General features: G+C 41.8%; 1 protein-coding gene across 5 annotated transcripts; it reads right to left on the minus strand.

Annotated features, from left to right (window-relative positions):
* Positions 1-30,593: 30,593 nt before the first annotated feature.
* SATB1 (SATB homeobox 1) lies at positions 30,594-240,400 on the minus strand. 5 transcript variants are annotated; one of them, XM_030202682.1, is made up of 11 exons: positions 240,047-240,400; positions 237,449-237,687; positions 234,015-234,191; positions 233,201-233,327; positions 232,338-232,461; positions 208,519-208,630; positions 203,454-203,908; positions 145,972-146,184; positions 119,384-119,539; positions 44,358-44,561; positions 30,594-32,368 (listed from the first exon to the last, which is right to left on the minus strand). In XM_030202682.1, exons 2-11 carry the CDS (start codon positions 237,657-237,659, stop codon positions 31,901-31,903), a joined length of 2,247 nt encoding a protein of 748 aa, XP_030058542.1. In that variant the 5' UTR covers positions 237,660-237,687; positions 240,047-240,400; the 3' UTR covers positions 30,594-31,900. The 5 variants fall into 5 exon arrangements, with proteins under 5 accessions (XP_030058542.1, XP_030058531.1, XP_030058522.1 ...); XM_030202671.1 differs by having other exon boundaries at positions 30,594-32,383; XM_030202662.1 differs by having other exon boundaries at positions 30,594-32,389.
* Between the last annotated feature and the right edge of the window lie 47,958 nt (positions 240,401-288,358).

A 288,358-nucleotide genomic window follows, 5' to 3' on the forward strand; every position in this document is an offset into this window, starting at 1 on the left:
AGACCCTCCCTCCCAAATGGGCCCACATTAACAAATAGCTGGTGTGTAGTGGGGGCCAAGAAGGAGGTTCACAGAGTTATTTATTTTACATGAGAGTCATCAACCTGCAGTAATGAGATATTGCAGGTTAGTGACATGGTAAATCAAGGTGTGGTAAAAGCCCGACTTTTCCCCACCTTGCTAACTTCCTCCCTAAGTTCTTTTAGAAATTTGGTCCACACATCATCCCTGATGCATCTTTGTGAAACTTTAGCCACTGTTGGATTCAGACCTGAGAGAAGACAACAGTCTTAAATTTGCTTTATGAATTTTTAAGATACATTCTTTCTCTCCTATGCTGTAGACTTTTTCACATTCACTAAGTATAAATGAAAATGGGAGTTTTGTGACCAATAATTGAAATATTTTAAGCTTGAACAAATATTTTAAAATGTACTTGTGCTATTTCTATATTTTCTGAGGTCTTTTCCTCTTTTTTAAAATATATGTTTTCATGGCATATATTCCAGTGATTAAATTTTGAAAGGTAGATCGAAATTTAATGCAAATACTGGATTTCTTAATAAAGAACTGTAGATGAAGCTCTTGTGTATATGACCATCAAAAACATACCTGTGTTTGATCCTCTTGCACCTGAGATCATCTGAGAATTTGCTATGGAGTGGATCTAAAGCTAAGATATTTTATGACATAATTGCATACATATTATAGCAGAATACAAGATTTTGTCCCTAATAAAAAATATCCTATCATTATCTTTGTAGAATCATTGATAACTCCTGAACGTTTGGTGTGGCTAAGATGCAGAGTCAAAAACTCATTAGGTGTTCTGCATGTATTCATGAAAAGTAAGGATTTTTTCCCCCAAACTACCCCATTTGTTATCAAATAGACCCCTGAAATCTCCAGAAAATGTGGTGTGATTGGATACAGAATAAATTTCTAACAAAAAAGGGGAAAATTTAACCTGGGTTTTCATGGGGCATGTGGATCTGAAAAAAAATTACCCATGTTCAGCTTCTCTTGGCCCCTCTACGTGTCCTGAAAATTTGGTGTTGATAGCGCATCAAATAGGAAAATTTACTTGTGGGAGACAGACAGATTCAAATGCATACTATGCTTCATTTTACATGGATGGTAGAGATTGGAATTGAGATGTCCAGGTTGGGAGATGCTCAGTTCTAGTGGTTTTTAGAAAAGAATCTCCCAACATAGAGACTTTTCTACAATATATAAGTGCACTTGTTTTTACCAGCACTTGCAATGGGAGTAGCTAGTTTTCAAATCTCCATGTGGGAAAAATCAATGGAGGAAATGCAGCAACCTACATGTACAAGTGTTAATGCTTTAAAAAAAAAAATCTAGTTACTAGATAAAATTGAGTTAGGGTGGGAGGGTGGTGATTCCGAGCACTTGCTAAACTACAAAGCACTAAGGGCTAGATTCTATATATGTCGCCTGAAAAATCTGTGTAGAAAAAACTTTACGCCCAGGCAAATTCTCTAAAGTATGCCTAAATTTTATAGAATAGACTTAAATTTCCACACGGTATATAGAATACGCTGAGTGGCTCACCACATGACCAAATTTGATTGTGTCCATTTAGGCCACGTTTTACTTGGTGTAAATCCCCAAACCTAAATTAGGCGCACATTTGGAGTATTCTATAATACTGCACGTCAGTTTTAGAAATGTCCATGCTCTGCCCATGACCACGCCCCCTTTTCAACTATGCGACTTAGAATTTAGGTGCACCACATTATAGAATACACAGTGAGTTGTGTGCAAAAATCTCAATGCCAATTAGTGCTAATAATTGCTTGTTAACATCCAATTAATAGTGCTGATTAGCTAGTTAACTAATTAAGTTATGAGCATTGTTATAGAATTCGCTTCGGTTTCTGCACGGATTTCAGTAGCCATATATAGAATCCAGGGGCAAGTGTCAATGCTTGGCATGTCACAACTGACATGTGAGCCATTTTGCAAACCTATACATGTAAATGCTACTAATTACACAATCTGCAATCTTTAGTCTCAATTTGGAGGGGAAAATAAACATGGAGAATTAAGTAGGATAACTTTCTCTCTCCTGTAAAGAGCTGGCCAAAAAGAGCATTCTTGAAAAACCTGTATGTGCTACAGAGCAGCTGTGAATCTCGTCATGGAAATCTAAAGTCATACACATGCACCCCCTTTCTGAAATGGAGAATACATGTGAAGATTTTTGACCTGCTCAGGCTGTGCTCAAACACACACCCCCTTGCTATTTCTACATATTATAGACATCCATATGTAACTTGAACCTTTTCTAAAATTTCTATTTGCATGTGGAGTTTGTTTGCATGTGTACATGCCAGGATTTCCACATGTAAATCACATACATTGGCCACTGAACTACATATTTTTAAGTCCATATTATTCATCTCATCTCTATTTTCACTATAAAACAGAGTGGAGGAGTAGTGGATTGAGACCCAATGAAGCTAGAGTTAAAAACTTTGTATTGCTTCAGGTACAAAGATTACATGGTAAGCCCTCTTGTATAGGGATTTACCTACTGTACCAATCTGCAACTCACCTTGAATTCAGACCCAGAAAGGTGGGTATTCAAATCTAAACCAGATTTAAAAATATATATTTGGAAGATCTGTTTATGAAATGTTTGTTCATCAGTTTACTTGGCTGGAACATTTTGGTAAAACCAGGGCTTCCCAAACTTGTCCCAGGAACACAACCATTTGGGTTTTCAGGGTTTCCACAATCAATATGCATGAGATACATATTCATAAACTGGATCTCCCAAGCATGCAGATTTATTTAATGTATATTCATTTGAGAAACTGGCTGTAGGGTCTCAGAATAGGTCTGGGGATGCCTGAGGAAGCTGTTCATGAATCTATTGGTAATAGGAGACTGAAAAGTAAGGCTCTTCTGTGATTGAATCATAGCTGGTCATGTGACCAACAATAATTACATTGTTGCCTCAAGAAAAGACAATAGATGAGAGCTCTGTCATTAACATTTCAGGTTAAAAGTTGAACAAGTTCTTCTACTGTTTTCTAAATAATACAATAGTACAGATAGAGGAAGAATTGTCTAGTTTGTTTTGAGTCCCTTCAGGCCATAGTGAATGGTCCATTTGGCATATGATCTAGACATGCTATAAGAAAAAAAAGAGTTGGGTTTCACTTCAAGAGCCGTAAGACCACTCAGAAAAATGAAACAAGAGCTATGGTGGGAACTAGGACTGTTCCCAAATTGCATTGCAAAGGCTAGATAACAAGGAATGAACTCAGTACCATTGTTAGCTGTTGCTTCATTCTGTACGAGACCAGAAAGGAGACCATGGTGAACAGCTACAATATATACATGAAGGACAGATACAGTGACAACCGGATTCTGAGCTTCAGAAGAGGCTGTTCAGGAGGCCAAAGAGGACTGAACAGGCTTTGTGGCATATTGAACAATTGTTCAGCTGGGGACCTAAGTGGAGCTCTATGGGACCCATTTACAGTGCTTTGTAGAAGTCTTCAACCCCTTCAATAACATTCTGTTATCTAAGAAATACAATTCAAAATGTATAAAAGCGGGCATTTGCTTCACTGATGTATTGTACTATTACAGAAATATCTTAAGTAGAGAGGTGTGGTAGCCGTGTTAGTCCACTCTTAAAGGTATCAATAGAAATCAAACAAAATAAAACATGGAAAACAAAATAAGATGATACCTTTTTTATTGGACATAACTTAATACATTTCTTGATTAACTTTCGAAGGTTGCCCTTCGTCAGATCGGAAATAAGCAAATGTGGTACTTCCGATCTGACGAAGAAGGGCAACCTTCAAAAGCTAATCAAGAAATGTATTAAGTTATGTCCAGTCCAGTAAAAAAGGTATCATCTTATTTTCTTTTCCATGTTTTATTTTGTTTGATTTCTAGAAATATCTTAAAAAGTACTTAAGAATAAGAAATTAAAAAGTGGTCACTGCATACGTCTTCACACTCCTTGAATGCTACTTGGTGGAAGCCCTGTGTGAAGGAGTCTGTCTATAGGACATTACCACTTCCCCTTAATGATATTCCCTCACAGTGGCAAAACCATCTTAAATCTAATTATTTTCCACCCGCGGGGGAAGTGACACAGGAAGGAAAGAGCTGGGAGGGTATGGCCTAGGGAGTATAAAAACTCATGGCACAGCTAGGTTGAGGAGGCCTGGGAGAAGAATCAGAACCCTACTACCTATGCCTCCATCACCTACATGTGACTCCCAAATGCTTTCAGACACTACGTTAAGGTAGGCCAAATTCATCTTGGAGGCTTGCAGAACTGTGTGTGGAAACCCAACTGGCGGCTGGCTGGTGATTGGTATCTAGGAAGAGACAGAACTTTATCTCTGGGTCCCAGGCCTGAGACAAGCTGGGTATACTATTTTGAGAGACAAAACAAGCCAAAGAAGGCCACAGGAGGACACTTCATAAGTTTCAGAATTGCCTGCTTGTGTTTATTGTCTCCCTACTTGTGAAATGAACAGGATTTTCCCCAACACCCAGCACATTAATGAATTATTTTATGTTCTCCTTTAACCCACTGTGTGGCTTCTTTTATCAGGATTCCAGGCCCACCCTCCTCCACATTCCCACATCCTGTTTGCAGCATTAACAGACATGAGTAATTATTTTAGATGTGACAGTTGCCAATGAGGTTTCTCAGGAGTAGTCTCCACACTCTGGCACACATTCCAGAAAGGTTTCACCAAAAGCAAGACTATCTTTACTTTATGAAGCTAGTCTTTTTCCAAGCCTTTAATGGAAGAGGCAACTAATTAACTGGTCATACACACAAGGATTAACATTGTCTACACAAACAGCAGCAGGACTTGCTTACTATATATAGTCTAGCTGACTGCACATGCAGGTTTTCCTCAACTTAGTCACCCTTATCATCTATCTACACACTTTTACTCTGAGCATAATTATGTTCCACTACTGTAGTCCTCTTTGCTGTCTATTAACATGTTTTATGTTCAATCATTTTTATTGACAACCTTAACAAGAGCACAACTTACAGTGGTGGAAATAAGTATTTGATCCCTTGCTGATTTTGTAAGTTTGCCCACTGACAAAGACATGAGCAGCCCATAATTGAAGGGTAGGTTATTGGTAACAGTGAGAGATAGCACATCACAAATTAAATCCGGAAAATCACATTGTGGAAAGTATATGAATTTATTTGCATTCTGCAGAGGGAAATAAGTATTTGATCCCCCACCAACCAGTAAGAGATCTGGCCCCTACAGACCAGGTAGATGCTCCAAATCAACTCGTTACCTGCATGACAGACAGCTGTCGGCAATGGTCACCTGTATGAAAGACACCTGTCCACAGACTCAGTGAATCAGTCAGACTCTAACCTCTACAAAATGGCCAAGAGCAAGGAGCTGTCTAAGGATGTCAGGGACAAGATCATACACCTGCACAAGGCTGGAATGGGCTACAAAACCATCAGTAAGACGCTGGGCGAGAAGGAGACAACTGTTGGTGCCATAGTAAGAAAATGGAAGAAGTACAAAATGACTGTCAATCGACAAAGATCTGGGGCTCCACGCAAAATCTCACCTCGTGGGGTATCCTTGATCATGAGGAAGGTTAGAAATCAGCCTACAACTACAAGGGGGGAACTTGTCAATGATCTCAAGGCAGCTGGGACCACTGTCACCACGAAAACCATTGGTAACACATTACGACATAACGGATTGCAATCCTGCAGTGCCCGCAAGGTCCCCCTGCTCCGGAAGGCACATGTGACGGCCCGTCTGAAGTTTGCCAGTGAACACCTGGATGATGCCGAGAGTGATTGGGAGAAGGTGCTGTGGTCAGATGAGACAAAAATTGAGCTCTTTGGCATGAACTCAACTCGCCGTGTTTGGAGGAAGAGAAATGCTGCCTATGACCCAAAGAACACCGTCCCCACTGTCAAGCATGGAGGTGGAAATGTTATGTTTTGGGGGTGTTTCTCTGCTAAGGGCACAGGACTACTTCACCGCATCAATGGGAGAATGGATGGGGCCATGTACCGTACAATTCTGAGTGACAACCTCCTTCCCTCCGCCAGGGCCTTAAAAATGGGTCGTGGCTGGGTCTTCCAGCACGACAATGACCCAAAACATACAGCCAAGGCAACAAAGGAGTGGCTCAGGAAGAAGCACATTAGGGTCATGGAGTGGCCTAGCCAGTCACCAGACCTTAATCCCATTGAAAACTTATGGAGGGAGCTGAAGCTGCGAGTTGCCAAGCGACAGCCCAGAACTCTTAATGATTTAGAGATGATCTGCAAAGAGGAGTGGACCAAAATTCCTCCTGACATGTGTGCAAACCTCATCATCAACTACAGAAGACGTCTGACCGCTGTGCTTGCCAACAAGGGTTTTGCCACCAAGTATTAGGTCTTGTTTGCCAGAGGGATCAAATACTTATTTCCCTCTGCAGAATGCAAATAAATTCATATACTTTCCACAATGTGATTTTCCGGATTTAATTTGTGATGTGCTATCTCTCACTGTTACCAATAACCTACCCTTCAATTATGGGCTGCTCATGTCTTTGTCAGTGGGCAAACTTACAAAATCAGCAAGGGATCAAATACTTATTTCCACCACTGTATATCCTAAGTCTAACAAGTTGCTTCCTCAAATTCAAGTAACCATGCAATATATTCACAGTGTACAGTTGTCATTATGAATTATAATCTTCCCCCCTCCCCCCCAAAACCCTCCCTGGCCCTTATTCCAGGCCTTCCAAGAGCACTTTTCCTTTTCCTGATCTATGACCTTAAATATTCAGTAAATATCCTCTTGCTGCTGGTGTTAAAGTCTGCCAAAATGCAGACCATCTCTGTTGAAATTGTTGTCCTTTTGTCGTTTCCATGTTTGTTGTTTCTAATCTTTCCATTCTCATTAAGTGTATCATCTGGGCTCTCCACTGAGGTATCGTGGGTGCCTGTCTAAACAGCCACTCCAACAAAATCACCTTTTTTCCTACTATGATGGCCCTTCTCGCAAAATCTTTAAACCCTCTAGGCGACTGTGTTGGCGTGATTATATGGTCAAATAGTATCATGCAATCTTGATTCCACTGTACCTCCCACATCTGGGAAATTTTTAAATGTGTATTGTGTGGACATTATGCTATAATGACCACTGTTATTTAAATATTTTACTGTTGTTACTGCTTTGTCACCCTCTGATTACCCATCTTTCCCTGTTTCTCACCTACCCCACCCCACCCCACACCTACCTCTTCCTGTGAAACTCTCCTTGGAAGACTTTTATATTTCACTTATATATTCTGATATTTGCCAACATTTGCTCATTTCTGATCTGAAAAAGAAGGCATTGCGTTTGAAAGGTATCCTCTTATTTTCTTTGTTTTGTTTTAATTTCTATTTATTACAGCTAAAATTTGTAACACCCCCTTTAGGCTCATGGGTCATAAATCCCATAAAACTCTTTAAAATGACCCATAATTCATTTTCCTCTCACTGCTTTCATCCAACAAATATTCCATAAAATTCTAACCCACCAGTCTTGCCTAGTTCATATAATAATAATATCCTTAATAACATACATTCAGAAACCAACAGTCCTACTCAATTTTCCTTAACTCAATCCACCTTAAAGCTGCACAACCATATTGACTTACTTTCTTATTTGTCCAGTGCAGATGATTTTCAGTAACCAGCTTGTTACCACATGTTCTCCCCCCTGATGCTGAATATTACTCCATCAGTTCTATATAGTTCCTTGTCCGCTAACTCAGTTTGGGACTCAACTTGGGAAACAGATTTCTGCAGTTTCTATGTGCAGTGCAGGATAACGTTTTAGCCTCCCTTGAACCTAGCTCAGAAGAGAGGTGTTTCTGCAAATGACGTAGCATTTCACTGTTGGAAAGAAGGGCTTCCAACAGTACATGCATTCTGCATAAATGTTAATCCTCAAGAACTTTAAAATGTCTTCCCCCAGGAACGGCACCTGGTTGGTTAAATGGTACGTAGCCAGCTACATGCTAAAATTCATTGCGAGATAGCCGGCTATCTTGGCTGAATATTAGCACTGAGCAGATAACCGGATGACCAGCTATGTTGTGTGACATAGCCGGTCAGCGCCGATATTCAGCATCTAGCTAGTTATGTTTGACAGCCAAATCATTAATAGGTGGAATATCTTTGGTTGGTTCAGACTTAACTGGGCAGGTCTGAATATCAGCTTGGCCGATTAAGTTCATACCAGCCAAAAATAAACTGGATATTCAATGCCGGTCACTAGAAATGGCCCTGCATTGAATATCTGAGCTCAGCGCCAACAGCAGGAAGCAGCCTGGCTACCTCCCACTGTTTGAATATCGGGCCCCTTCACACATCTGATTTTTTAATGTGAGCTTCTCTCTTCTGCTGTGCAGGCTGCTACTCTAGGAACTAGGGTTGAGGGAAGAGCAGAAGATGAAAGGCTAGGGATCTCCTTCAGATTCTCCACAATCTGCTCTGTCTACGTGATGCTCTAAGCACTGACAGTATCAATTCCTACTTCCTCACCACATAGCATGCTAATAATTAGATTTTGCAGACCCCACTCAGATATGGAATTTTCAATATTTGATGATTCTGCTAGAAATCCCTCATATGATTCATGAAATTCTATATTGTCAACAAGCTCCATACATTTCTCAGCAAAGAACAGGGTGTACCTGCTACTTTGCTTTTCTTGGCAATACTTTTACATGCTGCTGATCTCCTCGGTCCTAATCCTGCACTGCCTCTGTCTTCATTTGCCCCCTCCGTCTCTTCCTGTCAGCACACTCTGAGGAGAACGGAGAGGGCAACTGATCTTTCACATTTTCACTGGAATCTGAAGCTACTAGTACTCTCTTCTTAAAGAAATCATTCTTCAGCTTGGCTGGTAGATGGGAATGTAGGGGATTGGAGACCACCCTTGCTGTTCCTCTTCACTAGTGCTTCTGCTGGTCCTCAATCTCTGGGGAGCATCAACTAACTTCTCCTCTGCTTCTATCACTTTTTCTGTTTTTGTTTTTCTAGCTTCTGCTATCTGTTTGCTGTTTACTCAACCTTTTTGAGAGCATTTTTAATGCATATATATCTATAAAGTGAGGAAATCTTGCTCTGTAGTAGCATTTCTTGTTCAAGGCCTCTCCTGATGTCTCTCTCCAGCTACCGTGCTCTACCTTTTATCAGTGCTATGAAGCCTCAGCTGACATTGTTGTAGATGTGTTTGTTGGCAGTAAAGTTTCTGGTTCCAGTTTGGTCGCTGTCTTCCCATGTGCCTCTAAGCCATGTTTTCCAATTACTTTCATGCATCAGTCTCATCTCACCTCTCCAGGTCACTTCAGTTCCCTTCCTATTTGTTTTCACTACTCATCTACTCAAGTGTTCATTGTTTTCAAGTGCTACTGTTCCACTTCTGTGGCCTTACTCTCTTATTCTTCTCTGCTGTGCTTATTCATGCTGTATTGCATGCTCAGCTCTGTAGGCAAGCTTTATCTTTGCCTTTCTGAGTGCTCCTCCTTCCACTGTCTGTTCTTGATTTATGTTCTCTCCCTTAGTATCTTCTGCTCTACAGGCCACTATCTGACAGTCCTGACTGCAGACATGCCAAGACACACACATTCGGCATGTGACGCATGCAATCATGCCCCTTCTCCAGCTCACATGCTTAAGAGGCCCAATGTCACGCATTGGCGTCTTCCCCCATCACTGCATGGGGGGGGGGGGGGCAAGGAGAGAGACAGGTGCTGGACAGGGAGGTCATGTAGGGAAGAGAGAGATCCAATGAGGGGGGTGATGAAGAGAGGGGGTACAGAGAGGGGAAAAAGGTGCTGGACTTTGAAGTATGGAAGGACAAGAAAGGAGAGGTACCAGGACTTGCAGAGAAAGAAGGAAGAGCGAGAGAGAGAAAGGTGCTGGTCCTGCAAAAGGGAGACAAAGCAGGAGCAAGGGAAGCAATAGGAACACTTACTGGCCCCCTGGAGGTGGGGTGGGCCAGAGCGAGGGAAGAAAGAGGGAGAGATGCTTACCGGAAGAGAGACAAAGGAGGGAAGGAAGAGAGAGAGAGATGCTGGCATGTGGGGGAGGGGTGGGGGATAGGGACACAAAACAGTTATGTGACAGGGCAATAATAGGGCCACAGAGATAGGAGATGCTCAATATGGCGGGAAGACAGGGGTAATGCTGAGTCAGGGATGCAGAGAGAAGAAGGATGGTGGACATGGAGAGAAAAGACATGCCAAATGGACGAGGAGACAACAGTTAAAAGAAGAAAGGGGAAAGCAGAAACCAGAAACTAGGACCAACACAATAAGAAAAATTAAATGACCAGACAACAAAGGTAGAAAAAAATAATTTTATTTTCTATTTATTGATTGGAATATGTCAATTTTTTGGAATGTGCATCTGCCAAAACTAGTTTTTCACATGATTGGAGCCTGTGCAAAAATCTCACTCATTGGCCTTCAATCTCCAGCACTGTGGTGGTAAATCTCCAGCATTGGGATGGATCACCCTTGGTGTCTCTTTGACTGTCTTTCATGTTCTTGTTTCGATCTTCACTATTTGCTTTTCTCTTGAAGTCTCCACTTGCTTTTCCTGACCACACTGGTGCCACTGCTTTCTGCCCCTTTACCAGCAGTATAGTGTTAATGCTAGAGGCTGGCAGAAGACAGACTAGCAGTGTCCCCTTCATGCTAATACAGCAAACTAGTAGCAAGCTACTGCCAGTAAAATCCCACAAAGATGTGGTAACTGCTGGTCCAAATAAACATAGAATATGATGGCTGATAAAACCCATACAACCTAACCAGCGTGCTCATCCCCACCAACTGTTCAGTTCTGCTATCACTTCTTCTCCTCATAGACATGGTTTGGGGGAGGACAATGCCCCCTCAAATGCTGCAGATCTGTTGCCACCTCCCTACTTCACCTTCCTTCTCTGGTCTAGCATGTGCCCTCTCAAATTTCCCTTACCGTTATTGCTCCTTCTTGGCAGGGTAGAAATAGTAATGTGCAGTGTGAACCTTTTGCACTCCTGTTCTGTTGAAGGTTCTGCATTTTCAGCTGCCTCTGCTGTACACTTGCTGTTGACATAGGGGTAGAATGCACAGACCATTCAACAGTGCAGGGGCATAAATGCTTTGCAACATGCATTACTATTTCTTTACTGTTACTGTCCTGTCAAGATGGAATCATGGCAGCAAAGGAGGTTTGAGTGAGAGGATATGCTGGTTGGGGAGAGGGCAAGGGAAGGGGAAAGAGAGAGAGAGAAGACAATTGCTATGAGGGGGAGAGAGTGCTGCTGGGAGATAAGTAAAAGAGAGAGAGGCTGTGCTTAGGGGTTGGAGGGGGAAGATATAGCACCTGGGAAGAGGTAGGGAGGAGAGTGTGTGCTTAAATGGGGGAGGGAAGGAAGAGTAGTACTAGAGTGATAGATTTTTCCAGAGCCCTGGGGGGGAGGGAGGTCCTTGCTGGAGAGCTGGAGTGGTAGGATGTGCCTGGGTGTGAGGAAAACCCAGCCCATGGGGAGTAGTTTTGAAACAGAATGCAGAGATAGTGTCATAGTACTGAAGAGTGATGAGAGGGAGGAGTTTGGGAGGATGTAGAGTTAAAGTTATGCCCTTTAATGGGGTGTTTGGTTGCCTGCAGGTCTGGAGTTGCCTGAACATCTCCTGCCATTGACCGGGAAGAAAGAGGGGAGTCCTGAGAATTGTAGAGATCCATTGGCTGTGAGAGACAAATTGTGGCTCTAATAAGTGGCAATCGGGAGACAGTGTGCTACTGGTTGGTAGAAGAAGGCCCAGCCCAGGAGAAGGAGACTGGAGCAGGGAGAGCTCGTCCCAGAACCAGGGTGGATGAAAGGTGGGGTCACCGCTGGAGGAGGGTCAGGCTGAGGGAGGTCTGAGCCTGCAAAAGTAAATCAGTGTTAAGAAGAGGAGTACAGCCTTTGGGGATAATATCTCTCAACAGGACAGGCATAGACACAAGAAACTATATATAAGTAAATAGCCCTGAATGAGAATTCCCCTATAGATACACCTGAGGAGGATAGTGGCAAAGGTGTTCCCTCTGGGAATAACAGATGTTAAGGTTGCTTTGGAGTTTATCAAGTGCCTGTGCTGGAAAGGAGGTTGAAGGTAAAGTCTGCTTGTTGTAGCGGTTTAAAAATAAAAGTTAAGTTTTGTTATTAAACCTTTGGGATGCTGTGTGGTTCCTGGACTGAAGAGTTGAGAGGAACCCAGAACTTGTGAAAGAAACTGACCTCCCAAACTCCCGCATCGCTATTCCGGACCATAGACCCACTCCGCTATTCCGGACCATAGAGTCACTCCCAAGCTTGATTGCATGTGTACTGGAATTGATGAGTGAGGGGAAAATGGCCTTGAATGTGAAACTGAATGAAACTGAACTGATATCTGCTTTGTGGCCCAGGGCCAGAGCTAGTACACTGATGAGACCTCAGTTACATATGTCAGGAGGGGGAGGAAAGGGAGGCAATGGTGTGCTGGAGCCGGCTCGCTCCGGCTTGCAAGAGCCGCTTGTTAAATTTTGACAGCTCTTGCGAGCCGGTTGTTCTTGGGGGCGAGCCAGCTCCATTACAGGAGGTAAGCATGGCAGGAGGGCGCCATCAGAGGCCATGCTTACCTCCCCTCCCACTCCCAAACATGTCCAACGATGTCCTTTGCCCCCACCCTCCCCTCCCGCTCCCATCCGTCAGTTTGTATTACCTCTGTGAAGCGCTGCGTTATTTAAAGCCCTGCTGCCCGTCTCCAGCCTTCCCTGCTTGCTTCTGATGAGTTTGTGCCCTTAGTCCCATCTTCTGACGTCATTCTGACGTCATTTCCTTTTTCCGCGAAGGCAGGACTGAGGGAACGAACATCATCACGAAGCAAGCAGGAAGCAGGGGAAGGCTGGAGATGGGCAGCAGGGCTTTAAATAACGCGGCGCTTCGACGGAGGCAATACAAAAAGATGGATGGGAGCGGGAGGGGAGGGTGGGGGCAATGGAGAATCGCTGGACATGGATAGGAGCGGGAGGGCAGGGAGAGAGGAGAATCGCTGGGCATGGTTGGGTAGAGGGGGGCAGGGGAGAGAATTGCTGGGCATGGATGAGTAGAGGGGGGCAGGGGAGAGAATTGCTGGGCATGGATGTGTAGAGGGGGCGGGGAGAGAATTGCTGTGCATGGATGGGTAGAGGGGGGCAGGGGGAGAAGAGAATTGCTGGGTATGGATGGATAGAGAGGAGCAGGGGAGAGAGGAGAGTTTCAGGACATGGATGGAGGGGAGGGCAAGAGAAATTCTGGGCATGGATGGAGGGGAGGGAAGGGAAGGGAGAGAGAAGAAATGCTGGACAGGAAGGGAAGATAAAGGAAGGAGATTAGATGAGGGAAAAGGGAGAGAAACTGCACATGGATGGAGAAAATAGGCAGAAGCTGGATCCACTGTACAGTCAAGCCTGTGGAGGACCAGAAATGAAGAAGAAAGGAGGAAAGAAAAGAAAAGAAATAAATGGAAAGGAAGCCCTGGAAATGGAATCAAGGGAACAAATAGAGAGCAGCAGAATCAGATACTGGGCCAGCATGATCAGAGAAACAAAGTCACCAGACAACAAAGGTAGAAATAAATAATTTTATTTTCATTATAGTGTTTGGAATATGTCCACTTTGAGAATCAGGTGCTGAACGTCAAAAGTTTATATTTTTTTACTTATTTATGGCATTTTATCCCATATTAAACATGAATTAGATTAGAACCTGGGGTCATTTAATTTTTTTTTCCTGGAGAGAGTAATGCATTTACTCCCCCCCCCCCCCCGGCTATAGCCAGCTCTGCAATTTTTTTTGGGTGGGGGCGCAGAGGTGGATGGGGGGGCACAGTGGTGGATGGGGGGGGGGCGCCTAGGTTGACAGGGGGGCGCTGAGGTGGACCGGGGAGAGAGCCTGTTGTTAAAAATTTACCAGCACACCACTGAAGGGAGGTATCAGGAAGAGGGAGGGGAAAGAGAGTGTGCCAGAAGGGGTGGCAGGGTGAGAGTGTGCCAGGTGGAAGAGAGGGAGGAGGAAAATGAAAGAGAAAGAAAAAGAAGAGGAGAGGGTTTAGGGGAGATAAAGAAGGGATACAGGGAGAAGGGAAAAGCTTGAAAAAGCCAAGAGAGTGAGGGAGAAAAAGGTGAGAAGGAGAGATGAAGGAGGAGAAGAAGAAGAAGAAGTGCTACGAACTGGGCAGAGAGGAGAGAGAAGGAAGGAGGGAAAAGGTGGTGTGGAGGGGAGATAAGCAAGTTGGGAGGATGGAGGATGAGGGGTGAAAGGATGAAGAAAATATGGAGAGGTTGGAAAGAGTGAATAAGTGGAGGAAGAATGTGTGTGGGGAGGAGAGGAGCAAAGAGCATGCGTGAGAAAGCAGGAGGTGATGTAGGAAAAGTAAAGGTAGAATAAAGAAAACACAAGGTAAAGGGAGACAAAAAAATGGAACTTATAAGCAAAAGGCTATAAGCAAATACCCAAGTTCAAAGTACCTTTTGGGAAGTATGAACTCCCCCTAAAATCACAGGTCAGGAATCTTGGGATACTGCTAGACTCATCACTTACACTGATCCCGCAAATTCAACCAACCTTTAAAAATTGTCTCTATCACCTACGGCAGCTATGAAATCTCTCTCCATATATTGGAAAGACGAGTCTGACCACAGTGGTCCATGCCAGGATAACATCACAACTAGACTACTGTAATGCCCTGTACACTGGCCAAACCAAAAAGAGCTTGCATCAGCTCAAATAATTCAGAATGCTGCAGCACAACTGATAGAAGACTGCAAACAGTGTAACCCAGTGCATTAGCGAGGACGGCTGACACCCGGGGCGGGTCGTCAATGCGCCCCCCCCCCCCGGGTGCAGCACAGCACACCCCCTGCCTTCGGCACGCACCCCCCTAAGTGCATTTTTACTGCCATATGAAAGCGGGGGGCAGGCGGGAACGCCGATCCACCCTGAGTGCACGTCGCTGGGAGCTGCGTCAGCTCCACTGGTTCCCTGCTCTCTCTGCCCCGGAACAGGAATTAACCTGTTCCAGGGCAGAGGGAGCAGGGAACCAGCGGAGCCGACACCCCCCCCCCCCCAGTGGCTTGCACTCGGGGCAGACCACCCCACCGCCCCCCCTTCCTATGCCACTGGTGTAACCACATCACACCCTTCCTGCAAAAGCAACACTGGCTGCTAATACCTTACAGGACTAAATTTAAAACTCTATGTTTGATTTTCAAGGCCCTCAGACAAAATGGGCTAGAGTACTTAAAGAATAAGTTAGCCTTTTACATACCTTTAAGATCTCTAAGGTCCTCTCAAGGATCATCACTATCTGTACCCTCATCAATAGGAATTGTACAATGTGATACCCGCCAGCGAGCTCTTCTCCCAAGCCTTTAATACACAAGGTGACTGACTATACACCCATTCTGCACCTGGACTAGCTTGCTACACATACTTTAACTTAGATCAGTTCCTTATCTCTTGCTTAACTGTACAAAGAACTTGCCTTGAGTTTAGCTAACCATCAAATTATCCCTACTGACTCTGTACCACGCATCTTGTTCCCATCTATATCTGCTCTTGGTCCCTCAGCTATATATGGTAAGCCGTACTTTAGAAAATCTTTAGCATCATATCTATGTTAGTTGAATGTTCTAATGCATGCTTATTAGGTGTATCATTAGTATTATGCTAACATTATATTATATCTCTGGTATCTGAATTCCAGTGCTGTTAAATGTGTATATTTTTGATACTGTTTCATGGAAGTTCTATTATTAGGTTTCAATTTACTGTTTTCAAGTTTACCTCGAAAAATCTAGAAGAAATTTTGATAGAATAAAATAGGTAACGAAAGAAAAAAACATAAATCAGAGTAGGGAAGACATCTGGAAAAAGGAATTCACGAAGGCTGAAGAAATGAAAATAAATTTAAATAAATGAATAAAAAGAAACATAAAGGAAGACAATAAGAAAATACAAAGTGTGACAATATTGCATTGTATCACCTTGCTACAGCTACAATTGAATAGGTGGGAAGGTCGAGGTGGTTGTGGTGGCAGCAACAGGCCTGTTAGGAGGGGGTGGGGTTAAGAGAGTGGTAGTGTGCCAGTGGTTGTGTGTAGAAGAGAGAGTGATTGCCAGTGGCTATCAATGCCAACATGGGGGAGGGGGAGGAAATGCCCCCTCAGCCGTAAATGGGAGCTCCCTACTCCTTGCACTCCCAAACCAGGAAAACTACCCCTATGCCTCTCCCTCATAGATCTCTGTGCTGGTCTTGGGTTTTCTTGAATTCTTATACTGATTAGAATGATGCTCCCTTTGTCAAGTGAGGTCCTATTGGCCTACCTGCACCACCCTTCACACTTCAGCAAAATCCATCTCATAGCAAAGGGGGAGGGGGAAGGAGTCCACAGACAGATTGACACAACCAAGGCATGAGGTGTGCTATTCTTTTATTTCTTGAAGGAACACATGAAGCTATACACTTTTATTTTACCAGCTACCACAAAGCAAGTTATATCCTCCTTCTCCCCTCCCCCACAAAACATAGCTTGTTTTCTGCTGAAATCATCTTTCTCACCCACCCTTACATTTTTTAAGACCTTTTCATGTCAGCGTTATATAGGAGGAGATCAATGTATAATCATTAAACCCCTTTCTCCCCAGTTTGAAAGGAGGGGCCAGGGGAGCAGATGATTTTGCTGGTATGTTTGGCACCGTTTAGCTTTGAACAAAAAACAAAGCTTGAGCTGAGAGAAATTCCATAGCTAAACAAAGCATTCAATTGAATTCAATCAGCTGAGTGCTTATATCATAGACAAAAGAGTGGAAAAATCCACAACATTATGATACAACTCGCCAAAACAGCTCAGTGCTCCTCAATTAAAGTATGATCACTGTTTATTAATATCCCCATACCCTTATATTACCTCGCCTGGAAATCCCTCCTTTCCTGAAAAAGGTTATATTACTAGAACCAAAAATGTTGTTAATGTAAGGGTATGCAAGAATTAATAAATAGTGATCATATTTTAATTAACGAGTGCCTCACAATGTTTGTTTATGCTTTAGTTTGTAGCACCAGGACTAGGACGATGTGCGCCCAGGAGCAATCAGGGAAAGGAGGTGTTGGAAAATCTGTTCACAGCTTCTGTACTTTGCATGAGGACTCCAGGTATTTATGTAGTCAGAGAAACACTTTTATTAATCACCTTTGCTGTGATCAGTATTTACACACTTTTTTCTTATTCAGTGCAATTTTAGCACATTTGCACACCATCTAACTTAAATTAAACCAGTATTACATTCACATCTTTAAGGCTTTTCTATTGAAATCAAAAGCTAGTCAAAAATGTATTGTTATTCCAATAAAAAGGTATCACTTTATTTTCCATTTTGTTTTATTTTTATTTGTTAATGTTTAAAGTGGACTAACATGGCTACTGCTCTGACAAAATCAGACACTCACACTTGCACCAGCCGTATTCTCTACACGTATGGAAACTCATATTTTGGGGCCTAGTTAACAAGATGCATCAAGCTGCCCTTTTGCTAAGCTGCGTTAGGCACTGACGCACACCTACCACAACAAAAAATGGAGTACTATGAGATGTGCTACAGCATCACTTGGTAATTTGTGGTAACCACGTGCTAAATAATTTTAGGGGGCATGTCAGAGGCAGAGAGTGTGTACTCCTGTGCTAGTTAGCACATCTACATTACCATGCACTAACGGGCTAGTCACAGATAATGCAGGAGCCCTTACCACCTACAAACTTTGGAGCCCTTTTACGAAAGGGTTGCCATGTGGCCATGAGCTTGCTGCATGGCAACCGGGAAATACCGCCAGCCCAGCTCGGCCGCTGGTTTTATTTCCGCCTTGAGCACTCATCATTTCTGGTATGCCAGAAAATATTTTTGTTATTTTTACCTTGGCACTAACCTGGCGGTAATCAGGCAGCGCGATGAGCTGCCTGGTTACTGCAGGAGCCCTTACTGACACCTCAATAGGTGGCAGTGAGTGCTCCCTGCCACATGGCCATGCAGTAAGAGAAACAAGTTTCAAGTTTCGAGTTTATTAAAATTTTCTATCCCGCCGATAAGAATTCCATCTTGGCGGTGTACACATTAAATGAAAAGGGGTAGACAATTTCCAGACAAAAGCCTATTATGCACATTAGGAAAGGAGGAGAATGCCATTTTAAGATAGTAAAGGATGGATAGGTAAAAAACAAAAGTATTCTGCACTGCCTTCCAGCTTTGCAGCGATCTTACTGGATTTCAGAAATAAGAGTATGAATTAATTGAATAGGCTTCTTGGAAAAGAAATGTTTTAAGGCCAGTTTTAAACGTGTCAAGGGATTGGGAATGCCTCAAATATTTTGCCAGGGAATTCCAGAGGTCTGGGGCCTGTACTGAAAAAATGGCATGCCTAACATGTTCATGATGGATCTCTCTGTAAGATGGCACGTTGAGTTGATGAGGTTTTGCAGATGTAAGGGTTCAAGGTGGGGTATAAGGGACTAAATATCATACAACATTAGTGCATAGCCATTAATGCAAAAAATAGAAAATCTGGGTTGTTATGGCCATGGAAAAAATGGTCTTAGCGCACTGGAAAGACCCAGTTATCATACAGTAAGTGCAAAATCATAGTCTACTTTACTAAATAGGGGCCTCTATGTACAAGACAATTCTTATTTGTAGTTTACAGTACAGCAAATGTGCATCCATTCAACATAATAATAAAAAAATAATCATCATCATTATAAATACCATGGTGCAGTTGCATGCACAGAGATGTGCTAGACGCATGTAACATGCAGACTATCATATCTCCCTCCCCACTACATGTCTAAGCTACTGAGGATACATTTATTACAAATTTAACATGAATACCTTAGGCCAATGCTCTCATCCCAGTCCTTGGAGCACACCCAGCCAATCAGGTTTTCAAGATATCCACAATACATATGCATGAGATAGATTTGCTTGCACTGCCTTTTTGGTATGCAAATGTATCTCATGTATATTAATTGTGGATATCCTGAAAACCCAACTGACTGGATGTGCCCCAAGGACTGGGATGAGAGCACTGTCTTGGGTGATTAATACTTTTACAGAAGTTGTAAGCCATAGGAATGCTACCACTGGGAATGTAAGAAAGGTTTAAGAGTACAGCCAGTACCAGTGCAAAGCTAATAGGCTCTAGGCAAATCTTCAGCCTTGAACCCCCCCTGAATTATTTTCAAGGTCCCTAAGATTTTGATGAACTCAACAATCATGATCACCTCATAAGAACATAAGCATTGCTATACTGGGCAAGGTCCCAGAAAAGTAAAACAGATCCTATGTTGCTGATCGTATAACTCTTCACAATGAAATCCATAACCGAATTGTAACAAACTGTATTTCCATCATTCATAATGTATTGTAAGCCACACTGAGCCCACAAAAAGGTGGGAAAATGTGGGATACAAATGCAATAAATAAATAAATAAAATCTTAGAAATAAGCAGTGGAACTTCCCAAGTCCATCTTAATAATGGCTTATAGGCTTTTCTTTGAGGAAATTATTCAAACCTTTTAAAACCATGCTAAGCTAACTGCTCATGCCACTTCACTAACAACAAATTCTAGAGTTTAATTACATGTTGAATGAAGAAATATTTTCTCCAATTTGTTTTAAATTTACTACTTAGTAGCTTCATTGCATGCCCCCTAATCCTTGTATTTTTGGAAAGAGTAAACAAGCAATTCACATCTACCCATTTCACTCCACTCAGTATTTTATAGACCTCTATCATATCTCCCCTGAGCCATCTCTTCACCAAGCTGAAAAGCCCTAGCCGCTTTACCTTTTCCTCATAGGGAAGTCATCCCATCCCGTTTATCATTTTCATCACCCTTCTCTGTACCTGTTCTATTTTTGAAATATTGTTTTCCATTCTTTTCCTAATACCTAACGTTCTATTTGTTTTCTTGTATCATCAATGATGACGCCTAGTTCTTTTTCCTGGGTAGTGATTCCTAGTGTGGAACCTTTCATCAATTTGCAATTGCTCTTATTATGAACTAGATTCCATACATGGTGCCTGAAAAATTGGTGTTGATAATATTTCTGCCTAGGCGTATTCTGTAAACTGCACCTAGATTTAGATGCGGTTTATAGAATACACCTAGAGGCCATGACTGCATGTAACTCTAGGCATGTCCATTTATACCAAGCCTCTTTTATCAAGCCACGCTAGTGGCTCCTGGTGTGGTAATGCCAACAAAGCTCATTCACTTTGAATGGGCTCCGTCAGCATTGCCACACAGGAACCACTAGTGCAGCTTGATAAAAGAGGCCCTAAGTTAGGCACAGAGCAGGTGTAATCTATAACCATGTGCGTAGATTTTCAGAACACTCCCAACCCGCCCATTACACACCCATGGCCACACCCTCTTTACACTTTACAAAATACATCTAGCAAGTTGTGCATGTAAATTCTAATTAATGCCAATTAGTATCAATAATTGCTTGTTAAGTGGCAATTACCAGCGCAGATTGGCTTTTTAAGTAATTTGAGTGTGCAAATCCAGAATATCACTGGATTTGTGCATGCAATTTCGGTCACACTATACAGAATCTGGGGGTAAATGTCATCTGTCATTTGAATGCCAGGTCACCTAGTCGCCTAGCTTTGTGATGTATCAACTTGTCAGAGGCAAGGCCAGAAAGAACCCAGATTTGCATGCCAAGGAGTATCGGGATGCAGAAATAACACTGCTTGTGAGGTGGCTCGCAGATAGCATTATTCTTCTAAAATGGGATTCAGCAACCTGCAGTACTGAGATCCCGCAGGTTGCTGAATCCGACATACACAAAGGTGCGCACCTTGATGAATTCCCCCCCTTAAGTCACTAAGGACCATATTTATGAATGTTAAGTAAGCAGTTAATATGGGAATTTGTGTGCACTGTTAATGCAGCAGCTTAGCGCCTCACATAGAGAATGACACGGGGTCGGGGACCCATGGTAACCGTGGGGACGGGGATAGAGCCTGCAGGTGGGGACAGGGGCAGAGCCCGTGGGGACATAAGAACATAAGAATAGCCATGTGTTGTCAGACCAATGGACAATCTAGTCCAGTATCCTGCTTCCAACAGTGGCCAATCCAGGTCACAAGTACCTGGCAGAAACCCCATTAGTAGCAACATTCCATGCTACCAATCCCGGGGCAAGCAATGGCTTCCCCCATGTCCATCTCAATAACAGACTATAGAGTTTTCCTCCAGGAACCTGTCCAAACCTCTTTTAAACCCAGATATGCTAACCACTGTTACCACATCCTCCAGCAGTGAGTTCCAGAGCTTAACTATTCTTTGAGTTAAAAAATATTTCCTCCTATTTGTTTTAAAAGTATTTCCATGTAATTTCATTGAGTTCCTCCTGGTCTCTGTACATTTTGAAAAAGTTTCACTTTTATCTGTTCTATACCACTCAGGATTTTATAGACCTCAATCTTATCCCCCCTCAGCCGTCTCTTTTCCAAGCTGAAGAGCCCTAACCTCTTTAGCCTTTCCTCATATGGGATGCGTTCCGTCTCTTATCATTCTGGTCCTGACATTGTTGATAACTTATTTATTCATTCACAGATTAAAAAAAATCATAACAATGCTTCATAGGGCATATTTCTCCCCCTCTAGGGCATACAGAGCCGATTGTATTTTGTACCCTTGAACATTTTAACAGGGTGGATTAGGGTTCATTGGGATAGTAGAAGTCAGCTATTGTTGGGGTTGGAAGGGTAGAGGGTGGTGGGGGGTGGGGGTTTATTATAGTTGCTCATTGTTGTTATTGTTTTCTATTTGTGATTTATAGACAACAGTTGCACAGAATATTGTTCCTTTTTATACTTTAATAAAAAGAATATAAAATTATAAGTTTTCAAGGCTTCTGCAGATGAAGACAGGGCCTGCGGGGACAAGGTGGGGATGGAGACAGGGCCCTCAGGGATGGGGTAGAGACAGAGACAGGGAGAGGGCCCATGGGGATGGGACAGGGACAGAGCCCACATGGATGGGGACAAACTTTGCCCCCATGTCGTTCTCTAGCCCCACACTAATTCTTGGGTTAATTGCCAGTGAGGAGTAGAGTGGGGACCGGGATCACAGTGCGCCTTACAAATTAATGCAGGTACTACTTGTTAACTGTTAATGGATCCACATGAACATGCTGATGTTCCATCTAACATTGTTATTGATAATGAATACATTTCAGTGGTTAGTCAACTCCTTAGCCTGGGAGTGATCCTGGACTCCGGGTTGACTAAGAGGCATCAAGTTCAAAAGATAATTGGTCAGGTTTTTTCTTAGCGTAGACGGACGAGGTTAAAAGATTATCTAACTGCAGCTAACTTTAGATTATTGTGATGCTGTGTTTTGACTACTGTAGTGCGATACCTAAAAATATGTTAAAAACACTTCATGTAGCCCAAAATGTTGTTATTATTATTATTATTACATTTGTATCCCACATTATCCCACCTTTTTGCAGGCTCAATGTGGCTTACATTTCATCGTGGATATTGGAAATAGAAAAGAATGTACATTTGGATTTACAGCAAGTTTTGGGTACATGATGGTGAAATACATGATAGTGTTAGAGTCAAAGGCATTAGGTACAAGAAGGTATGGGAGCAAAAGACATAAAGAACATTCCTGGATATCTAGAAGGTGGAGTTACGCATGTTGTTCTTTATGATATATTTTGTCGAAGAGATAAGTCTTCAGGAATTTGCGGAAAGTGGTCACTTCGTAGACCGATTTCAGGTTACATGGCAGTGAGTTCCAGAGCTGTGTACTTGTGTAGGAAAAGGTTGATGCATGCACCGATCTGTATTTCAAGCCTTTGCATTTAGGAGGATGAAGATTGAGGAATGTGCGGGAGGATTTTTTTGCATTTCTGGGTGGTAGTTCTATTAGATCCGACATGTATGCTGGGGCGTCACCATGGATGATTTTATGGACCAAGGTACAGAGTTTGAACGTGATGCGTTCTTTGAGTGGGAGCCAGTGTTGCTCAGATCCTAGTAGTATACTCACGATACATACCTATCTCCAGTTTTGAAACAATGACATTGGTTAACAATTGAACAAAGGACAAAATTAAAGGTTTTACTTTTAGTTTTTAAAGTTTTAAATAATTGTGCTTCTGTGGTTATTGCTTCCACCCTGAAGATTTATCAGGCACCATGGGCTTTGACATCAGCTAATACTGCATTGCTGGAAGTGCCCTCCTCTCATGTAAGCAGATTAGAGTATTGTGACTCAATTTTTCTACATAAATGGTCTGAGGTTGAGGGATATCATTTAAGAATGTTGCAAAATATTGATGCATTTAAAAAAGGATTGAAAACCTTTTTATTCGAAGAAGCATATGGTATGAATTAAAGTTAAAATTACTATTTTTTTAAATTCCATTTTGCTTGCACCCTTTTCAGTAGTAGCTCAAGGTGAGTTACATTCAAGTACACTGGATACTTCTCTGTCCCAGGAAAGCTCACAGCCTAAGTTTGTATCTGAGGCAATGGCAGAGTTAAGTGACTTGTGCAAGATCACAAGGAGCAGCTGTGGGATTTGAACCAGCCACCTCTGGATTGCAAGACTGGTACTCTAGCCACTAGGCCACCCCTCTGTGCCACTATTTGAAGAGGGCACATTTTTACAATCTAGTGATATACGATCATAATAATAAAATAATGTTGTATAGAGTGAAGTATATTATAATTATGCTCTGACCATGTAATGTAGGCATTGAATATATATATTGGATGTTAGTATTGATGTGTTTACTTTTAATAAGTTTGTGTATCAATTTTAATAATGAGAGTATTACTTGCACTCTACCTAAAATATTAGATAGTGCAAATTATAAACAGTAAAATAAAATAAATAAAACACAACTTCAAGAGGTGGCATTAAGATTACTTGGTTGAAATGTAGCCATTCTAGCATTGTTAAGTGAAGGGATATTTTCAAGTCTTCTTTCCTTCAGACATTCCTGTAGGCCTTTTTATGATCTTTTTGCTGTGTATAAGGGCCCTGTTTACTAAGCCACGCTAGAGGTGCGTTAGCGTTTTTAGCACGCACTGTGAAGATGCCCTTAATATTCCTATGGGCATCTAGACGGTTATCGTGCACTAATTTTTAGCACGTCCTAAAAACGCTAGTGCACCTTAGTAAACAGCGGTCTAAATGTGTTATTTTCCCCTCGTGTCAAAGTATTTAATTTCAAGTTTTGCATTTTTTAAAAAATTTCATTCTGTGAGGCACACCATAGATCCCTGAGAACTGAACACAGACCATCCACTCTGCGCAGACATATCACTGAAGAAGAATTTTTTTAGCTCTGCTCATTCTAATGGAAAGGAGGCCAAGGTAGTGGCTACTAAGAGGCGCATAATTGAACAGGGCGCCCAAGTTTTCCTGAGGACGTCCTCGCAGGACGTCCCCAAGAAGGGGCGGGGAAACCCGTAGTATCGAAACAAGATGGACGTCCATCTTTCGTTTCAATAATACAGTCAGGGACGCCCAAATCTCAACATTTAGGTCGACCTTAGATGGTTGTCCCCGATTTTCAGCGATCATGGAAACCGAGGACGCTCATCTCAGAAACGACCAAATCCAAGCCATTTGGTCATGGGAGGAGCCAGCATTCGTAGTGCACTGGTCTCCCTCAGCAGCCAGGACACCAACCGGACACCCTAGGGGGCACTGCAGTGGACTTCAGAAAAAGCTCCTAGGTGCATAGCTCCCTTAACTTGTGTGCTGTGCCCCCCCAAAGCCCACTCCCCAAAACTGTACACCACTACCATAGACCTTAGAGATGAAGGGGGGGGGGGCACCTAGATGTGGGTACAGTGGGTTTGTGGTGGGTTTTGGAGGGCTCACATTTACCACCACAAGTGTAACAGATGGGGGGGGGGGGGTGGGTGGGCCTGGGTCCGCCTGCCTGAAGTGCACTGCAATACCCCCTAAAACTGCTCCTGGGACCTGCATACTGCTGTGATGGAGCTGGGTATGATATATGAAGCTGGCATAGATGCTGGAAAAAAATATTAAAACAATTTTCTTTTAGGGTGGGAGGGGGTTAGAGACCACTGGGGGAGTAAGGGGAGGTCATCCCTGATTCCCTCCGGTGGCCATCTGGTCAGTTCAGGCACATTTTTGAGGCTTGGTCGTAAGAAAAAATGGACCAAGTTGCCCAAGTGCTCGTCAGGGACGCCCTTCTTTTTTCCACTATCGGTCGAGGACGCCCATTTGTTAGGCATGCCCCAGTCCCGCCTTTGCTACGCTTACAACAAGCCCTCATAAACTTTGGTCGTTCCCACAATGGAAAGCAGTTGAGGACGCCCAAAATCGGCTTTCGATTATGCCGATTTGGGCAACCCTGGGAGAAGGACGCCCATCTCCCGATTTGTGTCGAAAGATGGGCGCCCTTCTCTTTCGAAAATAAACCTGCTAGTGTGACTCCTCTTTCCACGCTCGTTTATTGCTAATTACCAGTTCCTTTCTTGGTTTTCCTTTTCATTTCAAAAGGGCCAGCATCAAGGTCATGTTTGGGCTACTCTGGCAACCCCATTGTCTCAGCAATCGATTGGCACAATGGATGAATTTGTCTGGCAACAACCTCAGCGGAAGCATGGAGTAACTGCACTGCAGGATTCAGTGCGAGTAGTTCAGTCAGCTGGAGGAAAAGGTTTTGCTTAGCCCTGAATTATATTTGTCGTTAAACTGACGGCACTTGGTGCATCCCAGGCTGTAATGTGTGGCAGGGATATAGCCACATACCCAATTTTGGCCAGGCATGAGCCCAAAGTAGGTGGGTAGGTACAACAACCCTCCTCCCCCGCCCAGCATCTCTCTCTCTCCCCCTCCCACCAGGCAATCGGGGGGGGGGGGGGGAGTCACTTAATACCACTTCCGCAACCCCCACCCCGGTACCATTAAATCATTTAGGTTTTTGACAGCAGTGAACTGCAACTCGTTCTCCTTGCTTGTGCCAACTCCAAGCATGTCCTCCGATGCAACTTCCTAGTCCTACGAACAGAAGGTTGCACCAGAGGGTAGGCACGGGCCAGCGAGAGCAGAGGGAACATGTTGCTGCTCACTGCCAGTGAAGAACTATAGAATTTAAATGTACCAGGAAAGGGGGGTATTAAGTGACCCCCCCCCCCACACACACTCTCTCCTGGAGGGAGAGACGCTGAGAGTCTTCAGCTGGCGTGGCTTGGGGATCCCCGCTATCCACATTGCTGCTATGCCGCTGCTGGGTTGGCCTGATTGAGCACAACGTGAGTGGGGGTGGGCCTGAACTCACCTAGAACCCCCATGGCTATGCCACTGCTGTGTAGGATTGGGTACAGACATGTCATTTGTGGCGTTGAGGGTGCACCATCAAGGATGTTTGGGAGGGTGGGTCAGAGGTGGAGAAATTCTTTACGTTACATTGTGTTGCTTATATCCTGCATATACACCCACATAGGACTAGATTCTATAAATGACGCCTAAATAAATAGCGCTTAGCCCTGTTCTATAAACCACAGTTACAAGTAGGCACGGTTTATAGTACAGCACTTAGCGCCAGGAACAACTACATTTAGGCAAAACCATTTATGCCAATGAAAACATGGTGTAAATCACCACACGTAAATTAGGCACTGATCCCGCTAATTCAATAACAACATGCATAAATTCTAGGCACACCCCCAACCCGCTTGTGCCCCTCCCATGTCTTCTTTTCAGATCCTTGCCCTAGGATTTACACGCACCTCTTCACAGAATACGCCTAAAAAGATGCACATGTAAATTCTAATTATTGCTGATAAATGCTTGTTATTGCCCAATTATTGGTGCTGATTGGCTCATTAAATTGTGTGTGCAAATTGGATGCACATCCAAATTTGCCTGAGCAACTCAAAGCGCCATATATAGAATCAGAGGGATAGAGTTCAGTGAAGTTTACAAAAGAGAGAGCTAGGTATTCCTAGGAACTGACAAATCTCCAGGTACAAATTAGATTAGAACCCAAATTTTAGACATCACATATTTCTTTAAATCAGCAATTTACAAAATAAACCATACCGATAAATTCTTCTGAGCTGTACAGGCAAAGAATTCCACCATTTTTTGTCTGATAAGCAAAGGACTCAAGACAGAATAGACCTATAAACTACCTTTTTAGGACTCGGATACAGAAGCTCAAGGTGACACTGAGCTGTTCTAACCGTTATGGATTGGTAACAGTGGTTTAGCTACGTGGGGCCACGGGGGCCTGGGTCCCCGTAGATTTGGCCCTGGACCCCCCTGCCGATGACCCTCTCGACCCCCCTCCCGCCTCCAACCCTCCCCCGCCGCCGCCTACCTTTGCTGGTGGGGAACCCCCAACCCCCACCAGCCGAGGTCCTCTTCTTTTGGCGCAAGGCTTCGTTCTGTTTCTGTGAGTCTGACGTCCCAGACTCACAGAAACAGAACAAAGCCTTGCAGATCAGCCAGCAGCAGGATTTTGGTGCGGATCTCTAGGCACACTATATAAAATCCAGCAGACAGGGTCAGATTCTATATATGGCGCCAAAAAAAATTGGTGCTGAAAAATACTGCGCTTAGCGCTATTCTATAAACCTAAAATACATATAGCATCCAACCCCGAGACTAAAATTTAGGTGCAACCATTTGCGCCAATTAAAAACTGGTGTAAATGCCTGCACCTAACTTGGGTACAGATTGGGCATATTCTTTAACAGTGAGCATAATTTTTAGGCACCCATGATCTGCCCATGCCCCTCCCATCTCCATATCCCCTTTTGAGATCTGTGCATTAGTTTACATGCACCATTTTACAGAATACGCTTAGAAAGTTGCACACATAAATTCTAATTAGTGCCAATAACTGCTTGTTATTGGCCAATTATCAGTGCCGATTGGCTTGTTAATCAATTAAGTTGCATGCACAACTTTAGCCACCATATATAAGATACGGGGCTTGGCCATACACAATAAGGAAGACTAACATACATAACTTCAAGACTGCCCAAGCCTCTACAACGTGACAAATAGTGGAGTGACCCTATAATTTTGAAACTGAACATGCCAATCTGGCTGCCATATCTTGAAGCATTTGTAACTTTCTACGAGCGTTCACTCTGCAGCTCAAATATAATATGTCGCAATAGACTATCTGTGATAAAATTAAAGATTAAACTATTTATCAAATGTTATCTGGCTCAAAATAACACCTAATCTCCTGGATTCTATATATCGTGCTGAGATTTCCATGCGGAAATCGAAGCGTATTCCATAACAATGCGCATAACTTAATTAGTGAACAAGCTAATCAGCACTGATAACTGGATGTAAAAAGCAATTAGCACTAATTAGCATTAATTAGAATATGCATGCACTACCCGCTAAGTGTATTCTGCAAAGTGGTGTGCATAAATTCTAATAAGTGCTGCTGAAAAGGGGCGTGGCTATGGGTGGGTCATGGGCATTGCAGAAAACTACACACAGGGTTATAGAATACACCTGCTCTGCGCCTAACGTAAGCGCCGGTATTCACACCAAGTTTTACTTGGCATAAATGGTCACACCTAGAGTTAGGTGCTGTCATGGCTACTCAGCTTATTCTATATACCACATGGAAATTTAGGCTTATTCTGTAAAGTTCACCTAAATTAAGGTGTACTGTATAGAATGTACTTAGGCGAATTTCATTTCAGCACCAAAGTTTTAGGGGGCCCTTTTACTAAGCTGCGTAAGCATCTATGTGCGCCCAATGCATGCCAAAATGGAGTTACCGCCCAGCTACTACGTGGCTCTTGCGGTAATTTCATTTTTGGCATGCATCCAATGCACGGGTCTGACAAATAATTTTTATTTTCAGACGCGCGCCAAGTGGTATTTGATGTAAGCAGGTTATTACTGCCTGGTTATCATGTGAAACTTCACCGCTAGGTCAATGGCTGGCGGTAAGGTCTCAGACCCAAAATAGACGCGTGGCAATTTTCATTTTGCCGCACGTCCGGTTTTGGCAAAAATTTTTAAAAGGCATTTTTTTACAGGTGCGCTGAAAAATGATTCTGCACGCGTCCAAAACACGCACCTTCACTACCTCAGGCCATTTTTCAGCGTGCCTTTGAAAAAGGGCCCCTTGATGTGATATACAGAATGTAGTCCAATATGCCTTAATTTCCTTAAAATCCAAAAGACCTTAGTTAAAGATTGTATCTGCTAGTAAAAAGGAAAGGAATTTATCCACAATAATACCTAAGATTTTCAGGTAAGGTTGTAATGTGAAAACATTATCTTCTAAAATGATTTGCAAAGTAGATATAATCTTAAATGGGGAACCCAACAGTAGAAATTTAGTTCTTTTGAATGTTAAATATTGAGAATGAGTGCACTGGTCCACTAATTGCTAACTCACCATTATACAGTATTACTTTTAATCCTCATCTCTAGTACTGCAACTTTATGTCTGCCTTGAGTTAGCACAAAAACTCAATGCTACAAAATGAGTTAAACAAACTGCTTGATTTTAGTGCTTTTTTCTTTTTATATTGTGGGTGATTTAAACATGCAATGATTTAATGTGTTGTGCTATCCTTCTGCGCAGATTTACACTGATTTTCCCATGCTAAACTCTCTTCCTGCGTCGGTAGTAACATTGGCGTAGAAAATCAAGCATAAACTGCCGCAGTAACTTATAGCACAGCATTAGCCCCAAAGTCATATTTGAACCAGAAAGGGAAAAAATCTGTACTTCGATTATGCTCAAAAGTCTGCCTCCAAGCAACGACTCGTAAAAGGATTCATTTTTTCAAGATTAAAGGAACCTCTAAGGAAGTCACTTATTTAAAGCAATTACCTGAATGTGGCTGTACTTTAGAATGCATCCAACAAAGAGACCGCCGCATCTGTTTAAACGCTCATGATCTGAAGTCTGACGCTAGCAATCTATCAGTCCCATTAATATGAGAAAAGAGCCTTGATTAGGTTCCCCCCCACCCCCTTTGGGTGTCTAATAATGACCTTTTTCATTGGTACATTACTATAAGTGTTAACACAATTCAACTAGGGGAAGAAACACTAGATGTTCCCATTATAAGTGCATTACTGCCGGGAACAGTGCATATGTTTTTGCCCGATAGCCTTTTGACTTAATAATATTCTGCTATCTCTGTGAGCAGATATCATTTATTTATGTATTAATTTATTTATTTATTTTTGCTGAACACGAGAGGTTATGATTTCCACACTGAAAGTTTTTCTTACCCCCAATATTAGTTATTTAAATGAAACAAATTACAATATTTATTGCCACTGCGGAGACCGTACTGAGAAATCATCTTCAAAGCAGCTTCGCAAAAGCAAGCTGCACACATGAAGCTAAAATTTCAGTCACTGGAAGGCACAACAGTCCACACACAAGCACACCCAGACCTTGCCAGATCATACCATACAAACAATTTTAATCATTTAGTTACAGTCAATAACCACACCTCAGAACAGTTCTGCATAAAGAAAATCGTGATACACTTATAAAAACAGCCAGCTGTAACAAAATTACTGCTGTTTTCATATCCATAAACTCATAAAAAAGAAATACACCTTTATACAGAAAATTTATACAGATGTAGCTTTTCAAATTCATTGTAAACCAAAAGGAAGACACATTTGCAAACATCGATTCTTTTCACATTAATTGCATAAGTTTCTAAGGTGATCTATTAGTTTTATTTACCTAAGCTTATTTGCATGATAGTAAAAATTGCATACAACAGTAAGAGTGAAGCTTATAGTATGAATTGCTTGGATAACAATGAGCACTTTTTATAGGCAACTCTGTAAAGCACACTTTCTCTATGTAAAACTTTTAAGACACTTGTTTTACTGCCCATCAAAAAACACATTTATAAATAGAAAGAAAAAGTCTGTATGAGAACAAGAGAAGCAATATTACATTTAAATGGAAACGCTCCTCTCCCACTCTCCCCTACCTCCCCCTGCAAGTGAAAAAAAAAGTTAATTAATTACAACATGATGCTGCAAACCTACAAATAAATAAGCTGAATCTAATTCATGGTTCACATTTTCATTAGAAAAAAAAACCAAAATAAAACAAAAAAAAAATTGACAATGATAAAAAAAAAATGTACAGTGACCTTTTACTTCCAAAAGGAAAAAAGTAATGTGTTACGGCAGTGCCATATAATACAAGGCATTTGTTGGCGTGTTCTCTTTTTAAACTGCATTCCACAGTCTATAATTCTTCTGTAACATACAATAGATTAAGAGTAAAACTCTCTCTTTTTTTTTTAATAAATGTGTGAGTTTTCCAAAGATCAACAGTGGAGAGTTACAGCAAAATAATATATACATTTATATATATACACATATATTAAAAAACAAAACAAAACAAAAAAAACACAGAAGTTGTAATGCTTGTTTGAAGGCTCCAGAATCAAAATCATCGGTTCTAAAATCATGCTTAGCAGGTACAAGGTACACTGTGTTTAATCCAGTGAACACAAAGTGACATCAAACAACCCCCGAACGCTTCATCTGTAGCTGGACAAAAGTTTTATAAACAGAGTAAAACATAGTGCAGTCTGCATTTCTCCTTTTTTTCACCTTTTTTTGTGCAAGTTTCTGAAGATTCATTGGTCAAACAATGAATAGTTTTAAGGTTACTGACAGTGCACGAGATGGAATTTTATTTCATTAATAACATCAGTGGAATAGCTGATCATAAATAATACTTTTTACGATTAGTCTTTTAGGTCAGCAATAGTCTCTGTGTTCCCGTCTCCGGTTAATTCTTCTTCTAATTTAACAGAAAAAAGAGTATCTGTACTTTTGTCTTGGACGCTTTCGTCCAAATCCTTAAGGAGTTCCTCCTCCTTGTAGTCTGCAACATCCACCTCCAAACCCGAATTATCCTTCAGTTTCCCATGGTGTTTCAGATAGTACCGCTGGTTCTGGAAAAATTTGATAATGGTGTACTTAGGAAGGTCAAGCTGAGCTGACAGAGTCTGGATAGCTTCTTCATCTGGATACAGGCCTACATCTTGTATAAAGCTCTGCAGGATGCCCAGAGCTTCAACCGAGATCTTTGTTCTTGGCCGGGGCTTCTGTCGGTTCTCATCTTCTGATTCAGCGGGTGATGTTGCTGCGGGTTGCCTGGGGGGTAGTCTGGGACCCGCCGGCTGCTGTTGCTGCTGCTGCTGCTGTTGTTGCTGCTGCTGCTGCTGCTGTTGCTGAAATGTAAATATGCATTTAATTTAAAAGGTTTAAAATCAAAAGTCTTCAAAATTATTGCATCCTGAAAACTGAACATAAACTCAAGCAGAGAAGTATTTCTCTCATATACAAGCTAAGAAGGTCACACTGGAAAATCATTTTTCCACAGATAAATTTGCCATCTCATTCAACTGCTGGAAATTGGGTTTCCCCAGTAGCCCAGAAAAAAACCCTATTAATCTAATAAGGTGTCCTTTTACTAAGACGCGTAGACGACTACGTGCGTACAACACATGTCAAATTAGAGCTACCGCCCGGCTACAGCGTGCCCCGGGTGGTAATTTTAATTTTTACGCGCGTCCAAAACGAACGGCAGAAAATAATATATATTTTCTACCGCGTGGCACTAACCGGGCGGTAATCAGCTGTGTACACGCACTGACAATTACCGCCCAGTTAACGTGCTGAACATGACCGCTAAGTCAATGGGTGGCGGTAAGGTCTCAGGCTCAAAACAGACACGCACTGATTTTTATTTTGCCGCATGTCCATTTTCGGCAAAAACAAAATAAGGTCTTTTTTGCAGGCGTGCTGAAAAATGGACCTGTGAGCGTCCAATACACGTGTCTATATCAGCGCAGGCCATTTTTCAGCGCACCTTAGTAAAACGGCCCCTGAATTTGTTATCATACAGTATCAATTTAAATACACTCACCCAGTGATGTTCTTTAGTAGGATCCAACACTTAAAGATGTTCTTATTATTTTATAGGAAAGGTTTACTTTTAAATTGGATGTGATTCAGATTAGTTACTTTGATGGCAAGTTTATCCACTTTTTAATTTTGTATGCATGCTTCTCTCAAATATGTTTGAAAACTGATTTTTTTCATAGGAAACCTCAGTAGTCTTTACTATTCCTGTTGGGGGATTGTGTGGAATTTGTCAGCTCTCTCAGAGAACTGTCCACTCTGCTGCCTACCTATGACTCACCAACTTCATCACCCCCGCGCCAGTTCCTTTATATTTCAGCTTCCAGGAGGCTGACTGGACTTCTCTGTCCTTGATCAACCGACTCTCTCCATCTGCCCGTTTCTTTAATCCCCAAATGAAAGCTTGCCTTCCCCCCCCCCCCCCCCCCCCCCCGTGTATTTTACACCTTCTTTTTAAATGATAAAAGAACAGATTACTATATGGAATTTATTTCTAAGAATTTATAGTTTATTTTAGATGGGAGAGAAGAACATTGAACTGTTTGCTGTCAAAACACTGCCACGAGACTTGTATGTAATGTCTTACGATTTAAAAATGCATTACCACTCCTGTACTCATTACATTGGCTTCCGATCAAAGCCAGGGTTGTCTTCAAATTATGTGTCTTTGCATCCCACATTATTTATGATATGGCCCCTGACTATATGCTCCCTCTGATTGACCTCCCTACATGTAATTCCATTACTGGATCTAGAGAATTCCTAATTCTCAAATCATCCTAATTGCAAAAAGATTGTTTACAAAACAGTCCTCTCTGCTGACTTCTCCTATCAATGTACTAATTGGTGGAATCTTCTTCCAAGGGCTGTTACATCTGTACATGATTACAGTTGCTTTCAGAAATTATTAAAAACTTTTCTTTTCAAAAAGTTCCTCCAATAAGATAATGGAAGACAGGAATAACCGCTTTAATGCAAAATACTGTTTCAAACTTTATCCTGTGTTACTGTTTATAATTTGATGTTTGTTACACAATACAACCTTGTAAAATACTTCATAAACTAATTTTTTTTAAGTTTCATATGGCCGTATATATTTAAGATTTACTCAACATTTTTCCAGAAGATTTATAACTAATAATATGTATGTACTAAATTGTCTGGATTGAAAGCCACATTGAACCTGAACTCTGTTTCGGAGAATGCGAGCTACAAGTGTCATTATAAATAAGTAAAAATATGGGTCCAGAGCTCTCTAAACTGTTTTTACAGTTCCAAATACCTGCTTCCATAAATGACACGATCTTTTGCACTGTACCATATGCACCCTTGCCATCAGATAGCATAAGTAGCAGTGATTGTATAATGGAAACTTGCAAGTGTATACATGCACCAGAAAAACATTGATGTGGGAGGAGTGAGTACGTTGAAAATCTATATGTTTGTTTCCAAATCACTGGTAGCTGGAAATGGGTAACACCCCAAACTGTGCATGTGTGCCATTTTACAATCAGAATATAAACATCTAAATAAGATACATGCGGTAGCCATCCTTCCCCAGCCCTCCCTTTAGTAAATACCATACAGAGGTATGTGCTTAGCATTACTGCTTTTTCCTAATCACCCTCTAAACATTTTGTCTTCTCTCAACCTACAATCCCAGTTCTTCATTTCCTCCTTCCAAAGATGTCTCTGAAAAAGTCACGTTACCTCGTTGGTTGCCTTTTCTTTCATTTGCACCTTTGCCATGCTATTTTCTTGGTTGCTTTCAGCTTACCCAGATATTCCTCCTCTCTGAATTCCCTTGCATGCTGTGAATGTTAATCTTTTTGCACCCCCTTTTTTTTTAAATTTCAGCTGCCACGTTTGAGCATGTGCAAGAAGTCCCAGCTGCTGACTTCTGCATTAAAGAAGCAGTGCAAGAAGGAGGGGAGCGGCTCCGACACTGTATTCCTTTGGTTGGTAGGGCTTTGGCATCCCCACCAGCCATTTAAAGGGTTGCTGCAATTCAAGAGGGAGCTGGGGCCAAGCACCCCCCTCCCCCCTCCACTGCATGCAGACAGCTTGTATGCTGATATGTTTACAAGCATATGGTCAGGGCAATTTTAAATAATTATTTCTGTGTGCAAAACACTATTTACCCATGGCAGTGTCTTTTAAAATTATCCACTTAGGGAATAATGTTTTAAAAGCAGACTCGACACAAAAAAGGATGCTTAAATTGGGCCACAGAAAGGCAGGAAATATCTTATAAAATAAGTGACACAACAGAAACATGCATGTAGTGACGTACAGAAGCGCTGTGGATTTTATGAACGTTTCCAGATCAGGAGCATACACATGTCTGTGTTTAGTTTTACAAATGGGCAAACACAATGAAAAGGAATAAAGGAGCCTTCTGCATAAGGCAAACTGGGGAGGGAAGATTTGCTAGAGAGAGAGGTGAGCAATGAGCAGACCTGAACTACAAACCTGACAGTCACACCACCAAGGTCAGTAAAGCTTTACAAGAGTGGGAATACTGTACTTACAAAAGTTTCTTGTTTGTTTGTTTTAAAATTTAAGGAAATCAAGTATGGGAATTCCCAGCACTTCTATAAACGAGGGGCCTTTTAACTAAAGTGCATTAGGCTATTAACATGTGACTTAGTGCACGTGATGAACAGCCAAAGTGGCATATTTACAGTTAACATGGGATTTAATGTGCACTATGGCCATTTTTTGAAAGGGGGCAGAGAGCGGGCATAGAAAGTGTCTGGCACTGAACACATACTTGCCATGCACTAATGCGCAGTTAGTGCAGGACTCCTGAGAAAATTAAAAAGTCATGGGATAGGAAGCAAGGTTCTGTTGTGGATCAGGAATTGGTTATTGGACAGAAAACAGAGGGTAGGGTTAAATGGTCATTTCTCTCAATGAAGGAGGGTGAACAGTGGAGTGCCACTGGGATCTGTAAAAGCTCGTCATAAACTCCATATTGGGCAACAAGGATTGCGTTACCCACATGGGAGAATCATAGAAATCTATAAAATCCCAAGTGGAGGGAGAGAAGAGATTTGGTTCCTGCTTGTCCTCGGAGAAACAATGGTACACACAATAATCTAATCAACTTCTAATCAACTCGTAAACTTTTTGGAAACACATGATATATTACACTTCTCCCAGTCCAGTTTCCGTCCTAATTTGAGTACTGAAACTGTGATAAGCTCGTTGCTAGGTTAGTAATGAACAAGGGACACAGTGCACTAATTTTGCAGTTTGATCTTTCCTGCAAACTGCTTGGTATTCTCGACAATCTAGGTATTACTGGGAAGGTCCTAAATTAGTTTCATCAGTTCCTCAATAGAACATATAGAGTCAAAAAGAATGGGGTCTTTTCTGCAGGGTTGAAAAATTCATGTGGGGTGCCACAGGATTCCCTCCTTTCCCCAATATTATTTAATGTGCTTATGTATACTTTGGGCTATGAATTGGAAAGTGTGGATTCTGTTCTTCTATATATGCTGACGATATTATAGCAGTTCTTCATATAAGGGATTCTTTGGTAACATCTATTCGTCAGATTCAGGAATGTCGGGCACTCATTGAATCTTGGATGTCTAGGCATTTGTTGAAACTTAACAAGGGTAAAACTAAATTTCTGTTAGTAAATGAACAATCTGCTCATTTGAGTTTGAATATAGTTAGAGTGAATAATATAGAGAGGCATAATCGAACGGCGCCGGCCATCTATATGGCCGGCCATCTTCGGGGCCAGCTAAGCAAAGGGGCGGTGCCAACCGTATTATCAAAAAAGATGGCTGGCCATCTTTTCTTTCGATAATACGGTTGGGGCCGGCTAAATCTCAACATTTAGGTCAAATGTTGAGATCGCCGGGTTTACAGATGGCTGGCTTCAAAAAAAGTGGAAAAAAAATCCATCATTTTCAGTAGTACCAGTGGGATTTGAACCAGCCACCTCGGGATTACAAGACCGGTGCTCTAACCACATGGCCACAGCTCCACTTATTTGGATGTCCCTCCCTTTTGATTATGCTCCTTCAGGTCTCTCTCAGTCAATCACAGACAGGGGTCTCTCTTAGCCACTCAAAGACAGCTAAATGCGCTGTGATTGGCTGAGAGACCCCTGTCTGTGATTGGCTGAGAGAGACCTGAAGGGGCATAATCAAAAGGGAGGGACATCCAAGTAAGTGGAGCTGTGGCCAAGTGGTTAGAGCACTGGTCTTGTAATCCAGAGGTGGCTGGTTCAAATCCCACTGGTACTACTGAAAAAGCTGAGCAAAAATAGTTTTGATTTAGGATGTCTCTGACGAGCACTTGGATTTTTTATTTTTTGGGTGGGAGGGGATTGGTGACCACTGGGGGAATAAGGGGAGGGCTTCTCCAATTCCCTCTGGTGGTCAGTTGGGGCTCCTTTTTGAAGCTTGGTCGTGAAAAAAAAAGGGAACTAGTAAAATCGGCGAAATGCTCGTCAAGGCAGGCTTTCTTTTTTCCATTATTGGGCGAAGCCGGCCATCTCGTGAGCACGCCCCTGTCCCGCCCTCACTACCCTACCGACACGCCCCCTTGACATTTCGTCGGCTCCGCGATGGAAAGCAGTTGAAGCCAGCCAAAATCGGCTTTCGATTATACCGATTTGGCCAGTTTCAGGAGATCGCCGGCGATCTCCCGATTTGTGTCGGAAGATTGCTGGCGATCTCTTTCAAAAATAAGCCTGATAGACTACCAATTGTCTCATACAATTAAAATTTTAGGAATCTTGTTTCATAAGATGCTATCATTAGAACCCCAAGTTAATCAACTTATTAGGAAAACCTTTTTACTAATGCACAAGCTGCGGTATGTTCATAAATTTTTTGAGCAGGACCAATTTCACTTATTCGTTCAAGTGTTATTATTTTCACAGGTTAATTATTATAAATTAAGTTATTTGCATTGTTCAAAAAATTTAATGATAAAACTGCAAACAATTCTAAATACTTCAGGTAGGCTGATTTTTTCTCTACCTAAGGCTAGTCAAATTACACTTTTTTATTTGAAATTGCACTGGTTACCAATAGAGGGGAGAATCTCATTTAAATTTATCTGTGCACTTCTTAAACTTCTATATGGCAAGCTCACCAGTACATAAGTATAATGATTTCCATTTTGTAGTAATGGAATTTTTGCTTTTGCAATTCCTAAATGTAAAAGATCAAGTGTCCTATTTCACATTTCTTTTGTATACCAAGCCACAAAAATTTGGCAAGAGCTCCCCAGAGATTTACAATTCACTTCGGGCTACGTAATCTTTCGAAGAGGTTAAAACTTTTTTTGCTCTGTAAAATGCTTTTAGATGAAAATATATGTTTATTATTTGCTATTCCTAGAGATGTTCTAGCTCTTTTATTGTGATCGGCTAAGAACTATGCAGTGTTATCGGAATATAAATTTTAATGTTATGTTATGTAATTATATACATTAAGAGTAAGAAATCAAAAATTCTTGATTATACGAGTCTTCACAACTTTGTCATAGCAAGCCAAAATTAAATACATCTCAAAACCGATCATGGCAGTTGAGCTGATTCAAATATCTCTGGATCAAGACTCAAGCTGTTTCTGTTATACAAAGTGAAATGGGAAACAAAAATCTACCCATTCTGAAAACAGATATTGACAAGACTGGGATAAATTTATTCAACGGTACAAAGTGGATGAAGGCTATAAGAAAATTTCAATGTGTTTGAATATCTCTTGGAGAACTGTCAGATCCATCATTGTAAAGAAGGAAGAGTTTATTTATTTATTTGCATTTGTATCCCACATTTTCCCACCTATTTGCGGGCTCAGTGTGGCTTACAATACATTGTGAATGATGGAAGTGCAATTGGTTGCAGTACAATTCTGAGTTACATTGTGAAAAGTTATCGAAAACAAAGTAAATACAGGGTATCATTTGGGGATGGAACAGCGGAGTATGTGGGAGTACAGTTGGTTGCAGTGCGCTTATAGGTTACATTAGGAAGAATTGTAAAAGACAGAGTAATTCGGCACAAGACACCATCTTGATCAGGCCATCCCTCCATAATCCATAACTACGGATTAAGAAAATGCAAAGGTCTCACAGTGACCTTCCTCCAGTTATATTAAAAGAATGACAGAAGTCTCTGGTCGAGATGGGGGAAAACACTAATAGTTTAATAATTTATTCCTCAAATATGACCCATATGGGAGGTTGTCAAGACGGAAGCCACTACTGAAGAAAAGCCATATGATGTGACCCATAGTATTTACAAAGACATACTTAAAGGACACTATCCAGCTTATAAATGAAAAAGAAAAACGCCTATATTGCGACCCAAATCGTGAGACAGACGTTTATCTCACAAAACCGAATAAAGCGGTATAATGGAAAGCCGAATTTGGACGTTTTCAACTGCACTCCGTCGCGGATGCGGACAAAGTTGATGGGGGCGTGTCGAAGGCGTGGTGAAGGCGGACCTGGGACGTGGTTATCGGCCGATCAGAGATGGGTGCCTTTCGCCGATAATGGAAGAAAAATATGCGTTTGTAGCTAGAATTTAGGGCACTTTTCCTGGACCCTGTTTTTTCACAAATAAGGCCCCCAAAAGTGCCCTAAATGACCAGATGACCACTGGAGGGAATCGGGGATGACCTCCCCTGACTCCCCCAGTGGTCACAAACCCCCTCCCACCACAAAATATGCCGTTTCACAACTTTTTATTTTCACCCTCAAATGTCATACCCATCTATCTCCCTGGCAGCAGTATGCAGGTCACTGGAGCAGTTATTAGGGGGTGCAGTGGACTTCAGGCAGGTGGACCCAGGCCCATCCCCCCCCCACCTGTTACACTTGTGCTGGTAAATGGGAGCCCTCCAAACCGCCCCCCAAACCCACTGTACCCACATGTAGGTGCCCCCCCTTCACCCCTTAGGGCTATAGTAATGGTGTAGACTTGTGGGCAGTGGGTTTTGAGGGGGATTTGGGGGGCTCAACACACAAGGGAAGGGTGCTATGCACCTGGGAGCTCTTTTACCTGTTTTTTTTGTTTTTGTAAAAGTGCCCCCTAGGGTGCCCGGTTGGTGTCCTGGCATGTGAGGGGGACCAGTGCACTACGAATCCTGGCCCCTCCCACGAACAAATGCCTTGGATTTATTCGTTTTTGAGCTGGGCGCTTTCATTTTCCATTATCACTGAAAAACAAAAACGCCCAGCTCACAAATTGTCGAATAAAACATGGACGTTTATTTTTTTCGAAAATACGGTTCGGTCCGCCCCTTCACAGACCCGTTCTCGGAGATAAACGCCCATGGAGATAGACGTTTTTGTTCAATTATGCCCCTCTTATGAATGTAGGAAAAGCCTTTTGGTCTGATGAGATTGAAGTAGAACTTTTTGATTTCAATGCTAACTAATATATGTAGTGTGAAACAAACAACATATGACACTGCTAACACAATTCATGTAGTGAAGTACGAGGGTAGCTGCATTATGTTTTTGAGGATGTTTTGCAGCAGTGGGGAAAGAGAAGCTTGTGAAGCCTGATGGAAAGAGGGGTTGTGCAAAGAACAAAAATGGTTTCAGTCTGCCACAGGCCTGAGATTGGGGAGAAGATTCATTTTTCAGCAAGACAATGATCCTGAGTACAATGCAAAATTAACAATGAAGTAGCTCAGCAAGGAGAACATGAATGTGGTCCAGAGCATATTCATAAGCATGGATTAAAGAGACAAAGCCAACATGGATTTAGTGAAGGGAAATCTTGCCTCATCAATCTACTACATTTCTTTGAAGGGGTAAACAAACATGGATAAAGATGAGCCAGTCGATACTGTGTATCTGGATTTTCAAAAGGAATTTGACAAAGTACCTCATGAAAGACTCCAGAGAAAACTGGAGAGTCATGGGATAGGAGGTAGTGTTCTATTGTGGATTAAAAACTGGTTAAAAGATAGAAAACAGAGCGTAGAGTTAAATGGTCAGTATTCTCAATGGAGAAGGGTACATAGTGGGGTTCTGCAGGAGTCTGTGATGGGATCGCTGCTTTTTTACACATTTATAAATGATCTAGAGATGGGAGTAACTAGCGAGGTAATTAAATTTGCAGACAGCACGAAGTTATTCAAAGTTGTTGAAAGTTGTGAAAAATTACAAGAGGACCTACGACTGGGAATCCAAATGGCAGATGACCTTTAATGTGAGCAAGTGCAAAGTGATGCATGTGGGAAAAAGGAACCCAAACTATAGTTACATGATGCAAGGTCCCACATTAGGCGTCAACAACCAGGAACGGGATCTAGGTGTCATTGTTGATGATATGTTGAAACCCTTTGCTAGGTGGGCGGCAGCAGCTAAGAAAGTAAATAGAATGTTAGGTATTAAGAGGAAAGGAATGGAAAACTAAACAGGATGTTATAATGCCTCTGTATCCCTCCATGGTGCAACTGCACCTCGATTGCTGTGTGCAATTCTGGTCACCGCATCTCAACAAAGAAATAATGGAATTAGAAAAGGTACAGAGAAGGGCAACGGAAATGATAAAGTGGATGGGACAACTTCCCTATGAGAAAAGACTAAAACAGCTAGGGCTCCAGCTTAGAGAAAAGATGGCTGAGGGTAGCTATGACAGAGGTCTATAAAATAATGAGGGGAATGGAATGGGTAGACGTGAATTGCTTGTTTACTCTTTCCAAAAATACTAGGACTAGGAGGCATGCAATGAAGCTACAAAGTAGTAAATTTAAAACAAATCGGAGAAAATATTTCTTCACTCAATGTGTAATGAAACTCTGGAATTTGTTGTCAGAGAATGTGGTAAAAGCAGTTAGCTTAGCGGGGTTTAAAAACGTTTGGGTAGCTTCCTAAAAGAAAAGCCCATAAGCCATTATTAAGGTGGACTTGGGGAAAATCCACTGCTTATTTCTAGGATAAGCAGCATAAAATATATTGTACTGTTTTGGGATCTTGCCAGGTACTTTTAACTTGGATTGGTCACTATTGGAAACAGGATGCTGGGCTTGATGGACCTTTGGTCTGTCCCAGTATGGCAACACATTAAAAAAAAAAAAGCTCAGACCAGAATCCAATAGAAAATCTGTGGTAAGACTTGAAGACTGTGGTCCAAAGATGACACTCGGCCAATTAGAAAGAGCTTGAGCTATTCTGCCCAAGATGGTGGCCAAAAACTTCCCATGGTGCAAAGTTGTTAAACATTCATCCTAGATGACTCATCGCCATTACTGCTGCATAAAGGGAGATTACCCCAAGTACTGAATCAAGGAGTGTGAACGCTTACACAACCACAATGTTTTAGTTTCTTGAAGAACATCCTGAATATTTCCATAATTATTCTTTCATGTTCAAAGTGCAGCATATGTTCAGTAGATCTGTGAAACAAACTCCTACTTTAATGCATTTGAACTGTAGTTTGCTTTTTTTTTAGGCAGCAGAATGTGAAAAATGTACAAGGACCTGAAGACTTTTACAAGGCATTGTAACTACTAAGCTCATAAGTGGCAAGTAGCAACTATTCTTTAAATGGAAATAAGCAACATGCCGATAACTATTCAATCAACCTGCAAAAAAGGAAACACAAGGGGTAAATGAATAAATCCAGTGGGAAATAAAAAGTGTTACTTCAGGAACCTAAGGATGAGCTATTTGCCTAGGCAGTGGATTATAGACAAAGATGGTGCACAAGCAGCATAGAAAGAACTGGCTTAACAGATACATGTAGAATCTGTAAGAAGAGCAGAAAACAGTTACTCATTTCCTAGGTGGCTGTTAAATTCTGTTGGCAGAAAATTTCTACACATAAAAGGCACAAGAAGATGGCACATTTCATCCACTGGAAACTTCGTAAACATCAAAATACTGCCATACTGTCATGTCTCCTACCTCAACCCAAGCGGTTTCCTTAGGCTGTGCGGGGTCCCGTCAATACGCACACTTGACTGGCACTGCCTGAGTCATGTGTGTGTAGTCCTCTATGGGTTTGTTCAGAGAGCGGTGGTTGCAGGCTCCTTAATTGCTTTGCTTCCATGCATCTGTTTCTGCTCTCTCTCTCTCTGCCTGGCTTCCAGGCTCTTTGATTGCTTTGCTTCCACCCATTTGGGTCTGCTCTTCCTCTGCCTGGCTTCTCTTGCTTCTCTCCTATTGGTCTTCCGGTTTCTCCTTCCCCTGCTCTTGTCCTATGGCTGTGCCCCTTCTCCATGCTGATGTCAGACGCCAGCACTTTATCAGCTGAGCTCTCCCTGGACTCCATGCTTCAGCTTCTACTTTGGTAGGTGTTTCTAACTCTGTAGTCTGCTTCTTATCTACTGGTCCCTCATTGCTGACTTGCCTGTACCTAGATTACCCTTCTGCTTGCCGCCTGCCTACTGACTTGCCTGTACCTGGATTACTCTCTTGCCTGCCGCCTGCCTACTGACTGCCGCTTGTATCTGGATTACTCTCCTGACCTGCTGTCTGCCTGGCCGATACATTCATCACCCCGTTTCCAGCTCCGTCCCGTAAGTCCTGCAGGCCGCCCGCACCTAGGGGCTCAACCTCTGGGGAACGGCGGTCAGCGTAGGTGAACCCTGGGGTTGTCCAGCTGCCAAACAGAACCTGGTCCGAGTACCGGGCTCAGCAGCACTCTACTTGGTACAAGAACTCACAAGTCTGACACATATTGGAAAAGTACTGGGATCATGGTCCTAAGAATTCTGGAAAATGAAGAGGTTATGATCACCTGGGACATTCCGATTTTGACTGATAAAAAGCTGAATGTAGGGAAACCAGACATAGTGGTAAAAGAGAAAAACACCAGAACGGTATCGATCATAAGGAGATAGCAGCTTCAAGTGATTACTGTATGAATCTTTTGGAGAGAGAGAAGATCCTTAAAAAAACCACAGAGACTAGGAAAATGTGGCAGAAAGATACAGAAATGTTTTCCATTGTTTTGGGTGCCACAGGCTTGATTAAAGGGAATTTTCAAGCACATCTGGATACGTTGCCTATACATGTTATATCTTATGAAGTCCAGAAGGACACTCTCTTTGGCACAATGGAAGTACTACAGTGAACATTAGCAGTAAATTTAAGAGACTGAGATCATACTCCATATACTTGGGCTTAGGAGGTTCCTTACTGTCATGGTATGTGCAAAACTAGCCCCCAGCTGTTTTTTTTTTAAATACTGCATTCTATTAAGATTATGAAGTTTGGTGGGATGAAAGTAACACATTACCTTTCTTGTCTATACTGGATTGACCAAGGTAAACTAACCTGAATCTGCTCTGCTGGAACATGGATAATGTGGGAAGGCCTGTCCCCATGGTGATGGATTCCATTGCTTTCCTGTTCGTAGATGGCATCCCGCTCTGGCTGAGGAAGACCAAGAAACCTTCGGATCATCGAGAGATTCTCCCATAAAGTCCTATTTTCTGGCGAAGGATCTTCTTTCCAGCGTAGCAGCTCACACAGCCAACCCTGATATCAACATTAAAAAAAGAGACAGGATTTGCTTAATATTCCCCCCATCATTTCTAACTGTAAATATTATCACATATTTCCATCATAAAATATCGAAATGCAGCAATTCCACCAAAACTCATTAGAAACCTCTAAGACAATGGATAATTTTGCTGATAACACAGCTGTAATCAGTCAATAATTCATACTGCAGCATCTTCAAAAAGGGGCAATTAACACATTTTTAAACTTTAAGGTGCCAAGCGCCTAAGACTGGAGTACCATAAAGTAAGATGTTATTCAGTCAAATACAAGTGAACACAATTGATTGTCACAAAATTTCATAAAGTTGTCTTTCCAGATTTTTTTCTTAAACCAACATTTCTGTGCCAAGTAATGTAGGTGTATAGACAATTTATCACCGCAACACTTCATCACAAAATATGCAACAGTGTTGTTTCAGAGACAACTTTATTTTGTATAGTAACTGGCTCTGAAAACAGTGCATAACCTATGCACTAGAAAAACATACAATATTTTATATCGATTCCATTCCAGCAAAAGTTTCACCGGGTACGTTACATGTTTTCTAGCACATATGTTATGTGCCATTTGGGAGTTGGTTTCATTACACAAATAAACACCTGTTGTTGAGAACTTTGTTGTTTTTTGCGAGCTAAAAAAAGACTAATGGACACATATTTCCTTGCACCAAATGGTGCTGCTTAATATCTTTTCTTGCAAGAGGATTGTGAAAAATTACAAAAGGAATTCTTTGCATAACAATATTTGGTATAAATCAATATGTAACTCAGTGACAGATACCACTTTTCTCTTTAGTTGCTCAAAAAATTATTTTAAGTAGAGCACCACAATGCAACAACAAACTGCCTTTATTCAGGGATTTAATATAATGTTGCAACTAGCAATTGCCAGAAAATCTCCAGGGTGTCGTTTCATCTGGCGTTGTATCTCTTCCAAAGTAAACATATTCCCATCAGGGTGCAATATATGCTCCACCAGAGACACCCCCCCCCCCCCCATTATGCCACTGTTTGTTGAGGACCATAAAGGTATGGATACGCCTATAGGTAAGCACCTGGGGATACAAGTTTAGTATGATTATCCACCTCCTGTACTTTGAAAGATTGCATTCCAATAAAAATCAAATTTAAGGGTGGGCGGGATAGGGGATACAAGAGTCTTAATGTCGCCGTCAGATGTCTGGACACTGCAAGGCAGCGGTGGCTAGGTTGCACATATCCTTAGGTTAAGGGATCACAGGATGCTTAAAGTGCTCCTAGGCTATACGTGTCGTGGTTGTGATGCTTTAGTCACTATAAGCAGGGAGGGGTGAGGGGGAGGGGGGTAAGAGGGGGGTTTAGGGAAGATTAAGGTAAGAGGAATATGTAAAATGTTGATGATAAGTTGCCCTTTGCAACTTTGGAAGAGCTTGATTTGGAATGTGCTATGTTGGATACTTACTGATATGATGTTTGATCTTTCATCAATAAAAATGTTGCACCATAAAAAAATCAAAATTAACACAGCCCCCCCTCTTCTGGTTGGTTCCTGGATCAACTTCTTTATTTGCAGCCAGTATAAGAAAGGTCAGTGTTCCATTTTTTCTTGCACCAGATAAGTGGTGCATACTTTCTCATGCAAAATAAGCTTTGCAATGTTTTTAGAGTGAAGAAGAATCGTGTGATGAACTATCACTTGCGTGTGCAAGATTACTAATTTTGGGGAATGTGTGTGGGATTTTTAAAAATGTTCTTAAGCAGCATAGAAATGTATTTGAAGTATTTATTTCGTTTACACAGACATCTAACAAACTGTTTAAGTGAACGTTTGTAAAAAGAACAATGACATTTTCCTCTCTTTACATCCTGGTTGCTACTGTACATACGCCACTGATTGTAATGTTATGTTATAACATGTCTCATAGCTCGGAAAATACCTTTTCAGTTCTAGGCGGGTTAGAAATACCAAAGAAGCCAGATCTAATTTATCTGGGAATAACAATAATAAACACAAAAAAACTTAAACACATACACTCCAGTTTTCAAATTCTTCCTAAACAATACATAATGTTGGCAACATCGAACGGCCAACATTTGATAACGGAGTGATACAGAAAAATGTTTAACTGATTGTAGAGTGGTAGCAATAGGAATGCGCAAAAAGAATGGATTACGTATATTATATTTATGAAGCAAAGTTACTAAATCACTTTATATAAAGGCACAACACCAGCTAAGATTTTAAATACCATTATGCTCACTTTAAATTGGAGACGTTCCTTAATTGGTAACCAATATCATTTTAGATAATATTCTTTTACTGAATCATATCAACCTAACTGCTATGCTTTGCATCACCTGTAGTTGATCAATCAATTTTTTTGAACATCCAATTAAAGCCAGATTACAGTAATCAAATCTGGCTAATACAAGTGATTGATTACGCTTCAACTAAAAGTTTTTTTTAATGGCTCTATGATTTCTTAGAACAATACAAATTTTCTGCAAAATCATCAGTACATGTTGTTGCAGTGTTAAAAGGTTGTTCAATTCAACTCCCCCAATTTTTGACCGAAGATCTAATGAAAACATATTTCCATCAATAGAAAAACCAGAAACCGGGTACGAATCTTGTATCTTGACTAGATCCTATCCAGAGGAACATGGGGCCCTGTTTATTAAGCCGCATTATAGGCGTGTTAGCATTTTTAACACGCCTTAGTAAACAGGGCCCTTAGTTTTCTCTTTAATTTGAAATCCAAGAATATATTAATGACATATACAATTGAATGCGGGAGTTTATGTCCAAAAATGAGAGCATGCTTTATATCAACCAAATAAATGGATATTTATCTAGCAGCATACCCAGCGATCTTATCAACAAGTTAAAAAGCACCAGAGAAAGTGGTGATCCTTCAGGGATACCAGTTAATGCCCTCCATTCATCAGACAGCATGCCTTCTTTTGTAACCATATAGCATCAATTCATTAGAAAACCCTGCAACCAAGATAACGCCTTGTCTTGAATTCCACACTGATAGCATATATTAAGATCAAACGCACTGGAAAGATCGAACTGTAGAACAATAGCGCATTGTCCCTTACTCAGAACGCTTTCTACGCTACCAGGTTACTAATCACTGTCTCGGTGCTATTATTCACTCTAAAAACAGACTAAGTAACAAAGAAGTTCATGATGTTCAAGATAGTTAACTAGTCATTCAGTAACATACCCTTCCATTATTTTAACTGAGGAATAAATGCCACTGGTCAATAATTACTGACCTCAGAAAGACAAGCTTTAGGGTTCTTTAGGATTGGCATGAGGACAATGTTCTCCCTAGGACAGGGGTAGGCAACTCCGATCCTCGAAAGCAGCAGGCAGGTCAGGTTTTCAGGATATCCACAATGAATATGCAGGAGATAGATTTGCATACCATGGAGGCAGTGCTTGCAAATCTATCTCCTGCATATTCACTGTGGATTTCCTGAAAACCTGACCTGCCTGCGGCTCTTGAGGACCGGAGTTGCCTACCCCTGCCCTAGGAGAAGGGAATATTCCCCTCTCTAAGTAAAAATGTACCCAATCTGTTAAGGTATTCAAAAATTTAGAAGAAGGTGTTTTGAACAAATAGGGAGGACAACTGTCCAAACTGCAAAAGGATTTTGCATATTTCAATATTAGTCAGTTACAGTGACTTTCGATATTAAAGATATCCTTACAAATCCTACACATAGGAGATTATATATATGGCACCTATAACAAAATTGGCAGTGGTTAAGTGTATTCTATAATCGGCACCTAGATTTAGGCACCGATTATAGAGTATGCTTGGTTGATATTTCAGCGTCAATATCTGAGCGCATCCATTTACGCCAGCGAAAACCTGGTGTAAATCTCAGCATGTAGATTTAGGCGCACTGGGCCATAGTCTATAACTAGGCACCTAAATTTTGGAACGCTCATGAAATACCCATTTCCTCGCCCATAACCACACCCCTTTTGCCTCTATGCATTAGAAGTTCAGCACAGATCGTTACAGAATACACTTAGCGAGTTGTGCGCCTAAATTCTAATCAGTGCCAATTAGTGCTCATTATTGCTTGTTAAGTGCTGTTAGCGCTCATTAGCCTAAGCCAATTAAGTTACGGTGTTATAGAATCCATTCCTATTTTGGCAACTAAATCTAAGTGCACTATATAGAATCCGGAGGAATAATGCATAATATTGTAATGTCTGGATGTTAATAACACAGCTGTTTCATAAAAATGGTTTGGTCCCCAAGATTTGTTGTCCCAGATGTTAAAAAAATAATGTGAACATACCTCAGATTTATTTGAATTAATGGGACAGGAAAACGAGTTAGCTCCCACTAGTCTCAAGACTTCTAGACCTAGGGTATACCCATTCTTATATATATTGTTGCCAGCAAGCCTGAAACTTTTGAAATGGTGTACTTTCAGGTACAGTAGGTATTTTTCCATCCCTGGATGGCTCACAATCAGAGTGTGTAGCAGAAGTAACAGAGATTTAAGTAACTTACCTAGATCACAAGGACCTACAGTGGGTCCCTGGTTCTCAGTCCACTGCTCTAAACATTAGGCTGCTCCTCCTCAGTTCTTTGCCATTCTGGATCTTCTGTGCTCATCTCATGTTATTTTTAAAATTACATTACTGTGTCTGTTCCCACAACCTCCACTAAAGTCCCATCTGTGCATTCATTTAACTTCCAGTGAAGAAGTGTTTTCCGATGTTGCTCAGGCATTTGCTTTCCAGAAGGTTCATACAGGGGGGTCTTTGACAAAGGCGCCATACACAGCATTATTAGCACGCGCTAAACGCTAGAGACGCCCATAGGAATATATGGGCGTCTCTAGCATTTAGCGCACACTTATTTTTAGCGTGCGTTAAAAACACTAGCGCACCTTTGTAAAAGGACCCCACTGTGACTTACCATGCAATAGGAAATTGCAGCTCATAATATGAACTGTAAACTGGGCAATCAGGTGGCCATACTGGAAAAGGATGCCAGTATATTTTTGTAAACAACTGTTTTAATTATTCGAGCCACCAACAGTTAAAGAAATAATATTTAGCTGGCTGATTTAGAGGGGCTGAAACCTTTATTCAATTTTGTATTAATTAGAGCAAGTGTTTGTGGTGCTGCTCCATTAAGTTGCATTACTGTCAATGCTTAACCCTAGTGAACTCCTATGTGCAGCTGAAAAAAAAAATTTAAAACTGCTCAAAACAAATACGTAGGCAGTCATACAGAGCATTCCTACAGGGAAAAGATGCTGCAAGAAAACAAACAAATTGAAGGCTATTTACAAAACATCTGTGATTGGCCATGTATCTCCCCCAGAGGAAACTCATGCAGTGGAAAAGGTCAAACTGGCCAACTGGACTGCCTGAAATAGCCCTGTCTGGAATGCAAATCCCTTTTAATTGGCAATTATATATTGGGCAGACCCTTTATTTCATGATGCTTTAACCCTTCTACACTTGTTAAATTTCATACATTTTTAAATTATACGAAAACAAACATAGTAAGCTCATTCATATTCTTTGGGCAACATGTCTAAACAAAATTATTTGTGCAAGAGACTTTGGCAATTACCTTGTCAGAGATAGATGACAAAAAGCAGAAAACTTTGTAGAAAATGATCAAATAAACTCCAGCTAGTAGTGGGGATTACATAACAACCTGGAACAAGTACCTGGAGTACTCCAGGAATCTGTACTAGTACTAATGCTTTTTAACATATTTATAAATGATCTGGAAATAACAACGAGTGAGGTGATCAAATCTGCAGATGACACAAAATTATTCAAAGTTGTTAAATCACACGTGAATCGTGAAAAATTGCAGGATGACAAGACTGGGAGACTGAGCATCCAAATGGCAGATGACATTTAATGAGGACAAATAAAAAGTGATGCACATAGGAAAAAGGAACCCAAAATTATTCCTAGGCATCATCGTGGACAACATGTTGAAACTATTTGCTCGGTCTGAAGTGGCGGCCAACGTAAATAAAAATAAAAATAAAAAGAGTGTGCTAGCAATTATTATCAAATGAATAAGAATAAATGAAACATTATCATTATATTTCTTCTCACACCATGGTGAAATTGCATCTTGAGTACTTTGTGCAAGTCTGATTGCCACTCAAAAATGATACTGAAGAATTAGAGAAGGCTAACCAAAATGACAAAGTGGATGGAACTCCTCTCATATGAAACAAAGCAAACAGGTAACAAAATGTTGTCCTTTCTTCGGACCCCTTTGTGAAAAGGCGAATAACAATGCGATGTTGGAAATGCCCATAGCTTTATGTGTTACTGTCCTCGGGGGGGGGGGGGGGTCAGTATATGAGAAATGTTATCTTGGTGAGGGACAGTTCCTGGGAGGATAAGATGAAGATTAGCTCTTGCTTCTGAGATGGGTAATAGCATCATGCCTAAGAGATAAGATTTGAAGTATTTATTGCCTAGCAAGATCTATTATATAGTGACATTTCTGTTTTGTCTTGTTCTTGATTGTATTTAGGTTTTTCAAACATTTATAAAAACGTTTGGACAAAAAAAAAAAAAGCAAAAAGGTTAGGGCTCTTCAGCTTGGAGAAGAGACGGCTGAGAGGAGATATGATAGAAGTTTATAAAATCCTGGAGTGGAACGGGAAAACGTGACAACTGTTTACTCTTTCAAAAAGTACACAGATTAGGGGAGTTACTAAATAGTACATTTAAAACAAATAGGAGAAAATGTTTTTCACTCAATGTGTGGAAGTCATTGCCGAGGATTTGGTAAAAGCAGTTAGCATCGCTGAGTTTCAAAACACTTTGGACAAGCTCCTGGAGGAAAGTCCGTAAACCAATAAGAGATTGGTCCTTGGGGATTCTGCCATGCAGTGACCTGTACTGGCCACTACTGAAAAAGAGTTACTGGACTTGGTGGACCTTTGGTCTGACCCACTATGGCATTTCTTTTAGACTACTATAGAGGAGTCATTTTATTTAAGAACACACTAAATCATTTTAACCAGATTTATTTATGTTTATAAAATAGAGTGGTTGAGATAATCTACTTGAATGCACAGAAATAAATGTAAAAAATAATAAAAGGTGACAATTTTAAAGGTTTAACTTTCTTTACTATCTTTCAGGTTCAAGATGAAAGATTACAGAGGGTTAACCCCGATAAAGCATGGTAAAAATCTGCAGTTACTACACCTTGGGTGAAGAGGTTATTATTGAGGTGCAGTAAAAGTTGGGCCTTTACCACACCTTAATTTCCCATAGGAGTGATCAGCCTGCGGCATCTCAGTACCCCAGTTAGAACCTCGCAAGTAGTATTAATTTTCCACCCCAGAGTACTGGGGTGCAAAGCGATGCTCTTGGGCCATTTTTTAAAGGCACTGGGCCAAAGTACCCCCCCAAAGCCCCCTTTTTTTAACACCCTCAGATTCTTAATTCCAATTCCCCTTGCCAAGCTTCCCCTCCCTCTTCCCCAAATCCCCCACCCCTCAGGTCTAGCTAGAAATCCCGGAGGGGGTGTGATGGGTTTTGGTGTGGATCTCTAGGCACGCTATATAGAATCGGGGGTTAATGTGCATTAGCACCCTATTGCATCATATAGGTGGTTTTTATTTATTTATTTTCTTTATTGCATTTGTATCCCACATTTTCCCACCTTTTTGCGGGCTCAGTGTGGCTTACAATACGATATGAGAGATGGAAATATAATTTGTTACAACTTGGTTAATAAATAAGCACTGATCTACAAGGGCGCATTTTAAGTGCTACATTGTGCAATGCAAGGTAGGCAGAGCATGGGATGGGGCTCTCAGTTAAGCATGTAAATTACAGAATACGGTAAGTTATGTGCACCCTTAGCGCAGTAAATATAAGGCACGCCGATACTGGACTATGCTAGCATTCTATAATGGAATCTGGCCTTCTCAGATGCTCTTACTGTGTCCCCTAGGGCACCTATAACGAAGCGTCCACTTACACAACTGCCACTTGTGTTGAGTGCACTTTAGAAAAAGGGTCCTATTTTAAGCTGCTACAAAAGTTTTTTTTTTACATTTTTGTGTTTCTCTGTCCTTAAGTACCTGAGAGAAGCCTAATGTTTGTTTATGAACCTCTACCGTGCAAAAGCAGCTTGAATACACCATGTATAGAATAAAACAATTTGCTAAACTACTAGGTTAAAGTCTGTCTAACCTAGTAGTTTAGCAATCAGAAGTTATAAAAAAAAAACCCCACATAGAGACATGACAGTATACATGGAAGATAATTTTACAAAGGTTTTCTATGTTTAAAACCTGTTTTTTGTTTTTTTATTCCTGTAGAAAGCTGGTAATGCAAAATTTGCTGCTATATCCTTGTAAAGAGGTATATACAGACAGCACTCCCACATATACACACGAGTATAAAGTAGGCTGGGCAGAGTTTGGAATTTGTATGCATAACCCAGCAGGCATGAGTGTTTATGCCTGCTCTGGAGAAGGCATATACATCTGGCTTGAACCAAACGCATATTTATGCTTGTACATGAAAACCATTGGGGCCCTTTTACAAAGCTACACTAAAAAGTAGCCTGCGCTATTTTTAGTACATGGGTTTTCCACGCGCTGAAGCCACTTTTAGCATGGCTGATGGCTGTAAAATGGCTGCAGTTTCTTTTCTTCCATTAGCGGCTACGTGTGCTAATTTCCCAGTTCATGAGAGAGATCTGCATGCACTGCCACCACTGCATGCAAATCTATCGCAAGAATATTTATTGTGGATATTCATGAAAACCTGACCGGCTGGGCTGCCTCCAGACCAGGTCTGGGAGCCACTGCCATACTGCCACCTATTTACTAAGTGGTAATCGGCAGTACGCAGTGATTTTGCCATGCTACCTGATTTGCGCAAGGAACACCTACCCTCCACCTCCAAACACGCCCCTCGCACTAAAAGATTTTTTAGCACAGATTGGCATGCGTCAATCCCAGAACTCCCACGGGATGCCTGAGTGTATTCCACGGTACTGCCTTTTTAGCATTCAGTAAGCACCGCCGCTTTTTATAAGGGTCCCTTTAATAGTAACGTTTTTTTTAAATGAAGTATAAGTGCCAATTTTAGAAGGAATGTGTACATGAACTTTCTATTCCTAAAATCACTGCTTTCTACGTGTATACAGGCTGTATCCACTTATGTGGCCAGTTCTAAAATGGCATTCTAGAACTTCAAGGTCCATCTAGGTCAACCCATAATGATGCAACACCAAACCGCCTACCCCATCTCTTCGTAGATCCATAGATCCTTTGTGCTCGTCCCAGGCTTTCCTGAATTTGTGAGGGTTTTGACCTTCTATGGGAAAACTTGTCTTTTAAAAAACTTTATTCTTATTGGTTTAACAGTGTAAGTTACAAATACATGTTACAGGAAAAATACATCCACACAAAGAATAGCACACACACATCATTATGATAAAGAAATCGGACACCCCAAAAAGTAAACTGGGAAGATTCAAGATGCAGGAATTGAAAAATACTGAAATAAACTTTTGTCTAAAGCAGTGTGTGTCAATCGTTTTGTAGCCATGACATCATGATAGCAGCCAAATAAAGTTGCATGACCCCTTCCCCAAGAGATGCAGAATAACGATGCACCTATGGACGGCCCAAATAGGTTGGGATCCCAAATGTGGCTTTTGTGAACCCCATTTGGCATCATGACCCATAGTTTGAGAAGCTCTGATCTAAAGAGAGGGGAAAAATGAAAAAAATAAAATAGAGCACAGTTTTGTCCTAATTTTTCCTTCCTGTGACTAATACTTAGCAGTGACTTATAACCCGAAAAATACAGTAGGCAAGAAGAGCACAATCACCGTGTGATCAGCTTGGCACCAAACTGAACCAAAGAAATATTTCTTTTGTTAGCCCCATAAGTTTCAGATCAGGGCCTCTTGTTCTAAAATGCTTTTTCTGCTAGAAAATACGCTTCTTGCAAAATTTATAATTTTCAGGTATTTGAATGGCTCAGACATATTCTCCTCTCCCTTCTAGCCATGTTTTTTGTTAAATTCTGAATAGAGCTTTTGAAGAAAAGTCTGCGTCTTTCTCACAATAATTTAGGCTATGTGTAGCCAGAAAGCATCAATCACAACAGATATTTAGTTTAGTTAAAGCTGAAAGTTAAATACATATCTTTCAGATGGCTCTTAATTTTTTCTACCTAAAATGCAACAGTCTAAGAACAGCAAGATCAATATGTAAACTAATCTAGTCTGTCGTTTACTGGATATTTATTCATATACTAAATGTGGCAATACATAAATGACAAAAGTTCTTGTCTATAAATAAGCCCAATATGTTTACCCTTAAGTTCTTACAAAAAAAACTGCAACAAATTATTGAAATGTTAGTTTTAACAGATCATTGCTAACAGCTGTATTATCAGTTTTTGGGCACCATGTCATCTTTTCCTCTGACATAAAGGTGTCAGTCAGACAGCTTCTAAAATATTGCTGAATGAAGTTCTTATGTGAGAGAAAATGACTTGTGTGAGACCCTGAGATAAGTACAAAGAAAAAAAAATGCAGGAGGCTAATGAAATAGGAAATGTTCAGTGCAATTAAAAAAAAAAGAAAAGTTTCCACTACGAGTGATTTGGCCAATAACAAACATTAACTTGGATGAGAAGGAAGTAAAACAGAGAACAAATTGAAAGTTAATTCTATTCATTCTGAGATTTAAAAAAAAAATGTACAAAAAAAGGGAACAACTTAGTGTTAAAGGTGATATATCTCAACAGTAAATCTGACATGCAGCATTACACTGAATATCAAAAAGGTACAATTTTACAATGTAAAATATAAACAAGTAACCACATGTAAATAAATTAGGAGAACTTTCAGGATGTTGCTACTTTTCAAACTGAGAAAGTTTAATTTGACACCTTCTGTTCTAAACCCTTTGTCTCCATTCCACATCATGCCTTTAAGCTGCTATCAGTCACAATGCGCTCCCCATTACTTAAAATATTGGCATGGGCCCCTGCAGAAGCTGAAAATGCCATGCAGATGAATTCTGAGATATGCTCAAACCTGTTACATACAACACTAATCCTGTGAAGTTATGTATTGTAAACCTATAGTTATTGAGAACAAAGCCTTAAATCCATCTGCCACAAAAGGAAATATTGGTAGGCACTGTGTAGTAACCAATGCCATCTGCAAATGTCTTGCAACTGTAAGCAGCTAAATGCCGAGGAAAAGGAAGTGAAACCTGTTTTAGATAACTCAGAACCTCCTGACTTGATTTTCCTATAAAGGAACATTACAAAACCAACAGCTTGTAAAAGGAATAATGTGAAGGATATGATTTAAAAAAACACACACACACCAAATCAGAGCCAGAGATGTCCACAGTGCAAAAAACAAAGAAACAACAAAATAAAAACATCCCCCATTCTGATCTCAATAATGTAGAGGGCACAGATTACTAAGAAAACCTGTATTTCAAAGATAAGTAGATCTGATCTTATCTAAGGAGCCTCCTTGGTGACCTCATCCATTTTGTGCCTATGGCGGAAATCCTAACTGAACAGGGGCCTAAAACATTTAAGAGCTGAAAATTTTGTAGCTTTTAATTCTAGTGTTCTTGTTATAATTAATTCACACTATTAAGCCTGTCAAAGGGTGCTTACATTACATCTATACTGAATTTAATACTGTGTCTGTGCACAGATGGGATTACAGTACAATAGCTGCCACACACTCTAAGTAGGTTAATCCCTTTAGGTCAGTTGCTGTGTGAGAAGGCTTACTTTATAACTCTGACATCCTACAAAATGATCAGACTTTAGAATTCAGCACAGCCAGGCTCTTACCATGAGGCACAATTCAACAAGTTGGATGTTTAAAGGGAAGACTCCAATCACAGGCAAGATTTCACCCCCTAGATATTTGGCTTGGGAAGTACAAAAAGGAGATGGAAGGCTGGCTCCTGAATGGACTACCCAATGGCTCAGTGGCAGGTGCTATGCGCTGCCAGGTAGGGAATGTGGGTTCAGTTCTTACATCTGAGTGCTCTTAGTATCTCTTTACACCAGTCAAGGCTGAAGATGCTACTGAGATATGAATCTGTCATTGTGCAGTCCAGACACTTGCGAGGTAGTTCTACAATTAGACACCTACTTTTAGATGGCAGAAAGACATGTAAATAATGGTATTCTAGCCACTTTTGTATATAAATAGCCTCTTATAGAATAGCGGAAAAGTATGCACAATGCTTTGATGGTGGACATAATACCTTGGTGGATTTTTGGCACAGCATACAAATACGTATGGAAATTATAGAATACTATAATTTAGGTACATAATAGCCATACTGGGTCAGACCAATGGTCCATCTAGCCCAGTATCCTATTTCCAAAAGTGGTCAATTAAGGTCACAAGAACCTGGCAAAATCCCAAATAGTAGCAACATTCCATACTACCTATCCCAGGGCAAGCAGTAGCTTCCCCCTTATCTATCTCAATAGCAGACTACAGATATTTATTCCAGGAGCCTGTCCCAATCTCTTTTAAACCCAGATACGCTAACCGCTGTTACCACATCCTCCGGCAAAGAGTTCCAGAGCTTAAATACTCGAAGAGTAAAAAAATATTTTCTCCTGATCGCTTTAAAAGTATTACCAATGTAACTTCATTGAGTGTCCCCTAGTCTTTGTACTTTTTGGAAGATCAATTCACTTCTAGTCATTCTATACCACTCAGGATTTTGTAGACCTCAATTATATCTCCCCTCAGCCATCTCTTTTCCAAGTTAAAGAGCCCTAACCTCTTTAGCCTTTCCTCATATGGGAGGAGTTCCATCCCCTTTATCATTTTGGTTGCTCTTCTTTGAACCTTTTCTATTCTGCTATATATTTTTTGAGATACGGTGAGCAGAACTGAACGTAATACTCAAGGTGAGGTCGCACCATAGAGCAATACAGAATTACAGTATTCTTGGTCTTATTTACCATCCCTTTCCTAATCACTCCTAGCATCCTGTTTATTTTTTTGACCACTGCCATACAATGGGCGGAAAATTTCAGCGTATTGTCTACAATGACATCTAGATCTTTTTCTTGGGTGCTGACTCTCAAGGTGGATCCTAGCATCAAGTAATTATGATTCGAATTATTCCTCCCAATGTGCATCACTTTGCATTTGTCCACATTAACCCCGTTTGCAAAGCCACGCTAGCGGCTGCTGGTGCGGTAATGCCGACACAGCCCATTCATTGCCACACGGCTCTGTAAACGGGAGGAGGGGGGGAGGTGGGAGGTACACTTCATCTGCCACTTGGATGCACAGTCTTTTGGTTTCCATAGGTCTTCCTACAATTTTTCACAGTCCACGTGTGTTTTAACAATCTTGAAAAGTTTTGTGTCAACTGTAAAATTTAATCACCTCACCTGTCATTCCGATTTCCAAATCACTTATAAATATGTTAAATAGCACCGGTCCCAGTACAGATCCTTGAGGTACTCCACTATTTACCCTCCTCCATTGAGAAAAATAACCATTTCACCCTTCCCTCTGTTTCCTATCCATAACCAGTTCCAAATCCAGAATAGAACATTGCCTTTTATCCCATGGCTTTTTAATTCTCTCAGAAGTCTCTCATTCTGGCTAACATCTAGGTGTAGGGATTTACACCAACTACAGGACTGGTATATGTGGTCATGCCTAAATGTATACAATCTGCCTCCAAGGCTATGTACCAATTCTTCAGTTCAATAGAAGATGGGAGTTGCAATTTGCTGTGTTCTGGCTGTGCTGCTCTATGGAAATATGAGCTCTCTGCTCAGGGTGGGCAGGTGACCACCTAATTGCATTACAGCTATTGTGCTTTCCTCCTGGTACTGGCACTACATACTAACTGGTTACTAACTACAGACCGGTAGCCTCCGTTCCATTCTTCACTAAACTAACGGAGGGAATGGTAACACTACAACTCACTCACTTCTTGGACTTGCATGATATTCTTTCAACATCTCAATCAGGATTCCATGAACTTTTTAGCACAGAAACAGTTCTGAGCTCCATGCTAGCCCAAGTCTGACTACTGTTAAGTGAAGGAAAAAGCGCACTGCTATTCCAATTTGACCTTGAGAATATGGTCTAGTAAAGATGAAGGCCCAGTACAGATCTACAGGATACGAGATATTAAATATATTTCTCTTACTGTGGAGCAGAAACATTCGTTTCCCTGCACTGTTCAGGCCAAGGCAATTAAGCAATTACCTCAGAACCCCCCCCCCCTTCCCTGAGGAGGAGAACTCTGCTACAGTATAATTATGTCCACGATTATTTGTGATCAAAGAGGGAGCCAGCTGTAGATATGGTAGGAAGCAGGTGACCAGTATTTCCATCAGCATCATTTATGGCTAGAAGGGTGTGGGAAGAAGGAATATAGGGACACAAGAGACCTTGGCCCTAAGGCGAGGGAGAAAAGATGGAACAGGAAAACTGGTTCCCGAGAATGTGACCTTTTTCCTCAGGACTATGACCTTACTTTGTAGCTGTAATAAGAAGCTTCTAACAAAGAATGTGCCCGAGGAGGACCCAGGAAATGCAACTTTTATGTGCCTTCTCAATCATGTAATAAAAAGGAAAATGACAATATTACAGAATATTGCACTCTGAGCTAAGAGAATTGCATATAAGTCTCCTGTCAGGAAAAAGAAGGAGTTCACTGACAGTCTCTCTCAGTTAGTCTCAACTGACTGAGATAGGTGTCCATTTTCACTGGCAATTCCTTTAGCATATGTTTCCCATACCCTGCTTTTATTTGCTGCTACTAATTTTTTTATTTTTCATATTCTTGGGTAAGAATAAACTTTATTAACATGAGAAGCTTCTTTTGTTTGTAGCTGTTGTTTTTTTTTTTTTTGAACATCAGGCGGGTGGTCCTAAGAAATCAGTTGGGGAATTTGTTGGGAGAGGAACTGTGTTCTTGTTCTGAGACCCAGTTCCAATATCTCCGAACAACCTGTCCTCAGCATTCGACCTAGTAGACCTAACATTGACATTCGCACATCAGCCAGTCAATTACCAGACAACTCCTTATATTTAAATAACACAGCAACACTTTATTTGGAATAACATTTGGCTGCAGCTTTATTCACCACATAGCAATATATAACTCAACTCCGCAACTTAACTTTTCCTTAACAACATACAAATCTTTTATCACCATGTTAACTTCCCACAGCGGTTTAAGAGTGCTAAGCCATTCGGTAACGAAACTGGCTCTGACTTTTCCCACATTACCCCCTTTTACCCATGTGACTTACGGTGCCGTCAAGCCGGTTCCGCCCACAAGTTCTTCTCCATTCCATATCGTTAACAAATATTCACTTAACCACCTCTGGTGCCTCTTTATTCCCCAAAAACAGGCCCCCACCCTTAAAAGCTGCTATCGATCTCCCAGGCTCTACCTCTACTCCCTCCCACCCCCCCATGTAACTACCCCTATCCTCTTCCCAGTGCCCCACTCACCAGCCAAACGGGCGGGCTGGGAAGGGTCAGCAAAACTCACCCCTATCCACCCTCACCCGCTCCTACCCACCCACCTAATACTTTTTTAACCGCCAAAACCCCACTTTTTCCTATCTTATCCATTCCATATTTCCACCAGTCCCCATCACCTTTAACTAACCAATCACCTTTCTTCCTCTTGTTGCTATTCTGCCTAAACCTCACACTTCACATACTAACACACCCTTCCCCCTCCCACCCTTTCTTCCCCCCCCACCCTTTTCTTTCTATACCCTTACTGCCTTCTGCCTCAGTCAATGTTATTACCCCCACAGTTTAACTGTGAGGGTCTCCATACTCTCCTACTATGAAACCCTGAAGAAAAGGGAATCACAGCTAATGTTTTAAAATGGTTCAGAGGCTTCTTGGAAAGCAGATCATACGGGGTCAATGTAAATGCAGATTTATCCCTAAACAGAACAACAGATGTGGGATCCCCCAAGTCCCCCCATCTACAATACTGTTCAATGTCTTCCTCAGATCCTTAAGCTCACTGTTAGATAAAAATGACTTCCTCCACTACATCTACGTTGATAATACCTCAATATTAATCCCCATACAATCAATCCTCAAAATAGATGTCTCTAGGGTCCAACAATGCATCAACCTACTAGAAAAATGGATACATGCCTAAAGGGCTAACACTCAATACTGAAAAAAAAACAATTTTTTTATGCTTCAACACAAAACCAGACCAAATCCCTGTCAATTACCGTTAACCAAGCAAGCTTCGATCTCTCCCACCATTAAACACCTAGGCATTCAAATTGACTGTGCCATTTTCCTGGAAACACAAGTCAACGCCAAGACCAAAAAATGTTTCTACATAATGAGAAAGCTATGTACTATTTGGAAGCACTTTGAAATCAACCAGTATGAACGACTGGTACATGCACTGGTACTATCATCACTTGACTGCTGCAATCTAATATACCTAGGCTGCACAAAAACCTTACTCAAGAGACTTCCAACCATTCAAATTACAGCAATCAGACTAATCCTCAGGCTTTCCAAATTCGACAGTGTTTCCACTTCCTACATCAAACTACACTGGCTCCCCATTGAGGCGATAGTAACTTTCAAGCTGGCCTGTTTCCTCTTTAAAACTTTAGATTGTAAGCTCCTTTGAGCAGGGACTGTCCTCTGTGTTAAATTGTACAGCGCTGCATAACCCTGGTAGCGCTTTAGAAATGTTAAGTAGTAGTAGTAAAACACAGGTAGGACTGATCCCCAGGTATCTACTAGCTAATTTCTGCTTTACAACCTCAACCAGATCAAGATGACAAGAAACTGCCAATTTCTTCGCTTTTCCCACATCTAAGGGCAAGAAGAGACTAGTGCTATTCAACAAATCCCTTGCCATTCAAGGTGCCAGACTCCGGAAAGACATTGCCGGAATGTATTCCCCTACACAATCCTATCTCATGTTCCAAAAACAGATAAAAAAACTTCTTATTTAAAAAATATGTACTGTAGTTAGATCTCTGCCTATCTCCAAAACAACAATTGTAATTCTCAGAGGAATGTTCTGATCTCTTAAACTGCTTAGAACTGAAAAGGTGTTAGTGGGGTATAAGGCCAAATGTAATGTAATATTCTATAAAGAAAAGGAGGCAACTACTTTTCTCTACAGAATATTCTTGAAATAGGCACCTGCTTACCCTCATATCCTAGGATAACCCTCTCAGAGGCCAATGCGTTAAGCCATGCTAACAAGGACGGTTACTAGCATCCAAATTCAGCATTCACAGTAAACTGTATAGTGATTTATGCATCATGGTTACAGCATGCAATTTATGCCCACACTGAAAGTACAGACCCCCTTACCGGCTTACATGCCAAAATTAAAAGATCCAGTTACTGCAGCAGCAGACACCATGCAGTGATGACCCAATGGTAGAAGACAAGAAGGAGAACAAGGGTGGGAAATAATTGCAAAGGGGGCATTTTCCCTAGCCCCAATCCCTGATCACAGACTAGCCCTCTCCTTGCAATCAAATTCCCCATCCTCTACCTCTGCATCAAAAACTGTCTCCCATCTAAACCTCTAGCTGGGGCACTACTTACATACCAGCTACTGACTGTCTCAGCTTTCAGCTTGAATTGTGCACACTACAGAGCCCCAAAACATGCATGATACTGAGCATGGTGTGGTTCAACTCACCAAAGCATGCAGTCTTTACTGGGAGCCAGCACAAAAGTATCTCTCTGCCAAACGTGGTTTGTATGTGTTTGATGAGGGGAGGGATTTGATTGGAGGCAGAAGTGTGATCAGGACCAGCTGGTGGTGGTGGTTGGAGGATTCAAATTAGGACTGGGGCTGTGGGGAAGAGATGAGAAAGGCAAGCGTCTCCCAACTCCCCTCCCCTTCCCCCCCCCCCCAAAAAAAAGGGAAGGGAAAGGGAAATGGGACTTGATATACCACCTTTCTGTGGTTTTTGCAACTACATTTAAAGTGGTTTACATATATTCAGGTACTTATTTTGTACCTGGGGCAATGGAGGGTTAAGTGACTTGCCCACAGTCACAAGGAGCTGCAGTAGGAATTGAACCCAGTTCCCCAGTATCAGAGTCCGCTGCACTAACCACTAGGCTACTCCTCCACTCCAGAGGATAGCATGTCCCTGCCATGCAGACTAACACAAGGAGGATGTAATGAAAACCTGCACAGAATCTCCCACAGTAACCAGTGTCATACATACATAAAGAGCAGCAATTAATGACATTGGCATTTCCTCTGTGGTGCAGGTACACATTTTGTTTGCATGTGTGGCCACAATAATATTTACTGTAGCCATGCTCACGGTGATTAAAACTCTATGGCAGGGGTCTAAATCTGTATGCATAACACAGTGTGTGTGAAAACTAATGTGATTTATAAAATGTTCTCCTTAATGTCTATGTGATCAGAAAATAATTATTTAAATAAAATACATCAACATGTTAGATTTAAAACAAGGTAACCAGAAAATTGGTTCAAAATTATTTTCAGTATTTTCAACAGCTATCTTTCAAGTCGGCAACTTATCCAGCAGCTAAATGTTCCACATTTAAAAAGATAAATATCTATGAATAAAAGTGTTGCTTATGATGATGAAGACAGTTTTTAATCTGCCCACAAACATGCTAATATAAGGCATACGTTTTACATTTAGAAGGCTGAAAGAACACAAGTGATATCTATGCTTGATAAGGAGGAGGGTAACCCATCATAATTCTCCAGTGCTACTATATTCACATTCAAATGAAAATCTCACACAAAAAGCAAAGCAGCTCTACCCACAAATGTGGGTCCTACTGAAATGCTTTAGAGTTATTCTTGTTCGGTTAAGGGGGTCGTTTTAGAAGCTATTCCCTGCATAAAACAGTTTCACGTATAGAAATAGGTGTTTAATAAATTGCTCAGGACATGTGGGTGTCAAAGTAGCTGAGACTACTGTGCACGCTTTTACCTGGAGTAGATGTAGAGTTTTCCATGGGAAAGGTATAACTTCTTAGATATATTAGAAATACACACAGATGCACATTTACTAAGCAAGTATTAAGTGTTTAACATGGCTTATAACGGGTGCCAACACTGTGGTAGTGCATTAACTCTTATTTATTCACTAATTGCCATGTTAAACACCTAACCTAGATATTCCTGTTGGGTTGTGGTTTGGGTGGAGATTGGTCCACAAGCGAGTGTTCACTGCGAATGTGGCAGAGTACGGTGCAGTTAGCCAGATCCCCAGAGGTGTAGCTAATCACATTCCACATATCAGTCCTGTGGTTAACAGGTGGCAGTGATAGTTTCTCTCTCTCTCTTAACTGCATGGCTGCCTTCCCAGAAGTGCTGGCACCACCCTTAACAGTTACTGCTGAGGTTTTGCACCTAAGGGCAACTGAATAAATTAGGTGCTAACATTTAATATAGTAACATAGTAGATGATAGCAGATAAAGGCCTGTACGGTCCAGCCAGTCTGTCCAACAAGATAAACTCAAAGCACAGGGAACATAGTAACATAGTAGATGACGGCAGAAAAAGACCCGCACAGTCCATCCAGTCTGCCCAACAAGATAAACTCATATGTGTATACCTTACCTTGATTTGTACTTGTCTTTTTCAGGGCACAGACCGTATAAGTCTGCCCAGCACTATCCCCTCCTCCCAACCACCAGCCCCGCCTCCCACCACCGGCTCTGGCACAGACTGTATAAGTCTGCCCAGCACTATTCCCCGCCTCCCAACCACCAGTCCCGCCTCCCACCACCGGATCTGGCACAGACCGTATAAGTCTGCCCACCACTATCTTCGCCTCCCCACCACCAACCCCTCACCGGCTCCACCACCCAATTTCGGTTAAGCTTCTGAGGATCTTCTGCTTGATCTTGATTTGTCCTTGCCATTTCAGGGCACAGACTGTAGAAGTCTGCCTGGCACGGGCCTTATTCTATAACTACAGAAGCTGTCATCAAAGCCCCCACTCCAGCCCATCCACATCTGTCCAGCCACGATCAGGACCCAGACCGTACAAGTCTGCCTGGCAGCTGGCTTTGCTTCCCAACTACTGAAGTTGCCATCTAAGCCCCGCTAAGTTTGTTTGGTTCCATTCTTTCCATACAGGATTCCTTTGTGTTTATCCCACATATTTTTTTTTAAATTCCATTACTGTTTGCATCACTGCCACCTCCTGCAGGATGGCATTCTAGGTATTTACCACCCTCTCCGTGAAAATCAAAACTTACGTGCACTTTATGCATATAAATCTTTAGAAAACTAGAATCTGCATGCCCCTGTGCACAAACACACATGCATATGCCAAGCTAAGCATCATTCTATAAACATGTGCCTATCTTGCACAGTATATATTTGGAAGGGGGGTGTACTCAGAGGAGGACATAAGGCAGAGCTCCCACTTACATCTGTGACTTACAGAATACTGTATGGTATGTGTCTTGCTGCCACACTTAAAGCGCCTGCTCTATGACTGGCCTAAGTGTGGGCTCCGAGATGTTAGGTGCATTGATATCGGGTTACTCTAGCATTGTAGAACAGAACCTAGACCACTTGGTTCTGTTACAGAATAGGCTCTTATACCTACACAGCTTTCAGACACTCAGTTATAGAATTAGTCCCAATCCCCCCCCCCCCCCCCCCTCGATATTCAAATGGTGAAATAGCGTATTGGTGCCTAACCATGGATATTTAGCAGGAGATAACCGCTTATCTTCCATTAAACGTCCACGGTGAGCTGCTAAGGAGGACATTTTATATGTGGCACCTAAAAAATTGGCACTGAAATCAGTAACAACTAAGCATATTCTATAAAGGCACCGACTCAGCCCCTAAAGCTATGTGCATCCATTTACACCCACGAAATCCCATAACCCGGCATGTAGATTTAGGCACACTGGGTCATATTCTATAATTACATGCGTAAATTTTGGAACACCCACAAAACACCCATTTCCCCGCCCATAACGACAACCCTTTTGGCCTGCATGCATTAGAAGTTAGGCGCACTTTGTTACAGATTACGCTTAGCGAGCCGTCTGCGTAAATTCCAATCAGTGCCAATTAGTGCTCATTATTGCTTGTTAAGCTGTTACCAACGCTGAGTAACTTGTTAAGCCAATTAAGTTACGTGCATTGTTATAGAATCCACGCTGATATCTAGGAACACTATACAGGATCCAGGGGTAACCGGCTATATCACGCAATATAGCCAGTTAGGGCACAGATATTCAGTGCTTAACCAGCTATGTTCAGCAGTTAAAATAGGTCGTATAAATAGCAGGCCTATCTTTAACCACTAAAAAGTTAACTGGTTAGTGCTGAATATTGGCTTAACCAGTTAATTTTTTTAGCAGTTAACACCCCCCCCCCCCCCCCCCCCAGATATTCAATGCTGGTTGCTGGAAATGGGCCAAAATTGAATATCCGGGCTTAACACCGGTGCTGGTTAGCAAAAGCGCTGCCCACCACTGGCTAAATATCAGGCCCAATATTTCCTAGCTTTGGCTGTTTAAGTGTGCTCTGCGCTAATGTTTTGCGCCTGTTAACACCTGAAAGCAGAAGCACATGTGAGAGCTATTTTCCAGGGTGTTTATAAACAACAGATATGCGTTTAAGTTCCCTTTACAAAATAGGCTTAAGTAAATGCAGGTTTGTGCTGTACAAGGTGAGTACCATAGTATAAAATTAACAAGAGGGTAATTTTAAAATCCATTTCTACGCCTAAGTGCTTTACGTATGGAAACAAGCTAATGTGCAGGGTAAAGTACAGTACTAAGTCCACTGCAGGTGCGCTTTTAGGGAGCAGAGTTCCTTGGGGTGGGGTTTTGATTTTCAGAAGAATGCACAGTTTTTCCCAGTGTAAAAGTATCCACACAACTTATCGGGTGTTTTCCCTTGGAAAATCAAAGCAAAGCACCTGCGGACGCTGCAGCATTGCAAAATGATTCATTTTCACTGTTTATTAATAGTGGACCAAGATAAGGAAATCTGGTTTTTATGTTTCTTTTTTACCTTTTGCGGTGCTGCTCCAGCAACTCCACACAGTTCTAATACCCCTATGGCCGCCCCTCTGCATGTACCCTTGGAAATGCTACTTGGCTTATAGGTACCACTACTGCAGCAATAGAGATCTTCCTTTCCCCTATGGAACCAAACACACCAGCTCAATGGGATGCCCAGACCTAACTGTGCCCACCAGATGAGGGATCCAAACACCCTATGGAGGCTGCATTTGGGAAAAATTCATTTTGGACTAAAGTGAGAAGACAAAGAGTGTCAAAACAGTAGAACTCACAGGATGATTCTCCTCTTATTTAAAAAAAAATGTTATCTTGAGCACATCACTCCCTGCATTTCGCAGATCAGCCAACTGTAATTAGGTAATAAATATTTTTCCTTTCTCCTTGTTGCCTAAACAACTGAATATGAACCTTTACAGCTGGAGTGCCTGTATTTCTATTTCTTTAATTATTAAATCACGTCTTGTGTTCATTTTAAACAGAATATCACAATATACTTCCAACTTGTATTTGTTCAGCGTGCAAGGTGTTCTCTCAGACCCAGATAAGCTTGCACATCTCAACCCCATTAAAAAAAAAGCAACATTTAAAAAGTGCTATTGAATTTGACGCGTGTGCTCTTCCAATTCTAAAACCGTGTGCTGGTCAAAGAATAGAAAAATTGTATTTGGAAAAAAATATTAGGCCTGTTTGAGAAGAAGAACGAGACACATAATGGTAGCGAAGAAGTACTGAAAGCATTTTAAATTATTTACTAGGTTAAAAGGGTGAAATGGTACTTTAAATACATCAGATTTCATCGTCTGGACCTTTTTTTGGTGGCAAAGTGGTATTGATCTTTTCAAATGCTTAAAATTAACTATTTCCAGAAGGTCATTATTTGATTAAAGGCATTAAAGTTGAGGGCAAGATATGAAGCACTTTATCTTCTTTCCCGTTCCAATCAAAGCGTAATTTAATAAGAAATATCCCCTTCATGCCCTTTAATAAAAATGTTTGTCTTTGGACACTTTTCTTTAGCAAGCAGACTAACCTTTCCATTCTGCAAAGACTGTAAGGAAAAAAAGGTCTTTACCATAAAAGTGAGGCTCTCTTAGAATAGGAGTGAATCTCAGGCCTTTCGCCACCTAATCTCTCCTCCAAAGATTGATTTAAAAATGCATTAAACCTTTTCAGCTGCGATTCCTACAAAGTGCCAGCAGTATGACCTGTTCATGAGAAGCTGCATACACACACATGCAGACAGCTCAGGGCAGCAGAATCAGCAGGTCTGCTACTGCAGATTGCTGAGAACATATAATGTCAGGAGAGAATTATACAAAGGTCATTAACAGATACTGTAGATCTCGCTGCAATGGCCCTATTTTGACCATCTACGGGACGTTTCATATCAAACAGCTTTCATTTTTAAAATGAACAACAATGGGTGCCCAAGTTACTGTGTTGCCTGACACGTGGCGTTTGGTAACCTGCTGCTGCAGGCTTGAAGACAGCAGAGACCAGAGGCGTAGCCAGACCTCATATTTTGGATGGGCCACTGGGCAAACTGGGTGGGCACATGCACTGTAATCTTCACAACCCCATCCCCTGTAACAAGTCAAAACTTTTCAGTAAATACCTGTACTGGTGGGGATCCCTAAGCCCCCACCAGCCGCAGGGGTCCTCCAGCAGCAAGAACAGCTTCCTCTCCTTCTTGCTCCAACTGGCAGCACTGTCCACACCCTGCCGCTGCCCTGCCTCTTTGCACATGCTCAGTTCTCACGCACGCGTGAAAACTGAGCATGTGTGACAGAGGGAGGTCTGCGCAACAAAAGCATATAGACAGTGTGGTCGACTGGAACAAGTAGGGAAAGAAGCTGTTCTTGCTGCTGAAAGACCCCTGCAGCTGGTGGGGGCTTGGGCATCCCCACCAGCCAATAAGTGCGCAAAACGTTTGGGTGGGCCCCACCCATGGCTACGCCACTGGCAGAGACCCACTTTTCACCTCACAGTGATTTGTGACATGTGATTGACCAGTTAACCTGCATACCAGTCACTGGACTGAGCCCTTGAAGCAGGCTGAATGCCAAAACATGTCCTGCTATGAAACCATTTGTAGCAGATAGGGCCACTGGATGCTGGTCAGATAGAACCTTGATCCTTTTTAATTTAAATATTGACTCTGATGTAAAGCCAGTGCTTCTGTGTTTTTCCAACCCAGACCACAGGGCACACCCAGCCAGTCAGGGCATGCCCCGAGAACTGGGTTGAAAACCTCTGCTCTAAGCTGCTGATAACTTTTGGATTATATATTGATGTGTATTTTTGTTTTGTGAATTTAGTCTATGAATGTACCTTCTGCCTCTGTCAATTCTGTTACACCAGACTGACACTGCTATCCCTTTTATGCCGCGGACTTTGATCCTGGGGAACTGGGTTCAATTCCCACTGCAGCTCCTTGTGACTGTGGGCAAGTCACTTAACCCTCCATTGCCCCAGGTACAAAATAAGTACCTGTATATATGCAAACTGCTTTGAATGTAGTTGCAAAATACCACAGAAAGGCGGTATATCAAGTCCCATTTCCCTTTCCCCTTTCCCTTTTACAGTTTCCATATCTGCAGTCAGCCTTCAGCATGGGAAATCCAATGTTTTACCAAAAACCACAACAGGGCACTGATTTCTGTTTTAAGAACAGGGAAGTAAAATTTTTATTGAAAGCTGTCAGATTCACGTTAGCAACAAACTAGAGTCTCATTTAAATTTTTATTAAACTCCAAATTTTAGTAATTTGCACCCATTTCATTTTGTAATATTCTAAACATTTTACAGTGTAAAAAAAGTGCCAAGCCAGAATGCCTCAGTGCATTCAGGGATGTTTTGATTAGCAATTGCAGATCAGGGTAGGCAAACTCCACTCCTAAAATATCAAAATTATAGGCATCCAATTGAGGTCAGTGTTGCTAACTAACTTGTATCATCTTCCAAGGTGGCAAGAGGAAGACAACAATGTTCCCCTGGCTACAAGTAAGTTCTGGAGGACCACTGGGGGAGGGAGGAGTCCAGTTTCAGGATACGTTTGCTCAGGGGGGGTCGGTGAAAGGTCTACTGGAACCTAGGTATCTTAGTCAAGGAAAATGAAGCTTGTGTGTCCCAAAATTCAGAAGCCTATCTCCCGGGGACTTTCAAATTGGGATTGCCAATCTTTGGTAGCTGATTTTTTCCCCCTTTTATGTTGAAGTAATTGGAAAGTTAGGGGCCATTTTACTAAGCCGCGTAGGCTTCCACGCGTGCCCAACGCATGCCAAAATGGAGTTACCGCACGGCTACCGCATGGCTCTTGCGGTAATTTCATTTTTGGTGTGCATCTGACACGTGCGACAGGAAAATAATTTTTATTTTCTGCCACTCATATTGGACAAGCGCCATGTGGCATTTGGCGAGCGTAGGTAATTATCGCTTGGTTACTGAGTGAGACTTTACTGCTAGGTCAATGGCTGGCAGTAAGGTTTCAGACCCAAAATGGAAGCGCGGCAATTTTCATTTTGCTGCACATCCATTTTCGGCAAAATTTTAAAAAGGCCTTTTTTACCGGTGCGCTGAAAAATGAATCTGTGCGCGCCCAAAACCCACGCCTACACTACCGCAGGCCATTTTCAGCGCACCTTTGTAAAAGGACTCCTTAAAACTTTATTTCACCTATAGAAGTTCTGTAAATTTTCAGTGCTATCTGGGAAGTAAAAACGTGTACTAAACTTCAATACAGTTTGCCTATGAGAAAGTTAAAAGTGCAATACTGAGTTCAAATTTTTGGCATAAGGAATTCTTATTTTCTGGTCAAAATATATTTGCCATTCCTGATGTTTCTTGCGCCACTCAGGCACGAAAAAGTGTTTCTGGTCTTGAAGGCAACAGTATTGGCTAGAGGGGAGGGGGATGGAACTTTTTTTTTTTTTTGTGTTTCCCCTGCTGATCCTTGATTACCTATCAAGGCATAAAGTATTTTTTTGACCTAGTACAAGTAGAACATTTCTTGGTTGGAAAAGAAAGCTCTTCTTTTGGTCATATAAAGGATACACACGGATATGCTATTAGAGTGACTAGCTGAAATATGTGGAGTGACTCTCATTTTACTTATAAAAGTGGATTCCCCCCTACCCTTTTATCTTTCTTCATAATGTGGTCAGATGTAATATTGATTTATTACTTTAATTGCTTTGTATGTTGGGTTTCTTTTTTCCTATGGTATTTTCTCTCTCTGTTTTGGAGATTAGAAATGGTTAATGATAATAGTAAAAGAGAAGTACCCAACCCCCTAATTCTATAAATGTTGCCAAAAAATTGCATGTGCAAATTTGGGAGTGCACCCAATTTAATTGAATAACGAGCTGTTTTTTTAGTAAGCAATTATTGGCACTGATTAGATTTAAATTGGAACTTACACACTTACATTTTACACGTGTGTAAAAAAAAGGGGGTGTGGAAATGGGAGGATCATGGGTGGAATGGTGGCATTCCTAACATTTATGCCTGTTGTTATAGAATAAGGGGGGATATGTGCCTAATTTAGGTGCATACAGGGTTGTATCAAGGGACTGTGGTGCCCCCCATACTCACACTTATATTCTGATATCTCTCTGTCCACTCCTCACCCCTGTGTATATAATCCAATATCTTCCCCTCTATCTCAAGTCCCCCCTCCTGCTGTAGCAAGTGAGGCACTGGCTCAGGGCACTGTTGAGAAAGGATCCCACATTCCCATTTCCGCATCTATCCCTCTAGGAGTTTGAAGATAAACCAGACTGGGATGTTGGTGCCTTTATCACTGGCACCCTGGGCCAGTGCCTCGCCTGATTCATAGGTTATTATACCAGCCCCTTGGTGTTTCAAGTAGTAAGCTTTATAATAACAGCAATATGAGGCTGGCATTTCTATGTGTGTGACAAGTTCCCAAACTAAGCCTAACAAACAAAAAATAAATAAAAATACCCCATTCACTCACGCGACTTTGCAAAACTAAAGAGTAATTCTACAAAGGCGGCATCTACATTTAGATGTCACATATCTGCATAAGTTATTAGAATACCAGCACGTGCGTATGTACAAGTATATGCCAAATATGCACCTACATAATATTCCATAAATATGCACTCATCTTCGATAGCAGTTGTTTGAGGCAGTGACCTAGCTATGTGGGGCAATTTCCTTTGAGCCCCTGGTTTTGCTGGTGGGGGTCCCCAACCCCCACCAGCTGAAGCCTTGTCCAGCGCCGGTCTCTGGCACCGCCGCTACGTTGCCTGCCTTGCTCTGTCTTCCCCTCATGTCCGAAATGCTCCTTTTACTGAAACTCAGCATGCTCAATTTCACTAGCGTGCAGGACGTGAGAGGAAGAGAGAGCAGGACCAGCAACGTGGTGGTGCTGGAGACGGGCGCTGGACAAGGCTTCAGATGGCAGGGGTTGGGGACCCCCACCAGCCATGGTATTTGCTGCAGCAGTAGGTGCAGAGTGGCAGGGTAGCGAGGTGGAGGGGGGCAGCGGAGGCAGACCAAAATGTGCCCCCTCCCACTGTGAGGTCTGACTATGCCCCTGGTTTGAGGATGGACATACACACAGGTGAAGCGTGGGTTAGGCACTGGCAGGGCACAAAGCTGCATGTGTAATTTACAGAACACTATACATTACACGCGAATCTCTGGAACATAGAATAGGCTCCTATCAGGCTCCAAATTGTGGAATATTCAGTGCACATGTGTTGCTGAAGGTCAGGGTGGTCCAGGGCAGGATTAACCCTGTGGTATATATGGACAAATGCACCCACTGAAGCTCCATTTAATATTTATTATTAGGATTTATTTACCGCCTTTTTGAAGGAATTCACTCAAGGCAGTGTACAGTATAAATACATTTTAAAAGTGGAGTCAGTACACCAAACCTTCCACTCTGACCCCTTTATTTTTCTACTCTGTGACTCCTAGCAATATCAGGCTTTACATTTTTGTTCTGGATCTAAAGTACTAGTAAATACAGATCGAGGACAAAGATCTATATGAGAGAGAGAGAGAGAGAGAGCGCGAGAGAGATCATGATAAATTTACCATATATAATGTTTTTTTTTTTTTTTTTAAGCTTGAGGTACATTTTTAGCGACTCTAAAATTCCACCCAAAATTGCTTCCAACTCACTCCACAGCACTGGTAAGAAGCACTACTCTCCACCTTTTCCTGCCAACTAGTGGAGAATGCACAAGGGGTGGGGCGAGTAAACGGATCTCTGCAGGCAACTGTGACTCTGGCTCCCATCTACTCTTCTTTCTTCTAGCAGCTGACTTATCAGGGCAAAAATCTGCCTTAGGAGTCACTCATTTAGCACATCCGAGAGGGCCCTTCCTAAGCATCTGGGCCATAGGCACATGCCTCGTTTGCCTATGCCGTAATCCTACCCTAGACCAGTCACAGGTCAGGGAGTGTTCAAAAAAGCAATAGTTTACAAAAAAAAAGCAAGATCAAGACAAGAACAAGCCATTTTTGGGGCCATAAATGTTGTTCGATTTGTCAGGGTTCCTTAACAGTATGTTTTAAATTAGGGGACCCTGAAGATTGGCACTTAGCTAATGTCATCTGCCAGGCACATTCGCTCTCTGAATGGCATTTTCAACTAAACCCAAAATGAAGTTTATTACACTACATTGAGAGCTTTTATTCCACAATAACCTATTCAATTTTGTGCGGATTACATAATTAAAAGAATACCAGAAAAAACATCTGGTAATTTACAAAAACTAAAAACAATACCCCAAATATAATCACTTCACACATTTTTTGAATAATACTGTCTTCAGCTGTTTACAGAGGGACCACAAATGAGATAAAGGACAGAGGAAGGAAGAGATTTCCATATTACCATGCCTTGATATGTAATTGAAGCTGAAAGTTGTTTAAGATATTTAACCAATTGACTGTGGGAAAAAAAGACATTTGCTCTCTCAAAAGCTGTTTTTTTCAGCACAGAGAAGAATCTACTACTACTACTTAACATTTCTAGAGCGCTACTAGGGTTACGCAGCGCTGTACAATTTAACAAAGAGAGACAGTCCCTGCTCAAAGAGCTTACAATCTAATAGACAAGTGAACGGTCGGTCCGATAGGGGCAGTCAAATTGGGGCAGTCTGGATTCACTGAACGGTAAGGGTTAGGTGCCGAACGCAGCATTGAAGAGGTGGGCTTTAAGCAAAGATTTGAAGACGGGCAGGGAGGGGGCTTGGCGTAAGGGTTCAGGAAGGTTGTTCCAAGCATAGGGTGAGGCGAGGCAGAATGAGCGGAGCCTGGAGTTGGCAGTGGTGGAGAAGGGTACTGAGAGGAGGGATTTATCCTGTGAACGGAGGTTACGGGCGGTAACGTAAGGGGAGATGAGGGTAGAAAGATAGTTTCCTTTCAGAGTCTGATGAACCAGTGTCCACAATTTAAAATGACACCTTGCTATAACAGGAGCCAATGCAACTCATGATAATGAGTAATAGATACATCCAATCTTCGCTCTTATTACTAGATTCTGCATTATTTGCAATCTCTTCAAAACAGCATTGGTGCATCTCACGTATATCACATTGCAATAATCTAATTTCGATAGTAATAGGGATTTATAAATCTGAAAGGTGGTTGTTCAAACTTTTTAACGAATCAATCTTAGTTTTCTTAATAATAAGAAAGAATGTTTTACTACCTAAAATTTGATTAGTCATCATTAATTTACTACCCACTTCGATTCCTAAGATCCGGGAAGAAAATTCAAATTTCAATTGCATTTTAATGATGGAAAATAATCTTTACCTCAATCTCTTACGGAACCAAAGCAAAGGAATTTTGTCTTCCTCCTGGTTAAGCTTTAATCGGAATTCCTTTACCCAATTTTCAATAATACTGACGCATTTTTGAATTGCACTCAAAATATCCACATATGGTTTAGGAGCTGGTAAAGTATAGTAATATCATCAGCATATATGTAAAAAAAATAATTTCAACTGCTACAAACAGTCAGAATGCAACTCCTTGATCATCTGGTTTTCCACTTTAGTCCTATATGCTTGCCATGTAATCAGTAGAATGAAAAAGTTGAAAAAGATCTGTTAGAGGATCTCAGATAGACCATCCTACGGGACATGGTGAACGCAGGTTCAAAAAAAAAAAAAAAAAAAGAAGAAAGACGAGACTTCCACTAATGAAATGTGACAATAGTGGCATTTCAATTTCAGAAGTACACACTAGACTTGTTCCTGCATCTTTGCAGGAATGCTGCTCTGTAGGGTTCAGAATCATCTACTTAGTAAAATTGTCCCTTTCACTTTGTGCAGTATGAGTCAAGCAGCAATTGACATGCTGACTAAATACATAAATTAGTTTAATTCAAGGATTAATCACAGTTATTCAATTCAATGCTCAGGGTCCACATATATGACCTCTGCTGGCCTCTAATGTTACCCTTTTATACACCAGTATTTTTAAAAAGCACAGAAGCAAAATTTAGGCACTGCTTAAAGCTGAATTATAAAAACAAAACCGTGTGACAATAGTTCTTTAATGTAAAGTTCACTGATAAAATAACTCCTGTCGACGAGTTGCTACTCTACTGGCTGGCAATATTTTGAACTGAATGTATCTATTCTATGGACTTTCAAACCTTGCAGTTATTTATTTGCTGGTTTAAAGTTTTTTCCCCTATATAAGAGTTGATTCATCCAATTTGAGACCATGAAGGCGAATGAGACAAATAGCTATTCAGGAAGACTGGTCAAATATTTTAATTGCTATTCAAAGTTTGAGATCTGGCTGCATGGGAACCTGAATAATAACTAACTGGCTGATCGTGAGTGTATAAATGAAACTTTTGGGACCAAACTGGCTCCAGAAAGCATTATTAGCTTCATTCCTATAAACGTGAACCTAATCATCTATTTTCTCACATGCAAAGTTGCTCCTGTGACATCAGACCCTTATAGAAAAAGCAAAGAAAAGTACACAGCACACCATGGTATCAAAACAAAGACTAAGGAGTTTAAAGAATTGGTGGTGGTGGGGAGGGGGGGGGGGGTGCCAGCTTTCAATCGTAATAATTTCATGTGTGTGTATATAATCTGCAGTAATTATATACCCTGGCATTTTAAGCTTCAATGGTGAAAACTCCATCACAGGTTTAGCAAACTACCTATTACAGAAGAACACCAAATTGCATTGCATGATGTATTGCTGGCCTGTTCCTGGGGGCTATTTTGTAGGTTATAGCTTTGTAATGCTTAATTAACACTGACTTGTGTTACTGTGTTTACACATGCTAATGTAGTATAATGCAAGCTGGATTATTCTTAATGGAGCCTATTTTCAATAGTGGAGGGAAACATATAAAGCATTTTCCACAACCTTTTCCTTGTTTTGACCATGTAAGATGCTTTCTTTTACTATGTAAGCCGCACTGGACCTGCTGTATGTGGGAAAGGGCGGGGTACAAATGTAATAAATAAAAATAAGAAAATAACTCAAGCATGTTTTACAAGCAGCAAAATGGCTTTTATAAAATTGCATCGCTGAATGCATGTGTAAAAGTACACATATCAACAAAACTACACGCACTCATCTGGGTGGAGCTGCAATGTGAGAGGTATTCAGAGTAACTCTGACAGCCAGTCTTACAACGGCACATGAATGCTATCGTTGCCTTTATAAAATACGCATAAAATAGGTGCTTTATGGATGTTTCACATATGAAACCTATTCTGAAAATGATTTTTATTTTAAAACTAGTAAAAAAAGGCCCGTTTCTGCCTGTCATGAAACGGGCGCTAGCGGGCACGGGACTCCCTTCCCCTCCCCTTACGCTAGTATCCCTGGTGGTGTAGAGGTACCTGTTCGCTCGGGGCAAGAAAGAAAGAGCCTCCTCTTTCCTGCCCGTAGCGCTGCTGGTAGCTGCCCTGCTGCATCCTGTGCGAGTCAAGCTCTCGGCGTTTCAAAATGGCCACCAAGAGTTGAAGTCTCGCGAGGCTGCTTCAACTCTCGGTGGCCATCTTGAAACGCGGAGAACCCGACTCACAGAGGATGCAGCAGGGCAGCTAGCAGCAGCGTTCCAGGCAGGAAAGCGGGGGCTCTTTCTTTCCTGCCCCGAGCGAACAGATACCTCTAGACCACCAGGGATAGTAGCGTAAGGGGAGGGGAGGTGATGGGGGGAAGAGGGGGCGACCGGGGGCGGGGTGCTAGCATTAAAGGGGCAGGGTGATGGTGCGAAAGGGGCGGGGTGATGGGCACGTCCTCGGCGGCTGAGATTCGTTGGAAGGGGAGGAGTAGGGAAACTTCCCCGTTCGTTCATTTGCGTGGTTGTGTACATGTTCCGCCCTCGACGTCATCACGTGTGACGCGAGGACGGGGCATGGAGACATGGTGAGTGTTCTGCCTTCACCACCATGAACTTACGAACCGGTGTCTGAGTGCCTGCAGTGACGTCAGTGTCCTCAGAACGTTGAGGGTGCGTTTTATTATAGTAGATGTATAATCCAATCTATAATTCTAGATGAAGTACAAAATACATACAGTGGGGGAAATAAGTATTTGATCCCTTGCTGATTTTGTAAGTTTGCCCACTGACAAAGACATGAGCAGCCCATAATTGAAGGGTAGGTTATTGGTAACAGTGAGAGATAGCACATCACAAATTAAATCCGGAAAATCACATTGTGGAAAGTATATGAATTTATTTGCATTCTGCAGAGGGAAATAAGTATTTGATCCCCCACCAACCAGTAAGAGATCTGGCCCCTACAGACCAGGTAGATGCTCCAAATCAACTCGTTACCTGCATGACAGACAGCTGTCGGCAATGGTCACCTGTATGAAAGACACCTGTCCACAGACTCAGTGAATCAGTCAGACTCTAACCTCTACAAAATGGCCAAGAGCAAGGAGCTGTCTAAGGATGTCAGGGACAAGATCATACACCTGCACAAGGCTGGAATGGGCTACAAAACCATCAGTAAGACGCTGGGCGAGAAGGAGACAACTGTTGGTGCCATAGTAAGAAAATGGAAGAAGTACAAAATGACTGTCAATCGACAAAGATCTGGGGCTCCACGCAAAATCTCACCTCGTGGGGTATCCTTGATCATGAGGAAGGTTAGATATCAGCCTACAACTACAAGGGGGGAACTTGTCAATGATCTCAAGGCAGCTGGGACCACTGTCACCACGAAAACCATTGGTAACACATTACGACATAACGGATTGCAATCCTGCAGTGCCCGCAAGGTCCCCCTGCTCCGGAAGGCACATGTGACGGCCCGTCTGAAGTTTGCCAGTGAACACCTGGATGATGCCGAGAGTGATTGGGAGAAGGTGCTGTGGTCAGATGAGACAAAAATTGAGCTCTTTGGCATGAACTCAACTCGCCGTGTTTGGAGGAAGAGAAATGCTGCCTATGACCCAAAGAACACCGTCCCCACTGTCAAGCATGGAGGTGGAAATGTTATGTTTTGGGGGTGTTTCTCTGCTAAGGGCACAGGACTACTTCACCGCATCAATGGGAGAATGGATGGGGCCATGTACCGTACAATTCTGAGTGACAACCTCCTTCCCTCCGCCAGGGCCTTAAAAATGGGTCGTGGCTGGGTCTTCCAGCACGACAATGACCCAAAACATACAGCCAAGGCAACAAAGGAGTGGCTCAAGAAGAAGCACATTAGGGTCATGGAGTGGCCTAGCCAGTCACCAGACCTTAATCCCATTGAAAACTTATGGAGGGAGCTGAAGCTGCGAGTTGCCAAGCGACAGCCCAGAACTCTTAATGATTTAGAGATGATCTGCAAAGAGGAGTGGACCAAAATTCCTCCTGACATGTGTGCAAACCTCATCATCAACTACAGAAGACGTCTGACCGCTGTGCTTGCCAACAAGGGTTTTGCCACCAAGTATTAGGTCTTGTTTGCCAGAGGGATTAAATACTTATTTCCCTCTGCAGAATGCAAATAAATTCATATACTTTCCACAATGTGATTTTCCGGATTTAATTTGTGATGTGCTATCTCTCACTGTTACCAATAACCTACCCTTCAATTATGGGCTGCTCATGTCTTTGTCAGTGGGCAAACTTACAAAATCAGCAAGGGATCAAATACTTATTTCCCCCACTGTATATAATAAAATTCAAACAGAAATAATAAAAACAACACAATTAAACATTTATCACCCTCCATGCTTAAATTAATGTGCGTTGAAGGGCATTGCAATAGGATGGACTAGACATCACTAATGCTCAGGGGAAGATTGACCCACGGAGGGGGTTGTGGCAGAAATCTTAGTCTTTACTCATTACTCTATCTGATCTATCTGTATGTTCCACCTTTGCTTACACCCTATGCTGTCTATTAAAATGTTTTATTACGTATTGTGTTGACATTGTAAGTATAATGCTATGAGGCATATTTTCAAAGCGCTTAGGCGTACAAAGTTCCACTGGTTACTATGTAACTTTGAAAGTCTAAGTGCTTTGAAAATATGCCTCCAAGCCATACTTTGTATTGTTATTTGAATAATTTTTCTGCTGTAATTGTCTATTGCTTATGTTTCACTTATTCTTGCTGTACACCGACTTGAATGATTCCCTTCAGAAAGGCGGTAAATAAATCCTAATAGACCAATCAATAAAATTGGGCCACCGATATAAACAAACAGTATGTCTCCTCTGAGTCTATCCTCTTACAAGGCACAGGGGTTTGCAGGCCAGCAATATAAGAAGAGCTGCCAGCTCATGATCTCCTGTGCCATCAAGACGGCAGACCTGGAGGGGACAAATACTGCTTCTGGAATTTGTTTTCTTCAATTGAGGCAGAGGCTTGCAGGAACAGCAGCTGGAACCTGGAGCAGCACAAGTTGCAGCAACAAGATTGGGGGGGGGGGGGGGGGGGGGGGGAGAAAGTAAGAATGAGGGGAGATGAGAGGTATCCTTGTACCTTGGTGGAATCTCTTCACATAGGTGGCTAATAAATCCTAATAAACACACTTTATACATTTTCACCTGAATTCTATAAAGTTGGGCACCCAGTGTCATGCTTAGCGCACAAAGGGGGTCTTTTACTTAGGCGCACTGGCGTTTTTAGCGTGCATTAAAAATAGGTGCACGCTAAATGCTAAAGATGCCCATAGGAATACATTGGCGTCTTTAGCTAAAAACGCCAGTGTGCCTTAGTAAAAGACCCCCATAGCTGTGTGCATAATTTCTAGGATAGGATCAGGTATGTGCCTAACTTAATAGTTTAAACACCAATTAGTTTTAACAACCGATAATTGCCAAGTGTTGGTTGATAATTGGCTGTAGTTGGCAGTTACATGCCTAACTGGCTTTACTGTAAACTACATTCATAAACTTGGCACACAATTTCCATGGCGCCCAACTGCAAGGGGGCGTGGAGAGGCACATGTGGGTCATGGGCGTGCCTAGGAGTTACGCAGTTGGATGATGGAAAACTAGCAGTTATGCACCTGCTTACAGTTAAGCATGAACACTGGCTTAAGTTAAGCAATGACCTGCGTACTTATGCTAATAGTCTATAAGGGCAGTTCCGCATAGAACTGCCAAACAGAATTTGTGCTTAGTGTGCATCACCCTGGCACCTACATTTCTGCAACCTTTTGAGAATTTACCCCTTTATACAGATATCTAATCCAGGGGTAGGCAACTCCGGTCCTCGAGAGCCGCAGGCAGGTCAGGTTTTCAGGATATCCACAATGAATATTCAGGAGATAGATTTGCAAGCACTGCCTCCATGGTATGCAAATCTATTTCATGCATATTCATTGTGGATATCCTGAAAACCTGACCTGCCTGTGGCTCTCGAGGACCGGAGTTGCCTACCCCTGATCTAATCTATTTGTGCAGCAGCACTTACGTGTGTAAGTTATATGGAACACAGTTGAGTTTTGCTTTAAAGCTAAGCCTCTGATATACCCCAATTTAGACACACAGATTCTGGTTGTTCAGAGACTTTAATGGCCACAATCTGCTATTTCTCCACCTGAAACAAAACAACCCCCTGCCACATACAACTGAGGTGCTAACTCGCTACCAACTGCATTGATTGTTTTAAAGTTACCCTGTTGATGCCTCTTATGCCCAGTCAAGAGTACACGGTCTCTTTAAAATGTTAGTAATGTGCAACCACTGCACTGATGCTAGGCAGTGTAAAGCTAAAGGCATCTTATGCTCATGCTCATTGCCTGACAGAGCCAACAACCTCTGCATCCTGACCCAGGCCCACACATCATTGTCGGTTCCGACAGGAAAACTGACCAGTAATGCCTCAGTAGTTTGACGTTCCTTTAGTAGACATAACTAATACACGACTTCTCTTGTAGGCTTGCAGACTGACCCCAGGCCCTGTTAAGTTTGATTCTGGGTCAGAGAGGGTTCTAGGAGGACCAATCCATCTGTTCTAAGGTGTTCCAGTGGTCTCTGGAGATCCCATATTTGTAGGATGGGCCGCAGAACATGTGTGTCTAGTCAGAACAGCTATGCTGGGGGTACTGCTCAGAACTTTGTCTTTTTGTGTCCAATATGGAGCCTTGCCTTTTTATTTTTGGCTTCAAGTGCCAGTTAACATAACATGGTGTCTCTGCCTGGCAAGCCGGTGTGGCATCTTCTATTTACATTGCTTATGTGAATCTCACTTGGTACAACTGCTGCACAGTGAATGGTCACAACATTTGTCTTTCTCTGTTGTGCCCAGTGTGTGCATGCTGGGCTATTGCTTCTTTGCTTTGGGCACAGTCCTCTATTACATGCTTCTGAAAGTCACATGTTCAAAGAAAAACATTTTTCATGTTGTAGTTGAGGCTCCTATGTGGTCTGACTTGTACAAACCTACATACACATACCCACACAAAGAGCCAAGAAAGAACAAGAGAGAACATCACACAACTGCAAACAATACAAAAACCCCCCCAGAGGTTCTCCCTCCTACTCTTGCTTATGTGAGATTGTGATCTTCCAGTTTGGCAACCCCTGTATAATATGTCTATTGCTATCAGAACTCAACCACAGCAGCATCAGCTGTGTTCCAGAGTAAATAAGTCCCAAAGCCCTATAAATATATATAGGAAGTCACACTGAAATAATCAGTGGAGCTTTCTGGGGGATGCTTCCTAAGTCAGACTGATGTAAGAACATAACGACACCCACAGAAACCATTAGTTATATTTTCTCGCCACATGAGAAATTCTGTTTTTTATCATTTAAGATTCCACACATTTAAGTTCACATCATTTTCATTAAAATTAATGCAACAGTTCACTGTTAATATATATATGTGGTTGCTGAATTCTGTCTTCCTGTGAAGTTGCTATCATATGTAACAGTATAGACAATCCGGATGTCAGCCACAACTTGAGGGAGCTACACAATGGCATATGACAACACATGCTTCCATCAGCTCCTCCAACTATGGCTACTCTACCACTCTACTCTACTCTGTCAATGAATTGAAAACATCAAACTGCTCTGGGGTCCTTCCTTGAAGAGATTTTAAGAAGTGAATGAAAAATTGTCATATTTCTTTAGCCATTTTTATAAAAGCGATAGCATCGTATGAATGGTATATATAGTTTTAAATGTAGGCATTTCTGGTCAAACCGAATGTGTCAATGAATGCTTAAGTGAATGGAGGCTGATAAGATAGCTACACATCTTTCAGCAATTTTTTATGCTGATTTAACAGACTGAAAACAATAAAAAGTGAATATGGCATGTGCAAATGCTTGGACACCCTTGTGGTTCATCCATTACAATTTTTTTTTAAGTTGTTAATAAGGCCCAAAACGTAGATTAACTTCTTGCATCTAAAATGAACCAGGTGAAGACAATTCTGTTGTTGAATGAATTCTCTGGCCCTTCCAACTTTAGGTTGCGATTGTTGTTCTACTTTCAACAGCCATGTGCTCCTCTAAACAGCTGTTTGTGCAAGAAAGGGCTACAAAATCTCTCTAAAATGCTTTGAGCAAGCAATTTAAACTGTCAGAAATAGTGTTAATAAATGTAAATTACATAGAACTGTTGAAGTCAAGGCAAGATTTTGAAGACTAAAAATCTGTCCCATAAAACTGCCTGAAAACTGGCCCTGCAAAATAGAACCTATGATCATGCACATGATCTACTGAAAAGTTTAGCTGACAATGCAGTAGTTGTCCACCGGTCCGTCCATTACTTACAAATCATTGGTCTCCAACGTAGAGTTGTCAGAAAGAAAACGTTTTAATGACTGCTTCACATAAAAGTCATTTTCTAAAGCACTCAAAACAAACCAACATATGAACAAAAAAAAAAGAAAAGTTGAAAAGCGCACTTTCCTTACCCTTCATAATGTGAGTGGGTGAGAATACATGGGTAGTGACTGATATCAATGGTGTGATGTGCATATATTTCGATGGGAAGAGTTTAGCTGTTTATCTGTTGGGATGTGAGGATGCAGTGTCAGAGGGTATGTGTCTCTTGACAATACACATGAATACATTTTGGCAGTTTATGGGCTAGACTGTGTATGTGTGTATGCGTTTTATCAGTGTGTGTGTGTTTGTGGGGACCTCTCTTGTACTTTCCCTGCATTTAATCCCTGTCCCTCCCACCCTCTTGCACTATTCCACCCTACCCTTTGTCACCCTCCACCTTATACTGTCCATCCTTCCCTTCTATAACCACCCATGCCCACTCCATCTCATCCATGCCCTGTCACCACTTCTCCCTCCCTCCCTCCTTCTCTTCTCCTTTCCTTCTCTTAAAGCCAGGTCAACCTTCTCTGGTGACAGCAAAGGAACCCACTGACTTAACTCTTGGTGGCTGCTCTGCTTCCTCTGTGCCGGTGGGACCTGCAGACTCAAGCTGACTCTTCATTGCTGCTGCTGCCGTTCTCTCCTTGCAAACAGAACCTGGGGATCCTTGAATGCCACTGTTCTTCTTAGGCAAAAGAACCCGTCCCCAAAGGCGCTATTGCTTAAGCAAAATCCGTCTAAGTAAGATGTTTTATAAAGCTGAAATTGGTTGGAACAAACCCCTGAATGCTATAAAAGTTGACAAAATGTAGGCCCAGATCCCAGATCCATACACAAACCAGTTAACGAGCCATTGACAAGCAATAATTGGTGTTAATTGGAAATAATTTTGCGTTTACGCATGGATCTGCCCTACGCCCTATAAGATGCGCACCTACATTTTATAGCTCACAATGCAAAAGGAGATGTGGCCATGGGATGGGCGGATCACGTGGCATTCCCAGACATTAGGCGCAATGGTATACAATAGGGTCATTTGTGCGCCAGCATTTAAACCAGGTTTCAGCAGGTGTAAGTGCGGAACCCAAAGGTAGGTGCGAGATTGGTGCTAAGCTGGTATTCTATACAGGGTACACGTCCTTTGCAGAATACTATCTTAGCAGGCATCTAATTTTAGGCGCCATTTATAGAATTGCACCCCTCCTCTCTCCTAAGTTCTTTAATCTACTGAAACCACTGAAAACTGGATTCTAACAAATGCGTCGACGGTGCTTTTAAACAAATGGCAAACAGGAAAGATTAATATCCAGAACTCTACATACACAGCTACTTCTGGGCGCTTCTCTGATTTAACGGCAGTACAGTCGGAGTTCTTTCTTTCCAGGTTTGCATGATCTTTCATGAGAATAAATTATAAGTATCAATTGTAAGAATGCACTTCTGTTTCTAGATGCTGCCAATATTAATGAAGAACAGAGTTACAGCTGTTTACAGTTGGGTATACTTCATCCCCTTTAATATTGCACAGTTAGTATTTATAACCACTAAGGGAAAGGTCTTAAAATTGTTTTTTTTTTTCTTGTGGTACTATCTGATAGAGTAAAAGCAGCTTTAAATGTATCAAAAAAAAAAAATCACTCCCATAGGAAGCAATGGAAGCTGCGCAGCTGTGGCAGCGATCCAGCCCAGATTCATACCAGCCTGAAATAGGAATAAATATATTTGTACCTTAGGTGAATAAAAGATAGGAATGTATTTGGGCATACATGTGTGAGTAGAACATATAAATGAAGCAGCTGCACTGGCTCCTCCTCCTGTATTCCCTAATGGTAACTAAGCAGGGAAAGACTGATTGGCCTTGATTGCCCAGTCATTCCATTCTACAAGACTATATTCCAGTTTCCAGCTGTAGAAGCTGGGCTACTTGCAAGATGTTATCCATTATCAAAAGTCAGTTTTTGCTTTCTTCTTTGTCATATCTTGAATATGAACATACAAGACCTTAAACTTTATCCCAACATCTGGCTCCTTTTTTCTACCCTTCCATGTCTTAGAACAATGCTTCTCAGTCTTCTCCTGGAAGCACACCTAGCCAGGTGGGGTTTCAAGATTACCACAATGCATGAAACAGAATGGCATACAATAAGTCTCTAAATGTATGCAAATGTATCTCATTCATATTCATTATGCTAATTCTGAAATCCCGACTGGCTACATATGCCTTCAGGAGAGGGCTGAAAAGCACCATCTTAGAACAAGCAGCCATTCAAACAATTACCAGATCTAATAAGGTGGACTTTTCTTCCAGGAACTTATCCAAACCTTTTTTAAACCCAGATACACTAACAATTGTTACCACATCCTCCGGCAGTGAGTTCGAGAGCTTAACTGTGAAAAAATATTTCCTCCTATTTGTTTTAAAAGTGTTTTCATGCAGTTTCATCAAGTGTCCCCTGGTCTTTGTTCTTTTTGAAAGAGTGAAAAATCAGTTAACTTTTACCCGTTCTACACAACTCAGGATTTTATAGACCTCAGTCTTAAATCCCCCTCAGCCATCTCTTTTCCAAGCTGAAGAATCCTAACCTCTTTTGCCTTTCCTCATATGGGAGGAGTTTCATCCCTTTTATCATTTTAGTCGCTCTTCTTTGAATCTTTTCAGTGTGTTGTCTACAATGACACCTAGATATTTTTCGAGTGCTGACTCCTATGATGGACCCTATCATCAGGTAACTATAATTCGGATTATTCTTCCCAATGTGCATCACGTTGCATTTGTACACATTAAATTTCATCTGCCATTTAGATGTCCAATCTTCCAGTTTTCAAAGGTCTTCCTGCAATTTTTCACAATCCGCAAATTAATCACCTCATTCGTCATTCCGTTTTCCAGACCATTTATAAATATGTTAAATAGTACCGGTCCTAGAACAGAACCCTGTGGCACTCCACTATTCACCCTCCTCCATTGAGAAAAATTGCCATTTAACCCTACCCCTACCCTCTGTTTTATAGCGCTACCAGTCCTAATCCACAGAAGAACACTGCATCCTATCCTATGACTTTTTAATTTTCTCAGGACTCTCACATGAGGAACGTTTTGAATATCTAACCAAACAATTTGGAGTATCAGAGGCAGGATGTGTTTGTGTTAGGGACCATGGAGAGTGGTGTCAGGTGCACACTGTGTGAGGGGGGGGGGGGGGGGGAGACGTCTTATCTGAGGTTAGTGTCCATTGAGGATGTCAGGAATGCAAGGGAGGATTCAGAGAACAGCCTCCCTTCCTTTCTCTTTCCCTCTCCCTCATGGGCAAATAAAGCCTTTCACATCTGGGAGGAGGATAGTGTGACAGACATCTTTACCTCCAGCAGCGTAACTGCACTGCCTCTGATTCCCATCATTCAATCCTTGATGTATCCAGGCAGGACTCCCCTCTCTTCCTTCCTGATTCCATGTTGTATAATATTAGATGTTACCCCTTTATAGTTTTTTTAAATACATTTTACTGAGGGAGGAAGTTATCAACATGGACCACTGCTAAATCGAGTTATTTTAGCATAGGGTCCCATTTTATGTGATGAGACTGTGCTAAAATAATCCAATTTGTGGTAAAATAACCCAGTTTAACAGTAGCCCACATTGATAACTTCCCCCGACTATAATTTGTATTTCTCCTCCTGCATTTTGCTCTCCCCATTTTAGACAATATTTTGTTTAGATGCTTGTGCTGACTTTGTGGTGTATCAAATAAAGATGCTGATATAAAGCGGTTAAGTGCTTCATCGTGCGAGACTTGGCCACATGGTAGCAGGAGATGAGGCGCTTAATCACTTCTGCTTGCTGCCCAGCCATATCAAGGATTGAATGACAGGACTTTGAGGCTACACAGCTACACTGTTGGAAGTAAATGCAACGCAGTGTGTCATACACTGACCTCCTAGCACATCAGCACTGCTATTGTCCCTGAATCTCAAATTTTCATACAGCCACAGGGTCCAGTCTTTTTGATGGACTTACTCAGTTGCTCGGATGCCACTGATTTACAGTGTTCAGCAATACACCATTTTCAGGGTTAATTACATACATATGGTCAAAAGTAGAAAAGTGTAAACCTCTCCTGAATCCCTGCCCCCAGGAATGCCTCTGCTCAGAGTTCAAGTAACCCTACATGCATAACGGCTGCAAGCCCAGAAGTTTAGCAATCGTGGAAAAATGACTCTAAGTCAGATCTCACCAACAACCTGAATAGAGGAATTATTCTGCTGGTTATGATTCTCCCTATCTGCCCCATCTTACCCCCCTCTTTTTTTTTTTTTACTGCATTCAGCCCAAACACAATCATTCCAAGGTCCTTTCCTGGCTGGTGATAATATGTTTCCCACCCCCATTGTATACTGCTTCTTTTGATGTCTGAACTTTTTTTTTTTTTTTGCATTGAATAGACTGTCATTCAACTCCTTTGGATCTTATTCCATCTACACTCTCACTCTTACTGATCTTAGTGTTTCCTGCAAAAAGGCAATGTTTTTCCCCAATCCTTTTGCAATATCACTCACAAAAATAATTAGCAGATGTGGCCAAAGGACAGACCCCTGAAGCATTCCACTAATCAACTTTCTTTCCTTACAGGGAGCTCCTTCTCTGACTCTCTATTGTCCATCCGTCAGTTAGTGTCTAATCCACTTCTCTGCCTTGGGGCCCACCCCCAGGCTGCTCTGTTTAATTTATGAGCTTCTTACACTGACCAGTACTAAAAACACTGCTGAAGTTATATAAACCGCATCTAAGAACATCTAATTCTCTTGTCATTCAAAGAAATTGATACGTTTGATACAGTCTTTCTCTCATAAAACCATGCTGCATACCATACGATCTACTTTCCCGTCTTTTATTTTAGTAGAGTCTCAATAAACCCACCATCAAGGTAAGACTACCCAAGACTACAATTTACCCTTCTTCTGCCACCAGTTTTAGGAAAAGGGCATCCATTTTTCTCCAGTCCCAGGAGACCACATATCACCAAATATCTGTTAAACAGGATTTTCAGTGAATGTGTTAGAACCTTACAGAGACCTTAAATACCCCAGAATACACTCAATCTAGTCCCCTAGATTTACATACTTGTAGTTCTGGTAGCTTCACCAACCCTCTCTTCCATACATGGTGCAGCATCTACCCCAGCATTTTTCAACCGATGAGCCACGGAGTGGTAATCCCCTCCAGGTCATAGGTGTCATTATGGGGTTGTATGGAGTGGCAAGTGTCAGGCCAAAATATTGTTTTGCCACCCCAAACAGAATAAGTGCACTTTCCCCTCAGGTCTGGATTTGCCTTATTATCTTCCTCCTCCCAACCCTCGGGTCTCTCTCTTCTCCACCACAATTCTACAACTTTGTGGTTGACAGCAGCTATTATAACAGGTCTTCTTCTGGCCAGCCCCAGGGTCCTTCCTTGGTCTTTTCCCAGTGTGGCATTACTTATGTACTTTACCGTGTGGGAAGGAAGCGGCAGAGGGAAAGCCTCCAGATGGCCAGAAGAAGGGTGTTGAATGTGTTGAATGGTACTCTTGCTTCTACTTTTATTCAGCCTTTCTCCTTTAACTATTTACTTTACCAAAAAATTTTCTCTAGTTTAACCCACTGTTTTCCCACCACTTTCTAACCTACCAGCATCTCCTTAAGGCATGTCTCCATTTTTCATATTGATATTTTTGAAGCCCGGACTGACTTTTGAAGGGCTTTTCTCTGCCTTGGCTGTCAAATCAAACTTGCAATTACTGGTGTGCATTTCCTTGGGACATTAGAAGCACTTTTGGCATTCACAAGTAGCAAGTTCAGTGCCTTCTCTTGTGGGTTTGATTACTAGTTGTTTGAGGACAGCTCCTTCAGAGGCATCTGGGATGCTCTCTTTGCATATAGTACACACACTTTAAGAATGTGCATACTTGACTTTTTTCCGGAATGGAAAAAAAAAACCCGATACATTTTCTGGCTGCCTATCCTTATCAGTTATTTGACTTATTTCAAAATTCATCCTCCAGTCACCAAAAAGACCTTAGGGGCCCCTTTTAAAAAGGCGCACTAGCGTTTTTACCGTGTGCTAAATGCTAGCGCATCTTTGTAAAAGACTCTGTAACACAGTGGACACCCGGGAGGGAGTGGAAAACATGAAAAAGGATCTGAGGAAGCTAGAAGAATGGTCTAAGGTTTGGAAATTAAAATTCAATGCGAAGAAATGCAAAGTGATGTACTTAGGGAATAGAAATCCACGGGAGACGTATGTGTTAGGCGGGGAGAGTCTGATAGGTACGGGCGGAGAGAGGGATCTTGGGGTGATAGTATCTGAGGATTTGAAGGCGACGAAACAGTGTGACAAGGCGGTGGCCGTAGCTATAAGTTTGTTAGGCTGTATAGAGAGAAGTGTGACCAGCAGAAGAAAGGGGGTGTTGATGCCCCTGTATAAGTCGTTGGTGAGGCCCCACCTGGAGTATTGTGTTCAGTTTTGGAGGCCGTATCTTGTTAAGGATGTAAAAAGAATTGAAGCGGTGCAAAGAAAAGCTACGAGAATGGTATGGGATTTGCGTTACAAGACGTATGAGGAGAGACTTGCTGAACTAAACATGTATACTCTGGAGGAAAGGAGAAACAGGGGTGATATGATACAGACGTTCAAATATTTGAAAGGTATTAATCCGTAAACGAACCTTTTCCGGAGATGGGAAGATGGTAGAACGAGAGGACATGAAATTAGATTGAAGGGGGGCAGACTCAAGAAAAATGTCAGGAAGTATTTTTTTCACGGAGAGAGTAGTGGATGCTTGGAATGCCCTCCCGCGGGAGGTGGTGGAAATGAAAACGGTAACGGAATTCAAACATGCGTGGGATAAGCATAAAGGAATCCTGTGCCGAAGGAATGGATCCTCAGGAGCTTAGTCAAGATCGGGAGGCGGGGCTGGTGGTTGGGAGGCGGGGATAGTGCTGGGCAGACTTATACGGTCTGTGCCAGAGTCGGAAGTGGGAAGCGGGACTGGTGGTTGGGAGGCGGGGATAGTGCTGGACAGACTTGTATGGTCTGTGCCAGAGCCGGTGGTTGGGAGGCAGGGCTGGTGGTTGGGAGGTGAGGATAGTGCTGGGCAGACTTATATGGTCTGTGCCAGAGCCGGTGGTTGGGAGGCGGGGATAGTGCTGGGCAGACTTATACGGTCTGTGCCCTGAAGAGCACAGGTACAAATCAAAGTAGGGTATACACAAAAAGCAGCAAATATGAGTTATCTTGTTGGGCAGACTGGATGGACCGTGCAGGTCTTTTTCTGCCGTCATCTACTATGTATATGTTACTATGTTTTACTGCTGCTGGAAAATGGCCGATTTTCCATTTTCTGAATTAATGGCCACACACTAATAATACCATTAGCACACGGCCATTACCAAAATTTAGCACATGAGCTCTTACTGCCACCTATTTTGTAGGCAGTAACGGCTCACACGCTAATATTGTGCTAATCAGTTAGTGTATGGCAATGTAGATGCACTGATTAGCACAGAAACACCCCACTGTCTGGCCCCAGACATGCCCCCATCTAGAAAATGTTTACAAATCTTGTGCAGGCAGATTCAGAACTTACCATAGGATGTCTCAACCCATCCTATGGTAAGTTGTGCTTACCACAGCTTAATAAAAGCCCTAAATCTCTTATCAAGCCTCCCCCCCCCCAAAAAAAAAAAAAAAAACCCAAGCATTTAGCATTTGATGGACTATAAATTCATCAAGTCACCAAGAAAATAACAGACATAATAACAAACGGTGTGTGCTATGCTCCAGTCGTACCACATTTTCACACACATAACCAGTACATTATGGGTAAATTCAATAAACGGCGCTTAAAAACAATCGGCACAAACCCCCCCCTGCTTAAGTGGTATTCTATAAGTTGCACCTAAGGTTCGGTGCAGATTACAGAATACATGCTTACACACAGAATAGCACGTAATTTTAGGTGTGGCCATTTGCACCAATGAAACGTGGAGCACCACTATTCCAGAATTACATGTAAGCCTCCCTCCCCTTCTCGTTCTGCCCCAAAATGTCTATGACCCTCCCATTTCTCATTTTTTGGAACATGCGTAAATTTTAGGCGTGGATCCTAAGTCTAATTCTACATGTGCTGCTCTCAATTAAATCTAATTAGTGCAAATAATTGATGGTTAAAAAGCCAATTGGAATGAAATAGCTTGTTATTCAATTAATTTGAACACACAATTTTTGGTGACCTTTACAGAATCAGAGTACTGTAGATAGATGTTTTTATTAACTGTGCACCCCGATTCTATATATCACACCTAGCATTCCACGTTGAATTCCAAGCGGATTCTATAACAACGTATGTAACTTAATTGGCTTAACAAGCTAATTTGTTTTTTTAACAGGATTTAACAAGCAATAATGAACACTAATTGGCAAGTCAGAATTTACCTGCATAACACACTAAGCGTATTATGTAATGCACAGCGCCTAAATTCAAATGCACAGGGCCAAAAAGGGGTGCGGTTATGTGCAGGGAAATGGGCGTTTTGTGGGTGTTCCAAAACTTACATACACTGTTATAGAATATGCGCCTAAATATATGTGCCGGTACTTACGCATTTCCCTTGGTGTAAATGGATGCGTGTAATTTTAAGTGCTGTGATATCAACTAAGCGTATTCTATATACTGCGCCTAAATATAGGCGTCGCTTATAGAATACACTTAACTGGAAATTTATTCCACACTGATTTTTAAGGCACCATATATAAAATGTATCCCTATATACGTGGGTATGCTATACCTGTGTATTTTTACTAACCGTGAAATTGGTACATTTGTTTTTAAAGCTTTTTAGGGTTTTTTTTGCAGGTTTCGTGCACTAATAATGTCTGCAAGAAGCTTAAAAAAAGCCCTTAAAAATAAAACATGTCAGTTTTGAAATTAGTATGTCTTAGAAAAGCATATAGCGTGGTACAGCGTGCATTATATGCGGTAGTTAGACTGAGCTTCACCTGCTGTAAAGTTTGGTGAATGTAAAGGAAGACACACTTCAAGATGGAAAAATTATATGACTAAGCTGCAGTAAGAAATTTTACACAAATGCAGTATACTAACTTAAATCAGGAACAATATATTACGTAATACAATAATATTCTTCTTTAATTAATTGCGCCAAGTCATCTTTATGGAATTTAAGGGAAAACGATTTTCAGATTCAGATAAAAAGTACACAAAGCCTGACCATTTTCTAGCCTCTCTGTTGTTGTTGGGTTTTTTTTTTCTAGGGTTCTTAGGAATGAAACCTTATCTGGACTGATCTGTATAACTCAGATGTCATTGCACCAGGTACCATGGAAAAAGTCTTACACACACACTACCTTCTCCATCTCAAACCCCTTTTCTCAAACACAGAAAAACTCCATCACAAACCCTGCTCACAAATAACAAAATCTGCCCCCAAAACAAAACACCCCCCAAGCAACCTAAAAAAAACTTTAAAAAGCCTGAAATTTGTGTTTCACCACATGTGGTTTTCATTTGTGAAAAATGAACAAGCTGTTTATGGTTAAACTGTCTAATCGGTTGTTATCAACCTAGCACTGCATTTAAGATTTACAGGATACATCAGCTTCTGTGCCACATTAGCTGTAAAGGGGAGGAAGGGAGGAGGGGTGGGAGGGAAAAGGAGGAGGAGAGAGTTTATCCGGAGGAATAATATTTCCAATGCAGCCACGCTCGCACTACATCTGGTTGCGCTGGTAGCGGCAGTTAAATTGAAATATTTCACAGCGTGTGTCAGAAACATGCAGAATGGTAATTATGACAGATCTGATTAAGCCTGAGTGCCACCAGCTCCCTGGCCAGCTCCGGTTGTGCAGGTGTGACCTTGTGCGTGCCTGCGTGTGTAAATAAAATTAATTACAAGCGAGAGGGCGAAGGCTTCGGTGACATCACAAAGCGGAGGAACTCCCCAGGGGGAGACCTAATGGAATATTTTCCCTCAGTCTAATAATACAGTTCATATTGACTTGAGGTAATTAGTGGGATCATTAAAGCAGTTTTCCCGGCGTATTTGGCTGCCTGATCAGATTAGCGAAAATGTTCTTCAGAACAAGCCCTGTGTGGTCTGCCAATGGAGGAGGAAATAAAAAGCAGCAAGGCATATTTTGGAATGATAAGCGGGTCTGGGCTTTCAGTCCTGGAATAAGCCAGGCTCATCTCTGGAGTGCACAGCTCTCCCCCCCCCCCCCCCAACTGTCTCCTGTCCACTGCGGCTCTTCCACTCCATTTACTAACTTCTGCTACAAAGACCCTGGTCTCTCCTGCTTCTTCTCTACTTAAGGGCTCTAAGGGTTGAGCAATTTGCTTTATCAGTGGCAAATGACAATTCACGGTGTAATTAAAATTCAGATAAGGGGACATGTTTGCATCTTTGCTGTGGTACAAGAGGTATAAATAATAACCGAGAAGAAAGAACACGCAGCAAATAACAATCCGCAAACAACTAAAATACGGGGTCTGCTGGGATGAGATGCAGAATTGCTTTCAAAACCTGTTCGTGAACCTTGCGGGGCACAGCTAAGAAGGGGGCCTCTGAATGTATAATGGATTAAATGTTGGCAGGGCATTAAAAAATCATAAACGTGAAGAAGACTCGCACACGTTAACTGAACACAGAGCCCTGCTCCAGCAAAAGGGCTGCTTGTTTAAAAAAAAAAAAAAACAACCCCACTGCTGCCTGGGACTGAGCATGCTCCACCTTGAGCTGGAATCAGCCAGGCTCTGTCACAGATGGCAGGCTTTGACAGTTCCCATCCGCAGCCTCCATACTCACAGTTCAGCACAAGATCAGTGACATTCTGTCTCATTAGAGCCCCGCTAATTATCACAGCTAGTTTCAGGGGAAACCATGTGTTGCAATGGTCAATTTGAAGGAGTCTGTGCATCAACAAACTGGTAATAAGGATCAGACACCTTATTATGTGACAGCATGCTGCCTATGATCTGATTTAGCGAATAGGAGGAACGAAGACAGCACAGAAGCCTGGTGGCTTATAGGCCAGTCTGCGCACAATGCATGCATAAAACTCTATGTTAAAAAGGTGTTACACTTACACACACAAATTTGGAAATATGGAGTTTTCCTCCTACACTAACAATATATATAATTAGATGCTTCAGAACAAAAATTGAAACACAGCTGGATTTTTGACAACTAATCTGCAGGTAGAATGTTTTTTGGCATACTCTCCTGCAATACTGCAGGGTGTGACAGCAGCCTGTTTACCACATTGTCCAGGGTTTCTCAACCCAGTCCTTGGGGAACTCCAAGTCAGTCTGGTTTTCAAGATATCCACAATGAATATGTATGAGATATATTTGCATACAATGGAAGCAATGCATGCAAATATATATCACTAGTAAAAAAGGCCCGCTTCTGACACAAATGAAACGGGTGCTAGCAAGGTTTTCCTCGGAGTGTGTATGTTTGAGAGAGTGTGTGTGAGAGTGACTGTGTGAGAGAGAAAGAGTGAATGTGCGAGTGTGTGTGTGTGACAGAGAGTGAGACTGGGTGCGAGTGTGTCTGTGAGACGGAGAGTGTGTGTGTGTGAGCATGAGAGTGTGTGCCAGGGCCCTCCCTCCCTCCCAGTTCCAGGGTCCCCCCACCCTCTGAGTTCCAAGGTCGTCGTCCCCTCCGAGTTCCAGGGTTGTTGTCCCCCTCCCGCCCTCTGAGTTCCAGGGTTGTCCCCCCTCCCTTCCTCCCTCCGAGTTCCAGGGTTGTTGTCCCCCTCCCTCCCTCCGAGTTCCAGGGTCGTCCCTTCCCTGCCTCCCTCTGAGTTTCAGGGTCCCTTCCCTCCCCTGCATTATGTTCTCTCCCCTGCATTCATCCATATGCAGGCAACGTCCTCTGTGCCCTGCCCCCTCCATCCATCCATGTGCAGCATCTCTCCCCTGCCCCCTCCACCTCCCTCCGAGTTCCAGACCCCCTCTCTCCCCCCTCCGAGTTCCAGTGTCCCCCTCCCTCCCTCCCATTTCCAGGGCCCCCCCTCCCTTTGTCCCTCCCTCCCAGTTCCAGGGTCCCATGGAACTGGGAGGGAGGGGGGACGGAGAATGTTGGAGGAGTGACGTCAGCAGGTGGTTACAATCCCAGTGATACACATTGGAATGTTGGAGGAACAAATTATTATATTAGATATTCATTGTGGAAATCTTGAAAACCAGACTAGCTTGGGATAATCCCAAGGACTGGGTTGAAAAACCCAGACACAGACCCTTGGTCTTCATTTCCAGTCCTCGAGAGCCGCCAGTGGGTCTCTGATCATCTCTAATTCAGTGGTTCTCAAACAAATCCTCAGGGTCCACCCAACCACATAGGTTTTCAGGATATCCACAATGCATATGTACGATACATTTGCATACCAAGGAGGCAATGCATGCAAATCTCTCTTGCATATCTTGAAAACTTAGCTGGTTGAGTGGGCCCTGAGGACTGAGTTGAGAAGCACTGCCCTAATGAATATGCAGGACAGATATTTGCATAATTAGGAAAACCCAGCAGCAAACTGATACTACTATTGAAATTGTAAGTAATATCCAACTGACATCAGCAGTGACTCATTTCACACTGAGACACAGCCCCGCGACTCACTGTAATCGTCATTGGTCAATACTTTATATGAACTCTCTAGAAACATTTTGTGATTTTAGAGGTTTTTTTTTGTAATTTTTCAATCTTTATATGAAAAACGCTATTTAGCTTTTTCTGCTCTTCTGAAAGGCTGGTGCAGGCAATAAGCATTCTCCACCCTCACCCTGCCCCCTCACATCCTTAGAATAGAGCTTAACTTTGTAATACCGTGAAAATATATTTTCCTAGTGAATGAGTCCCAGGCAACATGCCACGGCACTGTTCCCTCTTCCCACCCAGCTGAGAAATGCTAAGTAAAAGCGTCAAAGACTAAAGCAGCAAAGATTTATGAAACATGTCTAATCTATTACTCCTGGGAGTTTTCCCCTCTTGGCTTTTTCAAGAAACATTTTGCTTGAAATTTTAGCTGTACTTTCGAAAGAAGAGGAGAGACTTAAGCCCAGCTCTGCTCACACAACAAAACAAGGTTAGAATTTTCTTCCCCACTCTACCTTCCATTGCTTTATTAATGCCATTGTGATATTGAGATTATTTTTATGTAATTTTCTGCCAAACATTTACAATAATACTTCACCAGCATTGAATTATTGAAACATTTTATATAAAATTCTTATTTACTGTTCATTAAGGAAACAAAACAGAATACTACACAGCCTATACGCTCCAGCAGAAGCTCTTTTTCAGATAACAAAAGTACTACGGCAAGCATTAGCAATAACTAAGAGATTCAGATCACACTCTATATAACCTGGGGCTTAGGACTGATGTTTCAATACTGTCATGGTGGACGCACAACTAACCCATTTGGAGATACTGCCCTCAAATCAATAACACTTTACTATGGGGCTCCCATTTAGGAAAAAGGAAGGGGGGGGGGGGTGGAAGGGAAATGAATCCTACCAAACATTCACCACAGGAGCACTAGAGGCCCAGTAATGCAACATTAACCCCCGGATTCTATATAGCATGCCTAGAGATTCGCACCAAAATCCAAGCACATTCTGTAACAGCGCGCGTAAGTTAATTGGCTTAACAAGCTAATCAGTGTTATTATTATTATTATTAATTACATTTGTACCCCGCGCTGTCCCACACATAGCAGGTTCAATGCGGCTTACATAGTAAATAGAATTACAAAGTCTTGAAGGAGAATGTTACAAGTTGTAGTAAACATAGTAGTAGTGAGGTTTTGAGGATATGTAAATTGAGCATGGAGAGGTAAACAAAGATAGGATGAGCAAAAGGTGAAGAGATTGGGAGGGGTAAGGAGTAGGAAGGATGGAGGGGAAGAGATTGAGAAATGAGCATAAGGAGATTGTGAGACATAGTCAAAGGTATAATAATCGTCAGGGCAGGAATCATGTGGGTGGGCTTAAAAAGTTAAGTTGGGTCATTAGGGTAAGCTTTCTTGAAGAGATGGGTCTTCAACATTTTTCTGAATGGTAGATGGTCATTGATTGTTCGGATGGATCTTGGCAGAGCGTTTCAAAGCTGGCTGCCCAAAAAGGAGAAACTGGATGCATAGGAGGTCTTGTATTTAATACCTTTGCAGTTGGGATGCTGTAAATTGAGGTAAATACGAGAAGACAATGATCTATTTCTGGTTGGGAGGTCGATGAGGTTATTCATGTAGTTAGGGGATTCTCCATATATGATCTTATGACTCAGAGCGTGGACTTTAAAATTTATTCTTTCTCTGGTGGGGAGCCAATGAAGCTTCTCTCAAAGAGGTGTTGCGCTATCGAATCTTGACTTGCCAAAGATAAGTCTGGCTGCCGTGTTTTGGGTAGTCTGAAGTTTCTTCAGGATTACATTCTAAGAAAACACTATTGTAGTAATCTGCGTGTGTGAGTACTGTGGATTGTACTAGATTGTACTAGTGTTGTTAACAGCACTTAACAAACAATAATGAGCACTAATTGGAAAAAATTAGAATTGAAGCGCACAACTCTATAACACACTGCATGTAAATTCTAATGCGCAAAAGCAAAAAGGGACATGGTTATGGGCAGGGAAATGGGTGCTCCGAAATGTACGCACAGTTACAGAATATGGCCCAGTGTGCAAAAACCTAAGAGTTAGGTTTTTGCACACTGGGCCATATTCTGTAACTGTGCGTACATTTGTGCTACTACTAACAAATCCCAAGAGTTGGGATTTACACCATGTTTTTGTTGGTGGAAATGGAGGTGCGTAGTTTTTAGGTGCTGTTATATCAACTAAGTGTACTCTATACAATGCGCCTAAATCTAGGTACCACTGACAGAATATGCTTAGTCGGCACTGTTTTCTGCATGGAATTTTTAGGTGCCATAAATAGAATCTCCTCCTAAATGCCTGATTAAGCACAGAATAAGATTCAAGGCCACAAAAGAAATTCATATTTCTCATAGATGGGACGCTTCCTGTCCCAGCATGGTTTTGAGGACTACGGCATGACAGGGTAGAAAAAGCACATCTCGAAAACCTGTTGGACATCTGTTAGTGAAAACCACCAACAATGTGTGTATCCCTTTGCCATGAGAATTACGATCAAGCACCTCTCTCCTAGGTGCCATCTCTATGTAGGTGCTTGTATCCCATGAAGTCAGTTCTGGGACCAGCTCTAATTCATCACCCATAAACTCTGATGCTTACCTCAGTGGCGTAGCCAAGGGTGGGCCCAGGCCCACCCACTTTGGGCTCAGGCCAACCCAGTAGCAGCACACCTATGATGTGGCTGGAAGGGATCCCCAAGCCCCACCAGCTGAAAATTCCCAACAACTGTCCCTCCTGCATACCTTGTAGATAGCAGATCTTCGCCTGCAGTGAGTAACAACTGATACTTATTGCTCGCACTGGCCCCACAGCTTTCCCTTGGATATATTCCCGCCTATGCAGAAGCAGGAAGTTGCATCAGAGGGAAGGCTGTGGGGCCAACATAAGCAGTGTATATTGGTTGCTGCTCGCTGCTGGTGAAAATCTATTTAAAAGGTATGCCGGGGGAGGGGGGATGTTGGAGAGACCATATGGCATGCAAGTGAGAGAGGGAGAGACTCTGAGGCTTATTTTCAAAGCACTTAGCCTCCCAAAGTTCCATAGAAACATATGGAACTTAGCCTCCCAAAGTGCTTTGAAAATATGCCTCCAAATCACTTGTGGGACAAGGCAGAGTTCTGCCCACCCATCTTGGACCCAGGCCCACCCAAAATTGGGTGTCTAGCTACGCCCCTGGCTTACCTAGAGGAAGAGATAGTAGAGCAACTAGCACAAACATCTCCACCAGGAGGAAAACATGTTCCACTCTTTTGCCCCCCATGGATTCTTCAAATGACAAAGACAGCTTTGGCCAGAAAAGTTGCTAACTGTCCTTCTGATCTGCAGCTCTGATGGTGCACCGCACAAAATGCATGTCTCGGACTGCCACAGACTTCGCTGGGATTGAACTGTTTTAAGGTCTCCCCATATTCCCAAATACAGCTCTTTCCCAACAAAAAGCCTTCCAAAATGAGGGTAGTGTTACAAGAAAACAGTACCTCCTTGCTATATGGTATATAGTTTTTCCCAGAGGAAGGGGCAAAAGGCAAGTGGCAAGAAAACAAAAGATAGTTCAGTTCAATTCAAATCAATTCTTGTATAATCCCTAATATTCCCTTTCCAGAGTTCAGTGCAGTTTACATTCTTAGTGAGACCAAAGCAAATATTGTTCGTGTGAGGTATGAGAAAGATTAGAGACCATTGGTTTAATGCATGAGACTAAAAACATTAAGGAAAGGATAATGGATGATACTAGGAGGTAGAAGTCATGCTGGATTTAGTTCAGAGCTTCTCACCCCGGTTCTCAGGACATACCCAACCTGGGGTTTGTATTCCGAAAATAACTTTCTTTTTTTAAACCATGCTTGCAGTTCCTCTCTCTCCTCTGCTCAGCACAAGCCAGCATCTTTCTCCCTCTTCCTATGTCTCACTTAGCTGGGCTCTGCCCTTCCCTGCCCCTCCCCACTGCAGCTCACCTCAGTGGCCAGCAGTGATTAAGGCAAGCTGCTCTGGCTAGCCTTGGGACCTTTCTCTATCAGGTCCTGCCTATGCAGAAGCAGGAAGTTACAAAAAGGCAGGACCTGGCAGAAGGAAGGCCCCGATGCGCACAGGAAGCACCCGACAAAGGACAGGTCCCAAAGCCAAGCAGAACAGCTTGCCTTAATCACTGCTGTTGCTGGTGATCGACATAAGTTTAAAGGACTGGGGGAGAAGGATAATGACATGTGCTGGACCCTGGAGGGGAGCTGGAAGGAGATGGAGATGTGCTCCCCTTCCTCGTAGGTCAGCAGGAGAGAGAGAGAGAGAAACCACGTTGGAGGTGGAACAAAGATGGAGAGACGCTGGACCCACAGATGGAGAGAGGGCAGTTATACCAGACCACGAGGGAGGCAGGGGAGAGAGGGAGATATGCAGGACTCGGGGTGTGGGAGGAAGGGAAGAGAGAGAGGAGGGCCAGGGCACAGGCAAGAGATGCTGGGCACGGACAGGGACACAGGGCAAAGCTGGAAAAATGGTGGGATAGGAACATAGAGAGAAGATGGATGGCAGACATGACGAGAGAAATGTCAATTAGGAGAACCTGGAAAGACAGGAAAAACAGAGAAAAGCAGAAGACATAGACCAAACTTGAATGGAAAAATAAAATGCGCAGACTACAAAGGGTAGAAAAAATATTTTATTTTATTTTGAATTTATTAATTGGACCATGTCTGCTTTGGAAAATATGCATCTCTGATATCTTGCCTTTCCGTTTATGTTTCTCTAGTATTGCTGTATATGCAGCATCTGACTCCTTGAGGTTTCCAGTTCAGTATTTTGCCTTCATACCTCTATTACTGGTCTGTGGTTCCTTGTTTCATATTTGTAGAGGGTCTGTTTGTTTTGCATGTGTGAGCTAGGTGCGGTATTCTGCTAGCATGTGTAGAGATTTGTAGCATGTTTATTCTGTTTTCTCACTAGATGGTATATTTTTTTTGTTATATTTGTACCCTGCACTTTCCCACTCATGGCAAGCTCAATGCGGCTTACATGGGGCAATGGAGGATTAAGTGACTTGCCCAGAGTCACAAGGAGCTGCCTGTGCCTGAAGTGGGAATCAAACTCAGTTCCTCAGTTCCCCAGGACCAAAGTCCACCACCCTAACCACTAGGCCACTCCTCCTCATTTAAGTCAAATGTAGGAGAAGGAGGGAACCCCATGCAATCACAAACAAAAATAAAACAGTAGGGCAATAAAACAGAAAGACCAGCCCAATAAAAGCATAAAAAGCATTTAATGTTCAGTCCATCAATACATGTCCTGTGGCACAAACGAAAGGACTCAAAGGATTCAACACAGCAGTGTTTCGGCAACCAGTGCCTGTGTCAGGAGTCATGCAGTGCTTCTAGGTGTTACAAACGGCTTGAGAGATGGACAGATGTAAGCAGACAAATATAACTGGCGCCTAGATTATTGGGCTAGCTCCTAAATCCTAAGAAACTGTCAAGCCCTGTGCTAAAGTGCTAAACAATTATTGGCACTAATTAGATTTAATTAGTATATCTGCATCTAAATTTACCCACAATTTGAAAAGGTGTGCGGAAATGGGAGGGTCATGGGCATAACAGGGGCATTCCGAAAATGAACATATGTTGTTACAGAATACAGGAAATGCACACCTAATGGAGGAGTGGCCTAGTGGTTAGAGCACCGGTCCTGCAATCAAGAGGTGGCTGGTTCAAATCCCACTGCTGCTCCTTGTGATCTTGAGCAAGTCACTTAACCCTCCATTGCCTCAGGTACAAACTTAGATTGTGAGCCCTCCTGGGACAGAGAAATATCCAGAGTACCTGAATGTAACTCACCTTGTGCTACTACTGAAAAAGGTGTGAGCAAAATCTAAATAAATAAATAATGTAGGAGCATATATCAAGTTAACTGTTAATATATGCCAATTCTCTGGTTAATCATCTAATGTGGAAAATGCCACTTTGTGGTATGAAACAGTTCAGGACCGCACCTTACACTTAATGTGCTTAGTGTCAATTCCCATGCTTAACTTTAAGTTCCATTAGTGATACCAGGCCATGAAAAGGGAAAGGCAACCTGGATCAAATGAGCACGTAGTAGTGTGCATTGTGCGGAGAACAACACTTGTAGTCTGTGTGAAACATGGGATGGAAAATGACTCCCAAACTGAAGAATACACAGCCGCTGAAGTGGTAAGTAAAGAATGAGAAGGACTTAAGCCTGCTCAAACCTGGTGTAAATGCTGGAGCCCAAGTTAGGCGCACTGAGGCAGTATTCTGTAAATACGCGTGCAACTTTCTGGAATGCCCCCGACATGCCCGTGGCCACACCCCCTTTTGAGTTACACGCTAGTAGAGTTAGGTGCCATGCCTTAAAAGAGTAGCATGCTGCCAGACACGCGTGCAAATTTTACGAGTGCCAGTTAATTTCAATAATTGCTTGTTAGCTGGTAAGTATTGATAGTTAAGGGCTCGTTAATTAATTTGCATGCGCATCCTGGGCGCATACACCAATCTGGGTACAATATATAGAATCCGGGGGGGGGGGGGGGTTAATGTGCAGCAACTTAAACTGCTTTAACTGCATGGCAGTCCTCCCAAAAATACTACCCTTAATGCAGAGGTTTTGCAGTTATCACTTGTGACTTTGGGCTGTTAGGAGCCCTTTTACTAAGCTGTGGTAAAAAGTGGCTGTCAGTAAATGGCCATGCACGAAAATTAAAAGTATCATGCAGCTATTTACTGACGTCCATTGACCTAGCGGTAAGGGCTCACGTGCTACTAACGCAGTTATTAGGCAGTGCGCACCAATGTGGACACACTGCCAATTACCACTGGGAACACCCCCTGCGGTAGCAAACAGAAAAATATTTTTTACCACAGGAAACAGCGCGCACCAACTTCGAAATTACCACAGGGTGTCTGCGCTACCCTGGCAGTAGTGTCTATTTGGTGCGCGTGCCTACGCATTAGCCCTACCACTGCTTAGTTAAAGGGCCCCTTAATGTGTTAAATGCAAATCTTTAGCACAAGTTAGTAACTAGGCCCTATGGATGGATGAGATCGATCGTACAGGAACCTCGAATCATTGGATTTCCCTGTCAACATTTCTCACAGTGCTATAACAATCTATTTTTCAGTTAATACCCCCAGAATTCTTACATAAAAAGTTATAACAACTCAAGGGTTCCCAGATTTTGGGATGCTCTATTTCTGTGCCAGTGTATTAAGAATATAGTTTCTGAGAATTTTCTGCCCAGTCAAGACTTTTATTAATTCTGCAGAAGTTACAAATGAAAATAAGCACCAATCCTGAAAGGAAAAGCGCAATGAGAAATGCATACACTAGAAAAATCAAAGGAAAAAGACAATTAGCAAAGCACAAAAGTCCACAATACCCAGGAAGGAAAGCTAATTAGACCATCCCAAGGAAAAATATTCAGAAAATTAAAAAAATAAAAAGGAAATCTGAGGAAAGGGATACTAACATCTCGACAATAATTTTAAACTCAGACGACTCTGAACTCCAACATTCTGTTGCCTCTGCCAACGGGAGTACCTAGGAAGTTTCCTCTCTATATAAACCCATATAAACTTGAAAATTGGGGAGAGGTATTCATACAAAGTCTTACAGCCCTGGATGTTTTTGTTTGTTCCATTATGGCAGAAAAACGTCCAAGTGTTAGGAACACCAGATCCCGCCCATAACACGCTCCTCACACACACCCTTGTGATTTGAATGCACTTCTGATGGACTTCACAGAAAACAAGAGTCTAAAAATTGGTTTTGAAAATACCAATTTGGAAGTTTTTTGTGAGAAAAATGTCCAAATGCAGATTTATGCCACTTCTGGACATATTTCTCTTTTGGGCACCTAAGTAATATTAGATAAGTAACCTTTAATTATAGAGTGATCAAGTAAGGATTCAATTATCCAAAGAGATAGGAGGTAATTAAGACAGAATATGATACAGAATGATCAAACATTGTTCAGTTCAAATTAGTTCTTTCCTTTTTATTGAAGGTTGAACTGAAAAAAAAAAATGAGTTTTCAGTAAGCTGTGGAACATCATGTAATCGTTTGTGTATCGAATTTGTTTAGGAAGAGAGCTCCAAGTTTTGGCGCCTTGATATGAGAAGTTGGCAGTACGCATTGTTTTGTAGGTTACATTCTTGCAGTTAGGGAAATGTAAGATGAGATACTCCCTGTATGATGCAATAGCACTACGTGGTGGCAAATTTCAATGAGATCATTCATCCGGGATGGCGACATGGACCTTTCCTCCAGGAATTTGTCCAAATCTTTTAAACACTGTTACATTAGCTGCTTTTACCACAACTTGCGGCAATGAGTTCCAGACCTAAAGTGTTTTAAATGCATTACTGTGTAACTCTATGGAGTGTCTCCTCATCTTTGTACTTTTGAAAGAGTAAACAGTTGATTTACATCTACCCATTCCACTCCACTCAGTATTTTGTAGCCCTCTATCATGTCTCTCCCCAGCTGTCCTTTTCCAAGAAGAAGAGCCTTAAGTTTTTTCTCATATGAGAGTTGTTCCATTCCCTTAATCATTTTTGATCGCCCTTCTCTGCATCTACTGTATCTTTGAGATGAAGCAACCAGAACTTCACGCAATACTCAAGATGAAGTTCCACCATGGAGTTAAACAGAGACAGCATGATATTCTTTGCTTTATTCCTTTTCTAACCATTTCTACAATTGCTTTTTTTTGTTTTCTATCCTCTTATCAGCACAACGCTGCCTCAAAACCTGTTAAGAGCTCAATCATTACTTTTTGCCTCTACCTCAACATTTGCAGCGACTGGACTTATGCTACTTACTCACTGCTCACAACCCTGCCACACACCCTGACAACACTGCCACAACTCAACTTGACTTTTCCTTCGCTGTCCCAGGGTCGTCTCTTACATGTTTGTGTACAGCAGTGTGTATGTCTAAGTACAGCTAGAGAAATGGAAAATAACAACAGTAGTAGTAATATTAACAATAACAGGCACCACCATTTTGGACTATGGCAGCGCCAGAGACAGAAACAAGTAGGAATCGTTGCTGACTTGCAACTTTAGGAGGTGGGGTTCTAGGGAAGGTACTGGGGGGGGGGGGGGGTCCACTAGACTACCAAAGCATTTATGTGTTGTGGGCAGGGTATTTTGGTCTAGGAGAAGGTTGGGTCTGGGACAGGGACTACACCATAGGTGTTGGCAGGAGATGTAGAGTTTGGCAGCTTGTTTTTTCTTCATACACCCCCTTCCAACCCCTCTTGTCTTTTTTCCTGTCAGTGCGTGAGCCAATCCCTGCTCACATACTGACGGGAACACAGATGTTTGCTGCAAGCAGCTGCATTTTACTATGGCGGTGAGAGTCATTTTTTCTGGCAGCGCACATTCTAGCACAGCAGTGATTTGCGTGTTATTTGCTTATTCCATTGATGAGTTAAAATTATGTGGTCCGCTTGCATTGGAAGCTGTGAGTAACCCATCAGTTCACAGCTATAATGCAAACTTACTGCATCGACACACATTTAACCAACACACGACATCCTCTTTCATAAATGTTCATACATATAACATGTTCATGGATACTAACTCTGCCTTCAGTCTCAATTTACGTGCCAAGAAAATTTTCTCTTTTCTTTCAAGTTTCCAATACAATGTACAAGCAGTACCTCATTGTGTTATTTTCTTTGCGTGCTTCTAGCTTTGATCATTTTTAAAAAAAAAAATTGCACAATGAGAGAAAAGGCTCATGAACACCACCAAAGCATGCTTAAATAATATATAATTTTCTTGTCTAAATTCTGTAATACACCATAAATAGTATTTTTAAGCAAACAGTAAGCATCTTAAAAATAGACTGTTTTTTTTTTTTTTGGCAGAACCATAAGCAAAAGTCTTGCTTTATCCCAACCTAGATTCTGTAGATTGAGGCAAAAAAAAAAAAGTTCTAATATCTCTTCAGCAAGTCAGTCCAAAACAAAATCATTTGTATTTCAAATATGAACATAATTGAAGTTTGGATAGGGGTTACTATTTCCCTTTAGTACCTAGTCTCCACACATATCTAAACACATCTGAAGATGCACACAGGTTTCTAAGCCTTTGTAACATTCTATCATAATTAAACATTTCAAAACCCTATAATTTCCAATCACAAATCATAGTAATTTACGACACAGAGCACAACTCATGACAGAATTTAACATTCCATGATAGACTGCAGTGGTCTGATGTATGACATGATGCACACCGCACCAACAAACAGTTCAGTTTAATGTTTAAACACAAATTCATTAAAAACCCAGAATAAAAACAGCACACGTTGTAGAAATAATCACGCCACTAGTGAATTAAAGGAAGGCAGGGAGGCGTGTGGCCTACAATGCTATTATCTGTTTACTTTACAATCCACCATTTTGGGTTCAATCATTTTCGCAGAACATGTAACAAAAATGACTCTCGCAATATAAGAAACACATTAATGAAAGTACATATGTATAAAAAAATATGTCATCTAAGAAGGCCCTCGGGGTAAATTCTATAAATGGCGCCAAAACGTTTACGTGCTAAGGGAGAGATTCTACATATGGCGCCTAAAAAAAAAATCTGTGCTGAAATCAGTGCCAACCAAGCGTATTCTATAAACGGTGCCTAATGCTTAGTTGATATTTTGGCGCCTAAAACTACGCGCACCCATTTATACCAATAAAAATGTGACATAAATCCCGGCACTTAGATTTATGCGCAGTGGACCATATTCTATAACTACGCATGTAAAAGACGAGCCCTAACCTCTTTACCCTTTCCTCAGATGAAATGAATTCCATCCCCTTTATAATTTTGGTCGCTCTTCTTTGAACCTTTTCCAATTCCAATATATCATTTTTCAGGTAAGGCGACCATAACTGAACGCAGTACTCAAGGTGAGATCGCACAATGGAGCGATACAGACGCATAATAGTATTTTTCTACCTTATTCACCATCTCTTTCCTAATAATTCCTAGCATCATGTTTGCTTTTTTGGCCACTGCAGCAGCATATCTACAATGACACCTAAATCTTTTCTTGGTTGCTGACCCCCAAGGTGGACCCTAGCATCAGGTAACTATGATTCAGATTATTCTTTCCAATGTGCATCACCTTGCATTTGTCCACATTAAATTTCATCTGCCATTTGGATGCCCAGTCTTCCAAAGGTCTTCCTACAATATTTCACAGTCCGTACGTGTTTTAACAACCTTTAATAGTTTTGTGTCATCTGCAAATTTAATCACCTCACTCATCGTTCCGACTTCCATATCATTTATAAATATGTTAAATAGCTCTGGTCCCAGTACAGATCCCTGCAGCACTCCACTGTTCACCCTCCTCCACTGAGAGAAATTAAAATTTTCGGCCTGCACACTTCTAGTATTTAGCACCTAAAAGGCTTCACAGATCAATATCTTTTCCGATTTCCCTGCAGTCATTAATGTGCAAAGACATCTAATATTAAAAATAGAAATGTTGTTCGATCCAGTAAAACAAATAGTACCTGACCACAACAACTATATTCCGTATTCTTTGTATTCTTTTGAGATGCTATCTTTTTTTTTCCTTCTCTGTACAGGTTTGACTATCAGCAGCTTAATGCCAGGCCCTTGCTTCTGAGCACAGCTGTGAGCTTCCCTGAAAGGATATATACTGCTGAATTTGACCATGGAAAAAAAAAAGGTGGCAATTAATTTGGTGGAAAATTACAACTCAAACACTTTTTTTCTTCCCTGGGGTGAAATGATTTGAGATCGCGTTTGAATAACTGTCTTATAATGTACTGTGTGTGTACCACATAAAAGTAACACCCTGCAGGTTACTTGCATATTCTTAGAAATGTATTAGGATTTCCAGACTTAGAATTATTTTCAGTAATGAAAAACCCCAACTATACAACAATAGTGCCACAACAAAAACATTTGCCATTACCAAATGACCTCCATATCCACACATTCCTATATACCAACCGCATATATGCACACACTCATGCATACTTCTATACCCCCACACAAACTCACCATGTGCACAACCACACACCCCCCCCCACCCACAACTCCGCCTATCCCCACACATCCACTCTTTGTTTCTTTGTTGTTTTTAGACCAAGGGTAGGCAAGGTTTTCACAATCAATATGCACGAGATTGATTTGCATGTATTGTTTCCACTGTATGCTGTGGAAATCTTGAAAACCCAATTGGGTTGTGGACCTTGAGGACTGTGGTTGCCCACCCCTGTTTTAGACCTCTCATCAGAGTCTTTTTATTACTCAACTAGTAACGAAGGCCCGTTTCAAATCGCAATGAAACGGGCGCTAGCAAGGCTCCCCTCCGTCCCTTTGTGTCTCCGTGTGTCGCCGGCCCCCCCCTGCAGCCTCCGTGCCAGAGCTACAGTGCAGTACAACGTTGGAGCTGAGAATGTGCTCCGCCCTCAACGTCATAACGTTTGACGCGAGGGCAGGGCCCACAGACTGTGATTTTGTGTGGCTTCAGAGCTTCGAACTTACGAACCTGGCTTCAGTGACGTCAGTGCAAATAGAACATTGAGGGTGAGTTTTATATATATAGATGAGGTAAGTGTGGGCAACCTTCTTTGATGCTATAGGTTAGGGGTTCTCATCCCAGTCCTTGGGGCATACCCAGCCACTTGGGTTTTCAGGGTATCCGCATGCACTGCACTGCCTCTACTCACCTATCCCCCCTCTCCATATCCATAAATTCCTATATACCAACCACACTCCACATATACTTCTGTACCCTCAAAAAAAACCTCACCATGCACATAATCACACACTCCCACCCACAACTCCACTTATCCACACACATAAACCCTCTTTCATACCCCCCCCCCCCCCACCCATACACCCAACTCCGTCAACAAACCTCCTTCATAAAAGCCTTGTCACCTACTTCTACAAATCTGTGTTGGGAAAACATTCCTGACGTCATGGCTCTCATACCTTCCCTACATGTTAGTTCTCTTAATGGTAGTAAGATGTCACCAACCAATGGATTAACATAACATATCATACTTTATGGGAACTCTACTGATTCATAATACTATAAGCTGAATTCGGAATGGCCTCTTCCCTTCTGTATGCTGAAGAACACTTTTTCTTCCAAGCAACGTAGGTAATTTAAAACGGAATGATCTACACATGTAAATCAAGTTATAAACGGATTTATAAAAATTCACTATTTACATGTAAACGAAGCAGCACATGGTGATTTAAAGGAGCAGCCCTCAAAAGTATATATGCATTCTGTATTTTACAATAGCAATATATGTCTACCTCAGAAAACTTCCCCGCCACCATTTACACCTGCTCCAAGTCACACTGCCTTGAGTGAATTTCTTCAAAAAGGTGGTAAATAAATCCTAATATAATAAATAAATACACACAAACCCTGGCTAAATTATCATTTTCACTTGGGTTTGGGGGGGAAGGGGAGAAAGCTCTTTGGAAATGAAGCCCTGCATCTTTTGCCAGATATTTCAGTTTTGTGCCTGATTCTTTAAATCGGTTTCCAAAGGATTTGTAGGTTTACACATAAATCAGAAAATTTCTCTGGAGAATAACCAGCCTTTGCTCAGTTGGTTGGAATATCTAATTACAGTAGGAATAAGGATCGTATTATTTTGGCATTTCCATCTGTAAAAGGATTATGCTTTAAATCTGTTCATGATAATTTGTTCCACTATTACTCTGTAAAGGGTTGGAATTCTTTGCCGCAAACTGCTCGATTGAACTTTATTTTCTGTTTTCGGAAAGCTTTAAAATGCTATCTATTTACTGAAGTCCTTTAAAAATAAGTATAATTTGTAATTCCTTGATGTTGTAGTCGGTTTCTTTTTAGTATGAATTTATTTGTAGGGATTAAGAGGGCTATAAGTATGTCACAAAACATGAGTTGTGAAATTACGATTTAAGTATCATTACTTAAACATGACACTCTTTTGTTGAGTGTGTTTTATAAAAGGAGCTTTTCCTGTTGTGTATGGTAGTAATTAAATTGCATTTTACAGAATGCTCCATCTTTGCCAAGCCTTTTATAAGATAGTAGCATCATTTTTACAATCTGAAAGCCTATACAAAGTTATCTTCCATACATGCCAGGGGCATACAGCTACTCCTTAAGTTGGCAGTACACCAGACACATTTCCTGTTGTCATGAAAATCAAAAACAAGAATTCAAACAGCAAAACAGCACTACTGCTTGGAACTCTGCGGCGCCGTGCGGTAGTTCTGTGTTTGTCCCGCGGTGTTTCCTGTGCCAGAAAATACCCATCTTCCATGCCATGCACTTTGCAAGTGGACGTTCACACGGGTGGAGTTTTGGCAGAGTGAACACTTAGGTGTGCAAATTGTACAATGCTATGATGTAAGCACTCACTTCCCCAGTCTGGAGTAAGCATTTGCACTAACTCTGGCTAGTGTAAGTGCTCACGGGTAACAAATGCATGCATTTGAGCAGTTATGCTAGAACTCTATAAAGAAATAGCTGCCTACTTTTCTTACTATTATAGGCTCTAAATAAGTGCCCTCACCTATGTGAGAAGCCTAAAAGGATGTCTATTTTATAAAGACACTGGAAATGTTCAGTAACTTTTATTGGGTTAATGTGATTATATTTATATCATTGTATTACCTACTGCTCCTCCAGCCTTATTTTATAAAAGTGACAAAGACTCCTATATACATCTAGTAAACAGGATCAAACAAAACAATGCCCATCAAAACAAATTTTTGTACAAATTTACATCTGCTCCAACTATGGAAATGTGTGTGCTTGTCCTATATGAATGGACAACTTCAAAACTATGTAAACTCCACAAGGCGAGATGCCAAGTAATTACCCCCCATATATATATATATATATATGTATATATATTCTTTATGGCTGGTTATAATTAACCTGAGCAGCTTGAACAATATGAAACTACTTTTATTATGTTGATTTTTCATGATGGTTTGAAGCATTACAGTTTGACTGGGCACATTGGAACTTAAATACACACAAAATTTGTTTATTTTTGGCGGAGTCAGATGATTGATGATGTAACTTTAATCCACTGTTTAAGTGCTGTTATAGGTCTAGATATAGTGTTTGAACATATGAGCAACTGGGAGTTACTGTTTAATTGTTGTTAATGAACCATCTTTCTCTGAACAATTTATAAATTCCAGGTGGTCTACATTTAAAGGTTAACAAGATATATATACACACACACACACACACACACACACACAGTGCACTCCATTTAAGTGCACGTCGGATAAGCGCATGCTCTGTTTAACTGCATGTCGTACTTCGGTCCCGTTTTTGGCGCCATCAATTTCTATGGGGACAAACTTCGGTTTAGCGCACCAATGATAAGTGCAAGATTCGCTTATATGCATGGTTTAAGACCGCTCCTTTGCAGGAAAGACTCTGCATAAGCGAGCACGTGGAATATGGAAGCCGATTGGCGCGTGACAACCGAGATTTCAAATTTACCGCCCCTTTGACTGCCACAGGCAGAATAAGCGAAAGAATGCTGTTAGAGTGTACACTGGAGTCATCGTCAACAAAGTCAAGCATCTATTGCTAAAGAATATGGTGTCAATCCCAGTCAAATTTCATGTATCTTGAAGCAGAAAGATCAGCTTCTGGAAGACTGGCAAAACAATACAAATCCACAACGGAAACGAAAACGGGCGGGAAAAGCTGAGGAGGTAGAAGATGCTCTTCTTCGGTGGTTTTCTCAAGTCAGGAGCCGACAGTTTCCTGTCAGTGGTCCACTGCTTATGGAGAAAGCTAACCAGCTAGCTGAAAGTCTTGGACTAACTGAATTCAAAGCCACTGTTGGATGGTTGGAAAGATAGAAGGAGAGGAACAACATAAAATTCAAGAAACAGCATGATGAAAAACAAGACGCTGATGACTTTTGTGCTGAAAATTGGGTTGTTTCAGTTCTTCCTACCATCTTGAACGAGTCTGCACCTCGTGACATTTTCAATGCTGATGAAAACGGTCTCTACTGGCGAGCGATTCCTGATGGAACACTTGCATTCAAACAAGCTGAAACTACAGGAGGTAAAACGTCAAAGGACTGACTGACGATCCTCCTTTGCTGCAATATGGATGGGAGTGAGAAGTTGAAACCCCTTGTCACTGGAAACAGCAACAGCCCCGTTGCTTCAAGAAAGTTAAGCGACCTCCTGTGTCATATGAGGCTAACACGACTGGGGAAATTTGGAAGCAGTGGCTAAAGAAGTTAACTAGGATGCGGACACAAAAGCGTCAGATTTTGTTGCTTTGTGATAATCGTGCTGCACAAAGTGATGATATCAGGCTGTCTAACGTCAAGATGGTCTTCCTGCCACCAAACACTACCTCTCTGATCCAACCTATGGATCAGGGCATAATAGCCAATTTCAAATAACATTGTCTGGCTCTTGTGCTACGTCGTCTGATGAGCGTTATGGATGACCAAACTGGCAAGGATAAACGTGCTGTTGAAGTGGCTTGTAAACTATCACTGATGGATTCCCTACATATGCAGAAAGAAGCCTGGAATCATGTTACACAGGCAACCACTGTGAACTGCTACAAGGGAGCAAGTTTTGTTAGGGATGTTGAGAGGGATGAAACAGATGCAGCTGTTGCAAACGTGTCAGATGAACAGGCTATTGACATCCCAGCCTGTGTTACTGAAGAGGAGTTTCATCACTACGTAGCTGTTGATTACGATCTACAAACAGTTGTCGACAACACTGATGTCCAGATATACGCCTACACAAAGGCAACGGCTGATGATGAAACAGATGATGAAATAAGCAGCGAGGCACATGCTGACAAAATTCAACAACCTCCTGTCACTTTTGCAAGAGCGCTGGAAAGTCTCAACACCATGCGGGGCTATCTGGAGGCCACTGGATGTCTATGACAGTTTTACCGTCTGGCAGGCGTAGTCTAGAGAACTCACAGACACAAGAGTGTACAGAGGACTATGACTGATTACTTTAAGTAAGCCTAACGTCAGTTAACGGAGACTGTATAACGTCAGTTAACGGAGACTGCATACTGTACGTAAAACAGTACTGTACATACGTTTATTAGATGTCAAGCTTCTTTGGATCACAACAGTTAAGTGCACGCTCCGGTTAACTGCATGTATTTCTTTGGTCCCAGACCCTTGCACTTAAGCGGATTGCACTGTGTATATATATATATATATATATATATATATATATATATATATTGTAAAGAGTATGTAGGCAGCTCTGGGGAACAGAAGGAAAAGAGGAGAGCAAGAAACTACCACTCCCCGCATGCCTCAGGGGAACCCTGGGCTAAGCAAGAATACCCCCGTTACAGGCAGGCCTCCCCCAAGAAAGAACCCGAAATAAGGAACTACAACTCCCAGCATGCCAAAAGGGAACGGGGGGATAAGAGAAACTATGTGCATTCCCATGAGTCACCAGAGGAGGGCCGCAGGGGAAGGAATAAGGCTGATTCTCCAACCTGGTGGAAGAGGTGGTGGAACAGGTGGGTGGAGAAAGAGGAGACACCAAAGAGCTTTAATGAAGGAAAGAGTGAGCAGCTGGGAGAAGGGCGGGGTGAAGAGAATATGGATTGGGCTCCTGAGGAGAGAGAGGAGGAGAGTGAGCCTTGCCCGATGGAGTTAACTGAACCGGAGAGCGCCCTAGAAGAGCCGATGGACTTTTCAGCTCTGGCTCAGCAAAAGCCAAGAGAGTAGCGTGGCCAAGCCGGGTCAAGCGGGAGGAGGTCAGGTAGGAGTATGACTGACCAAGAGGGTGGGACCCTAGGCTTTGAGCCCGCGCAAAGCCCTTACTGTGTTTTTGAAAGCCTAGCTGAACTGAGCTGTGTTTTAAAGCTTGGCTAAAAGTGAACTGTGTTTTGAAAGCCTAGCTGAACTGAGCTGTGTTTTAAAGCTTGGCTAAAAGTGAACTGTGTTTTGAAAGCCTGGCTGGACTGAGCTGTGTTTAAAGCCTGGCTCAAATTGAACTGTGTTTTGAAAGCCTGGCTGGACTGAGCTGTGTTTAGAGCCTGGCTCAAATTGAACTGTGTTTTGAAAGCCTAGCTGAACTGAGCTGTGTTTTGAAGCTGGGCTAAAATTGAACTGTGTTTTTGAAAGCCTAGCTGGACTGAGCTGTGTTTTAAAGCTTGGCTAAAATTGAACTGTGTTTTGAAAGCCTAGCTGGACTGAGCGGGGTTTTGAAGCTTGGCTAAAATTGAACTGTGTTTTGAAACCAGGGCTGAATTGCGCCTGGGGTTTTTTTTCTTTTCCCTGCTACTCTCCAGGGGACCGGGAGAGAAAGCAGCGGTTGAAGCCTGCCCGGTGTAGCATTAATTGTTGTTTTGGGAAAAGCAATTGAGAGAAGGAGGGACGTTCCTCCTATTCAATAAAAAGCTTCATTATATTTGTTTTTGAGAAAAAGGGGAGCCATACAGGAGTGTGTTTTTTTTTTGGTTTGGTTTTTCTTGGAAGAGCTGCAACCCCAGGAGGAAAGAGGATCCACTTTACAATATATATATATATACACACACACACACACATATATACATACACATACAGAGATTTTTTTTTTTTTTTTTGGGGGGGGGGCGGTATTTTATAAAATATGCATATACAGTGCAGCTAGGGCTCTGGAAATGCCTATGTGCTGATCGTGTAGAATATGAGCTATCTTCTGATGTGCCTACTTCTGACACGCATACACACACATAGAATTAAGAGTGTTTCCACATGGAAAACATTCTTCAGATGCAGAAATTTTATAAAAGTTACTTCATAAATGCTATAAACACCTGTTTTCAGGCATGAAACGTGCTTTAAGTGCATAAATGGCTTTCAAAATTATACTCCAAGGCCCTGATGCTCAAAATGCCACAAAAGTAACTCTGTAATGCCACAAAAGTAACTCTGTAACAGCGCAGAAAAACAATACCCTAACGCTCAACGCTAATGCGATGCAAATAGAGGCACGCTTACAGCATTGAGCATTAGGGAGTTTGGCAGGAGGACTGTGCTTCGGCACGAGAGATTGTGTTTGGCGAATGCGCAGAAGAGTTTTGCAGTAAGCTCGGCCCCCTGTGCGCATGCGCCTGGTAAAACCCGAATGTGAAGCACACGTTGGCATCTTAAATATAAGTGTTTTTTAAAAACATTTACAGCTTGGATGCTTAAATTTAGATGCAGGAAACAGATGCCAATGTGTGCTTTCACTTGGGTCTGCTGTTTCTCACAACCAGCACTTAACGGCTTGCACGGGCTTCTTTCTGCTTCCCAAAGCAATCAAAATCATCAGATTTTGCAGAAACAATCATGAGAGAAGCATAGGAATCCCTCTCTTCCAGCACCCTAATGTCTGCTCCAACCTGGTGTTATTTGTTGTAGCAGTAAGGCAGTTTTCTTTCTGGTGCTCTTTTCTGATCACTGGGAGGAATACAAAATGACCTCACTTAAATGAGCTTGACTACATTTGCATGCTATCAGCGCTAAGGCCTGGCGCGCTTGCTGCTTGCTGAGCTAGACCCCTCTGATCATTCTGCACTGGTAAGTGCGGGCGCTAATACGGCACTAATGGCCTCTACAGCCCGCGTTTACTTTTGAGCATCGGGGCCTAAGAGGTCAATGTCCAAATCAAGGTATTTAAACCTCTTCACCATCGCACTCAACAAAAAATAAATAAATCCATCTCCCAGAAATAAGCAATAGGAAGTAAAACTGACATCCCTAAAAACTGTGTTGGTCTTCAAAAACTGGGATCTAGTTTTCTTTTTCAAAAGTGAGACTTGCCATACAGAAGTTTTCAGGTTTGGAACACAAACTGGGAACTAGGGCTCAACCACTGCTCCTACGAATGCCCAATGTATTTATTTACCACCTTTTTGAAGGAATTCACTCAAGGTGGTGTACAGCAAGAATAAGTGTTACATAAGCAATAAACAATTACAGCAATAAAAATATTCAAACAGTACAAAGTATAGCATGGTGTACTACTTACTATGTCAACACAATAAGACATTTTAATAGCCAGCACAGGGTGTAAGCAAAGATGGAACATATACATAGATAATACAAAGTAACACTAAGCGTACTATTCCCCAGCCATGGCTGACCCCTTGCATCCGTTACCTTCGCTCCTGCGAACGATCTGCTGAGTGCCTCTGGAGGAAATCCCGCACCCATTCAGATTTCCTTCACTACAAATTCATGCTATCCTCCTTCCACTCCTCCCTATTCCTTGCCAAACAGGATTATTACACCCATTTGACCAATTCTCTCAGCTCCAAACCCCGTCATCTCTTCTCCACCCTTAACTCCCTCCTTAAAGTGCCCTCCGCTCCCACCCACCCCTCGCTCTCTTCTCAATCACTGGCCGATTACTTCCGCGACAAGGTGCAAAAGATCAACCTTGAGTTCACTACCAAGCCATCTCCTCCTCTTCACCCTTCAACCCTCTCCCTCAACCAATCAACCCAGGCCTCCTTCTCCTCCTTTCCCGACATCACCAAGGAGGAAACCGTTCGCCTTCTTTCCTCCTCGAAATGCACCACCTGCTCTTCTGATCCCATCCCCACCAACCTACTTAACACCATCTCTCATACTGTCACCCCCTCCATCTGTCATATCCTCAACCTCTCTCTCTCCACTGCAACTGTCCCTGACACCTTCAAGCACGCCGTAGTCACACCTCTCCTCAAAAAACCACCACTTGACCCTACCTGTCCCTCCAACTACCGCCCCATCTCCCTCCTACCCTTCCTCTCCAAAATACTTGAGCGCGCCGTTCACAACCGCTGCCTCGATTTTCTCTCCTCTCATGCCATCCTCGATCCACTTCAATCCGGTTTTCGCCCTCTACACTCGACAGAAACAGCACTCTCTAAAGTCTGTAATGACCTGTTCCTTACCAAATCCAGAGGCCACTACTCCATCCTCATCCTCCTCGATCTATCTGCCGCTTTTGACACTGTCAATCATGATTTACTTCTTGCCACACTGTCCTCATTTGGGTTCCAGGGCTCTGTCCTCTCCTGGTTCTCCTCCTATCTCTCCCACCGCACCTTCAGAGTTCACTCACATGGATCCTCCTCCACCCCTATCCCGCTATCTGTTGGCGTTCCCCAGGGATCTGTCCTTGGACCCCTTCTCTTCTCAATCTACACCTCTTCCCTGGGCTCCCTGATCTCATCTCATGGTTTCCAGTACCATCTCTATGCTGATGACACCCAGCTGTATCTCTCCACACCAGACATCACCGCGGAGACCCAGGCAAAGGTATCAGCCTGCTTATCCGACATTGCTGCCTGGATGTCCAACCGCCACCTGAAACTGAACATGTCCAAGACCGAGCTCATCGTCTTTCCACCTAAACCCACTTCTCCTCTTCCTCCACTTTCTCTCTCAGTTGATAACACCCTCATCCTCCCCGTCTCATCTGCCCGCAACCTCGGAGTCATCCTTGACTCCTCCCTCTCCTTCTCTGCGCATATCCAGCAGATAGCCAAGACCTGTCGCTTCTTCCTCTTTAACATCAGCAAAATTCGCCCTTTCCTCTCTGAACACACCACCCGTACTCTCGTCCACGCTCTCATTACCTCTCGCCTTGACTACTGCAACTTACTCCTCACCGGCCTCCCACTTAGCCACCTATCCCCCCTTCAATCTGTTCAGAACTCTGCTGCACGTCTTATATTCCGCCAGAACCGATATACTCATATCACCCCTCTCCTCAGGTCACTTCACTGGCTTCCAATCAGATACCGCATTCAGTTCAAGCTTCTCCTTCTTACCTACAAATGCACTCAGTCTGCTGCCCCTCACGACCTCTCTACCCTTATCTCCCCTTACGTTCCCGCCCGAAACCTCCGTTCACAGGACAAATCCCTCCTCTCATTACCCTTCTCCACCACCGCCAACTCCAGGCTCTGCTCATTCTACCTCGCCTCACCCTATGCTTGGAACAGCCTCACCGAGCCTTTACGCCAAGCCCCCTCCCTGCCCATCTTCAAGTCTTTGCTTAAAGCCCACCTCTTCAATGCTGCGTTCGGCACCTAACTCTTACTTTTCAGGAAATCCAGACTGCCCCAATTTGACTGCCCCTATCAGACTGACTGTTCACATGTCCTTTAGATTGTAAGCTCTTTGAGCAGGGACTGTCCTTCTATGTTAAATTGTACAGCGCTGCGTAACCCTAGTAGCGCTTTAGAAATGTTAAGTAGTAGTAGTAGTAGAGTAAGAAAATAAGGGACTAGTTTAAAGAATGTCACAAAATGTAAATCACTTTACCTTCCACTACATTAAAGACCCAATTAAGACTGTAAATTCTTTGGGAAAAGGACTTGTCCCCGAGTATTTACTCCCACTGGCCAGCAACACATATATCTAGTAGTGTTAGAAACCAGTAGCGTAGCCACGTTGAGGGCACGGAGGGAGCGGAAAGCCGACTGCAGATGGTGCATATTTTTAACACAACAGATCGTGTGAAAAATACGCACCGGTGGAAGTCTATTTGGGGGACCGGCTGCTTCCTTGTCAACCCACCTAGCTACGCCTCTGTTAAGAAACATGTTATGTTATGTTAAGCACTGCTTATATTCCGCAACTACCATGAATGGTTCACTGCGAATCACAATGTAAGAAAAATAGCAGAAAGTTGGTACATATCTCATTGCAAATCAAGAAACAGTAGCATATTTAAGTCATCTTGAATTGTTTCCATAAACAAAAATGTCTTAAGAGCCTTTCTAAAAATGCAGTAATTAGTTAAGGCTCGAAGTTGTAAAGGTAACTCATTTAATATAGAGACAACTTGCAGCGCCGGTGCTAGGGTTTCTGGCAGCCTATCAGTTGGCGCCCCCTACCCATCCAGTATCTCCTCTCTCTCCTTTCTCCTCCCAACCCCTCCCATCCCCTCCCATCCCCTCTAACACTTTCGCTCTCCCCTCCCCTCAGTGAGAGCAACACAAACTACTCCACTACCAGACACCTGCCCCTAGTGCTTTTTTTTTTGTAGGAAAAAAGGTACTGGTACTCTTGATGGGTAACCTTAGGGGTGGGATCACTATGGCTCCTCCCCTACAGTAGCCACACCCATTTTACCAGCCATGGTGCATATAAAACAGCACCCAGTAACTTAAAAATAAAAGTCACAAAAAATGCAAGAATGCTGACAAATTGATATCTGAATAATTAGTTTGGGTTTCAAAGTTTTGTTCTCTCAACATTATGCTAGTAAATGAGAATCCAGTTCAAGAAAAATGTCATCTTATCAGGACAGTATCTCTTCCATACACAGTACTGTGACTGATACACTTCTAGCATGTCACTATGTGACATTTCTACCCTATGCCTTACACAAACTTGAATATTATGATTAACTGCCTTATAGTTTCTATCACAGCTTTATAGATTTCACTGCTCCTAGAGATCTCCACATCTTCAGCTTTTCCTTTCAGAGAATCTGGGGCCAACAGAAATACTAATGAAGCTGAAACGAATTATGAAACTATGTAGCCACTATCATGGCATCTGCATTAGATGTCTCTTTATTCTGTTTTGGTTCAGTCAAATCTCCGAGATCCTTGAACAGCATTATTTACATTTCATACAGAAAACACATTTTACTAGATGGCCTTCAGGTTTCGTCAACAAAAGACTAAATCATTCCTACCTGACTCTTCGATGCTGCAACCTTGGCAAAAAGTGCTTGGGACACTTTAGCTCTCTTCATTTCCTGCTGAATCTCATCGTAAATGGATGCATTAATGTTCATGGTGCTGTTCTCTGGTTTTCCATTCCTCTCTGTAGCAATAGTAGCTGTTTTCACCTGGAAACCAATTTTGGTAGGGACAGTCATTCATTTGTAAGCAGTACTTTTTCAGGCTGCTTCAACAAAAGCTTCCCCATGCTCTCAGTTTCATTTTTTTTTTTAAATTATCTTTATTAGCATCAGTGCAGTACAACCATATGCTCTGTTCATTTATATACAAAAAGAAACACCATTGCGATGAACAACATTTATACTCTGAATAAAGATGTACAAGTCTCCTCCCTCACTCAGGACTACACTGACTTTTTATTTTTCCCCCCCTCCCAACTGTGTCCCCCCCCTTCAATTCCCTATATGTTATACCGTTCAAAGAAAAAGGGAGTAACACCCAAAGGTATCCCTTCTACCCTGCCCACCCCTCCAACCCCCCCCTACCCTTCCTCCCTCCCTACCTGTCTGCAAGTGAAATTAGTCCCCCCCTGAATCAGTGTGCGAGATCAATTCTTCAAGTTTCTGCCACAATTGTGCGTATTGCCTATTATCTGTGAGTGGGGAATGTTTATATAATAAATTCTCATGCTGTGCCAATTCTAATATTTTGTTCAACCAGCATTGATACGGCACCGGTTCCACGCTAGTCCAGAACTGCAGTATAACGTTTTAAGCTGCCAATGTAGTCATATACAAAAATCTCCTTTGTAGTTGAGAAAGCCCCTGCTCAATCAGGTCTGTCTGATCTCCCAACACTAAGGATTGGGGAGACCAATCTACTGTGGTTTGAAGCACCTTATTTTGTATCTTAAAGATCTCATTCCACAGGTCAGTTTCATTTTAAAGCACAATTCTGTACAGCAGGTCTCCTCCTGCTTCATTCCCACCACATATCACTACAGGATAAGTTGAAATGCTGATCGCCATCAATGACACAGCGTCAAACACAAGTTTTGAAGAAAGCTGCCAACTATTGTTACAAAGCCACGTAAACCATCAAACAGAACACTATGTAGGACCCATGTACAAGAATTTGCTGTTCTGGAAAGACAAGTATAAGCAGGATAGGGCTGTCAAGATTAAGAGGTCTGATAAGAGGCAGTAACAGAGGTCTATTCTGTAGCCTGTTTGACTTCTAGTTCTGATTTGTTTCAAATATTCATCAGATACTTTTCTTTTATTGACTTTTCACTCAGAAAAATCAACTGTAGCGCTGAGGGGGTAAAAGTACACCTATAAAGGAGAGCCTGTGCAAACTTGCCTTTATATCATACTAGCATAACATGTGAAATACACATCTTTAATTTAGGCTTGAGCACTTATACCAGCTACAGAGCTGGCTTAAATACTCACACCTAAATGCTGGATAAATGTGCATAACATGTAATACTCTAAATGTTACAGGCCTACGTTTGAGTCCCACTCTTGCTCCGCCCATGTGTATGCCTACCTGTAAAATATGCACTGTGTATGTTATGTGGGTATTTAACAGAATAACACTTAGGTACAATTTTGGCATTTACACAGTTATGTGCACATATGTATGTGTAAATGCCATTATTCTAAACCAGAGGTTTTCAACCCAGCCCTCGGGGCACTCTCAAGTCAGTTAGTGGTCCTTTTACTAAGGTGAGCAGGAAAATGGCCTGTGGTAGTATAGACGTATTTTGGGCACGCGGAGAATCATTTTCCAGCGCACCTGTAAAAATGCCTTTTAAAAATTTTTTGCCGAAAATGGGCGTGCGACGAAATGAAAATTGCCGCACGTCCATTTTGGGTTTGATACGTTACAGTTAGCCTTTGAATTAGCAGCAAGGTCTCACACAGTAATTGTCTACGTGTGTAGAATGATGATTACCGCCCGTTTTTTGCTGCGAGGCAGAAAATAAAAAATTATTTTCTAGTGTGCATAGCAGACGCGAGTCAAAAATGAAATTGCCGCAAGGGCCACGCGGTAGCCAGGCGTTGGGTGCGAGTAGGCACCTATGCAGCTTAGTAAAAAGGGCCCCTCAAGGTTCTCAGGATATCCCCATTGAATTCAGTGGCTGGCCAGGTGTGCCCCAAGGACTGGGTTGAAAATCCCTGCTCTAAACATTTATACCCTCACCCCTGCCATCCTCTGCTCTCCACCTCCAGAAATTCAACTACTTACATACGCATATCTCCGGGGCAGTTTGGCCAGAGGCTACTGGCCTGTGTAAGAGATGGTTCTACACACCCACACTCCTAATACATTTATTTCCATAAGTCTGTACTTTTCACTCTGTGGACTTTACCAGTTTTTCCAAGTAAAATACCTTCACACTTTCACTTGGAAAAGTATCTCAGGAAATGTGTTTTTTTGGACTTTTTACCTGCTGTGGTACAAAGAGCCCTGGCGCATGGCAGAAACAGCTGCTACAACTACCGCAGGGTCCTTTTACCACAGGGCCCTTTTTACCGCAGCTTGGTAAAAGGACCCTTAAGTGCGTTGGTCCCAATTAAATCTAATTAGTGCCAATAACTGCTTGTTAAAAAAAAAAAATAATTATTGGTACTAATTGGCTCATTATTCTATTAAACTGCACGTGCAAATCAGGAATGAACCTAGGGCCCTGTTTACTAAGCTGCGATGTAGGCACGCTAACGTTTTTAACGTATTCTAAAAATTAGCGCATGCTAATAATAGACACCCATAGCGTTAGCGCGTGCTAAAAATGCTATAAAAACCTTAGTAAACAGGGCCCCTAAATTTGTGTGCACTATTTTTGGCAAACTTTACAGAATCAGTGGGATAACATGCTCCAAAAATGTTTTAAAAGAAAGATAAAACAGCATCATCACTCAGGATTCTGAGCTTATGGGTACCCGTAACTTTACATGTGCAAGTGACAATTTTGCTGTGCCTGTACATGCCAGCATCTACACGCACAAATCAGTGGCGTAGCTACGTGGGGCCACGGGGGCCTGGGCCCCCGTAGATTTGGCCCTGGACCCCCCTGCCGCCGACCATCTTGACCCCCCCTCCCACCAACCCTACCCCGCCGCCTACCTTTGCTGGTGGGGGACCCCAACCCCCGCCAGCCGAGGTCCTCTTCTTCCGGTGCATGAACAACATGCAGGACGTCAGACTTACAGAAACAGAATGAAGCCTTGCACCGGAAGAAGAGGACCTTGGGTGGCAGGGGTTGGGATCCCCCGCCAGCAAAGGTAAGCAATGGCGGGTTAGCGGTGGGAGGGGGGTTGAGATGGTCGTCGTCGGGGGGGGGGAGGGGGGGGGGGTCAAAGTTGGTGGTGGTGGCGGCGGGGGGTCAGCGCCACCGGGGGGGGGGGGGGGGGGGCTAAAATGTGCCCCCTCCCCTCGGGCTCTGGACACCCCTCCCGGTGAAGTCTGGCTACGCCCCTGGCACAAATGCTTACAAAACAGGGTATCTGAGGGGTGCAAATTAAGAAAAATTACAGAGGTAGTTTTAAATACCGGAGAGGTAAGCACAAATGCCCCCTCAAACACTCTTGCCAACCCCAGTCCCCTATGTGTAGTTAGCGGACACCTAGGCATGGCTCTGAGCAGGTGGAAATGCAGACATTTAAAGTGTGTAAAGTACGCATGTATTGCTAATGCAAAATCAGAAATGTATCTGTGCATTTCAGACTCACCAAACCATGCCCATGACATGCCCTTCAAAATCATTCAGGCTATGAAGCTCCACGTGTAAATGCCAGCTTTCTAAAATCACTATTATGTATTTAAATGCCACACAAACCTCCTAAAATGGCCTCTATCTCCCACTCTAATGCAATGCCAGGGATATCAATGTTGAGGTAAGAAACGGGATAATGCTGGCTAACTTGAATACAGGTGTGAAAAGCCTCCAAGAGCTGTGCTTCCTTCATTTGGTCTGTGCAGAATGAGCTATTGCCCAATACAGAAATGGGGTGGTGGCGTTTACATTGTAAAGAGCTGCAAAATAAAATTATTGGGGGGGGGGGGGGGCAGGGTTGTGGGGTTTCAAGGTGAATAAGAGCAAGAAACTGTAAACACATATTAGCCACGTCACACAAAGCATTTTCCATGTACAAAGCATGTTTATTTATTTATTTATTTATTGCATTTGTATCCCACATTTTCCCACCTATTTGCAGGCTCAATGTGGCTTACAGAGAACTGTCATGGCATAGCCATGTCAGGTTACATCATACAAATGGTGTTACAAAGAAGTTAAAGAAGACAGGAGGGTTTGATCAAGCCTTTGTAGGAAAATACATTCTGAGTAAAGTTGGAAAGGTGTTGTATTATAGCTAGTTAAGGGTTCTCGTGGCAGGCTTTGTTAAAGAGGTAAGTAAGTCTTCAAGGCTTTGCGGAAGTTAGTTAATTCGTTAATTAGTTAATTCGTTTGACACACTGCCTACATTAAAACTGCATGGGTATGTGCATACAAGCATGTACAAGAGGCAGAGCTGAGACTTAAGCGCATAAGTTTGGATTTTCTGGAACATGGAGCCCGTGTAATTGCGTACAAATTAACTTATGCTCATACTCGCTTTATATGATAGGTGGGTTGTTACAGAAGTTACCCTTGGGTAAGACAGTGCTTTATGGTCAGAAGCAGGCTGTTACAAAACATGCTCACCCAATATTTAACACATTTCTATAACGTCCTCCCAGCAAAGTTGTCCAAAGTAATTGACAAGATGTGCTTGAATTTAATGTTAAGAAAATATAATAAATTATATTTTGCTGTTTGAAGATTGGTTCCTAAAAGCAGGATTGGTTTGCACTTATGCACATACTTTTCAGAAAATCAATCATGGGTGTTAAATTTAACCCAAACCCCCCCTCCCCCATAAGCACAGTTTTCTGGAGTAATGTTCAAAAGTGAATTACACAGGTTCTCTCTCTTCGAAACTCTGGCAGAATCTGCGCAGAGAACAGATGTGTGTAGTTATAAATTTATTCCTTACATCATATGCAAATCAGAAGTGAACCATTTTTTCTGCAAAAAAGTTATTACAAATTTAAACTTTTTCAATTAAAAAAAAAAACAAAAGTAAACCACAAATAAGCTGCTCTGCAGGAATTTCAGGTCATTAGAAAATTTTGAACATTGGGCTGGATTGAGACCAGAACATAGGAACATAAGGGTTGCCAGACTGGGATAGACCAAAGGTCCATCGACTCCCAGAATCCTGTCTCTAATAGTGGCCAATCCAGGTGAAAAGTACCTGGAAAGATCTAAAAAGAGTTAAACAGATTTTATGCTGCTTATCCTAGAAATAAGCAGTGAATTTTCCCAAGTCGATCTTAATAATGGCTTATGGACATTTCTTTTAGGAAATTATCCAAACCTTTTTTTAAACCCTGATAAGCTAACTGTTTTTACCACATTCTCTGGTAAAAGTCCAGAGTTTAAATGTTGCCAAATTCTAGAGTTTAATTGTTGCCAAATTCCAGAGTTTAATTACATGTTGAGCAAAGAAATATTTTCTCCAGTTTGTTTTAAATTTACTACTTAGTAGCTTCATTGCATGCCCCTTAATCCTAGTATTTTTGGAAAGGGTAAACAAGCGATTCATTTCTACCCATTCCACTCCACTCAGTATTTTGTAGACCTCTATTATATCTACCTTAGCCATCTCTTCTCCAAGCTGAAGAGTCCTAGCCACTTTATCCTTTCCTCTACTTGTCCCATCCCTTTAATCATGTTTTCACCCTTCTCTGTACCTTTTCTAATTCTGCTACATCTTTACTGACCAGAATTGCACGCAGTATTCAAAGATGCAGTCATACGATGGAGAGATAAAAAGGCATTATAACATTCTCATTTTTGTTTTCCGTTCCTTTCCTAATATTATTTTCTTTCCTAGATGTTGCTGTACACTGAGCAGAAGGTTTTATCAATGATGACACCTAAATCCTTTTCCTGGGCGGTGACTCCTAATGTGTAACCTTGCATCACGTAGTTACAATTTGGGTTCCTTCTTCATATATGCATCACTTTACACTTGCTTACATTAAACGTCATGTGCCATTGGGAAGCCCATTCACCCAGTCTCATCAGGTCCTCTTGTAATTTTTCACAAACCTCTTGGGATGTAACAATTTTGAATAACTTCGTGTTGTCAACAAATTTAATTACCTCACTAGTTATTCACATCTCCAAATCATTTATAAATATGCTAAAAAGCAGCAGTCCTAGCACAGACCCCTGGGGAACCCCACTAACTACCCTTCTCCATTGAGAATACCGACCATTTAACCCTACTCACTGTGTTCTATCTTTTAAGGGAAAGGGAAATGGGACTTGATATACTGCCTTTCTGTGGTATTTTGCAACTACATTCAAAGTGGTTTACATATATACAGGTACTTATTTTGTACCTGGGGCAATGGAGGATTAAGTGACTTGCCCACAGTCACAAGGAGCTGCAGTGGGAATTGAACCCAGTTCCCTAGGATCAAAGTCCGCTGCACTAACCACTAGGCTACTCCTCCACTTAATCCACAATAGGACATTGCCTCCTATCTCATGACTTTTTAATTTCCTCAGGAGTCATTCATGAGGTACTTTGTCAAATGCTTTTTGAAAATCCAGATACACAATTTGCATATTTTCAAAGCACTTAGCCTTCCAAAGTTCCATATGGAACTTTGGAAGGCTAAGTGGTTTGAAAATATGCCTGATTTTTAAATATCTACCAACTCACCTTTATCCACATGTTTGTTCACCCCTTCAAAGAAATGTAGTAGATTGGTGAGGCAACACTTCCCTTCACTAAATCTATGTTGGCTTTGTCTCATTAATCCATGCATATGTATATGATCTGTAATTGTGTTCTTTATAATTGTCTCTACCATTTTGCCTGGCACCAACGACCCACCAGTTTATAATTTCCAGATCACCTCTGGAACCCTTTTTAAAAATTAGCGTTATTTGGCAACTATCTTCGGGTGCCATGCTTGATTCTAAACACAAATGTCTGAGCATTAAACTGACAGATAACAGCAGTCAACATTTGCAGATGCAACTGTGCATGTTACTTGCTATTTTATTGTGCAAAATCAAATTTGTGGAACATTTCATACCTTTCAATATCTACTCACTGAACGAATCTGACCACACTGGTCCATGCCATGATAACATCACAACTGGACTACAGTAATGCCCTGTACGACTGTCAAACCAAAAAGAGCTTGCACCAGCTCCAACTACCGTATTTTTGGGACTATAAGACGCACTTTTTTCCCCCCAAATTTGGGAGGAAAATGGGGGGTGCGTCTTATAGTCCGAAGGTAGCGAGGTCCGATTTCGGGATCGCCCTCCCCCCGAGTTCAGGATCGCCCTCCCCTACTCACGTCACGCGATGTTCCCTGGTGGTCTAGTGACGTCGGGGCAGGAAAGAGCCCCCTCTTTCCTGCCCAGCGCGCTGCTCTCCGTCCTCCTGTATGCTGCCTGACGGTCTCAGCGAGATTCAAAATGGCCGCCGAGACCATCAGGCAGCATACAGGGGGACGGAGAGCAGCGCGCTGGGCAGGAAAGAGGGGGCTCTTTCCTGCCCCGATGTCACTAGACCACCAGAGAACATCGCGTGACGTGAGTAGGGGAGGGCGATCCCGAACTCGGACAAGACGCACCGGAGCACCTAGGTTTTAGAGGAGGGAAAAAGGAAAAAAAATTTTTTTCCTATTTCCCTCCTCTAAAACCTAGGTGCGTCTTATAGTCCGAAAAATACGGTAATTCAGAATGCTGCAGCACAAGTGAGAGAAGGTTGCAAGCAGCATGACTGCATCACATCCTTCCTGCAAAGACTACACTGGCTACTAGTGCATCACAAGGCTAAATTTAAAACTCTATACATTTTCAAGGTCCTTGGACAAAACTGCTCCGAATACTTTCAGAATAAGTTAGCCCTTTACACACCTTTGAGATTTCTAAGGTCCTCTGAAAGAGCAATCACTATTTGTACCCTCGTCAAAAAAAATTGCATGATGTGATACCCGCCAATAACAAAAATCAATTGGGTGTGGATACAGAAAATATACTTCGAAACAAACACAATATGTTCCACTCAAAATATAGAGAAACATCTAAAAGATGCATTTACTGATAGAGAAAATATATTAAACTAGCCGTTAAGCCCGTAAAAACGGGAGAGATTTCCAGCTACCCTCCTCGCCGCCGCTCCCTCCCCTCTCCGTGCCAGGCCCCCTGCACTGATCTAACAGCGCCTCTCACCTCCGTGTGAAAGCTCTGCTGCTGCCTGCAACGCTTCCACACGGAGGTGAGAGGCGCTGTCAGGTCAGTGCAGGGGGCCCGATACAGAGGAGGGCGGGAGTGGCGGCGGGGATGGGGGGGGGAGGGTGGAGGTTGGTGCGCGCGATGTTCGTTTTCCAGGCGGCAGTGTCCGAAAGTGACTCCGACTCCATTTCCCTCTCTGTTCCGCCCTCTGACGTCATCACGTCTTGACGCAAGGGCGGGACAGAGAGGGAAGTCTCTACTGCGCATTTGCAGGTGAGTCGGTCACTTGCCATTTATATGCTTGATAAAACTGAAAAAGAAGGAAAAGCCTCAAAGAGCTCCAGGTCCAAAAACCTATAGAACTATATCAATCAAACATGATTTACTCTTAATCATCGGCTAAAAACCTTCCTTAATCAGAACAAGTTTTTCAAGTATCCAAAACAAGAAAACCCATATAGTGTCCAAATCAAATAGTGCAAAAATTCAAAACTTTTGCTCAAAGCTGCAAAAAAAAATGCACTTACCTTAAAGGAACTCTTCGAGCCAGTTTCCTATTTACAGATCAGATCCCCGGACTAACAATGGCCAGCGTTTCGCACTGCTGCTTCAGGGTCCGCAACACTGGGACTCTCTTAACAACGCCTACAAAGTCCCACAGATTCCCAGTGTCGCGGACCCTGAAGCAACAGTGCAAAGCGCTGGCCATCGTTGGTCCGGGGATCTCATCTGTAAATAGGAAGCTGGCTCAAAGAGTTCCTTTAGGATAAGTGTACCTTTTGCAGCCTTAAGCGAAAGTTTTGAATTTTTGCATTATTTGATTTGGACACTATCCCCCAGATTCTACATAGCATGCCTAGAGATCCGAACCGAAATCCAAGTAGATTCTATAACAATGTGTGTAACTTAACAAGATAATGAGCACTGATAACAACATTTAAACAATAATGCCCACTAACTAGAACTAATTAGAATTTACACGCAAAACTCGCTAAGCGTATTGTAGGACAGCATTAGCATTATATCTATGTTATTTGAATGTTCTAATGTGTGCCGCCTATTAGGTGGTTCACTGGTATGATGCTGACATCATATTATAATTTATTTAAATGTTCTTCCATGCTATTATGGTATTGTTTGTATTGCACTGACATTTATCACATTCTGATTGTTCTATAGTGCTGTTAAATGTGTTATATTTCTGATACGGATTCAGGTTAGCCCTATTACTAGGTTTTAATTCGCTGCTTCAAAGTTTAGCTGATTGATTGTATTTATGCTTATATTTGGTCATTTCTTTTTGTTATGCTGTTAACAAAATTGTGCTGTGCACTGACTTGGGTGAATCTCTTCATAAGAGCAGTTAATAAAGCCCAATAATCAAATAAATAAAATAAATGTACATCTGTGAACAATGCTGCAAATACAAAAACACATGAAAAAAAAAACCAGCAAACAAATGCAGAAAATCTTGCAAGCACGGTTCGGCATGCTATTTGCCGTTTTTACATGCAGAATTTTGTTTGCAAAGCCAGGCACAAAAATTATGTGAAATTGCTAATTAGCTGAAGAATCATGCAAATCAGCTCATTAGCTATTCTGGCATTGCAAAATTACACATGGCTAATCATGCTCTCCCACAGGGAACTATAGTTGCATTTTTGTGCAATAACGTCTGATTTACGTAAAAGGGTCCTGGTCATGAAAACAAATTCACGACTCCAGGCCATTTTTACGAGGCTGCTCACAGTTATCACCCATTGGCCACGAAGACTGTTCAACTTAAAATATTTTCCTTTCTTTCTGTTGTACAGACTTTGACGGCATCCCAATAAAACTGTTCATTTATGAGCTAGGTGCAGTGCACCCTCATGGAGAGCAATTCTGTAATGGGGCACTTATACTATGCCATACTTTGTATTGTTATTTGAATATTTTTACTACTAGATAGCAAAAGAAAGCACCAGGAGCCTTGAAAATCGGGAAAAAATTCCTTTAATCAAACAACTTGGAAAACAATCTTCTAAGATTGTTTTTCAAGTTGTGTGATTAAAGGAATTTTGTCTCGATTTTGAAGGCTCCTGGTGCTTTCTTTTGCTATTTGGACAATATTTTTACTACTATTGTCTATTGTTTATGTTTGATTTATTCTTACTGTACACCACCTTGAGTGAATTCTTTCAAAAAGGTGGTAAATAAATCTGAATAAATAAATAATAGATGTGAAACGTCTGTTTATGCTTTCCAAAAATACTAGGACTAGGGGGCATGCGATGAAGCTACAAAGTAGTAAATTTAAAACGAATCAGAGAAACATTTTCTTCACTCAACATGTAATTAAACTCTGACATTCGTTGCCGAAGAATGTGGTAAAGGCGGTTAGCTTAGCAGACTTTAAAAAAGATTTGGACGGCTTCCTAAAGGAAAGTCCATAGACCATTATTAAATTGGAATTTGGGAAAATCCACTATTTCTGGGATAAGCAGTATACAATGTTTAGTACTTTTTTCTGGATCTTTCCAGGTATTTCTGACCTGGATTGGCCACTGTTGGAAACAGGATGCTGGGCTTGATGTAAGGGGTCTGTTTACGAAGTAAACTGGAGAGTTAGGCAGCTACAGCTAAGAAAATAAACAGAATATTAGGAATTATTAGGAAAGGAATGGAAAACAAAAATTAGACTGTTATAATGCCTTTTTCTCTCTCCATGGTATGACTGAGGCTTGAATACTGGGTACAATTCTGGTCAAAAAAGATCTAGCAGAATTAGAAAAGGTACAGAGAAGGGCAATGAAAATGATAAAGGGGATGGGACAACTTCCTATGAAGAAAGGATACGGGGGCTAGGGCTCTTCAGCTTGGAGAAGAGACGGCTGAGGGAGATATGATACCGGTCTACAAAAGAAACGTCAACATCTACTTTCCTTTTCAGAATATGGGCATAATCAGATATATACGCATGCGTGATGCTAGGCGTAACCACTTAACACCAGTCACGCATAACTTACATTTGTAACTTACGGAATATTTAAGTGTTTATACATATCTGGAAAACATGTGCTCTGTAAGACACGTACATAATTTACCAAGCAGCATTTACACGGATTTTTTGGGCATTTAAACACTTGAGCACATACATGTACATACGTCAGTATTCTATTCATTAATGAGCGTATTTGGGGGTAAATTATGCAGGTGGCGATGAAACCTTTACACGCTAGGGTATGCGTCTTTTATAGAATAGCGCTTAGGGCATAAACTGTGCCTAACTTTAGGCTCCGACATTTATGCTTCTAAAAGCTGGTGTAAATGCTGGCGCCTAAATTAGGCATGGTTCGGCTGACTTCTGTATTTACGGGCGTAAAGTTTTGGAATGCCCCAAGCGCACACCCCCAAAAATTTATGCACATTAGAATTTACGTTGCCACACGTAATTCTTAGTTATGGCCAATTAATGCCAATTATTGGTGCTGACTGGCATCAGCCATTAAGTTGCACACGCAACTTTAGTTGCCGTTTACAGAATCTGGAGGTTGGTACGTAAATGTTAGCTCCTATTTATGTTATTACCCCGTATAGCAGTGGTTTCCAAACCTGATCCTAGAGGTAAACAAGCCAGTCAGGTTTTTGAGATATCCACAATAAATATTCATGAGATATTTGCATGCGCTGCCTCCAATGTATGCAAACCTCTCTCATGAATATTCATTGTAGATATCCCAAAAACCTGTTGGGCTGGGATGCCTTCAGGATCAGGTTTGGGAACCACTGCCGTATAGTATAGTATATTCAGGATGGCCTATATCACCTTTCCTGTAACTTCTTATAAAGCTATGTGCGCTTCATTTTATCTGTTTTATATCCATGGGAATCTTTAGAGGCTGATAATGTGAAATGAAACTTAATGGAAAGGCTATCAACCAACCTACATTGTAAACTGATCATTTTTTCCATATACAGCTGAGGTGGACTACATGAGCCTGAACACAATCTGTTGAAACTAAAATCGTTTAAAAAAAAGGCATTAATATCTTCCTGGGGACATGTGTGTCTGTAAATCTAATCTGCTCTTAGAAACCTCAAATTCTGAAACTTGCTCCTTATGCAGGCTATTTTTATTTTAAAATTTATATTCCGTACTATCTACTACTTATCATTTCTAAAGCGCTACCAGACGTACGCAGCACTGTACACTTGAACATGAACAGACAGTCCCCGCTCGACAGAGCTTACAATCTAATTAGGACAGACAAACAGGACAAACAAGAGATAAGGGAATATTTTTAAAGTGAGGAGGGTTCTGAACAAGTGAATAAGGGTTAGGAGTTAAAAGCTGTATCAAAAAGGTGGGCTTTTAGCTTAGATTTGAAGACGGCCAGAGATGGAGCTTGACGTACCGGCTCAGGAAGTCTATTCCAGGCATATGGTGCAGCAAGATAAAAGGAACGGAGTCTGGAGTTAGCAGTGGAGGAGAAGGGTGCAGATAAGAGAGATTTACCCAGTGAATGGAGTTCCTGGGGAGGAATGTACGGAGAGATGAGAGTGGAGAGGTACTGAGGAGCAGCAGAGTGAATGCACTTATAAGTCAATAAGAGGAGTTTGAACTGTATGCAGAAAAGTTCTAGGTGGATTGCAACTTAAAGCAAGCATAATTTTAAATAACATACAATACAAACAAAACAATAAGATAGGACAAGAAGTTTAACTCTTGAAAGCCAGCTCTTAATCTTATAAAGGAGCTCTTAATATTTCTTGTAATTATGAAAATGCCTTTCTAAACAAATGTTTTTGGTTGTTTGCTGAAAGATAGAGTTTGTTCAGGGGTTTTTCCCCCCACAATGCATGAGGCAATGCACTCCAAAGCTGTGGACCTGAAAGTACTAGTCAGAGAGAATGTACAAACTTATTGCACGGAATGAGGGGGCCTCCAGAAGATTCTTTTCAGCCAATCATAACGATCGAGCAGGATGACCGATTGTCAAAGCCACTACTAAACAGCTGGCACTTCACTGTTTAGGGCTTTATGGATCAACAAGAGGAATTTAAATTGGATCCTCGAGGTTACTGGAAGCAAACAGGTGAAATACGCTCATGTTTAGGGCACTTTAAAAGCAATCTCGCTGTGGCATTTTGAACAATCCGAAGCACTAGAAAACTAGTAAGACTAGATAGAAGGCACTGCAATAATTAAAAAGTGGAAGCATCCCCACATGTAAAAGCCATTTCAAAACAGAGGATATCTAGACATGGGTATGCAGAGCACATTTAGCTTTGGATGAGGGGAAGAAAGGAAGTGGTTAGGGTGGGCCAAAAACATCAGTGTGGATTCCCCATCTCACAACACTGATCTGAAAAACAAACAAACATCAGCATTTACCCCTTCAAGTGGGTCCTTATGCATGCCTTGGGGCAACTGTAAATGCTGAGGTCAGAGGCATCCTCTGATCACCCCACCCTCCCCCCATGACACCAAAGAACAACTGATCCCCTCCCTAATCCCCTGCCTCTCATGAGATCCAATCCGCCCCACCCTGGGTTCCCCATCCTCAGCTTTAACAGGGTCCCTGGTGTCTAGTGCATCAGAAACGATACCCACTTGCTCTTGCTCTTGTAAGATCAGGAATGAATGGACATTGCTCCTGCTTCCAGCAGACACAAAGTCTGGCAATGGGATCAAAGAGAGGAGGAAATCAGAACTCACAAGGGGTCCTTTTACTAAGCTGCGGGAAAAAGGGCCCTGCGGTAGAAGCAGGGGCCATTTTTCCCGCACACCAGGGCCCTTTTTACTGCAGTGGGTAAAAATGACCAAAAAAAGCGCCACACAGTAAGATAACCTTTACCACATGGCTATGCGATGGGGAGCACCTACTGCCACCCACTGAAGTGACAGTAAGTGCTCTCGCGGTAACCCGGCAGCACGCAGTAATGCCCGATTACCTCCAGGTAAGTGCCACGCTACACAAAAAATTTCTGGAGCGCCGGATATGGCACGTGCTCCAGCCGCAACTACCGCCAGCGGCCGCGTTGGACCGGCAGTAGTTCTAGAATAGCAAGTGGTAAGCTTGCGTTGGGCTTACCGCCGCTGTGTAAAAGACCCCTTAAATGTGTACCTGAGGCAATGGACAATCAAGTGACTTGCCCAGGATGACATGGAGTAACAGTAGGATTTGAACTCCACTTTCTCTGGTTCTCAGTCTACTCCTTTACTCCTATTTCTTTTCATACCCTCATCTGAGATGGAAATAACCGATCAACCTCCTTTTCAGAGTTGCTTTATTATTTCAATACAGTTAGCATGTCTCCCCTCAGTCTTCACTTGACTAAATACACCAGACTCTTATCAACCTCCTCACTGGTCATCCTACTTACACCTTCCAAGAGTATTTCACTTTCTCTTTGGACTTTTATCCAAAATCTTCCTATCTTTCTTGAAATACAAGGCCCCAAGCTGGATGCAGTAATTCTACTAAAGCTCAGCCAATAATGAGTGAGTTGGAGAGATTCTATTACTATATCTCAATATGGAGCCAGGTTGGGGTTCTTATTTTTATTTTTTGGATAATGCATTATCAGTTTGTGATCCTCTATAAAAGCATCGCACTGCACAATTCCTCACTTTGTATTTATAAATTAGATTTTTTTTTTAAGTTCAGCACCAGTCCAGGCGGTATGGAAAACATTAAAGAGCACCTGCCCAATCTACCACAGCAGTCGATGTATTTCTTGTTTTGTATACATGAAGGGCATTTATTGGAGGCAATTTTCAACATACCCACATTCCTGTAAGCTCTTTATCAGTAGCCTCTGTACCAGTTGAAAGTGAAAATATCCAAAACATGAGCACCAAAGGAAAAAGTACAGCACAGATGTGTGCTTTCTTTCCTGTGGATATTATCGTCAACCATGACTAGCTCTGAAAAGCCAACTATTTTTTATTTTATTTTATTTATTTTAGTTACAGTTGTACCCTGCACTTTCCCACTCATGGCAGGCTCAATGCGGCTTACATATACAGGTACTTATTTGTACCTGGGGCAATGGAGGATTAAGTGACTTGCCAAGAGTCACAAGGAGCTAACTAACTAGATGCAGAGGTTTTTTCTCCTGACTTAACTTCCTATGGAAGTGCCCCCATACCATGCAAGTAAAAATACTTGCCATGTGGAAAAACCCCCCATACATATATAGATGCGTACAAGGTGGGTAATTTTGACTCAGACAATTTACAAAGCTGCAATGCTCTTGACCCCTGGAAATCCCTTTGAAAACTGCCCTATGCACACAAAATAGTCACATATGGCAGCATGTGAGGAATAAAGCTAGTATGCTCTCGTACAATAAAATAAATTTCAGCTTATTTTAGTGAATAACTGATGAGACAGTCTGGGCTCTTACTGAGACTCACTTCAGCAGTGCTGAACCTGTTTTAAGGCTGGATAATTTCACACACCCAAGGGGACTGCTTTATGAATGATTTTCTTCTACAGTGAGCCAATAGGGGAAAATACTTCTGTATTAAACCGTTGAAGATGCAACACAACCCTGGACAATTATGGGAAAAAAAAAAAGACAGACTCACATAACGCCCAGACTGGTGCTTTGTCAAAGGTGCTACTCTCTGGAGGTTAGTACTTCAACATAGCCTGTATTTGGCTCCCCACTGAAGCCTGCCTCCCTTCCCCCTGCAGGTTTCCCCTCTGACAACCATATGCAGCTGCTATTGCTGTAAAGTGCACCCAGGTGAAGGACACTTTTATAACAAAGCAACCCCATTTAAGCATAAAATTTCATAGTAGTAGTATTTCCATGGGTAAGTGAACACTTACACTTCTTAAGTACTAGCAGGAAGGCTAAGGGCCAGATGCACTAAACTTAACAAGCCAGCAACGTGGTTTTTAAACTGGTTCTAGCCAGTTTAATGCGCAAGTAGTAAACCGGGACATGCACAAAAGGGCCTTGTCCTGTCACGGTAGCAGCTAACGAAAATGGAATGCAGATGAGCAAATTAGTATTATAATATGTATGCGATGCGATGCACTACCGTTTTCCGATGCCCTTACCGTGGAAAACCTAACGGGAGGTCTGCACCTCTCGTTGGGGTTGCTGTGAGGGAATCGGAAGGAAAAAAAGAGAGGTTAACTGAGGGGGGGAAGAGAGAGAGAGAGAGACCCTGCAAGTAGGGTGACAGAAGGCAATTAGCAGGGAAGCGAATGCAGCGAGGACAGGAGGATGAAGAGAGACCGCCCGCTAGAGCACTTTTCCCTTCCCTCGGGTGGTCCTGCAGCCGGCTAACTAAGCGGAAAAGCCGCTTCTGCCAGGCGTGGTTACAGTCGCAGAGCTTTGCGCATCGCTGGCAGGGAGAGAACGGCGGAAGCCTTGAGAGAGGAGCGCACGCCGGTCCTGTGCGGGCTGCACGAGGCACGGCTTGTGGGACTCTGCTCTCCTGGCTGCACGCACGCACGCACGCTCTGCTGCAGCATGTCCTGGGCCAGGCGAGGTTGTGAGCGGGCAGCTACGGCGATGGGAACCAAATTTCTCTTACTGCACTCATGAAAGGGTTCAGGCTTGCCTGGTAAGGAATGGAAGTGATGTGTCTCCCAACCTTCACACACCTCCTCCCCGATATGGTACCCCCTCCCATGGTATCCCTCCCTCTCCCGGCAGGAGAATCAGCAGCAGCCTACCAGTCCAGCTATGGAGGCAGGGTGGAGGCGAGCGGCGGGATGGGCTTAAAGAAGTTGGTTTCGTACTGCAGCACTGGCGAGGGATCTCTGTCCAGGGCAGCTGCAGACGGCAGCTGGGCGAGAGCTGCCCAGGGAAAGATTCTCTGGGCTGGGGCTTTTGCACTGGGACTGCTGGACTGGTTCTCTTTCTCTAGATAGGAGACACATGATTTCTATGCAGTGGCTGTGTTTGTGGTTTTCTTGCTGTCTGCCCTTTAGTTCCTCTCTTGTATGTACATTCTGCACATAGAGTTATGTTGTGTGTTTATATGTCTTTGGCATGCGCAGAGCAGCCAGTATAACGATTGGCTGCTCTGCGTATGTCCAGCTGGCCAACTGGCTTCCAAGGAAATCGCGTGCAAATGAGCTAACAGCGAGCAGCTCATTTGCATATGATTTCCTTCATGCATGCCCTTTCGATTCGCTAAGGGATCGGTAAGGAAAGGGCTGTTTACGTGGGGTTAGTGGAACTAGCCCTAAGTGCTGTATCAGAACAAGTTGACATCTGGAATACACACTTAGCCAAGACCTCAGAGAAAACAGGTCTTATGCCCCACTCACAAATGCTCACCTTGGTTTTCTCCAGAACTTTGGATCCTTAAACACGAATGATGAAAACTGGAAAGGAGATGGCGCAAATCTCACCTGGATGAAGACAGACTAAACTGCAGGAAACACATGGCAAAGTACCGCCAAGCCTTAACAGCAACCAAAATACAGTATTTCTCTCAATGCATTCCACAGGCTGCCAATTCAACCAAGCAGCTGCTCAGTATAGTAAACAGCCTACTGCAACCCCCACAAAAAAACTGCAATGATTTTGCTGCATACTTTGACAACAAAATTAAAAGTCTCCACCAGGATTTACAGGCAATCCCACCCAGTGCCCAACCAGTCAACCAGGGGTGCACAAACTCACCCCCTCCTAACAGAGACAGATGGAACACTTTTAACCTAATGACAGAGGAGAGCCTTGACAAAATCCTAAGAGACCTTCGACCAACTACCTGCTCCCTCGATCCCTGCCCATCAAAGATAGTGCAGCAGGCAAGTATGGGCCTTGTAGAAGGCGCCACAAAAATTGTGAACACCTCTCTTTCTAATGAGGAACTACCAACAGCATTAAAAAGGGCAGTGGTTCGCCCTCTGCTGAAGAAAAACAAACTTGACCAGGACAAACTTGAAAGTTACAGGCCAGTATCCAACAACCCGTTTCTAGGGAAACTCATAGAATAAACAGTCCGTGTTCAACTTAATGAATGGCTAGAAAAGAGTAACTGGCTAGATCCATGTCAATCTCGATTCAGACCTGGTTATGGAACAGAAACGGTCCTCGTATCCCTGCTAGATGTTCTTCACAGAAACCGAGACAAGGGATTTACCTGAATGTTAGTACTGCTGGATTTCTCAGCAGCTTTTGACACTGTGGATCATGATATCTTGCTAGCACGACTGACAGAAACAGGTATCAATGGAACAGTACTTGCCTGGTTCAGATCCTATCAGACGGGCAACAATCCATAATGTTTGGCAGCAACTCATCACCACCATGGACACTGATATGCGGGGTACCACAAGGATCGATACTGTCACCTATTCTGTTCAATATCTACCTCAAGCTACTAGCTGAGCTGATTCGGTCAATGGACACTCAGTTCTACATCTATGCGGATGATGTGCAGCTACTCATACCCATTGAACCTAACTTACCTACAGCCTTGAATAAACTGATTACTTGTTTAACATCAATTCAAGAATGGGCTAAACACAACAAACTTTGTCCTAACCCAAGTAAAACCGAGCTTCTCTGGGTCCCTAACACAAGTGGATACATACCTGACGTCAAAATCCCTTTTGGGAAGTATGAACTCCCCCTCAAATCACAAGTCAGGAACCTTGGAATACAGTTAGATTCAACACTTACTCCAATTTCCCAAATCCAAGCAACCTTCAAGAGCTGCTTCTACTATTTGCGACAACTACGCTGCCTCTCTCCTTACATCGAGAAGGTAAATCTTATCCCAGTTGTGCATGCCACGGTAACATCAAGACTGGATTACTGCAATGCACTATACAATGGTCTGACTACAAAGGGCCTGCACCAGCTCCAGTTGATTCAGAATGCAGCAGCAAGACTCATAGAAGGTTGCAAGTGACTTGACCACATCACACCATTTTTGCAAAAACTTCATTGGCTACCAGTACAATACAGGGCTAAATTTAAAACTCTATCAGGGGCATAACTGAAAGAGAAGGGCGCCCATCTTTCGACACAAATCGGGAGATGGGCGTCCTTCTCTCAGGGTCGCCCAAATCGGCATAATCGAAAGCTGATTATGGGTGTCCTCAACTGCTTTCTGTCGCGGGGACAACCAAAGTTCACGGGGGCGTATCAGCAGCATAGCAAAGGCGGGATGGGGGCATGGTTAAGAGATGGGCGTCCTTGGCTGATAACAGAAAAAAGGGCGTCCCTGACGAGCATTTGGCCGACTTTATTTGGTCCCTTTTTTTCACGACCAAGCCTCGAAAAGGTGCTCGAACTGACCAGATGACCACCGGAGGGAATCGGGGGTGATCTCCCCTTACTCCCCTCAGTGGTCACCAACCCCCTCCCACCCAAAAAAAAAAATTAAAATACATTTTTTGGCAGCCTCTATGCCAGCCTCAAATGTCATACCCAGCTCCATCACAGCAGTATGCAGGTCCCTGGAGCAGTTTTTAGTGGGTGCAGTGCACTTCAGGCAGGCGGACCCAGGTCCATTCCCCCCTACCTGTTACACTTGTAGTGGTAAACGTGAGCCCTCCAAAACCCACCCAAAACCCACTGTACCCACATAGGTGTCTTACCCTTCACTACCAATTATAATGTTCTATTACGTAATGTGTAGTCATTGCAACTAGTATACCATCGATTAGTCAAAAAATTTTTCCAATTGGCTGGAGTGCAATAATATACAACAAAATACAAAAATTCACTCCTGCTGTATGCTCTGTAGATTGATGCAAAACCATGAACTATAATGTATAGTATATATAGAAATCAAGTAGCCTCAATAGCCCAGGGAACCTTAAATTAGGACTCCACTGAATTGGCCAGCATCATAGGCTCCTCCTCCCTTCCGAAAAAAAGCCCACAAGTGCCAAAAAAACTCCCTATCTTGGGGAGAAAAAGGCCCTGTGAACCAAAAAAACGGAAAGTGGAGTATTTCAGTTAATTATTAAGAAGTCCAGATTAATGCTCAACACTACAGAGAATACTAAATGGAAGAAAAGAACTTATATAATTACTTCAAAAACCTCTTAATAGTGTGAAAAAATTTTTTTGAAATGGAAACACATTTGAATAATGGACTCATTTAATAGAATCCACTCTAGTATTCAAAAACAAACACTTATCTTGAAACGCGGATAGTTTTGTCTCTTCTGTATCTGAGGTGTCCTTAATCCACGTTGTCGACAAGTGAAAAGTTCAATTCATATGTTCAATGTTTTAAATCACACGTAGCTCCGGTTATAAAGTTGAATAGTTTCAGAGTGGGCAATACTGAAAGGTATTGCTCTCACTCGCTTTATCTTGCTAGATTTCCCGACAGCAAGGGACCCACTGTTTCGCAATCTTCGTCAGGAGAAATATTGAAAAACATTTCTTATGACCCGGCATCACTTCTTTGTGTTGGTCATAAGAAATGTGGGCAATGTGTCATGTGTGTAGTGATGGAAGAAACTAATAAATTTTGGGACAAAACTAAAAAAGACTGGTTCTATTTGAAGGGAGAGACCTCCTGCACATCAAAAGCAGTGATCTATATGATCACATGCCCATGCGGTTTACGCTATATAGGACAAACGAAACGAATGTTTAAAGTCAGATTATCTGAACATAAACATGCTATACAGTCCAAAAAGGTTCATATGCCTCTAGCTAAACACTGTGCTGATAATAACCATGAGTTCAGCCAATTGCGGTGTTTAATAATAGAACAGCTTATCAATAATAACAGGAGAGGAGATGTTTCACGTGTCCTTCATCAAAAAGAACAGAAATGGATTTACCATCTACAAACCATTCATCCTAATGGTTTAAACGGACCGATGGAATGGGAGGCATTCTTCTAAACCGAGAATGCCCCCCTTTCTTACAATTGAATGTTCTGAGTATAACAGTATGTTAATATACAGATTTTAGTTGTTAGAATACTTTTTTAAAGTTTTTTGAAGATTGTTAACACTAGCTCTTTAAGGTTTCTCGAGACGAGTGGTGCGCTAATTGGAACAAGGAGTGCAGCCTAACGATTGGACACTAGAGACAATGATGTAACATCTATGGGGTGGAGCTACATAGTTGGCGTCCTATATCACCATTCGCCATTTTCTGAACCATTGTTCGTGATGGATTGAAAGGAAACATATTTTTTGTTTTTCAATATTTCTCCTGACGAAGATTGCGAAACAGTGGGTCCCTTGCTGTCGGGAAATCTAGCAAGATAAAGCGAGTGAGAGCAATACCTTTCAGTATTGCCCACTCTGAAACTATTCAACTTTATAACCGGAGCTACGTGTGATTTAAAACATTGAACATATGAATTGAACTTTTCACTTGTCGACAACGTGGATTAAGGACACCTCAGATACAGAAGAGACAAAACTATCCGCGTTTCAAGATAAGTGTTTGTTTTTGAATACTAGAGTGGATTCTATTAAATGAGTCCATTATTCAAATGTGTTTCCATTTCAAAAAAATTTTTTCACACTATTAAGAGGTTTTTGAAGTAATTATATAAGTTCTTTTCTTCCATTTAGTATTCTCTGTAGTGTTGAGCATTAATCTGGACTTCTTAATAATTAACTGAAATACTCCACTTTCCGTTTTTTTTGGTTCACAGGGCCTTTTTCTCCCCAAGATAGGGAGTTTTTTTGGCACTTGTGGGCTTTTTTTCGGAAGGGAGGAGGAGCCTATGATGCTGGCCAATTCAGTGGAGTCCTAATTTAAGGTTCCCTGGGCTATTGAGGCTACTTGATTTCTATATATACTATACATTATAGTTCATGGTTTTGCATCAATCTACAGAGCATACAGCAGGAGTGAATTTTTGTATTTTGTTAACTAGTATACCATGCCATACTTTGTATTGTTACTTGAATATTTTTACTGCTTTAATTGCCTATTGCTCATGTTTGATCTATTCTTACTGTACATCGCCTTGAGTTAATTCCTTCAAAAAGGCGGTAAATAAATCCTAATAAATAATAATAAATATATATAAGGACACTTGTAAATCAGGGGTTCTCAACCCAGTCCTCAGGACAAACCTAGTCAGTTAGATTTTCAGGATATCCTCAATGAACATGCAGGACATATTTATTATTTATTGGGACTTATTAACCGCCTTTATGAAGAGATTCACCCAAAGCAGTGCACAGTATATTTCCATAGAATGGAGGTAGCGCATGCAAATCTGTCTCCTGCATATTCATTGTGGGTATCCTGAAAACCTGACTTGGCTAGGTGTATCCTGACAACCCCTGGTGTAAATGCAAGGGGCCGAATACATGGGCAGGACTCCCACTTCCGCAAATAACTTACAAAAATACTTTTAAGTAACGTGCGCCCTTGCCGCATTCACTGGACTACAGTTACGCCAGGTCTATGGCAGGTGCGTGTTAGGTGTCTCAAAGATGGGTTGCGCTACCATTGTATAACGAAATCCAGGCGCCCAGATACCCTTATACAATAGGCGCTCACCATGTGGCATCGGGTTGCCTAAAAGGAGATGCTAATTATAGAACGGCCTCTTCGCGTCAACAGCAGCAGCAGCAATGCAGTTCATGATACCAACTCACTCCCCTCCATACTGGTACAGCAAGAAGCAGTAACTGCATATAAGCATCAGTGTTGTAAACTGGATGACACCCAGCTGCAGCAAGAAGCATAGGAAATACGACAGAAAAGAGACTCTCTTCAATTTAAACCCTATTCACCAGTCAAGTGGCAACCCAGACCCCAAAAGTAGGGAGCTATATAAATGTTTTCAGCTGGAAATACACTTCAGTATGGGATTTGCAATTCATTTGCAGAGATTTAGGAGGCCACTTTTGAAGGTATGCACAGCAGTTACATGTAGAGACTGCTTTTGCATGGCTGGTCCAAATGTTAATCCTGCCACATTTAGATTATTGTAATGTTTTATTTTTTGTATTATGAAAAAATACCAGGGGAAACTGCAACTAATACAGAACACAGCAGTGAGACTGATTTTAAAATCCAGAAAGGGTACATACGACTTCCACTATTTTACACTAAATAGCGAATTAGGTATCCTGTGTCTTCTCAAAGTTAAAGGTTAGGAATTTCAATACATTGCTATTTGTGTAGATTCAACCTTTGTATTGAATCAATTACAAATTTCATGGAAGTCATATGTGCCCTTTCTGCATTTGTTTAAAATCACACTTTTATATGTAGTTTTATTCTTTTATGGCAATGCAGTTGATAATTTGTCAAGGCTTACATGGTCCTTAAGAGTTAGATGGTTTGTCTTTTGGTTTATGCAACATATTATAGTATTTACTTATGGCATTGTCCAAATTTATCTCTTGCCTTGCAGATGTGTTTTCCTATATTATTGTATTTTATATATATTATTGTGTTTTTATTCTTTTTCAACTTTTACTTATTTGCTTTATCAAAATGTGTTTTGTAAAATACATACATCTCTATAATTGCATGTATATGTTTATGTAAGTTATTTGTATGTATTTCTTTTAGACTCCTGAGGCAGGTGTTTATGTGCCGAAACACGGCTGCTGTGTTCAGTCATAAGTACATAAGTATTGCCACACTGGGGCAGACCAAAGGTCCATCAAGCCCAGCTTCCTGTTTCTAACAGTGGCCAATCCAGGTCACAAGCACCTGGCAAGATCTCAAAAACGTACAATACATTTTATGCTGCTTATTCTAGAAATAAGTAGTGGATTTTCCCCAAGTCCATTTTAATAATGGTATATGGACTTTTCCTTTAGGAAGCCATCCAAACCTTTTTAAAACCCCGCTAAGCAAACTTCTTTTACTACATTCTCTGGCAACGAATTCCAGAGTTTAATTACATGTTGAGTTATTTTCTCCCGATTCATTTTAAATTTACTACTTTGTAGCTTCATTGCAAGCCCCCTAGTCCTAGAGTAAACAAGTGATTCATGTCTTTGGTGTATTTTCAATAAATTCTTATTTAGAAGAATTATTGCATCTCTCTTGTGTTCTTTGGAAGAGCTAGTCTACCCTACTTCTTGGTTGGTGTGGTTCATTCTATAATAGGAGCACGTAGAATTTTTAAAATGTCCCTGTCAGCTTTTGTGCTTCCTCCGAGGCACGCATAAGTTTTGGCAAGAGCTTGAAACAAGTGATCGAGGGGGCAATTGTGCTTTGCTTCCCCCCAGTATTTTATTCAGCGTCAAAGGCATGAAATGTCTGCTAACTGGGGCTTTACTAATTAGCGGCACTTATATGTGCACTTTTCCGGGACACAGGTTTTCTGCTGCTATTAAATACTGAGAGATGACGCTCTTTTTCTGGACATGTAGCTTTCTGAAATTCATGCTCCTGCTGTATGTACCAGCAATATTCGTGCACACTCTGGGGGTTTTGTAAAATACTCGGAGAAGGCTGAATGCTTCAACCTGGACATTCCAATTCTTACTTATACATCCTAAATTTAGGAGCCTAATGAAACTAGGACCTAACATTTAGAGTTCCAACCTCATCAGTTTTCAAAGGAGCTAATTTAGGATCCTAACTTCTAAAGTTAAAACAGGCCCTTTAATTTTATGCCCTTGTGACAGCTTTCCTTTAAACTATCTATTTCTTCAACACTACTTACCATCAAGTTCCTGCAGCTTACCAATAGTAAATATGGAGCTTATGTTTAAAGCAAAACTACTCATATTGCAAGACGATGAAGTGAAAATCCATGAAGGAAGAATGCCATCATTAAAAACCTTAACAAAGCTTGTAGAAATGTTAACTTTAAAATCCTCATTCCAGAAGAAAACTTGGAGCTGGGGGGAGGCAGAGTAATCCACACCTTAAATCTCCACTGAGATACCTTCACCAAGGTAAGAAAATAGGAATCTGTTCCTTTAAAAGAGAGACACTTGGAAGCTCTACTGTAAATGGGAAAATAAATGTGACTTCCATTAATGATTTGCTTAGCAGAGCCATTAATTGCTAAGCACACACTGAGGAAAAAAAACCATCACCATTCTGCAAACACCCTTTGCAATATATTATTGATATAAAATACATAACCCTAGAGTTAGGAAAACTATACTTTAAGTGACTGATGGTAAATAAATAAAACTCTTTGGAGATTGCCCTGTTTCTGGACCCACCTGCTGTGCCATTAACAAAAGCTAAGAGGAGGAGAAAAGTTTTTGAATTGCAGAATGCCCATTTCCCTAAACAATGCACAAGTTGCCGGCTGGAATGCTAACCAAGCAGAACAGGTTTTTCACAATTGTGGCAGAATATGCAATCATTCATTTGTTTCCATGTGAAAAATAAAGAAACAAAAAAATGTAAATAGGAGCATTAAAAACGTTTACTCTTTCATAAGCATTATTTTGCTTAAGGCCAAAAAGAAAACAAAATTTTCTATGAGTTCTGTTTTAGCAAATTCATCTGAACTTTGCAGGTAAGACAAACGAATGATCAGTCTGACTTTGAAAAGCATCTCTGGATTATGGTGCTGTTCCTTTTGGGAGACTTTATTTTTTTTCTCTTTTTAAATAAGACAAGGTTTACTGTTCCATCGAGACACTGCTGTGCAAGCCCTAACTAAAGGTCTCTTTAGAGTGGACGTCAGAATACACGCCATTAATGACAGCCAGAACAGTCCATTAGCACGTTGTGTTCCCATTTGTGCCGGAAATTTGCTCTTCTCTTTTTAGTACATTAGTGCCAGGTATCAGTGGCTCCCTTCTGTCCTCCATTACCCTCAAAACGGCTTTCGCTATTTAGTCGCTTCTGTAGGGTCTTCTGCAAGCAGAATTACTGGCTGCAAACTATGCAGCATTTTATAAGGAAAAGCCAGTGCATGTGAGAAATGTCATCGCAGTATGAATGATCAGCTACTTCTAAAAAAAAAAAAAAAGCCCCGCCTTGTTGTTTTCTCAATGTGAAAAGCTAAAACAATCCTTGGCCAAAAAAAGCACAAAAACCCACCAACTCCTGTTTCTGCTCTAAATGATACCTGTAGGTTCACACTACATTGCAAATCACTCTAAGGTATGGCAGTCAAACAAATATGATTGATCTGTAAATGTCAATGGACCAAATACTTCCAACAAACCAAGTTTCACATACATGGCAAAAATGATGCAGCATTCACAGTCAGTGGGCATCCTTGTTCAGCAGACACATTGTGCATTAGCACAGGATTTTTGACTCCCCAGGGTCAAGGGTACCAGGAAAGAGACAGAGCGATCTTATGAAGAGACAGCCAGTGACACCCTGGGTTAGGAAAAGTGACAAGCATGGCCTTCTAGACATGAGGTGTGGGCCTACCTGTGGTGTCCGGCTGGGCGGTGTGCTTATCAAAGGTGCCGGACCCATGGCTGATGCCGCATTGAGGCTCCTTTCCCTTTCGTCCTGGTAAATGCGATCTCGCTCGGCTTCAGGCAGCTGCAGGAAGTTCTGCATCGCACGGAGGTTCACCAGTAAAGACTGTGACGCCGTTTTGGGGTCCTCTTCCTTGCGGAGGATTTCTGAGAGCAAGCCCTGTGTGGAAGGGGAACACAGAAGCGTTGGCCTGGGCCGTCTTTTGTGACAAGTGCTGAACAGACCCATTGCTAACCGTTTCCCTTTTCTTCCCCTGCTATGCGAAGTAAATGAACACTCAAAAAAAAAAACCAACCCCATTAATTCCGCACAGGAGTATATTAGTGATGATTATGGGAGTTTAGAAAAGAGCTTCAATTGTACTCTTAATTTTATTAAGCATCTGCTTTACATACAACATAAACTGAATCTGCTTAATTGATCTACTTCCTTTTACTGGCTTAACTTGCCATCAAATCTGTCAGAAGGAGACAAGTGTGAGAAGCTCAGACTAAGTGAAATCCACAGAGCGGAGAATGAGATTGTGTCGTTCTCATGCTGGTTAGACAATGACTGAAGCAATGCATCAAATCAATCTATAAACATGAAGACGCCGTTTTAAGAAACTTATGCACTGCCTCAAACACATGCACGTTAAATGACTCTCAATGGATTTCACTCGCATCTCACTCCTGGGGCACTTTTTAATTGACTTAGACCCACAGTTACTATATACATTTCCCAGACTCTCCCTGTACAAATGTTGAAGGAATATCAATTAAGCCTTTTTTTTCTACTTTAATGCCAAAAGAGTGTATCAAGATCATCTAATCACACTGAAGTGCCATCCTGCTACAAGCTCACTAGACCTGAAGCAGAGATTACCAATACCAGAGAAAAGACTGCCCTGTGCGTGGAAAAAAAAACGATGGGTAAATACAATTCACTCCTCCACTTTGAACCCTAAAATAAACTCACACACCGTGCCGAGTCAGTCTGACAGAGAAAGTCATATTTACCGTTTTTCCTTTTTGAGAAGTGTGTACGTTTATTGCAAGCACTCTGGGCCTGTTATAATTAGATAAAGCAGCATACACGAAACCACCTGATATACCATAAAGAAACCTACCCCCGTGACCAAGCTCCTTTACTCCTCCTTTTTCAATTAGTGCCAAGGCGATTATTTAGACTAAAGGTCCAGTTGAGTTTAAAAAAACAACATATTCTTAGGTATGAATCTATATTGTTATGATTAGCTATATGTAGAAAAATTACATGTCTCATGGGTGCTCTTAAGATCAGATACAAATGGAAAATAATTTATTTATTTATTTAGGCATTTATATCCCACACTTTCCCGCCCATGGGCAGGCTCAATGTGGCTTACATTAGTTCAAAAAGGCTAACAGCAGTATAAAAGCATACATCAATCTAGTAATAAACAGACACAGTAAGGGTGAGGTAGTTGGTGGGGAGAGACAGAGGGAGAGAAGTGAGAGAGGAGGTAAGGAATGCAATATGGTCGCACAACATAATGGGTCAGAAAACATTAAGGCAGTGCTGAGCTGCAGGGTAAGCTGTCCTGAATAAAGCGGTCTTCAGGGAGATTCTGAAAGCCGGTTGTTCAGAGGTAGCTTTTACTGAGTTGGGAAAATACAAGTGGAAAATAATATTTTTTTGGATCACTCAATACTTCGTCCCAATATCTTGTAATTTCATAAACACGTGCAAAGAATAGCGTGTGTGTGGATTGAAGGTTTTGTTGTGAAAACTTCACATTTCTGAGTTGCTGCTTGAGCATCAAATGCAAAAACTAAGTGCAATGAACTTGTAATAAATCAAAACTTAGTGCTACATCTCAGGAAAAATACCAACCTGTTTGTCACATATGAGGTCAATGTTCAGTACGACACCTGGGGAATAATTTGGAATGACTCACTTACCCCCGTTTACAAAGCCCTGCTAGCGATTGCTGGTACGCTAATGCTGACACAGACCATTCACTCTGAATGGTCTGTGTCAGCATTGCCAGGCGGCTTTGTATACAGGGGGGTGAGACTTTTCAAATTATTTGCGTATTCTGCCACTGAATATACAAATATCTATAGATATAAATTATTTGTAGAAGCATCAAATGTTGGCACTTCAATGTACACAAGCACTGCCAGATAAATACCTGTAATGAAAAAAGTGATCACTCTGTATTTTTTACATTATTTATTATACATGGAGAAAAAACCTCAGATGCCCAAAATGGATCATGGCCGTAACAAAATAATTTCTCAATTCTGTCAGCACATCATCAATCACTGGTCTAAAAACTGTGTGAATTCTTTTGAAACTTTTACGCTGATTTCTCTTTTGAGGGTGTAACCCAATGCAAAACTTGATCGTCAAAAAACATGGCACATGTAAGATAAGTGCCGATGTGCCATGTTTTTTGACGATCAAGTTTTGCATTGGGATACACCCTCAAAAGAGAAATCAGCGTAAAAGTTTCAAAAGAATTCACACAGTTTTTAGACCAGTGATTGATGATGTGCTGACAGAATTGAGAAATTATTTTGTTACGGCCATGATCCATTTTGGGCATCTGAGGTTTTTTCTCCTTGTATAATAAATAATTTTTAAAAAACACAGTGACCACTTTTTTCATTACAGAAATTTGTCTGGCAGTGCTTGTGTACAATTGTTTTTTTGTATTTCATACGCCATGTTAGCACACAAGCACATTATTGCACACTGCACTGTATTACTTCTACATATAGCTCAGCTGTCGATTTTTGTGTGACTGAGTGAGACGTATATGGTACAGGTATAGTGTCTATATATAATTTTATGTACGGGTGAGGGAGGAATCCTGTGATAGGATGCCTCCATTTAGATGCCCCAATGCTGCAAGGGACCCATTTACTCTGTAACAGCATCTGGGCACCCTGATTCTGTTATAGAATTCTAGCATAAACCCACATTAGTGCACCTAAATTTAGGTATGACCATTTACATCAGGTCAATACCAGGAGTCAATGAGAGTACCTAAGTCAGCAACGCAACACAGGAATCTCTTCATAAAGGCGGTTCATACATTCCAATAAACAAAACTCCCAGGATTCTAAAAGTTGTGCGCATTAGCTGTGGCCAAGACCATGCTCCGCCCACATGTACGCCCTCTTGCAGTGACACTTTCTTACAGAACAGCACACAATGCTCCTGTGTAAGTGCTGCGTTTCTGCGTGCTCAGGGGTGTATGGTGCACAGAACTGCATATGTTCAGCAAGTACCATCCCCAAGAACACCAAAGGCACACGCTTCTTCATATACTTATAATGAAGACAACTAGTTTTTAAGGCACTTCTATATCTGGCACGGCACTGAACATACAAGAAGTTTTTTTGAAAGGTGATCTAGATATGCATACACACACAGATCTAGAAAACCCCCCCCCCCCCCCCCCCCACAAGAGAGTGGGCCTAGGTACAAGATTAGAATAAGAAACGTTGGGGCCCTCTTACTAAGGCGTGTAGGCGTACAACACGAATCAAATTGGAATTACTGCTTGGCTACCGCGTGCTCCGAGCGGTAACTCCAATTTTGATGCTCATTCAAAACACGCAGTAGAAAATTTCTACCGCGCCCCAAGGCGCTTACCCGGCGGTAATTGGCACTGCACGTGGGCTGACGATTACCGCCTGGTTACCGCTAAGTCAATGGGTGGCAGTTAGGTCTCAGGCCGAAAATGGACGTGCGCTGGTTTTAATTTTGCCGCGTCCATTTTCGCCCCTCCCTCCAACAAAAGGCCTTATTTGCAGATGCTCTGAAAAATGGACCTGCATGTGTCCAAAACACACACCTACACCAGGGAAGGCCATTTTTTGGCGCACCTTAGTAAAAGGGCCCCTTTGTGCATGAACTTAATTTTAAAATCCCTGTGCCTAAATTTCTAAAAGGTACTTTTAACTTTCTTAAGGTCCTGACCAGAAAAGTTTGTGGTGTTTATCTTTCAAAATGTTATGTCTAATGGCTAGAAAGGTCCTACAGTCACTCCCCGGCCTGTTCCACTTCACTCTGGGCTAACTCTTGCATTCAATCGAGCAATTAGTGGTTTTTCACATTTCATATTATGTCCTTTTTATACTACTACTACTACTACTAATAGCATTCATATAGCGCTATCAGACGCACGCAGCGCTGTACATTTGACAATTATATTGTATTGGTTACTTGTTTGATTTTGTTCAATTCTACTGTCTTGCATTATCTGGACAATGAAATCATGGATTTAAATTCCTAAATTAAATTTTAAAACTCATCATTAAGCAAAAAGCAAAAGTAACAATGGAATGGCTCAGCAAGAAAGTGAATATGCTTGAGTGACTCAGTGAAAGGCCGGACCTGAATCCCCCAGAAAATCTGTGGCACTGCAGTTCACAGAGGATCCCCAGCCAATTAGAGAGAACTTCAGATATTCTGTCAAGAATGGGCAAAAACTGCACCATCGCACTGCACTGTCCAAGTTGATAGGTTGTGCAAGGCTGTCATTGCTGCAAAAGGGGCCCCCACTAAATATTGTGTCAAGGGCTGTGAAGACGTATGGAAATCCAGAAATTTTGATTTCATACTTTTTGAATATTTCTAGAAATGTGCTTTGATATGGGAAGTATAGTACACTGTGCAAATCAGTGAAAAATCCCTGTTCTAATGCATTTGGAACTGTGTTTTTTTACACAGCAGAACATATACAAGAGTGTAAAGAGTTTTACAAGGCATTGTACATTTAGGTAAGAAAGTGTCTCTATAGGGACACATACGATACACACCAGAATATCTGCTTCAGAGCACACACACATTTTTATTTAAGATGTTGCTCAAATATTTTTTAATGACAATATAAGAACAGAGTCAAAACAAAACAAGAAAGGATTAAAAAACATTCTCAGATGCAATACAGAAACAGAACAGGCAGCTAAAGCTTGGGATAGCAAGTGTGCAGCATTCAGCGGCTGTCCGTGTCCACCTCTGACATAAAGTGGAGAACATTACAGAGATGCACACCATTCCTTCCTTCCATATCTCTTCGGAAATTTTCTTGCAAACCAGGTGCTAGAGATGTGATGGTACACCCTCCTGCCAGAATTGGTGCAAGCATGTTTTATACAGGGTTGCATTATAAATTGCTCCATTCACTAGAGTGCATTAGTATTAATACAAGTGCAAACATGCCTCAAAAGGATGCTCAGGTTGATGCAGCTACCTAGCGCACGTCACAGCTGATTTAAACAAAAATATAATAAATAAACATTTAAGTTTTTATATTCGAGCAATCTTACAAAGATCCACAGCAAATGCAAAAGCGCCTCATTACCCATTAGCACAAGGAAACCAGATGTGTTAACATGAAAATGTTAAATACACTTTCAAAGCCAATGTCACCATTAACACACACATTACTCTGAAAAAAAACTCCCGAGCACTTGTCACCCCTCAGAAAAACTCAGGCTACCTTGTCCATCGGCACACACATGTGCACTGGTGTGGTAATGCTGATTTTTAACATGGCTTACTATATAGATCGCAAAGCGCTAGGGTTTGGAATAGAGAATTACCATCTTATCTACTATATCGGAAAGCACTTAAAACATATTTGTTCTCCAATTCAATATCTAATTGATTGTGACCAATAGTTTTTTTTGACAGTTATATTTATATTGTGATCAGTGCTTTTTTTTTTTTTTTGTAAGAAAAAAAAGGTACCAGTACTCATACATGGCCAGCCTTAAGGGCCACCCATTTTATCAGTCATGGAGCATAAAAAAGTCATCACTGAAAATAGTATACCAGTCCCTAGGTCCAACAAAAGAACCCCTAAAAGAGACCATAAACCAATAAAATATACAGACAAAATAAATCAACTGAAACCCCCTAAAACCAGACCCTAGCATGAAGGATAATACCAGAAAAGCAAAAATATTTTTCCCTTGTTCTGCCTTTAAAGATAGCAGACGTACATTTCAAAAACTGACACATTCCATTCACTACATTACATATTATCAATTATAAATAAAACAAAAAATTAACACAACTACCACACTACTTTATCTTAAACCTTTTTCCATCTTTGTTGTCTGGCCACGTACTTTTTTTCAATTGTGTTGGTCCCGTCTCTAGTTTCTGCTTTCCTTCTCTTAACTCTATTGAAAGGATTTCCTGTTTGTCATTTTTCTCGCCTCCTTATCCTTTCAGCTTTCTTCGATTTTATTTTCTGCCTTTGTCCACATTTAGGGCTAGGTTTACTATGCGGCGCAATGGGCGCGTTAGCATTTTTAATGCACATAAATGATGTACGCGCGTTAAACGCTAATGCGCCCATAGAAATGTATAGGCGCGTTAGCGTTTAACATGTCTTAAATTTACAGGCGAGTTAAAAACACTAACGCACCTTAGTAAACATATGCCTTAGTTCTTTCTTACTATCCAGTCTTCAATTTCCTTCTTTTGACTGTATCGACCTAAGCTTGCCCCGTCTTCTCCCCACTTCCAATCAGCATTTCCCCTCTTTTGATTGTGCCTACATACAGCTTGCCCCTCTCTCTTCCCCGCTTCCATCCAGCATTTCCCCTCTTCTTCTCCCCATATCCATCCAGCATTTGTCTCCTTTCTCTCCTCCCCATTCCCAAACAGCATTTTCCCTTCTCTTCTTCCCACTTCCATCCAGAATTTGCCTCCTCTCTCCTCCTCACTTCCATCCAGTATTTCTCACCTTGCCCCCTCTCCACATCATTTCTCCCCTTGACCCCTCTCCCCATCCAGCATCTCTCCCCTTGATCCCTCTCCCCATCCAGCATCTCTCCCCTTGATCTCTCTCCCCATCCAGCATCTCTCCCCTTCCCCCTGTCTCCCCATCCAGCATCTCTCCCCTTCCCCCCTCTCTACTACTACTACTATTTAGCATTTCTATAGCGCTACAAGGCATACGCAGTGCTGCACAATCCAGCATCTCTCCTTCCCCCACCCCGCTCTCCATCCTGCATATTTCCTTCCCCCTATCTCTCTATCCATCATTTCTCCCCTTCCCTCTCTCTCCCCATCCATCATCTCTCCTTCCCCCTCTCTCCATCATCTCTCCCCTTCCCCCTCTCTCCCCATCATCTTTCCCCTGCCTCCTCTCTCCCCATCCACCATCTCTCTCCCCCTGCCCCCTATCCCATCCAGCATCTCTCCCCTTGCCCCCTCTCTTCCATCCAGCATTTCTCCCCTTGCTCCCTCTCTCCCCATCCAGTCTCTCTCCCTTTGACCCATCTCTCACCATCCAGGATCTCTCTCCTTGACCCCTCTCTCCCCATCCAGCATCTCTCCCCTTGACCCCCCTCCCCATCCACCATCTTTCCCATCTCACCCATTAAGCATCCTCCCTTGCATTCTCTCTCCTCACCCAGAATTTCTCCCTTTGCCTCCTCTCTCTCCATCCACCATCTCTCTCCCCTTGTCCCCTCTTTCCCATCCAGCATTTCTCCTGCGGCCGCTACTGCTTCCCCAACAAGAAGCAGTGACAGGCAAATTAAGGAATAAAAAGCACACAACCGCAGTACTGCTCAGACGTGCACTGTCGGCTCTACCGATCCCCTGCCCCTCTGACATCAATTTCCTGTTCCGGGTCAAGGGATCAGTGGAGCAGACAGCTCGTGTCTCTACTGTCCCAGCACTGTGTCCCTGCACCTGCTGCTGCTCATTGGGAAAAACAGCTGTGGCCGTGGGAGAGAGACTGGGGGATGAGTGAGGAAGGAACAAAAAGGTGCTGGTACGCCGTACCGGTGAGTACTGGCACAAAAAAAGCCCCAATTGTGATTCCCTCTACTGTTGAGGTCTTTTTATTTGTAATCCGCTTAGAATTTTTACCTTAAAGAAATAAAGCAGAATATAAGACAGCAAATGGAATGGAATTTTGTACAGTTTGTTTTCAGACAGAATTCAACCCACAGAAAAGTTACGCGAACCTTTTCCGACTGCATGTGCATTTATCCCCGAGTAGTTACCCTTATCTATCTAAACTCCTGTTACTCTGTCTGATCTATTTGTTTCACCTCCATTGCCCCCTTTGCTGTCAATTAAAATGTTTTAGTATGTATTGTGTTTGACATTCTACATAGCACACAATGAGCATTTTGGGGATTTTGCCAGTTACTTGTGACCTGAACTAGCCACTGTTAAAAGCAGGATGCTGGGCTTGAGGGACCTTTGGTCTGTCCCAGTTTGGCGATGTTTATGTACTTAAGCTAGCACGGTCCCATGAGCCTTGCCATGTTTTATTTATTGGGACTTATTAACCATTTTTCTGAGGAGGTTCACCTAAGGCGGCATACAGCAGGTGATATATTTATTTTTCATCAGTTTCTTTCTGAAAGGTCTAACCACAACTTGACCTGCTGCCATCTCTTGTCAGACAAATTCTTGGGGTCAGAATTGCTCTCTCACTCATTTTAAATGGACCACAATTTTCACCCTATATCTTCACATCTATATGTTTTTTTTTTTTACTTTGTGACTAGCCCGAGAAATCATCTATACAAACTTGGTCTACTACACTAACTCATGACACTGTCTTGTCAACTGACACCACTTGAACTTTCTTGTCAGCTGTAGCCATCACCTTATACCACAAACGTTGCAGCTGTTAGATCTGAAATAAAGTGTATTCCCTTGTAGTTGAAAACTGGCTGTATTAGACCTATGCACAGATGCCTGGACTTCCAGTTTCCATTGGGTCAGGCTGACCTGGCATCTCAATGATCTATGTCCCCATCTAACAGAAGAAAAGCCTCCCTACCACTTCCACTGTGTCCCAGATCATGCTGGATGCTGTCAAGGCCATACAGATTGAATACAAGCCAAAGGACTGAGAGGACTGATGGGACCAGCACTGCAGTGTAAGACAAAGACACTGTGCAGACCTGCTCTTGAGTTCCCGGGCTAAAACCCTGCTTATGCTCCAGCACCCAGTGAGTCACATTGAAAGGTATTAATCCGCAAACAAATCTTTTCCGGAGATGGGAAGGCGGTAGAACGAGAGGACATGAAATGAGATTGAAGGGGGGCAGACTCAGGAAAGATGTCAGGAAGTATTTTTTCACGGAGAGGGTGGTGGATGCTTGGAATGCCCTCCCGCGGGAGGTGGTGGCGATGAAAACGGTAACGGAATTCAAACGTGCGTGGGATGTGCATAAAGGAATCCTGTGCAGAAGGAATGGATCCTCAGAAGCTTAGCTACAATTGGGTGGCAGAGCAGGTGGGGGGAAGAGGGGTTGGTGGTTGGGAGGCGAGGATAGGGGAGGGCAGACTTATACGGTCTGTGCCAGAGCCAGTGATGGAAGGTGGGACAGGTGGTTGGGAGGAAGGAAAAACTGCTGGGCAGACTTATACGGTCTGTGCCCTGAGAAAGACAGGTACAAATCAAGGTAAGGTATACACATGAGTTTATCTTGGGCAGACTGGATGGACCGTACAGGTCTTTTTCTGCCGTCATCTACTATGTTACTATAGAAATGGCTGCTCTTGGTGCTGACAATGGAGATGTGTGAACAGAAGCTGCTAGTAGACATAGGTCATGAAACAGTTGGCCCCTTCATGTCTTTTTGGAACTCGGTTGCTGGGAAACATTGCCTTCAGCTCCTTGCTTCTCTCTTCCCACCACTAGGCTGTCCTCCAGATTCATTTGAAACTACAAGTGTTGGAAGGCTAGTGAATCGTAACAGCATAGCTGGGGGATGTACCTACCCTCCATGCACTGGGGCCATCACTAGAGAAGCTGGTGCTGGTGTTAACTTGAGGTCAAGTCTGCAGGAGGCGCAACTTGCAATCAAAGAGGTCCCAAGCTGCTGTCCATGGTTCCACCATGGTTCTTGACCTAGCAGTTTACAGCAGGAAATGACCCATTTCTGTTTATGATATTTTGGCCAGGAAATAATGGGCTGGGGAGGGGGATGGTTATTTGTTTCAACCTTTTGCACAGAGTCTTATACATCAGCTTGAAAGTCTAATGCATTATCCAGCAAAGCACTGCCATCTTTTTTCTAGAAGGAACATGTTTTATGGTCCACAGTGGGGGGGGGGGGGGGGGGGGGGGGGGGTTGGGGGGGGCAGGGGAATGGGAGGAAGAGGACACACGTTTTGTCCCTTATGTAAGTATTCCTACTAATGAAGAAACAGATGTCAGCTCAGACCTAGTGCTTGAAGATTAATGAATATTGTTTTAAGCTAGTTTGCCACAAAAGTCATCACTTTCACCCTCTTTGCTGACATCTCTAACAAGTCTAACAATTTCTCACTGTTCAGCCCTCTGATGGGAAAAAAAAATTTCCTTTACACTTCCAGGCACTCCCAAGTCTGTAATCTTTTTCTTCCTTCTTTAAAGAAAAGTTTGCAAGCCGTCACAAGCAGATGTCATTAGTAATTGCACAGAACTGCTCAAACAATATCAGGTTTTTTTTCAATGCCTAAATCACTTGAAAGGAATAAATAAATATATATATATATATATATATATATATATATATATAAAAAGAAACGTGAACTGTCAATTTAAAAATGCAGAAAAAAATGCTGTCACCTGTCTGGCCGCAGTTCATCTATCTGTTCCTTTGAACATAACCATGGATTTATCAGAAGTCAGCTCTATGGAAGCTCAAAGCTCCTGAGACCAAATGCACTTTAATAATCTTTCCCCCAAAGCAAAACCAGGCAAAAAAGGTTTCACATCTTTTAAACTGTTCACATGTCCAGCTAAAGTCTTTATATTCCCCCCCCCCCCCCCCCCCCCCCGACAGACACCATTCACCTCCAAAAAGCCTAATTTCTTTCTCAAAGAATTTCTAAGACAACATTTATCGTTGTCATTGGGAAGCAGAGAGAGTTGTCATGACACTGTAATAGCGCCTTTTTTTTCTTTTACCTTTTATTCCGTAATGATACAGATCAGATACTTTACTCTGAAATTATATGAGGAGGAATTAACTGCACACAGAAGCAATTAAGCTGTTACACTTAAGCAGGGGGTCCTTCACCACCACTTAATTCAATGGAACTCAGATGTGATAAAAACGTTCCATGACCCGTTTGTTATTGGTGTCAATTCTGAAGTCAGCTGCTGTAAATTAAACCGAAATAAAACAAGAGGGGCTGAGCCGAAAGGAAGGAGGGGGCCCGGAGGGTCAGTAATGCAGAAAGATTCTGTATTCTACTTTTATTATTATTTATTGCACAGATATAATTTTTACATTTAAGTGATCGCTTTAAACAGTAATTACCCTTGTTTACACAAAGTGTATGTGTGAAAGCTAAACTTGCTCAAAGCCTTTTCAAATTAGGAAGGCAAAATAAAATTAAATAGTACCACATAAAACTGGCACTGTGCTACTAGCTGAACATAATCTATATATCTGATAAAGAATGCATTTCACGATTAATACAATTGCTATAAAAGAACTCTTGCCCAATGGCAAAAGCAGATAGGAAATGTACGATTTCAGGTTGAACTCAAACTAAGAGAATTTCAGCCTCCTCAAATTACAATTTTTTTATTCCCCCCCCCCCCCCCCCCCCGATCTGATGCAGGAATCCATTGGGTTTGCACCAGTGTATCTAAGTCAAATCTAAATAAAATTTAATTGAAAAAAATTCAGACTGGTCCAGCGACTCAGAAGCAGGGCTGTGTACTGCCATGTAAAGAACTGATTTTTGATCCCTGTACCAGGGCTCTCCTCCCCAGACAGGCTGAGAATGTTATCGCGAAGTGTACACAGCCCTCAGGGTAAGGATCTCAGCCACTACTCAACAGCAGCACCTAGTGGCCAATTGCAGGATCCACATTAGATGGGTTCTGGAGTAGAGACCTGCACGAGAAAGGGGTTTTGTGGGAATCCCATCCGGGGCTGCAGGATTCCTTTGGGGATAGAAGCAGTTCTGCGGGGGTCCCGTAGGGACGGAAGCAGTTCCTGTAGGGTTCCCGTGGAAATGTAAGTTGCACATGCACCAGTCTCTCATCTATCACGTCCCAAGTTCTTTAAGTGATGCCTCCTCCTCTTTGCTTTAACAGCACAGATGTTGAAAGTCTTCCATTAATCTTCTCTGCTCCTTGGCTGATGCGCAGGCCTCAGCACTGACCCAGCCACGAACCATCAAAGCTCACCTAACCTACTAGCTCGATCATATGGCAACCTCTCAGCACACAGTGCCAGCGAATCAGAGACAAGTCTTTCATGTGCAGACCAGATTGCTCCAAGTTCGAACTTCGGTTCCTTCCTCGCCTACAGTGCTGTGGCTACAACTCAGAGAAAAAAAGACAGAGAGCCAACCAGAATTTTATTTATTTATATTTTTTAGGTACCATTAAATTCTTGTGGGGATGGGTAGGAACGGGTTAGATTTCTGTCCCCATGCAACTCTCTGTTCTGGAGATGGTTATGTAGTGTCTCTGGCTAAGGACAACTACTATGATGATCTGGCCATGTTGGGCAGAAGGCTGAAAATATAGCACTTTCGCTAAACAGAGAATAAATCTGATTAGACCAAAACAACTCACAAATACCACCACCCAAGGTGGATCTGCCAATCCAACAAAATCTTCCTGGAACTGTTCAAACAATGAAAATCTGTTTTGGAGATATTCCACAATGCAGCTCAGAGCTGAACTTTCAAGGGAAAATAAGAGAACGTGATCATTTGATACTTTGCTTCCTAGTCTGTTGCACAAGTTTACTTTGCATGTGGTCATTGCTACCAACCAACCAACGGCAGGGCAGCGTCAGTGGATAAATTCCTGTTGGAAACAAGGAAAGTCAGGAGAGACAGTCACTGGCAGCCCAAAGGCAGAAACTGTATGAAAGGTCCAAAAGGGGATTTTTTTTTGGGGGGGGGGGGGGGGGGGGGGGGGGGGTGGAAGAGAACACGCATGATAATCTTAAAGGGTCATTTTCCTGTAAAAGGCTAAAAACTAGCTTGCATTAATAAAAATTTATTTGCAGGAAAAACATTACTACTAAAATGGTTTTTTCAGGTTTAAGACCATGTAGAACAAGCACAGATTGGTTCTTATTTTGTGTCAAGAGGCGATATCCCTTGGTGCACAATTTGTTCTTATCATTTCTATGTTAGTGACTGTTAAATTCCTAGGGAATAGGCATATCTCTTTTTTGACTCGCTGCATTTGAGATCCTTTATCAATAGAACATAAAAAAATGTCATGCTAGGTCAAACCAATGGTTCATGAAGCCTTAACACCTTGTCTCCAACAGCAGTCACTCGGGATCACTCAAAAATACTCAGCAGACACTAATGGAGATATCAGACTCTGGTTGGTCACCCCTAGACTGAAGAGTTGGTAGTGCTCAAAAACCTCTGGCAACTCTTTGCTAATGGATGTCATCTAGAAAAAAAAAGCTTTCCAACGTTATTGGACAAGAAATTCCACAGCTAAATTGTGCACAGATTGTAAGAAAATTACCACATTAGAAAGGCCTATCTACTAAGCTGCATTAGGTATTTAAAACAGCAGCTTTGAACATCGCAGCGCTGTATTAAACGTTAACAGGAACCACCTGCCATGTTAAACATCTGACACAGACATTCCTATAAGAAGTGCGGCATGGACGGGAAAGTGGATGAGGACTGTGCTGTCTATCATACACTACAATACAATACGGTTACTTCTATACAATCATTACCAAAACTTTGGCTCACTGCAGGTTCACGTTCCGATATGCCGGTCATTTCTGGGATGTTACAACAGTTTACACATTAACTTGGCCAGAGATCATTACACTAACTGATAATCATATCAGAAACTAGATATACAAAAATTTTGATAATAAGAAAGTTTTTAGTTGTTGACAGAATTAGCTGCTAACATGGCAAATAATGTGGTGCAGTTAGCTACACCTATGTAGCTAACTGCGTTCTACGTTTCTGAGTTTTATTAGTATTTACTATCCCACCTTACGGAGTACTATCTAAGCGGCTTAAACTCTGATTGTAATGTGATCAAACAAAGAAAACAGTGATGGAAGGGGTGGGTAGAACTCCACTGTAAATTAGATAGAGAGGGAGGGTATACACAAAAGGGGAGTTTGCTGTCTTCCAAGGGTACCCCAGGGGAACTCTAACGCACAGAGGGGGAAATCAGCAGAACGTGTTATAAAAAGAAACGTTTTAAGGTTGGTTCTGCATTATTGGTCATACCATTAATACACAGTAGCAACCACACCTCCATATTAACTGTACCCCTTCTCCAAAGTACTGGGTATATCCCAAAATTAATGCTGAGGTTTTGTAGTAAACACATCTTAACTCTAAAGCAACTAATGTGCAAAATCTTAGTGCACTTATTTGAAATATTTATAACCTGCCCATCCTCAGTTCTACGCAAGGAACAAAAGGAACATAAAAAAGATCCATTACATAAAACAATCACAATATAAACAAAACAGAGGACACATATCTTATACAGTAATCACAAAATAAAAAGACAATAAAAAAAAAAGATGGAAGCCTCAAAAAAAAAAAAAAAACAACAGAATTAAGAATAAAAACTCTGGCCAAAAAAATCATTTCTTCACCTGTTTTCAACCAGTTATTCTTCAACAGTCACAGCTTAGTAGGCAATTTATTCCATTCAAACAGCCCAGCGAGAGAAAATGTTCCATTTTACTTACATAGATTTAGTTCACATCTCTAAGTAGTAGCTCACGGTGGGTTACATATTCAGGTACACTGTTGCATGGGCTGTGTATATTTTAATATTATTATATTTTGTATTAACTAGAACTATGATATTTTAAATTTTAATATGAGTGATGTAGGTCCATCCTTTGGTATATGGTGTTCTTCTCTTTTTGTTTTACCTTTCTAAACTGCTGTGATCACTTGCGGCAAAGAGAGATAGAAAATGTATTAAACGGTGTCTCTGCTAGCTGATATGCTTCAGCAGAGGGTCACTGCAAAATCCTATTGCCCTCATTGCAATGTTGAAATAAAATATCGAGGCACCTCTCTAGAGAATGCCCTATGAATTAAACCAAGTACCTTAAATTTAACATACCTGATTACTATCAACAAATGCCTAACGTCAGCTGATCAAGAATCAACTTTAACCTTCTACATAACCTCCACCTAAAAAAGGATGTTGACACTGGATGCTGACCAAAAGGTCTCAGAAAGAGAAGTATCTAAAATCACCTCAAGTCTCAATCTGGGCCTGGAGAGGAACAGAACTCCAATTAACAACAAACTTGGCAATCCATTTAAGGCAGTCTGCTACACACCTCAATTTCTTTTAAACCCCACTACAAATTAGTTTTATGGTATGCCTCCTAATCTAATCTTGCCTGTAAATTCCACATCACTCACGCTTTTCTAGACTGCTGACATATCCACTCTCAGCCTCTTTTCCAAGCTGAAAAGCCCTAACCAGTTTAGCCCTCCTTCAAAAGAGAGATGCTCAACACCCTTTATCATTTTTGCTGGCAGAATTTATCCCTTTACAGGAAAGCAGCTCAGTGCCTTCATCATTATCTGTTGCCATAGTAGGGGGATTACAATATTACATGATGTATTATTATATGCATTGTAGTGTTATTTGTAAATACGTGATGTAAAGTGCTTCCGTTTGTGAGACATAACATTGACATTCGCACCTCAGCCAGCCTTAATAAATTCTTAATTATATAAATAATACCAAACAACGTTTTCTTTGGAATAAAATTTGGCTGCAGCTTTATTTCCAAATAATCATAAATAACTCATTTCACTTAACAACCACTTAGTAACATATCAATCAATTTCCCGGTTAACTTCATATAGCGGTTTAATACTGTTAAGCCATTCGGTCACGAAACTGGCTTACCTTCCCCCACCTTACCCCCCCATCCCCCCATGTGACTTACAGTGCCGTCAAGCCACATCTTACTCATGGCGGTTCCGCCCATGAGTTCTTTTCCATTTCATAACTTTCACAATATTCATTTTAACCGCTTCTGGTGCCTCTAGCACCTCTCATCCAGGCACCCTTTTCCTATTAAAAGCTGCTACCGATCTTCCTAAATACTACCCCCCACTCTCCCATTCCCCTCCCAAACTTCTCCAAAAACTCGATCCCCCAAAATTCCAAACTCCCACCAAAAAAGGGGCGGGCTGGGACGGGTCCTTCAACTACCTTCTAACCACCCTCCCTCTCTCCTACCTAACAATCCCTTCTTAGCGACAATTTTCCTCCTATCCTGTCCCTTTCCTTGTAACCAATCCTATTCCTTTTCTTTCATCCAATCCCCTTTTCTTTCCTTTGTTGCTGCCCTGCCAGCCTCCAATTAACTCACCCACTACCTTCTCTTTCCCCCTCCCCCCCCCCTCATCATTCTAACTTGGCTGCTTCTGTCTCACCCAATGTTATCACCCTCACTGATTAACAGTGAGGGTTTCCGTATATTAAGATTGAGACTAACTAAGGTTATTAAGGGGCCCCTGTACAAAGCGGAGGTAGGGCTACCGCGCGAATAGCACATGGCAAAACACCACTACTGCCGGGCACGACCAGGCACCCTGCAGTAGTTTTATTTTATGTATTTGATACATTTGTAGCCCACATTTTCCCACGTATTCGCAGGTTCAACGTGGCTTACATGGTACAGTGAAGGCGGTAGAGAAACATATACAAAATGGTGTTATGGTCGAATAAGAATCATGTGTTACAGACACATTAGAGAATCGTAGAGAGGAAGAGTTAGTTAGTGACCAATTACGAGCTTCCTGCACACAGTTTCCCGTGCTAGAAAATCATTTTTATTTTCTACTGCAGGGGCAGGGAGTAGACGTTCTCAATGGTAATTGCCACACGCTGCCCAATTACCACACAAGTACCACGTGAGCCCTTACCGCCTTCTAAATAGAAGGCGGTAATGGCCACACACTAATTTGGAACTTAGTGCGCAGCCGTTCATGGCAAAAATGTTAAATTCTGCCATTTTAGAGCCACACTAGAGAGTGGCTAGAGCACACGGGAAACCCATGTGGGAAACCCATGCACGAAACCTACTGCCAGCCACATTTTAGCGTGGCTTAAAGGACCCCTAAGGGCCCTGTTTACTAAACTGTGCTAAGGGCACACTAGTGTTTTTAGCGTGTGCTAATTAGCATGCGCTAAACGCTAAGTTGCTCATGCAAACTTATGGGCAACACTAGCGTTTAGTGCACGCTAAAAACGCTAGCGCACCTTAGTAAACAGGGTCCTAAGTGTGCTAACTGAGCTTTTTGGCTATTCACCTAGATGAAGAATTTTTTAAAATTACTTATTAGCATCTTGGACCCTCATATGTAGGCTTATCTTTAATAGAAAAGTGGAGGAGTGTCCTAGTGGTTAGAACACTGCTCTTGACATCCAGAGGTGGCTGGTTCAAATCCTATTGTTTCTCCTTGTGATCTTGTACAAGTCACTTAACCCTCCATTGCCTCAGGTACAAACTTATATAGGCAGATGATCAAAAGCCCCACAGAGCTCTAAAAAGTGCTGGAACAGCACAGGGCTTTACTGGACCTATGATCAGAGATAATTGCAAGCAAATTTAAGCACGCAATTCTCTCTGATCATGGAGTAGAAGTGCGGAAGGATTGTACCTTAGCATTTACTCAGGCACAATCCTCCCGCATATGACAGGTCTGGGCTGTCAAAAGCCCAGACCTGTCAAACATAGGGGCTGGAGGTCCATGGGACCACCAGACCCTAATTACCCCTGCCTGAGCCAAGTGAAGCAGGGACTGGACATCCCCCTGACTCGACACAAGTTCAGCAGCCCTAGCAGGGGGCTGGAGGTCTGGCGGAGCTCCAGTCCCCCCGACCCTGGCACAGCTTCGGGTGGGGGGCTGGAGATCCGGGGTGTCTCCAGCCCCCCTAATCCCCCAATCCCTTGGATGTACCTGGTGGCCCAGTGGGCCGCAGTTAAATCCACCCCCACCTGGTGGTCTAGCGGCCCTTCCCTACCCCTCTACCTTAAATTGGATGAGGGAGGTGGCCTTCCTGCCCCATGCTTCCTGGGATGCGCTGGGCGGGGCTTCACATCGCCGGATTCTATATATCGTGCCCAAATTTCAGCAGCCAACTTTATGTGCACATCTATAAACTGACTAATGAACTCGGGAACTTCAATAGAGTGCTAACAATCAAATACTGATGTTAATTGTCAGTCTTAATTTGCACACACATCTTGCTGCACGCTATTCTATAAAGCACAGTGCCTAACTTCAATTGTGCATATCTGAAAAGTGGCGTGGCCAGAGGCATTCCAAGAATTCACTCAAAGCATGTCTAAGTTGGGCCCTGCCATTTACACCTGCCATAAGTATGGCACCCAAAAGTTAGGCGCAGGATCCGCACCAAACACTATTCAATAAAAGCTGCGCTCCCTTTACAAAATGGCACTTATTGCTCAAGTTTTTGGGTGCTGCATTTTCGTCGCCATTTACTGAGAGGGGTCTTTTAGTAAGCGGCGGTAAGCCTAATGCGGGGGCTTACCGCTCGCTAAACCTCAAGTACCACTGGGCTACCTGTGTCGGTAGTTCCCACCCCCATGACACGCCATTTCTGGTGCAATAAAAATATTTTTATTTTTGTAGCACCAGTGTTTACCCAGATATAATCAAGCAGTGCCGCGTGCTGCCCGGTTACCGTCAGGTTACCAAAGGAGCCCTTGCCGCCACCTTAGTGGGTGCCTGTAAGTGCTTCCTCCCACAAAATGGCAGCGCAGCAAGTGCTTCACTTGCTGCATGGCCATTTCTTAAACGGCAGTAAAAGGGTTCCTCAGCACACGTCAAAAACATATGCCGACGCCAGCGCAGGTCCCTTTTTGCCGCAGCTTAGTAAAAAGACCTCTGAATTCCCTCCCGTGTGTTATTTGACTATGTTTACTGCTGTACTTGTCTATTGACTAATGTCCGGCTTATTTTTGCTATACACCGCCTTAAGTGAAACCTTCAGAAAGATGGTACACATATCCAAATAAATAAAATTGCCTTTACTGGTTTGTTAAGTTTTAGAGGCTGTTTTCTGTGTATTCCAATGTTTCGTATTGCAAAAAGTGTTTTCTTTGGGGAACGTATTAAATTACTGTGACTTTGGTTAGACAATATCCCCCAGATTCTATGTATCATGCTTAGCGTTCTGTGCCAAAATTCAAGAGTATTCTATAACAATGTGCATAACTTAATTGGCTTAACAAGCCAATCAGCATTGTTAACAACATTTAACAAGCAATAATGAGCACTAACTGGCAATAATTAGAATTATTTAGAATTTGCCTGAGCCTAAATTTTAATGTACGCAGGCAAAAAGATGTGCGATTACAGGTGGGGAAATGAGGGTTTCATGGGCGTTCCAAAATTTATGCACATTGTCCTATATAATAATTTGCACCTCCAACGTTCCATGTCTGGCTGCCTAGGTTCGTAACGTCTCCTGACGTCAGCCAGCCTCCAGCATTCCATTCTCCCTCACTGTCCCGCCCTCGCGTCAAGACGTAATGACGTCAGAGGGCAGAACAGTGAGAGGGAGGGGAACGCTGGAGGCGAGCTGATGTCAGGAGGGATGTTACGAACGGAACGGAAGCCAGTGCCAGCCAGCCAGAGAACATTCAGGTACAAATCGAGGGGAGGAGAGAATCGCAGGACATCGAGAGGACGGAGGGAAGGAGGAAGGGGAGGGCAGTGCAGAGGAGACCTGATGGACATGGATGGGATGGGAGGCCAGTAGAGGAGAGAATCGCGGGACACGGATGGGAGGGCAGGGAAGAAAATCACTGGACATGGAGGGGAGGGAAGAATTGCTGGACATGGAGGGGAGGGGAGGGCAGGGGAGAGAGAAAAAAAAGCTTACATGACAGCCTTCCTAGGGCCCGTTTCATTGTTATAGAATATAGCTCTCTGTGCTTAAATCTACGTGCCATTGGTGTAAATGGATGTGCTTAGTTTTAGGTGCTAGGATATCAACTAAACATACTCTATATACTGTGCCTAAATCTAGGCAACGCTTATAGCATACACTTAAGCGGAAATTTTTTCCGCACAGATTTTTTAAGCACCATATATAGAATCCGGCCCTACTTGTTAAATACCTATACACTGCAAGATGTGATGTCCTCTTGATACCTTGCTCACAGTATGCCTCTCACTACGCATACAGTGTAAGGGTTTCTTCTTGACTCGAAATGACTTGCTTTTTAGCACGTTGGGGCACATTTGCATCACACTCCTATGTTCCCTTTCTTTTTATCTCCTCCATAGTTTTCTCACATTTCTAAAAAAAAAAAAAAAAGAGTATACTTTGCTTTTGGGCTGTAAACCATGCTTCCAAAAATCCCTCCCCCAGAGTCCACTCTTCAACTGTTCCACTGGTGCTGAACATTAATCAGCGGGAAGTCGGGGAATGATCAGTAAACCCACGCTCCGATTTGGTTAGATTTACATGGCAGCAGTAGGCAAGAGAAGCTTATGAAAACTTAACACACACGTATCAGCTCAGTAATGAGATTAAAATTTGAATAGTATTGAATAGCAATTCAGTCCATTTTAACTGACAGAAACAACAGCCTGCTAGTATAGCTGTAGTTATATGGATAGTGGCTGAATATACAGCAAACACCCTCTCTCTTCCCTGGAGGAGAGCATTTGAATGGTCAGAGGAAATTTTTCAAAATAAAAACACTCTGTACACTTCTACTGAAAATCCACATAGAGGGTATTTATTCATATAGAATAAATAAATAAATAGTGATGTCTACTATGTGGATAAGTCCTTTTGAATATGAAGCCTGTTATTAACATTTTTAAAGACACAGTAACAGTCAGTGACAGCAGATTAAAAAAAAAACAATTTTAATCCGTCTGGTCTGCTCAGTTTACCCTTTGCCATTTCAGGCAGACGAGAATATAAAGCCCTATATGCAATCCATAGCATCTTGCCCTCCCCATCTTTTCTACCTGACCTCTCAAACCATTCCCTACCATCACCCTCCATATCCGTCCCAGGCAAGTCCAAAATCCCAGCCTCCACCACCTCTACCAGCACATCTTCAGTTTACCTTACAAATCAACAGCTAAGCCAACACCCGAGCCCTACTTTCTCCGTCTTATTTCCAATAATCTTCAAGATTAATGAGCCCGTTGTATTTTTAAAAAATGAAACTTTTGCACGCTCACTGAAGTCCGAATTTTAACTATAGTCCATCTGTGCAGCTGCCTCAGCCTTCTTTGAAGCCCACTGCCATCACAGCACTGCTGTTCTGGGCTGTTAACTGCCACTCCATGCAGGTTACCCCAGTGCTGCATTAGCATTGTCTTGCCAGCAGTGATCCTCCATTTATCCCAGTTTTTTTGTTTATTTGTTTTAAATTCCATAACCATTCTTGTCTCTATTACCTTCTCTTGGAACTCATTCCAGATACCCACCACCCTTTCTGTGCAGAAGAATTTCCTGATGTTTCCTTGGAATTTTATCACTTATCTGTGCCTCTCACAGATAAAGTGATTTAATCAACAATAAATGCCAATGACAAGTTTTGTGCCCTTGGAATTTTATATCATGGCTCATAGTTCTACGACTTCCTTTCCACAGAAGTAAACGTGTTTCTTGTGCAATATCAAAGACCTTTCAGATATTTAAAGGTGTATCATATCCCAGCGGCATCTTCTCTAAGGCATATAGAATTTATTTATTTATTTATTTTACACATTTATAGACCATTTAAATCAAAGTGGGTACAAAAAAAACATGCAACACCAACAATAAAATCAATAAAATTCATGGAAAGCATGCATCAGAACTGTGCCACTGTACCACTTTTACATAAATGTGTCAATAAACAAAGAAGTCTTTAATAATTGCTTAAACTGCAAAATTTCAGAGCACAGTCTCAATTTGGTCCTTAACTCTCTTCTCATTTGGCTTTCAGCGCAGACAGACCTTGCATCATTTCGGCTGCATTTCTCTGGACCACCACTACTTCAGAAATAACTGATCTAAATTACAACATTCAAAAATGAACACAGTGTTCTAGACACTGTGAGATCACTGATGAGGCCCTGCCAATATCACACCTTTTTTTGGATACTGGTTTGCCTCTGTGTATCCTAACATCCCTCTGACTGATCACTGCCTTACTACACCATTTCAATGGAAATATGTATAATATTTTCTGATTCCCACTGAACTGTGTCACTCTTTCTAGTTTCTTTATTTTACACACTCTTAACATGGCCCTGTAAAGCTCCTATCTTTATATATGCATAGATTTCCTAAAGGGTGTGTGTGTTAATTTTGATTTCATTTGATTTATTTACTTTATATACCGCTTAATACAGCCAATATAAATTGTTAAGCAGAACAAAACATTATATAGTAATGAGTCTAATTTACAATCCCATTGACAGCAATAGTTCAGTTTATAATCCAGTTAAACAAATAGACAAGTTAATTAACCAGGTCCATAATTTTTTTCCAAGAACCCTGGTTTTTAATGCTTCATGAAAGCGTGAATAAGTAGGAATACTACTATTGCTACTTCACCGCTAATAGAAGTAATACGATCAAAAATAAGCCATCTGGAACTACATACTTACCTGACAGGCTTCCAACTGCCATGAAAGGTCATCTGAGAATCAATAATAACGCAAGTCTGTCCAAAACAAAGTCTAAATGTATACTGCACGGTGGCTGGGGGTGGGGAGGCACCCTAAAAAGCTTAACTCTCAATTTTAGTACTAGTTAAAATTACCTTTTTCACTTTATTCAATCAGCAACCAGCATGAAATATTACAATCAATCAAATATTTAAAATTAAATGTAACATATTAGCAAATAAGCTCTTCTCAACTCCAAGGCTTCCTGTTCTAAATAAACACACACATTTACAAATGCTGTAAAAAGTAGCACTTTACAGTCCAGCTCAAGAACGATATTAAAATGAAAAAAAAAAAAAGATTCAAAAGACAAGGACATCTTTAACGTACTTCAGAAGAAGAGAAGAGATTCTGGATTTAGCACACACCTTTCTTTAGTTATAGCTCAAGCTGAGTTAGACTGCAAGCCCTCTGGGGACAGAGAAATACCTACAGGGTCATTTTCAAAGCACTTAGCCTCCCAAAGTTCCATAGAAACCTATGGAACTTAGCCTCCCAAAGTGCTTTGAAAATATGCCTCCTAGTATACCTAAATGTAAGTTTGTACCTGAGCCAATGGAGAGTTAAGTGACTTGCCCAAGATCACAAGGAGCAGCAGCAGGATTTGAACGAGGTTTCTCTGATTCGTGGCCTGTTGCTCTATCCATTAGGCTACTCCTCCACTCTATCTTTTCCTTATGGTGGACATAGTTACCTGATTTTTGAGACACAGTAGGGATATCCCATATATACTAACCTAGTCTGGACCTTAAATTGGATCAACCGTATCCCTCCACTGTATACCACCTGTTTAACTATAAGCAGTATATAAAGCTGAATGAAATGACTGGCCAAACTTACCCCCCTGTTTACTAAGCCACCTGGCAATGCTGACAGCCCATTCAAAGTGAACAGGCTGTGTCTGAACTAGCGCCGCTTAGTAAACGGGGGGGGGGGGGGGGGGGGGGTAAATATTTTATGTAATTTTAATACCAGAGAACCAGAGCTGCACATACACGAGTAGTATCAGGACTGATCATCATACCTAGCTCAGACTGTAAAAATTAGCCACAGATACAATGACAGAACATTGGGAAACTATCCACCTTATAATTGAAAGAGAAAAACGCCTAGATTTCGACCCAAATCGGGAGATAGACGTTTATTTCACAAAAACGAATAAATCGGTATAATGGAAAGCCGATTTTGGACGTTTTCAACTGCACTCCATCGCTGAAGCGTACAAAGTAGACGGGGGCGTGTCGGAGGCGTGGCGACGGTGGAACTGGGGCGTGGTTATCGGCCGAGGAGAGATGGGCGCCTTTCGCCGATAATGGAAAAAAAGTATGCGTTTGTAGCTAGAATTTAGGGCACTTTTCCTGGACCCTGTTTTTTCACGAATAAGGCCCCAAAAAGTGCCCTAAATGACCAGATTACCCCCAGAGGGAATTGTGGATGACCTCCCCTGACTCCCCCAGTGGTCACTAACCCCCTTCCACCACAAAAAATGATATTTCACAACTTTTTATTTTCACCCTCAAATGTCATACCCACCTCCCTGGCAGCAGTATGTAGGTCCCAGGAGCAGTTGTTAGGGGGTGCAGTGGACTTCAGGCAGGTGGACCCAGGCCCATCCCCCCCCCACCTGTTACAATTGTGCTGCTTAATGCTTAGTCGTCCAACCCCCCCAAACCCACTGTACCCACATGTAGGTGCCCCCCTTCACCCCTTAGGGCTATAGTAATGGTGTAGACTTGTGGGCGGTGGGTTTTGAGGGCGATTTGGGGGGCTCAACACCCAAGGGAAGGGTGCTATGCACCTGGGAGCTCTTTTACCTTTTTTTTTGTTTTTGTAAAAGTGCCCCCTAGGGTGCCCGGTTGGTGTCCTGGCATGTGAGGGGGACCAGTGCACTACGAATCCTGGCCCCTCCCACGAACAAATGCCTTGGATCTATTCATTTTTGAGCTGGGCGCTTTCATTTTCCATTATCACTGAAAAACAAAAACGCCCAGCTCACAAATTGTCGAATAAAACATGGACGTCTATTTTTTTTCGAAAATACGGTTCAGTCCGCCCCTTCACGGACCCGTTCTCGGAGATAAACGCCCATGGAGATAGACGTTTTCGTTCAATTATGCCCCTCCATGGCACTCATTTGAAAGCAGATGGATTTTTGGTGGCATCCTGAGCCCTCCACCTGCCAAAAACGTCCAAATCACAATTTTCATAAGGCAGAATTTAGATGCCCTACACTGCAGTCTGTCCAAATAGCAAGAGGGTGTGTTTTGGACAAGACTAGGGAAGGCCCAAATTTAGAATGTCCTATAGCAATAACCAAGTCAAAAAAGGAGGGTGTCCTAAGTTAAGCCTGTCTCAATCACATCCAGGGTATAAAAAGGTGCCCTGATTACGTAGCTGATAAATAGAGGGATTAAGACAAGACCCCTCTTTAATTCCCCAGTGGTTACAGTCCCCTCTCCCTCGCACCTCAAAGTAACACTTTAAAGGGAAACTATGCTCCCTGACATCATCAGGTATTGTGGGCATTCTGAACACAGCAGCAAGGCGGTCTGAAGGGTAACCTAGTGGTCAGAGCAGTGGACCATAAAGCAAAGGACCCTGGTTCAATTCTCACGTCAACTCTGATATTTCACCTTTAAATTGTAAGCCCTCCAGAAACAGAGATATAACTACTGCACCTAAATATTTTAAACACCTGCAAGCCTGAGGGCTACTGAGGTGGTGCATATTCAGGGACTGTAAGTAATTCCCTGGCTCTGGAGGGCTCAACATTTAAAATAACAGAGTTGCAGTGGAATATGAACCTGGGCACCCTGGATTAAAGTCCACTGCACTGACCACTAGGCAGCCCCTCTGCTCTGCTGGAACATCTGTGTGGCCATTTTTTGTACAAATGCTGACAGATGGACGACGCCCTTGTCCCTGGACTTTTGGCATTCTTAATTTGGACGTTTTAAATTGGAAAATGGCTGTTCATTTCAGATGTTCTCACATATATTTGAACAGGAAACCCCAATGTTTTTCCTGTTCGAAAATGGTTGCAAGATGAACATTTGTTTTAGACATTATGACCGGGACGCCCCAAGTCTGACTTGGATGTTCTTTTGAAAATGCCCCTCCATGGATCCACAGGTTGCAAATGTGACAGATGTGAAATATAAAATAATGAGGGGAGTGGAACGGGTAAATGTGAATCGCTTGTTTACTCTATCCAAAGGACCAGGGAGCATGCAATGAAGCTATAAAGTAGTAAATTTTAAACGAATCAGAGAAAATTATTTCTACACTCTATGTGTAATTAAACTCTGGAATTCGTTGCCAGAGAATGTAGTAAAAGAGGTTTGCTTAGCGGGGATTTAAAAAGGGTTGGACGGCTTCCTAAAGGAAAAGTCCACAGACCATTATTAAAATGGACTTGGGGAAAATCCACTACTTATTTCTAGAATAAGCAGCATAAAATGTATTGTAATGTTTTGGGATCTTGCCAGGTACTTGTAACCTGGATTGGCCACTGTTAGAAACAGGATGCTGGGCTTGATGGACCTTTGGTCTGTCCTAGTATGGCATTACTTATGTACTTATGCAAGCAATTCTATAAGTGAGTGCCTAAAGTTAGATGCATAGCTGTCATCATAGTTTTTAGACATGTTATTTTATCACTAACGTGCTATTTTAGCACAGGTCCTATTTTATGCAATGAGACCTAGTTACTAATAACCGGGGATAACAGTAACATAACGCATGTTAATGGTAACCCACACTGATAACGTCCCCCCTTAGGCACCAATAACACATGTATGTTACAGAAGTCTAACATTTAAAAGCGTCAGCACGTACATACAGGTGTGTTGCCAAACAATGCGCCATCTTGCAGAATATTACTAGCTGCATGTGTTGCATGGCACACACAAGTGCCAGCTGACACCAGCCACAGATATGACATAATTTGCTGCACCAAAGTTTCAGTGCGGCTCTGCACTAATATTCTATAACAGCTTAGTCGCCCAGAAGCAGCTACAGAATATTTGGTGCCAATTTATAGAACTGCCCCGTGTAAGATTAACATGCTTGAAAACTGAGAGCAGAGAGTACATTATTACCCCAGGCAAGCCACTTCCAAAACCCAAGGGGCAAGCTGAAATGTTAATTTATAGGTTTATTTGTGATGCTCCTTAATATACACGTGTCTCCCCATCTACTCCATTTGCAGCTGCTAATACTCCTTTCTGACTGATTTAAGTTACAACATCCAGGGGAACCGGGGTTCAATTTCCACTGCAGTTTCTGTGTACAATCCCCCCCCCCCCCCCCAATTTTATAAAAGTCACTAAAAACTGCACATGCCCAATCTGTATGAGCAATTTAATTGAATGAGCTAATTAGTGCTAATTGGCTTAACTAATTAGATTTAATTGAAATCTACACGTCTAAATTTTATGTGCGAGTTTAAAAGGGGAGCACTGAAATGGGAGGGTCATGGGTGGAATAGGAGCATAGAATGGGGATACACACCTAATTTATGTGCATACATCTGGCTGCACCTAAGTTTGCGGCGAATCCCTGGCGTAAGCACTATGCCATAAACCGTGCCTATACTTTCAGCGTGGTTTATAGAATAATGCTTTTTTCAGTGCCAATATATAAACTGCTTTGATTGTAACCACAGAAATCTCATCCCCTTTCTCTAGTTTCCTTTTGCTTCTCTACAAACATCTCATCTCACAATTTGTACAAAAAATAACCCCCTAATTTATTTACAATGACTTTGCACATGCAGATTTAGCCTGTCTGTCAGTGCCTCACAGAGTCACAGTAATAAAATGTGGCAATATGTAATCCTGCAGGGCCATGAGGGATGTGGAGCAGAGTGGATCTTGTACTCCAGGGTGAACGGTAAACTGTAATCCGATTGGCTGTCAACTCAGCATGTTTCATCTCTCTTTTTCAGTGACAGGCACGGGCAAATTTTATTATCCGAGGTCAATTAACTCAATAAATCTTTTACAAATTATAAGTATGTGATTTTTCAGGTTTGTTACTTCAGCAGGAGGGAAGAAAAAAAGCCGAAGAGCAGAAAACAGAGCAGAGAATATAACTGGAGGAGAAATACAGGGTGACACAGCAGACAGCCACTTTAGAGACATTAAACAAAAGAGTTTTAAAAAATTAACTTGAGGAGAGAATGGGGGTATCAACAGGAGAATAAAAAAGGCTGGTCTATAACCTCAAAAGAAAGAATAAAAAGGCAATGGTAAGAAATATTAATGATCAGCAAGTTGTGAAAGAAATATTACAGGTGAATGGAAAATATGAAAGGTTGTACAATACACACACACACACACACATTCTACCACAAGAACACAAGCCTGTGTGTATAAATGCACATGTATGCAAAAACAAAAACCTGCAAAAGATAGTGTTATATTGCTAGAAACATACTGATCAATACAGCAACCTTGCCAACCTGTCTCTATTATGATGCAGTGTTTGAACTTACTGACGGAGCATGCACAGAAAAATTATATTTGGTTTCTTCTCCTCTCTCTCTCCTCCACATCCCAGCAACTATAAGCAGTAATCGTCTAAGGGCATATAAAATATGGTGTTTGGTGGGGGGGAGGGAATGTCACTGGTACCCAATTCAAAACCACAAAATGATTGGTTTCAGAAGTTCTCTCTGATGACAAGAATTAGAAGCATATAAAGTGATGACCAACAGAAAACTCTGACTATATACCTAAGTGCTGTTATGTTCCTTCAGCATTGCTCTGGCCATGTAACCTATCCCATATAATGTTCAAGCTCCTGATGCTCACCTATGAATACATTCACACTACATCTCTGTGCTACTTCTCTCTCCCTACTCCCATCCTTGTGAACTCCATTTATATGTGCCTTCCTTCACTGCTAACTGACAGCTCCACTTTTCCATAACATGTTGGTTCAGAAGGAACATACTTCCTGAGTCATTCAGTGTGTCATGCTTCCTGGTCATATTCAAATCCAGAAGAAAAAAAAACCCCTCTCAATTATTTGAAGCTGCTGCTTCTACATCTTGACTCCCTCTCTGTAATATGCTTTTCTTAAGCTCTCTTGTTTGTCATGTACATTTGTCTTAATTAGACCGACAGCTCTATGGAGCAGGGACTATCTCAAGTACATACCTGGCAGTGCTTTCAAACTAAGTACTAATATTTGTAAAGCATGTGGAAAGATAAATAAGTCTTCCATAGAACTCTAAAAAAAACCCCCGTTAACATATAAAAAAACATGTTAAACATTTTGGGTCCAATTTATTAACCTGTGTTTGCTGTTTAAAGTGGGTATTACCATATTCTAACAGCATGGGCCTACATTAACTGTTAATATATGTTAATTCCCTGGTTAATCAGCTAATATGGAGGAGTAGCCTAATGTAGTAGCCTGCGGACCAGGTTTGATTCCCACTGTAGCCACTTATGACTCTTAACCCTCCATTCCCTAGGTACAAAATAAGTACCTGTATATAAGAACATAAGTGTTGCCATACTGGGCCACACTGAAGGTCCATCAAGCCCAATTCGACAAGCTTATTATATTATATACTGTGAAGAGAATGAGAGAAAGACAAGGCCAGGGACTATCACTTTATTTTGCCTCGTGTTGATAGGATGAATTTGACAGTGATTTTTTTTTAAATTTTCAGTGAACAAAAATCATCCACTGAAGGATGTGCATTCATTAGAACAAAATAAATTGATTTAATGTGAACTAATCAACTTAGCACATCTTAATTCTTCAGTTAGTGGGTGTTATTTAACAAGCACTAAAAAGTCCCTATTAAAATGAATCTGCAAAACTAAGCACATAAAAAAAAACAAAAGAGGAGAAATTTGTAAGGAAAAGAAAAAGGAAAAGAACCTGGGGGTCCTTCTACAAAGGTGCGTTGAAAAATGGCTTGTGGTAGTGTAGGCGCGGGTTTTGGGCGGGGCACCGATTCATCTTTCAGCATGCCTGTAAAAAAGGCCTTTTAAAAATTTTTGCCGAAAATGGACGTGTGGCAAAATGAAAATTGCCGTGCGTCCATTTTGGGTCTGAGACCTTACCGCCAGCCATTGACCTAGCGGTAAAGACTCATGCGGTAACTGGGCAGTAATGACCTATGCACGCCAGATGCCACTTGGCACGTGTTCGTTACGCGCCCCTGAAATCAAAAAAATATTTTTTGGACGCGCACCAAAAATGAAATTACCACAAGAGCCACATATGGTAGTCGGGCAGTAACTCAATTTTGGCGTGTGCTGGGCGCGAGTAGGCATTTATTCAGCTTAGTAGAAGAAGGACCCCCTAATGTTTCTTGCTTGTGCACATCACATCCACTAGAGCTACCCAGGACATTTCCTTTTCCCTGCCTTGCAACAGGGATATGCTGTTAAAATGTTTTTTCTACAATTAGGGTGGCCTTATTTCAGATTTGAAAAAAGTTCTTCCTGAGGCTTGCCCTATTCCGTAATATATTAGCATGGAATTTTTTTTTTTTTACCCTAGGGCCCAGGGTTACTGTTTTTGGATTCTTTTTTTTTTTTCTTAAATTTCCTAGGAAGTGCATTATTAAATGTCAAGATTTAGGGGCCCTTTTACTAAGCAGTGCTAAAAAGTAGACTGCGCTACCCCCAGCATGGGTCTTTCCAGCGCGCTAAGGCCACTTTTAGCACTGCCGATCAATGGCCAATTTTCCTATTTCTGAACTAATCACCACGTGCTAGTTTTCCCATTAGCACATGTGGCTATTAGCCTGAACACTTACCAACACCTATTTTGTACACAGTAAGAGCTCATGCGCTAATCCAGTACTGATCAACTGGTATGCAGCAATGCCCACACACTGATGAGCATAGCTGCGCCTACTCCCCGCCCCAGCACTAAAAAATAAACTTTTATTTTTTAGCACATGGGAAGCACACACACATGCAAAACTACTACTGTATGCCAGAGCACAACCCGTATTAGTGCTTACCGCAGCTTACTAAAAGGGCCCCTTAAAGCGGAAGGAGGTCTTTTACTAAGGTGTACTAACCTTTTTTAGATTTTAGGACTGGCCTAGTGGTTAGAGCAGTGGTCTTGCAATCCAGAGGTGGCCGGTTCAAATCCCACTGCTGCGCCTTGTGATCTTGGGCAAGTCACTTAACCCTACATTGCCTCAGGTACAAACTTAGATTGTGAGCCCTCCTGGGACAGAGAAATAGCCAGTGTACCTGAATGTAACTCACCTTGAGCTACTACTAAAAAAGGTGTGAGCAAAACCCAAATAAATAAATAGTGCTATAAATCAGAAGTCCTAAACACTGAGACATTCATAGTGAGTGTCTCAGCGTTTAGCACCAGCTGATTTGTAGTACAAGCTAAAAACGCTAGCACACCTTACTAAAAGACCACTTTAGTTTGCTCCCACTGATGGTGTGGTAGCCGTGTTCGTCCACTCTTAAAGGTTATCAATAGAAATAAAAAGAAAATAAGATGATACCTTTTTTATTGGACATAAGTTTAATACATTTCTTGATTAGCTTTCGAAGGTTGCCCTTCTTCGTCAGATCGGAAAATTTTAGATTTTGATTCTCTAGTCTCTTATCGGGTGGCTGCTATCTGAAATGCACTACTGGAAATTGAAAACTTTTTTATTCTCCCAATTGCTGTAGGAAATAATATTTTCAACATTTTTTTTCATTCTCTAATTTTGCATTATTTCTAAAAATTTTATTACATCCCAATAACTGATTGGTCTTCTAATTTGTAATTCACAATGGTTAGATTCATTGACTTATTGGCCCCTTTTACAAAGCGGCGGTAAGTCCAACGCGGGCTTACTGCTCGCTAAAAAAGAACAACCACCAGGCTACCGCAGCAGACTGGCGGTACTTCCCACCCCCAGCGTGCAGTCATATCTGGTGCTGTAACGCCAGCTTGTACCAGGCGATAATTGGGCAGTGCCATGTGCTGCCCAGTTGCCGCCAGGTTACTGCGGGAGCCCTTACCGCCACCTCAATGGGTAGCAGTAAGGGCTCCCTCCCCCCCAAAATGGCCGTGCGGAAAGTGCTAGGAAAGACTTTCCTTTTACCCGCTGTGGTAAAAGGGGGCCTTAGAAAACATCAAAAACACGCACCGATGCCAGCGCATGCCCCCCTTTTGCTGCAGCTTGGTAAAAGAAGCCCTATAAGCACTGCATTGTATTGGACTGAACTATACAGTCAAAAGGGAAAGAAAGAAAACATACAACAAACTGTTAATCTCCTACAATTGTCTGTATTTTAGCACAGTACATACTCAAAAACCTTGATAAGAGGGATAAACACCACTGAATAAAACTCAGACAAAAAGATTATTATTTTAATTTATTCAACAAAAGAGAACAATAATTATACTTGCATGAAAAAGTAAGAACTCTTCTAGAAACTGGGGGCACCTCTTTGAACAGTAATAATTCAACTAAATTGCTTCATAAGATGGCCCATGAGGAGCTCTGGCCCATTCAGCCACTGAAAATCTATTTCAACCATTTGACCTTTGAGTGCTTCCTTGCATTAACAGCTTGCTTCAGAGTCCTGTAATGACATTTCAATAGGACTTAGGTCAGGACTTTGACTTGCCAATCCAAAATCAAAAAATGTATTCAACCATTCTGTTCAAGGTTGGATTGTGCAAGAAGAGAACCCTTTTTTGTTTGGCTTCAACTCATGATCAAATTGCCCGACCTTCTCTCCTCTACAACTTTCTGATATAAAGCATAATTTATATCAATGTTACGCTGATTTTTAAAAAAGGGTTCCAAGAGTGATCCGGGAAATTACAGACTGGTAAGCCCAACCTCAGTACCAGGCAAAATAGTGGAAACTATTACAAAGAATAAAATTACAGAACACAGACAGAACATAGTTTAATGGGACAGAATCAGCATGGGTTCAGCTAAGGGAAGTCTTGCCTCATCAATCAGCTTCATTTCTTTAAAAGCGTAAATAAACATGTGGATAAAGATGCAGTGTATCTAGATTTTCAGAAAGCTTTTGATAAATTTCCTCATGAGAGACTCCAGAGAAAATTAAAGAGTCAAGGGATAGGAGGCAATGTTCTATTGTGGATTAGGAATTATTGGACAGAAAACAAAGGGAAGGGTTAAATGGTCATTTCTCTCAATGGAGGAGGGTGATCAGTACTGGGACCAGTGTTATTTAACCTATTTATAAATTATATGGAAATCAGAACAAGTGAGGTCGTTAAATCTGCAGATGACACAAATCTAACACATGCGGGCTGTGAAATACTACAGTAAGACCTTAAGAAATTGGAAGACTGGGCATCCAAATGGCAGATGAAATTTAATGTGGACAAACGCAAGGTGATGCACATCGGAAAGAATAATCTGAATCATAGTTACCTGATGCTAGGATCCATCTTGGGGGTCAGCAACCAAGAAAAAAACCTAGATGACGTTGAAGATAATACGCTGAAATCTTCTGCTCAATGTGCAGCGGCAGACAAAAAAAAGCAAACGGAATGGTAGGAATTATTAGGAAAGGGATGAAGATTAAGACCGAAAATACTATAATGCCTCTGTATCGCTCCATGGCGAGACCTCACCTTGAGTACTGAATTCAGTTCTGGTCGCCGTATTTCAAAAAAGGTGTGTAGGCGTATTTTCAAAGCACTTAGTCTTACAAAGTTCCACAGTAACCCATGGAACTTTGTAAGTCTAAGTGCTTTGAAAATGAGCCCCTATAGCAGAATTAGAAAATTTTCAAAGAAAAGCGACCAAAATGATGAAAAGGGATGGAACTGCTCCCATATGAAGAAAGGCTAAAGAGTTTAGGGATCGTCAGCTTGGAAAAGAGATAGCTGAGGGGAGATATGACTAAGGTCTACAAAATCCTGAGTGGTGCAGAACAAGTAGAAATAAATCAATTTTTTTTACTCATTTGAAAAGCACAAAGACTAGGGGACACTTGAGGAAGTTACATGGAAATACTTTTAAAACAAATAAGAGAAAATATTTTTTTTACTCAACGAATAGTTAAGCTCTGGAACTCTTTGCTGGAGGATGTGGTAACAGCAGTTGGTGTATCTGGGTTTTAAAAAGGTTTGGACAAATTCCTGGAGGAAAACTTCTACCACCCTGAGTGACAGCTGCATGAGGTTTCTACTTTGGAAGCAGTGTTTGGTACTGTGACTGACAAGCACAATTCCAGAGAACATTTTCCATATGTGAGACATCCAGATGCTTTTTAGTAAACCTAAGTTGGGCAGCAATTTTCTGTTTCAAAAGCAATTGTCTCTTCCTATCTATCCTCCCACAAAACCCATTCCTATTCAATTTGATACATGCACTTTCACATCAGCTGCAAGAGAGGCCTGCAGATCATTAAAGGTTAGGCTGAGTTCTTTGACTTTGTGAATGGTGTCCTCAGTTTGTTCTTGGGTGATCTTGGTAGAACTGCTCTTTAATAGCTATCACAGTTTTCAACTTTTTCCATGTATAGCCCCAAATGTTTAGAAAATGTTTTGAAACCCTGCCCAGAAAGACACAAATCAACTAGTCGTTTTTTTTTTTTATAGATCTCAGATTTTTTTTTTTTTTTTTTTTTTTAATTGTAGCAGTTAAACTTCTATGGTGAGGAACAGACTCAAAACATTTTGGACCTTTATATGGGACAGGATGCCCAAACTCAGTTAAGCACCTGAGCAATTATCCTATTTACTGTACTAAAGGAAACATTTCACATACTTTTTCACACAAGGTATTTATTCAACAAAACTATTCAACAATAAATCAAAACTATTTTATTTTTCTCTGAATTACTCAATGGGGTCATCTTTCTCTCTTAGGGTTTAGGTTAGGATCTAATTGTTTTCGATGTAAATAGTGCTAAAATGCAGATTTTAAGGATTCTCAAACCTCAGCACTGCACACACCTCTTTACCTGTATGTTTGTCCTTTATATAAACATTTTTACTTTGAAATGTTTTACATAAAAAAAAAATATTAAGATAGTTGGAGCAAGTAAGAGATAGAGCCACCGTCATTCTCCCTTATCAGGCTCCTTATCCACAGATGATTTTAACCCACCTAGAAAGGTGGATTTTTTTTGTTGTTGTTGTTTCCTTTAGGTCTATATTATAAAAGAAATACAGCAGCTGAAGTCAATCGAACTCCCATCACCTGGGTGGCTCCCATTATTCACTATGGAGAAAAACATTTTGTTCCCTCCCGTGGAAGTCAGTGATGCTGACTTACTGCACAATGGCCCTTCACTCTGTTCAATTCAACATACTAGAATGGAATCTAACAAAAATCTCAAAATTATGTGTATCCCATAGCCACCTGCTGATGGTATTTATAGAAATAATACCGTGGCAGAGGGATGCTAGGATGCACAGAGAGGTGTAAAACCAGCAGAAGAAAGAAGGTGTTGATGCCCCTCTAAAAGCTGTTGGTAAGGCCCTTCTTGAGACTACTGTGTTCAGTTTTGGAGGCCATATCTTGCTAACAATGTAAAAAGAATTGGAGCGGTTCGGAGGAAGGTGACATAAATGGCCCCAGGACTGGTAGCATGGAACGTTGCTACTAACTGGGTTTCTGCCAGGTACTTGTGACCTGGATTGACCACTATTGGAAGCAGGATACTGGGCTAGATGGCCCACTGGTCTGACCCAATATGGTTGTTCTTATTGTATGGGGTTTGCACCACAAGCCGTACGAGGAAAGACTTGATGACTTGAAGATGTATGCCCTAGAGGAAAGGAGGGACAGGTGTGACATGATACGGATATTTAAATATTTGAAAGGCATTAATATACAAACCTTTTCCAGGGACAAGGAAGCAGCAGAACTAGAGGGCATAAATTGAGGTTGCAGGGGGTCAAACTTGGAATAGCATCAGGAAGAATTTTTCATGAAGAGGTGGTGGTACTGTAGATAGCTGGAAACGCCTCCCATGGGAGGTGGTGGAGATAACCGAATGCAAAAACGTATGGGATAAACACAAAGGAATCATATATTGAAAGAGAATGGAATCAAAACAAACACTGCGACACTTAGATGGCATCTCCAGTAATTTAGTTATAAGGCCAATGCCGGGTAGAATAGTACAGTCTATGCTCCAATCATGGGTGAACTGATGTGGATGGTCTGAACTGGGGCTTTGATGGCAAAATGCCAGTACTTGGAGAATAAGGCCAGTGCTGGACAGACTATGGCAAAAACAGATCAACTACACATATGTAATATCATAGCATCATGGGAAATGAAACAAAAAGTGAGGAGAATGGGTGAGGATACCAACAATTATATATTTATTCACTTAAAAAAAGTTAAAAAATATCTCAGTGTACATAAAAATGACCCGACACGGCCGTGTTTCGGCCCAATGGCCTGCCTCAGGGGTCTTTGTAACCTCGGAAGATGTAACATGGAATGTGTACTCCAAGGGAGAGGAGTATTAGAAGTCCGTTCTGCTTTCTAATATATATTCAATATATATTGTTTTGAAGAGAGGAGACCAGAGAGGATTGTGTCTCGTTATTTCCCTTGGAGTACACATTCCATGTTACATCTTCCGAGGTTACAAAGACCCCTGAGGCAGGCCATTGGGCTGAAACACGGCCGTGTCGGGTCATTTTTATGTACACTGAGATATTTTTTAACTTTTTTTAAGTGAATAAATATATAATTGTTGGTATCCTCACCCATTCTCCTCACTTTTTGTTTCATTTCCCACGGTTTCGTGAGGGTTTTTATCTCCTTTTTTGTTTTTATATCATAGCATCATACCATATGCTAATTTATCTTATTGGGCAGACTGGATGGACCATACTAATTTTTATCTGCCGTCACCTGCTATGTTGATATGTCTTACTATATTATTATGCAACAGCTGCAGTACCATATTGACACTTTTTTTTGGGGGGGGGGAGGGGGAGGCTCCCACCAAAATGAAAAGGTTTCACAGTTTCCTTCTGCAGCATTTTAAAAACTTGGCATCCAAAATCCATGGCCTTAAATTCACTAGGGTCTTCCCTGACGGACCAGAAACTTTCCTTCTTCAAGTTACAGCATGTAGGGCTGGTAGTATCAATCTTTTGTGAAATACTAAAAGCCAAACATCACATACCAAGTGCCCTAATAGACACAAAGAAGGTTTAACTTATTTAAACACATTAAGGGCCGGATTCAGTAAATGGCACCAAAAGCAGGTGCTGGGAAAAATTCCGCACAGCACTATTCTATAACGAGCACTCCAGACTAAGCAGTCTTTATAGAACAGTGTTTAGCGCATATTTGATGTCCAACTTTGGGTTTGAGGATTTATACCACCTGAAACCTGGTGTAAATTCAAGCACACAGCCCCCAAATTCTCTAACCCTGTGTGCATTTCTTTGCAATGTCCTTGAATTGCCCATGCCCCTCCCATAGCCATGTCCCCCTTTTGGGTTACGCATGAGAGGATTTGGGTGCAGATCTTTATAGAATTGCATGCACAAATCCAAATTAGAACCAGATTAATGTTAATTGAATGGCTCATTAATTTTTTTGTGCACGGATCTCAGGATCGTGTAGTTTTGAGCGTCATTTACAGAATCTGGGGGTAAGCACCTACACACTTGTTATGCGTCACCCAACAGAACAGGTCACATAGTGCATTACTTATGGCCTGGCCTGGTCTTCAACACATTCAGAGACAAATACCGACCAGCTCAGAATCTACATTGCTACAGCTTATGAAGACATACAAGGCTTCTCTTTCAGGATACACAGGTACTACTCAAAGAATGCAATCAAGTAAGGAGAGAGCACTGTAAAGACTGGCAAAATGTATCATCATCATTATTTAACCTGCATGTTTCTAAGTGTTATTCTGCTGTTTTAATAGCCTATTATGCTGTATGACTATAATAAAATGCAAAAATATCACCACTTGTAAATTGCCTACATTTAGTAACACTTGCTGTGCCTAGGGTGCGATAGTAAATGCATTTTAATAAAATGGACATACATCTTCAGTTCCTTGGTTATTGCAAGATAAGTTCATTAAAATAAATAAATAACATGGACACACCTCCAGGCTCCAAGCAGAAACTGAAAGAAAGGAAGCCATTAAGAATGAAGTGGCGGACTTACAGATGAAAACTATCTTTGGGACTCATTTTCAAAGCACTGAGACATACAAAGTTCCATAGGTGGTTATATAACTTTCTAAGTAAGTGCTTTGAAAATACACCTCTACGTAACTTTGTAAGTCTTAGTGCTTTGAAAATGAGTCCCAAAGATAGTTTTCATCTGTAAGTCCGCCACTTCATTCTTAATGGCTTCCTTTCTTTCAGTTTCTGCTTGGAGCCTGGAGTGTGTCCATGTTATTTATTTATTTTAATGAACTTATCTTGCAATAACCAAGGAAATGAAGACGTATGTCCATTTTATTAAAATGTATTTACTATCACACCCTAGGCACAGCAAGTGTAATTAAATGTAGGCAATTTACAAGTGGTGATATTTTTGCATTTTATTATGGTCATACAGCATAATAGGCTATTAAAACAGCAAAGTAACACTTAGAAATATACAGGTTAAATAATGATGATGATACATCTTCACATCTTCCTAAAGGCACGTTAAGTTCTTGGAGTTAATGGTCCAAGAGCACGGGACACTGACGACAGCCACAGAGGAATGCTGAGCTCTGCCTGGTGATCCTCTGTAGTTCATTTGGCTAAGAGTGTGGAAGCTGCAGCATCACCACCTGCTATCTTACTGCTTGATCTAAGTCATCCTACCTTCTGAAAAAGTTGGCAGACCAAAGCTCACATCTAGAAGTTCCGATTGCAAGGTCTTGTGCAAAGCGTGAAAGGCATCTGTATTATGCTAGTCCTTGAGTGTCCATGTTCCTTTCCATTTTTGGCATACAGCAGAGAAATGTAAATCAAATACATGGAGTGTAGGTGAAGCTCCAGATTCAAAACTCTCATACACAGCATATGGCTCAGCTACATGTTTAGCCTGCAGAGTAATCTCTAAAAAGTTCAGTGCAACTCACCCTGAGCTTAGCTTTGGAAAGGCAATTACATTAAATCTATAATTCAAGATCCAATCTAACAGTTCAGGTGTTTGCATCATCTCTCTTTCTCAATCAAAGAAATGCAAAACTTTCCACTCTATGGCCACCTACCTTGTAGAACATCTTTTGAGAGAGCCTACTTGGGTGATGCAGGGAAAGGCCAGATCTGGGTAAAAGAAGAGCCTCTTTTTCAAAGGAATGCTTGATTGATTGACACTCAAGACACACGTCCAGGATTCTTTCCTGGCTGTTCTGAATCTCCCTGGAGACCAAGAAGGTCCTGTGGGGAAGGCAGTAGATAATGGAACGGGTTCTGCACTTGTTGCAGGGAGTGATAGTCACAAATACATACTTGCAGAAGACACCATATGTGCTCCACTGTGAAACTTTTGTCTCTAGCTGAAGGTCTGCCTGTATGGCTAGGTCCCTTTTGCAGTTTTGCAAACAGCTGTCATAGTGGTGGAGATAACTTATATGCATTGTACAGCTGAAGAATGGTGCACTTTGGATTTGCACAAATCACTCCAGACCCAGCAAGCTTTTCTCAGTAGGTTTTCAGCGATTAGCATGAGCTGCATGGAGACAGATCATCCTGATGCCTCCTGATTCTACAATGTTTACAGATCACTGTGTTCTCATAGTTCTCTCCCCTTGTAATTTACCTGTGCCCCCTCAGTGGGAAACACGTCTTCTATTAGGTGTATGCTTTTTGGTATGAAAGTTGGGCATTTTGGGTCTCCTCCTTTCTGTTCGTGACAGGTCAATAGCCTGTCATCTGCCGAGCATCCCAGCTCCTGTAAACAATAGGCCATTCATGAGAGGCCAAGGTCCTCACATCCTGTTCAGTTGTAGCTTCTATTTTCTCTGCCCTTCTAGAACTGCATCAGTAAAAAGTGGAACATGTGGAGTTTCCTCTGATATATAGTCAATATGCAGATACATGCTGAAAGCATTAATTGCTAGGGACAGTATCTCCAAATGGGTTAGTTTTGTGCATGACAGTAATGAAGTTCACGCCTAGGCCACGATATTTAATTAACTGATAAGATGCAAATGATGTACTACTAACTTTAGCTTAGAGCCTGAGAAGGAAGCTGCAGAAGGACATTTTCAATATGACATTTGAGTTCAATTTAGGATGTTTTACTGAAAACGTCAAAAACATCGGGTGATGAACATAGCAATTTTCAAACCAGAAAAACGTCTCCCCCCCCCCCCCCCCCCCCCAAAAAAAAATGGCCATTTGCTACATGATTTTGTGCTCAGTACGTCTATCTTTTAGACAATGATGTTCCTAGGTCGGCTGCCAAATGGAGTGGATCGCCACTGCACCCCCTTGGCGCATCGCTCTTACCTCCTGGGGGTGCAGGGAGAAGTCGAATGGCTGTTGGCTCCACCAGAACAGGAATGAACGTCAGAGGGCACAGGGAACCGGCGGAGCCAACAGCTGCGTGGCAACTCCCTGCACAACCTTGCAGAATGCACCCGGGGCAGACCCCCCCCCCCCCCCACACACACACACTGCCCCGCCCTTGGTAAGCCACTGCTTTTAGGACCATTTTCGGGAAAAAAAATTCAAGGGGAAAAATACACAAAAACAATCCATTTGGGCTGTATTCTTAGTAGACTGGCCACATGGACATCCCAGCAGAGCACTGCAGCACCCTACCACTGCAGTGGACGTCACATACAAGGTCCCAGGTACACATCTCACCATTACTCCCTCCCACCCTTATATTGTATGGGGAGCCCTCCAAAACCCACCAAGAACCTACTGTAGCCAACTGTGCACCACTACAATAGCCCCTTATGTCTGCAGGTGTCACTTATATTTGGTTACAGTAGGTTTTTGGTGGGTTTTGAAGGGCTCACACGTTCCACCACAACAGTTAGAGTGGGTTATAGGCCTGGGATTCCTTCTCTGCAATGAACTGCACCAACCACACTGCTCCAGGGACCTGCTTGCTGCTCTAATAGGACTGGCCATAACATCTAAAGCCATTATAGAAGCTGGTATGCACAGTTTCTTTCACATCTTTGGGAGGTGGGAGGGAGGTCATGCCTTAAACCCTCCAGTGGTCTTCTGGTCATTTAGGGTACCTTTTTGTGACTTAGTTGCAATTGAAATAGGTCTAGACTAAACCATCTAACTTTTAACCCTTGATGTTTTTGCTTTGTTCTTTTATGACAGGAAAACATCCAAATTTTGGAAGCGCCCAACTCCCCCCCCCCCCCCAACACACCCCCTTGAGATTTAGATAAACTGCATTAAAAATGTCTTACAAATGTGTTTTGAAAATGGCATTTGGATGTTTTGGCAAAAAAAAAAAATGTCCATCTGCTGCTTTGTGCTGCTCTTTGGACTTTTTTCCGATTCAAAACGCTGTGTATTCAGTCTCCTGACTACTCAGAAAAATTCTTTTATAAAGAGACATTTAATTTGTCCCAATTTGTGTAAGTTCTATTCTTAAATTTGAGGTGAAACGAGATGTCCGACTAGTAGCATTGGCCTCATGATACTGGTGTTTTCATCACCTCTTCCTACAAAACCAGAGAATAAGTACTTCAGAGAGTATGCTAATGGAACAGTATCTTGGTAAGTACAGGCAGCTGCTTCTGCTGCTTGACATTATACCGTAGACACTGCAGTTCAAGCATCCTCAGTGTGCCTTTCCTACCCTTTCCCATATAAAAATGTCACCAGATTGAAAAATGGATAAAACCTGCAAGATCAGACAGGGAACAAAGCCCATGGGGATGGGGATAAACTTTATCCCTGTGTCATTCTCTAACCCATAGTTTAACTGAATTATCAAGTGTGAGATGTATCCTAAGGTTTGGACAAGCAGAAAGGAAAGGGGATGCAATTTGATATACGGCCTCTCTCTGGTTACAATCAAGGCAGTTTACATATTATGATCTAGACATGGGCCTAACTAGTGAGGTAATTACACTTGCTGATGACACAAAGTTATTCAAAGTTGTTAAACACCGTACGCATAACGGCACAGTAGCATAGCCAAGAGGGGCGGGGGCGTGAGCATCGGCAGGGCTCCCCCATATTGAGATCAGGCCCACTAAGCAGCAGCACACCTTTGCTGCAGCTGGCAGGGACCTCCAAGTGCTGCCAGCTGACGACCTCCTCGAAGGTGCCCAGAACTCCCTCTGGCACAGCTCAGCAGTCCGGAGGCAGCTTTCCTGTGCCATCTGACGTAGGAACTGAGCATATATGTAAGCTCAGATGTTTACTATTTTAAGTTGAGTCCGGGGGGGGGGGGAGGGGGGGAGGGAAGAAGGAAGGCTACAGAGAGGACCTCATTCCCAACCAGCTATGCTACAGCCAGCTAATGCATTCTGTGGCTCAGAGAAGTATAGGACTGTCACACAGCCCCTCCCACAGAGCCTTTACTCCATCTATGAATACACGATATCTTTACTGGCTGGTCTGCCTGAATAGCTACTTGCCATTTACTATTTGCCAGATGCAATAATGGGTAAATTGACCCCCTGAAATATGTTTTAAATTTTATATGGATTCCTTTAAGGAAAAAAAACCCAAAACAAAACTATTTGTTGTGGCATTTACCAAAAGTATTTCCATTGTAAATTGAGCTGTAGAAAAAGATACTGCCTAAGATTAACTTCCATTTCTAAAATTTTCAGTCAGCTTTCGATAGCTACAGAGGATGGTCAACATAATTTAGATAGAACCTGCATCTTGTTAAGAGAAGGTGTTGGTCTGAAAGTTTAACCTTTAAGTACCAGGCAAATAAAGCAGGCACATCAGACACCAGCTTTTTGGTAATAGCACAATTAGCTCCGACAAACACCCACATTCACAGAAGCATCAACACAAAATTAATGTTCACAAATTAGCGATGTTGGGTACCTTACATGAACCCTCAATCTTGCACCCCTGCAATTCCATTTTACTGGCCCTCAACCTCATGCCCAAACCAAGGCCTGGAAATACAAGGTTGCAAACGTAATCTGAATGACATGGTTCAATTGATGAGTAGGTCAAACCTATATTTATACCACTTTCTGCTCAATCTGATCTTTGAGGATGTTCTGTACATGAAAACTGTTCAAAAAAAAAAAGTCTTTCATATATATAAAAAAAAATGTTTTGGCATGAATTACATTTCTTTTTGTGAAAAAAACCTGAAAATTTCCAGTTAAGTTTAATATACTGAAGTCTTAAAAACACAGAAGCCAGTCACTTAACCAATGATTCTCAACCCAGGTTTTGGAGCGTACCCAGCCAGCCTAGGATTCAGGACCTCCCCAATGAATATGTAGAAGAGTTTTGCAATTTGAACCACCACTTGCTCATAAATTTAAATTGTTTTATTTAAAACTATCATACTAAACTGTTGACTTTCAAGGTTGCTGTGCCACAGAAATCATATAAAATGTGTGAAAGATGGATTTCAACAGCTACCCATTTTACAACATAAACACTTAGGCTCTATTTCATCATAAACCCGACTGTAATGTCCAGTGAATCGTGTGTTTAAACGTGTTCCATGTACATGATCTCCAAAACTGGTCAAAAACTTTCACTCCATTTCTTAATACAAAATACAAACCCGATAGGTAGATAATATCTCAACTTAACTTCATATTATCAGGTCCCCACAAACGTCAACATGATCACATTTTCTTAATATCTACTTCAGAATGTAGAGGCATCCTTTAGCTATTCAACTTCAAATCTCTCAAGCAAAGACATTATCTCTATTCATGAAGCTGGAAAAAAATGGTAACAGCGTTATTTGAAAAACGTAACTACATCAAGGGCCCTATTTACTAAGGTGTGCTAGCGTTATTAGCACATGCTAAACGCTAGAGACACTCGTATATTCCTATGGATGTCTCTAGCATTCAGTGCGCTAAAAATGCTATCGTGCCTATATCATGGCTTAGTAAACAGGGCCCCCAAGTGTTTAAACAAACCATTCAATAACATTATTTAACCCATTCAGATAAACTATATTTCATGTAAAAATCCACCATTGTTCTCTATAATTTAAAGAGAGGGTGTTGATTTGCATTTAAACGAGGGAAGAATATTGAAGAACTGCTGGGATCCAAAAGGAACACTCTGAATGTTGGCTGTTAATACAGGACATCAAATCATGTGGTACTTGTATGAAGTGCCCTTTTACAATCCCTGGGAAAGTCTGGAAACTCCCGAATAATGATCGGACAATATATTGTAAATTCCAGACAGACTGCAAAACGAAAAACGTAGTATATGTAATAACCTGCCCATGCAGTTTGCTTTACGTAGGTTGTACTAGTCCTATGAAGATTAGGTTAACTGAACGTACAAGAAGATAGACTACTAGAGAGATTTCAGTTCCATTAGTTGAACATTGGCTTTGAGCTGGGCATACACTGCAAGATTTACAACTATCATTGATCATATTCTTTCTTATCAAGGAAAGATTCCTTCAGCTTTAAATTAGAGGACAATGGTGAATTTTTACATTAAACATAGTTTATCTGAATGGGTTAAAACAAATAATGTTATTGAATGGCAATTTCTGTGATAAAACTGGTTTAAATATCCGACGTAGTGATGTTATAATGTTTGCCATCAGCTTCCGGAATGGAGAATGTCTTTGGGTGAGAGATTTGAAGTTGATGCCTCCACATCCTGAAGAAAATACTAACAAAACATGATCATGTCGATGTTTGTGGAGACCTGATAATATGAAATTAGATCTATATAATTTTTGCAATTTGTATTATAAAACAGAGTGAACGTTTCTGAACAATTTTGGAGATTATGTACATGGAGCACGTTTGACTGGCTGCGTGTTTTTCTTGAGGACTGTACAGACTAGCACTGAAAGATGTGGCCTAAACCTTACAGCAGTGAACTGAGAACCAGGGAAGCCAGGGTTCAAATCTTGGTTCTATTACTTATTCTTTGTGACCTTGGGCAAGTCACTACAGGGCTCATTTTCAAAGCACTTAGACTTACAAAGTTCCATAAGTTACTATGGAACTTTTGTAAGTCTAAGTGCTTTGAAAATACACCTCTATCTCCCACTGCCTCAAGTCCTCACTTTGGGAGATCGTAAGCTCCTTAGGGCAGGGACACATTGTACCTGAATATTTTTCAACACTGTACAGCAATGTAGGTGCACCCAATAATGCTATACATTTATTACAGAAACACATTTTTTCACCATGGAAGCAGGTGTTCTTAATCAGTGGTGCCTAGAAAAGGTTAAACGGGGTAAGAAGGGTCTTGAAATCTGAGGCAATTTATTGAAACTTTCTAGACAGAGTGAAGGCAGTTATTAGGAATGGTAGATTAACTGTGTACTACTGCAACTTTAGAGACATGTTAGCAGCTTGCAGTTAGTGACATATGTAGCTGCCAGTAGTAACTAGTGGACATGTGGTTTGGGAGGGGGTGGGGGTAGGTGAGGATTTTATTTATCAGTTAAATGGGTGCAGGAACCGTAAAAGATTAAGAACCCCTGCCTTCAAGCATTGGTATAGGTTTCTAGAGTCTTTTGCCTCCAGTTCACATCTGGCTCAAATTGGTAGTGACAAAGCTATTTGGTGATCTGTGCAAAATGAGCCTGGTGGTCTTAGTTCAAATTCCCAGCGGGAAAGTGTCTAAACAAAAATCAAAAACCTACATCACCAGAATTTGGCACTAATTGGAGCTTGTCTTGGTAGCTTCAGCAGAGAGGTCATAGATTAAATAAGCAGGATTACTGAATTACCGTTTGCTATTTTAGAGCAAAGTTTAAACACATTAACAGTGTCATTACTTGTGTTCCTCCTGCTCTGTGTTTAAATAAACCATTTGGTTTCTAGCGCTATCAACCTAACTGCTTTCATGAGCACTAATCAGAGTTCATGTTTAAAACGGAGTATTGTACAGCCCTCAGTATCTGAGAGAATATTGTATTTGTTATCACCTTACTTCATTTCAAAATCCTCGTTTAAATGTTCCCTCTCTCATGGCTGTTGACAACAATGCAAGAAGCAAGCTTTTTTTACTTTGTGGCATCCAAACTTTGGAATACTGAAGGGTCAGTGTTGGCAGATGGCTATTGTATAACTGTTTTTCTGCATGTAAAGCCTGTTTTACATGTTAAGAAACTGTTTCAGAAAATGGTGAGGCTGTGTATGTGTATGTAAGTACGAGCAACAAAAAGATAATGTGTGAATACATGCACCATATGCTGCAGTGCACAATTTTGCAGTGGAAATTTTTTTATTTGGATTTTGCTCACATCTTTTTCAGTACTAGCTCAAGGTGAGTTACATTCAGGTACACTGGGTGTTTCCCTGTCCCTGGAGGACTCACAGTCTAAGGGCCCTATTTGCCAAGCCACGCTGTAGGCGCGCTAACGCTAGAGACATCCATAGGAATATATGGATGTCTCTAGCATTACCGTGTGGTAATTTTTAGTGCACACTAAAAAGTTAGCGCACCTACAGCACAGCTTAGGAAAAAGGGCCCTAAGTTTGTACCTGAGGCAATGGAGGGTTAAGTGAGTTGCAAAAGATCAAAAAGAGCAGCAGTAGGATTTGAACCAACCACCTCTGGACAACTGGTGCTCTAAGCACTAGGCCACTCCTCCACATGTCTATTTTACAGAATACATGGGTACACATATAAAGTACATACACAGATTTCACATCATCACTGAAGCAGGGATACTTTGTCCACAGGTATGCAAGCGACTGGGACTGGATCTGGAGGCCTATTTTCTGAAGTGTCCGAAGCACCGATGGTGCCTTCATAAAACAGGCGTCTTTTACTAGAATTTTATTATATAGCACTTGCTATTAGTGGGTTTTATTTTATATTTGTTTGTTAAAAAATATTCGGTTAGAATAAAAATTACTTTTGACTAAATTAAAATATTACATGTTCATGGGTAAAAATGTAGCACAGAAGCAGAAAACTGAAGGCAGAAAGACCATATGGCCTATCCAGTCTGCCCATCCATGTTATCTACTATCCCTTTCACTCCCTTAAGAGATCCTGTGTACTTGTCCCAAGCTCTCTTGAATGCAGATACAGTCTTCGTCTCCATCTGAATGTTGTTCCATAAATTCACCACCCTTTCTACTACTACTACTTAACATTTCTAAAGCGCTACTAGGGTTACGCAGCGCTGTACAATTTACATAGAAGGACAGTCCCTGCTCAAAAGAGCTTACAATCTAGTAGACAGGTTACTTCCAAGTCTCTCCCCTTTCATCTTCATCCTACGCCCCCTTGTTCCAGAGCTTCCTTTCAATTGAGACTCACCTCCTGTGCGTTTACGCCATGTAGGTAAATAAGAACATGTATCTATCATATCTCCCCTCCCCTGCTTTTCTTTCAAAGTATACATATTGAGATCTTGAAATCTGTCCCCATACACTTTATGATGAAGCCCACTGACCATTTTAGTACACGCCCTCTGGACCAACTCCATCCTGTTTATATCTTTTTGAAGATGGGGTCTCTAGAATTGTACACAGTATTCTAATCGAGGTTTCACCAGAGACTTATACAGAGGCACTATCACCTCCTTTTCCCTGCTGACCATTCCTCTCCCTATACACCTAAACATCCTTCTGGCTTTTATTGTTGCCTTTTCTACCTGTTTGGTGTAGTCTTCTTTGTGCAGACTTTGACAGATTTTCAAAGCCAAAGCACATGCAAACGTCCACGTTGAAAATTATGCCAGGGAAACTGTCCCTACATTTACACCCCACTTTTTGACGCAAACAGGCTTTCAGGGTTAATTCACATGTGTATGTTCCTGTTTTCGAAAGTAGGCATGCGAGTACAAACCCTTCACCAATTCTGCCTCCAGACTGAGCAAACCTATATGCGTATATGCAAAATAATACCCATGGGGGAAGGGAGGAGGATAATTTTATACAAGCCCATTTCTACTATTTTACTACTACTACTACTTAACATTTCTAGAGCGCTACTATTTTACCTGCAGAAAAGGATTTTGAATATTAACTTCCCAGTTTAATGATTTTTTAATGTTTGTAGACTGTAGTCCTTTTGGAGGCCAGCAATAGTGATGAACAACGGTTTTTAAATTAAAAAAAAAAAAAAAAAGTCATCAATATAAACAATAAAACAACCTGAATGACCAAATTAACACCCCCCCCCCCCCAAAAAAAAACCAAAAACAAAACACCATGGTACAAAACCTAATCTGATAAGGATTACACAACTTAAAATCACAAATCAAATCCGAGTCTTCCCAGGGAAATATAACTAAAACAGCCAAGTCTCATATGGCTAGGTCTCTTGCTAATTTCAGTTCTTCTGGGATAGAATTCCAATTTATCTTGTACTTTAAACAGCAAGAGTTGGGGAACGTAATACTGCCTGGCACATAATATTGGGGTCCTTTTAATAAGCCACGTGTCTATGCGCAGCCAACATGCGCCAGAATGGAGTTACCGCGTGGCTCTTGCGGTAATTTCATTTTTGGCGTGCATCTGATACGCACGTCTAGAAAATATTTTTTTTTATTTTCGGGCACGCATAACGGACGCACGCCAAGTGGCATTTGGCGTGCGTAGGTCATTATCACCTGAGTTCCGTGTGAGGCTTTACCGCTAGGTCAATGGATAGTGGTAAGGTCTCAGACCCAAAATGGATGCGCGGCAATTTTTATTTTGCCACACATCCATTTTTGGCACAAATTTTTAAAAAGGCCTTTTTTTCCACAGGCGCGCTGAAAGATGGATTGGCGCTTGCCCAAAATCTGCACCTACACTACCGCAAGCCATTTTTCAGTGCGCCTTTGTAAAAGGACCCCATTGTCCATGGGATACAAGCTAAAAAATCGTGAAAGGCATATGAGGCTGAATTCTATGAATAGTGGCAAGAGACCCGTGCTGAAAAAAACAAATAGCACTCAGCACTATTCTATGAACAGCGCTTTAAAAGTCAGGCACTGTTTACAGAATAGCGCTTAGCGCTGGGATCCGTGACTACTTTTAGGCATTAGCATTTACACCAATTGAACCACGGAGTAAATCCTCATACCTAAGTTAGGAGTGGATCCCTTTTATTCTATAACAACGCACATAAATTGCAGGAACACCCCTGATCCGCCCAGGACCGCACTCCATTTTTGGAGCTGCACATAAATTTCCATTAATGCCAATTAGCACCTGTAATTGATAGTTAGGGTCCAATTATCAGCGCTAATAACATCTTAATTAAAATGCACGCGCAAACTGGGCACATGCCCGTATTTGCGCACACAATTTAAAGCGCCATTTATAGAATTTGGGTGTAAGTCCTCATAGTCATTCTAAACTAAGCTGGACGACAACCACAAACCATTATTCATACATCTGAACCAAAAAATATTGCTATTTTTCAAGATGTTAAAGAGGAGATCAACAATCAACCTACCAGGAACAGAGATAACCCTCCTGTACTAATAGTATCCACTGTCGCACTTCAGTATAAACGTTCACAGAAATCATCATTAGGGGTCTAGTTGCTGTAGACGTATGGTTTACAGACAGAAGCATAAGAAAGAATGTCTACAAACACTGCTCATTCAATAACCTTTCAGAGTGAGTCACACTGTGTGTCAACAATCAAATACATGATGAAGCAAGCAGAAGGAAACTCTCCTTTAAATTAAAAAAAAAAAAAAAAAAAAGGACAGAGGAGGAGATAGGAAAGAAGTAGATGCAGGAAAGAGATAAGCGTCAAGTAATACATGAGTCATTCTGTCAATCCCCAAAGAGGGCAGCCTATCTCAGCTACTTGGGGGCCCACAAAATATTTCTGCTTTTCAGATTCACCACTAATAGGCAAATACTATCTTACATTGGTCTAAGAACTGGGTCAAGTCTGAATATTCTATTTGTACTAGAGAATGACACAGGGACAAAGTTTGTCCCCATCCCCGCCCCCATGGGTTCTGTCTCCGTCCCCACCCCGTCCCCGCAGGTTCTGTCTCCATCCCATAGGCGTAGTTTGACTGTTTCATTTGGGGGGGGGGGGGGGGGGGGGGGGGTGGGGGGGGGGCAAAGGATGGGGCGGAGCATATTAGCATATTCATTTGCATATATACATATGCAAATGAATATGCTAATATGGAGGAAGGAAGGGAAAAAAAGCTGGCTTTTTTTGGGAATAACCATAATGAATATGTATGAGATATCAAGCCAGCTCTTTCTCCCTTCCTTCTTTCCTTCTTCCACTCCAGTAGTATTTCCCCACCCCTTTTCCCATACCATGCCAGTGTTGACCTTAGAAATGCATAAGCTCTATATGTAGATCCTTCAAGAGGTAGTGTGTCATGATTTAGGCTCTACACCCTTTCTGATGTTTTGGTGCCACCTCAGTAAAGCCAACACACAATCTCTCCACTGCAACACACTATACACAAACTTGTGCAAAAACACACTCATAACCTTACTAAACCATAACAGCACTAATTCCAAGGACAGGACAAGCTGCAACCTTATGCGTGAAAAGGCAGAACTGTAATTACACCAGGCTCTAAAACACCAATACACTACCTCGTGAAAAACACATGACACAACAGACATGACACAAGGAACTAGAAAGCAAAAAATATGAAGGCAAAATACTGAACTGGAAAGTTAACTCGATGTCAGACTCAGCATGCAGCAATACCAGAAAAATTGAAACTTACATGCAAAATTTCACAGAAAGCTGACATATTCCAATTAATAAATTCTGAATAAAATACTTTTTTCTACCTTTGTTGTCTGATCATTTAGTTTTTCTATTCGCTTTGGTCCCAGTGTCTTCTGTTTTATTCAGTATCTTCTTTCCATTTGATATTCCATTTAATAGATTCAAAATAAAATACTTTTTTGTACCTTTGTTGTCTGGACATTTTACCGTTCAATCATGCTGGTTCCAGTTTCCTCTTTTCCTGTCTTTCTGCTAATTCTCCTTCAACTGCTTGCTGTCCATTTGTCTTTTCTCTTCTCTCCTGTCTTATTCCATTCCTTCACTACACCTACCTTTGACACATTATTTCTTTTTTAGCTGTTTCCTCTGTTTTTTTTTCTTTGCTGCCTCTCTGTTCACTTAAATTTCACCCTCGTCCTCATCCTTCTCCTTTTTAGTTTTCAGCTATCAAATTCCATTTCTTCTCTCACCCACTAGCTGCCCCATTCCTCTTCTCAGTCCTTCCTCCAACCTTCCATTTCCTTTCATCTTTAAACAACTCTCCATTACCACATTTCTGCCCCCCCCCCCCCATCACTATCATCCTCTCATTTGTTTCCTTCCCACCTCCCCTTTGGCCTCTCCCAAATAGTTCCACCATTTGCAGCATCTTCCTCCCTCCAACCTTCTAGCCCAGCACGCCTGCTCCCTTTCTCCCCTTGTAGCCTAATATCTCCCTGTCCCTTCCACACACACATCCACACCCCAGTATCTTCCAGCCCCCCCCCTTCCTGTGGTCCAGCATTTCTTCCTCTCTCTCTCCCCTCCCTCCAATTGTCCAGCATTTCTCCCTCACTCCCTTCTGTCCCTGGATCCACAATCTCCCTCTTTTTCTCTTTCCCCTCTAATGTATATCTATCCCTCCCTCTCATCCATCCCCATGTACAACCTCTCTTCCCTCCTTCTTCTCTCCCACTGCCCACATCACTCTCAGTATCTCCCTTCCTTGCACCCTGGGCCCAACATCTATCTCTTTCGTTCTCTTCCTTCCCCTTTTAGCATCTCTCCCATCCCCATACAGCATCTCTCTCTGTCTCCCTCCCTCCCACTTCCATGTTCCAACATTTCCCCTTTTCTCTTGCTGTCCCTCCCTCCTCCTCCACATCCAGTATTATTTCTCCCTCTCTCTCCCCCATGCATCTCCCCCCACCAACATTCCCCACCTCTCTCGCTCACCTCTACCTAGCATTACCCCATCACCTCAACAGTGCTCCTGTGACTGTCTCTCCCTGCCACCAGCCAGCATGCTGCCTCACTCTTCCTCGCCGGCGCTGCCTCAGTCCCTGAATCCCTGCAGCATTTTTGTCCGTCGCCGTCAGCGCTGCCATTCATTCTCACAGGCAGCCTCGTTCCCGCTCCCCTTTGCCGCTTCCACTCCTCCGACCGGCTCTCTCTGATGCACTTCCTGGAGTGGAAGCGGCAAAGGGGAGCGGGAACGAGGCTGCCTGTGAGAATGAATGGCAGCGCTGACGGCGACGGACAAAAATGCTGCAGGGAGTCAGGGACTGAGGCAGCGCCGGCGGGGAAGACACAATTAAGCCCCGCCAGTTCGCCGGTGCGACTCGTTTGGGGGGGCAATGCCCCCCCTCGCCCATGCTCCATCCCCACCCCATTCTCGCAGGTTCTGTCCCCATCCCCACCCCATTCTCGCAGGTTCTGTCCCCGTCCCCGTGGGCTTTGTCCTCATCTACATGAGCCTTGAACACTTATGATTTTATATTTAAATCTTTTTATTAAAGTATAAAAAGGAACAATATGCTGTGCAACTGTTGTGTATAAATTACAAATGGAAAACAATAACAATGAGCAGCTATAATAACCCTCCACCCTTCCAACTAGAAAATAACACAGGGACATCTCCCTGTCCCCGTGGGATCTGTCCCTGTCCATCCCCGTGAGCTCTGTCCCTATCCCCATGGTTACTGCGGCTCCCCGTCCCCGTGTCATTCGCTAATTTGTACCCTGGAATCCAACTGATTTTGAGAAGCTGCGTAGTTGAAAATCTCTTTCATACTTCTATAATTGTGCCATGTATATGTTTAACATTTATAGATATAAAAGGTAATAAATGGGCTGGAAAGGGACAAATAAAAAAAAAAATGCAATAGAATGATGTCTATACCTGGTTAAGGGGTTCTTTTACTAAGGTGCACTGAAAAATGGCTTGCGGTAGTGTAGGCACGGGTTTTGGGCGCACGCCAATCCAGTTTTCAGTGTGCCTGTAAAAAAGGACTTTTTTAATTTCTGCCGAAAATGGACGTGTGGCAAAATCAAAATTGCCGCACGTCCATTTTGGGTCTGTGACCTTACCCCAGCCACTGACCTAGTGGTAAGTCTCACGCGGTAACCGGGTGGTAATGACCTGCGTACGTCCGAAAATAGCTTTGCGGTAACTCCATTATGGAGCGTGTTGGGCACACATAGACACTTGTGCGGCTTAGTAAAAGGGCACCTAAGAGCTCCATCCCAGCTTTAACTATGAATCGTGTTAAAAATAGGAGTGTTTCCTAAGCATAAGAGAAATATTTTAAAACCACAAATACAGTCCCCCTCATTCAGTAATCTTCGCACCTAAATGTGTCATTTGCATACTTAGACTGCAGAACACTAGTACTTGCGCACATCGATAACATTCATGCAAGTGCTCTGTGCATGCTAAGTGATATTTTTCAACTTGTGCGCACAATGTGCAGACCCCCCAATCCTATAAATGGCAACACAACTTCGCAAAAATCGGCGTGCAAAATCTTTACGCATAGCTGATTTGTGCATGCAAATTAACAAGCTAATTAGCACCAATAATTGGCCAACTAGCAATTATTGGCACTAATTCAAATTTATGTGCGCAACTTTCTAAGCATATTCTGTAAAGTGCTCCACATAAATTCTAATACATGGATCAAAATAGGGGTGTGACCATGGGAGGGGCATGGGCGGGTCATGAGTGTTCGCAAAGATTACGCGCATTGTTACAGAATATGCCCGATCCGCACCTTAACAAGACATGGACATTTACACCAGGTTTTCGTTGGTGTAAATGGCTGCGCCGAACTTTTTGTCACGGGATGGCCACTATACATAGTCCATAAACCGTGCCTAAATTTAGGCAAGGTTTATAGAATGCCACTAAGCGTGGGGTTTTTTCCCGCGCTGATTTTTTTTGACGCCATAAATAGAATCTGGACCATAGTATGCATTGGGCAGGGTATAGGAGAGTTCTCTATTTACCTGTGTAACTTATAGAATTCTATACATTATGCGCTAAAATGCAACATTTTAGGCATGTGCATTTACCTCTGCCACAGACCTGCCGAAATGTTGGCACATAAATTCCAGCAATTACCAACCCAGTCCTTCGGGCACACCTAGTTCCATTGGGTTTTCAAAGGTTTGAATGCCTAACTCATGAATATTCATTGTGGATATCCTGAAAACCCAATGGGACTAGGTGTGCCCGAAGGACTGGGTTGGGAATGGCTCTTCTATTCTATAAACAGCCCTCTGGGCGCCCAGATGCCATTACAGAATAATACACATTTTGGGCCTTATCTTATAAAGGTTATGCTCCTAAATTTATGCTTCTAATTTATGAGCATAATTTATGCTCCTAAATTACGAGCATGCTCCATGCTCCAAAATTAGGAGCATAACCTTTATAAGATAAGGCCCAAAGGGTATTTTGGTGTCTACCTGAGGACTAGATGTAATAACAGAGAATAATGAAGACAGAGCTGCAAGCTGTTCTTAGTTCCCCAAAATTGAGTTTCTTCTTTGTAGAACCACTTTAGGACGTAACATGGCCCCAGAAGTGTCACTTCCTTTACTAAGAAAGGACTTTTGTCCCTACTGGTGACCATGATTTATCATGAGGCAGCAGAAATAACGCTTTACACTGTCTTAACTTTCATGAAAGCTTAGTTCTGCACTGATTAGATCATGTGTTATAAATTGTGGGTTAGATTTACTAACACGTATGACCACGTTAGCTTTACTACATATTTATTTACCACAGGGCCTATTTTATGTAATGGAACTTATTTATAAATAACACAGGCTAACATGGTAACGCAATTTATAAATTTAGTCCCAAATATGAACAAAATACACAAACATGGGATGGCAGATTAGAAACCTATGAGCCAAAATGGACAAACAAAAGAAATCCCTAAACTAATTAGGCAAAGAAGCATAGTAAATGACGACAGGAAAAGATCAATCACCCACTCTGTTACTCCTGTCCACACTAAAAGGATATACTCCAGCTGTTAGGCAGGGCATGATCACTTGTAAATGCTCTCTCCTATCAACAGCTGTTGTGTCATTTTCATTTGTGTCTTATCTTGGGCAGATAAGCGAAGCAGAGCCCCCATTTAGTTCACTCCTGACCTCTTCTCTTTCCATGGCTATGCACAAAGCTATGTAGAATCGTAAGAGCTACCAGCACTAGCTTGGCCTATTACCTCACCATCCATCATCCTAGACCCAGCTACGATGCATTGCCACTAGGTTTTCTTCTTAGCACTGTGCTTGCTGTCTGCCAGGCAGGCTATACTCATGAATCAAACCAATGTAAGGTGAGTTAGGCATACACAATCAACAAAACTCAAAATATGTGTAAGAATCAACAAAAGATTTATTACAAAAAAAAAAAAAGGAATGAAAAAGTCACAAGGTTTGTTTTTTTTTGTCTATGACTGAAAAACTAGTTATAGAAACCACATTATTTTTCTGAAGCTTTTTCCTTCCTTCCTTATAAAACTTTTCATCAATTCTTACAAAAATTTGAGTTGGTCAAATGAGTCATATTCATGAATATCTGTATTTCCAATAGGATTTCAAAATTTAATAATGTTCCTTTTTGCCATTTGTTCATACAGCCTCAATACCCAATGAATCATTCTGCTAAGGCACTTCAAGAACACATGCAAATAGGCCACACTTCCATCACAAAGTCTGTTGCTGTCCAAACCTTCACATCTAACGTTCAACTAGGAAAACATATTTAAATATATTTTGGTGTTGCTCCTGAGTCTCTCCCCCTTCAGGTTCATCCGGGTACAAAATGAAATAGTTAATGAAAGTGGGCAAGCTAGTGACCATCTCAGCACTGTGGAACTGGCATATTATGTAAGCTTGTTGACGAGAAAGATAGACTTCTTCAAATGAATTGGGATGTTAGGCCCTATGTTACAAGGGGAGCCTAGCTCTTATGCTTAAAGCACTCCTTCCTGGGTAAATACCTTCTTGGGTTCAAAACTAAATTCAAAAAGAGGTAATCTCCCAAAATCGATAATAAATATCAAATACCAAAACAAAGCAGGGAGATTTCTATATCTGGCATCACAAAACAGCACTATTCTTCAATCTTATCATTTGTAGAAATAGAGTACTTGTTCAGAGGAGAAAGCCTCTAGAAGCCTCCAGTAAATACTTTCATAATTTATTAGGATTGAGGTCCTAGATTTATGCTAAAAATTTCACTAAACTCCTAAATTTAGGAGCCTAAAACAAATAGATGGATTTAGGACAGGGAAAAAAGTTAAGTGCTTAGTACCGATTTTCAGCTTCAAGCATCTAAGCAAGATTAATAGCAGGTATGAATTTAGAAACGCCTATTAAGCTAAGTAGGTAAATAGAAAAGTATTGGTGCTAGTTCATGTAACTATAAGAAAAAACGGTTACATGATAATAAGATTGGCGATTTAAAGAGGTTCTGAAAGCCAATGATGAAGAAGCCCAGCTCTCCGAAGTAAATCACAAAATCATAAAAATTATGAAAGTATTTACTGGAGGCTTCTAGAGGCTTTCTCCTCTGAACAAGTACTCTATTTCTACAAATGATAAGATTGAAGAATAGTGCTGTTTTGTGATGCCAGATATAGAAATCTCCCTACTTTGTTTTTGTATTAAATACCTTCTTGTGCACAACTGAATGCAAAGCTAAGAAAAGCTGCTTGCATAAGCTGTCGATAGAACATCTTGAAATCCTATCAATACTGGGCAGCCTAGATCCTATCTTAAGAGGCTCTCCAGTAGTTTTAAAAGGTAATGCTTCTTTACATTACAACTGTTAAACAAAAACACATGCACATCTGAATACCATTATTTCATGGACAATCATTGTTTTTAATTATAAACTTGTGTTGCAAAAATCAAGAAATGTAAAAACCTGCTTTATATTTAGATTGTAAGCTCTTTGGGGCAGGGAACTACCTGCTGTATCTGACTAACTCTCCTTCAGGCTCAATTTAAGGCAAGCGATTACATTTAAAATCCAAAGCTCACTTCAAGCCAGACTGCATGCCAACCTCCTAGCAGGCAACGCTAAGCTCTTGTGGGTGTTTCAGTTATGTATTTTTGGGCAGAGGAATACAGATGCAAAATAGTAAATAAAAAAGACTGATGGGATATTAAAAAAAAAAAAAAAGGAAAGGAAAAGGGGTTGAGATTTGACATATATCGCCTTCCTGTGGTTACTATCAAAGAGGCTTACATACAGGCATTTATTTTGTATCTGGGGCAATGCAGGGTTAGGTGACTTGCCCAGAATCACAAGGAGCTACAGCGGAAATCGAACCCAGCTTCCCAGGTTCTCAGGCCGCTGCACTAACCATTAGGCTATTCCAAAGTTGGCAACTAATGAGGGGAGAGGGAAAAGATGAGAACAAGATAAGTTGTAAGAGAATTGAATACATGAAAATTTAGAAAGGAAGATATCAATGTGGGCCACAGTTAAGACATGTTATTTTAACACAGGATCCTGTTTTATCCAAAGACATCCTGTGCTAAAATAGCACAACTTGTGGTAAAATAAGTCGTCAATGGCAGCCCACATTAATAACTTCCCCCTTAGTCTTGCAACAGAGGGTGAGGCACTATTACATACTAACAAGTTTAATCTTCATTTCAAGAAGACAGACAAACAGCTATCTTACCTGAGTTCTGTTAAAAGCCACACGTGCAAACACCGCCTGCGAGATTCCCGCTCGTTTCAGTTCATCACGTACCCACTGATAGATATCGGAAGACACCTCTGTGTTCGTTGAAACTTGTTGCTCCAACGGTTTGTTGATTGATCTGCTAACGGGAGGAGGGTGGTTCAAGTACTGTTGATTTAAGGACTGCTGGGCTAGAAGTCTGTTTACGGCGTACTGCTGGTTCAGTAACTGGGCCATGACCAGCTGCTGGTTCACCAGCTGAGGGCTAATGGGTGTAGACACAAGTCCAGGGTGCAAGTTTGGAAGCTGTGTCCGAACGGATGACTGGTTGCTGTGAGAAAGCTGCACAGGAGATGGAGGCTGCTCAGGTGTGTTCCCTGGGACTGGCTGCTGGCCAAAACTGATATGGTTGGCACTTTGCTGGGACAGGTCAGACAGGCTTTCCATTTCAACTGGGGTGGGGTACAAACAAAACCAGACGTAAATACTTACAGCAGAAAATCATCCAGAACCATATACAGGATAGCTCGGAAAAAAAAAAAGCAATTACATATTTTAAAGCAGCATCAATGCTACTAAAAGAAAAAAAAACATTTAGGGCCCGATGTTCAAAAGATTTATGCTCCTAAGAGTTATACTCTTAAATTTGACCTTTTAAAATTTATTAGGATTGAGGTCCTAGATTTATGCTCAAAATTTCACTAAACTCCTAAATTTAGGAGCCTAAATCAAATAGATGGATTTAGGACAGGGAAAAAAGTTAAGTGCTTAGTACCGATTTTCAGCTTCAAGCATCTAAGCAAGATTAATAGCAGGTATGAATTTAGAAATGCCTAAGTGTGGCTGAAAATAAGGAACAAGCTTAGGCATTTACACATGGCGATGCTTTTGAAGTGTAGGCCTAAATTCAGGAGCTCGGCTCTTTTGGAATATCGGGCTCTTTTATGCTGAAAATGAATACTCGAGTTGGAGCCAAAACATAGCATTTTTTAACAGCAACTCAATATATATATATTTTTTGTACTGTCGAACTACTGGAGATAAATATGCAAATCATTTTCATGTGAAATCATTTCACTTGGGTTTTCAACTTGTGGTCTTGAAGGCTTTTTCCAGCTATAGTTTTTCATCTTTATTTGTGGTCTCAGCAAACTAATCCTGAGCCAACATTTCCCCTTTGTACTCTTCTCTTTATATATTATGTGGCAGGAAAACTGATTGTCAAACAGACAAGCCTTTAGCCTCCAAAGCTGCATACATGAGAGACGGCTGCAGACCTAGCTGGCTTTAAATTCTTGTGTGGACCAGAAGCAACAGTGCTGCTTCGATACTTGTAACAACAGAAGCAAAGAGGAGCAGAAACAGAGAGGCAATGGACATTTTAAGTTAGGAGCCAGTCTAATTTAGTATTGCAAACCCGTGTGTCAAAATTTAGTGTTTGTGATAGCACTGAAACTGTTATTACCCCAAATTTAGGCTAAATAGCGACCACATCTGTCAGTGTGCTCTTATCCTGCTCTGCCATTTAAACAGAAAAAAAAAGAGAACTCAAATTACTGTTATTGGCAAGACAGAAGTGCAGAGAATCAGAAAGGATTTACGTTAAATATATGCTGCAGGCAATGTTGCCAGGTATGCTGATCTACACACTAAGGGGGTAATTTTATGAAGCTTTCTTTCACACGTAGAAAAAGGGCTTTTATAATATGTGCCTATGCGGGTGAAGTACGTGCAAGGAAAGAGAGAATTCACTGATTGTCGCTTAATCTGCGCAGTGGCGTTCCCAGGCATCTATTCAGGGTGGAGGTGGAGCCTGCCGCTGCCATGTATGCACATATTTTATAAAATACGTAGGTACACACAGAATGGAAGCACACATTTACACCAAGCTTACTCCAAAAGCATCCACCATATGAGATACATTTTCAAAATTGAGGGTGCTAAACCCAACCAAAAATTCTCTCTCCCTGGATACAATTTTTGTTCAATATTGGGGGGTGCTCAAGTACCCACAGCGCCCACAGAGCCGGATCCTATGGTGCCTCACGTGTAAATGTGCACACTTTTGGAGCTGGTTCTGGAAGTTAAAGGCACATAGGACTAAAGTAACCTCTGAACTAATATATGCAGCAAGCTTTACAGAACATTTAGAATGAATAGAGTTTAATACTATTATAGAATATTCCTGTACATGCTTTTAGGACACATAAAGGGCCTATTTACTAAAATGTTTTCTTCCCTTCTAAGTCTGTAAAAATCATGTATAAACAGACCCATGGGTTAGATTTTTGGGTTTGAACTTTAGATTTATTACTGGCCTTTCCCAAATCCAAGCTCAGTAGAAGTTACATTCAGGTACACAAGTTATTCCCCTAAGACCCCCTTTTACTAAGGTGCGCTCACGCTTTTAGCGTGTGCTAAAATTGGGCGCTCGCTAAATGTTAGAGATGCCAATGAATTCCCAGGGGCGTCTCTAACATTTAGCACGTACCCAATTTTAAAACACTAAAAACGTGAGCGCGCCTTAGACTCCCTAAATTAGCTTAAGCCATCTGACTAAGAGAGTTCAGGCCAGGACAATTCTCCAGAGGGTCACCACAAGTCAACCGAGACTCAATGGCATTTTACAACAAATTAGCTTCCTACCTAGGTGTACTTAAGGTGGAAGGAGGTGAAGTGATTTTGGCTAAGATCAACAGCATCTGTGGGAAAAGCTGGATTTGTTTTTTAACCCTAGCTTGATTTGAATAGCTTCCCAAGGTTACGCCTGCTCCTCCACACCAAAAGGAATTCATAATACACTTTACTGATGCACTTTTACAAACTGATATAATTTTTTTCTAATGATATTAATAGCACAGGGTATCAAGACACATTACAGGTAGCAGCTTGTTCATTATCTTCTGAATGCATTTATCTGGAGTACACTGTACTAGCAATGGACTGAATCTCAAATTTTATATTTGAGCAAGAGAACCATTTTTTAAAATGTGTGTGTATGTATACTTTATACTTATATCTATACACAAACACAGTAAATCCTTCCCTTGCAAGTGCAAAGAAATGTTTTCAAAGTGCTGACTTTTTAGTACCTGTCTACAGTGCTAAAATGACAAACTGTAATATCTGATTTATCCACAGAGCAGGTAAATGGAGAGCTGAGTGTGTATGAATATAATACTTATACACATACTGTATATAAAATGCAGGGAAGAGGACTGAAATGTACTGCTTTTCAACCTGTTTCAGCATGCGTTGTGCAAATCCTAAATAATAAGCACGGCTGAAATAATAGTTAAAACAAACAAAAAACCTGTAATAAGCTTAAAAAGCAACAACAACAAAAAACTACCCCATTCAAGAAAACAGTATATGAAATGAACACTTTCATTTCAGCCAATTCCTTTTTTCTGTAGGCTACATTTCTTCCCCCTAACTTCTACAACCAGCTTCCTTCAAAAATATCAGGAGTAGCCTAATGGATAGCACAGTGAGCTGAGAACCTGGGGAACTGGGTTCAATTCCCATTGTGGCTCCTTATGACCCTGGACAAGTCACTTAAGCCTCCATTGCTCCAGGTACAAAAACTTAGATAGTGAACCCTCTAGGGTCAGAGGGTTGTCATTCCTTAAAAACAGCTTGAATTATTGTGTGTGTGCCAGTCTGAAAGCAGAATCAATGCAGAACAAAAATGAAGCCATCTTCCTTTGACGGAGAAAGACCGTGGAAGCCTAATTCTTTCAGAAGGAATGATTTCTGAGGTGGAAAGCAGAAAACAGATTAGAACAGCTCAGGGAGTCTGTCAAACTGACTTTTAAATGCCTGCTGACCATTGTTGCCAATGTTCGTTTATTACAAACGGCCTGCATTCCAAGATCAGTTTGTGTTTGCGCACAATGGCCGTTACTCTGAGAAAAGAAAATGATGAAAGGCAGAAAAAAAAAAAAAAAGTTAGCACATACTTCTGCAGCAGACCCCCATGAATGTAACCTAATTCAGATTTCTGGCATTTGGGGAACATATACAGAAGTGAAAATCAAAAGATCTACTCTACACAAAATTCTGCCACGTCAGATTTGTTCATTATCATCAATTTGCACAAGAAATGAATATTTCAGCCTCGGTATAAAAATGTGAGACACTTGTGGTTAGTGCTATATGGAAACTGCAAAGGCGGCTAGAGGGGAAAACAATCTATATCCACAACAGAATGCAGAGTCAACCCAAGTGGGCCATTCACTCGGAACAGTAATTCAAGCAATTACCACAAAAGTGATGCATTGTCTTCATTACAGCCTTAAGCTATAAAAGGCAAGGAATCGGTTTTGATAGATGGATGGATTTGCTTCAGATACTAAAAAGGTAAAAACATGCAAGGAAAAAAAAAATCCAGACAGTTGGTGTCATTCCTCTCATCCTTAAAACTACTGGGATATTACTATAGATAAAAGAATAGTACCACACAAAATTTCTATGGAGTTTCACTGAAGAGGAATGGATTTAATGATTGTATTCAATCTAGCAAAGAATGATACTGGAAATGCGCCGCAGACCTCATATTCCGAAATCTCAATGATAAGGCTTTTATTTTTCCCATGCATGAGCCCTTTAAAAACTTTGCATTAGTGACGCTCCTACTATCAGCCTAATTATAGACCCAAACAATTAAAAAGTATTTTCTCCTTAAACTTCTCTGTTCCTCTAACTTCACAAACCATATCTCTTAATCTTCTCCTCAGCTTCCCAACTACAAGCAACGCTAAACCTTTACTGGGATGTTAACAAAATTGACAGCGCCCTTCCTTTTTTCATGAGCTCCTGATTATCTGACACCGAAGTTGCTTTTTCCTAATTTAAAAAACATGTATTGAATTTAATTAGCACATTATACTTTTACAACCACCCCCCCCCCCCCAAGCACAATGAACTGATTTCTAACTGGGTGAGCAAAATATGTATGTGGCTTGAGATATAGCTATGATAGACCCTGACATGACATGTAATAGTAAACAAATCGCCCTTGTGACTTTCTTTTCTTTTTTTCCTCCTCTTTCTTGCTTACCCATCATATCTTTTGTCTTCTTGAAATGTTTATACCACCTTCCAAATTCTTGACATTTTGCTGCCGAGACATTTGCATAGTAAGTGCTGTTCACAATGGAAGAAATCATACTCTGCATGAAAAAAAGAGAGGAAAAAATAAAAATGATTTTAACACCTAATAGCACAAGTCAAAACAATGAAATTATTTCAATTGCTGCAACCACGGTATTTTTAGCATCCGAGTACCATGCTGCATTCTTTTTACCCTTCAGTCCAGACCTCCAGGCCTCCTGAAAGTCATTAATCAGTTTAAATGAAACCTAGGAGTGAGAAAATGGGGAGACTAAGGCAAGAAAAATAGATCTCTTAGAGGTCAAAAATCAAGACCTGCAAAACATTTGTGTGAACAGGAGAAGCCGTGCCGGGTTGGGTACGGTTTGTGATCACTACCTCCATTTTCTATAGTGTTGCCAGATGTAGGCAGGTGTTATACTGATACAAATGACAGCCCCGGCTCTGTGGAGCTTACAGTCTAAGCCACACAGTCAAAAGGAAGTGACTTCAGGATATTTATTGTGCAAAACATAGTTAAAAGCAACAAGACCTATTGGTATAGCCAGAGATTAAAGCTTATAGGAAGCCTCAAAAGATCAAGGGCCCTGTTTACTAAGGTGCGCTAGCGTTTTTAGTGTGGGCTAAAAATTAGCACGCACTAACCATGTGGATGCCCAAAGGAATATTATGGACATCTACATAGTTACAGCACGCTAACACTTAAAGCGCCCCTAGCGCGGCTTGGTAAACAGGGCCCCAAGTTTTCAGGTGTGATTTGAATGTACTCAAAGAGGCATGATGCACCCACTCTATGTCTGGAACAGATTTACCGAGTGGAAAGAACCAAACCAAGAACAAGAGAGGTAGTGTGGATCTGTAGAATGAATGCACTTGGAGGCGAGTAGGAGAACCTTGAACTGTAGGGTTTACATGGTCAGAAGGACACTGGAGGAAGCCATGTCATGCGGCTGAGTTAAGGACAGAATGTAGTAGAGAGATGTTCTGTGGGAGCTGGGCAAGGAGCAGGCTACAGCAGCAGAATGGAGGAGGATTTTGCTGGTGTACTCAGAGGAAAGTATGGATTTTGGTAAGGTTAGAGCAGAAATCATTGGTGGCATTTGAAATGTGTGCAGATGAGGAGAAATGGAGGCTAACGAAATGTGCACAGGCAAGCAGAGCTCTCTCAGCCATGTTAATTTTAAGGTGGTGGCAGTGGAACATCAGGCTGCAGTAACAGACAAGCAAGTTGAAATTTGGGATTGGATTCTGAGCAAAAGGTCTCCTATAGTCTACATTAGCTCAGACGCAAGGGAAATGTCCATACTTGGTTTTGGTCTTTTCTGACCAGTTGCACCTTGCAGCTACCCCATAGTAACACATTATCTTCAGCATTTCAATCCATGTGTGGGATCCCACAAGAATGCACACTGGTGCCCACCCTTATTCAATCTCAAGGTTGTAACTCTTACTGCTATGTGGACAATGTTTAGAATTTCCTCCACCACTTAAGACAGACAATCTTAACTCTTGCTTGGACTCGGTATCTGATTGGCTTATTTTAGCCCTCATATTTGACAGCAAGTTTACATTTAAGGCACAAATGGACACCATCTTAGTTCATTTTCCTTTGCATTACAAAGGATTTGTTCAGTCAAACTTTTCCTTCCCTTACCATGTATCCAAATGCTCATTCTCTCTAGTCATCACTTACCTGGACTACTGCAGTGCACTATACTCCAGGTCACCATTACCCTTCCTTAAACACCTACAGTTAGTAACATCTACTGAAGTTAAAGTACTTCACAATGCCCACCATTTGGGTTACGTTTCCCCCGCTGCTGTCAATGAACACTAGCTCCTCATCTTTGCCTGCATTCATTACAAACTCCTCACTGTGGTCCACAAGGGGCATTGACGCTTGGTCTAGACTACACTGTAAATCTACAAAACCCATATAACCCAGCTTAGACCCTGTGCTCATGACAAAACACTCTTTAGCACCTTCCCTCACCCTCTCACAATTGGACATAAGAAACTGTTTTTAGTTATAATGACTCCAAACTCTGGAACTCCCTACTACCGACCCACAAACTGGAACCTTCTTATCAAGCATTCTCGACCCATCTTCTTGACACCATGATTTCCCCCTTTCTCTCCCTCCTGCAAGCCCTTCTAATACATTTCCCTTTTCCTCATTTCTACCCCACTAGGAATGCTTTTTAGTTCTTGATGACTATATTTTACTGAAAGCCAACCAGCTGAATTCATCAACGCAACTGGAGGTATATTAAGCAAGGTAAATAAACAAACACAATAGCATAGTAGATAATAGCAGATAAAGCCCAAAATGTGCCATCTGCTCTGTCCAGTAAGGTGGTTCAAGTTCTAATTGAAACTCACTGCAGGTTACCCTCATGTCTTCGTAGAAGTCATTTCTATGAGCATTGAAGTATAGGGCCTTGATCCCTTGGTTATCCTCTTAGCTTTCCCCTTGCACTTCTAGAGGGTAATTTTATAAAAGGATGTCTAGGATAAGAGGGTAAGAAGGCACCAACTTAGGCACTATGAGGTCCTTTTACAAAGGGATGCTGAAAAATGGCTTGCAGTAGTGTAGGCATGGGTTTTGGGCGCATGCCGATCCATTTTTTAGCGCGCCTGTAAAAAATACCTTTTTTTTTTTTGCAAAAAATGGATGTGCGGCATAATGAAAATTGCCACGCATCCATTTTGTGCCTGAGACCTTACCGCCAGTCACTAACCTAGCAGTAAAGACTCACGCGGTAACTGGGCGCACGCCCGTTATGCGTGCCAGAAAATAAAAAATATTTTTCAGACGCACATCTCGGACGCGTGCCAAAAATGAAATTACTGCCAAAAATGAAATTACCGCAAAAGCCATGTGGTAGTCCGGCAGTAACTCCATTTTGGTGTGCATAGATGCTTACGTGGCTTAGTAAAAGGGCCCATCTGGGCCTTATTCTATTAAAGGTTATACTCCTAAAATTTAAGCTCCTAAATTACGAGCCTAATATATGCTCCAAAAGTAAAACACCTTAGTTAGAAAGAAGTCAGTGGAAAAGCTTCGTCAAGGGCTGCCCCTGTGGAGCATAGAGGACAGAAGCCAGATTGTCGTGAGATGTAGGAAAGTCAAGGAGGCACAGCCAAATGGTAACTTCAAAACGGTTAAAATGTGAAAGAGTGGTGAGAGATGGGGTGGTGGCAGGGCAGATAGGGCCCAATGAGGCTTCTTGAGGAATTGTGTCCAAAGGTGGCAGCTATATAACCAGGTAAACAACTACTGAAAATTACCCGGTTCAAAAGGTAAAAATAAAACTACGGATGGTTCAACAATAAAACAAAAAACCTGAAGGGACACAAAAACTTAATCAACAAATTGTAAATGCTGCCTGAGGGTAATGAGGGGTAACATAGTATTAACTGAAGACTGAAAAGATTCTTTTCAAGCATTTCTTTTCCCTGGGTAAGAATTGGGTTAGAAAAACAAGCAGCGCCAAGTAATGCATCCTCCAGATTATTTAAACATCAGAGGCATTCTCCCAAACAGACCACCTAAATAGAAAAGGTCATCTATTTCAACGGTCTCAATTCCTTATACAGTGACCGGCAATTCAAGGCACCAGATGAAAACCTGATGCACTGGAGAAGGAATACGTGCATCATAGAACTCATTCCCTTATCACCGTGTTGCAAATAATGGAAGACATCTCTCTCCAATGATCATGGTAAGAGACCAACAGTGCCTGCCTGCATCGTGCTGAACTACCAAACACATTTTTAACTCAATAAACTATAAAAAGGAAATTTCTAATTGGTCCACATTGCTGCAAGATCTTCAGGTACCATTTACCCACGGATTTCGCACTAAAATCTTCAAAAGGAAAGGTAGGCAAAGACATGAGTACCAAGTACCACTGGGTGTTTGTACTCAGGAGTACTTTTTCAAAGGAAAATAAAAATGTACAGACTTGAAAATGCCACGTTTGCTTTATTTTCCTTCCCCAAAATGCAACATGCCTCAAGGTATGCCTCATCTTAATGTGGCCACAAAGTAGGCAGATTGTGAAGCCTCATGTTTCAAACTCCAAGAAAATATTCCTAATCTTAGAAATTTGAGTTATACTGTCTACCAAAAAGTCAAGTTCATGAAGATTCATATGCAAACCACATCTTTCTATCATATCATACACTGGAGATATTGTAGTTTTACTAAGAGCATGTTTTAGGCCAAAATAGCCCCCCAATCAGGTTTTTGGGCTCATTGCCAAATGAAGCAGCTACAAAGACTTGGTACCTTTTCTTGGATTGTGACAGGTATGTATTTTTAGCCACACCAAAGGTGGGCAAATTTCAGACAAACTATCTAATTAAGCATCTATGGTGCTCATTTTCAAAACACGCAGACTTACAAAATTACATGACGAGGTATTTTCGATAGTGCATCTAAGTCAGACTTTGGACGATTTGCACTAGACGTACTAAATCCAAATAGGAAATATACCCATTTTCGAAAAAAGACACACATTTATCTTTTTTTTTTTTTAAATATCATTTCAAACAAGATTTTGTGCTTTGTCTTTAGGTCATTTTCGGGGACCCCCTCCCCCCCCCCCCCCCCCCCCCCGCAAGTTAAAAACTCACAAAAAAAAGCAAGCCACTGAGATGTAGGAGGGACCAGCATTTTTAGCAGACTGGTCCCCCTGACATCCCAGGAGAGCAATGAGGCCCCTAGGAGGCACTGCTGTGAACTCAAATAAATGCTCCCAGGTACACATCTCACCACTACTCCCTTGTCTGTGAAGCCCTCCAAAACCCACCAAAAGCCCATTACCCCCAACTGTACACCACTACAATAGCTCATATGGGTGAAGGGGGCACCTATATGTGGGTACAGTGGGTTTCTGGTGAGTTTTGGAGGGCTCACAGTTTCCACCACAAGTGTAACAGGTAGGAGAAGTATGGTCCTAGGTCCACCTGTCTACAGTGCACTACACTCACCACTACAGTTCTCCAGGTATCTGCATGGTGTTCTAATGGACCTGGCTGTACAATCTGAGACTGTCAGAGGCTGGTAGGTACTATTTTTATTCACATTTTGTAGGGGGTGGGAGGGGGTCATCCCTGAATCCCTCTCCAGTGCTCATCTGGTATTCAGGGCACCTTTTCGTATCTTACTCATTAGAAAAACAGGTCTAGACCAAAACGTTGAAGATTTCGCCCGAGATGTTTTGGTTTTGTTCCATTATGGCTGCAAAACGTCCAAATGTTAGGCACACCCTAATGTCGGTTTTGACCCCCCCCCCCCCCCCCAACATCCCTCCTTGTGATTTGGGCACAGTGCAGACGAAATGCATAGACAGATGTCTGCAAAATAGGTTTCGAAAATACCGATTTGGACGTTTGGAGAAGAAATCTATCCACAAGGTGACACCTTTTGGACGTTTTTCTCTTTCGAAAATGAGCCTCACAGTAACCTATGTAACTTTGTAAGTCTACATGCTTTGAAAATGAGCCTCCACATACCCAGGTAAACAGCTACTGAAAATTACCCAAAAATAAAAATGTGCATAGTTCAAAAAAAAAAAAAAAAAAACCCCAAAGAAACAGAAAACTGAAGGGACGTAAAAACAACAAATTGTAAATGCTGCCCGACGGTAATGAAGGGTAACATAGTATTATTTACTGAAGCATGAGAAGATTCTTTTCTAACGTTTCCTTCCTTGGTGGTGCTTCAGCTGCCAGCAGTTTTGTCAGGAGTTGTAATCCTGCAGCAAATGCTTAAGAGGCCCAACAGGCAGCAGGTTGATAAAAAGTACCTGGAAGAATGCTCTGGAATGTAGTGGGAAAGGATCTGTAATTTAAATATTGTGTCCTGAGGGTGTACAGCACTAAAACATTGTGTGTGATATGCACCATTCTATGTTATGTTGTAGTAATATCTAATTATTTGAGTTGGGTACATCAAAGTGTTTCAATTAAGAACTACAAAAAGATCTCTTTCCTTGGTATGGAACATGAACTGTACATTTTTAAACAGCTGAGCACAAACGTCTTTCCAAAACAGCTTTCATTTTAATTGGCAGGTTATATAGCTCATTAATTACTGTACACTGCCTTGAGTGAATTCCTTCAAAAAGGCGGTAAATAAATCCTAATAATAAATAAATAATAAAGTGACCAGACAGAGATAACCCTAAATATTTGGTTGGTCTTATTTTATTCCAAACTCAATCCTGAGTAGTAAGCTAATAGTTTCCACCAATATACAAAGAAGGATAATAGGTAGGGTTGTGCATTTGTTTGCAATGACATGGAAGCATATCGTATCGCTTTAACCCATAACAGAAAAATACTTGAAAAGTAGCACACACTATAGATATTACCTCAAAATGAAAAATAGTTAATTTTCAAAAACTAAATACACTATACATAACACAAGAAAATAAATTTAAAATAAATAAATGTTAGGTTGCACACCCTTAATAAGTGGGATAAAGTAAATGGCATTGTAATATTGTACTCTTTCATTATAAATCCAGCCCTGAAGTTCATTACTGATAATCTGCTCTTTTGACAAACTTTAGGGCCTATATCCTAAACTGCTTTCCCCCAAATTCTATGAGTCGCTAAATATTGTGCATGTGCCCACCCAATTTGTGTACACAATTGAATTTTAGTTAAATCCAATTAGCAATTAGTGCTAATTGGATTTAATTAAAGTTTACACACATAAATTTTAGGCATGGGTCCAAAAACGGGGTGCAGCCATGGGAGGGTCGTGATCAGGGACGTTTCCACAATTTATGCGCAGGGGAATTTAAACACCAAGGTTTCATTGGTGTAAATGGACGCGCCTAAATGTAGTCTTGGTTCTCGGCGCTAAGCTCTATGCTATAAACGGTGCCTAACTTTAAGCACTGTTTATAGAACAGTGCCAAGTTCTTTTTTCTTACACCAATTTTTTTATAGAATTTAGTTCATTATGTGCTTAACGTGAGTTTCAACGTGTTAACACTTATCACATTTTCAACTTGTGTAAAACATGTCACAGAGAAATTCTTCTAAGGAGATGTGGAATGGATGAGAACTGTACCTTGTAGTTAATGAATGACAACAACACCAGAGTTAACTGCTAAAATGGCAGATAATGCGAAACAGTTAACGTCATAGATCCATTTGGATGAATTCTATCATCTTATTCTTCCACAACTGTGGTTGGGAGAAGAGATTCCAACCCACATTTCTTTGCCAACAGTAGTACGATTTTTACAAACGTTTTCTTATACAGGCTCCCACCTGTTAATTCCTTGCATGTCTCCAAAGAATTACTCTCCCTTCCAGAGACACTTCCAATTCTGTATACCTAGTAGACTCTCTACCTACTGTCTGCCAGAAACCTTTATCTGCCGCAACAAGCCTAGTCTGGTCACTGACAGTCATGCACTTGAGCTCTTTCCTGTACCCTTCCATTATCGGTCCTGAAAGTTGCCACGATTCCTAAAAGCTGCACCCTTGGGCTTTCAATGTTTCTTTCACATCATCCCCAAAAGTAGGAAGCCTTTTCAAATCTCATCTTGCATGTATCCTGGATGTTTTAGCTTGGAAACTCTTCCCCTGTAAGGGCATTAGTATAGAGGCATGTGCTGCACCTTTGGGAGGTAATTCTATAATTAGGCGCTTGTAGGCATCTAGGTTTCATTATCTAATACTAATGTAACCTGGTATCGGAACACCTAACATGCAAGTGTCCACAGTTACACCACCTCTAGAGCTTGTCTAAGTGCAGGTGCCTAAATGTAGCCGGGAAGCCCCCTATGATATGCCCATGCTTCACCCCTGTGTATACCACCCTTTCAACTACCTGCTCTGGAAGGTAAGTGGGTTGTTGCAGAATAGCACTTAGGCATAGAAAGTTTAGTACAAGTGGTTTCTTTCTTCTTCTTCATATATTAATGAAAATCAACTTTAAATGGCTGGAAGAGGTTACTCAAGGATATCCAAGCCATGACCAACTTTCCTCCATCCTTTCACTGCGTATTTATAATTTTGAAAACAATGGATTTTGAAATTTAGCTAGTGTTCTGCATGTCAGGAAAGCATCCTTCATTTGCACTGATCCGATGGAAGGTGTGATGGTGGGGAGCAGAACTCTCAAAACGGATTACACTTGTTATCCCCTTAGTCTAATAAGGAGACACTGCCTGCAATACGTATGCAACTGATTTCCATACCAGCAACATACATCAGGGGGTGCAACACCTTCAAGATATGTTAAGAAACAGTACTAGCAACGTCGGTCAAAAACAGAAAGCAACCTACTTCTTGGGTTCCATCAATTCCTCTATTGCTTTATACTTAGATCCTAGTTCCACAGCAGATTATTCTAATCACTAGTACATATCACTTTCTGTACACGTTTTTCTTTTTTTAAAAATAGCCCACTCCCAACTTATTAAGTCAACAAACGTAAAGCATGAATAACTGCTCACCGCACCTCAAAAAGATACGGCAGAATAAGAAAAAAAAATACAAAAAGGAAAGCTAAAACAATTAAATGATTGGAACTCCTCTCATACGAGTTATCAATAGAAATCAAACAAAATAAAACATGGAAAAGAAAATATGATACCACCTTTTTTATTGGACATAACTTAATACATTTCTTGATTAGCTTTCGAAGGTTGCCCTTCTTCGTCAGATTGGACGAAGGGCAACCTTCGAAAGCTAATCAAGAAATGTATTATGTCCAATAAAAAAGGTATCATCTTATTTTCTTTTCCATGTTTTATTTTGTTTGATTTCTATTGATAACCTTTAAGAGTGGACTAACACGGCTACCACACCTCTCTACTCTCATTTGAGGAAAGCGCTAAAGATTAGAGCTCTTCGGCTTGGAGAAGAAACGGCTGGGAGGGGGGGAGGGATATGATAGAGGTCTCCAAAATCCTGAATGGATAAACATTAATCCAATTGTTTACTCTTTTCAAAAAGTATAAAAACTAGGGGACATGGCATAAGTTACATAGTAATACTTTAAATACAAATAGGAGAAAATATTTTTTTCCTTTTAGCTCTGGCAATCCTGCCAGAGGATGTGGTAAAAGAAGTTGGCACAGCTGGGTTTAAAAAAAGGGTTTCATTACGTTTCTGGAGGTAAAGTTCATAAGCTATTATTAAAGTAGATCCAGAGAAAGCCACTGCTTATCCCTGGGGTTAGGTAACATGGAATCTTGCTACTTTTTTTGGCCTCAGGTACTTGTGACCTGGCTTGGCTACTGTTGGAAACATTTGGTCTGACTCAGTATAGCAATTCTTATCCAATTTGTAGGTGGGGGGGGGCACTGGCAAGCCCCAGGACTTTGATGCCTCATAATTACTTCACAATGGAAGAAGCTGGGAAGATAGGCAGAAGAGTTTTCAAAAACTTTGAATGTAAGCATCCTCTTGGGAATGCCAAAGCAGAAATGAAAAGAGACCCTAATGGGATCAGCAGCTTACTATTTGGGAGGAGGGGGAAGAGAACATCTGTCAGTTATTCAAACAAAGCTCAACACTCTAACTGAAAAAAATATTAAAACACAAAATTACATATCTCATGAACAAAAATATTCTGTTCTCTTTCATACTAGAAAAGTAAAAACTCATCTCCCCCTCTAAACAAGGTGAAAAAACCCACCCAAACCTGTGTTAATTACATTAATTAAATCTGCAAAACCGAAATTGCTCATGCTTTTCTGCAAATCATGCAGCCACAGTAAAATCTGTTATTAGCGATTGCTCAATTTCTATTCAACAGCAGCTAAATCATCCCTCCATCCTATGAGCACCTCCCCCCCCAACACCCATCATATCTCGAAACTTTTCCATCACACACACAAAGAAAGAAATCTAAACACCCCTCATTGTGGAGACTGAAGAAAGCAAATAAACCCATCAAGCAACACTAGAACCATAGTGCGGAGCAAAACCACAGGAGCACAGACCTGGCAGACAGCGCTGGAGAAAAATGTTGTAAACAATATTAATTTGAATAAGCCATAAGAGCTACAACTTGTGATTATTAAAACTCAAAAAAATCAAACAAAGAAACAAACAATTCATAGAACCGATTTACCAATGTTTAAATCTCTTAAGTGCTACAATGGAGAGGGCAAGAGTTGCAGGAAGTTATTTACACAATTACCTAAATACGATTAAACAGCTGATGGACAAACGCTAAAACTGGAAAACGTATAGTCATTGCAGCTTAATGTAATCCCTTCTCTCTGTAAACACCCAGGATGATTTTTTTCCCATCCACAACAGTCCTGACATCTCATAAGCCTAAGGGTGAATAGCAAGAGATTGTTTTTGATAAGTTATAAATATTCAAAAGACATGCAGACCATCTGCTTTCATAATACAGGTAAAGCAAGGCTGAAATGGAGAATGTGATGTAAAATGGTTGTTTAAACCAAGTCGTCTTCTCCTGAAAAACTATAAACACAGATGTCAAAAACTGTTTACACACGGTAATCAGGAGCACACAAAATGCAATATTCTTTTTACACACAGTGCTCACTAAAGAGATTTTTTTTTTTTTTAGTTTCGGCCCCATCTGTGTGTTGCAACACATTTCTACAAGTTAGAAACATAGTCTTAAACAGATCTCATGAATATCCAAAAACATTCGATCTGGATTCTGAATGCCAATTTCTACCAACAAATGTGAAATTGCTCTGTGGCAAAAGGAATGCAGGACTTCAGTATTTTGCGAGGGGAGGTGGAGCAAAGAGCGCTAAAGAAACTACATGCTCTCCGATTTTGGCAGCTCCCAATCTAGCCCACAGACTTGGCTTGCTCAAGTGTTAGCATAGAAAATTTTTGCACCCTTTTCCACACCATCTCTTTAAACTCGTTTGCCTTCTGTAGTTTATCATGCTCCAAGATGCAACCTGCTACAACCATCTAAAGAAGGTTAACAGAATCCTCTAGAAACCCCTAGAAACAGTCCTCGGGACACACCCAGCCAGTCAGGTTTTCAGGCTAGCCACAATGAATATGAAATAGATTTGCATATAATGAGACAATGAATGCAAACGTATCTCCGATCTATTTATTATGGATAGCCCGAAAACCTGACTGGCTGGGTGTGTCCCAAACACTGGGTTGAGCCACTGTTCTAAAGTCCACTCTCTGAACTGGAAAATAAGAGTTTGACAGTAACTTTTTTTCATACTAATGTCAAATCAACCTCCAATTTTCAATATTGTGCCAATCCTGTATTTTAACTGAAAAGCAGAAAGCTGCATATTTGAGAGACACTTGCCACCTCCATTTAAACTGTATTCAAGAATATTAACTCTGTATAAAGACATGACCAATTATAATTCTTTGAATCCTTAATCTGCCTTTCCAAAGAATGCTCAAAATATTATTAGTATTTGGTTACGATAACTGTTTGCTCCAAAGAGCATACAGCCTAAGTATAGACCTTAGGCAACGAGAAATAACATTTCCTGTGACCCTGAGCGCCTCAATAAATGAGGGAAATGAGATTTGAACCCATTTTCCCGATTCTCAGCCCAAAAGCATCCCAAGCTAGAAGATGCTCCTTATGCGCTCGCTCCCACCTCACCCACTGCATCGCAACCAAACATGGGAAGTTAACAGGGTACAATTTTGTCACCCCACACTGTCGTAGATACCTCGCTATGGCCCTATCTCAGCCTCTTCCTCTAAACCACTAGAGTGGCCAATGAAAATTCTAGCACAAGTCGCGTTTTAAAATTATTTAAATGAACAGTGTGAAGAAAAAGGTTTTCAATAATGGTTAGCTAAATGGTAAAACAAATTGGGGGGTTTTTCCCCATGTTAATCTGTTACGTCATTTATCTTGAAAATATTTTTAGGGATTGTATTTACATTTTCTCCTTCCCAGGCTCAATTTCTGCCACATGTATCAGCAGGATGCCTGCATAAGATTTATATTGATTCGTGAAGGTACCATAGGCTATATACTACACTGCTAAGCTCTGCAACCAATGCCTCCTTCGCTAATCTATGTAAAATAAGGTGCCGCTGAGCTGTTCAACATTAGCATTCCATATAAGCACCACCTATATATGTCAGGCCTAAATCCAGCACAGACATCTAACGAATGCAGGAGACTTCTGTTTTTCAGACAGAAGACAGAGTACTAATGCAAGTTATGCACCTTTTATTAAAATTATTATAATAAAATACAAGCCATGAGAGAGAAGGGGACCAAGAGTCCAGATGATATTGAGAAGAATCTATTTAGAACAGTTGCTATACTAGTAGATAAAAATATTTGGTGCAGGAGGGGATTGGATTAATTATAGAAACTATATTCTATCACCTGGAACAGTAAAGGGCCCCAAAAAGATTTGGGGGAGGGGGGTGCAGAGAGAACAAGAATGACTTCCACAGAACGGTATCAAGCTCTTAATGAAGGGATCCACCACCAGAAAAGGGCATCAAGGTCTTATAACATTCTCAGATATATCAGGGGTGGGCTGGGAAGGGGTAAACTTCCTAGCACGGCTAGCACTCCGACTCAGCAAAATGGGCTAAAGGAGAAGACACAGTATCATGCAAGAGAGAGACCTGTTTCACCAACAGCTAAGAGTGGTGGCAGAAGTTCAAATTAAGGGCCCCATTATCTCACATACTGAATATAATCAATTTCTCTGATTACAAAATCATGCCACACACAATCCCCTGCATTCTATGAAGGGCGCCCAATTATCTGCACCTAAATTTGGGCGCAATCCCGATGCACGCATGCAACACAATTCACATCAATAACTGGACGCTAACAATATGGACGTTAATTGGCACCAACTAGGGTTTGCGCGTGCGGATCTGGCTGCACGCTATTCTCTAAACCTGAGAACCCAAATCCCATAATTCAGAACTCGTAAGGGGATGTGGCCACGGAAAAGCCATGAGTGGGTCAAGGGTGATCTCAAAACAGGTACACAGCGTTTTAGAATTCCCTGGATCCGTGTCCAACCTGATTACCATGATTTACACCAGATAAGTCCTTGTACACAAAGATGGGAGCTAGAATCCCCGCTAGGCGTAATCCTATAAAGTCAATCAAAAAAAAAAGAATCCCAGCAACAGATAATTTGTATGCTCATCTCTATAATCAAAGAGCTCCAGTCTATTATCAAACATTCATTTTTTTTAATCTTTTTAGATATATAAAAATATATATTTTGTGAACCCTCAGAATAGCAAAGATGGCATATCTCATATTTAGGAGTCTAATGCTCATTCCATGCCTCAAATCTTCATCGGTCCTTTTTCTTTTCAAAAAAACATAATTTCTAAACTGTGTTTCTTCAATAGCATATAGCATACTCGTTATTAAAAAAAAAAAAAAAAAAGATATTTAGAGGTCTTTTTACCCATCTGCAGTAAAAGGGGACCTGCGCTGAGGCCCCCTTTTACCACAGCGAGTAAAAGGCTGTCTTTTTTTTTTTTTTTTTTTAAAGAAATGGCCGTGCAGCCGTTTTGGGGGGGGGGTGCACTTACCACCACCCAATTGAAGTAGCAGTAAGGGCTCCCGCGCTAACCCAGCAGAGTGACCGGGCAGACCGTGGCACTCCCTGGAACACCCTGGGGGTGGGAACTACTGCCCGGCTGCTGCGGTAGCCCAGCAGTAGTACCGCTCGTAAGCCCACGTTGGACTTACCGCTGCTTCGTAAAGACCCCCTTAGGTTTGAGCAAAACGGACACACTGCCGATATGGCCAAGTTTTACCAACTTCTTCAGGGAAGTGGTCCGCTGACAATTATAATTCACTCTCTATACATCTCCAAAAACCAGCCTGGAGTACCCTTTATAAAATTGCGCCAATTTTTCCAGGTGCCTATTTTTCCACGCCATTTAATGAATTCACCCTATGCCGCTTAGGTGAGCTGCTAGCACTTCATGCCTAAGTGTACCCCTGTCCCTAATGTGCCAGTGTTCTGTACATTTATTTGCTCAAGGGGTGCGTAAATACGGCACCCAGTTATAGAATTATCCTTTATAAGTGCTGGCACTTATACACAGAACTAGATTCTAAAAATTTGGCATAGAATTTAAATTCGTCTAAGTGCATTCTATATAGTACGCCTTAATTTAGATGTACTTTACAGAATAAGTCTAAATTTCCACGTAGTATATAGAATAAGCCAAGCAGCCATGATAGCGCCTAACTCTAGAGCAGTCATGTACACCAAGTAAAACTGGGTGTAAATACCATCACAAGTTAGGCGTAGAGAAGGTGGATTCTACAACCCTGCACATAGTTTTCCGTAACGCCCACAATCCACCCATTTCATGCCCATAGCCATGCCCCCCATTAGACAGTGCACATTAGAATTTACGCGCACCCGTCTTGCAAAATACGGTTAGAGGGCAATGAATGTAAATTCTAATTAATGACAATTAGTGCTGATAATTACTTGTTAACATCTAATTATCAGCGTGGATAAGCTTAACTAATTCAGTTATGCGCATTATTTATTAATTAGGATCCATTTACTACCTTTTCGAAGGAATTCACTCAAGGCGGTGTACAGTAAGGATAAATCAAATATGAGCAATAGGCAATTAGAGTACTACAAATATTCGAGTATACTACTTACAATGTCAACACAATACGCAATAGAACATTTTGACTGACATGAAGGGTAAAACCAAAGATGGAACATATTTATAGGTAAGAGAGTAAGAAGAGTTAGAAAGTAAGGTGACTAATTTAAAGGAAGTTGCACATAGAGGTCAGAGAGATGGACTACACTTCAATTTCTGCACAGAAATCTAGGTGAGATCACTGGCGTTTACATGGGGAAGCTGCCCAGCGACACTGTTCTTTTGTGTGCATCCATTTTTATAAAAGTGCTGCTCCCGCTGTACATGCCACCAAATTCCCCAGCACCTTATATCTTTCACAAAACACTCCTCAGGTCAGCGGAGCCTTTGGCAAAATGGTGCCCCTATATGAAATGGGGACTTGTGTATGACAGTATTTTAATAAAAGGCTCATCTCAACATGGATGAGGATCAGCTCCAGGTCAGTTTATGACATGTTTTGCTCGGTTTTTTCCTGCTCCTTGAAGCTGGATGCTAAAAATCACAACGTCTCTTACTAAACCTACTATAAGTCTTCCTCAGCTAACACCTAGAGGTACCCTTTTTTTAAAAATGCTCTGCTATCTTTTCATTTAGCACAGCAATTACCAGCAAGGGAGTATATACACACATTTCCGGACCGGCCAGCAGGCGCTGCTATTTTGGTTTCCTCCAAAAACTGACAGCTTAAGGAACAGAAGCTGGGAATAAGAACTGCCTCTAAGTTAACAAGCAGCATGAGCGTTACTTCTCCTCAGGAATACTTCTGCAGTATGGGGAGCATTTTAACTTTTAAAATAAAGTTTCCTTTTTGAACTCCACATGCTAAGCTTGCATATTAGGGTATGAGGTAGGAGTGGAAGAAGTTACCCTGTTCAGTATCTGTGAACATTTTTTCAGATCTAGGGACATCAGGCTAAGTGGTGCCCTGAGTAAAAATTAAATTGATGCCCCCTTCTCTTCGGAGATAGCAGCTCCAGCACAGCACCCCCTCCTTCAATAGTGGTCATGGCTTCAGTACAGCAACCCAGTTTCTTCCCATCTCCATTATTCCCCCACCCAATCACCTCTTCCCCCTATACACATGGTAATAGGACAAAAGGGATGGGGAAGGAAGGGGATCCAGCAAAGTAGCATTCCCGTATGAAAGGCACCATGTTCCTTAACACAGGGTGCTCACTGCAAGTGAGTGCATATAACAAGAAATAGGGAGACCAAAGATGTAAAGCTCAAATAAGCCCGTCCATTCTCCGCAAGCCAATTACCTTCTCCCCTTTACGTTCCGATTCCTTTTTATGCTTCTGGCCTTACCAAGAAAGGCACTTCACAATAGGTAGCAAGTGTGAGACAGCACTTTCCAGGGAATAAGCCCCCGGTTAATTAAGCATAAAGCAAGATTAACCTAGAAGAACTGGAAAACATAAAAGGGCGTTTGTATAAAGAAACCGTTCACTATCTACATAAATAGTAAAACCCACTTTTCTGAAACCCTGTCTCTATGAGCACCCTGTAGATTAAATCATCCTGCATATTATATATGCATTGTAGGGGTAAAAACTATCATATTGAATACCCAGGATAATGGGTTAACAAAATATATTTATTTGTTACATTTGTATCCCACATTTTCCCACCTATTTGCAGGCTCAATGTGCTTACAGAGTACCGTAGAGGCGATCGCCAAAACCGGTATGAACCAATACAAAGTGAGGTTATATATTTTATACACATACACAAAGCAGAGGAAAATCACCGCACCTGACCAGGACTGGCCATGAAGACCAGTGTTCTTTTCAACAGCATAACTGATAACTGATCCTTACGCCAAAGGATAAAGATCGTATCGACAATGTGAGAGAGATGATTGATAAATAAATAAATAAATTAATTAATTAAATAAAGCTGTCTTGTAAGCGTACGTTTCACTAATTCTCTCCAGCATTCTCATGTAGAATAGTTATTTCACGGTTCAAGTCCAAATTCAGTCAGTATTCCATAACCAAGCATCAGCACTTTGCAGAAGACTAAATATGATGCTCTCACCAACACTGCGATAAACCAAAGTGGGCAACTAACATAGCCGACACATCTGGAGAAAAAGCGGCAAGTATACATCTGGCGAGATTAAGGGGCTCGTTTTTAAAGGACTTAGACTTACAAAGTTTCATAGGTTACTGTGTAACTTTTTCATGACCACTGATTCCTTTACCAGTTAAAGATGACAAAACTCTTGAAACTGCATCCCAAAATACTTGAAAACCCCTAAAAGCAAAAGTCTTTGAAAAATACAAAAAAATTAAAATTAAAAAATGGACATCCAAAATGAGCAACCAGTTGTGACCTATGTGTGTTTATTCTATTCTTTCCTAATCACACCTGTAAGTGACAGATACCACAGCATCTGCCTCATCCATCATTAGGAAACACTTGGAACCGTTTCACTTACAATGTATTTATAGTTGAAAAGATATTTTAATTAAAAAAAAACATATATAAAAAGGCTGAAAGCTCTTGTTTCTCTGGTACCATTTTCTTAATATCTTAGTAACGGTATTCTGTGTAAAACAAAAAAAAAATGCAATTTTATTCATAAGACAATTTTCTTTCCATTAAAGCTTTCCAGTTAAAAGGAAACTGATCCTAATGTTTGAATGTTAATGTATACATAGCTATATGAAGAGCTTAAAACAATTCTACATAAATTGCAACTCTGCTTGTTGTCTGAATGAAAGACTAATTGGGAACATGGCTAAAGAAAAAAAAAAACTACTCTGTTCCTGCAAAACGCAAAAGAATGCTTAAACAAAGTATATAAAAGCAGAAGAGAGAATGCAAGAGGGAAAATTTGCACTTATTTTATTTTTCAATTTAACAAAAAAACAAGGGTTTTTTTGGTTACTTTTATTGAGCATGGCTCAGAACGCGTGGATAGACAGTCTCTCTACTTTTAGGGGAGGTAGTTTTGTTTCCCTTACGCAGGCCGATTCAGACTTCTGCAATGACCAATGAACTGATGCTTGATCATTTAAACTCATCAATTTACTACTGACATCAGTGCACTGGCAATTAAAGAGACCCACATGCAGTTTTCTGATAGTGTCACTTAACTAGCGGGAGATGTGGCACTATCACCCATGCCGAGGTATATCACAAGCAATTCAGCTTTCAAGAGTAGGGTAGGAAGTCGAGTGCCAAAAGACTTTTCAAAATAAAAATCCTGTCACAGCTTCAGTCTTTGAGATAAAAAGGATAACTGCTTCAATGGCTGATGAAACTGAAATACAGAGCTAGCCAAGTCAAAATAAAAAAAAAAGAGGAAAAAAACCAGACATGGCGCAAATTGCAAAATTCTTATTCTGCTTCCCAGATGCCTCAAACACTAATCAGAATAAAGAAAAAAATCCCCACATTTGGGAAGTTAATCAAAAGATTGAGGCTGCACTGAACTGAGTCGGACTTCGCTCCCTATGCGTGTACAAAAAGCAGAAGGCACGGTCCAACTTGTAGCAAAACCAAAAATAAAAATCCTTTCAGGTTTTAGATAAACAATAGTATACTACTGCAGTGAAAAACATTCTAAGAACAGCTGTCAAACACATTTTAGCTTGCTTTGACCTGTCAATCTTTTGAGCACTCAGTCACCTGCCTCCCCAGAAAGCATGAGCACCAGTTATTGAAATACAGTAAAGGTTTCCGCTGACCTTCTATTTCCTGCTAGCCATGGTTAAAGAGTTGATTCCTATATTTATATACTTTTGGACAGTACTACAACTGTAGTAAAGATTCTCTCTGAATGAGAGGTAAGTGAATGTGGAGCGATACAAACACAACACAGCAGAGACAGAAAAAAAAAAGGAAAAGGAGGAAAGATGAAAAAGGTGGTGTTAGAAGTACACTGAAATACTGCAATATTCTCACCTCATCCTCTCAAGAAAAAGAAAAAAAAAAAGACAACCCATGTAACCAAACAGGCATTTTACCTCTGCTATATCTAATCTGAAATAAGATAAAGTCTATGTGAGTGAACAAAGGACAAGAAGGGAAAGAGCTCAAGAAGAAATTTTGAGAGCTGCATGTGGATTTTTTTTTTTTTTTTAATTTTGAAAGAAGGGAATTTTTTTCCTTCTAATCAAGGCCAAACCAAAAATTCTGTATTCATACCAATGACTTTCATAACCAACAGGTCTTTAGTAAACATGAAAATGCTATTACAAGCAGCTGAAAACATTTTCACCTCATACATACTATTCCAACTTCCCCCATTTCTTCAGCTTTATCTTTATATTTATTATAACCTGCACCACAAAAAAACACCAAAATATATGGACAAATACAACAGAAGGTAACAAATATTTTAAGATGAAGCTTACAGCCTAGGTAATGTCACTGCTCCTCCAGAAAGGGACTCCAATAGCACAACATTTTGCAGTCAGGAAAAGTATTCTCTACCAAGCTATTTGGTGTTCTTCTAACAAATTTTCCCTGGAGTTTGAGATGGTAACAATTAAACTCTAAACAGGAAAGACTTTGGATGTATCTGTGCAACCTCTTATTCTACAGATCTAAAGTTCTACTTGCGGGTAAGAGTTGCATTTTGAGCTGGAGTCTGCGATGGCAGCCGAGCTCAATAATTACTGGTTTGAGAACTACGGCACAGGAATTTGGCATTTCGGCATAACTCTTGAAATGACTGCTCCTCACTTAACTGGAGAAAATGAGAACACTGTTCCAAGGTCATTCACCTGGTAGAAAGTTGCCCTGCTCTGAGTATGTATGGGCTTCCATAGGACACATGTTTTTTAGCTGTGTTACAAAAATGTATTCCCACAGCTGGGGCAAGGAAAACAGTGTGTGCACATTTGCTTAGCCAACGTACATATGTTATTTTACCCCTCTTCAAGCCACCCAGGAAACTGCATCCACTAAATACTAAGGCATGTTTAGCATGCATGCTTAATGGTTGCTACTTGTCCCCTTAGACAACTCACTGCAATGTATGCAGAAAAAGGGGCTTTTTTTTAACTGAAGTGCGGTAAAGGTTTGCAGTTACTGCGTGGTAGGTGACCAAATTACCATGTGGTCACTGCAAAGTTTCTGTGGTATATGTTGGAAGTATTCCCAGATACTGCCGAGGAAAAACCTTTACTGCACAGTAACAGCAATGGCAAAACGGGGGACAGTAAGCGCGCCCTCGCTATCTGCACTTAAGTTACTGTGCAAGACACTGTCCACATCCATTCCCCAACATACAGTCAATGTGTGAATTAGCACACGCTGTAATTAGCTCATGAGTCCCTAAGTCTATCCACATACATTACTAACCATATAGGCTATTCAAAATTGTCGCAGATATTCTTAAATTACTACTTGACAACCTAGGACACCCAAAACAAAAAGCACCACATCTTTCATTGAAAGCAGAGATATGTAACCAATCCCTCTTCAAATCAACAGTCAATCTTCTCGGTGAGCAACACCAAGACTCGCCTTCTTTTAACCATAACATTTTAGAAAGAGAATAAAATAGTATTTAAGAAAAAATAAAAACCACCAACCAGCCAGCAACCACCACCAGATGGGCCAGAACAAAAGCAAACAAGATTCCAAGTGCAAACGTGACAACATTGCAAACATACCACTGGAATGGTCCATGAGCAGTAAGGATGATTATTTTGATTATTTCCATTACTGAATCGATGTTGCATCATTAAGGGAGGCAGTAGCCATGGAAACATGTTATATGTGAAACAGATAATTCCACCCCCCCCCCCCCCCCCCCCCCACACACACACACACACACACACACACAAATAAAATATTCTGAACTGGCCAAACTTACATGAGTGAGAAATCAAAAACCTTTTTGTAATAATGAAGACAAAAAATCTCACAAGCCTGGGATTAAAGCCATGGAACGTCCACCTACCGTATTGGCATCCCTAAAGCCAACCTTACTTGGGGGGGAAAAAAACCCAGAACAGCACCCTCAGCAGAAAGTTCTACAGCACAATGACGTTCCAAGCCAACAATATAACAAAGCTCAGGGTAACTAGATAATTCCAGAAGCAGAACTATATGTGTTGGAATTCGATCCCTTGCCATGGTACAGCACTACAATTATATGAAATGATCTCACAAGATACAAGCAACTTAGCTAATCACTTAATGAAGCTCCAATAACCAAAATATGTTTAACACCCTTAGTGTCCGGTCTATAAAACTCCAGAACCACATAAATGGCCAACACCCAAAATGAACTATCTGGTCCAATCTTAAGATATATTTTGCCCTAGTCCTATGAATGTTTTCTTCTGTTCATAATTTTGCAGAAAAGGAGGTCTATATGCCCAGCCACATCTAGGGTTTTAAGAAGTTTTTAGGCCTCCCCACTAATACTCAAAACCAGTGGTGCAGTACATAGCACTGAAACTGTTCATAACACATGCCTAAAATAATTCTACGGCAGAGAAACTCAAAGGCTGAAGGAGAAACCCTGTTAAATTCCAGATCAGCGCGAGAAGGTTTGATGTGGAAACTGTCTCCATTGTGCCCCAGAGCCAAAATGTCAATAAATCACAAGCATTTGGAGAAAAAGTCACAAAGGGATCTATTCAAACACCAGCGGTTGCAGCTTTCAAAAGGCAAAACAGCAGCCAAAATGTCAGGTTTTCCCAAGCATCTACTGTTCTACGACTGTCTGGACAATATTCAACATAGCCTCAAACTCTCAGTCATTTACAACGGTCAAAATAAAGGTATTTGGAGCAAGTGGAGTACATGATGTTCAAACCCCCTCCAAATCTTCTCACATACAAAAGGTATGAGATGGGATGTGTTAGATTTACTGAATAGGAAAAAGCAAGGAAATAAAAAAAAAAAGGACACACCAGGGAGAGATTGGGTGGCAGAGCCGGTGGCGGGAGGTGGGGATGGTGCTGGGCAGACTTATACGGTCTGTGCCCTGAAAACGACAGGTACAAATCAAGGTAAGGTATACACAAAAAATAGCACATATGAGTTTATCTTGTTGGCCAGACTGGATGGACCGTGCAGGTCTTTTTCTGCCGTCATCTACTACGTTACCAGGGAGAGTACTGATCATGCCCTCATCCCAGTATTGCTTCCGGATGGCCATCCAGAATGGTGAGGTCAAAAAGGGATGAAGGTGAGGTGGGGAGAGAGTCTCCAAGGTAAATCCTGGTTTTGGTAGGAGCAAGTGCCATGCGATGCCTGTGTTTGCATACTGCTTCCTGCACCACGGTTAGTGTAATACACTATCAGTACTTGCAGGGGCCAGAGCTGGTGGCAAAGCCTAGGCATAGCTGCAGACTTTTGACAATGCCATGCAGCATATGTCAGAAGAGGAACGACAAGACTGCAACAGGTTTGTTTGGTTTTTTTTAAACCTCATGAGTCCATTTTTACGTACTACCCTGCACTGATAGCATGAGGTATTGAAGGCATTTTAGCTTAGAAGTTACTGTGCTAACCAATACGTAGGGCTGGGAAGTAGAAGATAGCCAGTTGCTGGGGATGCAGTCTGTGAAGGAACCCTCTAGAAAAACTGGGGATGTACTGGTAGCCAGACCCCCGTCTTGCCGATGATGGTGATGCAGGAGTTGAGAATTTAATGGTGTGTGTAAAGGAAAATGTATGCCATTAGGGCCCAGGGTACACGGTGATCACCAGACAATGCTTTCTATTTTTCTGTCCCCTTCGTTATGGAATGCCATGCCCCTATGCTTGAAGCTTGGATCCTATTTCATATTTTACAAAGCCTTCAAACCTAGCTAACCTAGCTTTTAGAAAAAGGGGACCAGATTCCTATCCATTGGCCAGCTCACAGATAACAGAAACAAAGCTTTGAAACTACATTTGATTTTTCTCTGTTATTTTTCTATTTAAAATTGGAATTTAGTATACTTTCTCTTTTATATGTTCTCTTTTTGTTTCTTTTTTTATATTTTTTATGTATATTTCATCTGATACTTTGCATATTATTGTATATTACGGGGCTATGAAACTTTGTAAGCCTAAGTGCTTTGAAAATATGTCTCCATGTAATTTTGTAAGTTTAAGTGTTTTGAAAATACACCTCTTCATATGCAATTTTGCTGCGTAATTCACCTTGACATGTCTACGAAGGCAGCATTATCAAATTTTAAGAAACTAAACTTTCCCTTCACAGGGAGCAAAACTGTGAGAGAAGGAAGTAAAATAAAAACTAACACTTTTCCCCATCTGGACACTAGCACTTCCTGATCTCTTACACTTTACTAAGGCATTATCGGGTTTTTTTTATTGCAAAATAAGCAGTTAGGAGGCATTATAGTTGCACATAAGAGTCGATGTTTCTTTCTGTTCATTTATGTTTGCATTTCTTGTTTTTTTGTTTAATATGCATTTAATTTGCAATCTATGTAGATGCCTTGGTAATAGGCAGACTAATCACATTAATGAAATTATTTTCATTAACATTCGAGATCGTGTCTTTGAAGGTATTGATCTTGAGCATACCAAGACAGGAATGAACCTGCACCCTTATGCCAGGGTATGCATGCTGAAGACTCAATCTAATCAGATTTGCTACAAATGCCTATCTCAACACTCAGCAGATTTCCTTATATGGGAATGCGGGCATTTTCCTATGGAGTTATTGCTTCCTAAGGAATTGGGGTGGATAAATATTTCAGATAATATACAAGTGAGAAGTTGTGTGTTCTTCTGCTTTGGGCTTCTGATCCTTACATTATGCTGAACTTCTAAGCTAAATTGTTGTAGGGAAGAATGCTCAGTCACCGGAGTGACTTCACATGTCCAATAAAGGATACTATAGCAACTAAAATCCACAGTGTGGAGTATGGTAGATCCTAAAATCCTCATTAAATGCTTATTTTCACCTCTTATGCACACACCACTACAGCCCTGAACAGCAAATATTTTATTTGCCAGCCTGACCAACACAGCTCTTCGCCTCTGGTTACTCTCCAACTGCAAAACAGGAGAATCAACCCCTTAACTGATCAAATGTCTGCGTACCTGGCAACCCCATGCTTCTTTGGCACCTCAGCTTATGTGCTGCCAACAGACTGCCTCTTAGAAATGATGCTTATCAGAGTGTGTTCTTCTGAATACCTGGGAAAGGGGACATTCCTTGGCCAGTGAACTCTGGTTCATATCCTTCAGCAGGTCCTTCAGTGCGTTCCTTACTGTCGTGTGAGACCACTGTTCCGGAGGCAAATCTTCCAGTTTAGGACAACTACATGAGACACACAGATTACAGAAGGGATTATTACAAGATTGCATCCTGCTGCAGTACATTCCTTTAAGACAGACAGATTTCATTTTGCGCATCAAGCAGATGCATCTGGAGATTGCTCTCGGTCTCCTGATTGTTCCGATTAGTTAATTACTTTATACAACACATCTGCTGTATTGATGCATGAATTATACATCAGCTGCATGTGGCGACTATTTTTTTCATGTTACTTCTACCTTCCTGCTCCGATGCACTTGGTAAAACAATTTAAGGTGTAATGCTTTCTCACGACCAATCATGAAAACCACTCATACATTGGGGGGGGGGGGGGGGGGGGTCTTTAATAAAGACAAAAAATACACATCTAGAAGAACACAGTTTTCATTAGTATTAGTGAAGTCATTCTTTTACAGAATGTACACAGATGGTAAGGTTCATCATATGCAAAATATTTTTCTTTTAAGTAAATTTTATGTAAAATACCTCCCTGGGATACATGTATATCATTTACGTGACTAACTGCAAGACAATGTATTTTAATGGCATGACTAAAGAAAACCTAGGCATTGAAAATGCAAGAAAATGATATTAAATATGAGATTATAACCTAAAACATGGATTGCTATACTGGGGTGTTGGTGGGAAGACAGAAAGCTGAATTTAAGTAAATCTTTTCAGAATGCCTTGCATCCCAGACGGTGTGCAGCTCAGCATTGGTTTCTGGTATGTTGTAACTCACCTGTGTAGCTGAATTTTCAGTGTGACCACATGAAAGACATCTTGCAGCATGTCTGCGACTGTAGCATCAGGAGCATCTGTCACATATGAAAGAGGAACTGGATTCCATTTTCCAACCTGGATTAGCCCTGTTCCAAAGACAAGATGAGATAGCAATTCATACTGTTATTGCAGTATCATGCAAGGGGAAAAAAAAATTCAGTCCTTTTTAGATGTACCGTGGCTCTCTGCTGCTACTCATGTGGGCCAGAACTCAAGTCAGGTATTCTTCTGGAACATAAGATTTTAGAAAACCACAGCAACAGCTAAGCTGATCAATGTAGGCTAGTTAAAAAAAAAAAAAAGTCCTCATTTTTTGGATGCGCCAAGAAGAAAAAGAATGGATGTAATTTTATTTTTAAAAGGGTTTCATTTTATTCCAGATCTCATAATTGGAACAGGGACAGAACGATTTAAGTCAAAATCATCTGGAAAAAAAAAATAAACCAAAACAGAGCTAGGTATTCAGTCATAAATGCAAATTGACTCTCAGCATTCCATCTGCTCAGGCGTGCTCTGCACTTTCTTAGGGATCCTCAGCGGAGCAGATTATTAAGGTCAATAGTCATGCTAATGATTCAGTTAAAGCATTTTTAAATCCACCTCAACAATCCACAGGAGCAAAATTTCTCTTATCCAAATACTGCTAAACTAGCTCAAGCCATTCAAGAGGGGTAAGGCCAAATCACTACTACAGTGCTTTTCCTGCTAAGCAAGGAAATTAAGACACAAGCTGAAAAACGTCCCAGTATTTTGAGATTTATCAGTACGCTTACCTTTGGCCTGGGCAGCCGAGCTGTGAGAGTAACCGAGAGACAGGAGCGCCATTTCAATCAGCTGGTTGAAAAGCATGTCCTTCCTGACCAACACAAATTCCGCGTGCTCTTCCTTACAGTCATAATCAATCGAATTTTCATAATGTTCCACAATACAGAATACCGGAAGCATATTTCCTAATTTTGGGAGGGGATGGGTAAGAAAGGTAAGATACATTATCACCACAGCTGTAGTCTGAACGCACAAAAGGCGTGCATCAAAATATTTTTCTCTTCCCCAAATACTTTATATCTAACATGGACGCATCCATGTTCATCTACAAATCTAGGCATTTGTCCATTCAAAAAGTACACGTTACAAAGAAATGAAAGAGAAATATTGCTAGTTTTACAAAGTTGCCTGAATAAGGGAGTACAGAAACCAGGCCGCCTGGAGGAGGATGAAAAGAGAAAACCTAAGTTAAGTAGCTTGCCTCTCTCCTGCCTCGTTAATTGTGTGCAGTACTCGTTCAGGATCTGCATACTGCCACATGTTCTCAGATTATCATATTTGTAATGACATCTACAGGATCTGAGGTTGCCAATTCACATGTAACATAACAAAACAAAAACAGCATCGGGCCCTTAAAAAAAAAAAAAGAATAAAAAGGGGGAGGGGGAGTTTATATTTTTTTCAAGTTTTGCCTACTGCTATGCCACTGCCTTAATGAAATTCTTACACACACCCTACACACCTCCTCTCCCCTTATTCTTTAGCGATGCTCTTTTTAGAGGGAGTAACCCGCCCGCTCTCAGTTGTATATGTAAAGCTTTTAGAAACTCATCGCTGACAAATTTCTATACATATACCTTTTGTTAGGTTTACACACCCTGCTGTATTTTCATTTTGCTGTAACAATTTACAGAGAGCAACTAAAGTAAGCCAATCATTAAAACAGAAAAATCTCTCTATTTTTTGTCTTGAAAATTTTGCCAAGATCCGTGAATTTGATCTGCACACTCAAGATCTTTCCAGGTATGATTTTGTTTCTTCATTATATGTTACAAACAGATTACAAAAAAAATATACTGCAAAGACCAGAGGAAACACTTTGCCGGGGGGGGGGGGGGGGGGGGAACGACCTCTTGTTGAAAAATGAACTCCATAGTTTTCTCTGTGCAGCTAGAACACACTGCCACTACAATCTTAACAGTAAGAAAAGAGGGATTTAAAAAAAAAAAAAAAAAAACCACACAGATGCACACAACCAGTCTCATGGCAGACTGCCAGAGGGGCAGCATCCTTAGCATAACTGATGACAAGGGTTACTTTAACAGGGCACCCAGGATCTCCAATTAGCCCTCCACTTACAGACACCCAATGCACGCACATGCCTACCACATAGTTGAAAAGATGATTTTTTATTCTCATTATTAGACTATTTCATTATGGTTCTGCACTCCACAAAATTACAAAGAAGAGTTTAAGGATATTTGGTTTTACTGACAAAATTTTAACAGGTACACAACGGTGGTTATAAAATGCTTTGAAAAAAACGATAAGATATGAAAACAAAAAATGATTTTTTTTGAAGACTGTACGGTAGGCTGCGTTTTCCCATAAATGACTTGCCACCGTGTTCATGCTATATTCCATGAACAAAGAGATCAAGAAAACATGTGTTTCTCTCTGGCACGTAGATCTGTGTCTGCCCAGAGTTAGGAGCTTACTCTACAAAAGCACCCATGGGGTTCTTTACCCGGGTATAATGAGAAGACCAGCAGATCATTGTTCACAAGAAGTGGTTAATTGAATTTTCTCCACCATATTTAAAACAGGCTCTGCTGGACAGATCTCACAGTTCACTACCCAACAAACTGCTAAATCTTTACACAGAGTCACTGGGGTCACCCTGTTCAAGCATGCTGCGGCGTTAAGAGGAGTATCCTCCCAGCTGGCCGATCCCTCCTGCCCAACACTTGGCAAGACCCCCAAGTGTAGCAACTTTATCACCTAGTATTAAAAGCAAAGCATACTGGTCAGTGCTCACTGCTAAAAATACAAAAATGATTTCAACCTCAAGGCAGCATAAAGGGCTTTTGCTGAAGGTTTATGAGTCCGTGTAAACAACACGCCAGCCATAAGGAGTAGCAAAGTCTGTAGAATCCTTGTCTAAAAGTGTCCTGGCATTAAAGTTTGCTGTGCAAATATCACATAATACCAGAGACAGCTGAAATCTCCTATTTAGGAATTTATGGAACTTATATGTTTGCAGGCGTCAGAAAGCCTTTTTTTTAGATAGAGCTCTAGCTCTTCAGAGCACAATATTAATGCACTCTGTTTGAAAAGCCATAATAAATTATATTTTTAATGCTCTTATCCCGGCTTTCTTAAGATGCATACATCCTTGGCAAACAATCAATAAATAGGGCAATCAGGAGCAGAGGCCAACGAATTTGCTGAAGTGCTTTTTTTTTCCATTTTTAATAGATAAAGATCTAACAATACGGACTGCTGTGTCTGTTCATTTTAAGATCAATATAGTCTTTGTTTTTGCCAAACAAGGAAAAAAAAAATAAAATAAAAACGGGTTGTATGCTAAATGTTTCGCATCAAACACAATGAAATTCCACTGCCTTCAAAACTTTTATGCGCTCCATAATCATGGCAGCTTTTTCACAGGCTGCTCTGCAAATGCCAAGAATATTCTGACTTCAAAGCCTGACGCAAGAGAGAAAAAAAAAATGCTTCAGGAGGAACAAGGTACAAGAGTGGCTATTTCAAAACAAATTCCAAATCGCACACACATTGATTCAGATGAGCACATACAGTCTAGACTGAGTCTTCTTTTTTTCTATCTTACTACTTAAAAAAAAAAAAAAAAGATCTAACATGCAAATTTTCCTTACAGTCACTAACTGTAGTTCAGTTACCCACTAGAAGGGGGGAAAAAAAGGAGCCTCAAGTTCTTTGCTCAACAATGAATTTGTACAGAGAAAATAAATCTGCAAAAACTGACATAATAAATAACTCTTCAGCTATAATCTCCAAAATTCTGACCCCTCTTCATTATATCACCTTACAAGGTATATAAAAGTCAGGCTGGCCTGAGCTATCCTGCTATATAAAGATTAGAACCAAATTGCCTGGAATTCTAGGTCCTTTTTATCCCAGCCATTCTGCTAAACTATTCAAAGATTGGCGGTCATTTGCTGAAGACCTTGGTCGTAGGGAGAGCACCTCAACAGCAGTCCTTTAACCGTGACCAAGCTCAGACTCCACCCTGGAAGGACAGATGCTCCACCCTAGCACGCAGACTTAGATCCCAGAACACAAATAAACTGAGACTGCAGCTCAATGTCAAAAAATGGGGGAAGCCCATTTCTTGCATAGCTTATGGGTAAATGACAGTGGTAAATTGATTCTGTATTATGGAAGATAGCTAGGAGGTTACCTTTTGTAAGGTTTGTCTTGATCAGCTGAGAAGAGTGTTTTAAAGGCACTCCTTGCATCTTAGATCCTGTGCTTCCAAGTCTTCCTCTTCCTAATGGGCTCCCATTCTGCTCCAAGCGGGCAATCTTAGCTGGTGGACCCTTTGGGTCGCTTACATTGTTAGACATTTCTGAATGTTCTATCCCCTGAGTTGTCTCGTTCAAATGATCCATACTCAGTCCCGCCTCTTAAGATCACCTGCTACAGTTAAAAAAAAAAAAAAGTTATATATATATGTTGCACAGAGTGAGCATGTGGTTATTTTACACCTGCACCCATCACTGTACCTGTCTGAATAAAAACCCTAAGACTATGCCTTGACAATTTAATCTTAAAATGGATGAGAGAAATTGTTGGCAGAATTCTCCCAACTTCTATTTTATGGTATGGACCAGAACACTTGAGAGATGTTTTTGTTTAAACCTAAAAGAGGTATGATCCATTTCAAATTCACAAGAGGTATGTCTATTAGCGTGGAAGCACTGATCAAACAGCTCTGACATCTTGTAAGTGCTGTGCAAACAAAGTAGATTTTGCTATGGAAAACTTTTAACACCTAGCTTAGCTTCAGATGTTGTACATGAGGCTCTCTTTAGACTCTAGAGCTACCCTCCACTTACTTTTATTTTTAATTCCTATTCACTTTATAGTTATTTTGATGTAGAAAGCGCTGATTTAGCGCAGTAAGTGAACTAACATGGCAACTATACTCCTTTGAAGGATAAAGGCAAAAAGATAATGGTGGTGGTTAACCGGAGCCATAAAAAGCAAAAATGAAAAAAAAAAAAGTTTTGTTATCCACCAAATATTTTGTACAATGAAGTATCACTTTTTTTTTTTTATAAGTCACCAGTGAAAACACTATTCCATAGCAGGGCAACACATCATGATTGGGAGTCACTTGATGAAAGCACAAAGCATATGTAATGCCAAAAATACCCAATTAGGAAAAGCGCTTGTTTTACTCCAAAAATGTGCCTACTTGCATGGCACATGGAAGATCAAATACAGCAAGGCTAATACACAGAATGATGGCTTTACAAATGTATGGGATCTCCCTCAACAACCACACTGTAGAAAACTATAGTAGGCCCTTTAGTAGCTAAAAACTAATTTCAAGTTAATATTTTTAATATAGCCTGAGAGAGGACATCTAAGATCAGACAGTTCTCAAAAAAAAAAAAAAAAGCACAGAACGCAATCAGTAATAAAAGTGGAACTAGATATGCATTTTACGAACCAATATTACTAAGTGTGAACATGCAGAGCAGAGGCAGCATCATATTTAGAAACTGCCAGGAATGGGATAATTACTGCTCTCTTCTCACTGCCTAGTAATGTGGCACATTCTGTACATTTTTCAAGCCACCAAAGTTAGCAAAGCTATATACCATCTAGTCCAGTGATACTTCTGTAAACGAAACAATACTTTTGCTGCTTAAACATAACCTGCATTGGACTATATGGACAAGTACTATATAAACTGTTTGAATCTAAAGCTTTGCAAGCAACCTTAAGAATGTCAGCAGAATGACTGTAAAGTTCCAGGAATAATAGTTAATTTATCCTTATGCTCTAGGGTGGTATTCTGGGAGCATGAGGTTTGCCCTTGCTTGTGACCTCATATGGTTTAGATTATAATACTCATTAACAATTTTTTTTTACTAGATTGCCTTATTTCATTCACAACATACCTTTTCCTATAACACGCTTTAAGATACCTCTCTGTTGAAGAATGTATTATCTAAATACTAATCTATGCTAAAGTAGCACCCACAGGCTAGTTTAAGCAACTTTGGAATTACAACAATTTAATCTGAATACACTATTTAGCTCAAAAAGTAATATGTACGTGCAGAACGCAGTTATCTGTATTTAATGCATCATTAATACATTATGTGAGGATTACACAGGTTATTTAAAACTGTAGTCTCATCTGCAAGCAACGTTTGTGCACTCTGCAGCCTTGTAAAAGCTTTGCATTACAAAGCAAAATTATATGCAGACAAACCACCTAATTTAGTCATTCAAACTCCATGCCCAAGGCTAAAGTTCACCGAGAGCTCAGTTGCAAATAATGAGCCCGGCCTGCCCCCGAATGACAGCACAATGGAGTCACTATGATCTTTATTTATTTATTACAGTCTAGCGGTGAGATTTTGCTACTTTTACGTGCGAGCCATCCCCCACGCAGCTACAAGTTTCTAAGCAGCCTTTTAAAAGCAAGTGCCCCCTCTTCGCACTTACACCGCTTGCAAAAAGGCTGCTAAGGATAGCCAGCATGTTCCTATGTGTGAACCCTGTCAAAAAAGCGAAGCAGCCGCTTCCTCTCCTGAAATCCACGGGGCCCATTCACAACGCCCCCCCCCCCCCCCCCTCGCTGTCATTTCAGGCTGGAGGCTTCCCTTCCCAGCCAGGAGTCCAGGCAAGACTTCCAGTGCCTCCAGGCCGGGCTTTCCCTCTGACCTTTTAAAGAGACAAAGAAGCCAAGTGCTACCTAGAAGCCGAAGCCTGCAGTTTTAAGTGAGACAAATTAGCAAAAGCAACTGGGGAAACTCACCACTTCAGAACTTGACTGCATGTAAATGACACAGGCAATGGACGGCTTGCTTGCAGCTGGGGCTCTGGAGGAGGAAGAAGTGCAAGCTTGGTGGTGCCGAGGTCCTTTCTGTATATGGGCGCGCGTGTGTGTGTGTGTATGTGTGTGTGTGTGTCACGGCAAACCTGAAGGCGACTTCCCCCGAAACTCTATTATACATGCATCTATATATTTTTTTGTTGTTTTGTTTTGCTCTTCCTCGGAAGGGGGGAAGGGCAGAAATGAACCGGAGTAGCAAAATCTTGCAATGCGAAAAGGAAGAAAATAAATAAATAAAAGAAGACCTCCCCTCTAAAACAATTTTGACAGATTTTCAGCGTGAGAGGTGGAATGAAGGTACTACCAAAAAAAAAAAAATTAAGGATCGGAGTGGGAAATGCTTCAAAACAAACAGGGAGATTGGGGGGGGGGGGGGTGTTAGAGATCGCCGGGGCGCCTGGGGGGGTTTCTGGAGACAGGAGGAGGAGGAGGCGGCATGGCGAGAAGGGGCTGGAGGAGCCCGATCGGCAGCTGCAGGGAGGGCCCCGGTAGATCCAGTCTCCCCACCTCCCTGCCAAACTTTTACCTTCCCCGCCTCTCCGGCAGCATGACTTAAAAAACGGGAGATCGGAGGGGGGGGGGGCGAATATTACCGGCGAACTAGCATCTGCCACTTTTCGTTTCACCTTCGCCGTCCACAAAACACAGCCCAGAGGAGCCGGCTCTTCCCCATGTATACAGGCGATCGGGAGCTCAAGGAAGAAAAATAACACAAGAGAACACGCGCACACACACAAAAAATAAATAAATAAAAATAATTTCTATACAGAAACGAGCAGAAGCGGAAAAGTGGGGAAACGGCACTTTCCAAAAAGTCCGGAGGCCGACGGAAAGACGCGCAAAACACTGCTCAGGAGTAGTTTCGCGGAAAGGAAGCTCCGAAATCTGCCGGTTCTCGCTCCTCCGCTTTATTCTGCTTTCTCTCCCAAGTACTAATTATGAAATAATAGCTGCTGCTTATTGTGGTCTGAAGGCCGCTTTGGTGCTCTCTTACTGCTGCTGCCGGCTGGCTTGCACGGATTAGCTTTGTTGCATGTATGTACTGCGCGTATATGTGTGTCAGTCCGGACGAAGCCGCTTTTGCTTTCTGTGTCCCCATTAAATTATTAGTTGCATTGACTCATCACTCCTCCTCCTCCTGCTGCTGCTGCCGCCGTCCCCTGCTTTCTCTCTCTGCTGCTAGCGCTGCTGCTGCTGTTGCTTCTTCTTCCTCCTCCTCATTTTAATACAAAATAACACCGCCGAGACCACCGGCTTGCAGGAGCCCGAGCGGCGGTAGCAGCAGCAGGACAGCCCGCAGCCCTTCCCCTCTGGCTTCCCGGGGGAGAGGGAGGAAAGCCGCACGCACCGAGGCACGGGCATGAAGGGGGAGGGGGGACTAAACAGAGACACCCCCCGAAGAAGGTGGAAAGAGAGTTAGAGTTAGTTAATGCTGGGGGAGGGGGAGGGGGAGGGGTTTGGGACTGCTTTCCGGCCGGCGCGCAAGAATTTTAATCAGCTTGATGAGGGTGAGGCGGCCGCGCATTTATTAGACACAATACCCGGAATAAGAGAGATGGCTGGCGCGTGAGCGCCCAGGAAGGCGAGAGGCGGTCACTGCGCGAGCTCGGCACGGCCCGGCTGAGCTCGTGCACAGCCGAAGGGGGGCTGCCATGAGCGCCAGGCTCGCCCCTCTACCCCTCCCCGTCTGCAGCGCCAAATACGAAAGTAAAAAAAAAAAAAATGAGCGAGGGATTTCAGGTGACTCATGCTGGCAGGGAGAGCCGAAAGATGGGCCAAAGGGATCCTGGGCGTGGAAGTCTTCAAAACAGGTGGCTGTGACTAGCAGCCCAAGGGCCTGATAGTCTGCGCTTCCACTCCTCACCTCCTGACACAGAATTGGTTAAAAAAAAAAAGCCTAAGGGAATCAGGCCAGGTTTACTGCCACTGCACAACTAAAGGTCAACAAATAAAAGTACTGTGAAGTGATAACTATTTCATTAAACAAACGTAATACGTATAGTACTAGGTTAGCTTTAGAGAACGTTTTGCACCTGATGAAAGGCATGTAAATGATTGGAAATATATTTTCATCAGGTCAAAACAAAACAACGCCTGAAAGCTTGAGAAGAAATGCATTAGCACACATTCAAGGACACTACTGTAAATATAAGGGAAGAGAGCACACAAATCTTGTGTTTCATACCCAAGATAAATAAGAGTGCTTTTCTCATTTCCTTCTTCCCCCAACTCCCTAAAATGCCTCCAATATTCTCAGATAAAATAGTGTAGTTGCCCTGTTAGTTTACTTGAATGCACATAAATAAAAGTTAATAAAGCAAAATATATATGGTGATATCTTTTTATTAGACTAAAATACATTCCATGTATAAATATATTGCTAGTCCAATACAAGAGGTATCTCATTTTTTTAATTTACTTTTTTTTTTAGTTAGTGAATTTTTAAATAAAGAGAACAGTAGCTGAATTAGCCAATAGAATCATAACAATAATTACCATCCTGGAAATAACAATTAACCATGTCAATTCAATAATGATGTGAACAATAAGCATGAATAATTACATGATTAGAAAAATAAAAAGTAAACCAAATGGAAAAAAAGAAAATAGTGAAGGATAAAATGATGACAATGTCAGAAACCCAATGATGGATTATTCATAACTCTGATTTCTAAATATTGTTCCAGATGTTTCCATATAGATGTTATCTTACAGACCCTGTTGGGTTTTTTCTGATGCTTTAAGTTCATATTTATATACAAGGCATACACAGTATGCCATCAAAATGTTTCATTTAAAGTGGTGTTTTTCCATGAGCCTAAAATCATTTGAAGAGCAATTGAAAGAAGTTCAGTAAAGTATTGTGATCAGAACGTAGTGATCGAAGAATTATAACAGAAAAAGAGATTGGTACTTCAATATTCAAAATCTTTTCTATAGCTTTCCCAATAGAACACCAGAAGCCATATACAATGAGTAATTCGTTGAACATATATTGCAAAGTTCCAACTGAAGAGTTACAATGCCAGCAAAGGTACAGAGAAGGGTGGCAAAAATGATAAAGAGGATGGGATGACTTCCCTATGAGGAAAGGCTAAAGTGTCTAGGGCTCTTCAGCTTGGAGAAGAGACGGCTGAGGGGGAGATATGATAGAGGTCTATAAAATAATGAGTGGAGTGAAATGGGTAGACCTGAATCATTTGTTTACTCTTTCTAAAAATACTAGGACTAGGGGGCATGTGATGAAGCTACAAAGTAGTAAATTTAATAGGAATTGAAGAAACGTTTTCTTCATTCAATGTGTAATTAAATTCTGGAATTTGTTGCCGGAGAATGTGGTAAAGGCTTAGCGGGTTTTAAAAAGGGTCTGGACATAGACTATTATTAAATTGACTTGGGGAAAATCCACTGCTTATTTCTGGGATAAGCAGCATAAAATGTATTGAGCTTTTTTGGGATCTTGCCATTTATTTGTGCACTTGATGGATCTTTGGTCTATCCCAGTGTGGCAATATGTACTTATGATTATTAACATGTAATTTTCTGTTCTGGAGTATATAGTATATAGATTGGAGCAAGCTGGCTGATTGTGTTGATCTGGAAATTCTGGTCCAAAAGTAGTCCCACGGTATTGAATGTGTTGTTAAATTCAGTTCTGAAGTCCAATTGGAAATCAATCTATTGTCCAAATTGAATTCTGAATGATGTATCAGTTTGTAGATAGATGAGATAATTTTTCCTTCAGTCATCAACTTTTTACTAAGAACATGTATAGTTGTGCTATGTAATGTATTTATTTCTATTGAGCTTCTTTTGATAAAATAATTCAGTGAGTTGATTCCAGAAGAGTTCCAAAGAGACCAGCAAATAGTATTATGGTCAATGAGAAATTTAGGGTTGTACCATAGTGACATATGGGATAACTGCCATCTATTTATATCTATATAATGATAGGCAATAAGGTAGAATGAGTATCTAAATATAATTTAAAATTAGTAATATGTGATGGAATAATACAAGAAGTAAGTATAAGGAACAGTATGTCTTATTCCAGTTGTAGAAGCAAAAAACAGCAGAAGAGACAAGCACACAATGACTAAGAAATCAAGATGATGCTGTAGGTACTTTATCTGTTGAACAAACAATACTCGACACAACTCATGTTTTGGCACCTAGGCCTTCACCAGGAGTTACTGCAACCTATTCATTCATGTGAAAAATATTGCTACAGTGCAATAAAATAAGCTACAGAATTTATGCTATGGCAATTATCAATGAGAATCCTTAAAGAAATATCTCATTGATATCACACACTAACACATCTGCAAAAACACTATTGTGCCCCAATTTGACTGCCCCTATTTGACTGACTGTACATTTGTCCTTTAGATTGTAAGCTCCTTGAGCAGGGACTGTCCTTCTATGTTAAACTGTACAGCGCTGCGTAACCCTAGTAGCGCTTTAGAAATGTCAAGTAGTAGTAGTAACACTGGATACAACCATCAGATAACCAGCAGACTTGTTGGTATGTATAAAAGTCAGGATAGTTAACACCACCCTTTTCTTTGGAGGCTTTAAGAGCAACCCTGGATACCTTATTTTTTCAGGAAAAAATTTACTAATTTAGGGGGTCTTTAATTAAGGCACACTAGCGTTTCTAGTACGTGCTAAAAATTGACATACGCTAAACACTAGGAATATAGTGGGTGTCATAGTGTTTAACACGCTAATTTTTAACATGCACTTAAACCGCTAGTGCACCTTTGTAAAAGGGGCCCTTAGTATCTGTTGAGGGGCATTTTCAATAGATGTCTAAATCCGATTTTGGATGTTTTGCTGAAAAGTCCAAAAGTCAAGTGGTGAACATAGACTATCTCTTTGTTTCAAAAATAGCAATTTGCTAGATGTTTTTGTGCTCAGTGTTTCTATCTTTTTTTGACCATTTTCAAATAAAAAAAATACATCCAAGGGAAAAACACACAAAAACAAGCCATTGGGATGTATGGGAAGGCAGCATTCTGAGTAGACTGGCCGCACAGACATCCCAGCAGAGCAGTGGGGCACCCTAAGGGCACTGTAGTGCATTTCACATAAAAGCTCCCAGGTACACATGTCATTGTTACCCCCTTATATTGTACAGTGAACCCTCAAAAACCCACCAAAACCTACTGTACCCAACTATACATCACTGCAATAGTCCTTATGGCTGCAGGTGTCACTTATATTTATTTATTTAATACAGTTATACCCCACATTTTCCCACTAGTTATAGGCTCAATGTGGCTTACATAGAACCGTAGGGAAGACAGTACAGAAAAGTACAATTAAACAATGTAAGAGTAAGGTAATAGACAAATAGATATCATTTAAACAAGTAAGGTAGCAAAAGATAATACAAAGTTACAAGTTAATAAGGTCGATGAATCTTGCTGAAAACCAGGAATGGGTGGGTTAGGTTGAGTCAGGAAAGTAAGCCTTCTTGAACAGGATGGTCTTGAATAATTTTCTAAAATTTAGATAGTTCTGAGTTGATTTTACAGATTTGGGTAAAGCATTCCATAGTTGTGTGCCTATGTAGGAGAAGTTGGAGGCGTAGGTAGGTTTATATTTAAGGCCATTACAATCAGGATAATGTAAATTTAGGTAGGATCGGGTAAAACTGGAACTGTTTCTGGGTGGTAGGTCAACCAGATCAGGCATGTATTCAGGAACTACACCATAAATGATCCTGTGAATCAGGGTGCAGACCTTAAAGGCAATACGTTCTTTGATGGGAAGCCAATGTAATTGTTCACGAAGGGGCTTGGCAGATTCAAATTTAGATATGTGTGGGTACAGTAGGCTTTTGGATGACTCACAATTTCTACCACAAGTGTAACAGTTATAGTTGGATATGGGCCTGGGTCCCCTTCTCTACAGCGCATTGCACTGACCACTAAGCTGCTGAGTTTTGTGGGGGATTTTTTGGAAAGCATTGTAGATCTGGTTTAAATATTGTAATGCCTGGTGTTTGTTCAGTTTTTGTCTGCTGTTACCTGCAGCAAACTTTGTGGTGTTTTGCAGGTTATAAGACTGTACTGATAATAATAATAATAATAATAATAGCACTGGCCATAACATCTGAAGCTGTCATAGAGGCTGGTATATACTGTTTTTTTTCATATCTTTAAGAGGTGGAAATGGGGTCAGTGAGCACTTGGACAGTAAGGGGAGGTCATGCCCTAAACTCTCCTGTGGTCATTTGGTTATTTAGGGAGCCTTTTTGTGACAGTCGTGATTGAAACAAGTCTAGATCAAAACATCTAAATTTGCTTTGTTTCATTATGTCTGGGAACACCCAAATCCCCACCACCACCACCACCAAACACACCCCCTTGTGATTTGGATGCACTGCCTATGAACTGCAAAGGAAAATGTTTCAAAAACGAGGGATAAACAGAAAGGAATCCTGTATAGAAGAAATGGAACCAAACAAGCTTAGCGGTGATTAGATGGCAACACCAGTAACTGGGAAGAGAAGCCAGTGCTGGGCAGACTTCTACAGTCTGTGCCCCGATTGTAGTTGTACAGCTTTAATTTCCATAACTGGAGAAGAAGGCCCGTGCCGGGCAGACTTCTACAATCTGTGCCCTGAAAATAGCAAGGACAAATCAAGATCAGATATAAGTGCCGTACCTTGTACTATGAGTTTATCTTGTTGAGCAGACTGGATGGACCATACAGGTCTTTATCTGCCGTCATCCACTATGTTACTAAGTAAAAATGGGTTTTGAAAATAGTGATTTGGATGTTTTGGCAAAAAAAATGGCCATCTGCTGCTTTGTGCCGCTTTTTGGATGTTTTTCTGTTTCGAAAATGATCCCCATTGAACAAAGACCTAGTAACATAATCAAAGCATAATTGATTTAAGGAGTCAGTACCATTTTAAATCTGCCCCACCAAGAAGGAAACAAAAGGGACCATTTAGTTATTGCTTCTCATCTATTACAGTAAGATTTATTTATTTATTTGTTTGTTTGTTTGTTTGTTTATTTTTCACGTGTTCAATAACATAGTCTGCTCTGGATCTTTATTAAGCCATATTCCTAAATATTTTAATTGTAATGGAGACCATTTAAAATGATGATGTCCAATATTAGATTGCATTTTATATGAATTGAGGGACATTATTTCTGATTTTTCTTAATTCATTTTATATCCTGAAAAGGAAGAAAATCTTTCAACAGTGTTCATTAGCTGTAGAATTGATACCTGTAGTTGAGCTAAAAATAAAAGTAAGTCATCAGCTTATGCTGCAACTTTAATTTCAGTATTTGATGTACCCTAGTGCCAGACATATTTGTATTTTTGATGTATTGCTATTAATAAAGGTTCAAGAGCTAGGTTGAAAAGGAGCGGAGTTAGTGGACAACCTTGGCTCATGCCTCTATGTAATTGAATAGATTTAGGGCCCTGTTTACTAATCTGCGTTGTAGGGGCGCTAGCGTTTTTAGCGCATGCTAAAAATTGGTGCGCGCTAACCCATATGTTCCTATGGGTGTCTCCAGCATTAGCGCGTTCTCATTTTTAGCAGTCACTAAAAACGCTAGCACACCTTAGTAAACAGGGCCCTTAGTTAAGTTGTTTATTTATTTATTAGGATTTATTTACTGCCTTTTTGAAACAATTCATTCAAGGTAGTATACAGTTTTTTAGTATCCAAGAAGGTGGATTATTATATAGTATTTAAAGCCAACTAGAGAAATTGGGGCCTAAATTAAACCATTGTACAAATTTAAAAAATAAGACTATTTAATGAGATCAGATGCTTTTTCTGCATCCAGGGAGAGAGCCACATATAAGGTTTTTTTTTAAATCTCAGAAGCTATATAGTTAAGGGAGTGGAATAATGTAAGATTATCACCTATATTTCTTTCATGAATCCTATTTGATTAATATGTATAACTGAATTCAAGACTTTATTAAGTCTGACTGCCAGTGTTTTAGTGAGAAGTTTATAATCCAATAGGACCCTGTTTACTAAGCCACACTGTAGGCGCGCTAGCGTTTTTATGCGCTAATTGTAGGCATGTAAAAATGCTTGTGCGTCTTAGTAAACAGGGCCCTAAGAAGGGAGATAGGTCTGTAGTTTTGAGGTAATGTATGGTCTCGACCAGGATTAGGAATAAGGGTTATAACAGTAGTGGCAAAATGGGGCTGATTGACTGGATCGTAATACATAGAATGATAATAATCTAATAGAAGAGGTATAAATGTGGATTGAAAACTTTTTTAAAATTCTGCTGTGTATCTATTTGGACCTGGTGTTTTATTTGCCGCCATTGATTTAATAGTGATTCTGGTTCTTTCCCAGTTATAGAAGTTCTCAAAATTTCTTGCTGTTTATCAGCGAGAGTAGGATGATCTAAAGTTTTGAGGAAAGAGTCTATTGTATCTGTGAAGAATGGATTCAGATTGAAAAGTGACAAAATAATTTTCTCTCTCTTTTTGAGAGGTACATATTTGTGATTTGCTATTTTTAATGGCGGAAATTTGAGTCTTATTACGTTTACCTTTTAAGGGTCCTATTTACTAAGCTTCGTTGTAGGCATGCTAAAAATTAGTGTGCACTAAAAATTAAGTGTGCCTACACAAGGCCCTGTGTATTTAGATAATAACCAATTAGCTTTGTTATCTCCAATGTATTCACTAGATTTTTTAAATAAAAACGTCTTGACCGGCCATTTTACTGGCCAATTTATTATAATGATATTTAATAGTAAATAGTTCTTGAAGTGTTGTTGATGAAGAAGATGTTTGGATGTTTAGCTTCTAGAAATTTAATTTTATCTTCCAAGTATTTTAAAATTCAAGTTTTCTTTTCTTAGCAGTATAACTGATTATATCTCCTCTAAGTGTGGCTTTTAATGATTCCCAGAGTAATAACAGCATCGAAGTCAGTAGCAGGATTGTATAGTAAAATTTTCAATGTGTTGAAAAGACTGAAAAAGTGCATGAAATCGCATATGTTGAGTGCAGAGATGTAGCCAGGTTTTGATGTCAGGGGGAACAGACTTTTTTAAAAATAGGCATCCGTGTGAGGCTGAAGGGCTGAGAGAGGGGAGAGTGTGATTCAGATTTTTTTTAAAAGGGGGTTTAAAGTGGGGCGGAGCTGGGGTGGGATAGGGGTGGCAGATCAAGATTAAATCCTTAGGGCTCTGTTTACTAAACTGTGTTAGTGCTTTTAGTGTGCGCTAACCAGGGCCGTAGCCAGACTTCGGCGGGAAGGGGGTCCAGAGCCCGAGGTGAGGGTGCACATTTTAGCAACCCCCCTGGCGCTGGCGATCCACCCCGCCATTTTTGACCCCCCCCCCCCCGGCGTCAACCCTTTCGACCCCCTCTTCCCGCCGCCGCCAATCGGGTACCTTTGCTTGCGGGAGTCCCCAACCCCTGCCAGCCGAAATCTTCTTCTCCAGCGTGACCGCGTTGTTGATCTGCAAGGGCAGGCTTCTGTTTCTGTGAGTCGGACGTCAGACTCACAGAAACAGAAGCCTGCCCTTGCAGATCAGCAACGCGACTGCGCCAGAGAAGAGGACTTCAACTGGCGGGGGTTGGGGACCCCCCGCCAGCAAAGGTACCCGACAACAGGGGCAGCGGGGGAGGGTTGGCGGCGGCAGGGGGCAATCGAAGGGGTTGGCAGCGGGGGGGGGGGGGGGCAGAGCCAAATCTACAATGGCCCATGCCCCCATGGCCCCACGTAGCTACGCCCCTGGTGCTGTGTAGGTGCCCACAATATTCCTATGGGTGCCTACACAGTTAGCATGCGCTAATTTTGTGCACGTGTTAAAAATGCTAGTGCACCTTAGTAAACGGAGCCCTTAGGGTAGCAACACCTAAATCAGCAGTAAAGGAACAGTAGGGGCACTTTTGAACATAGCAGGGAAGGACCCCTTCACTATTTCACTCTGGTGCAACTGCATCAGCTGTCTGCCCCACCCCCACCCCAAAAATAAGCACTGTAACAAAATTCCTGGGGCCAGTATTCAGAACGAGGATGGGAGCCCAGCTAACTCCCTCGGTCAGCCTGGATATTCATTTCTGGTGACCGGCAATGAATATCCAGTTTATTTTTAGATGGTTTAAACTTACCCAGCTATGTTAATATTCGGAGATAGCCGGTTATGTTTAAACTGGCCAAATATTTTCCAGCTATTTATGCAGCTTACAATAGCTTACAATAGCTGTCTATGCATTGAATATTTGGGGATATCCGGCTATATTGTGATATAGCCGGTTATCTCCTAGCCGCTAACCGGGATTATTCAGCAGGGGTAGCCGGTTAACTGCCATTTAACCGGCCAGGTGCTGTTCCTTGTCAGTTAAATGGTTTTTAATATTTGGGCGGGGGGGGGGGGGGGGGGGCTGTGTTTAATGGCAATAATAAAATTATTTGCCTATCAAGGTTTTTGCTAGATAGCTAATTGACCACCAAGTTTTAGATATTGTTGAGTTACCAACTGTGTTTGGAATGTGTATTATTTGTATTAGCTGTACCTAATGGTTAGAGCAGCAGGCTGAGAACCAGGGAAACCAGGGTTCAAATCTAACTGCTGCTCCTTCAGCTGTTGGATAAGTAAGGGAGTCGGGAGACACATGATTAGGCATTTGACAGCCAGACCCACATCTGAAGCAAAAAAGCTAAGTTATTTGATCAGATGTTTTTTTGACATGAAAAATTTTGAATCACGTTGAATGGTTAGGTGTATTTTGCTTTTAAAAAGCCACATAAAAACATGTATTTATAAACGGAGGTTTTTTGGTCTGTGATGAGCTGAGCCTGGAGTGTGCCTTGGGATATATTGATGACGAAGTTCGTCCTGACACTGGGGCAATTTTGAGATCTTTTCCTCCGAAGTAAAAAACAAAAAAAACAATAAGAAAAAGGTGAAAGAAAAATATTTAAAAAAGGATAAATAAAGAAAAAACAGTATTCGAGTCTTTCAACATCTCAAAGACATTATTTGCAGTCCATTGTTGATATTAGGATAAGTAACAACCATCCCCTGCCTTAGATACAAACTTCAATTCGAGCCCTCCAGGGACAGGGAAATACCTACATTGAGCTACAACTGAGAATGGCACAAGCTAAGCGCAAATCCAAAATACACACTCAAACTGCACTAACGCTACCTATGAAAGGTCAGCACTGCAAATGTTCTAGAACACCAGCACACCTCCCGCTGGAAAAACAGAACAATCATACACAGAATCTACTTTGTTACAAAAGGAAAACACAGACCATCACCTAGTAAAAAAAGCTGAGGGCATCTTTTATCACGCCGCGCTAGCGGTTTCTGGTGTTGCAATGCCGACAAAGCCCTTTCACTTTGAATGGGCTCCATCAGCATTGCCGCGTGGCTTGATAAGAGGCCCTAAGAGACTACAAATTAGAAACAAATACCTAATAAAAATGAAATTGAAAGCTCAAGAAACCAGCCTATGATCACCAGAAAAAAAAAAGAAGAGAGAGAGATAGAAATACAAGAAATCCACGCTTTCAGAGCTGACACCTCATTTCTCTAAATATTAAAAAGCAAAATGTTTTTGTACCTTTGTTGTCTGAGCATTTTGTTTTTCCACTTGGGTTGGTCCTGGTCTCTCTACTACATCCTTTTCTTGGTTTTCTCCTAAGTCCTTTTCCAGGATCTAATTTCCATTTTCTGCTGTTCACTGTCTCTCTCTTATTTTCAGCACGTGATATACCGCAAGTGATCCATAAGGCGACTATGCAGTTTACAATATAAAAACAAATGGGGGAACAGATACATAAGGGAGGGAGACATTGTTATGCAGATTAGTCGAAGGACTCAGTAAACAGGTGGGTCTTGAGTAATATTTTGGATAGGAGGGTTCTAAAGGGATGCAAGGTGTAAAGAGTTCCAAAGAGAAGATCCTAGGAAACTGAAACTGGTCTCACTTGACTCTCCAGCAGCAATCTTTAACTAAAGCAGGCTGCCTCAGGCTACAGAATGACATGGGACAAAGTTTGTCCCTGTCCCCATGGGCTCTGTTGCTGTCCCCACCCCATCCCCACTAGCTCTGTCCTCATCTGCACAAGCCTTGAACTCAAGATTTTATATTTAGATCTTTTTATTAAAGTATAATAAGGAACCATATTCTGTACAACTGTTCTTTATAAATCACAAATAGAAAACAATAATGATGAGCAACTGAACCGTCCCCCCCCCCCCCCCCCCTGCCACTCTCTACCTTTCCAACCCCAACAATATTTGACTTCTACCACCCCAAGGAACCCTAATCCCAGTGGCATACCAAGGGCGGGGTGGTGGGGGCATGCTGCAAGGTGGTGCAGGGAGCAGCCGCGTGGCTGTTGGCTTCGCCGGTTCCCTGCTCACTCTGACATTACTTTCTGTTCTGGTGCAGGGAACCAGCGGAGGCAACAGCCACATGACTGCTCCCTGCATCCCCAGGAGGTGATACACCGGAGGGAGTGGAGGTGATGTGCTGGGGGGGGGGGGGGGGGGAGAAGGGGTGCAGCGGCGATCAGTCCCGGGTGACAGCCAGCATAGGAACATCACTGCCTAATCCACCCTGTTAAAACGTCCAAGGGGACCGAATACAACCTGCTCTGTATGCCTTAGCAGGGGAGAAATATACCCTATGAAGCACTGTTATGATTTTTTAATCCGTGGATGAATACATAAGTCATCAACAATCTCAGGATTCAGTCTAGCTCTCCTGTCTTCCACAGTCCTTCCCGCAACAGAAAATGGCCTTATTTTATTTATTGTGAAAAGTTATATACCGTATTTTTCGGACTATAAGATGCACTTTTTTCCCCCCAAATTTGGGAGGAAAATGGGGGGTGCGTCTTATAGTCCGAAGGTAGCGAGTTTCGAGTTCGGGATCGCCCTCCCCCCAAGTTCAGGATCGCCCTCCCCTACTTACGTCACGCGATGTTCCCTGGTGGTCTAGTGACGTCAGGGCAGGAAAGAGCCCCCTCTTTCCTGCCCAGCGCACTCCTCTCCGTCCTCCTGTATGCTGCCTGACGGTCTCGGCGAGATTCAAAATGGCCGCCGAGACTTCAATTCTCGGCGGCCATTTTGAATCTCACCGAGACCGTCAGGCAGCATACAGGAGGACGGAGAGCAGCGCGCTGGGCAGGAAAGAGGGGGCTCTTTCCTGCCCCGACGTCACTAGACCACCAGTGAACATCGCGTGACGTGAGTAGGGGAGGGCGATCCCGAACTCGGACAAGACGCACCGGACCACCTAGGTTTTAGAGGAGGGAAAAAGGAAAAAAAAATTTTTTCCTATTTCCCTCCTCTAAAACCTAGGTGCGTCTTATGGTCCGGTGCGTCTTAGAGTCCGAAAAATACGGTACCACCTAAAAACCTAGGTGGTTTCCAAAATAACATACATAATATGCATAATACAATATCTAAAACAAGACAACTCATGTCTTCATCCAAACCCTAAGGCACAGATAAAATGAAGCAAGAAAAGTTAATATTATCAAAGTCTCAAACATGCGCAGCCACAAATAACTGCGTATTCAGTAGCTTCTTAAATCGAGCTATATTGCTACATAAACGCAAATGTCCTGCAAGCGTATCCCACAATTGTGTTCCATCCACAATAAAGGCAGAAATTCTAGTTTCTGCAAAACACATAAGTACATAAGTACATAAGTACATAAGTAGTGCCATACTGGGAAAGACCAAAGGTCCATCTAGCCCAGCATCCTGTCACCGACAGTGGCCAATCCAGGTCAAGGGCACCTGGCACGCTCCCCAAACGTAAAAACATTCCAGACAAGTTGTACCTAAAAATGAGGAATTTTTCCAGTCCATTTAATAGCGGTCTATGGACTTGTCCTTTAGGAATCTATCTAACCCCTTTTTAAACTCCGTCAAGCTAACCGCCCGTACCACGTTCTCCGGCAATGAATTCCAGAGTCTAATTACACGTTGGGTGAAGAAAAATTTTCTCCGATTCGTTTTAAATTTACCACACTGTAGCTTCAACTCATGCCCTCTAGTCCTAGTATTTTTGGATAGCGTGAACAGTCGCTTCACATCCACCCGATCCATTCCACTCATTATTTTATACACTTCTATCATATCTCCCCTCAGCCGTCTCTTCTCCAAGCTGAAAAGCCCTAGCCTTCTCAGCCTCTCTTCATAGGAAAGTCGTCCCATCCCCACTATCATTTTCGTCGCCCTTCGCTGTACCTTTTCCAATTCTACTATATCTTTTTTGAGATACGGAGACCAGTACTGAACACAATACTCCAGGTGCGGTCGCACCATGGAGCGATACAACGGCATTATAACATCCGCACACCTGGACTCCATACCCTTCTTAATAACACCCAACATTCTATTCGCTTTCCTAGCCGCAGCAGCACACTGAGCAGAAGGTTTCAGCGTATCATCGACGACGACACCCAGATCCCTTTCTTGATCCGTAACTCCTAACGCGGAACCTTGCAAGACGTAGCTATAATTCGGGTTCCTCTTACCCACATGCATCACTTTGCACTTGTCAACATTGAACTTCATCTGCCACTTGCACGCCCATTCTCCCAGTCTCGCAAGGTCCTCCTGTAATCGTTCACATTCCTCCTGCGACTTGACGACCCTGAATAATTTTGTGTCATCGGCGAATTTAATTACCTCACTAGTTATTCCCATCTCTAGGTCATTTATAAATACATTAAAAAGCAACGGACCCAGCACAGACCCCTGCGGGACCCCACTAACTACCCTCCTCCACTGAGAATACTGGCCACGCAATCCTACTCTCTGCTTCCTATCTTTCAACCAGTTCTTAATCCATAATAATACCCTACCTCCGATTCCATGACTCTGCAATTTCTTCAGGAGTCTTTCGTGCGGCACTTTGTCAAACGCCTTCTGAAAATCCAGATATACAATATCAACCGGCTCCCCATTGTCCACATGTTTGCTTACCCCCTCAAAAAAATGCATTAGATTGGTGAGGCAAGACTTCCCTTCACTAAATCCGTGCTGACTTTGTCTCATCAGTCCATGTTTTTGTATATGCTCTGCAATTTTATTCTTAATAATAGCCTCCACCATCTTGCCCGGCACCGACGTCAGACTCACCGGTCTATAATTTCCCGGATCTCCTCTGGAACCCTTCTTAAAAATCGGAGTAACATTGGCTACCCTCCAGTCTTCCGGTATTACACTCGATTTTAGGGACAGATTGCATATTTCTAACAGTAGCTCCGCAAGTTCATTTTTTAGTTCTATTAATACTCTGGGATGAATACCATCAGGTCCCGGTGATTTACTACTCTTCAGCTTGCTGAACTGACCCATTACATCCTCCAAGGTTACAGAGAATTTGTTTAGTTTCTCCGATTCCCCCGCTTCAAATATTCTTTCCGGCACCGGTGTCCCCCCCAAATCCTCCTCGGTGAAGACCGAAGCAAAGAATTCGTTTAATTTCTCCGCTACGGCTTTGTCCTCCTTGATCGCCCCTTTAACACCATTTTCGTCCAGCGGCCCAACCGACTCTTTGGCCGGTTTCCTGCTTTTAATGTATCTAAAAAAGTTTTTACTATGTATTTTTGCTTCCAACGCTAATTTCTTCTCAAAGTCCTTTTTTGCCCTCCTTATCTCCGCTTTGCATCTGCACTATTGGATTCAAAGGCAGTCACAAGGCAGTATCAGATCTGAGGTACCTCTTTGAGCGATATACTTTTAAGGCTTGTCAAAGATAAAAAGGATCACCTAAGTAAATAGTTTGATGAATAATAGTCAATACTTTATATTGGATTTGTTGAATCATCGGTAACCAATGTAATTGTTTGAGAACTGGTGTTACATGAGAGAATTTCATCACCCCTGCAATCAGTTGGGCTAATGCATTTTGGACCACTTGCAAAGCCCTGAGTCTCGGATTCCTCTCAGAAGACATGCTGGTAGCAAGAATACATAGGATCCCCCGTGCAAGTTTTGTCAGTTTTGGCAAGCACTTTTGCTTGTTTTTCCAAAAAATCAAAACATCATTGTCTGCATCACTTGAACATAAATAACTGTCCAATTCATTAACAATAGCCTTCAAAGGCGGCATTGTTCCATAAAAGTCGCTCATAAAACTGATAACATCAATTTTTATTCTTTTGGAGGGAGGGTTTTCCACAAATATAATGCTTTCTGGGAATGTGGATTGTGGAGGATCCTGAATTGTTGATGTTGATGGATTCAAACCTTCCATTTCGATCTGGTTTTGGTGCACTCAAAGATTCAGTTGCCTCTGTTTTTACATCATCTGGGAAGATAATTGCATTGTCTTTTAGACATGGGTGTAGAAGAGAAACAACACTGTGTGGTGGATGAACAGGAAATAAATGTCAATTAAGTGTTGGAAATGGCAGAATCTGTTAAAGTAACAGTAAGATGCTTGATCAACTGGACACATGATGGAAGGACATTGCGAATGGTATGAGTCTGATCACCAGACAAGGTTTGTTGCCAGTTTAAAGGCAGACAAGACACAAATAACGTCATTTAACAGTGCTTCATTTAAATCCAAAAGTAGCTTCTGCGTTTTTTTTTTTATCATTGAATTCAGTTGCCAGTTGTCTAAGAAATATTAAGTTTTTGCATATTGATACTAGCATTTTACAGATGCTGTTCCATCTAGTTGGAACAGCCTGTTTAGTTTTAAGTTTTTAGAGAATGATAAGGGGACAAAGTTTGTTCCCGTCCCCACAGGCTCTGTCCCAGTCCTCACCCCGTCTCCATGGTTAACCACATGTCATTCTGTACTTCAGGCCTTCCCTCAGCCGGGTCCTGCCCTCACGGAAACAGAGGAGGGCGGCACCTGGCTGAGGGAAGGTCCAGGCAGCCTGCTTCAGTCACTGATTGCTGCCAGAGAGTCAAGGTAAGTTTACTTTATAAGATCGCCAGTCGCCAGAAAGGGAGGGGATGGGAAGGGAAGGGAGAAAGGTGCTGGACTGTGTTGGGGGTTGAGGTAGAGAGTTGATGCCTTTCCCATGGTGAAGGGGAAAGAAACAGAGGTACCAAGGAAGGGAAAGTAGCAAAGTAGCAGAAAGGTGCTGGACTGTGTTGGGGGTTGAGGTCGAGAGTTGATGCATTTCCCATGGTGAAGGGGAGAGAAACAGAGGAACCAGGGAGGGGAAAGTAGCAGCAAGGCACATAGGCACAGTTTTTGAATCCATTTGGGGAATCGGTTGCTCCCCTTGCGTCCCCCCCCCCCCCCCCCCCCCCCCCCCCACACACACACACACATACACACACTATGCCTCTGGTTGAATGTTAGGTTGCACAAATAAATGAAGAGGAAGAAGTGCAGTAGAACACAGCTAAGAGCAATGTATTGCTATTCCAATACTACAGACTCCATCAAGGCTTCTCATTTGATCACCATGGAATGGGGAAGAGAATTAGGAAACAGAGGCACATGGTAAAGAATAAAAATATTCACCAGTGCAGATCACAATAAAAGAAATACAAAGCATCATAACTAGATAAAGAAACACAAGCTGACATTTACTGAGCTCAGCACAAATAGCATACTGGGAGGAGGAAGAAATGATAATAGGGAGACATACAGAGAAAGGCTGTTGAGCATAAAATATTTATTACATTTGGCAACGCACAAAATACAGGGAAAACTGAGAAACAAAGAAGCAATCTTTCAGCTACAACAAGTCTAACATTCCTATCTGCAGGGTAGGATGAATTGTATGGTGGGCTTTAGGTAACCCCCCCCCCCCCCCCCACCCCGAAGCATAATATCCATTCATTCTATAACTCCCCATGTGACTCATATTGTAGATGAAGAATGGCAGAGATGGAAGCAGCAGGTAAGAAGTGCTGCAGGTCACCTACTCCTGCAGACTGGAGCAGCGGGGGGGGGGGGGGGGGGGGGGGGGGGGGGGGAGGTAGACAAATATCTGCAAGCAGTGATGGCTTTAGTTCCCACCCCCACCCTCTTCTTTCTGCCAGCTGCTGATTTACCAGTACAAAAATCTGCTTTGGGAATCAGTGAATTTCACATCTGAGAGGGACCCTCGTAATCCTAGGCACCTATCTAGTTTTGTCTGTGCCTTAATCCTGCCCTGCTTATCAGTTTACAAGTACAGGTGACAGTGGTATAAGGAGAAAAAGTTGCACAAACTCATGTGGAAAATAACATACAGGAATCCGACATATTCTAGAAGATGGTTTGCTAATACAAACTGGCAAACAGAGATCAGGTTGAAAATCGAGGTGAAACAGAAATGTGACTTGATGTTGAAGAGAGGCTGCCTAGTCACTCTTCACTAGACTAGACTGAATATTTACAGTAAATTGCAGATGAAGTCAAATTCAGATTCATTTACTATATTCTCTCAGTTTAAAGAGCTAAATACCAGTTTGGGGGTAGATCTAAGCTGTCACACATCTCATCTTCTGGTTGTCATGCACACAAAAAAAGAAAAATCAGCAGCACTACAGATGCCTGTTAAATTTGCTGAGTGACTGACAAGATTATCTGTTGCATTAGAATTGTTGCATAATTGCAGCCTCTGTGGCTTTTCAGTGCATTATTTTAAGCTTTGCACTTAGGGGAAAATTCTAGAACAGGGCACCCCATTTTAGGTATTCCAGTGCTGCATGAGGAGCACCTATTGTAAAACAGCACCTGGACCCGCCCATTCTGTACTATAATAGTAGCATAGACCTGCATTGGTGCATCAAATTTTAGGCACAACCCCTTACAGCAGGCCAATGGTGGGCGTAAATGGGCAGACCTAATGGCACTATTCCTAAATTGTGAATGTTACAGGAATACACACCCATGCATCTCCCATCTCTAGGAGCCTTTATAGAGCAGAACTTAGCTCTGCTAAATGAGTAAGTGCCAATTAGCGTTGAGGGCATGTAAACCCTGCCGTGCAGTTACAGAATTGCCTTTTTAGTTTGCATTTCTTGTGGGAGTGGAGAAGAAACACATCTTTATCCAGGGTCTTCAACTTTATTCACCTAGGGGCCCTTTTACTAAGGCGCACCTAAAAGTGGCCTGCGCTGCTGTAGGTGCGTGTTTTTGGACGCATGCAGGTCAGGTTTGGGGTTTTTTTGGCCAAAAATGGACATGCGGCAAAATTAAAACCAGCGCGCATCCATTTTTGGCCTGCGACCTTACCGCCACCCATTGACTTAGTGGTAAGGTCTCATGCGCTAACCAGGCGGTAAGCACCCAGCATGCATACACTGCTGATTTCTGCTGGGTAAGCGCCCCGTGGTAGAAAATACAAAATATTTTCTGCCATGTGTTTTGGGAGCGTCAAAAATGCAATTACCGCCTGGGGCACATAGTAGCCGGGCAGTAGTTCCAATTTGGCGCATGCTGGACATGTGTAGGCGCTTAAGCACCTTAGTAAAAAGGCCCCACCTAATAAGCCAAATGAGTAAAAAGGCAAAGAGTTACAATCTAAGGAGGTCCTTTTACTAAGCTACGCTAAAAAGTGGCCAGTGGTGGGGAGGAAGTGACGTCACCGGGTGACATGGTTGCCTGAAAGCGGAGCTCCGTGTCACACATGGGGAAAAAACGATAAAAAGCCCGATCCGCGAACGGAGTAGCGGCCCATTAAGAGCGGAGGTGCAGGTGAAGGAGACAGCGTGAGAATCGAATGCAGGGAGAGTTGGAAAAGATCGATCTCTCCCGCTTTGCTTACTCGTCGACACCGCGAAGTAAAAACAAAATGGCGACCGTGCAATCAAATCGCCCACAACAGGCGACGATTTTGCCCCGCACCGAACAGCTGCCTGGAACAGACCCTGAGTCAGGTGCAGATCAAGAGGGGACAGAAGAGGAGATGGGACCTGAGTGGCAGAAATGGCTACAAGAAATAAGGTCTGATCTTAAAGCCATGCGGAGTGAATTACTCAATATGGGGGCTGAATTAAAGGGCGAAATAAGGGAGCTTGGCACCAGAATTGAGGAAGCAGAGACCCGATTAGATGCCCACTCTGAATCGATAGAGACCCTAGAGCAGCGCACCACTGAGAGCCAGCAGGCGCAGCAGCAGATTTTAGACAAACTGGAGGACCTTGAGAACCGAAGCCGCAGAAGCAATCTGCGCTTTCGAGGATTACCGGATTCCCCTGCATATCTGGACTGCGAGGACACTATACAGAGACTGGTGAGTGACCTGCTGGCAACGGGGGGCACTACAATGGAACCGGCATCGATTCTCCTGGAAAGGGCCCATCGAGCGTTGGGGTCCCCACGAGCGAATTTACCTAAAGATATAATTGTCTGCTTTCGGGATTACAAACTGAAGGAACAAGTGGCAAAAGCGGCACGGCAGACCCCAAACTTTAAATGGGACTCCTACGCAGTAGAAATATACCAAGACCTAGCTGCAACTACATTAAAGCGAAGGGCAGACCTGAAACCTGTGACCAGACGACTACAGGAATTGGGAATCCGATATAAATGGAGACACCCTTTTGCACTGGTCTTCTACAAGGAGGGAAAAATGCACCAAATCCGAACACTCGTAGAAGCGAGTGAGATCTTGCCAGTGGAGGACATGGCGGGGGCGTCCTCCTCGGTGGGGGCGGTAAAACGTGGTCCATCGAGGGGGCTGCCACCAAAATGGCAACGAGTGGGTAAAGGCCAGAAGCGCCTGCAACGCCAAAAGTCGGCCACCACAGTGCCATAAAAAGGGAACTTTGCCCTGCAGAGGACCGACAGATGAAAGGAGAAAGCAGGGAAGAAACCCTTTGGACCAAAGTTTGGTGGAAAAGCAAAAGACATGTCTGACCCTACTGAGAATTAGGGTGAAGTATGTTAAGAGGTTGCATTTCATGTCCGTGAGTGACTTTGTTGTATAGTTGAACTGTTAAACTGTTATACTGTTATATTATCAAGATATGGGGCCCAAAAAGAGAGGGCATGGGGCATTGATCAACAGCACCTATGTGATCCTGTGATGACACAGTAAAGTGTACATTCAACCAACACTTCTTCCTTAGATGCCCTTTGTGATGCACAGGGGCAGCATTAATAGGCAGGGGGGTGGGAGGGAAGAGGGGAGGGAGGGTAATGCACGGTGGAGGAGGAAAGAGAGTTGGGTGAGAGCTGAGGAGGAAACACAACAATCTGGGACTAGGAAAGAAGGACAGAGGGTGGAATTAGATAAAACATCAATATATTATATAGAGATATATGTGGATGAAAAATGCTAGATCTTAAGCTCCTGCTGCTTAATACCAGAGGCCTAAATATCCCCAGAAAGCGACAGCTCCTGTTTAGGGAAATGCTACGTCTACGCGCGGATGTGGTCCTAGTACAGGAGACCCATCTGCTGCCCAAATATGAATACTTATGTCGTCATAAAAAATTCCCGCACATATTCTTTGCCTCTAACGGGGCCAATACAAAGAGTAGAGGAGTGCTGATGGCATTCACGGGAGACAAGCCATGGAATATACAAAAAGTAATTAGAGATAAGGGAGGCAGATACCTTCTGGTAGTTGTTTCTTTAACAGGACGGGTCTATACACTAGTGAACGTTTATGGCCCCAATACCCAACAAGAGGGATTCTTAGCTGAGATAGATAAACTACTTCAACAACATATAGAGGGTTCCCTAATAGTGGGGGGGGATTTCAATCTTACTTTACAGTCCCACTTGGATAACTCTTCAGATGCTATACGGTATGGCCATCGGGATAGAACAAGACTACAAGAATTTATCAACCATTGGCATCTAATAGACCTGTGGCGGCAGGTAAATCCCCGAGAACGTAGCTATACATACTATTCCACAGTACACCAATCATTCTCTCGGATAGATTTTTGGTTAGGGGAGGCGTCTGTGGCGGGAATGATGGGATCTCATCAAATACTACCTAGAACCTGGTCAGACCACTCCCCTATTCTTATGCAGCTAGTGTTGCCCACAGCACCGGTGGGAAAAAGAGGGTGGCGACTAGATGATACGCTCCTACAAGACCCGATTAATGTATTAAATATAGAAAATAAGATTAAAGAATATATTCAATTTAACGATACAGGAGAAGTGTCGCCTATTATGGTTTGGGAGGGATTTAAGGCGGTAATGAGAGGCCATCTAATTGCACTAAAGACACATGTTAGGAAACAAAAGATGTCCAAGGAAACAAACATTAGAAGACAATTAGAACAGGAGGAAGCTAGACTTCATCAGGGAGGAGGAGGGAATGAACAGTTAATTAGAGATAAAATACACCGGCTCCGGACCCAAGTGTGTGAGTTGGAGCTGGCAGATTTGGCAGAAGACCTTCAAAAAGCACAGCAGATACATTATGAATTTGGGAATAAAGCTAGTAGACTTTTAGCTTTCAAATTAAAACAGCAAGCAACTCGCAATATAATCGCGAGTCTGAGGGATGAAGGAGGAGGGATTCACACAGAAACTGACTATATCGAGTCGGCGTTCAGAGAATATTATAAGAGGCTATATGCGGGTGGGGCAGAGATAGCGCCAGCAGAGATAAAACAATATTTAGAGGACATTGAGCTTCCCAGACTGGAAACTAGCGCAAGTCAGACGCTCTCACAACCTATCACATTGGAAGAGATTACATATGTTATCCAGAGGCTCCCGATGGGAAAGGCCCCGGGTCCTGATGGATTCACAAATAAATTTTATAAACGATTTGGGAAGCTCTTGGCCCCAATGCTGCTAAAGGTACTCCACTCGATAGACTCAGGCTCGGGACTACCGCCAACATGGGATCTAGCCAACATAACGGTTATTCATAAAGTAGGGAAAGACCCTCAATTGTGCGGATCCTACAGGCCAATTTCACTTTTAGGGATAGATTATAAGATCTTTACTAAGATCTTGGCTATACGGATGCAGAAATACCTGCCCTTATTAATTCATCAAGATCAGGCAGGTTTCGTGCATGGCAGACAGACATTCGATAACATACGGAGAGCTCTGCATGTAGTCTTCCATGCGCGAGACACACAGTCTCCCCTATGTATTCTATCACTGGACGCTGAAAAAGCGTTTGATAGGGTGAGTTGGCCATTTTTGTTTGGAGTACTGGACAGAATGGGGTTCACAGGGCGACTGCTTCATTGGCTCCAGTTGATCTATAAGACTCCACAGGCCTCACTCCGAATAAACGGAAGACTCTCAGAGCCATTTCGCCTATATAGAGGGACACGACAGGGGTGTGCACTGTCCCCCCTGTTATTTGCAATAGTGATAGAGCCACTGGCAATGAAACTTAGATCACATCCAGATGTCAAGGGGCCGCGATTAGGAGGAGTGGAAACTCGAGCTCTCCTTTTTGCTGACGATGTTCTGCTTATGTTGCGGGACCCCATGACCTCATTCCCGAGAATACTGGAGATACTATCTGCATATGGAGAGGTCTCAGGATTCAAAATCAATTTAGATAAATCTGAGGTGCTAGATATAAACATTCCCCCAGAACAGAGATCCCAATTACAGCAGACTGCCCCATTCCGTTGGGCGCCGAAATATGTTCGGTACCTGGGGATTAATATTCCAAAACACATTGATGAATTGTTTCAGGTCAATTTCCCCGAGATGACACGACAGCTTTTTCGGGACTTGGAGAGATGGGAAGGTTTGCAATTGTCTTGGGTGGGAAGGATAAATGCGGTTAAGATGGTGATACTCCCGAGAATGTTATATCTTTTTATAGCACTACCGATCTCCATCCCTGATAGCTTTTTTCGAGGCCTCCAGAGAAGAATATTTTCCTTTATCTGGAAAAAAAGACCCCCGCGAGTCAGACGGGAAGTTCTATATCAGCCCAGAGAAAAAGGGGGGATGGGGGTCCCATCGTTTGCCACATATTTTCTGGCTGCGAATCTTAGAACATTGACGGCGTGGTTTACAGACACGGAAAAACTGGGAATACAGATGGAGCAAGGCTGGATGGCACCATTTCCACTAAAGGCTATACCATGGCTGGCTAAACAGGAGCTGGAAGTGCTAATTAAAAAATGTCCACCTTTGATACGATGGCCCCTACAAATTTGGTGTAAAGTTCGAGAACAATTCTTTCCAGGGCGTAGATATTTTCGGCATATGTACCTTAGATTTGCTCCCCACTTTGGACCAGGCAGGCAAGATAAGGCCTACCTTACTTGGGAGGATATGGGACTGTGTACATTGGGACAAATGTGGGAGGATGACAAAACAGTAACATTAGAAGAACTCCATAGAGAATATGGGCTATCCCACTTACAGGCGTTCCAATATTACCAGGTGCGGGATTTTATAACCCGAAGAGCAAAAGGGGAGTTAAGCCTAGCTGACACTGGAATAGAAAGGGGAATGATGAAAGGAGGAGGTAGAGGAAGTATTTCCAGGCTGTATGGAGCGCTACTGGCATACTCTAATCCGATAGAGCATTATTTGGCAAAATGGGAGGAGGCCCTGGGGGTAACATACACGCCCCCACAGTGGAAATTAGCACTTAGGTCTTTACTTAAGGTATCGATTTCTAGTGCCATGATTGAAAGTGGACACAAAATATTATACTGCTGGTACTATACCCCCCATCGATTGGTAAAGATGTTTCGAACTGGCTCAGCTACATGCTGGCGACAATGTAATACAACAGGGGACATGTTCCATATTTGGTGGACCTGTAAACATGCTCAGGCTTACTGGATAGAGATACTGAAATTTATAAAAGATGTCACTGGAGTGACATACCCACTAAGGATGGAGCATTGTTTGCTGCACTTTAAACCTGAGGGGGTCCAGAACCCAGTACATCGATTCGCAGGACAGGTATTTGTGGCAAGCAAATTGATCCTGGCAGCAGCATGGAAACAACCGTCATTACCTGGTCTTGGAAAAGTTTTGCAGAAGCTAGACTATGTCAACCTGATGTCAAAGCTTACAGCATTACGAACTGGTCGACTAGTACAACACCAAAAAATTTGGAAGCCATATGAACAATGGAAAGCCTCACATCAGCTCTCTGATCAATAAGGAATATAGGGAAAAATGGGAAAGAATAAGTTTGTTGCTTATCAGGGAGAGGGGGGGAGGGAGGGAGGAGGGACTGGGGGGGAATAGCCATGTTATAGGATAAATGAGAGTGTTCAAGATGGTTTGGCTAGCAATTATGATGTATTAGCAATGTGTTATATATTGTCAACTTTATATATGAAAATAATAAAATAAATGGTTAAAAAAAAAAAAAAAAAAAAAAGTGGCCAGTGGTAGTTTTAGCGTAAGAGTTTCCCCGTGTGCTCCGCTTACTTTTTAGTGGGGCTCCAAAATGGCTGAATTTCAATTTCTTCCATTAATGGCCACCCGCTAGCTTCCAAATTAGCACGCAGCCAACACCACCTGAGCCCTTGGTGCCTCCTATTTAAAATACGGTAAGAATTCACCTGCTACTCGTGCGGTAATCAGGCAGTGCACAACAATGTGCAGGTGCTGCCCGATTACCACCGGGAACACCTAATCCCTGCCCCCCCCTTGCTAGACAATAAATATAAAGCAACACCCAGGGCACCTGGGAACACCCAGCAGTACTGCTGTTTTGCTGCGCACAACACACACAGTATCCCTACCGCACCTTCATAAAAGGGCTCCTAAACGTTTGGTCAATTTAAACAGCTAAGTACTAGTAAATGTGGTCCACCAGAATTTGGTGGCACTACGCCAGTTAGCTTAGCGGAGTTTAAAAAAGGTTTGGACAGCTTCCTAAAGAAAAAGTCCATAGACCATTATTAAATGGACTTGGGGAAAATCCACTATTTCTGGGATAAGCAGTACAGAATATTTTGTACATTTTGGGGGATCTTGCCAGGTATTTGTGACCAGGATTGGCCACTGTTGGAAACAGGATGCTGGGATTGATGGACCTTTTGTCTTTCCCAGTATGGCAGTACTTATGTACTTATTCCCCTCTTCTTCAGTATGGAGTAGTTCACACTTCTGCTTATCTGGCAATAAAAAATAGAGACCCTTTTACTAAAGCTTAGTGCCTATAGGTATAAAATCAGCTTCTTAGCATTTAACATGCACTAAGCTTTAGTAAAAGGGTCCCAAAGCATGATATATCACTGCTTGTCTGACATTGCTGCTTGGATGTCTCAACGCCATCTGAAGCTTAACATGACTAAAACTGAACTTCTCATTTTTCCCCCTAAATCCACCTCCCCTCTTCCCCCATTCTCTATCTCTGTTAATGGCTCTCACATCCTCCCTGTCTCCTCGGCTTGTAACCTTGGAGTCATCTTTGATTCCTCTCTCTTCTTCTCTGCACATATTCAACAAATCGCCAAAACCTGTTGTTTCTTTATCCACAACATTAGCAAGATCCGCCCCTTCCTTTCTGAATACGCTACCAGAACCCTTATCCAAACCCTTGTCACCTCTTGTTTGGATTATTGCAATTTACTTCTCACTGGTCTTCCTCTCAGCCATCTCTCTCCTCTCTAGTCTGTCCAAAATTCTGCAGCACGACATATTTTTCGCCAAAATCGTTATACCCACACTAGCCCACTCCTCAAGTCACTTCACTGGCTCCCCGTCCGCTTCCGCATACAATTCAAACTTATCTTACTGACCTTTAAGTGCATCCATTCTGCAGCCCCCCATTACCTCTCCACTCTCATCTCTCCCTACATTCCTCCCTGTGATCTCCGCTCACTGGACAAATCTCTCTTGTCATCCCCCTTCTCCTCCACTGCTAACTCCAGGCTTCGTTCCTTTTCCCTCGCGGCTCCTTATGCCTGGAATAAACTTCCTAAGCCTGTATGTCTAGCTCCATCTCTACCAGTTTTCAAATCTATGCTGAAAACCCACCTTTTCACCACTGCTTTTAGCTCCTAGCTACTACTCAATTGCCTCCCCTTGTTCCTTCTCACCCAGTACTCCCTCGAATTAATTGTCTTGTCTGTCTGTATTATTTTTAGATTATAAGCTCTATTAAGTAGGGACTGTCTATGTCAGGTGTTCAGCGCTGCATGCGTCTGGTAGCACTATACAAATGTTAATAATAATAATAAGTAACGGATAAATAGAAAGGATGTAGATTTCAATGCTCTTAAATAAAAAAAAAAAGTCAGAAACGTGACAGTTGCGGTGAAGGCCCTAGAGAGCCATGTGTGATCTACAAATCTCAGACTGAGTCTCATTAATACAGAGGCCCTTTTATTATTAAGATGCACTAAAAAACGGGCTTAATGCGTGCTAACACGAGACTCTCCTGCCTGCTAAGCCCATTTCTAGCGTGGTTCTACGCTCACTTTTCCATTAGCACACAAGACTTGCAAAAAAATTAACTCGGGAGTACTTACTGCCTCCTGTTTAGAAGGTGCCCAGGCAAATTATTGCAAAACACTTTAGCATATGTTGCAGTGAGCTTTTGTTTTCCCCATGTTAAGCACACATTAATAAAAGGGCCCTATAGACACCTATTTTCTGATTTGTAGCTCGAAGCAGTTTTTTGAAAAGCGATTTGGGGGTAACTATCATTTATGCACCAGTTATGCACACAAATGTTCAGAATATTAACATATATGCACATATGTACACACATGCACACCAATGCGCTATTCTGAAAATATTGCATTATATCTTACAAATATGAGGCCCTTTTACTAGGCTGCAATAAAATATAGGGGTTAGCGTGTTTTAACACAGGACTGTACCGTGCGTTAAGCCCATTTCTAACACAGCTGAATTGTAGGCATTTTTACATTTTTATTTTCAGGTTGTGCACTAATATTTGCATTAGCACACATTATCTGAAAAAAGTTAATACAGGAGCACTTACCGCCTCCTGTTTAGGAGACGCTAAGTGTTCCCACATTAACAATGCATTAACCAGTTAGCATGCGCCCATACGTCACCCACACATGCCCCCAGCAAAAATATATATTTTTAAAAATAGCTAAAGCATGAGCTAGCATGTGCTGACAGGCAAATTACCCCAAAATGCTTTAACATATTTTGCAGTAAGATTTTTTTTGCTGCATTAACCCCCAGATTCTGTATATGGCACCTAAACTGATCACGCAAATTTGGCAGAGCGGCTTGAACGTGCAACTTAATTGGTTAAGCAATGATCGGTACTGGCATTAATTAGAATTTACACACTCAACTTTCTAAGCGTATTTTGTAAAGTGATGCACGCAAGTTCTAACACGTGGCTCTCAAAAGGAGGCGTGGCCATGGGAGGGGCACGGGCAGGTTGTGGCCCTTCCTAAAAATTACGCACACTCTTGTAGAATATGCCCGATCCACGCCTACATTTTAGTCACGGGAACAGGCACTATGCATATTTGATAAACTGCACCTAACTTTAGGCAAGGTTTATAGAATAGTGCTAAGCACAGTTTTTATTCAGCACCAATTTTTTGGTGCCATATATAGAATTCACCCCTAAGTGCATATTAGAGATCAACACAGTTTAGAAAAAGGGCCCCTATGTATTTTACAGGTATGCATATACATGGGCAGACTCTGGGCAGAGTGTGGCTGGGGTGCAAATTTATACACAAGTTACAGAATAGCACATCGCCAACAGTTCAGCGCAAACGTGCACCTAAGCGCATACACACATACATACCTGGTGATGCTAGTATTCAATAAATAAAGTAGGCACCTATTTCATTTATAGAATACTAGTGAGAAATGCCGGTTTCGGATACAAATGAAACGGGCGCTAGCAAGGTAATCTCCCCCCCCCCCATCCTCTCTCCCTCCCTCCCGAGTTCTGGCCCCCCCTCCATCCCTTCCGATTTCCACACCCCCCTCTCCCTCCCTCCGTCCCTCAGTCACTTGGTTGCGAGTTTGTGATTAAAGTTCGCAGCGCTCTCCCCGCTACTGTCACTGAATGTGTGGGACTCCCCGCTGCTGTCACAGAATCTGTGGAACTCATGCGTTGTGCCTTTCCCGCCACACCCTCTACGTCATCGTGTTTTTACGCGAGGGCGGAGCTGCACTGACTGCAGGCCAAACCGGATATCTCTGGCGCCTCAAGTTTCCGGCTTGAGGCTTCATTGGAACGTTGGAGGTGCCTTATATATATATATATATATATATATATATATATATATATATGCCTATCGGGCACACCTTGTAAAGCCTATGCTTCACAGAAATCCTGCCTCTCAAGAAACAGGACCTGGCCTTTGTGAAGTTGAGAAAGCACAAAGTCAAATTTTCAGCAGCTGAAATGGAGACATTTAGGAGGTGCCTGCTAAAAAAGGCCAAACTGTCTGTACTTCTGGGCTAAGGGGCCCTTTCACTAAACCGCGTAGGCACATGCCGGCATCAATTTTGAACTACCGCCTGTCTACCGTGTGGCCCTGGCAGTAATTTCATTTTTGACGAGCGTCCGCTATGTGCACCAGAAAATATTTTCTATTTTCCGGCACGCGGCACTAACCGGGCAGTAATCAGCATTATAAGCACGCTGATGATTACCGCCCGGTTAATGCATGAGACCTTCCTGCTAAGTCAATGGGTGGTGGTAAGGTCTCAGGCCCAAAATGGACACGTGCCAATTTTCATTTTGCCGCTCGTCCATTTTCGGCCCAAAAAAAGGCCTTTCTTCCAGGCCCGCTGAAAAATGGACCTGCATGCACCCAATTCACGTGTCTACACCAGCACAGGCCATTTTTCAGCACACCATAGTAAAAGGACCCCTGTGTTATTTGAAGAACAAGGACATATATTTATCTCAAATATATCTACATTACTTTACTCCTGATGTTAACTATTGATCCTTTTTTATAATAAATTTTGCATCCCTCTCTCTGGATTACACAAATCACCTACTTAAACTGTTTTGTCATACAACTGATTACGCTCTGCAAGAACGTAAAGCCCAGCACTGTAATGTTCTAAACGAGGTCTAACACGCAGCTAAAAATGTCATGTCTTAGAAATGCCACACAGCTGCAGATTATGCGCTGGCGCATCCATGAGAAACAAAAGAACATTGTACATCTCAACCCTGTTATAATGCGATCCATTATAACATAATAAGCATAGATGGCAAAATCGAAGTCAGCTACTTGCCCAAAAACACCACATCTAAAATACAGTCGCTCAATCAATGTATCATATCAGTATTCAAAAGACTGAAACACGGTTTATATACAATATTGTTATTCTCTAGTGCTTCAATTGTCTTACGCATGAGTGAAACAGATAGCAGGTACCATATAAGTTGAATGCAGAAAAATGGGTTGAAATTTCTAACATGGCCTGCTGATATCATGATATGAATCCTTGGACATCAAGCACTGCGTTATAACGGGGATGAGCTGTATCTGCTACATCAGTGATATACTGTGTGAAAGCTGAAGTTATGTTTGCATTTCAAAAGTCTGCACTCTTATTTTCAATGCATTGCAGGAAATAATGCAGTGAAAAGTGAAGTGAAACTGTTTAAAGGGGATACATTTTCTTTTTCAACTTTTTATTTATGAACTTTAAATCAATTCTATATAAGCTACTACACTTCCATGGAGAAACACAGTGTGCCCAGAGGTATAAAAAAAAAAGGAAGAAACATTTTTAAACCCAAAAGGAAGAAATAATTAAAACAAAACCAAACACTAATGCATAATGAAACCCACTATATGAAGGGAAAGAGACCATAAAAAAAATAACATAGGCAAATTATAATATTCCAGATTAATAAACTAAGGGGTCCCTTTACAGAGCTGTGGTAAGCCCAATGCGGGCTTACCACTTGCTCTTCCAGGACTACTGCCGGCCCAACGTGGCCACCGGTGGTAGCCCGCACTGAGCGCGTGCCATTTCCGTGGGGAAAAGAAACCCCCTGGAAATGTCTTGCGTGGCGATAACCTGTGGTAATTGGGCATTGCTGCACGCTGCCCTGTTAGCGTGGGAACCTTTATCGTCACCTCAGTGGGTGGCAGTAAGGTCTCCCCTCTACAAGACCACACAGTAAGAGTTATCTCACCGCGTGGCCATTTTTCGGGGGGGGGGGAGCTTTTACTGGCTACAGAAAAAAATGCCCAGGCGTTCAGGGCCCTTTTTCCTGCAGTTTGGTAAAAAGACCCCTAAGTAAAAGTAGCAACACTGGCTAAATGACAATACTATAGCAATCAGAAAATGCAATTTCAAATAGCATAAGGCTTAGAAATGTTAGGGATCCTTTTACTAACCCCTTATACAGGTTTTTCCCATGCTCTAAGGCCATTTTACTGCAGCTGTAAAATGGGCGATTTTCCTTTTTGTGCATTAATCGCCATGCTCTAATATTGGCATTATGCGCAGCCATTTTTAAAAAGTTACCGCTTTGGCATTTACTAACACCTATTTTGTAGGCAGTAAGGGCTCATGCGATAATCCTACGCTAATCAGTATGTGATAATGTAGCTGCACCAACTGATCAGCACAGAAAAGTCCACTCTCTGCACCCCAGAAATACCCGCACCGTGCAAAAATTAAAAAAAAAAGATTTTTTTATCGCATTCATAGCCTGCACAGATTAGGAACTTATCACAGGACACCTGAGTATGCATATGTAATATCGCATCATACCTTATGCTATGAGTTTATCTTGTTGGGCAGACTGGATGGACAGTAAGGGCCTTTATCTGCCGTCATCTACTATGTTACTGTGTTCCATGGTAAGCCATTTTAAGCAGCAGTAAGCATGCTGTAGCACATACCGCAGCTTAGTAAAAGAACCACTTAATTTTTAGTAGGTTTTCCTGTGTTATATATAAAATAATGAGTGGAGTGGAACCGGTGGATGTGAAGCGTCTGTTCACGCTTTCCAAAAATACTAGGACTAGGGGGCATGCGATGAAACTACAGTGTAGTAAATTTAAAACAAATCAGAGAAAATTTTTCTTCACCCAACGTATAATTAAACTCTGGAATTCGTTGCCGGAGAAAGTGGTGAAGGCGGTTAGCTTAGCAGAGTTTAAAAAGGGGTTGGACGGTTTCCTAAAGGACAAGTCCATAAACCGCTACTAAATGGACTTGGGAAAAATCTACAATTCCAGGAATAACATGTATAGAATGATTGTACGTTTGGGAAGCTTGCCAGGTGCCCTTGGCCTGGATTAGCCGCTGTCGTGGACAGGATGCTGGGCTTGATGGACCCTTGGTCTTTTCCCAGTATGACATTACTTATGTACTTATGTACTTATGTAATAGCAAGTTGTTATCTATTACAGATGGGCTCATTAGATCCTATCAACTCCCCCCCCCCCCATTTTTTGCGTGTTTATAATAAAATCTCCTTAGTACATAATACCCACGAATGCTACATGTAAGAAAAGGGAAAGGTTAAAATAAAGGAATGAAGGTGACCTTTTGCTAAGTGGCGGCAAGCCTACAATGAGCTTAACATATGCCAAACAGGAACTATCACCGGGCTACCACAGCAGCCCAGTGGTAGTTCCCACCCCCCAGTGTGCGCCATTTCCGGAACTACAAAAATATTTTCTATTTCTGTAGCGCCGGTGTTTACCTGGTGATAATTGGGCCGTGTCCTGTGCACTGCTCGATTACCACTGGGTTAACTGCTCGATTACCACTGGGTTAACGCAGGAGCCCTTACCGCCACCTCAATGGGTAGCGGTAAGTGCTCCCCCCTAAAATGGCTGCATTGTAAGTGGTCTGCTTACCGCACTGCCATTTCTTTTTTAAAAAGACAGCCTTTTACCTGCTGCAGTAAAGGGGCTTCAGAGCACATCAACAGCATGCGCTGACACTATCGCAGCCTCCCTTTTGCCACAGCTTAGTAAAAGGACCCCTACATGTTTTAAAATGCTGAAAAAAATATTTTCATCATGTCAAAACAGCAGTCTTCACCTCATTACAAACAATGTGGCACCACAGCAAGTTAAAGATTTATGGAAAAGCAGGTGCAGCCCGGGAATAAGAAAGCTTCAGATACTAAAACACATGTGAATATGTCAACATAAAATGATTTACAGTGCTAAAAATAAGCAGCACAAAACTAGCACTTCCTGTGCTTTAAAAATATTTGAAGTCCCTGTTTCAAAATACACCCAAGTACATTTATTTTGGGATCAATTCACTCCCGAAGATTTAAGCCTCCATTAGGCAAATAGAATGTTTTCCTAAATATCTAGTACCATAAAAGAGGTTATTTGGCTGCTGTTCCGTGTGTTTTGAAACAATCTTAAACTTATTCACAAAGACCCAACCGTTAGGCATGATTATGCAGTTGCCTAGAGCAACGGCTTTTAGGGAGACAGCAAAATGCAACTGTAGTCAAAGCAAAACAGTAAAGTCCTGACAGTCCCATAGACTCAACGAACCATCAATGCCTACCTATGATTGCAAAAGCGTAAGTTTAAAAGTGTTTTTAGAGAACTGTTGTAGGGTTATTAAGATTCTGGAGTTCAATTTTCCAAATGTTAGAGGAGGGAGCCAATGGACTAGGGACCACCTACAAAATGGGTGTAGGACCACCTAGGGTTACCATATGGCTCCAGAAAAAGGAGGACACATTGATCCAGTCCAGGTTTTGCTTCCATTGAAAGCATTAGAAGTAAAATGCAGGGCCAGTACAACGCTACAGGCAGCTCTCCCTCCGTCCCGCCCTCATATCTCTGACCGACAGCCCTCCTCTCCGTTCCTCCCCATGCGTTTAACCCTTTTATTTTCATTGCAAGCGACGGCAGTGAAGAAGAAAGCACTGCAGGTTCACCTCCAGCTTCTCCCTCACACAGTGTCCCACCCTGGTGGAAACAGGAAATATATCATTGCAGAAGGTGGGACACTGTGAGAGGGAAGGGGAGGGGAGGCCAGGGGAGAGAGGAGAATTGCTGGACAAGGATGGATGGAGGGGGCAGGGGAGAGAGGAAATTTGCTGGATATGGATGGATGGAGGAGAGGGCAGGGGAGAATTGAGAGTTGCTGGACATGGATGGATGGATGGAGGGGAGGGCAGGAGAGGGGAGAATTGCTGGACATGGATGGATGAATGGGGGCAGGGAGAGAGGAATTTTGCTGGATATGGGTGGATAGAGGAGAGAGCAGGGGAGAATGGAGTGTTGATGGACATGGATGGATGGAGGACAGGGGAGAGAGGAGAATTGCTGGACATGGATGGATGGAAGGGGCAGGGGAGAGAGGAAATTTGCTGGATATGGATGGATGGAGGAGAGGGCAGGGGAGAATGGAGAGTTGCTGGACATGGATGGATGGAGGGGAGGGCAGGGGAGAGGAGAATTGCTGGACATGGATGGATGGATGGAGGGGGCAGGGGAGAGGAAATTTGCTGGATATGGGTAGATGGAGGAGAGGGCAGGGGAGAGAGGAGAATTGCTGGGCATGGATGGATGAATGGAGGGGGCAGGGGAGAGGAAATTTACTGGATATGGGAGGATGGAAGAGCGGGCAGGGGAGAATGGAGAGTTGCTGGACATGGATGGATGGAGGGGAGGGAAGTCAGGAAGGAGATGCACACAGATGGAGGGGAAGGGAGAGAAGAGAAATGCTGGACATGGATGGAGGGGAGGGAAGACAGAGGAAGTAGATGCACATGAATGGAGGGGAGGGGAGGGGAGTGAGGAGAAATGCTGGATATGAATGGAGGGGAAACTGCTGAATAAAGGGCTGAATCGGAACACTTTGAGGGCAGATACTGAAACTCGAGGAAGGATAGGGACAGGGCTACAGATGGTAGACAGGACGCATAAGGACACAGGAGGATGGTGGACATGGTGAATGAAAAAATATCAAATGGAAAGAAGACACTGCATAAGACAGAAGAGACTGGGACCAAAGCGAATAGAAAAACTAAATGATCAGACAACAAAGGTAGAAAAAAGTATTATATTCAGAATTTATTAATTGGAATATGTCAGCTTTTGGAAATGTGCATCTGTGATATTTTGCATGTAAGTTTCAATTTTTCTAGTATTGTTGCATGCCGAGTCTGACTTCTTGAGGTAAATTTTCAGTTCAGTATTTTGCCTTCATATTTTTTTTTTATTTCTTATTCCTTGTGTTATATCTGTTGTCATGTGTTTTTCATGTGTGATCAAGGTGCAGTATTCTGCTAGTATGTAGCATTTGCAGCCCTTTTTGTTTTGATTTTTTTTTTCATTAGGTAGTGTACTGGTGTTTTACAGCCCGGTGTAATTACAGTGCTGCCTTTCCACGCATAAGGTTGTAGCTCGTCCTGTCCTTGAAATTAGTGCTGTTATGGTTTGGTAAGGTTATGAGTGTGTTTTTGCACAAGTTTGTGTATAGTGTTTTGCAGTGGAGAGATTGTGTGTTGGCCTTACTGAGGTGGCACCAAAACATCAGAAAGGGTTTTAGAACCTAAATCATGACACACTACCTCTTGAAGGATGTATAGAGCTTATGCATTTCTAAGGTCTACACTGGCATGGTATGGGAAAGGGGGTGGGGAAATACTACTGGAGAGGAAGAAGGAGTGCTGGGTAAGGAGGAAAGAAGGAAGGAAGGAAGGAAGGAAGGAAGGAAGGGAGAAAGAGCTGGCTATTTTGGGAATAACCATAATGTATATGTATGAGATCTCATACATATTCATTATGGTTATTCCCAAAAAACCATGGTGTTTGCTGATCGGTTGGCTGGTCTTTTGTTCTCTCTGTGGATTAACTTGTTTTTATAACCACGTGCATACATAAAGGAATTATTCAAGCCAATCAGCTTCTTCTCAGAGAAAGTTGTTTGTGACCCCTGAGGCAGGTGCTTTGGCGCCGAAACACGGAGCATGTCGGGTCCTTGATATGAATGTTCTGAATAAACTGTTTTTTGATATTATCTCCCTATTGGTTTGCGCATTTGTCAGCCTCTACTTTTGCTGTTTTGTTTTGGATTTAGAATGTACATCTTGCCAGAGTTGATTTTAAAGATGGCTGGGGTCCAGGACAGAAATCTAGGAAAGGACCCCAAAGTCCATTAGCAGGATACGCCTTCAGCTTCCAGCAGATGAGCTTTCTCTGGCCAGGAAACCAAGCACACTTGGGCCAGGAGGTTCTCTGGATGCAGAATGTGTTTGGCTTCAATACCATATGTGTATTGGAAGACCATGGCTCAATGGGGCTGACGTGCAGTCTATTGTACTTCCCTTAGCTCTCAATTGGGCAACCACTGAAGCCTACACTGCAACCCTCATTGAAGTTTTGGGGAGTGAGGTAGAGGTCGAGAATGGAGTGGGGTAGGGACAGAGCTTGGGTGCATCAGGTTGCTGTTTTTTCTCTTTCAAAAAAAGTTGTAGTGCCCACCCATCCAACCTGTTGGCCCACCCAAAAATTGCCTTCTGGCTACGCCACTGGTCAGGACCTGGGTGATTGTTTGTGTTAATGCAGTAACCCGGTCCTGGCACACAGGAACCGGAGAGAGCTAGACCCCGATGCCAGGCCCTGCTTGGAGGCTGGAGAGGAGCAAATGCACTGAAGGTAGAGGGCGATGGTGATGGTGGCAGCCTGAGCGAGAGAGGGGCAACGGAGTTAGCTGAGGCCCTAGTTGGGGGGGAGGGGATGCGAAGGCCCTGCCCCGGGCCCAGCTCTGTATCTTGGCAGCCCTGAATGGGTGGTGGTAAATGCTCACACAGTAATTTTTAAAAACTGCCGCAGTCTAATGGCAACATTAGTGCATGGCCATTAATAAAAAAAAAAAATAGAAAATCAGCTATTTTGTGGCTGCAGTAAAAATAGCTTTTAACATACAGGAAAGGCCTGCGTAACAGTGAGCTAAGTTCACTTTTTGCCACAGCTTAGTAAAAGGACACCTAGATAAATATAGTTATCGTACAAATGACCTTTTGGCCTCTGCAGTGCTTTGCAACTCCTAGCAGATGGGAAATTCTTCTGTGTGTCAGCCAGGACAGAGGAAGTTAAACTTGCCCCTTAGTTCAACCTTCCTTTTTCCAGGAGGTTGTCCTCTTACAATGTTTTGTTCAAATACCTGCATTGCTATTGGTCAGGAAGCCAGTATCCTGGGTTAGGATTGGTTCTGCCGCACCAGCTCCAGAGAGACCTACTGAAAATGTAGCAGAAATCTCAGCCCTGTCTGAAGAGCTTGACTGAGTAGACTTGTGTCAGAACTCTGTCCCACTTTTTTAAAGTAATCTGGTGGACAGACTGCTTTGCTTCCCTGGATACTGGTATTAAAGTAAGTCTCACTTACATCATGTTTATTGTACAATACCTTTTTCTTTTTCCTCTTTGTTGGTTGCAAACCATAATATTTCAATTCACTGTAATATTTTCCTAATCAACTGTTTAGAAAGCTCAAAAAGAAATTGGGACATTATGCAAACACACCCAGGTTTTTCAACACAACAATTAAGGATAGCCTATTCGAGAGATTCTAATTTAAAGGAAATCCTGAGTCCGGTGACATTACCAATATCTGATGTTCCTATTGTAAATTTTGTGATATGACTACAGAGTGTACTGACTTTACAAATCCTAGTGATGGGAAGGTTTATAAACTATGATGCATGACCACCTGCAATTCTGATCATGTTATTTATTCTCTGAAGTGTCCTTGCAATAAATTATATATTGGGAAGACCACCCGCTGTTTTTCTATCAGGTTGGGTGAACACAAGTCCTGTATTACCAACAACAAATTTGGTACACCTTTAGTGGCACATTGTAAGCAGTTTCAACATGATTTTAATTCCTTCAAATGTTGGATTATTGCTCATGTCAATCAAAACATTGGAGGAGGAGACAGGAGCAGACTTTTACTCCAGCAGGAGCAACACTGGATCTTTCGTCTTAAATCCCTAGAGCCCAGGGGTTTAGACACTGTACTTCATTGGCCTGTATTTTATTTTTAATCTGTTTTGGGGACATTTTTTTAAAGCATCGCAGGTGCCGCTGTCAAAACTTTTCTCACATGACGTCAGTACCCAATGATTGTTTTTTTCCCTTTGTCACGTCAGCATTATATGTTCAATGATTGGTTTATCACACCGCGGCATCTTTTTAAAAGAAAGTGCCATTTTGGTGGATTTGTAATGAGAATAAAGTGATTATAAGACAGCAATATGTTTTCATTTCACTTTAATATGAATATTATTTCTTTTCTTAGCACAGTACTTTTTTAGTTTGTTTTTCACAGGCATTTTCACGGCCAGGTCTCCAGAAGAAGCCGTTGCGAAACGGGTCCCTGTCAGGACCAAGGCCGATGATACATGATCCGACACATCGCGTTGTGAGTTGCAGGATTGCTCCAACGCCTAAAGACAGGATCGATTATGATGCAGTGTGAAGAGCAACATTCCCTTACCGCTCTGATGGGCAGATGATCAAAAGCCCCACGCTGTTTGCATGCTACCTGCGAAAAGAGCCCTCGAGCGCGTTGTTTCACGCGCTCAAGGGCTCTGATCATGCGGGGTTAGCAAACACTGGCGCTAGTACGGCGCTAACAGCCTCTAGCGCCGGCGTTTGCTTTTGATCATGAGGGTGTGAAAATCTGACGCTGTGGAACGAATCACCAGAAAGTACCTAAGCTAAATGTGCTTTTGAATTATGCACATTTTGATTTTTTTTTTATGTAATTAAAGAGCCAGTTTAGTTGGAGATTTTTCTGACCCATGATTACTTTTTGACAGGTTACAGCTGCAAATGGTTACACCTGACGTCTACGTCGTAGCATTGGCTGTACCAGTTCGGATGAGGTCTTTTCCTCCAGTTTTTGGATAATTGATAAATGCACATATATAAGTTTCCCTGAGTTTTTGATTTTTTCACCATTCTTTTCAAGGTATTACATGCAAATGGTAACATTAGCGCATGGCTATTAATACAAAAAAATAGAAAATCGGACATTTTATGGCTGTGGTAAAAATGACCCCAGTGCATGGGAAAAAACCCACACTGCCCACATTAACACAGCTTTTAAAAAGTATCCCTTTGATACCAGCATTTTTTAAAATTATTATTATTTTTGTGTTTGGTCTGTAGGTGTATTTCTAGGAAGTTTGTGATTCTTGGGTTTGTGTGCCTAGAAACTCCCAGGAAATAGGAGGCAGAATGGGTACTTGCCTAGAGGCAAGCAGGAGCACAATTGGAGAGGAGGGGGGATTCTATAAATGGTGCAAAACACAAACAAACCACGTAGCAATATTCTATAAACTGCAACTTAAGACCAGGGATCGTGCCTACATTTGAATGCCTCATCTAAAGAGCATCAGTTTTGTTTTATATACAGATGGGGACAGTAACATGTAATTAGAAATGAAAATCGGTCCAGGGCACATACAACTTACAATATTATACTTTCTAAAGTGAACTTTTATTGTGTGTGGATATTGGATCTTCAGAGTATACTACAACAGTACTGCTTAGTGGGTTTCCATGAGGCAGTAGAGTGCAAATCTTCTTTGATCCATTTTTTTTTTAAATAAGTGCAGCAAGTTTTAATTAAGCGTTGTTTTCCAGTATTTTGTTCTCTTTTTCAGGAGTTTCTCTGGTGAGCTGCCCCATGGTATCAACCTGACCCTACTTTTCAGATAATAAAGCATATCTGAGCTGTCAGGCTATTCTAGAATAGAAAAAGTGGAGTAATGCTTCATGAAATTCACAAAAGCAAACAGTCACAGCGAAGGAGACGAGATAGATGATGATGAAAAAACTTCTACTGGACTCACACAGTTCACAGCAAAGGTTTGCTGTGAACTGTTTTGAGTCCAGTAGACGTTTTTTGTCGTCATCTATCTCGACTCCTTCGCTGTGACTGTTTGCTTTGGTGTTATCTGTGTGGAGGTTTTTGTTCTTCTGTACTTGTGGCTTCCTTCTCATGAAATTCGCAGCAATGAGTATTTAACCATCTGAGCAGGGTGCGTTATCCTCCCTTTTATGACCAGGCCAGCTCCTCGTCAAACACAGTAATAGTGCAGGTAGGGCTTTTATGAGTGCTTGCTTGGAAAGACCGCAGCAAATGATGTTACACCTTCCAAAGTCATAGAGGGTAATGATTATTGCATAATAAGTTTTCTTTTTTTTTTAAAAATTGTGTTGAGTGTCTTGGTTTCATCCATTAGATCCTACAGAACCAGTGTGAATATGTGTTTCAGAGAGTACAGAAATGAAGCAATATAAAGACAGAAGTGTGGACTGGACTAACGATTCTAACTTCATTACACATTATTATCATCATCAATGATACTGAAACTTTCTGAACTAAATCAATCTCTGAGATCTGAAGGTACTCAATAAGACTCACTTTGCAGATACAAGAGCCTGCTCCTTTTCAACTGCAGGGCCAGAAGGATGAAATCACCTTCCTGGATATTTATTACTTCTGTTTTTATGGACAGAGGAATTAACTGGCCTAAGGGTTAGTTGTATGTATTAAACAAGCTATGCTCATCTGGGAAAGGCTAATTATGTCAATTCACTATAGCCACAGTTCATTTGACTTTTAATTAGGATGATTTAGGTTAAGTTACGTGTCTTGTATTTGTTTTATGCTTATCAGAAGCGGAGCCAGGTTGATGACACAGGGGGAGCGAAAGCGGCACGAGAGCGGACTTCCGCCTGCGCGGCGCCCCACCTAACTACACCACTGATGCTTACATATGTTCTGTTGTGCTTTCCCTGAGTATAGGCAGATTATAAATATGGTAAATAAATAAATAATCAACCAACCATAAGCCTATTCCAACTTTAAATAATGATTATTTGCATTCATTGGCTTCCCAGCTAGGTATCAATTTGTTTGCTTTCTGACCCCAATTTGACTGAATCAACCCTTATGATTGCAAGGTCACAAATTGCAGGAGATATTCGTTTTTCCCCAAATTTGAATTCTTGTTTTAAAAGAATTGGGCAGAAAAAATGAACCATTGCGGACTCAAAAAAGCTATTCATGGCACCTAAAATATTTTGCTAATGCCCTCATCGCTGCCCATAGATCAGGGGCCTCCAATCTTTTTCATCTAAAGTGCCACAAAGTGGACATAAGAAATCTCTGGGGGGCCACCAAAAGATTCTAGGCTTACACATGCAATTTTAAATACTAATTTTGATTCTACAAGGATATATATTTTTTAATAAATTCACATTATTTTGACTTAACAGTTGCAAAACCCATAAATGTGACTCCTGAGTAACACACTTAAGAGATATCATTAATGAGACACCTGTGTCTACATATTGTTCACTAGTCTAGAGGAGGCTGATTTAAAACAGTACTGAAATATCATTCAAACCAATTAAATATTAACCACAACCAGATGTATAGGAGAAAAATACTCTAGATTTGCTACATATTTTCCCAGTCCAAATCTCAGTCACTATAAAGGAATAATGCACAACAGTAAAGCATCCTTAACTCACTGCAGCCCTCAAAGCATATGTGCCCTCTGCATGGCTTTTTTTGAGGGGGTACTTGGCACCTTTTCCACTGTCTGCTAAAATTGACCCATGGACCCCAAGTTTTAATGAAAGAGCTCAGGTTCTACACACCAATTCTGACTTGTCATAGATTCTGTGACTGGTTGCAGGGGGCCTGGCTGTTGTGGGATGGGTCCCTCAGTGATCACCCCACCCCTGAAGGGTGGCCTGGCATTTCAGTACCAGCACCTTTTCCGCTAGAAAAACGCACTGGCCCTCTGTGACCTTCCTATCACGTTTTTGCAGCCCATAACAGATAGTTTTGGGGAGAAGGCCTGGCACATTATAATTCATTTCTATTTCTCATATTAGTATTCCATGCAGCCGAGGAGAGAAAGTGACCCCACTCCAGTATCCTACTATTAACAGGGCACATCCCAGCACAGTGACACCTATTAAAATTGGCCCCATAACAGATAGTTGAAAAATAAAAATTGCTCACCAGAAGGATGTGGCACCACCCATAGGCAAACAGAGAGAAAAGGCCCCAGGAAGCTCCTCTGGGTAGCATGTGCCTCATACTGTGTGCGTGCATGCATGTGCATGCATGTAAGTGTGACTGATCATGGCACGTAGGCCCTTGTGATCTAGTGGCGCTTCTCTCTATCTGCCTCTGGACTGCCACATCCTTCTTGTGAGCAAATTTACCACCCTGTTTACTAAGCTGCACTGGCGGCTGCTGTGCACTAATTAATTAATTTATTTATTTATTAGGATTTATTTACTGCCTTTTTGAAAGAATTCACTCAAGATGGTGTACAGTAGAAATAAATCAAACTTAAGCAATAGACAATTACAGCAGTAAAAACATTCAAATAACAATACAAAGTACAGTATAGTATACTACTTACAATGTCAACACAATACATAATAGAACATTTTAATAGACAGCGTAGGGATGGAACATATAGATAGGTAAGAGAGTAAGAGGAATTAGAAGATAAGGTGACTAATTTAAAGAAATGCCAACACATCCCATTCACTTTGAATGGGCTGTGTCAGCATTACCGTGTGGCTTAGTAAATAGGGTGGCTCATTTTACAACTGTTATGGGGCCGCGTATTGGAGACCACTGCCATAGATCATTTGGTAAGGATCAAGTCACAATATATTCATACCATGTGTCAATCTGAGTCCTCAAAACCAGCTACATTAACTCGTAGCTCACCAGAAGTTACATTTTTTTTTTTGGATGGCTGCTGCCACAGAGCAGTTCCGTTCATTTCTGGGGGCACTTTTCAACACTTAATGTCTTATAGGAGTCCTTTTACCAAGCTGCAGAAAGCACTAGCGCATGCTTATCACAGGGCAAGCTCAGGCATCCTGTGGTAAGATCCCAGTTAGCGCACGCACACCATGTGCTATTTTATTTTTACCATGGAGGGGGCATGTCTGAGGCGGAGACTGGGTGTTTCTACAGTAATCAGTGCAGCTACATTGTCGTGTACAGTAAGTACAAATCAGGCTTACCGTATGTTAATCTGGAGCTACTGCCGGCCCGATGCGGGCACCGGCGATAGTTCCAACCCCAGTGTGTGCCATTTCCCCACACTGGGAAGAATAGGGCTGTATTTTTTAGCGTGGTGCTAACCTGGCAGTAATTGAGCAGCACCACGTGCTACCTGGTGACTGCCGGGTTAGCACGGGAGCCGTTACCGCTACCTCAGTGGGTGGCAACATGGCCACGCAGGAAGAGCAATCTTACCACATGTCCATGGCTATTTTCAGCCTTTTTACCCGCTGCGGTAAAAAGGGACGCAGCACGTGGCAAAAATGGCCCCCCGATGCTAGCGCAGGGTCCTTTTTTATCACAGCTTGATAAAAGGACCCTTCACTGATTATTGCATGAGCCCTTACCACGTACAAGTAGTGCTAAGAGCTCACATGCTAATCTTTTTGTAATGGCCGCACACTAATGGCAACATTAGTGCGTAGCCATTAATACAAAAATTTGAAAAATGGTCATTTTACTGCTGCAGTAAAACTCACCTTAGTGCATGGGAAAGACCCGTGTAAGGACATGCTTAGCTCAATTTTTAGCGCTGCTTTTTAAAAGGGCCCTTTAGTCTTTCCTAATTTCAGCGTTTAAAAATGTTTGCAGGTTCTTTGTTTTTAAAGTCTCAAATCTCTTTCAAAGGGCTAGTGTGATTCTTACTTTCCATTCAAGGGTGCTTGAATGGGCAAACATTTTAGATTTGTTTTAGGTCTATTTGTCCTTTTTTCCTGATGTTTCAAATTTTTTGAGGTTCATTTCACACAATAATATTTTTGAAACCATTTATTTATGAATTACAATACAATTTACAAGATAAACTCGAACAAAAAACACAGAAGGCAAATAATAAAAGAAAGCATAAATACATAGAATCTTCCTTAGACCACCATAATAAAGGGGAGAAGACTAGATATTAAGGAAAAACAAAGGAATAATCAAAAAATAAGACAAGGCAATAACAGGTAGACTATCTCTATCTCCCAATTAGCCACACAATTAAAGTTAGACAATCCTCTTCACATCTAAGAATGTATGCAACTGCTCAGGAAGAAAAAAGACATATTTTGTTCCGCCAGGTCTCACAACACATTTACAGGGATATGACAGAAGGGGTGTAATTCCCAAAACTTTAACCTCCTTTCTCATCACCAAAAATTCTTTCCTCCAATCCTAAGTAATTTTGGTTACATCGGAAAAATCCAGAGTTTTTGGCCATAACATTTTTCTGGGGAATGTCTAAAGTAAAGTTTCAGTGCCAAATTTAGGTCTTGCTCAAAAACATACGACACCAGTAAAGTTGATCTATAAGGGGGTCTTTTACTAAGCCGCGATATCGTTTTTAGCTTGCGGTAGAAATCAGCTGGTGGTAAATGGCGAGACACCCATAGGAATATAATGGGCATCTCGGCGTTTACTGCCAGCTGATTTCTACTGTGAGCTAAAAATGCTACTGCGACTTAGTAAAAGACCCCCTAAGAGACTTCCATGGTAGAGTCTTCCAAAATTGCTGAGATATTCCTTAAATCCATAGAAGCTTCTTGAGCTGCATTTAAATTTAACTCCATCTCTCCCTGGGTTTTCTTAATGGCAACTGACAAATAATATATCTTATTAACAGGAAGAATATATTCAGAGGAATAATTTAATATCTCAACCGGATATTTCTTTAAAAAGTTCCATAGGTAAAACTCCAGAGGGTTTTGTAAAATTCAAAATTCGCAGATTAAGGCTTCTGTTGAAATTTTCTATTTGTTCTAATCTTCTATGCACTGTCATTTTATCACGTGCAACAACACTTTTAAATTCCCAGAAATCTTTAACATTTTTATTTATTAAATACTTCTGAACAGAGAAGTCTGTTCTAACTTCTTCCACAACTTTAGATAACTGGTCTACTTTCACAACCAAAGATGTTAACATCTGCCGAAGACTTGGAAACTGCAGCTTGGAGCTGTTGAAGAACAATCCAGATGGCGTCCAGAGTAACTGCCCTGGGGGCCTTCAGCGCAATCTGCATTGCTGCTACCTCATCCAGTGCTTGGTGGCAAACCTCCAGGCCGACACCCTCCTATGGGCTTTAAGCTCCAGCCGCTTTGGCAGGGTGAACCCCGCTGTCTGATCCTGAAACAGTCGCCGGACACAGCGGTTTATGCGGCATTGGGGGGCGACAATGATGTTTGAAGCCCAAGAGAAGCAAGCGTTTCCATGCCCGTTTCTACAGCCGGGTGTCCTTCCCCATGAAGCGGTTTATCCTCTGCTGACCAGGAGAGATCACTTGGGCCCCAGAAGGAACTGCCTTTATGGAACCCTTCCGTTTGGTATGAGTCATATCGAAGTAGGTAAAAGATTGAGCGGGATAGAACAACTAGCTCACTGTTTCAGTCCTGCCGCCATCTTGGCTCCTTTCCCACATTTATTTTAATACATTTTTTAAGGTGTGCTAAATTAACATGAGCTAATCAATTTAACATGTTCAAATGTAAGTTAATGCTTATTAAATTGATTTAGTCCACACTGAATTTTTTAGGCACATTTATACGAATCAAATGCACACTTGCTAGGCTGTATAGAGAGAGGTGTGACCAGCAGAAGCAAGGAGGTGTTGATGCCCCTGTATAAGTCGTTGGTGAGGCCCCACCTGGAGTATTGTGTTCAGTTTTGGAGGCCATATCTTGCTAAGGATGTAAAAAGAATTGAAGCGGTGCAAAGAACAGCTACAAAAATGGTATGGGATTTGTGTTATAAGACGTATGAGGAGAGACTTGCGGACCTGAACATGTATACCCTGGAGGAAAGGAGAAACAGGGGTGATATGATACAGACGTTCAAATATTTGAAAGGTATTAATCCGCAAACAAACCTTTTCCGTAGATGGGAAGGCAGTAGAACTAGAGGACATGAAATGAGATTGAAGGGGGGCAGACTCAAGAAAAATGTCAGGAAGTATTTTTTCACGGAGAGTGTGGTGGATACTTGGAATGCCCTCCCGTGGAAGGTGGTGGAGATGAAAACGGTAACAGAATTCAAACATGCGTGGGATAAACATAATGGAATCCTGTTCAGAAGGAATGGATCCTCAGAAGCTTAGCGGAGATTGGGTGGCAGAGACGGTGGTGGGAGGCAGGGCTAGTGCTGGGCAGACTTCAACGGTCTGTGCCCTGAAAATGGCAAATACAAATCAAGGTAAGGTATACACAAAAAGTAGCACATATGAGTTTATCTTGTTGGGCAGACTGGATGGACCGTGCAAGTCTTTTTCTGCCGTCATCTACTATGTTACTACTGAATGAATATCTGTAGTGTTTGCTTTATAGTAAATTATCTTCCTGTCCCCCTAAGAGTCCTAGTATGTGTCCTAGCCTTGGAATGCTTTCTCTTCTCCTTTTCTCAAGCTTTTTTGAAATACTTCTTCCCTAATAAAAATATTTATATTTGGCCCATCCTTTACCAAAGACACTTTCACCCTTCATGCTTCCTCTGATCACATTTTGAGGGTAATTTTATAAAGCTCTTTTCTGTATCAAGCCTGTTGTATAGGTGGAGAAGGGTTCTTTTAACTTTCTCTGTCCCTAGAGAGCTCATAATCTACGTTTTTGTCCTGGGGCAATAGAGGGTTCAGGGGCCCTTTTACAAAGATGCGGTAGGCTCTTCGCATGCTCCAAAACGAGACTACTGCCAGGCCAGCATGCCCTCCTGGTGGTAATTTCAGATTTGGTGCGTGCCCATAACGCTGGGACAAATTATTTTTTTGTGTCCTACAGCGTGTGCAGCATTTACGGCATTAATCGGCAGTTGGCGCGCACCGACCAGCCACCGCACATGTAGCACATAAGCCCTTATCGCTAGATCGATGGGTGGCATTAATAACTCGGGCCGTAAATAGGTGCATGCTGGCTTCAATTTTACTTCAGGCCCTTTTTCAATCCCATTGAAAAAAAGTCCTTTTTCCCAGACACAGTAAATCTAGCCTGGCGCGCGCCAAAAACAGGTGCCCACACTACCGCAGGCCACTTTTTGCTGCAGCTTAGTAAAAGGACCCCTAAGTGACTTGCCCAAGGTCACAAGGAGCTGCAGTGCGAATTGAACCTAAGTTGCCAGGATCAAAGCCCACTGCGCTAACCATTAAGCTGCTACTCCTCCACTAATTTTTTTATTTTTTTTTTATTTTGTACCCCACGCTTTCCCACTCATGGCAGGCTCAATGCGGCGGGCAATGGAGGGTTAAGTGACTTGCCCAGAGTCACAAGGAGCTACTAATAGGCTACACCGCCACTCTGTGCATGCAGTGTATCACGAATTTTGCGCAGAAATACTGGAAACTGGGCCCATCTACAAGACGGCACTCAAACATAACACAGAGCCTTCCAGGAAGAGACCACCCCAATAATTCAGAAAAAACTCTGCCCATTCACTCAGGTACTTCCTGTCTGCCGCTGCTGTGAATCGCTGGAATTCATTTAACATGCAAACAATTCTGCCTGCAATTGATATATTGGTTCCTATCTTATGCTTAATCTTTATTTGTATTCTTTCTTTCTTTTATTTCTTATTTGGGTACAGATTTCTTTGATCCTGATGAGTACTGTATACAGTGTTGACCGTTCAACTATTTATATATGTTTATATGCTTCAGTACTTGTACACAAGGTATTATTTGGTTTGGCTCTTGCCAATAAAAAGTATTGAATAAAAAAAAAACATGTGTGTAAATGGTGAGGGGGGCATGGTATGGGCATGTTTTGGGTGGGACAAGGGTGTGGCAAGTTCATATTTATTCCCCATCTCAAGAGAGGACTAAACATCTACGTCTGAACGTTTAGGATTTGGGAACCAGCTGCTACTGAGCAGCAGTGCACTAGAGGGTTTAGGGAGGAGGGGTGTGGTCTCTTAATCCCCAGTGGTTTTTGTCTCCATACCCCCCCCCCCCCTGCATCCCAACTGGTGGTCCCTGTGACCATTTCAGGATAATACCCAGTTATGTTTCTAAGGTCACAAAGATAATCAGTTATGTGCCGGTACATAACAAATTATATTTATATTCTGCCTTTGAACCCATCAATATATATACATGTATTTTTCTAAAATGGATGTTTATGCTGCACACACCTGGTGCATAAACATCCATTTCTCCTGTATTTGAGAACAGGCTCTACATTGGCAGGTTCTGTTCTAAAATACTGGTGAACCTTGAGCTGCACGTCTCTATTCCAGCTTCCACGACCTGTCTAAGATGGGTTGTATGTGTTTAAAGTTATATGATTACTGCACCACTGAATACTAATTTAAAATTTAAAACCTCTGTAATGAACAGGGTTTGCACTCTCCCCCCCCCC

The sequence above is a fragment of the Microcaecilia unicolor genome, chromosome 1, assembly GCF_901765095.1.
Source record: "Microcaecilia unicolor chromosome 1, aMicUni1.1, whole genome shotgun sequence".
Taxonomy (NCBI): Eukaryota; Metazoa; Chordata; class Amphibia; order Gymnophiona; family Siphonopidae; genus Microcaecilia; species Microcaecilia unicolor.

Bases quoted from the DNA above. Each gene is read 5' to 3' on its own strand.
- SATB1 (XM_030202662.1), bottom strand. From the start codon at position 237,659: ATGGATCATTTGAACGAGACAACTCAGGGGATAGAACATTCAGAAATG. The intron at 234,192-237,448 runs GTAACCTCCTAG...TCCCAAAATTAG, and splicing joins CAAGACAAACCTTACAAAAG to GAAATATGCTTCCGGTATTC. The intron at 44,562-119,383 runs GTAGGAATGATT...TGTTGATATCAG, and splicing joins TTGCAGCATCGAAGAGTCAG to GGTTGGCTGTGTGAGCTGCT.